Consider the following 263,289-nt stretch of genomic DNA (forward strand, 5'->3'; position numbering starts at 1 on the left):
TGAATGGAAAGAATTGCCATTGTAATTGCTCTCTTAGCAGTGAATACTTCAACCTGGCTATGATTCTCACTGACTGAAATCTTGTTTTCTATCAGACCTTCAAACTGCACAGAAGGGGAAGATCAGCTAAAGGATCTGCTGTATTAGTCTCAGCATAACCTAACACACAAGCTGTTTGGGACAGTAGCAAGCAATTCTAAAGAAAGTTTTATGGCAACTGATTATTTGGCTGGGATACAGCTGCAAGAACTCCAGATTTTAGAATTAAATTTGTGCACTTAAAAAGAAGATAGTACTGTATTGGGTCCTTCTAAACTGCTGGTTTGAATTTTTTCTCCCTCTCTTGCTCATAGTTTTGAACCGGATGACTAGAAGAGGAGTTCTATAGTGAAAATCCTCTCTCAACATGAAAGGTAAGAGCCTAGACAAAATTTAGAACAACCGGGCTGACAATGCTCATACTGCCTGCCTGAGATACTGAGGCTTCTGCAGCGTCTCCAGTGTAGGAATGCTCCTATTTTGGGTGCCTGTGGAGTCCCAAAAGAAAACAAACCTGTAAATTAAGGCTCTTTTCTAAGACTATATGCATCCTTTTCTATGTCTTCATATAAAACGGATAAAATATACGCAATGCCTTCCTTTTCTAAGGTTTACAGTACCCTTTCAAGCTGTCACATAAAGAACCGTACCCATGCCAGCTCCGTAAATCTGAAGAGAAACTAGTGGCCCATGAGCCATCATAAGGAACCTGCAAAACAACTACAATTTTCACACCAATGTCTTTACGGTAACAACATACACTTCAGAATTGCCCTTCAGTTCTAAGATTAAAATTGATAATACACTTAGTAAGTACTATAGCTATATGTCAGGAGAATGACATTAAACTTGGATGGAAACAAGAGCAGTGAAGGCAGAGCATAAAGATATCTATCACAGTTAACACAACTCAAAAGACAGGAGATGCATTAAAAGCCTATGAAATCAAAATTAGTCTTAGGGAGAGAGAGAATGTCAGTTTATAAGGTCATATTGAACCTTGAGACAGGCATCACCGAAGATGTTGATTATGTCTTGTTTAGTCTTTCATTAGTTAGACTAGTCAACAAACAGAAATATTTCATCAATAACCATCCTTATCTGCAATTTTTAAAAGTTTAATCTGTCCCTCCCCTATGAGTTCACTGAGAAACACTGAAAGAAATCCAGCTGTTTTGTCGTGTGGTTTTCACTGAAACCACGCTCAAAGACTAAGTCTCAGTTAGCCAAAATGTAAGTGTTCTCCAAGGAAGTGCTTTACGCTTTCACCAAGTTTCTACAGCTAGTGTACCTGTGACATGCTGTAATAGTTCATTATCATGCCACAGAATGACTTAGTCCCATTTGTAAAATGAACCATAATAAAACTCCAATCTCAATGAAAATCAATGGAATAAAAACTCTTCTCTCATCTTCCTAAAGATTTTATGTGTCTCCAGGGATGTCTGGGGCTAGCATATCTTCATAGGGTCACTTTTAAATGGGTCTCCTCCACCATGCAAATGGCGCAGGACTGCAGTCATCTTCCACTGTCACTCTGATGCTTGCTTTGTTTAGCATAAGATGAGGTTTGCAAATGTACTTCAAAAAACATTCTTAATATTAGAATGGTACGACTCAATTATTTGAACTTCTTTCAGGGCTTAGTTGAGCCGTGTGAAAGAAGTATTTTTCACACAAAAAAAATTATGTAAAAATATTACATGATACTTCCTCCTCAACAAAAAGGGTGTGTTAAACAATGCAAAAAACATTAGTGTTATATGTGAACAGCCACATACCCTACATACATGGTTTTTCAAAGAAGTTGGCATGATAATTTGCAGTATTCAAAGTAAAACAAAAGTGTTTATTATTCAGAGTTAAACAAAAATGTTTACGTTCACAATGTTTCTGTGGCAGCATAGTAATTTAGTTGTCACTAGCTTCCATTTCTTTTTCCTTTGGAAGCAAGTAAATCAAACAGCAAAGAAATACCTCAAAATTCCATGAAAGTATTGCACTTTTTATTTCGGGGTCTATCACTAAAGCCAATTCCCCTTTTGAGCTTCCTCTGTTCTGGCAGAGGAGCTGATTCTTTAGGCCGATAGGAAGATCCTTTGCTGGGGAAATACCTGGAGAGCTGAAGCCCTTCATTTTTCTGGCTTTTGGGTTTTTTCTGCCTACCCTTTGCTTTTTCAAGTGGAAGCTGTTTACCTGGATGTGTGACAATGACAGCCCCTAGTGGAGCACAATTACATCCACAGCAGCCTTTCACAAAACGTCTTCCGCAAGCACTGCAGGATTTGCTTTACTTGGATGTGCATTTTTATACATATCTTGGTGATGAATATATATGGCCACAAGTTTCTTCATTTTTCATGAACTCTAACTAGATATTAACTGCATGCCCTCGTTCATCAAGTTGTTTTATTTTCATCCCTTTATCATTTCTAGACTAAGCAATATTTTCTGGTTACGTTTTTTTCCAAAATTAAAATGAGTATAAAGTTTCATTGCTTTTCTCATTATTCTGATTCACAAGTAAAAGAAAAATTATTTGGCATTTGTTCTCACTTGAGGTGGCACAGTGTTACTTACTACCAGATATCTTTAATATCTTTGCTTTTCTCTGCAAAAGAGAAAAGCTGTTGTGTTTGAAAGTGGAATTTTTGTCTTTCTGTCCTTCATGAAATTGTTTGCCAGTGTCACATGACTTACTGCCAATAAGCAGGAATTTTACCTTGATGTAAAAGTTATTATTATCACCATTATGATGAAATTTGGCAATTCTGGTTGAGATGTTCTGAAAAAAGGCAGTCTCTTATTGACTAAAATGATATAAAACATGGTAAGACCAACCCTGATATTATCTGATTCAAAGTAAACACTGAAATAATACTGTAGGTGTGAGCAGTGTTGCAAAACAAAGACCAATTTAACATAGCAAATTATAAAATAGATAATATGATTACTCGTGGGATAAACATAATCTCATCAAACCATATTTCTTCATACTGAGGCATCAATTTTAGAGGTGCATTATATAGCTGATGGAACTAGAGCATCTGAGACTGTAAAAACCCAAAGACTTCACAGTTCTTGTTTACCAGTTAAACTCTACCCCAGTTAAGCACAATTTTATAATAATGTCTCTCTAGCAGTAAGGCGATTACATTTTACAAATCACTGTTCTTTTTGTTTGGGCAGTAGGTTACAAAGGTGGTTTCCTAGAGCCAAATACTTCTTCATTAGTGAAATGAGATTATTGTTTTGTACAAACCAGGCCACCTACTTCAACGTGTTCTCCAGTCACATTGGATCATTCTTTAAGCCTTTACATTGAATAGAATGAGCCTTGCTAGCTCTAAAATACAAATGATCCAGTAATTACTTAGTAAGATCAACCCTCTTCATGCCTCTCCTCCTTGTTCTTGAAAGGGGAATACCATAAACATGCAAGCTAACATATAGACATATGACAATAGATCTTAGAATAAGAGAGAACAACCTGGTTCCCATGGATTGTACAGTATGCATTCTGTGAAAAGGGACAGATCATTCCTTGTTTTATCTTCTTCTTTTAACTTAATTGTAAATACACCTCAAGTAAAAAAGAAAAGTAAAGCATCTGCTTGAAACTTTGGCTACCATGACATGATGCATGGCATGTTCCTCTAACATTATTAAGTGCCTGTACTTCTGTAAATAACAAAGAAAGCCATGGAAATGAACTATGTATGATCAGGAGGGAAGTAATGTCAGCTGAATAACACGTTATTGAAAGATAGCATGCCTATGAAGTGGCATGGAAGAGCATTAGTCAATCTTCAGAGGTGTTGAAGGCTCTTGAAAAGCCATTCCTGATCAACTTCCAGAGGGTTGCATTGTTCTGGATAGACAGACTTTTTTTTGTGCTGCAATGACTGCATCAGTTGATTTTATCTGAATCCTAGCACTTTTAACAAGAGATGTTTGGATAGCAACATTTAGATTCATTCACCATCTGGTGCTTATAGATACATCTGTAAACTTTTAGTGCATCTGTAACATATATCATGGATAATTTTTATTTTCTTTTTCATTTTCTGTTAGATATATCAACAACAAACCTTCCTCAGAATCATGCATTAAATAGCAGGACTACTGTGACTGAAAGTTCAAAAGCTCAATATTGCAAAATAAGTCACTGGCACAGGAAGTGTGTCAGCTTTATTTGATGCTGCCCTAATCTCTGACTGACAGTTGACTCCAAGTCTGATATCTTAAACAGGCATTTTAGCATAATCTTTTGACTGTCAGAACTTAGTATATGCGGCAGCACTGGGCTTACCAACAGCGGACACTATCCAAGCAATGGCTGAAATAAGCTCAAAAAAGGCAAAAATTGCAGCAGATTTCAGAATACCAAAACACTATTTTTCTAAGAGAAATATCTTGCAGTAGAGACAGAAATATAGATTTACTAAATGATAGAGAAGAAGCCAAAATCCCTTTCATTGGGATTGCTAAGAAAAATCACATCGGCTTCAAGAATGCTGCTTCAGCATGGACATTGATAGGCTTTTGCTTGTAGTTGGGAAAAACTTTTATCGATCCAAGTAGTCTTGCTGAGATCAGGACTTCAAGGTTAGCTGCTGTTGCCAATATCTTCTTACCGAGAGACCAAAAGATTTATTATGGTTTTGCATTTAAGCAAAAATATCAGGACTGAGATATCTTTCCAGAGAAGTCAATTATAAAAGCAGATCACTGAAAAGTCTTCAAACCCTGAGCTGGGTAGGATTCCTTCTGCATGCTGAGCTAAAGAGCTGTGAGAGACAATTTTCCCTATTTCAGGCTATGTCAGTCTGAGAGAGTTAGCCATTATCAGCTAAACATACATATTTAATACCAGTAACAGATGACGTCAGCTACAGGATTTAGTTGCAGAAGGAAGACAATGCATCTTTGTTTCTTCTAAAAATCTTAATCAAAGGTCAGCCAGACAAGTGCTTAAAGAGTCATATTTATCCTCTGGACAGCTTTTTCCACGCAGTTACCTTTAACTGCAGCAGATCAGATGTAAATCAATGACTGTAAAAAGTATTCAAGGAAATGGTATTCATAAATCACAGTGATGCAGTGAAAGGGTCTTAAGTTTTATTTTCCTGTATTCTTCCCCCATATCCTGTATTTGTAGGTTTGTTTCTTAAAGAATTTAAATTTGAAAGAAATCATTCAGATTTTTAATGACAGTTGGGGTATATGCTAGACATCAATAAAATGTCCCCTTTTTCTTATAAAAATGATGGCCAAATAATATGGTGTAATGTAAAGCACATCACAGCTACAGCTGAATTAATACATCCACACAGTTAGATTCACATTTACAAAACAAAGACTGGTAAGCTAGCATGGCTTTACCACTTTGACCATTTAAGTAGCTAACAACATAGGTAGAATCAATTTGCTTTTTTTGATGTAGATTTTATCTAATGCATTTTCTTTCAAAAAAAACCCTATTTTATTAAGATGTAATGTATCATAATGGCTACATAAAGATCCAAATTTAATATTAATATAGTTTAATTTAAGTAAAATTAGGCACACGCTTCCTGTCAAGGTACAACAAGTGAATGAGTGTGAGTTACTTGGTAAAGACTTGCAATGAAATGCAGTGAAATGCAAAGATGGCTCTGGCCATCAGGAGCCTCTATATTGAAAGTTTTCTTCTTCCCAGTATCTTCAGTTACCACAGAGGAGTGAGCAATTCCTACAAAATTAAGGAGCTTAGAGAGCAGGAATTCCTTTTTCCTATTACAAGTTATGATTAGAAATTAGATGTGAATATTACCAGTTCAGGTATCAGGTACGTTGAAGGAATTAGTAATTAGAAACAATCACTTCAATTCACAAATAACTCCTTTATGTTAACAAGTTCACTTCAAATGGCAAATACAGTTCTGCATAAGAAAAAAGACAGAAAAATTTTTATAATTTATTGAATTTCAGTTTCTACTGAAACAGACCTTGAGACAACAAGAAAAATTTGAGTCACACATTTTAAAAAGCGTCACCTACCATTTGCAAACAAAATAAAACAGATCAAAATAAAGAATCCAAGCAAGACCATTTGAAGCTATTTAGTTTAATAAATACCCCTATAAATGTTTTTCACTGGAAAAAAATATCAAGTGTCATGGACTGACTGCATTTATTTGAAAATAAATTAGGAAAAAAAATACAAGCTAATAAAGATTTTCTTTAAAAAAAGATTACATAAAATTTGAAAAAAATACTAAATTGATAGGAGAGGAAGAGATGAAGTGACCACTGTTGTCTGGCCTTATCAATGTTTGGAAGAGAGCTCCAAATATTCCCTCATTTAATGCTTTGCATTTACCACCTGCTAGTCTTGCCCCACTGAACTCCATTTTTTGTTTTGTTTTGTTTTTTTTTATAAGTACAGTGTTTCTCATTTCTGTCATTTTTTTATGTTGACATCTTGTTGCTGTATTCACTGGTGAAGGCCAGCCAGCTACATAAATATTATTCACCTCTTCCTATCTGTAAGGATCTGTAGTTTCTCATGTTCTGGCTTGTTCATATACCACAGGTCAGGGCTGGCCACCTGCATAACTCAACATGATTTAGTTTATTTAAAACATGTTTACCTGATAGCTGATTTAACTCATGATCAAAACGGATTAGCTCAATCATTTCAATGCTTTACTCTACTCTGCATGTCTACTTTATAACTAGTAACTTCTGCTGTTTTATTCTATTTTTCAGAGAATCAACCCAAAAGATCCAGAAATAACTTCTTTTCTGATGCAGATTCACTACAGCATTTGAAAGAAGACTACCACAGGTTGCCATTAACATATCTGCTCCAAGTTGTTTCTGCTAATTCCATGAAATTACGAAGAATCAAAAGGCTTTCCACTCCTCCACATTTAAAATCCAGCAGAAACATTGATTTCACTGGACTTATTGGAAATAAAGCTGTAAAAGCAACTTTAATGTCATATTCATGTATTAAAAATGTGAATGACTTTGCATTAAGACACTCACTTGTGATGAAGTCAGGTTTCTTTAACTGGAACTGAGTACACATTAGCAGCATTTTCTCTCTTAATAGTCTAGTAATGGAGTCACACCCAGATTAAGTGCATTTATGACAGAAATAAAGCCTTACTCATACAATGTTTTGTACAATAAGAAGGTAGTGAGACTACGAACAGGGTCTGCTCACACAATCAGAGGTCAGATGGTACAACCCTCTTTTTCATCCTACTGATAAGAAAGAATTCTTTCCACTGACTTCAATGGGAGTATGCAACGTGAGTGTGAGAGAAGCAACAGGACATAAGGATTAGCCTCTAAGAGCAGTTTTCATTCTGAAATGCATGCTTACCTGTGATTCTCGACACTTTCAAGACACCGTAACACAGGCTACTTTGTAATGACTGTAAGATGGATTCTCCCTGCTGTCCTTCATTCCTCCTCCTCCGCAGAAGAGTATTTTACCTTGCAATTAATGTAATTACCTCATTCACAACGAAACAGACAGCTCATTAAGGATTTAGTTGTATACTTTACAGAGACAGTTCTAAGTAGGATATAAGGCAATTAGACCACCACAGAGATATTTTTAAAAGCTGCGTGTTCCTTCATATTAGTGATTTTTCTGCATTTTTTTTCTTCTGCTAGATAGGCATGTATGTATAAGCAAGATTTTTCTCAGATGCTGTTCATATAGCATATGTTATATGAACAGCATATGCTGTTCTGTAACTGGCACAACTGATTGTATTTATATAACCATATTTACAAAAGATATAATGGTTCTACCAACAAGACCTGCACCACCTAATTCACAGAATCCAGATGCAAGGGCTGGGAGAATTAAGTACTTACTGCCCACCATAGGAGGAGATCAGGTTCAAGACCTTCTAAAGAACCTGAATGTACACAAGTCTGTGTGATTGATGAGATGTATTCAAGGGTCCCAAGGGAAGTGGCAGATGAAGTTACTAAGCCACTATCCATCGTATCTGAAAAGTCGTGACAGTCTGGTGAAGTTCCCAGTGACTGGAAAAGAGGAAGCATAATCCCCATTTCTAAAAAGACCCAGGGAATTACAGACTGGTCAGTCTCACCTCTGTGCCCAGCAAAGATCATGGAGCAGATCTTCTTGGAAACTATGCTAAGGCATAGGGAAAAAAGAGAGGTGACTGGTGACAGCCAACATGGCTTCACAAAGGGAAAATCATGCCTGACAAATCTGGTGGCCTTCTACAATGGGGTTACAGTGTTGGTAGATAAGGGAAGAGCAACTGATGTCATCTACCTGGACTTGTGCAAAGCATTGATAGTATGCCAGCACAACATCCTGGTCTCTAAAATCGAGAGACACAGATTTGATGAGTGGACCACTTCATAGATAAAGAATTAGCTGGATGGTTGCACTTGAAGGGTTGCGGTCAACGGCCCAACGTCCAGGTGGACACCAGTGATGAGTGATGTCCCTCAAAGGTCCACGTTGGGAACAGTATTATTTAACATCTTTGTTGAGGACACGATGATGGGAATGATGTTTAGGAACAAGTTGTTTTAAAAGTTTCCTAAGTCAAGAGGAAATGTTAGTCAACTATTCAGCTTCACAACTCCACATGCTTATTTGATAGCCCTTTTTAGCTTTCAATGAAAAACAAATAATGATTTTGTTTGCCCCATTCTTATAAAACACCAAAAAGAATTTGGCATAAATAAATGCTGAAGCTTCTCTGTTGCAAAAAGAAAAAAAAAAAAAAAAACAAAAAAAACAACAGTCTGTATTTAGACTTTGAAAAGGAAATCTGTGGTTTGAATGGATGAAAAGATAGATATCTAAAAAATTGGTTGGATGGTCAGGCTCAGAGTGTGCTGGTTAATGGGCCGTATGCAAGCTGGAGGCACGTAAAAGTTGGGTACCCCAAGGATGTATCCTGGGACCTGTCCTGTTTGAAATCGCTATTGGTGACCTAGACAAGTCAAGGGAGTGCAATTTCACGAAGTATGCAGATGGCACCAAATTATGGGGACTAGTCAATACGCACAAGGGCTGGGCTGTTATCCAGGGGAGCCTGGACAGATAGGAAGAAGGAGCTAGCATCGACGCCGTGACACTCAGCCAGGAAAAAAGCACAGCCCTGGAAAAGCAGAAGCTCAGCAGTGATACCGACCGGGGCCAGCAGGACCGAGGAGCACCTCTGAGGTAAAAGCCCTGGATGCTGTCAGGCAGCAAGCTGAGCAGGGGCAAGCAGCTCACTGCGTAGCAACAGTGGGCATAGGCTCAAAGAAAAGAGGTTCAGACTGGAAACGAGGAAGAGGTTTTCCCCCACAAAGACAGCCACGCAGTGGAGGTGGGACACAGAGAGGTTATGCTGCCTCTACCTTGGAAATTTCCAAAACCTAACTGGACAAAGCGCTGAGCAATCTCATCTGATCTGATGTCTGACCCTGCTTCAAGCAGGAGGTTGATCTCGAGGCCTCCTGAGGTGCCTTCCAAATTAAAATATCCTATGATCCTCTATTGCTTTCCTCATCATTAACAAACTATGTATTAAATAAATATAAAGCAAAGCTGCCATTTCCACCTAACAGAGCTAAGGCATCTTATTCTAGCCTCTAAGCAGCCACCTGGAAGGCTAAGAAGGGTAGTTCACCAGTAGCCTCTACAACCAGCCAAATAAAAGAGCAATGTATTGTGTTCAGATTCTTAGAACTCTTCTCATTTCAGTATCTGAGCATCACAGGTGAAGTACAAACATATGACCACTTTGTAGGTGTGTTCCAGTCCCCCTTACTTTTCTCTCAGCAACTACTGCACCTTTCACTGAATTTGCCATCCTTTCACCAGTGGCTGAGGCAGAAATGTACATCTCTTTCAACATTCATTTCCCATGCAATTACATGTTACAGTGCAGTAGTGATTCAAAGCAGCGACTTCATTAAAAGACATCATGGAAAGGTATACTCCCAAATTAACGACTTTGGTACATTTAAGTATTTATATTGTGTAGCTAATCTTTTTCTCTCTGTCTTGTTTTTCTGGATGCCTTAGTTCATTTTGCCTTCTTCAGATTCTACTCTTGTGGAATGAACACTTGTTTTGTTCATTTAAGCTGGCTTATAAAAATTCCCGATGAGTAACACTCAAAATAATATTTATACTGTTTAAGTTTCTGTGGAAGTTTTGAATAAATTGCACTTGAGGAATACACATACCAAGAAAACAACAGTCATAACTCCGTTATGTGTTAGCAAGGAGATAAACCCTCTGCAACAAAATGAATAGATTCCTCTAGAAAAAAAAAAATTGACAACTTCACACATTTTCAATCTCTTCTGATGTCAAAGCAAAAGTGAAGCAAAATACTTCTTTTCTCCAAATAATAAATATTTCTCTACATCTTTATTGCCTTCTTGCCTTAATAGTATTTTACACTCAGTTCTGATTTCTGTGACTAACAGAAAATGAAATGAGGAAAAAAAAAGAGACACAAAAAAGACACAGGACCAAATTCTCAGTTAACATGAACTGGTGCCATTTATGCACAGTTAAGCTGAATCTGATCAGCTGTGATCCAGCTCATAATAGATTATTTTGTAGAGAACAATGAGGTGTAGTCAAGATTATGACTATATTCATAGTAATCTTGTGCTCAACCCTCCAATATATTCTCAAAAAGCCTTTCTGGAGTTCAGTGATAAATTTTATGAAAGTTGAGGAAAGAGCACAGCAGTAGATTCCATAGCACTGGTCCAGCCTAAAACCCTGGCAATTCTACAGAGCATCATCATTTTTGCAATTCTAAAGAGCAGCCCCACTGTAAAAGACAAGAACCGCATGCAGCTGCTGAATTTCATCTCACCTCTCCCTACACTCCTTACCCTGATAGACACTGCTAATGGGCATTCATGTTATTCTTATCTGTAACGTTCTCAGCTTCACTCACAAGAAATCCAACTAAGATGCAGCATGCAGTCTTACGAGGAAAGTATGTGCTTGTTCTGTGAGTACCAAAGCTACCACTAGGATTTCACATAGCCCCCACTGCCATCTTGCATAGAGGAAGGCTTTGCTTCTTCCATTCATGATCTTAATAAGAGCAGTACTATACCTGATATATACCACTTACCACTTTTTATCAGCCATACAAACAATCCCCATGCACCTGTTTTAAAGTTGTACATACAGACATCCAGATCTACAGGTATATCTGAGGAAAAGACTGATGGAGGTAACTATGAATTCCGCACATTTTCTTCTGCAGGATGTGTACCCTATTAAACTTCAATATGATGAAGAAAAACTAGAGATACCGTAATCTTCATAGGACAATCTTCATAGGTAATCTCTATCCCCTTAATCAGAGTATGTGTCACTGCATTGTTTCTTGGAGTAGCTGCATAAGGTGCTTGATATTCTCTAGTGGTTGTCATTCATTGCTTTTACCTTTTCCAGGTACTCCAAAGGCATTGCTATTGAGGTGCATTTCTCTGCTGTGACATCCTATTCAATTATCCATCATATACTGTTATTTTGTTTCTTATTTTGTTTCCTGGTTTCGGGTAAAAACTTGCATTTCTCTCTATTTCAACTGTGAGAGGAGTGCTTGTGAAATACTTTAATTGGAAGTTCCTGTGTTTTGTGTATAATGCCTACTTGGCCCAACAATTTGTCTTCTACTTCTTATAAAGCAGAATAGAAATACTTTTTAAAATACTGAGATAACGATGAAGTATTGGCATTTGCCCTTTTCATAGGAACAACTGTCTGGGAAACATCTGCAATATGCCTGTGCTTGGAAAAAACTCTATGCTAATGCTGGGCTAAACCCATTTTCTCAGTTTAAAAAAAAAAATAGTAGTACTTTGTAGTGGTAAACACAGCATCTGTCCATGTGTTTTTACTTAACTTTTTTCACTCGCTCGGGTACACAAAAGCTAATGGAGCTCTTAAAACCAGAGTGAAAAACGTAACTTTTGTTTTCCCCGCAGAAATCCATCCTCATCTGGGACTCAACCTCCAAGGAGTTCTTGGAGGAGAACATTTTCCAGACTCCCAAGACTATGGCAGCACCAGGCTGAATGCACCTGCTGCAGCATTACCAAAGATTTACGCACTTCTGATGCATATTCTGTAGGTATCCACTTCTAAGGTAAAAGGAAGAGGTAAGGACATCCAATATAATGGCATTGTGGTGCCGATCACAGTGAAGAAGGTGCCATTCCAGCAAGCAGAACTGCACTGGGAGCCTAGCTGTAGCTAAGATGTGCGTAAAGTCTGGCAGAGGAGAAGAGGGAGCATTCTCACAACTAGTCTTGCAATTTCTGTCAGTACAGGGATTCGTTCAAGCTTGACCACAGCAGAAATTTGATGCTGAACCACCTGCTGAGAAACACCGCAATTTGTTGAACAGACAGCAGCCTGAGGGCTGTGGGAGCAATTTATGCACCCAATTAAAAGCTGGGGAGGGGGGAAGCCTTTTTCCCGAAATTGACAGCTATTTGTAGAAACTGACATTTCATACACTTGCTAAGCATATGAAGCGGAAGCATTTCTGGATATTAAATTCTGGCCTCATTCAATTTCTGTTCCCAAGGTAACAGACAGCAGGTCAGCAGATACAATCACTTTAAAAACTAAACTTATCTCTTTCTTTAGCTTCTTCTCCCATACAAGCTGCTACCGGTGGACAGAAGATGAAATTTAGTTACTTAATTGCATTTACGGCTTTAAAAATACTTTCAGCTCTGCTTTGAGGGTCACGTAAGTTTTCCTATCTGCTCCTCCTGACAATTTTTCTTTTGTACAGAGACTGGCGGCTATTCTAAGCCCTCGGCGCGGTAAAGGAAAGAATGCAGTATTTCAGAATAACGCAGCACCTCCGGTCAGTTTCAAGAGACCTTCCGCGGGCCCCCCTGCGGCAGCTCCGAGTAAATATCCCTTTCCCTGAGGTAAAATATCTGCCAGGGGACCCTCAGAGCCCGGGGACGGGGCTCACACCCAGACGAAGGCGGTTCCCTCCTCGGCTGCGGGATCTGAGGGGGGCGAGGGGCGGCCATTGGGGTCAGAAAGGGCGGGAAGCCGCCGCCGGCCGCGGCCGCCGAGGACGAGAGGGGCGGCAGCCAATCAGAGGCGCGGGGTGCCCTTCCCGCGCGGGCGGAGGGCGGGGCGGTCGCCCTGAGGGGAAGGCGGCGGCGGCTGAGGACCAGTGGCGCTTGGCAACAGGTAACTTTGTTTTTACTGCTCTCTCTTTCCGTCATATGTCGCCAGTTGGCCACTGCCGGTCCACCACCGATTTTGAAAACCGCGAATTTAAAAACATTTCATGCCGGCAGAAATAACTGATAACTGCGTATTTCACTTAAAGTGGTGTTCTCTGTAGAGTCCTTGGAGAATGAAACAGGATCATGTCATTCTGCAGTGTTATTGTTTCTCCTTAAAAAAAGATATTTAGGTATGCTTCAATTTTCTTGAATCCTCACAGAGTAGTATTTTTAAGTCACACTGCCCATTTTATATTAGCAACTTCAAACACACCTGATTGAGATGGTTCTGATGTTTACTGATTAAGTAACACACCCTTAAGAAACTAGTAGTACCTTAAGTGGCTACTAACCAATTCACTGCTATTAGCTGTATTAATTCACAATTATATCACTGTGAGTAATAGTTGCAATTCTGTTGCTTGCTATTTGTATGAATGCATGGTTATATTGATAAAAAGAAATCTAAATGTGATACATACCAATACTATTAAGTTGCAGTTCTATTCCGTGTCCTCCTGCACTTAAAGTACAAATCTGTCCCTCCTTACAAACGCATCCCTTCTTCCTCCACCCTCACACACCAAGTCTGTTGGACATACACCTGATGGACAGTCCAGTAGGTTGTCCAAAGGGTTTTCCTCAGCATTCCCAGTGTTTTTGATCCAGAGGTTGGGTTCACCCCTGTCTCTAACCACACTCCTTCCATCAGAAGGTTCCCCTAAACTTCATTCTTCATCTGATTTTATACCTTATTCCGTTTCGTTTCTTTTCCTGAAACTACCTCTTTACCTCTGCTGCTCTTCCTTTTTTATGCATAGACTCCTCTCAAGTAAGGAACCAGCCTCTAATTACTTTTTCCTCACTCGTCCCAATTCTGTTACATCCATACCTAAATTTGGTATTTCCAACACTGTTGCCGTGGCAATTTTAGCCTATTATCATGTTACTGATACCTACTGTTATGTATATGAAGATAGCCTTCTGTCACAAGTTTCCCTTAGGCCCTACAGTTCACGTTGGTTATATTTAATTTACATCATACACTTTTTGAATATAATTATTTTACTTTAGCCTTGACTCTCCTACCTAATTTTAATTAAGAACAAGTATTCTCTTACCTTATGCATACCTAAGCAATAGTATAGCCTGTTTCGCACTCATACCATATCTCTGTCCCAAGTATCATTTTCATCTCACTCCTGGTTCCCATCATAAGCATCAACTAATTTAGAGACCTGGTGTTCCAGCAGGACCTCTTCCTCACAGCTAGGCTATACAGTCACCTTTTCCCTTGTAAAACTGAAGGATATAAAAAAGGTCCCCTCATAAATACATGAGACAGTGAAAAGTTAATAGGTTAGAAAGCTGAACTGCTATCTTTAAATTCTATCTAAATAATTTAAAATCCATAAAAATTAATTGAATCATTTTATTTCTAAAAATTAGTGCTACAGGGAGGTAATTTGTATTGCTTAACATTCAGTTAATGGTTTGAAAGGTTCTCAGTGAAACAAACAGCAAGAGGCCAAGCTAAAAAAAAACCAAACCAAAAACCCAAAAGAAAACCAGAAGCCCAGTTCTTTTGGATAAAAATCAAGTGTCTGTGATCTGTAGTTAGCCTGCTACACCCTTCCAAAGGAAGACTACTGAATGCTTTGGGTATCCTTCCTCTATAGGAAATTCAGTCCAAGGTGCGTGTAGTAGCAGAAATTATGAAGTTATTCTTGTTGAACCTTCTTGAACCTTAATTTCAACCTTCTCTTTCAACATTTTTGCCTGATATAGGAAGTTTTTAACTAATCCATATTCTGTATATATTCTAGACAGATGAAGTGTTGAAAACATCAGAAAATAAGATGTTTGCAGCTTTAAAGTATCATTCAACAGACTATTTATATGAGGTATAGTTTTATTATTTCTCTTAATATTCCAAAAGAAATATGAAGTAGTAACTGAAGCAGTAACTGAAAAAATATTGAGTGCACATTAAAAAAAGATACAGAGAACTACTTTCTTAGGAATTCTGTTTCAGTGGGGTTGTACTGCATTTGCTGGGATAACATAGTGAAGCGATTACAGGTTTTTTAAATAAAAAATTAAAGTATGATTTTGCCAAAACTAAAGAGCATCAATTTTTTTTAGTGTCTGTTGCACTTGTAATTGTGTTTTATAGCCAGTTTCCTGCGTAGAGCTTTCATTGGAGAATGCACTGTGCCTTCTAATGCATAAAATTCAATTAATTGCCTTTTTGGAGAACGAATACAATTTTCTAGCTACTTTAATACGTATTAGGACAGTGATACACATACTTCAGTATTCCCTACTGATGATAGGGAAGAGTTTTTGTAATGTTTTAGATTAAATTCATGGAGAACAGATGTTTTTTTCACACCTATAACGAGTATTTTGGCTTGATAGATGTTGATCAGTTAAGACATAGAAACCTTACGAAGTCTTGTTTTCCTTCCTGTCTACATCTGTGTGATATTACCAACCACTTATCACTGAAGCACACTATCTTACTTAATTGAGTTTGCACTTATTTACGTTTTCAAAGAAAAGCCATGAGCCAAATTAAAAAACTTCTCTGGCAGAGTGGTGCTTTGTCAAGAGGGGATATTGCTAGTGTGTGGGCAGAAGAATGAGGTAGCAAGACATGGTGCCTTCAAGAGTTCAGGGAGAGTGCAAGCCCATACACCAGTGCTCCTGGCACATAGATGGAGAAATGCAGCCTGGGAAGTGGTCCAGCAGTAGTACTTGTGGGTAAAGTGAGATCCACGTTATGAAACATGTTGCCCACATCACTTTCCTTATTGTTCCATATAGTACCTGTGTATGTGCCTAGTGTTTGTTTAGATTGTGGCAACCAGAACTTCTTTTTCTATTTTAATTCCAACAGTATGCAAGGTGTCATTCAATATTTGTGTGGAAACCTTCTCACAGTAGTTCCAGTCAGTTTGATCTAATTGTTTCTGTGTTTTCTTTGAATAAAACTAGATGTCTTAGCAAAGTATATTGTGGGCTGTCGTGCAAAAGAGAAGAATTACAATTCATAGCTTTTCTTGCCTGAATTTTTAGCAGTAGGTGGGTGCTGAGGGCAGAACGAATGAAAAGTAGTAGAAGAGAAATGTTCAGTGACCTGCCGAATAGCTGGTCTGCGACAGGGTGTGAATGTTGCTCTGTAATACTACCAGAAGAGGTTAATGGATGTGATCACACATTTAAAGGTATTACAGATCTCACTGTGCAAGGGATAAACTGTGCTAAAACTGCAGCTTCTTGTTCCACTCTTGTGCATAACTTGTACCCTCCCACTAGAAAGTACATGGTAGTTAAAATGACTTTTCAGGCATCTGATACGTTAACTGCACTTGCTGAATGCCTTCAATTCTTAGGAAATGCTAGAATTTGATGAGTGTATCACTCCGATTCCTGCATACATCTGGCTGAACTGGATGTGGAATCCTTCTCTTAGTCATAGAATTATAGAATGGTTTGGTTTGGAAGGGGCCTTTAAAGATCATGTAGTCCAACCCCCTCTGCAAAGAGCAGGGGCTCAAAGCCCTGTCCTATGTGACCTTGAATGTTTCCAGGCGATGTTAAAAATTTCTTTCTGATCTCTGTCATATTATTTCTAGTATTTACTTGTTCAGTAGTTTCTACTGAAACTCCAGCAGGTCATTCTTCTGTAACCTAAGAGTACTTTGGGAGCTTTTATGTCACAATCCTTGCAGCTTGTTTTAGTGAAGAGAAAAGTTGTCATCAGCTCTTTCTGTTCCTGTGATCTTCACCAGGAACTTCACTATCTGGACTCTATTTTATGATAAATGCAGTTGTTTTAGCAATAACTTCAATACAGATTACTTAAAGTGATGTATGGCCAGTAACATATAGAAGACTTGTCCAGTTGCCTGTAGTTGTCTGTTTTTACCTTCTTTGTTCAGAATTTGCAAAAGAGATCACTGGGGAAATGTCACACTTTGACTTGGGCAAGAGGGAATGCATTGGATTAGTATGGTGTTTATCAATTTTTTACAAGAGCCTTCTAAAGAAAAGATGCTATGGTGGCAGGAGGTTTTGCCTTTTTTGTTAAAATTAACTGGCATTTACAGAATTGTAACTATCCCACAAAGGATTAAACTGAAATGGAAAAAGGATCTGTAATAGTGACCTCTCACAAACATGATAGTGTTTGTTCACATTGCTTCCCACTTTGGTTGGTTTTTTTTCCATTTTCTCTCTGCCTATACAGGAGGGTCTGACAAGTGCACCAACAGCACTGCTCTTCTGGTAGAAATCCAAGTCAGTGAATTATTCCTAGTTTGTCACCTGAGATGTCTCATGGTAAAAGCTATAACTGGTTTGGCCCACCCGTATGCTGAAATGGGTGGACATTTCTAGGACCTGAAGCAACAGAGCTGAAGTCAGGCAATGGACCTAGAACTAGAGAGAAATTTCTACTGTCATTCATGATGTTCTCCACATTTGTATAGGTAGCTGCCCTTTCCAATATGCCTTTTACACCCTAGAATATTTGAGGACTTCTTTCTAAGGTATAAACATGTTAAATCCAAACCCCGGTATAAGACTAATTTTTCTCTGCTTCCTAAACTCACTGTTTATTCTGTGGTTCTGTGCTATTTATACAGTACTGCATGTGGGCTTGTGTGACAGAAGAACTGCTGGATAGTTTATTGAAGTTGTCTTCAGTGAAGAGTTACTGAAGTTGCCATGTTGACTATTTAATTCTAGAATTAAATTGATTACTACCATGCTTTTATTGAAGATAAAAGATTTTATGTAGGGCTTCTGTTAGCTCATAATGGCACTTGCAAGCTGAGAAGCTTTAGAATCTTATGAGAACTTAAAACAGCAATAGTAGGAATGATTTTAAATTGCTTCTTGTCAGCTTATACATGTCAGTTCAGGAAACAAATGCAAGTGTTAAGCACTTAAAATTGCACACATAAAGTTTAGGTAAGTGTAGCTAAGCATATGTGCAGTTTTGCATATGCAGAAGTGTAGATTAAAAGTTAAATATCAAGTCAGTTGAATGTTAGGATCTTTTAATTTGGACTGGGTCAGTTTTACAAAAAAATGAAGTTTAAATATAAAATATGTTGTAGTAATGGGACAGTGGGACTGTTCAGAGGAACTGAAAAGGTAGAGCACAAAAAGAAAAAGAATTGAACAGTCTCATAATTTTTTCGTGTGCCTTTTTTTGTGCAGAGCATAGCAAGGCAGAAGTTTTCCATCTGGAGATTATCACTTTGCTTGCCTCCCTGTTTACATCAAGATGAAAAGGATCATCTCACTGGACTGTTTGCTGATGATAAGTATAGGAAGCCATGGACTAGAAGTAAGTTATATAGTCCTTAAGTTTTAGTTCAGGTTTAATGCGGATTAAAGGAAAAGCTTGTGTTTGTGCATAATATGGTAATATATGGTAAGTCTGGTAAAAAAAAAAAGAAATTACAGAAATAATAGTATGTCAGTTCATGCAGCTCTTGAAGGTATAACGTGTTCATTGCCTAAGCAGCAACAAATGAGTAATGGATATTTATTTGTGTATGGCACTATAAATGAAGGTGATATTTGATTAGTTCATAGAGATCTTTGGAAAACTTTCTGTCTGGACATGTGGTTGTGGAAGAAAAGCAATTATCAGAGATAAGTAAAATACTAAATCTGATTAGGTGGGAGGGGTTTGAAAGATGATGTTGAGGTTTTGAGATGCGGAAAAAAACGGGGATTTCCAAGCATAGAGGTAAAAATATATATAAAAGTATTTGCATCTTTCTGGTGTATTTGCATTTACTTTTGCTAATGGAAACTAAAAGCATTGTTTCTTCTGTACATCCTGTGTGAAGTTTGGTTAGCCTCTGCAATGGTTTGATCAATACATAAAAGTAAAAATTAATTTTAATATTTTCTGGGTGATTCTTTATGTCTCTTCTTGTCTCAGTTACTTCAACACAGAACATGATTGCTATTTCAGTATTGGATCAATGGAAGCAAAGTTTATCTGTGGAGGATTTCCTGGAAAAGTCAGTAACCTTAAGTTAAAAACATATATGATTCCTTTGATATCATTCAGGTACTTTGTGAATCATAAGATAATGATGATACCAGAATATGGAAATGTTTTCTGACAGTAGCAAGTGTAGAGTGCCCTGGAGGCGTGCACTGTAGCAGACAGCTTAAAAATGGTGTTTTCACTAAAAGTATTGTGGTTTTATGGAGTTCTCTGCTTCTTTATCTCATTTTTGTAATAGCTGTGTAGTCTATTTATGACATTGGAGGAAGTCTCTGAAATCAATGCATGAACATGAAAGTAAACCATGAGGACATTTTTCCCCTCTCCTTCTCTAAGACAGTTATCTCTCATAACTGTAGATGAAACTATTCAAAGAATGGTATTTATAAATCTTTGAAAAGGTGTAAAAGGCAGCTATAAAAAGTCAAACTTGCATTATAGTGATTGAAGATAGATGTATTTATTTTAAAATTATCTATATAAAGTCAAAATATTTCAGACGAACTCTGAAATAGAGTTAATTTTAAGAACAGGTTTGCAAAACAGTCTTTACAGCATACATAAGACAGGAAAGAAAATCATGGTTCTGCAAACCAGTAAAATGGGTGTATTTCTGCTCCCAAACAATTGTCAATGTGAAAGAAATAGAGAAATTACATTTTTGGTTTTACAGGCCAGTCTAAAATCTATGCTATCTTCAAATCTTCGTAAAAAAATGGTTGTGAAGAAAACTTTTGGTTGCAGAATTAAGTAATCATGTACAGAAAATGCCGGCACCAGGCTTGCCAGTACCTTACAGTGGCACTCTTCTGTGATTTCACAATGATACAGTCTTTAATTGCATAGCTACATACTGTTTTTTCAGCGTAATCCTCTGTTTATTCATGGTACAGAAATGATCATGCTTATGGAGTGGATCAGGGCTGTGCAGTGAATTGTACGGGTGTCTGTGAAATTCTGCCTCTGTTGTAGCAATGGAGAGGTGCTTTTCCTGTAAAAGTGGTACTACATGAAAAGGAAGCGCATAGCTTTTCAATAACATCGTTACTGCAGGAGAAGAAAACAAGAATGAAAAGCACATAATAGGAAGGGTTTTGAAAAAAAAATCTTTACCCTTCAGTTAAGAGGATAGTTAACTCTTTTGGTGTTCTTCTGTGCAATTATTTGATCATTAGTTAATAATAGAATCATAGAATGGTTTAGGTTGGAAGGGACCTTAAAGTTCTTCTAGATCCAACCCCCCTGCCATGGGCAGGGACACCTCCCACTAGATCAGGTTGCTCAAAGCCCCATCCAGCCTGGCCTGGAACACTTCTAGGGATGGTGCTTCCACCATCTCTCTGGGCAACCTGTTCCAGTGCCTCACCACCCTCACAGTAAAGAATTTTTTCCTAATATCTTATCTAAATCTCCCCTCTTTCAGTTTAAAACCGTTACCCCTTGTCCTATTGATACACTCTGTGATCACGAGTCCCTCCCCGTCTTTCCTGTAGGCCCCCTTTAGGTACTGGAATATATATATTCCAGAGTATAAGGTCTCCCCGGACCCTTCTCTTCTCCCGGCTGAACAACCCCAACTCTCTCAGCCTGTCTCCATAGCAGAGGTGCTCCAGCCCTCTGATCATCTTTGTGGCCCTCCTCTGGACCCGTTCCAACAGGTCCACGTCCTTCCTGTGCTGAGGACTCCAGAGCTGGATGCAGTACTCCAGGTGGGGTCTCACGAGAGCGGAGTAGAGGGGCAGAATCACCTCCCTCGACCTGCTGGCCATGCTTCTTTTGATGTAGCCCAGGATGTGGTTGGCTTTCTGGGCTGCGAGTGCACATTGCTGGCTGATGTTGAGCTTCTCATGACCCAACACCCCAAGTCCTTCTCCTCAGGGCTGCTCTCAATTCATTCTCCACCTATCCTGTATTTGTGCTTGGGATTATCCTGACTCATGTTCAGGACCTTGTGCTTGGCCTTGTTGAACTTCATGAGGTTTGCATAGGCCTGAAGCCTGTCCAGGTCCCTCTGGATGGCATCCCTTCCCTCCAGCGTGTCAACCACCCCACTCAGCTTGGTGTCATCGGCAAACTTGCTGATGGCTTGTCTATCATAATAGACTCTCCAGAGGCTGTGTTTTCCTAATATTATGTTGTTCCTGGAGCTTGTTTTAAGGAAGTCGCATGCTACTTGAGGAACTGATTCTGGTTTTGGCTTTGTCAAAGCTCCTGCGTGATTTTGGGCAAGTCATTTGCAGTTCTCTCTGCAGTTATCCACTGCAGTTATGCACTGAATTTGCTCCTCTTATTGTCTGGAAGACCTAAAGAATATGAGTGCTCACAGCTGAAGCTGGTTGGAGAGTACTAGTGCTCTAACGCTAAAAATGCCAAATACTTTGAAAGACTAGGGGTTTGATGTCTTAGATTGGCACCCAGCATGAGTATCTTGGCTTTGTTCTAGAGAATGTAGATTATAATATTACCATTTTTATGGGAATCTTGTGAATATTAATGAGTTCTTTTTCTGTTTTTGTCACAATGCTGTTAGAAATAAAGAAGGTAGTGTATTTGTATTTAACTTGGGGTTTGTTAAATGGCCTTCAGCCATATGCTCAGTAGTGGAGATAATAGCATTGAACATGTTCATTACTCAGTCAACCAGCGGATTTGAAAAAAAAATTATGATCACAGCTTTACCAAACACAGTACCCAGTAGGGCATAACATAGTGTTATTTTTTAAACAGCATCAAAATCCAGTTAGAAGTCCAGTTAAAACATTTCAGTGACTTCCTTTGTAACTTTCAACATTATTTTGATAGGGATTTTTAATACAACTTCTGCTTTTCTTTTTTGAAAAAGAAAAGCAACAAATAACTGGAAAATATTTGGTCCTTTGGATCCATAGTACTAGTCTTCACCCTTGGAATACAATATTTCACTTAATGTATTTTAAAATGAAGTGGGCTTAGTCTGTGTACCAGTTAAAAATTAATTGGACTGAGACTATGAGCAAGGAGTTAAACTTAGGAGGATGTGTTTGTGGGAGAGGACACCTGGCAGAAAAGGACATAAGGAAGTAAGTCTATAATTCCTAGAAACTTCCAAATGGCTTAATTCGATAAATCTCCTTACTAGCTTTAGTACATGCACTTAATTGCCATGCTTATTTTGATGATGAGACTCAACTGTCCATATTTCAAAGACACTGCTGAAAGTTTTACTTCATTTTGTAAAGATCTAATTGAAGATACATATGATAATTCTAATGTAGTGCTTTCTGTGTTCAGAACACTGTACAAACATAGGTGTATGACTTGAATATATGGATAACGTAGCATTAACATGATCATATTTTAATTGACAATTACAAATATTTTGTTCAGATGCATGATTAGCTCAGGACTATGATTTTTTTTTTGTAGTCAAATGATTTTGCTATTTATTTGGCAAGCAGGTTTTTTTCCTGACGAATAATAGTAGTATTGAGATTAGTATGAAAAGTGACAGGAAAACGAAGTGGTTTTGTTTCTTCATTTATTCTGTTTCTTCATTTATTCTGTCTTTTCCCTATTGCAGTTACTGCTGTAATTGCAATTTCTGCCTGATTTTTGAAACAAGACTATACATTTAACCCAGCAGCAATTTTTTGTCGTAAATGCTATGACATGAATAGATCTGATGCTTTTTTCCATCCATTATCCTTTTGTTCAGTTTAATGCTGGGGTTAAAGTTAAAGGACTTTGTCTTGGGGAAGAATTAAACATGTAATTTAACCATGGATCTAGTGAATAGTGATAACAACTCTGTAATTTCCAATCTTTTTTGGTGAATACAGTGATTATCAAAGTTCCTAGAGTATCTTTTTGAGTTCTGTTGATTCACTGAGGAGTCAGGGACGTTATGAGAGTGCTTTTACAACAGCTTAAGTATCAGATTATTTTTTTTCTTCTGCTTTTTAGGAAACCTGTCTCTTCTGTAGAGTTCTATATTGGTAATGAATTAATAGAAGTTATTCCAAGTTCGAATCCCTGCTCTCAGAATGACATAGAAGGACTTTTTTTACGTAGGAATGTTTTTACAGAAGAATCCACCCAAGACAAATATTTGAAGACTAACTATGCCACTGAATTTAAAGAACAATGGCAAGGTAAAGTGTTTTATTCACTGTTTTCTTAACTTTTTATGAAGTCAGTTTGTTAACTTCTATAATTTTTTGTGCATGACCCATAGACATTGAAGAGATCATTTGGGTGATCACAGCCTTTGCAGTTGTAGAAGTTATAACCATTTAAGAGAAATTTATTCCCTGGAGAAGCAGGGCTTGTCTTAACAGTTCAAGAGAAGTGCAAGCCAGAAATTTCAGGCTGATCAAATGTATGGCAGAAGGTGACAAAATGTATCACAATAAGTAGTTTTTATTAGACATTGATCAAAATGCTCATGGTCCTTTGTACCTCAGTAAAATTAGATCCTTGTGACATTTTCCTTTACCGTGTCAAGGAGAGAAAGAAGTAAGCTTTTTTGGCTTTGTTGCTGGGATGAAGATAGTTCAAGCTGGGTAGTGTTCCTATGTGTTTTATGAAATTTTATGATTAGTAGTGCCCTAATATGTATAATGAATTCTGATGACAGAAAACAAAATGTTGAGAAAGTGTTTGATTCAACACTATTAAGATTTATTATTTTGAACTATCAGTTTTATATTTTCAATACAGTTTTTTTTGTTTATCTGTCAATTACATTACTTTAGAAAAGGAAAGTAACGTAATCATGTACTAAGAGCTTTTCTTCCACAGTCATACAGAGGAGGCAGGTGGTTCTTGATACAATATTGTGCAAGATAACATTTACTAGGAACATAGTATCAACTATGCAAGTGCATTACGGTTAATAATTGAAAGACAGTAATCTTAATTAATCTGATTAAGTAATTACCTGGTTGTTTTTTTCAAAGTTAAGTCACGTATGGCAGAAGGTTTCAATAATTAATAAGCTCCCTCTTTGGTGTGTGCTTATAAAGAGAATAAAAATAATGCAGATGCTTTCCCATGTGTTAAGAGCAATCAAGAGAGCTAAATTTCCATGGAAAGGACTCTCTGAAAGAAAAAAAAATATATAAGTTAAATTAAGAAATTTATAATTTTGGAAGTTACAGGTTATTATTGTGCTTAAACATAAATAAGCAAGCTAAAGAGTCTGGATTATTTTCTTTTTTAAATTATTCACTATTGTGATACTGGTTTATTGAATTAGCAGATCAATAATTATTTTTCAATGTAACTGATGTGTTACTGCCAACTGTTTTTCTAACTTTCTGTTAAAGAAGGAAATGTTAGCAAAAGTCTTGACTTTGAGCAAAAATTGACTTTTGAGGGAAGTTTTAAAAGCTGCCATTGTGAAAGATTTACAAGCTATCTTGTGTCATTGAGAACCTGCTAATTAATGCTAGCTAGTCTGCTAACAGCTCAAAACTGACTAGGTTTCACTAAAGGCATGAAGATACATACAGAGAGCGCAAAATGATGAAATTTGCTGATAGATAAAAATTATTAGAAGAATATTATGGGTGATATGACATAATTATCTAACCTGTACTGAAAAAAAATGAACATGGTATAGGATTTGAAATGATCATTTGAAATGTTTTTTTTCCAATAGAGGAAGGTTATATTTGAATTCTAAACAGCTTATTTTATTACTGCAGGAGGTTTTTTTCTACCAGCTTGTGCATATTAAAAAGTTTTATGGTTATTTCTTTTAATCTAACCCTGTTCTTCCTTTCAAAAAACAAAATCGATTTCTTCAGTCGTTTCACTTTTTGAGGTGTAATACAAGAAATAATACATATAATACTTACGAAGAGCTGTTGTGTTTAAAGGTTCTTGTTTAAAGTAAATAAGTTTCTGAAAAGATTGTGAAGTTTAGTGTAATAGGTTATGCACACATTTAAAATGTAGCTGTTAAATTATTGCTGGACTATAACAGTGGAAAACTGTAAGTCAAAACCTGTGAAAAGTGAAGCCCATTGATTGGAAATGCTAGAAACTTAATTTTGTTCAGTCAGTAACTGTAGAGTTCTAGTCCTCTTCACAATTACATTATATTTACATTAGATTACAAACAAGTTTCCAATATTCAGCATGCTGTTAATTGCCTTTCCGTTTTGCATAGGCTGTCTGTTACGAGAAAGAGGTCACAGTGGAATGACAGCCATCTTTGTACCATTAAGCTGTTACGCTAGTACATGATAGCACTAGCAGCGAACCCCCCATTCAAACATAAACCGAGTATTTGCTCCTTGATTGGTAAAGTACTTGAGGACATGCTTAAGCCTGTTAAAGTTCTTTTCTTAAGTGCTTTGATGATCAGAAATTACTGAATCAAAGAAAGTGATGATACTGCATTCAAGTTACAATTCTCAAAAATAAGCCTATTAAAAAATGTGGAACTGCGCTTCCTGAAATCACAAAGTGGCAACTCAGTTCGGTTTTGTACGGATTTCAAACACTGTTGAATTTCAAACTCTACCTGTTGCTCAAGTTGCAAAATTCTGTCTTAGGAAATCAGTTAGGTTTGTGATTGCACCTGTTCCACGTCAGGAGGGCACTTCAGTAAATGCGTATGTACATTCTTGCATAGGCATGCTTTCCTGATGTGGAGAGTAAGAGTTTAAAATGTGTTAAAATTAACAAGGAAATGCACTAATTACAATATTTGAATCATAGTAGCATAATGATATTAACTGAAAAAAACCTAATTGTTTTCATACACTTTAAGTACTAGAGCCACTTATAATAAAAAGATACACTAAAAATTGATATAATAAAAAATAATTAAAAGTATAGCTAAACTGAGATAATAAATGCAGATCAAGTTGTGCCTCATTTGACTGGATTTAGTGTTAGGATATTAGGAGTTATCCTGCTTTATTTGAATTAACAAAACCTAAATGAGGTATTATTTCAGGACAGCATGATCAAGTTTACGTCATTGAAGCAGTCTATATTTTCTGACTGATTTTAGTACCTAATTTTGCAGCCACTATTTGCCGGAATATTGCGGTGCTTCCTACTTTGTTTTCCTGGTTGCTTGATGTAAATCATATCAGAAAAGATGTCAATTTCTTTATTGGAGGTGCTTTAAGCTTTGTAGTCTCGTAGAAGCTTTAGCAGCCTCTCCTGAACAATTAATCTCATTAAACAGAGGGATTTTATAATGAGGCATTTATTTTTTAATTTATGAATTTCTTTATGGGGATCTGTTTGTGTTAGCAGCATAAAACAGTTTGGGGGGAACATAATCAGTATCTACCATTTCCAGCCACTAGGAAGGAAAGGAGGGTTACTACAGATAGGGAGTCATCCCGGGAGTGAAAGGGCAATGTGAGAATGAGGAGACTTCCATATTGGTAAAAAATAAGGAAGAAGAACAAACTCCCTTTTCCCTTTATATATATTGTATATGTACAGTATGTGTGTATATATGTATTTGTATATTATATTGCAAATATAAAGGATTGCATCAAATAGAGTTGTGATTACTGCATCAGTTCTGTCTGATGGAGACTAGTAGTCTAAATTCAAAAGAAATTAAGGTCCATAATGTCATCTTTCTTGAAATCATAATAATTTGTAACCTATATTTTTTGTCTGCTCGTTTTGTGAATAATTTTTTTCTTGCTTCAGAATTAGACAATTGCATTTAGGTTTAGATGGTATGGAGATACTGCCTCATTCCTACATTAAAAATTCCACTGAACCAAGTTTCTCAGCCAAAACCTACCTCAAAAGTTCCTTTATCATACTTTGCAATGCAAACAAGGGAATGAAAAGAAAGTACCTTTTCTTTTTAAAAGGTGTTATATAAAACAAAGGAAAAAACAAAAGAAAACCAAAGCTTATCACATAAACCATTAGAAGTCTACACTTTGTTGCATTTAAAGCTTAAAAATCTTAAAATATTTAAAGTAAAAAGCAGTTACTGTTTTGCTGACATTTACAGCATTGCAACACTTGCTCAAAAATTCTCTTTATTCTGATAATTCTTGTGTTTATATCGTTTGTTAATGTATTTTTTCTTATTTTCCTTCAGATTTATATATGGAAGAGGAACTTGTTTTTATTGATAATCTTGAAAATTTTCGTAAAAAACTGCCTACTTCATCTATACTTCTGAGCAGACTACAGTTTTTTCTAGTGAAAGATCCCCTTCTAGATTCTGAAGGACAGAATTTAACAGAAGAGAATATTTTCAGGTATCTACAAATTGTATAATATTAAACATAAGTAATGGTCTGTGTATAACGCCATTAACATTTTAAATCTTCTGTTGCATGTCAACTTTTTAACTAATTTATATTTGCAAGAGGTAAAGACTTAGCTTTTCTTCTTACTTATGAAAAAGTTAGTAGGATTAAATTTATGTGCATTATTTAAGAAAACTGGATAAATGAAATTATGTAATTTTTACATTCTGTAAGTGTGAAGTGTGCTCAGGATATTAGTTTTGGAATACTGAATAAATGTCCATTGTTAAGGGACATGATCCTCCCTTAGACTGACTGATTTCAAATAAATAAAATATCACTGAATTCAGTTGGGCCAGGGTTTTACACATCGTCCTGTGTTCCTTCTTTCTCTCAGTCATGCTGTCAGCAAATCCATGTTCTTACTCTGATGAACTGTATTTCTTCAAGTTCCAATTTTAATTACTCTTATGGGTTTTTTCAGTTTCATATTGCTCACTTGATTGAATTTAATTGAATGATGTCTTATGTCAGGAATTTGAGCAAACTGGTATATTAAAACAGGTATATAAGTTATATCCAGAATGTCTACTATTTTGTAAATATATTCATCTGTATACATACATTCATAAAGTCTGGCTAAATTTTGCACTGTTTTACTCCATGCGTGGATGATTTGTTTAGCTTCCTTTGCACTTGGTAGGGTTGCATGATTCAAAAGCAAGTCAAAGCAGATTTAAACTGATTTAACTCTACCGATATAGTAACAGAACAGGGTAGAGTGGGGTCTTTTACCTGTTTTTTCAAAGATGAGCCCTGATCTCTCGGTGAGTCTTGGATATAAGATTATGTGCACATGTGAGTACTGTAAATATCCAGCGAAGAAAACATGATACAAATCCTGCAATGACTTTCAGAAATACCAGTCACAGGAGAAAAGATATGCTAGCGTGAGCCTTTACAGAAATATCTCTGACCTGCCAATCCGCGGTTTACTAGCAAAGCTACCAGCCTTCTCAAGGTGGAGTACAAATCGCCTAGTGGAGCACACAGAGCATTTAGACAAAGAGAGACAATTAGGCAGATAAAAGATAAAATTCAATGAGCATGCCAAGGCTAGGTGTGGAACAATTTATAGTCTTTAGTCTAAAGTATTTCTCCAGGAAAATAGTGGTGTCAGGGGCCTATGAGGAAGCTATCCCCCTAAAAAGTCATTACGGATTTAGTGCCTGTAATGGCCACGAGGGGCAAGCCAGATAAAAAGTTTTCGTTCTACTTGAAAAATCTTCATCCCTGTTCTGCTTGTATCCATGCTTTACAAAGGAAGTAGTAGCCTCGCTCCTGAATTTTACTTCTTGGCATTTTAAAAGTTTGTCAGTTAAATCAGGGAGCATACTTATTGTTTTCATTTTAATAGTGAGCACACTCTGCCTTCTTTGGTGCTGACTCACTCCTGAAAATAGAAACAAAAGGTAACAAGATAAAGAATGCCAACATTATAGATTACAGAAATTTTGTACATAGCAGAAAAGCTTGTCATTAGAAGAAAATTAGGTCTGCAGCTTTTGCAGAAAGCATTTTTACCCAACAGGCCTTATGCATTGAGATGATGAACAATTTAAATACAGGGGTTTTTCTGTAACTTTTTTAAGGCAGATTCCAATATTAAGTGGTTCTACTCTGCATATAATGTGCTATTTATTGAAAAATAATTTCAGTTAATTACACAGATTGGTACTACATCCCTTGAAATTGCTTTCTTACAAAAGCATGTATTTAGAAAAAAAAAAAACTTTTGCTACATATATGGCTATGAAAGCTACTGCTAAGACTTTTAGTCTTAGATATGAAGTAATACAAAGAAGTCACTTCCTTTATTTTATTATCTTTTGAAGGGAATGTTTGACTTTCCAAAATGAAATGAAGATGGAAGAGATTTTAAAGGAATTGCAGGGGATTAAAGAGAACTTCTGTACTATATCTGTAAAAGATGAAGAGGTATCATCATGTTGTTTCTTACTAAGTACTATATTAGCAATTGCTTTATGTTATGCATAAGTGTTTGTTCACCTCTAAGTCATTTTACTGAATTCTTTTCCTACTCACCAAGTATTTGCAACCTTCATTTTTCCAAGATTAGAAAACACTGGTATTATTTGTCGGTTTTTAATTCTTGGATGCTGTTGGGAATCTCCACTCTGATCAGCTGTTTCTCCTGGGACCTGGTGTGTTGGCAGTGTTATGTAGGTTCTGTTACACTAAGAATAAAAATGAACCAGAACAGGAAACCATGACATGTGCATGGGACAGGGAACATCCAAGAACATTCTGGGAACTGGGTGGCCAGCTTGGCTACTTTTTTAAAAGAAGTAAAACCTACTTTTTGCTCCATTTTTCAAAATTCTAAAAAACAAACTTTCAATTAAATAAACGAGGATTTTACATGATTGGGAACTGTAAATTCAGATCCACTCTTTAAACTCCACTGACTCAATTTGAAATATTGTAACACTATTTTTTTTCTCTGTATTGAGCAAAGCTTTGCGTATGCTTTGTAAATGTCATATAACTTCTTTTCTTAAAAGCTCTTAGATTGGTTTACAATTAAGCTATTTCAAGATTTTGAAAAATACAGTACAGTAATATCAAAGGAAATTTACTTACTGTCCTATTGTGATTAATATTTTTCAGTATTTCTTGCTGCCTGTTGAGTTAGGATTCTGCAAACCCAGCAATGGCAGATCAGATTCTGTTAAGATTCCATCATACTTGGAACTGAAAGAGTTGTTGAATTTAGCTCCAGAAACTATGGCTGATGAAGACATGTGCAAAGAGGTGATCAAAGAAGGTGAGGGTTGGTTTTCTTAAATGCTTCACCTAATTTTCCTCTCATTTGCACCCATTTAACACAATCTAGCTCTTTTATATGCAGTTCACTTATGAATTACATCACAGCCTATCAAATGAGAATTTCTCTTTATGAGACTACAAACTGTGCTATACCCAAATTTCTGAGTATTAGAAATGTCTCCTCAAGTTATCAAGGGGATTAAACTATTTGCTATTTAGTTCAACCCATGGTTATGTTATAAACTTGGAAACAAATGTAACCTGAGCCATGATTCATGATATCCAGTCTACCATGAATATAATAATTTAGTGTTATGTTTTCTTATCCATAATTAAATTTACTTTCAGAGACATCTTAAGATGATTATATGCAGTGCAGTCATACCATAAAAATTGCTTGTGTTACTTTGTAACTGCAAACACAAAAGCAGATTTCTGGAAAAAAAGGGTTAAATATTTCCATGGATAACAGGAATATTCTAAATGGCAGTAATAATTTCTTTAAAGGAATTTAAGAAATGTTACTAAATGCTTCGATACTACACATAAGTACAATTTTAATGACAGTTATTGGCTATTGGATTGATATCTATGACAATATTTTGTGTAGTTAAAAGAAAAAGTGCCTGAATATTTTTTATATTGATTAAAAACAATTTGCATTGGTTTTGGCAAACAAGTGAGGAAAACCACGTCTCTGGTGGACAGGAAGCAGCTCAAAGAAGCAAGATTCATGCTTCTTAGTGTCAAGGGTGTGTGCTGAATTCTTCTTCTGATATGGCTGCAGTTTGGAGTCTCTTACGGAAGATAGTAACAAAACTTTTAAAAGTGTATATTTGGCTAAGGCAGTTTCATGTGCCCCTGATACATTTAGTGCATCGCAACCTACATGCCATGTTCCAAGCTGAATGACCCAACCCCCGCTTCAGAGGTTTAAGGATTTTTATGTACACATCAAACTATTATTATTTTTTGTTCTTTTTTAGTCCTTTTTAGTAGCAAGAGAATCTACATACACAAACTCCTGGTAGGCTACCTACTTGCTCCAGAAAGCACAGCACTGTAGTTATAAGAACTTTGAATAGTTCAGATAATGACTATACTGTATTGGATTTTTTTTCTGGCACCTTAAAGGGACAAGACTGAGCACTGCTCTGATGAGATACAGCATTTGTGTTACTAAGCATAACTGTAATTTTTCAGAACAATATATTATGGAGATTCAGTAAAAAGACTGAAAGAAAAAAATTGCTCTGACTGGAAAAAGGAATAAATGGTTCATTTATGGCACCTTTTAAAATCTGTTTGCAGATCTCAAAGCAGAAATTACATACGAAATAGAAATTTCGAAGTACTGTCCCCTACCAGAAGAGGTTTGCTCCAGTAGTAGCAGAAGTATGTTGGAATTCTGTGAGTCAGGTAGGAAGATCTACATAAATCAAAGGAGGATAAAATAAATTACACAGAATCATAGAATCACAGAATGGTTTGGGTTGGAAGGGACCTTAAAGATCATCTAGTTCCAACCCCCTGCCATGGGCAGGGACACCTCCCACTAGACCAGCCTGCTCAAAGCCTCATCCTTCAAGTGACTGCCCGCATATTCTCATATTCTCATTATCCCTCGTATTACCCCTCATATGGGAGTATATGCGCCATATAGACATAAGATAAGAATGTTTGCTCTGTGTAATCTTCTGTTTTGTAGCGGCGCCATAAGCGGGTGGAAGTGTCATCAACCTTTCAGGGGTTTTAAAACAGTTTCTGTTTTAAAAGCTAAACAGAACCAACTTTACAGCTTCTTCATATTGCTTTTTGCTGCAAGTGGTGTCTGTATCTTTTGCACTTGATGATTACCTTTTTAGATTTTTTTATCTAACAATTTACCTACCCAGAGAGGGCAGAGGAAAGTTAAAGGCAGATTGATTAAAATAGTGGAGTCAAAGAGCACAGTTCAAAGTTTGTTAAAGTCTTATGTAAATGCTTTCAAAAAAGGGTGATGGAGGACAATCCAGGGAGAAGTACTGAGTTTATATCTTCTAGAGGTTCAAAACTCCTGTGCAGACATTTTAGTGTGCAAGTGGTTCAGTAATGCTATGTGATTGAGAAATTAAGTCACGTAGCCACCAGGGCTGTTTTCCACAGAAATAAACTGAAGGTGTTGAATATTTGCTAATGTTTATGTTGAATCCTGACTTCTCCTGCACTGGCATCAGGAAATCCTTTACATGTACCCACCTTTAATAACTTGAAAACTCAGTCAGGTATGCTTGTTACAATGCAAATCAGTGCCGGACAGGTTTGGTGTCTGATTGTTCAGTTAAAATTTCTTCAGGTTCCAGGAGTGATCACCTTTAATTTCATGCAGAAAAGCCTGTGCTGAGAGTGACATTTACAAATGGATGTGATCTGTGCAGAGTAGCAATACTTGAATGAACGTGTTCCTTTCATCCTAATGTGTAATCTATCTTGGAAAAAGTCTATCCATTATTGCATTGGACAGCAACAGTATTATCCTCCAGAGCACGTTCACTTGGTAGTTTTCCATCCAGCGGATAATAAAATCCTTGAGAAATTTTGATTTTTCTCTAGAGCAAGATCGCTCTTCTGGTCTAAGTTTCAATATGATTTAAACTGGACTGATAGTTGTCCCCTTCAGGCTAGTGAAATCACACTCCTAATATTGTATTGTAGTGGGCTTTTGGTAGGAGCAATCGTATCAGCTTGAAATGTCAGATGGGAAAGCTGAAGGCAAACTTACCATATGTTTTCCCACCAAGACAAAGTTAAACTTAGTTTCCATCTGGAGATAATTGCCTAGCATGATTAACTGTAACCTGAATCTAATGAGCTGTCTAACTGTTCTTTACTTCTAAAGCTTTTGATTAACAGGAGGAACTTAAGCACAGTAGATCTGAGCCGTTTGGGACCCTTCTCCTCTATACAGTAATAACAAGTTGGCTATGATCTTATGTAAGATACTGTCCATTCTTCTGGAGTAGATGAGTGGTCAAACCACCTTGAATTGTTTTTAAAAGAAAATTATGGCATTAATCTTTATTGCCAGTTTGCTGGCTTAGCTCTGCCATTGAATGAGGCAAGAGTCAATCACTGGGGCACAGACAGCTTCCATGTCTTTTTTTTTTTAGGATATGCTCAGATCTGTAGGATAGAGACCTGCAAACCTGTACGTGCTCTGCTAAGACACTGTTTGCTAATGGAAGTTTTGATATCAGGTGTCAAATTTCAGCAGAGATACCCTACAGTCTTCTCCTTCTAATGAATTTTGCTATTTATGAGTTACCAGAAGGGAAATATGTTTGCTTGAACTCAGAGAAGAAACAGTCACAAAATAATGGCATTTTCTGTAAACATTTCGTTGTTTGCCTTCCTCTCCTGCAGGCTATGGGGATTGTTTATTGGAGTGGGGTTGAGGGACAAGAGAATTCACTCAGTCATTAATGCTCTGAGAAGGGGAATGGCACCCTGAGTGTAGGCAGAGTTTAAATAATGTAGCTGGTCAAAATGTTCCAGTCTCAAAAGGCAAAAATAACTAGACAAGAACTAATATGAACAGTATTGGTCGAAGAGAAATAATTGCTTTTTTTAGATATGTCAGGAACTTTTGCTGTCCTGAGATCAACTGCCGTCCTCTTGAAAAAAAAGTGCTAAATTTGTTTTTCACCAGAGAAAACCATTTGTGAGCTGAAGTTCACAGCAGAAGTTCACTGAGCTTTTTTTGCTCTAAGTAAATGGGAAAGAAATTATACTGATTGGAAGTCTGTGTCTTTCTTTTGTAACCACTTTTATCTCTTATCTTTTTTGCCCCCCAATATGTACTGTACATTCTCTGGCTTTCTAACACTGCTTTATCCTTCCTGACGCACAATCTGCTTGTTAGGTAGGACAAGGAGCAGCTGTAAGCAGCTGGGCAGGTGGCTGATTCATAGCCTGCTGTGTGCCAGTTGGCCAAACAATGTGTGTATGGTGATTGCGGCTGCTTACTGCCTGTTGAAATGAATAGGGAATTTGTTACAAGTGTTTTTCCTTAGGGAGGCACTTACCTACTTACAATATTTCTGGCTGTTAGTTTTCACAGAACATGTAGGAACTGTGGTTTTTGTGACATTTACTTTCTGGAGCTTAACAAGAAATATTATTAGAAGAATTCCAGAAAGATAAATATCAGGGCAATCAAGTAAACCACCAGTTTTTATGGAATGACACCAAAATCAATGAAGTTGCAAATTCCTTCTTAGAATAAAAAGCAATAATCCATTAAAATGTCTGCACTTAATATGATTGGCAAAAAGAAAGGTTGTGAAAAACAAGTTGCAGGGGACTTTTAACATGCCAGGTTTGTTTGTGTACTGCTTTAAAAAAATTGGTGTTGTAATTCATGTCAGTGGTCATCCCTAGAAATTACAATGAGTACTAATTCTGCTTGAAAGAGTAATTTTGGTTTTTAAATCCTGACTGACTGTTTCTGAAGTTCCTGAGTCCATTCATCTGAACGTTACAGCCACCACAATACTGTCTGAAGTCTCTCTCCCATCTAATTGACTTCATTTATGTGGGAACTGTCTAAGAAGGTCAACAGTGATGAACACTTAATATCAAAACCTCAGCCATAGTACCTGGTGATTTAATAATAAAAATCATTTTACATGGGAAGAGTATGTAGCCAGAACTACATTACAGAATGAGTAAAGGAATGTGATCTACAGATTGTTATTCCCAAACTGTCTGGAAAGTAAATGTGAATTGTTTGGGGTTTATTGTTTAAATACTGAATTGTCAAATGAAAAAATATTGTATTTTTATCCAAAACTTCACTAGTGTAAAATTTCGAAGTATGGATGTTTCATTCACAAGTAGCTTTGTGATTTAGATTTCTTTTTTTTGGGTGGGGCTTTATGCAATTTCTAGCTAAATCCATTCCATATCTGAAAGATGAAATGGAAGTACCTTTAACTCCTCCATGCAGACAACAAAGATCGTGGGTTAATTTTGTGTGCACGGGACTTCAAGAAGAACCTATTCCTCTTTCAGGTAACAGGTAATTAAAAGTTTGTTCTCATAAATCCTGTCATAAATCCACTACATCATAAATCCTCAAAATTAGTACAAAAATAACTATAGTCTATTTGTGAATTGGTAGTTATGTTCTTTGAGACAGCTGTATGTATTTTGTGTTTTCCGTGAAAGAAGGAATAGAGTGCATGATCCATATCTGTGGTTTTTCAGGGGAGCTTGAAAAAGGAAATGACAATTGCTACTGTAGATCCCTTTCTCCTGGGGGACTTAGTAGGCTGACAGTCTAGTCTCCTTTTTGGAGGAGGCAACAGTAAATATTTATGTATATAGCAAGTATGTGTGTGTATATGTATGCATATATTTTTACATACAGCAAACATGTATGTTGAGCAAGTATCAGCTGCAAAATCTCCAAAAGAGATACAGGAAGAAAGTATTGTCTGTGTTTTGGGGATATCCTCCAACAATGGAATTTAAGCCTTTTCATGCTGACATGGGATCAGGATTGCTTCATACTTTCCTTCTCATCTTGTTTGCGAGACTAGCTTTTTTTGCCTTGCTGTCTTTCTCACATATGCACGAAGAATTTTAATATCCTTTTTGGGAGTGAATCACATTCTAGATAGAATTCTTGTTCGGTGCTGCTTTATATGGACAGGAAAAAATTCTAATGAATGAGTGAATGAATGAATGAACTGAAAATTTGGAGAGAAGGTACGTCTTAAAAAAGGCAGTTTTGTATAAATCAAAATTCAAGACATAATGCTGTTAAACTTCATAACTCCAAGTCTTGTTTTATGTTCTTCTTAGTATTTTGATTACAGAGCCCTCTAAGGAATACTTAGAATGTTTGATATGGCAATCAGAGAAGTATCGGGATAATATGAACTCTCTTTTGCTTGTTGGTAAGGATTTCTAATTGATGATCAATTTTCAGTTGATGTTGAAGACTTCCATGTACATGGAGAAAATATAGCTAAAAAATTAATGTTGTATTACAAAGCACATCTTTTGAGCCATTGAAGTTTATCTGACTAATGTAACACTATGAAGTTTGGATTATCTGATTCTTTTAGAACATATAAAAAGTTACAGTATGGCAACATAGAAGTTGCTATGTCATGTATCTTTCTATGGAGGTAATTTGAATTAAGTTAGAGTTTTATTTCATTATGAAAATATTCACCTCACTACTACTAGTTATATTCAATAACTGCGTTAATTGAAATTTGGTAAGCTGTCGAACTCTTTGTGTGCTATTTTTCCTTAAATAATGTTTCAAAATATGTATCAGTCAATAGAAAAGTACAGTTAATGGAAAATAATAACTTGACAAGAGCAGAGTTCATGTTAGGAAGCAAAATATTCAAAACTGCTGCAGCTGTTATGCTGACAGCACCAGAATACTCATTACCACTGTTCTTTAATTTCAAGTTATTTGCCTTCATTTTGCAAGTCTCAGAATGAAGTTAAGTATATTGACTTGTTATGTTGTCCAATTCATTTGTACATTAATTACAGTTGAAAATAAGGTATGGTAGGCTCATGACTATTTAAGTTCATTTGTTTTTTCAGGTAAGGATTATGTTATGCCATTTGTAAGCATGGCAAATAAACGTACAAATAATGAACAAGATAATTTGTAACTCGAGTGATGCAGCTACACATTATTAGATCTGAAAAAAATTTAATCCCTCCCTTACTCATACACTCAATAAGTAAAAAGCATACTTGCTCTGATAACACTAACTGCTTTGCTCTTAAGTCTATTAATCGACACTGAGTTACAAATGAAAGTATAAACAATGGATATGTATAGTAGGTCATCAGTACTTGGGAGGTTTCATGTCCAGAATGACATTCTGTTTTCATGTTTTTAGATTATTAATATTATATGTTGATTTCCATTTTTTGTAGAGCATCAGCCTGTTAAACTTGCATATCAGTGTCATTCGCTTGCAGAACTGAAGGAAATGCTACTAGTTGAGGTAGAAGCACCAACACTTAGCTCACTAGAGGAGGGCTGGTGGCTTGTTTCGGGTTTAAATCCAGTCTCCGTAGAAACTTTGGAGCAATTAAAAATGGATGCCAGTAATGCAAACAATTTGCTTCCTACAGAAGTAGAAACATTCACGCAATTTCCATCGTATCAGTTAGAAAGTAAGTATCTTCTTTTTTTAAAAAAAAAGTGATAAAAAGGCAAAGATAACAGAGAATCACACAGTGACAGCTACATACATCCAAGAAGGAAGGAAATGGAAGATTTCTCATTCTCAGGAACAAAATGTTTTATGGCAATATGAAGTAGCAACACTACAACAATTAAGGTGTAATTTCACAAGCTTAGCACAAATTGTAGGAAGAAAAGTGTTTAACTACACAAAGTTATCTTTTCTATTAATGTGCAGATGAAAAATAGCCTTCACCAGCTATACTATTTTTTAATAAAATAGTTTCATAAAGGAGAATTTCTTAACAAATAATTTTGCATTGGAATATTGTAACAACGCAGATGTTTGTATAGTCCTATCTGCAGAAGGTCGTGGGGAGAGAATGTTACAGTGAAAATTCTTTATTCTGTAATGCTCTTCAGAGGTTTTTTTTTATTCGGGCTGTGGTTTCAAATGTGAACCACTCATAAACTTTAGAGTTTCTCATGGACTATTATGCATACTTATAACCAAACTTTAACAGAAAATGTAAAAAAATATTTAGATTTTATTATATAACTATTACTTGACTGCAAGGCAGCAATTGTGGTTGTAGAACTCCAAGGACTGACAGTAACATGTTATACTGTGAAAAAAACAGGCACTACTCATGAAAAAGTTTCCACTTAACTGCTTTTTACATAGCATGAAGTGTTTAGCTACTGTGTTTAGCATGGATGTGCAGCAGCAATACAAAAAATTGCAGTTCTAGCGAAGCACATCTTTAGAGGGAGCTAATTGCCTGGTTTACTTCTTTTTTCCTCTAAAAATCCTGTTAATCTTTTAATCTTTCTTCTTAATTAAATGAGTTGCATTCCACTTCCTAGAAATATAACACCAGTAAGCACCACGCAGATGGTGAAAACTTCTCCAAACAGTAGCATGGCCTTCTGTTTCTCAACATCATACGTTTTTACTTAGGACTAATCAGTACAGTTTTCTAAAAGCAGATTCTAGTGATCTGGGAAGGCAGAAAGAAGAAATTTTAAAATGTTTTCGCTATAATTATCCAAAATAGTTAACTCCACCAAGGAGAAAGAAAAGAAAAAAATCTCTGTAGCAGTGAAGAAATTAAATTTTATTCTTTAGGATGGCTTGAAGAGAAGAATTCTGTGACAAACCAGGAGCTGCTTTCTGCTGAAGGACATCAGTTGGACAAACTAATGAATCATTACATGTCACCACAGACTCAAAGGCAGTACTTTGCCCTGCACATGAGTGCTGCGTCATCTGCCAAAATTGACAGTACAAATATATCTGTGGAAGAGCTTACTGGAGGAAGCATAAAAAAGAATAAGGTAGAAGAGGCAAATTATTTCTTAAACCAAGAAAAGAAAACCCCCAAATCATCTGAGTCAGTCAGCTGTAAATATGTGTCTTCTAAACAAGACAACTCATCCAGTAGTCAAAAGCCTACATCATTTGCACTTGCTACAAAATGGGACAGCGATGATTCTGATCTGAGCAACTTTATCATGCTGAGATCTAAACATACACTCATCCAAAAAGAGGAAGAAAATGATGTAGATAGTCCTGGAAAAGGTACGTGAACCAGTTTATTCTGCTATTTTCCAGGTTTAATTCTGCTGTCTTATACCAGTTACAATGGATGCTAGTTCATGTTAGTAGGTTTATGGGGAAAAAAATCCTTTGAGGTAACATTTTATGATCTTTAATGTAGCTGAATTTTCAGCTAAGGATCTTACCTCTGTAATCTTAGAGGGTTTTGTTTGTTTGTTTTGGTTGTGGTGGTGCTTTGGTTTTGGATTTGGGATGTTTTTTTGGTTGTGGAAGTGGTTTTTAATAAAATAAACATATGAGTTTATTCCTATTCTGACAAAGTGACTCGAAATGGTACTTAGTCCAGAAGATCTCTTCTGTCCATATGTTCTGGATCAGATCTCCTGGCCTCTTTGGAGAAATAGTAGTTATCAATAGTAGTTATCAAATTAATTGTAGCTATCAATTAGTCATTATCAATACTTTTACTTTTGTAGAACCAAGACAGCCTAGACAATCAACAAGAATTAAAGGTCTTCCCTGGAAAGAACCATTTGAGCCAGTTAGCTTTGTGCAAAGCCCATCAAACAATGAGGCAGAACAGGTCTTAGGGAAAACAGAAAGTTGTTGGTGGCCCTGTTCTTGTTGATGACAATGCTTATGAAAGAATCTCAGGCTATGCGTTGAGCATTGCAGAAATGCAAAATAGCACAGAGGGAAAAGAAGCAGAAGGAAGTCCTTATTTGTTTTAAAAAATAAATATTTGTGGCACAAAATATTGGGATACAGTGACATATTTCCAGATTCACTTTTCAGGATAAAATTGTATTTAAAAAAGAATATTTTTCTTTTTTTGACATGTGCGGCAGAATTTTGACAGTCACTTTTATCTGTGTTTCTGTTATATGTCCCAACATTAAAAAAATAAAAATATTACAATTGTTACATAAAAACTTTCTGCAATAATTCCTATACAATAGAATTAGGATATTTATTTAATTGCAAGCTTATGTAATCTTGTGGAGGAAATTATTTCTTGGTAAAATTCATCTGTTACTGAAACTGGTAGACATGCATAAAACATTTCCGTGGTCTCAGAAAGCAACAATCCCAATTATAAGAGTAGGAGATCACTGTACCTGAACTGAAGTTTTATGCTACCATCTAGTGAACCATGACTAGAACTGCAGCTCCTAACAGGAAATACAAATGTATTGGAACACAAGCTGTGTTACGTTTACGAATAGGCTTGTGGAGGTTTAAGTAAGTTAAATGCAGTTTAGAATATGTTTAAAGGTAGACGCCAGTGTTGCAGATCAGTTACGTCTGATATATAGAGAACCCATTAAAATGTATAGGTCTTACCACATTGATGTAGAAATGATGTAAATTATTGTATACTTTTCTAATAATGAAAAGATTTTATTAAAGGTCATTCTAAATTTAACTGAAAATAAATAATGCCAGGAATGCTTGTAGGGCTCTTTCTCTACTGTCTTTGTTGTTTCACTTACTTTTTAAAGATGTCATTTTGTATAATATTTAGTTCAGAAAATATGTAAGAGGGAAAGAGTAGAAACAATTCTTTGATGCAATTTTGAACCCTATATAGCTTTTCAAAATCAGGAAGGCTTTTTTAACTTAACTAGAAAAAATAAACTTTCTTTCCTTTCTGTGTGGTCATTTTGTTTTCTGAGGAAACTGACATTCTTAACTAGAAAAAATCAGCAATATTTAGGAGACATATATTCAGACAGAACCCCTCTCTGAAATAAAGTGGTAGACATGCCAAAGAAAGCTTTGTGGGCAGAAACTGTAGCTCATGGCATCAGTGTTTATAAGGAAGAAGGGAAGGAGACTTAGAAATACTAACATGTTGCGGAAGATAGCTATAAGACAGGAGGAAAAGGCTTTTTCAATAACCAATTTTTCGTTTGGTTTTTTTTCCCCCCTGCGATTTGCAGCTTCCATGTTCTGTCTGGGTCACTTAGAGTATCTAATCTTTTCTACTCACACACACTGAGATTTTTTTCATAATTTGAGCTCCATATAGTCAGCAGTGTCTTTCCTCTCATACATGTTTTTTTTCCTTATAAAGGCATATGAGCTTTCCTCGGGAGCTATATTATAGAGCTATAGTACCAGCTCCTTAATTCTCCCAGCTCTGTATTTCTGCCCTATGGAAGAGGAACCTGATAATGCCAGACTTCTTGGGCTGTGAATGCTGACAGGACCTCATCTCTGTCAATGATTTTTTCCATGTTATATAAGCCCATGAAAACAATAAAGAGGTTCATAAAAAGAAAATGTATGTGTCATAGAAACTACTTAATTTGATAATTTTTTTTATAGAACAGTTTTCATTGAGCTGGTTTTGTGATATTTGTATCTAAATGTTCGCTTATGGTTTACAATTTAGTGCCACAACCTGAAGAACACCATATGGATGTTCAGAAAGAGGACAGTTCTGTTTGTGAGACTGTAAGATTAGAAGAAAAAGAACTAGAGAATGAGGACAGCGTCACAGTCGATATTCAAGCATCAGGTATACTTTTTGTGGGATATTCTTTATTTTATATAGCTTTGCAATATAATTTTATATTAAATAGTACTACTCAGACAAATATGGAAATTATTAGGCCTAGTCTCTGTTCCTTGTGATTGAAAACATTCTGAATAGACGGATATTTATTTTCACATAGGTGTGAGAACAGGCTATGGAATTCTGTTTGAAGACTAAAGCCAATTGCGTGCAAACTAAAAAGTACAGACTTTGAGTTATGTCTGACCTAAATCAGCAGATGTGAAATCTCTTCATGCCAATCAGTACTGCCAAATTATCATTCTGCATTTTTTTTCTCTGACAAAGTAAATGAGAGAATGGGAGGTGGAAGGGATTGGCAGTCATTTTGGTAGGAAATGTCTTTAACACAGTAGTAATCCACTACAGATTTTCTTATACGTGACTGAGTGTTTCCCTGTGAACTCTTGCTGTTACACTTTTCAAGGCATTGTATCGAAGAACTTACACTGACAGCAATTTTGTCATGCAGTAGAAACGGCTGAGAAGAGCCTAGAAGATATTTATCCAAGATTTTTACAGTGTCAAACTAAGCACATGGAGTGCTAGAAGGTTGTAGTCCTAGCACAGATTAGTTTGGTTTTCCATGGAAATGAATTCAGTCAAATGTGCTTAATGGGAGTCTCTTTCACAGAACTGGTGAAAGAGTAGAGCATTATTTTGATGTGTTCCCATCTGAGATGAGAATCACATAACAGCTATAAGCTTATTTTTTAATTATCTTTTTTTTAATAAATTTTGAAGCAAGACTCTTTTAATGGAACTGGAAAAAGATTTGATGCTTTCCTGCAGTCAAATCCAAAAGTAGCATTTTGCAAAGGTAGTATTTGTTGGAACTGAATTGTCTTATTACAGTCCTTGAAATAAAGTTTCACCATGTTTCACCACGGTGGCCTTCCACATGAAAGAAACAAATCTCTCTCAAAAACAAGCTATAGCCAAAACAGAGATTAGGATGATTCACACAAGCATTTTAATTAACAGTGGAACACTGAAGGGGCATGATTAGAAATATATTTTTAAAATAATATTATACATTAACACAGGAATGCCCAAATGAAATTATGCAATGGGCATCCAAAATACTGTAGTATCTGACCTATTTCCATAAAGGCTGAAAAACTGGACATAATAATATACCTTTTTTTTAGAATGCTTAAAAATATGAAGTTATTAATTGCCTACGAAATAATGCATTGACCAAGTGAAGTTGTCAGCTGCTATTCAAATTAAATCATTTGTATAGATCAGTTGAAAATATTTTTGAAAAGTAATCATAAATGTTTAAAAAGGAAGAACCACAGAGTTCTTATCTTGTTGATGTGATGAACTCAATTATAATTTTAAAAAACAGGTATGGAGAGTCTCACCTTCTTACCTGAGGAAAAGGACATCCTTTCAACTCATTTAGCAATTGACAGCACTATCATAGATGCTAATAGCAAGAAACTCAGTTGTAATTTGGAAAAAAATTGTAAAACAGCCACCTAGAAACTATTAAGAAGTTAGTGTGAAAACACAAAGAGACTAAGATTGGCTCATTTAGCGTTGCTAGACAAAGACATTGGAAGTTAAATACCAGGGAAGAAGGGCTGTTTAAGTTGAAGTTATAGTAACAACTGGATATAAAGGGACTAAGTCTATGTATAGACTATAAAGTAGAAGAAGGTTGTAGAACAACGGAATAATTGTACAGTCTTAGCGGGAGTTGTAGGAGTAGAGAATTCTAACTTTTCATAAAGTTTGATCACTTTATGAAATGCATGGAATAACATGGTTGCCTGCTGTGAGGACCAGCTTAATTCTACCACCCAGGAGGCTCCCTGGCAAGCAACTGTTTTTCTATTAATGTTACAGCTTTCATGAAGAAGCCAGTGTTGTTTGCATTTTACTCAGTCTTTTGAATATTCTTGTCCAATGGTAGTATATAAAAAAACCCTTTATCCTTATGTTTTGTTTATTGTGCTGCCCAGAAAGCCAATGCCAGGCATTCCGCCTCTTGGAAGAAGCAGCCACTCCTGTTCTAAAAGATTTGACACATCTGGGTGTACTTTCTTCTGTAAATTGGAGCTTTGACAGCGTTAAATTTGATCATACAAGGTTTTTCTTAAAACAGCAGGAGAAAGTGATATGCGATTGTTTTAAAGAAGGTATGTCTTTTTTAAAAAGTCATTGTTTTTTTTCTTCTTTAATACTAATACAGGTTTAATTGGGGACACAAGGTTCAAGATGTTTGATAAATTAACGATAAAACTTTCAGCAGTTTATCTTGTAGAGTTACAGTAATTGATGTCCTCTTTTATTTCCAAAATAATGTCTCCTAGTTCTTCAGCATTACATTTGTTAACATGAATATTGTAATAAAAAATTATTCTAATTGAATTTAATTTTAAAATATTTCAGATATGCTTCAGAGATGTTGTTTCTATATCAAACAATGTTTAATTTTTTTATGCTAGATTTTAAAATTAAAAACTGTCTATGTGTTTTTGTTGTTTCTTTCCTTTTAGCAGCTATTATTTGTCACACCTGCATGATGCAAAATGCTAAGCCTGTGTTAGAAATCAGGAGAAAAAAAATTATATTAATTTGTTTCTTTCTCGCTTCATTTCTCTCCTATGCAGCATGTGAAAACCCTATAAAGCCAGAAAAATGGGAAAAAAAGCCAGCAAAATTAGTCACCTCTTACAAAGATATTTGGCTATAGTTAAAGATTTTTGGCTATAGATAAAGAAAGGGTCAGGAAAGTACAGCAAAGTACAGACTGTATTTCAGGAAGATTTAGAAAGCTGTTTGGTGTTTTGGATTATTTTTTGAGTTGCACTCGTCATAGTTGAGAACTAGTCGTAAGGGTAACATAGCAGGGCATCTACTACCTGCCAAGTTTTTACATTTTGCCACAAGTTATGCGATAGACTTTAGCTATCTCAACTTTATTGCTTTGTGTGCTGAATGTAATTTTCTTAGAATAAAACTAAAGATAATGAAATTACAAATGGGAGGCAAACAAAAAAAAAGTTTTAGTGGTCTCTGCAGAATGACAGCCTGTGATCTCTAGAATTATCATCTCAGAATTGTTGGCAGCAGGGTTGTCTTAATTTGAGGGAGTTTATAAAAAAGCAAACACCATCTTCACAAACACGAGGGAGAAACTCAGTGTCTATATCTGTATCAGTGAATAACAAAAAGGAAAACATTGCTGAGAAAAGTGTACAGGGAAGTAGTACTGCTTCTCAAGATCAAGTAAGAAAATACGAAGAGTCTGTATTTTAATTCAAGATTAATTTAAGAAAACTAATATTCTTTGAAATGCAGTTTTATGTGCTATAAATGTAACCTAAAGTAGGACCTGGGCTGAGTGGCTTATTCAAACTTCAGGGTCCTCTTTGCTTCCAGATTAGCTGTGCAGTACATTACCAATTACTAAAATTACAGCAACAAAATCAATGAAAATGTTTAGTGGCCAAAATACCGATGAGGTAAATAGTCATCTATTGGACTTACTTTTAAGGACAAGTGTTTTCTGAGGAATGGATAATATTTTCACTGTGAGAGTGGTGAGACCCTGGAAAAGGTTGCCCAGGGAAATTGTTGAGGCCCCATCCTGGAGGTGTTCAAGACCAGGTTGGATGGGGCTTTGAGCAACCTGGTCTAGGGGGAGGTGTCCCTGGCCATGACAGGGGGATTGGAACTAAATGATCTTTAAGGTCTCTTCCAACCTAAACCATTCTATGATTCTCATCAGGAGAGGTTAATTAGGTGTAGGGAAAGTGATACCAGAAGTTAAGACTCTACATGGATCAATATTGGAAAAAACCATGAATTTTTCTTATGATATATGTGAAGACTAACTGCGTCCATATCATTTGCCATAAAGAATGTGGCTTTTATAGTCTAAAATTTATTTTAAAGTTTCACATTGATTAGTGGATAATCCACCGTTTTGATTTCTTGGAAAGAGTTCTGAAATGTTTAGAAAATGCATTAGAAGGAGTCACAGTGCTGTTGAAAAATTTAGTGATTTGACTAGTCGGATGAGTAAAGTGAACTCTTGTGTGACGGACCAAAAGATGGGAAGTTTATCAGTTCCTATGTATATTTAAAGATGGCCTCACTAAAATCAGTAAGGCAGTGTGGATTTAATGGCACACCTCGGGGAACTGCTATTCCCTCCTCCAGCAAGCACCGTCTATACCTACGCGCCTTTCAGAAACACTTCTCTGTGTGACTCTTGCTCTGGGTCAAATGCCATGAGAAAAGTTATGCTGTATTATAAGCTATTTGCCAAGATCACCAGATCTGACCTTTCAAGATTATGTCTGTTTAAGTGTGTTTAATGAAAATTCTGAGATACCAGGATCTTTTAAGTTGGTTACGTATGTATAGCGTGATTTCTGAAATTTTATACAGACCACACCTGTGTCTTCTATTTGTAAAGGTAAAATAGATGACAAGGAGATCATGCTGTTCAGACACGCTGCTCTGGTGCACCTGTTGGTGACAGTTCGAGATCTTCTGTTAACGTGTGGCTTGGACACAGCACTAGGTTTGTTTTTAGCAGTGAATACTGATACCCAGAAACCCCAATGCTTTGTGTGTATTCTGCAGTCAGTCCTTCATGTATGTAGACTGTGATTCTTTGACATCGGTATACCTCCAGCATAGCTTCAATATGATATTCAACCCCCTTTGTTTCCTTATTTCTGTTCTGTCATTAGAAATGAATTCACTGTAGACTGTACTTTGGTGGTGTATATGCTCAGTTCATGACTAATATACCACTGTTCATATTATTACATGGATTTGCCTAAGAAACATTCATATGAATTTCCACATATATAATGTGTTGTCTTGTATCTCAGAATGACAAATTTTCACTGGAATCTCTATGTGGAAACTGAGAAATATGCAAAAATGGCAGGTCCTTAGTTGTTTACAGACCACCTCTGTGAGTGGGGAACAGTTTCCACCTGAAAATATTCTTAGGCTCCTTGGAAATGAGGTACTTAAAACGGAGGACATTTTAAGCAAAATCTGAAATATTACCTAATGTATCATGAGGCAGGGAGTTTGAAGTTACAGTCCAGTGAGCACTAGACTCACACAGAAGCTTTTTTTGAGGTTTTATGGTCTTGTGCTATTCAAATTTGGAATACGAAAATTTGCTGTAACCCAGTTTTATGCCTGAAATTATAATGTTATGCTTGTCAAGTTCCCATAGTTGTGTATTGTGAATTTTCAGATACATCTATTGGAATATATTCATAAGGAGCTGAACTTTTATGGGTGCCCAAGGAAAGTCAGGCTTCTTCTGCCTTTATAGGAGATAAGACAGTTCAGAGCATCCAACTTCCGACACTCTGAATTATCCCTTGATGGGTGTTTCCTTAAAATTGATGTAAAATGGAAAACATTCATATGCCATTAACTGAAGTGTGGGGACAAGGAATTAATTTGTATTTGCTTAAATATTTCTAGCAATAAAAGAGTAGGAAGAAAAATACAGAATGGATATGTAAGTAGAATCCTAAGTAGAATTCTTTTCTACAATTACTATAAACAACGTAGGAGGATGGGAGGGAGACAAATGACCAGTTCTTCCTCCACCCAGATCCCAGCAACACCTTATACAGAAAACTGCACAAGTAAATAAGATCTGAAAAAAACTTAGAAAATTGAGCCAGATACTAAGTAGGCTCTGTAGTCCTCACTATTGTTGTGCTGTGCTATGTGAGTCATCACGTAGTTATCTTAGATGTGTTTTTTCTTTATGCATTTTCAAATAACTCAAGCATTGTTCACCATTTATATACAAAAGGTATCATTCAGAGTTGAGAAATAGTTGTGATAACATGAAGAGTGGTGCAAACACAGGACATGTAAAGCTTTGGACAGTGGGAATATAGAGCTGTTACTTAGTATAAACTATAGGGACTAGTTAAATAATGCTGCTGCTGGTATCTGCAGCTATAGAATGCAATGTTCTACAATTCTAGCTGGAGTCGTATAGCAGATACAGAGCAGATACAGGAGCTATAGCAATTTTGTAAAGGCCACTTACATACCTGATTAGTAGTAATAGTATCCTTCTATATTGGTGAGCCATTAAATTTTCATCTTTTTTGTACAAGATACCTTCACATAATTTTTAATGTGTAGGTTCAACACAAACCTTGGCAATTATCTGTTGTCACTGCGATTACTTCTTTTGTTGCTTTATTAACAGGTTATTTGTTCAAAGCAAAGGATATCTATAAAAACATCTTAGAATCCTGTTTGAATAACATCTGGAGGCAGTTGAAGATTGTGCAGTACAGCAGCCAGAAAAAGCAGGAGACAAATCCCAAAATAACAGAGCTTCAGTGTCAAATTTTAAATTGGATGCAAAGATATGGAGGGGAACACGTTGTTAAGGTTAACAATGTAAACAATTTCTCTAAGCAAACAAAACTTCTCCAAAGTATGTGAATAATTATAAAACCATCTTTTAACAATGGTTGGTTTATGGAAGAAAGTCTTACCTATTACCTTTCCAACTCACAGTATCTGTTAAATAAGGGTAACATAAAGTTTAAGACCTCTATCAGGATCAGTGCAGGTTTCTGCTTGATCAGATCTCCCCAGTTCTGAGGGGAGAATGGCTGAAATAACATGTATATGAATTAGAAGTGCTTCATCTTATGGCAGGTGGTTTTGTTACTCTGGTAAGTATATTGTGCAACATCACTTACGGAAAATTATATTATAACGTTTTATTTGAAGCCCTGAATCTTCTGGTGTAAAGAGAATCACAGCACAAGTCAGGACCATATAGTTGCAGAGTGTGACTCAGCACACACATGCCATGGAGTATATGGGTATTGTTATCCATAGACAACCCCTGCTTAACCCATGTATCAGGCCAATCTCCTGGCATTATAGTTGTATAAGAAGCAAATATCCATAAGTGATAGTTAAGGCATGGAGGATGGAGCTGTGGAGGAGATTCAAGTTATCCAAAGATTATTTTTTTTTCCAGATATGTGAATATTTTGGGTATTATCATGCAGTACAAAACACCATTGTCCTTTGCAGAATATTTATTTTTTATTTACAGAATTCTTATCACATAATGAAACAGGAGGGATAAAATATATAATTTTTTAAGTGTCCTGACTGTTTGGAATAGAATTTATGCTGCTGAACACAAAGCCAAAAAAGACAAATCTTCCAGTTTACTTACATTTCTTTTAACTTCTTCCCATACTTCACTTCTTGGGGCTTTCTTCATCTTTTGTTTCTGTTAAGTTTCACTAAGAGCTATGAACATCTTTTGATTAAATTTTGCTGAGAAGAAAAATATAATAACTTACTGTACACCCTTTTAGAATTTAAAATGAAAATGTAGCAACCAAAACAAAATGGTGTCGATTGTCTGGGTGTCTGTCCTTCAGTGGACCCTCTAAGCTGATTTTCAGCATCATTTTCTTCTTAAGAGTAACACATTTTGCTTTATGATACTAGGATTACACTGTACTAGGAGACATATGACAACTTTGTCATCTTAATGTTATCTCAGTGACAATTTTGCTTTTCTTCTGAGCTCCACTAGATAGGATTTTTTATATTTATAACTATAACTTTCCTGAGTCTTCACTTGCTTGCTTGACTTAAACTTAAGGTCATGCACACACACCCATGCAATGTAAGAATATGTATGATTTTATTCACAATTATAAGATTGTTTACTGTTCCCTCGCATTCAGAACCAGAATAGGCAGAAGGAGATTCCAGTTTTAATGAGAAGTAAAAGTTGTATTGAATAAGCCATTTCCTGTTCTATGATATTATATCACATCAGCATCAGTTAATATGATATGAAATTTGATAATCTGGTTATTCTTTATTAGCCAAAATTGTTATTGATGCAGGGTTATAATGGGATGTTTCCTTTGTGAGCGAAAGTTGCTAATTGAATAGAATAAGCAGAACTTTACTCTTCTGTACTCATGATTAGACAGAACATGACTAAAAATGTCATCTAGCTCACAACAACACGTAATGAGTAGCACACACAGTTTGCACCAGCTGAAATGGTGGACAAGGTAAACACCTTCTATGGTAGTGATTCTTTTTAAAACTATGTCAGTTTGGTAGATTCTAATACTTTTCAACATTTGCATCTTAAACAGTATTTAATGAGTCTCAGAGATAAGTGATCTCTAGCAGGAACACTTCAGTGTACTCCATGTATGGTCTGGAAAATCTTTCCAGTTCATCAGTATATCTAGTACCTCCCTCCAGTACATCGCCATCTTGCAGGCTGAGTTCTAGATATCTTCAGTTTGAAGTTTTGCCTCTAATGTGACAGTAATAATCTGTCTAGTGCGACAGTAATAATGTGGTAGAATGTCTTAGATAATACCTTTAAATAGCATTTTTACTTTGAATCAAATATTCCAGTTTAAAATTTCTTCTACAACAGCTTTGTTGATAAAACTGAATTCTGATACTGATGTCTTTTATAATATTGTTTCTCCAACTCTCATAATAATGCACACATACACCATTGGTGACAGGAGAAAAACCATCAGCAAAACTTCAACCCTGGATATGGGGAGAGCAGACTTTGGGCTGCTGAAGGACCTAATTAGTAAGGTCCCCTGGGAATCTGCTTGTGAAGGTATTGGGGTCCTGCTTGTGAAGGTATTGGGTTCCAGGAATGATGGTCACTTTTTGAGAGCCATCTCTTAAAAGCACAGGAGCAGGCAGTTCCAAAGTGTTGGAAGTCAAGCAAGTGGGGCAGAAGGCCAGCTTGGCTGAGCAGGATCTTCTTCTAGAACTTAGACGGGAAAGTGTATGGACATATGTACATTGGGAGCAAGGACAGGGAACATAGGATTACCAGAGAGATGCTGTTCGCCACTGTAGGGAGAAAATTCATGCATCTGTAGAGTTCAAGCTGGCCAGCACTGTGAAGGACAACTAAAAGGACTTTTTAAAATATGTTAATAACAAAAGAGAATCAGAGGGAACAGCGGTCGTTGCTTGACGATGTCAGTCACCTCACAAACAGGGACGTAGAAAAAGCGGAGATGTTCAGTGCCTTCTTCACCTCTGTCTTACACACCCATAACGGGCCCTGGGACCCCCAGAGCCCTTCACTGGAAGACTGTGACTCAGGGGATGATAAACTCCCAGCCAACCCTGAACTTGAGATTTGCTGCTCCAGCTGCATACACGTGAATCTATGGGGTCCAATGGAATTCATCCCAGGGTACTGAAAGAGCTGGCCAATGTTATTGTGGGACCTCTCTCCATTATTTTTTAACTGTCTTGGGAGTCTGGAGACGTTCCAGTCAACTGTAATCTGGCAAACGTTGTCCGAATTTTCAAGAAGGGAAAGAAGGAAGACCCTGGTAATTACAGGCTGTGAGTCTCACTTCAGTGCCTGGTAAAATTATGGAGAAGATTCTTCTGGGAAACACTTGAGAGACAATGCAGGCATTGGGCATAGCCAGCACAGGTTCAGGGGGGCAATGTCCTGCTTAAGCAACTTAATTTTCTTTCAAGACAAGGTCACCCATGTAGTTGACCAGGGGAAGCCAGTAGATGTGGTGGGTTTGGATTTTAGCAAAGTTTTTGGTACTGTCTCTCACAGTACCCTTCTGGATAAACTGTCCAGCACACAGCTGGACAAGTCCCTAATATGTCAGGTGAGCAATTGGCTGATGGGTTGGGCTCAAGGGGTTATAGTAAATTGGGTTACATCAGGCTGGTGGCCAGTCACCAGTGGGTATCCCCAGGGCTGAATTTTAGGGCCAGTGTTCTTTAATGTTTTTATAGGTGATCTGGACACAGGAGTCGAATGTACATAAAGTAAGTTTGTTGACAATAATAACCTAGGAGGAGCTGTGGACTCCCTTGAGGGCAGAGAGGCCTTACAGGGAGATCTGGATAGGCCAGAGAGCTGGGCCATCAGCAACTGTATGAAATTTAACAATAGCAAGTGCCGGATTCTCCACCTGGGGTGGGATAATCCTGCTTATATGTACAAATTGAGGGAAAAGAAGCTATAGAGTATCCCCGTGGAATGAGATCTGGGGGTTTGGGTTAATGGCAAGTTGAGTATGAGTCAACAGTGTGCCTTGGCAGCCAAAAGGCCCAACCGTGTCATGGATTTATCACGCACAGCAGAGCCAGCCGGGCAAGGGAGTGGATGTTTCACTCTATACTGCACTGGTGCAGCCCCGTCTCGAGTCCTGTGTGCAGTTGTTTGTGCCTCAATATAACAAGGACATCAAACTATGAGATTGTGTCCAGAGGAGGGTAACAAGGATGGTGAAAGGCCTCAAGGGCAAGACTTAGGAGGAGTGGCTGAGGTTTGTTCATCTTGGAGAAGAGAAGGCTGAGGGGTGAGTCCATCACAGTCTAGAACTTCCTCAAGGGGGACAGTGGAGGGGAAGGTGCTGATGTCCTCTCTCTGGTGACCAGCAACAGGACACAAGGGAATGGAATGAAGCTGCATCAGGGGAAGTTCAGGCTGGACATTAGGAGAAGGTTCTTTTCTGAGAGCATGGTCGGTCATGGTACCAAGCCCGTAAGAGTTCAAGGAGTGTCTTAGTTTTAGGTAGTCCTGCGAGGAGCAGGGAGTTGGATTCGATGATCCTTGTGAGTCCGTTCCAACTTGAGATATTCTATGATTCTTTGATTGTCATTCTGAAAAATTCTGAGGTTTCCATTTTTGCCACCTGCTTAGTCAGTCTCTTGCTTTGTGTGCAAAGGAGAAAGAAAGATGTATGCAGGCTGAAAGAACAATTTTTTTTACAGTACTGAGTTTCTTTTACTTGTTTCCTTCCAGATACTAATCATAACAAGAATGGACTCTGAGAGAGAAAAAGCTGACCTCGTTCACACTTTATCTAGAGTAGAAGGTAAATAATTATTTTTAATATGTATTTTTTAAAGAAAATGTGGCTGTTATTCTGTGCTTTGCTGCATTCCTGTTGGTATGTTTTTTGCAGGTCTCTCTCCTTTTTCTCCTTATCATGAATCTTTCTATATACTTTTCTCACTGTTTTCCATTTCCTGACTCTTCTGTCATTCTTTTTCCTTTCTTGTAATTTTATTTTCCCCTGATTAAGAGTTCTGGTATGATGTTTTCTGTTGCAAGCGAATGATATTTTATCACTCAAGTCAAAGATTTATTTAACAGAACACAAAGGAGATGTGGGCAGCTCATTGCCTAATTATAATTGCATCTGTTGTCTTGGTTAGATTGTCTCTTTATTTTTAGCTGATCAGTGCTCACAAGTTTTCTTCCTTGCACTTTTTTTAAGAGCAGTTAGAATTTAGAAGTCTTAGCTAAGCTCCCTAGCATAAAATCTTAAGTGAGTACTTGGTACAGATCATGATTTCCCTTAGACATCCATTGCTAATTTGCTAAGCATGTAAGCATAAGCTGTAGCCATTTATTAAACTCAAAGAAAGAAATTATACTATTTCTGATATCCCGGCCCCCCAGTGCTACAAGCAGCACTTTCATCAATTCATCATTTTGCCTGTGTGTAATTTTCATACAAGCTTGTTCAACATCACAGATTCATCTGGTAAAAGAAACATGTTTCAGGAAGACTGTTATTTGAGCCTGTACATATGCTTAGAGCAAGCCACTGATTCCTTTCATATTGCTTTTTAAAACCCATTTTTGTAACTTCTTCTTGCTTTAACCTCATCAAGTGTCACGTATTGTATTGCTCTTTTGCCTTTAAAATCAGTTACGTTTCCTGTGCTGTTAAAAGAAGAAAGTCTGTCTTTTAGAATGTTTTGAAAAGGAGGCGTGCTCACAATGCTTTTACTAATAATATTTAATGAAAAGTATTTTATTTGTTTTAAGATCTTAAGATTTGATTGCAAACACAGGTCAATCCAACTTACTAAACTTCTGAAGAGAGGCATTTGTGTTATACAAATATCCCTTTTTAGCTACATCTTCCAGTCATAATTGTAAAACTTGAAGTGTACAGAAAATGTAAAGGAGTTTAAACTATAAAGGGACAAAGATGCTTCCTTTCGCACTAGGCTTTAGTTTTTCATTTGCAGGTAATCGGTTTGTGAGTTTGTGAGACATGAAACTTATTCGCACTGCTTCTTCCTTGGGTTCAAAAACGGAAGATTCTAAATCATTTTACCCAGTAGTGCAATACAAATTGAAATTGCATAGAACTTCATCAAGACAGACAATGTAATACATAAATTTTCATATCATGTGTTGTTCCACATTTGCTGCTTACTGCTGTGCATTGATTCATACTCGCAGAGATTGATTTGTTTGATTAAGGCTTTAATTCTTTTTATGCAGGTATAAAAGCTATGGATTTGAATTCTGAGAAAAAAGGAACCTTTTTAGGTTGTAAAGATCTCATAAGCAAGTAAGTTAAATTCTTGATTTTTGAGAACGAAGTCTTTGCTTGGGACTAACGTCAGTGAAACTTTTGTTACTTTTGTTCATTTCCATGGGACTTTCCAGTCTGGAGTAAAAATTTCAGAATATGGATCTACAGCTTCATTCTAGGAGGGGAGAAGTTTGTCCACACTCTACTAAGATGCTTAGTTGTGAGGCTCAGAGGAACTTTTAGAAAATGTTTATTGCATGTTTTTAAATTTTTTGTTTTGTTTTGCAAGTTTTATAAAAACTTGTTTAGAAAAATGTGTAGAAAAACATGTTTTGCATGTTTTAAAAAAGGTGGGGGGAAAATGGCATAAGACAGAAGTAATGAAAAATTATGATGTTGCAGGAAAATATGAACACTTCGAATAGATAAGAGGAGGAGGGGAAGTACAGATTTAAATTTTTAAATTAATTTTTAAAGAAATTACAGTTTTAAATTCAGGAAGGGTAAATTCTTTTTTGTAAATAGACTTTAAACAATAGTAATTCTTCAAAGTAAAAATGTGTTTATTTTGTTCTGAGGGTAATTCTACCTGCACTTAATTTTATTAATATTTTGTTGCTTTTTAAGCCTTAGTAGATATTCCTGTGTTATCGTACATAATCAGCAAATCGGAGCTGACTTCCCTTGGACACACTTCTCATTAGTAGTGGAATTTGATTATTCTGAAAATTCATGCTGGAAAAATCTGTGCAAAAATCTGAATGTTGCTTACATGACTTTTAAAACTACACTCCCTGAAACAGTACAAATGGGTAAGTGCTCTCCAGAATTGTAATAAACAATTTGTCTGGCATATGAGAGGAAAGCATTTTCTGTTCCCTAAAATGCTACATTCATGTGCTTGTGGAAGAGAGTGAGTAACAAATTATGAAGGATAAAACCAAGCAAACAGAGCTGATTTATCTATACAGCAAGAAAGGAAGGTGTTTTTCTGAGGGCGTGAGCTTAGTTTTGGCCAGGATGTAGTCGTAAATGTTTGTTGATAGACGACTTGTGCCAAGTTTACAGGTTGTTTACAGTTGCTACAAGCTGTATCCACCCTTCCTCGTCCTAAGGGAATGTTGCTGTAGATCCAAAGGAATATAAATTAAAGTCTAATTTCAAAGAGATTCAGAAGGGCTTGATTTTGAAAAAATGAAAAAAAAAACATATAATGGAAACATTTTAATGGGGATAAATAAAAACTGCATTTTTAAAAGATATGTCTATTTAAATACCTAAATATATCTTTAGTTTTTTGCTTATGAAACTACTGTCTTACATATACAAAATGTTTCAGGGAATCCTTGTGGTTCCTTTCTTCTGGAGGTACAGATTCCGTATGTATTTCTGGCAACTGAAGGTCTTCTTAACATGCCAGACATTCTTCAGCTTTTGGAATCCAAGTGAGTGAAAATAACCTGTTTAATCTTATTGACTATTTATTTTCAGTTTTCCAGGACATGTATCTTGTCCTACTATATCATGTAGTAGCCATCTACCTGGCTTTGAGGAACATTATTGCAATTACAGTATTAGCATTTTAGGAGACAAGCAGATAATTTTTCTGCTGAAGTTGATAGCTTAATTCTATAGATTCACATATAAGTCAACCAGAGTGCAACTGGCCGATTTGTTTACTTTAACGATGAGTTGGCACTTCTGGTCAAAACAACTTTTTTAATTGTCTACTTTTCCCTGAAAATCATAATGTTACCCCAAAACATTTTTTGCTTTGATGCTTCTTGGTGCCTGGAAGATACCGTATTTAATTCTTCATAAAAAATTTTTTTTTGATTTTTTGGGTTTTATCTACCAGAGCTATGCTAAAAACCAAAACAAACGAAAACCAGTAAAACAGTTTCATTTTCTGATGCATCACAGCTTTTGGGAGAGGTTAAGAACAAAAACTACTTTATTCATAAAATTCAGATCTAATTTTCATTTAATTTTGAATACTTTTTAACCTGTACAAAAATTTTAATGTTTGTAAATCATTGCACATGTATATGATTTTCTTTGAAATAATGTTCTTTCATTTTGCTTTGACAATAATAAATACCTGATAAAAGTGCCTTTTATCATGGGGAGAAAAAAAAACAACAAACAAACAAGGGACAGAGCAGCAGCATCTTTTGAACATAGTGCCAGAGATAGAGATGGTTGATTTCACCATATTGCTGAAGAGATGTGCAAGTTTCAGTCCTTGCTGTATTCTAGAGTCAACTGTGAAGCCATTTTTGAGCTGTGTCTAATTGTAGTTCAACAGGAAGAAAAAGATTATATGTTTGACATTTAACATCTGAACACTTAATTGACAAGCAGTTTTAAACTCTGACCTGTTCAGATTTTCCATTCAGCCTGACCGTGAGCTAAATAGCCAGGAATGCTTTTTGGTACTTTCTCACAAGCTCCTTTTAGCACTGATGAAGTAATTAAATAGGTGAGCGAAGAGCTATATCGTTTCTGAAGAGCTTATGGTTCACTCTTTTTGTTAATGTCTGCATAGATTGTCCATACGAGTTCCTAGAGGACTCACTGCGGGCAGATTCAGGTTTAGGTCTCTTGTGTTTCATAGAGATGAAGCCAAGTAGTGTGACAATTGTCTCTTCTCAACTTCCCCCCTTAGTCAGGCAAGGTTCCCCTAAAGCCCTGAGGGTGTGTTGTTCAGTGAGTCCTTGCTCACACAGCTGGTAACAGGACACTGCGCTGCTGGCAGTTCTCCTTCACTGAGAAAAATTTAGCATCGTACCAATGGCAGTCAGGGAGTTTTCACTCAGTTTGCTTTCCCTGTGCTGCACAATCATGAAAGAAAATAAATGCAGTATACATTTAATTACTCAAAAAGAGTATCTGTTTTCTTGATTTATGTCTCTTTGTTTCTGTATTATGTCTTTTTTTGTAAACTCAAAGGCTGTATATCAAGGTTATATTTGGTCTGGTTAGCAACATAATTGAATTAATACAGTAATATTTCATTAAGTCACTACTACATCAATGTGTATTGTTCAAATGTGTCTTAAAGCAAACTTCAGCATATGAGAAAGATCAAAGTGTGAAAAGACTGTGTGGTTAAAAAGAGTGTATTGAGATGTATGTTCTCATTTCCTTTAAGAAAAGCGTATTATTTTACTTAGCTGAGATTATTATTTTACTTAACTGAGATTTAATAAAATAATTTGACTTCTTCAGGTACGGCATTACCTTTGTTGAAAGAAGCAGTAGTTACCCCTTAACGCTCTTTGGAAGTACAGATCGATATGTTGTGTTGACAATAGATGAATGTACTGCTGTATTTTTGCAGGTACAAAATGAAACTAGTTTGTCCAAATTCTGTTATGCATTGGGTCACTTCTAGGCCATATCTGCAGCCTTCTAACATATATTTTCTTCTTCGTAGCTATCCTTAATTCATGCATTGTCTCACAAATTATTTCCGTATTCATTAACTCCAAAATTCTCTCTGTGCCAGTTTGACTAGTTTAAAATGTTCTTCTGTCTGTACCTACATTTCTTCACAGAAGCATAACATTTGACTTCATATTGGATTGTATTAAATATAGTAAAAGGTTGCATACTTGAAAATAGGGTTGTATAGAGGAATATTGTAATAACCAATTAAATGCATCTGTGACTATATTCTCTTACCAGTGTGCATGTTACTTCCTCCCATTTCAGGTAGTTATCTGAATTAGTCTAGAGAATAATTTGTCCTACTGTTAATAAAAGGTAATCATTTAGATGATAGTATAATACTTAAATTCCGGTACACAGCAAGGCAGGTGACTTCACAGGTAGAACTGCTACTGAAAGATACATAAAGAACAAAATAATCAATTAGTATTGCAAGCACAGCACAGATGGACATTCCTACATGCTACTGCAAATGCTACTGCAATTATCAATCTTGTACTTTATATACCCACTGTAGGTATAATATGATTTATATGGGTTAAGTGGGTACATTAGAGGGTATAACAGTATTTTGCATTATTAACTTTCTCAAAAATATTAATAATATCCTAAAAAGTTAGTAGCAGTGTTTCCTTTTTACAAGAGGGAAAAAGGGGCATGAAGCAGTGAACCAGCTTTTTAAAGGTCAAACAAAATAAAAGTTGGGAATACAATCTAGTTTTTCTAACTCCCAGATATGTCTTTAATACCAGCATTATTTAGTTGTATTTATGTTTGATCTAAGTTCTGCATAATATAGCAATGCACATTAAAAGCTTGTGACAGCCATGGTAATATATTTATTTAGTTTTTACTTTTTATATTACATTTATGGTAGAGCATGGAAGAACTAAATTATGAGAAATCCTGTGATAATGTAATATCAAAGCTGATGGCATTATCGATCCAATATACATGCTGTTGGATTCTTTTCTATTCCAGAGAAAGCCTGAGTTTAGAGTAAGTTACAAAATTCTTTTGTTATCGTGGTATTTTTAAAATAAACTTGTCACTAAAGGAAGCTGCTTTTAGAACAAGCTAACACTCTTTGTTCTTTGGATTTCTCTGTAGGAACACATTTCTTTTAGAACAATATAAATATTGTAAGCTCCTGTTTCTAGTGTGCTTTGGACATTTCACTTAGTCACAATGTTGTCATGCTCCTACTGAAAAATTCAGTGGAATGATAGAAGTAACAGCGATCACTGCAGACCCCAAAAAAATTAGCAAAGATGTTTTGCATGTTTTAGGATCTTTTTAGCCTCACACAAGAGATAAAGAAATGGTTGTCATAAAATAACAAGATTTGAAGCAGGTAATGCTAATATGAGATGTATTTCAAATCAACAGGTCCAGAAATTTCAAAAGACTAAAGATACTACCCACTGGAATTATTCTTTATAACTGTTTGAAGTAAATTAACTGCTACAAAAACATGGTTATGAATTACTGTGTTAGCACCATTGTATGTAATTTGCAACAGGGAGACATTCTTCAGGTGTTCTTCCAATGCATCAGTAGTTCTCCTTTTGCTATGGAAGCACAGCTTTTGTTGATATAGTTCATAAACGTTCCTTTACCACCTATTGTGAGATTTTTTTTTCTATGAGCAAGTGGTAAATTTTCCATGCATCACCTTTGCTCTCTGTGTGATTTTTCTCCAGTGACTTACCCTGATCCAGTCCTTTTGCTTCAGGACGGGCTTGCTTTGCTGTGGGCTGACTCCATTTTCTTCTTCGTAGTGCATCCTTCAGCATTCAGTTGCTTAATGTGTCCTAGTTCTCTTTTCACAGATATTAATGCTCAAACTGTACTAGTATTCTGAATTCAGGAAGTGAAACAGACATTTATTAACACATGGAACAAACATTTTGTGATTATTACATGTGCATGTTAAATATTAACAGTCCAATTAAACTGTTTTGTAGGTACAGCCTCAGGGGAGATACTCTGCTTAACCTTGTCTTAATTTATGCCACTCTAATTGAACTTACACAGAAGTGGGAAGACTTTGAAGTGAAGGTAATTTTTTTGATAACAACCTTTCTGTTTTAATCTTCACTGTATGATGTTTCCAAAGTGCTTAATCAAGTATGCATTCTACATCAAAAACAGAAAATAGCTTAAAATTACTAAAATAAGAGAGAGAAGCTTAATTCAGTGCTGCTGAAGTCAGTGAAAAGACTGTGTTGACTCCAGTAGAAGTTGAATCAGATTCAAATAGCAGCTGAAGTGTTTTTATGACTGAGTCAAGAAATGAGGTTGTAGCTTTACTTTTATAAATTATTAGAACATGTATTAATCCTGCTTATGTCTTAATTTGAGGTTTCAGATTAGTATTATGTTACTAAAGTACTAGAAGAAAAGAAAGTGTAATTGTCTTTGCTGTTAGCTGGTTTGCTTTTTTTAAATGTGACAACATAAATGTACTTTTTCATTATAAATCAGAAAAAGCAGTATCTAGAATAATCAACATTTAAAAATGGGGCAAAAGTTTCGTTCAGTTTACCAAGTTGATGTCTGTAACACTTCTTCTGCATAAAGTAACATCTTTTTAGGCAATTTTTTACTTATTTGCATATTAAATTTTTGTTTCAAATTTATCTAGTTAAATGAGAGTTAAAAAGAGGATAAAGCTTTTTTCATTTCATGTACTCAGCAGTGTAGTTCATGTGGAAATTACTTGTACCTTCAAAGTGTCACATGTCTTCTTAAACTGTATTAGGCATCTCAGAATTACCTGTTTTATTAGGAACTCATAATACAGCCATAAACTTGATCACATATAAAAGACCTATAGGATAAACTAATTTCACCTGCATAGGATTTGCATAAATAAGGAGTGTAATTTGTGGCCAGGCTAGTGGTCAGAGATTGGAGTTCCTCCGCATGATAAGTGTGGATCAGGTTTAATTACACAACATTACAAGCTGCTGTGTTCTGGGTCACTGTTAAGCTTTCCCATTTAACTCCTGTGGCAAATGAAGACGTTCCTTAGTATAAGTTTTAACAAAAATTATTATGTATCACTTTTAGGTAGTTCTTATGCCAGGGATTGAAGAGACGGCACTGGTAATTCGTCAGATTGCTGACAACATTTTGATAGCATCTAATGTCAGTCCTCATGAGTGGTTGGACAAATCCTGGCTTTCTGTCTTGCCATCTGAGGTTTGCTTGTCTTTCCATTAGATTACACTCATAAAGTTCTATGGTTTTTTTATTGCTCTCATAATATATTATTAGAAGAAGCACTTTTATTTATATATATACACGTATATATATCTTTTTTATGTGTGTATATACACACACACACACACTTACATATATAACATTTCCATCATCCTTGCCAGCACAATTAAATGCAGCTCGGACTTTCCCTGTGCTTTCACAGTTAACCAGTAGAGAAATTTATCTTCCACATCTGCCCGCCAATGTGTACAGTTCTATAGTTCTAGGCACTAAGTTTAAAAAACTATCCAAATTGTAAAAGATAAATATACAATGGCTTAGTTGGGCAGGAAGCCAAATTCATCAGTACTGATCCATTACTGAATCAATGGTATTGCTTAAATCTGCTAATACATTTTCAAATCAAGTTTACATGATTCCCTGGTTTCATCCTTTAGAATAGAAACATCTTTAGACTGTGCTTGCTTTTTGTCAAACTACTATGCAGAACTTACTCTTTTGCAAAAATGATATACTGTTACATCTGTAGGAAAAAAAAAAGTTTTCATGGGGCTATAAAAGCGCATTGTTTAAAAGCTCTGTTTCTATGATATAACCTATTCATAGGGATGTCTTTCTATAGAAACAGAAAGGAAAAAAAGGAGAAAAGGTTTGTCACATATCAAGCTAACAAAATAGTTTCCATTTCCAGACAGAGCAATGCCTGCTTACTTTTCCATGTATCAACCCGCTGGTTGCTCAGTTTATGTTAAAGAAGGTATCTTCGCTGAACAGATTGTTTCTTGCAAGCTTTGATCAACTTCAAGAACTTCTGCCGGAGGTTCCAAAAAAAGTTTTAAAGGTTGGCCAAAATTAGTTTATGTATTAAGTTAATCTTCTTGCACTGTTGTAATACAGTTTTGTGTTTCTTTATCTGAAGCTACATGCACATTTGCTGTTATCATCTAAAAATCTTGAGCCTGCTAACTCTCAGCAGATTTTGTCAAGTCACCGTTATGTTAATGTGAAAATTATTAGAACATTTCCTTATCTGGAAAAATACCCATTTGATCAGCTTCCTATTCAAGCTTTATTGTATCAAGTATTGTATCAGCATACAAGCTTAAATGTTTCCCTAATATAAGAAATATTTTCCAGTTAAGTATTTCCAAGACTTTTATCCATCCCCCTTTCCCTGCCTCCCTTCCTTCCTTCTTTCCTTCCTTTCTTCTTCCCTCCCTCCCTCCTTCTTTCCCTCTTTCCCTCCTTTCCTCCCTTCCTCCCTCCCTTCCTCTCTTCCTTTCCTCCCTTCCTTCCTTCCTTCCATCCATCCATCCATCCATCTGTCCATCATCTTACACAATGGTAAACCCACCACTTATAAATTCATAGTACTAAGCATTTGAAAGAGCCCTAGAGATTAAGATGAAGAATTAGATTTGTGTGGTCCTACTGTTTTCAATTGGGCCAAGTCAGGGAAAATTATAGACTGATTATAGTCAGCTAATTAGATAAAAAATGCACAGCTTTTATCAGTCAAGAAAATGGGACGACAAATTTCTACATCAGAAGCATTCAGTTAAGATGAAGGAGCAAGTGAATTTGGGCACTGAATGTCAGCTTGTACGTATTATTTTAAGAACTGCATATGTGTAAAGCCATGTTTATGGACTGAAAAGCAGAAAAAGATCTCATCGATTTAATTCCTCTATGATGTATGATATGCGCCAGTCCGTTGCAGACACTACTTCCTACAGCCATGGACTAATGAAAGAGAACAGAGTATATTAAGGTATTGATTTTCCTGTGTTTCAAGAGACAGGCTATTACTTACTCTGTTTATAGATTTAAGACACGTGGCACATTGTCTGCTGTACGTTCATCTCCTGTATTGGTAAGTTGTTTTGTTTCTTTCCAGTAAACAAAAAAATTATACATCTTAGAATCCTAATAACTGCATTAACTTTTTAATTTTGACAGTGTGGACATGTACTATAAACACTCCTTGAGTATCTTTTTTTTTGGTTTCAGCATTTTAGTGACATGACATCTTTGTACAGCCTAAATACCGATGCTCCACTAGAAAAGGCAGTGAAAGGTGCATCACCCCTAGAAAACTGGAATAACTTCAACACATTGTATCCAGATTATAAACAAAATCATCAGTCTTCAGAGCTGCTTGGTAAGGCACAAAATAAGCATAGGCAATATCTTGAATTACTAGGAAAATGTGTCATCTTTGAAACAAAGTGAAAATCTGAGTGTATTAGAATCTTTATCTTCTAGTCTTAGAAAGGTCAGTTATTCTGAGGAGACAGACTGCAACTGAAATGCTTGATGGCATCGTGGTTTTCTGTAATATATACAGAAATAATTTTTCATTCTCTAAACAGAATGGTTCAAATTTTTCTCTACTAGGGACGTCTCATACGAATTCCGAAGCCATAATTCCTCCACTGAATCATCATCAAGGATTTTTTGACCCTGATCTTCCAAACTATGTGCAAAAGAAATCATGTTCATCAGAAATAATTATGGGGATAAAGCAGAATTTCTCTCCTGTGCTAAACGACTGTGAAGATTTTGCTCATCTAGATGTTTCGAATTCTCTTCAAGTTCAAAGACAGCCTTTCAGTATGCACTGTAGCTCTGGTCATTCTTCCAAAAACTCTGAAAAAGAGGATTTCTTTCCAACTTTCACTGACTGTGCACCCCAGGAGAGCTCTAAGGGTTTTCTAGAAGAATTTAGAGACACAACGTTTAAGAGCCCAGAAATTCTGATTGACTTTTCATCCACAGGCCTGTGTGATTCATTTGCATGTGATGGTTTTCTCTCTGATGTGTTTGTTGACCCAGATGAGCCTCAGAGTCTGAATTTTCACCAAATAGGTAGAGAATCTAAAGGAAAGAGAAAACAAAGTCCACCATTCTTATGGACAAAAGAGAAAAATAGAACAGGTATGCCCAAAGCAAGCAGAATTTGTTGAAATTCTGTTTGTAAATCTAGTGGACTATCTGTAAGACTAGATTTTGTATTTTCTTCAAATAGTTGCTAAATCCAATCCAACCCAACAGTTGGATGTTTCATTTACTAAAAAACTTACTTGCATATATATATTTCTTCTGTGATAAAAGGTTCTTAAGCATTTATTTTCTCTTGTGAGCATACAGAATAATAATAAAAAAATATTTACTGCCATTATTTTTCCTTGGTAAAATATTGAAAAATTTAGTTCTCCAATATTATAAGCTTGAGCCTCTTCTCTCTTTGATAGTGCCTGAAATGTTCATAATAAACATACCACAATTATTTTTAAAGTTATGGGAAAGATTATTCTGTAATACAGGTTTGAACAAGAGGGGGAAGAAAAGACTAGAAAGTATTTTCTTTAAAAGACAAAAAGTAGATTCAGCAAATTCAGAGTGAAATTTAGATACTACTACATGGCTGTGTTTTGCAGTTGGTGTTAATGGAGTAAGAATTTCACTCTGACAACTTCCTAAGTTTGTTTCATACAGTTCCCTTATTCTTGGGTTATTTTTTTTAGCTAATGTTTCCAGGACTAAACTCTCCATCTTGCCGTCTTGGTATCATTCCAAAGCGTATTTCTTCAAACAGATGGTATAGTGTGTATTTCAAAACTTTGTTCACCTTGAAGGTGTATACAGTCCTTACACAAAAGCTTCAGGCTTCTCTTTTTTTGTAATTTTCTTATCCCTGGTTTACTTTCTCAAATATAGTTCGCTTGAGACCTTTTTTGATAAGCCTAACATGTATCCATGGAGTCTTAAAAGTAAGAAAGCATCACTAGTCCCCATCAGACTAAGTTTTGCTGTATCATATATTCTAGGTTTTTTTAAATTCTGATGTTTCCCTATAGGTGAGATGCCACATTCTTTAAAAATCCAAGGTTAAACTTCTTAAATAAAGTGCCCAACTCCTAGTACAGGTCATTTAATTTATGTTTTCTCCGTTGCTGCCTGTCATTAAATTTCTTGGTGGTATGGCAAGGTCAGCACAGCATTAAACACTTTCACTAATTACATCAGAGTCATTCATGAAAACACAATTAACTAATTGATATTATGTTTCATGGACTGCTTAAGGCAATTATGGAAGTAAAGAGAGAAAAAGTTAATTGGATATGGTGAACTGCTTTTAATTTTCAGCCTATATAAATTAAAATGCTCATACAAAAACTATGAACAGACCTGTTGCCTCTCCATTGAGACTAAAATTGAGACCTGGAGTATTGCTGGGTAGTTGACAGTATTTCAGTAACCTGTAACTGGCACTGATGGTACGAAATTCTAAATAAAATTGTTTCAGTAGAGATCAGAGCAGATTCTTCTGGTACTACATTTTACAGGATTCTGAAAACACTGTGATCTCCAACTTGATAAGCTTTCAGTGATTCTCTTGCCCAGTGGGGAAAAGGTATACTTAAATCTGAATCTAATCAAAAAAGGAAAAGGGATTTTTGGTTTAGGTTTTAAAAGAATTGGCTTATTTTACTTTATCGTTCACTAGCCAGGGGAAATCTAAGTACACTAAATAGGTGTGCATGCTAATGCAAAAAAACCTCCTTGATACAGTGAAAGCCTTCTGAAGTCCCAAATTTAAGAAACGTGGAATCACAATTTTAAGAAAGTGTACAGAGTCAAATTAAAAAGACACATTGGGAATGCCCAGGGATTTCTTCAGGCTTCAGATCAAACATTTATTAAACCACAAACCATTAATCCAATATGCCAAGCCAGTATTTCCACGGGAACAGATAAAATCCTTAGGTCAGTGTTAAAGTTTTCTGACAATACTTTTTGTAAAGACTGGTTAAAAAGAATTAACTTTCACAGTTACTGAATAGTACTGAGTATAAGATTAATGAAATAGAAATAAGCATTAAAATCTTTACTGAAATATTGTGGTTAAGCATAGTGCAGGTTGATGTATTTATTTTGTATAAGGTCCTGTATTATTGTTACAGGATGATGTGCATAAAACTGATCAGTAGTAGTAAGTAGTAGTTAATATTAATTTGTACACATTTAGATTTATGGCAGTTGATACTTTTCATAGAGAGCATACTGGTTAAAGCTAAAGTCTGTTACTGCTTCTGAGAAATACATAGTCAAGTCTGTGTAAGTGTTGTATTTGTAGTTTATCATACATATATTTTCTTTCCACTTCTTTTCCAGATTCAGGATTTGCGGAAGTAACAGAGTTCAAAAAAAGGAGGCTGACGTATGAAAGAGTCCCTGGAAGAAGTGATGGACAAACACGTCTTAAATTCTTTTGAATGCAATGGAGATTTGCATACTACACATACTTTTTAAAATTCTTAAACTCCTTGAAGGGAAATAAATGAAATTCTTTTTTTTTTCATTTTTAGAGAGAAATTAGGGTTTGGGAATCCTTACTAATTCAGGATTCTTTTCTATGTTTTTAAAATTTTACTAAACAAACTAGTTCCTTGAATCTGGACAGTTACTGCTTCTCTCTTTGTTCTCATGGGTGTTATAAAGGTACTTTATCACTTTTTATACAAAAAATAAAATATGAATGAAAAAAACCGAAACACTAAAGCTCATAGTTAAAGGCACCTATGTTTGCTCCCTGAGCATTGAGCTTTGCAAACTTGAAGATGGGCTAGATCTGCTGAATCTCAAGGCTGCTCATAAAGTCTTAGAGCTTTCTTGCATTTACAGCTGTAACCCTTCGTATTTGTTCCTTGAGCTTAGCTCCACTCCTTTCTTTCTGAAAGCTCCTTTAGAAACCATGGGATGAGTTCCTGAACTGCCTTTAATCATAATCAAGCTACAGAAACAACCTGTTTGTTTTGTGGACAAGATGTGCAAGATATGTTGAAATATAGGATTCTATTAGATTTGATTCAGAGAACTAAGCTGTGACTGTAGCTCTCTGCATGATCTGGTGGGGTCCATTTGTTGGCATCCGCATTTTTCAACCTGCTGCAGTGCATTGGCAGGTAGGGAGGTGAGAGTCATCTGAGAGGCAGTGACAGATATTGTAGGCTACAGCTGGAAGAGGTAAGAGAGGGTTGGTTTTTTTTTTAAAAAAAAAGGCATCTCAGTTGCAAGCCACAGAAGAGAGAAGATAGAAGAATATCCAACCCCTCACTTTCCATCCAAAGATCTGGCAACGAAAGTGGAAATATCTGCGGGAGCAATGGTAGACAGTAACTCCATTCTGCTGCAGGAATGCATGCATGGTTTGCAGAGGCATGCCTGCCAGCTCTAGAATGTTGGTGTCTGTTCAGTGGCCTTCAGCTGAGATGATTCAGTTTTCAAACTCACAAATCTTTTAAAGTTTGATGCAATGAAAGAAAAAAAAAAAAACAACAACGAAACAACAAACCACCAAGTTCAGGGTTATGCTTACAATAAAACACTTTCCTGACATTGAGCCTTCATTAAGCGCATATTCACTATTTGGATAAATAAAACCGTCACTTAGGAGAGAAAGCTTTGGTCTTTCAGAGAAAATGGAGTGCTGATTTTCGGCTGAGAATTCCTAAAAGCTATTATGACAGCAATTATAGCAATTTTATTTCACACTAATATCCCCAAATTATTTGTATCCAAATTGTTCGCAAGACTTTAGAAACTTTCTAGTTTGAAAGCTATGCTTTCAAGTGTAACATTAAAAGACTTTTAGTAGAATTGCAAACAAGCCAGAGTTTCCCTATTTTGCCCAGAATAAGAGAAAAACTTAAATAAAAAATGTGGTTTGCTTACTATTTCTGGCCCATTTTTGTGGTCACTTGCCCTAACCATTCTCCATCTCTGCGTCATGGGTTTGGCTCTGTTTTTCAGAACTGTGTCCCAAATTGCCAGGCCCAGGAATCTGTTCTTTTTGGGAGTGCAGCTCTACAAAGTCTCAGTCACAGATGACCACACTTGAGAAAATTATAGCTGCCGCTGCCAAGCTATGTATTTATGTTCTCCTTCCCCACAGGCAAAGGGTGACAGCAGAACTTTCACATGCACAATCATGGAAGACTGGCTCAGATAATCTGTGGATCGCTTTGAAAATAAAGGCATGTTGCCTACATTAAATAAGTAAAGAAAAATTAAGGGCTGTCTTGCAATGACCCATTATTTTTTACTGTATTAGTTTATGACTCTGTCTCTCCCAGGTATGTACAGATTGACAAATTTATCACATGACATTCTCCCCCCCATCAGTTTAGTGTGTATGAAAATTACTATTGCACTGTAAAGATGCACCTTTCTCCCCCCTCCCCATAATAATCTGTAACTAAGAAGAATTAGGATGTAACTACTTCTCAGACAAAAAGGTTCAATACAAAACCTAATCACCGGTCCTCCATCAGCAGGTTCTTGGATCAAATTTGCAAACTGCTTAGTGATCAGGCAGGTGGCACCTGCAGATGGAGAAGACCCTTGTTGGTGGACTGCGAGAGATGGCAGTGAGACAAGGGGGCCTTGTGGCTCGTGTGCGGCACTTAGTGTACAGATGCATGCGCTCATTTAATTTGCTTTATTGCGGGCATCCCGTGGGACCTGCTGCCATGAGTCGGGTATGAAGGCCTCCATGTGCCGTGTGAAGAGTTGTGAGCTCAGCAGACAGCCCTCTTGCATGGTCTTTGGTACAGGAAGCAAAGATGTTACTCACAGTCGTCCACCCTACTGCAGATGACACCTGTTAGAGTAGGGGAAGGAAAATGCAATGCTTGTGCCTGTCTAAGCCATCTTGGTGTTCAGGTCATCAAAGGAGTCCATACCCACGTACACCTGCAGTTGGAGACGAGATGTTGTCCTGTTGACTGGGTAGGTAAGAGCTACCCTGTTCTGCTACCTACAGAAGCTGACAGCTGCCCAGGCTCGTCAGGTTCGTTGGGTACCTCTAGAAAGGCGACCAGCAAAAGCTGAGCTGCCAAGATGCACGCTGCTTCTTCCTTTAGCCAACACAAAACACCCAGCAGTGGCACTCTTCGTAAAACTGACTCCTCACAGCAACCCAAGAGCCTCAATGCCAACCCACCCTGTTCTGGAGCTTGTTCTGCCCCCCAACTTTTGTCACCAACCATGCCTGGGAGGGCAGAGGTGGCATTGCTGGCATCTCTCTCCCTGCTTGTACCCAGCAACTGAGCTGCAGGCTGCCCTGAGAGCAAAGGGATATGGCAAGGATGACTGGAATCCATGTCTTCCTCCCGTGGGACTGCAGAACAACCACCAGGGTGGAGTGCTCCCAATCCCCCCATCTCACCACTGCTGCACAGGTCTTCCTACGGGCTGCTAGTGTGAGATGCGGATGCAACCAGGACCTGCAGTGTGCTCACATGGTGCTGCTCCTCCAACACCTGTGGACGGTGGTGCTCCAGCTGAAAGGTACCACACGGGGCTGGGCGGGAGAGCCAAGAGACAGCAGCGGTTGAGACTGGCTGGCCAGCAGCGGCTGCAGTCTCCTGCACTCTGTAATTTGGCGGCTCCTTATGCCAGCTCAGCAGCTGCTCCAGAATACAAGCTCCACCTAGGGACACTAAGGAGGAAGGGGACCTGGGAGAGAAACAGATGTGGGGATGGCGTGGGGAGGTTTTACTGCGGGAGGTAAAAGAAATACAAAGGGCTTGCCTAGGAGGGAGTGACCATCCGCCAGATGCTGGCCATTGAAAGGCATTTGATGTCTACTCTCTTCCCTCTCCCACCCTCCCTGACCTGAGCATTTTGACCTCCATCTGAGCCTCTGATCACCTCTGCGCAAGTAGGAATAACCATGCTTCCCCTGGGCTTCCGCAGCGTGGGCACGTGTTGAGTACTAGAAGAAAAACTACCATATTCAAATAGCCTACAACGAAACGAAGCCAGAGCAAAGGAAATCTCATAAGGAAGGATGTTCTCTTCTGTACTCAGAGGCATAATGTATACTGTCAGTACTAGGACTCTCGTTTCAGTGTCCTCCTGCAGGACAGCAAGCATGAAAATCCTTTGACAACGACTGAACTGCCTGGAGGACACTCATTGCCCCATTTCAGTTAATATTAATGACAATTAAGTACTCAGATTGCCAACTTGTTCCTTACAGTTTCAAAATATGTAAGTGAGCCTGATAACGTTACTATTTGCCACAAAAATGGTAAAAAGCTATAAATAAGATTTTTCTATTAGTAATACACATTTTCTAAAAATCCAACAGAGACTTTGTCTTCCCCAAAAGCCAAACAGCTTGAGGCCTCCACTCCCACTGCAAAATCGAAGTATCCTCTTCCTTACAATATCTGCTCTTTGTTACAATTAAACAATGAGTTCAAAGCCAGTAGGGAAAGGAATTTTATTTCCAAACTTCTAAAAGATTAATACAAACAATAGAAAGTAGACAAAATTAAAAACCTATTAAAAAAGTTAGTTGTCCTTGTAAAAGTGGTCCATAAAAACCGAAGGCAAATGACCAAGCACATTTTAGTTAAGTTTTGTGTATTGCAAACCTTGACAATTACGCATGCAACTATCTTTGGGTGTTCGCGTGTGTTTTTAGTGTCTGTTTGGTCACATTTTAAACATGTCGAGGAAATCCCACCACAGCAGTACCTTTACGAATACAAACTAGGAGAAGCATTACAGATTAGAAGTCTTGTAAGAAACATGCCTGAGGAATCAAGTCTGTGCTACACATTGTGTCCAGCAGTTTCCAATACATGTCATTTATGGTCTTAGATGCACGTGAAAAAAAACGTAGTTGGTTCCAGGTCTTGGTAATGGAAGCAAAATTCCCTCTGAGAACATTACTTCAGTACTAACAGTGTTTAGTTCTATACTTCAACGATTCACTTTTTGAATGTTGTATTTTGAAAAAAACAGATTAAGTTTTTACTACCATTCCGGTGAAACAGTTTACCAAGATGGGAGTAAGCAATTTGGTAAAAATTCATGTATTTTTCTTTTCTAAAATGTAAGCTTCTCAAGTAATATTTGTGTAGTTAGCATAGTGCAGTAACAATGGTGACAATTATGAAAAGAATAAGAGTTACATTAAAAAATTTAAGAACATTAGCAAAAGATAGTGAAGTACAGATACACAAGAACAAACAGATAAATATCTAGGATATCATTTTTAGCCACACAAAAGTTAGGACACAGAGAGAGACTTCTCTTGTGAGGGAAAGGCAGTTGTTACTCATATCATGCTTGAAGGCAGCTCTCCAATGGCCTTCCCTGTAAGAGGAAAAAAAGGGTTTGTTAAATGCTGTCTTCCTAAGGAGACACATTTCTCTTACAAATTGTAACACAAAAGCTCCTTTGCACTGAGAAAAAAAGAATAAACACTTTCCTTTGTTGGATGTTGGCACCCTTGAGTATTATAAAAATTTTTAATTGGCTTTTCAACTTTGCTCTTATTTTTTATGATCCTAACATAACTAAATCATAATAAACTAAATAATTGATCTATCAGCAAAAGATGACTAAATGACGTCTTGGGCTGAGCTATGCATTTCTAAAAGTATCATAAATTAACCATCAAACTCGTTTGACAAAATATTTTGTATCCTCTCAGGATGGTGCAATCAAACTTGAATCCTAGAAATACACACAGAAACACACACACACCAAAAACAAATATTAGAAAGGCTGCTTCAATAACAGAAGAACACGTGGAGCAGTCACTATCAATTTTATCTAATTTGCACGCAGAATTAAGGGTAGCACCTAAATTAATAAAATCTTCTACTTGTGCTTCCCCCCCACACAAGTTTTTTTCCAGAAGAGCATCTCATGCTCTGTTGTTCTCTTTCTTCAGGTCCATTCCTGTTTTGTCCAACCTATGTAGAAACAACCAAAACCGCACTATTGGTGAGGCACCAGCACAACTGCAACCTCAGGACCCCTGGCAGCGGGAAGGGGAAGATTTTGCAAGTATTTATGTTCTAGTTTAAACTCTGCCCTTAAAGAAAACATTAATTTTCACTTTGAAAGCGCTGTCAAAGAAAGAACAGAATTCAGTGGTTCTTCCTCTCTCTGTAGTTTTTTCAGCTCTTTAGCAGGAACTATTTTTATTTTTTCTTTTAAAAAAGAGTAACCCCTTCTGAATATCCGACTTCCACGTTTGTTTGTCATGCAGAAGAAATATGATTTTCCAACAAAAGTCATGGTGTGATCCTGCCCAAGACTACTATCATGCGCGGTCTTCCTTCCTCCTGCTGCAATCACTGATACCCGTGTGACAGGCGGCAGAAACAAGAGTGGGAATCTCGGAATTGGATCCCGAAGGTTTGCGGACACCGGACGGTCACCCACCCACCTGCTCTGCAAGTGTTCTGCAGGTACAAGCAATGCAGAGGGCTAAGGCTGAGAGAGTTCAGGGAGCATCTCGTCCTTCAGACCTGCGCTGAACAAGGGGGTGATGAGGGGCTGCCTCAGCTCCTCTCTGCTTCCACCGCTTTTGGTGCTGCACCATCAGTAAACGACAGAAAGAGCCCAAGGACAGACATGGCCAAATGAACTGCAGTCTGATGCTGGAGACAAAATGTATTTTCACAAGGTTCTTGATTAAGCTGTGAGCCCGTCATCAGAGCACACGCAGCTGACACAGCTTTGTCTTACTTCTTCATAAAACACGTGACTGTGTTTTATGTCCGGCTGTGTCAAACGCAGCTGCGTGCCACAGACAGTGGCACAGTTTTTATTATTTTGGATGCTGATGATGACCTTAAAGCTGCTCAAACAGAAAAACTGGCCAACCAAACAAAAAAAACAACTCGTAAACAAAACCCCTCTAGAAAGAGCTGTAGGAAAGACACATGCTTCATTTGCCACACCTAAAAGAAACAGAAGACAATTTGTAGAGCCAGCAGGGAAGCAATGAACACTTTGCTACCAAGACCTTGACATTCAAAACAACTGTCGCCATGTGCCCTTGTACCTCCTAGGGCTTGAGTTTCAAATCAGGGTTGTTGTCGTGGTTATCTGTGACTTCATTACCTGATTTCAGAGCAGAGCACAAGAGCGGGGCTCTCGAAAGGGATTGCTCCCCGCAGGAACCCCAACAAGCAAGGCATCTTTGCAGGCATTCTGCATACAATACTGCTGGAGTTCTGCAGCTGCCTGAGACACCTGTGCGGAAAGGAAAAAGAAAAACAAATCCAGAGCGGAAACTAATTCATTCACAAGCATCTATTAGGCATTTCCTCTTGAAGAACCATTATCAAACAGAGCTGGAGAGCAGCCAAGTCAGCTCTTGGATTCTAAAACACCAAGTGAATTCAGCACAGACACACATGTTCAAAGCGCCAATGAAACACACGTGAAATACCATTCTAGTAATGAGCCAGAGGAGTGCAGAGGACTGAGGTGCAAGCACAATGGAGTTTGTCCTCATTAAAACACACGGGGCCATGACCACAATGTTTTCCAATCCACTCTACTGTTTTCAGTTTTATATTTGAACTCTTATATCCTCGGATAATTCACAAAAAGGATTTTTGTTCCCAAACAGTTAAGCAACATGGAGTGTAACAAGGAACGAAAGCAAAAAGATGAGGATTTTAAGTCCAAATTGCCACCTTCCCAGGGCAGTGAAGCAAGAGCTTCAAATCCACACCCTGGCCTCCAAAGAGGACAGTCCAGAGCTGCAGAACAAGCCCAGGAACTCAAAGGCAAGATGCCTCCAGCACTGAACTCCCCTGCTCTCCCTGTGGACAGCAAGTCAGTAGTGTGCCTGTATTTTCAAAGGAAAATGTAGGGGAATTCCCAATTTTTCAGACACGGATGAGTAACAGCTGCAGAGAACTGTCAAAATACACACTGCCTGCTACATTTTTTGGAAAAGGAAATACTGAACATGTGGGTGAGAATACAAGGTCACTTCTGCCTTCTTACAGGACTCCTGAAATCAGGACTCCTGATTTTCCTTCCTGCACAACTTTGCAGTGTGGCCAGCGGAGGGACGACGCAGTAGCCACCAGCACCATCCACGCTCCCCGGCCTCCTGATCGAAGGGCCCAGCCAGGAGCCCTGGTGGGATTTTGGTTTTGGGCCATCCCATCTCAGAGCATCTGGAAGTGTGTGGGAAATCTGGCCTAGCATACACTTCCGTTTGCTGTTTGTCCTGTTCACCGCCTCCCAGCTCTCCTCCAGGACGCTCATCCCGGTAACTGCCTGAATTTACCCAGCAGCTGTCAGCATTTCAGGGAGTTGTTAGGAGTGGCATTTTCCCACAGCCTCCCAAGTTCTCTTCGGCGGATTAAAGGGAGAGGCGGCCACAGCAAGGATCCCTGCTACTTTGCCACTGCTTCCTTCCCTGCGGAGAACCCCCTTCTGGAGGCTGCAAAGGTGTCTCCCACCCTGCCCAAGCCCCTTGGACCTCCTGCAGCCTCAGCACCGTTGCCTCAAGCACAGTGCAGACTCTTTGCTAGTACCCAACCCCAGCCTCAAGGGAAGCAGCTGAGGCACTACCCCTGGAGGTATTTAAAAGACAGGTAGACATAGTGCTTAGAAGTATGGTTTACTTTTTGTCAGAGTTAGGCTGATGGTTGGACTCAATGATCTGAAAGGCTGATTGACAGGCTGAGAGAGTTGGGGTTGTTCAGCCAGGAGAAGAGACGGCTCCAGGGAGACCTTATAACAGCCTTCCAGTGCCTAAAGGGGGCCTACAGGAAAGATGGGGAGGGACATGTCATGAGGGAGCATAGCAATAGGATGAGGGCTAACAGTTTCAAACTGAAAGAGGGGAGATTTAGATTAAATATTAGGAAGAAATTCTTTCCTGTCAGAGTGGTGAGGCACTGGAACAGGTTGCCCAGAGAAGCTGTGGGTGCCCCATCCCTGGAGGTGTTCCAGGCCAGGCTGGATGGGGTTTGAGCAGCCTGGTCTAGTGGGAGGTGTCCCTGCCCATGGCAGGGGGGTTGGAACTAGAGGATCTTTAAGGTCCCTTCCAACCTAGGCGATTCCACGATTCTATCCTGGTGCTCCTGGAGAGACACAAACCTGATTTTTGACATCTGTGTGAGAATCATCCATATAGCAGCAGAATGTTCCAGGACAGATCTGCCTACTCTTTGCCTTACCTATGCCACTGTAACATTCTTCTTCGCTCCTCCAGGTCACACAGAAAGTACACAGGTTTTTGCTGAATTTCACCACCGGACAAACACGCTCCCTGCATGCAAGATACGTGTGGGTACTTCTTTCCTACTTGGGTTTCCTCTTTCCGAAAATACTGTTCCTGTCTGCTTTTTTAGCTGGCAGGGTAAACAAAACCACCATTGGAACTTCACAGTATGGGATGTATTTTTAAAAATCCTTTCATGTCCAGCTTCCGCCTGAAAACACATTGTCTATTCAAAGTCGCCCAAACAACGTTTTCTGCTACCCAAGTTGTCCGCTAGAACTGATCCAAGTGGTTTTTCACCAGATGAATATATGCCTCACTGTTTTTACACTGCATGTCAAGAAACCCCTAGGTAACGCTTTTTATAAGACACAATTTTAATCATGCACCATTTCAGTTGTGATTATAAAAAGACCCAAACAGGTTTCTAGAACAGCAGACCTGGAAAGCGACTGCTGCGCACAGCGCTGTAAGAAAGACGAGACCAAGGTCCTACAAGGCCAAGCCTCCCTGGGGTACACGCAAACCCATAATAAAAACGTAGCCTTAAGAAGTCCAGCTACAGAATGTTACCACCACAAAGCAACACCCAATAAACTACAAATGCTATCTTTTATGCCCCCTCCCCACCACAAAAAAAAGCGAGGAGGAGGGGGTACATGCCTCAAAACGAGCAGGAACAGAGATCCAGGCTACTGTTGGTGGTGTAAAGTAGGAGAAATGCCTAACACAGAAATGATTGACCAAACAATATCCCTCTTGCCACAAGAGCCTACATTTTCACTCTGCATCGCACCGTTTCTCACAGATTCCCACACATCATTGCAGTGATAAACAGCAGTCACTTTCAGTGACTCAAACATCTGTCGACTCAGTATTCCCTAAGAAAATTTAGTAACGTTAATTAATTGATCAGGATGACATCCAAAAGCCATAGTGGTTTCACCTTGTAATGGGCACTTCAAGTTTTTCACTAGCCCAGGACAGGAATACTGATAAAAAATATTCTAAAATATTTTTAAGTCAGTTAGCTAAGTTTCTGCAGCTCAGCATACCAGCACTGCGGTCAGACTAAGGAAGCTGGTGCTTTGTGACTGGCCAGAGAAAAATGGCGAATGCACGGAGGTGATGAGAGAAGAGGAAAATGCAGGACACAAATTAATTTGACCTTCATCACTTCACAGCCTACGCTGGATTTTCTGTGTGGCTGGAAAGAGCAGTTTTCGCGAGGCAGCTGTGAACCCCCTCCATCCTGCTGGGAACCAAGAGCAGCTCTGCATGGGTGAATTTGGGCTGCCAGAGGCGAAAAAAACAAACGGAACCTCGAGAGCTGGCAGAGGACAGGACCGCCGCGACAGCCTGCCTTTGTCTGGAGAAGAAGAAGGTTCATGCATGCGTAGAAAATCGCCCGATTTCCCCCAAAGAGCCGCAAACCCGCCGGCGCTGGGGGGCGGCTCCCCGCGACCCTGCTCCCTGGCGCACAATTAACCAGGAGCCGCTGTAATTATTTACGCCCCTGTAATGATTTTTACAGCTCCTTCCAGCAGGGAACGGCACTGGCGCGGCCGCCAGCCGCGGCTCGGAGCCCCCCCGCCCCGCCCCGGGGTACCCGCACCCCTCGCCCCCTTCCCGGGAACGAGCAGCTGGTCCCCCTCGGCGCACCTTGATCCTCTCCACGGCCGCCTCCATCTTCAGCTGCTCCACCAGCCGCTGCATGGTGCTCAGGCTGCCGCCCGACGACATGGCCGGGACCGGGGGACAGAGGCCGGCGCGGCTCCGCGGGGACCGGGCTGCGGCCGCTCCTGCTGCCGGCACCGCCGCCGAGACGCCCCGGGGAGGGGCCCGGCGCCCCCCGCCCCGCCCCCCGGCCCTCCCCGCGTTGGGGCGGGAGCGGCTGCGGCGGTAGGAAACCTTGGTCGTTAAATAGGACGGGAAGAAAATATAAAAGGGGGAAAGAAGAGGAAAAAGGGAAAAAAAGGGAAGGGGGGGGAAGGAAAAGGGAAAGAAAGTAGAGGAAACGGGGGAGAAAGGGAGGGAAAGGAGAAAAAGAAAAAAGGGGGGAAAGGGGGAAAGGAGAAAAAAGGGGGGGAAGAGAAAAAAGGCAAAAAAAGAAAAATATTAAAAAAGGGGAAGGGGGGAAAGGGAAGAAAGGGGCGAAATGGGTGGAAGAGAAAAAGGAAAAAAAGGGAGTAAAAAAGACAAAAAAAGGAAAAAGGGGGGAAGGTGGGAAGAGGAAAAGGGGAAAAGGAAAAAGGAGGGGAAGTAAAAAAGGGAGGGGGAGAAAAGAGGGTGGGAGAAAAAAAGGAGGAAGGAAGGGGAAAAGAAAAAAGGGGTGGAAGGGGGGACTTGGGAGGGAAAAGGGAAAAAATAAAAAAGGGGTAAGGGGAAAAGGGAAAGGGATAAAAGGGGGAAAAGCAGAAAAATAAAAAGAAAAAATGGGGGAAAGGGAAAAAAGGGAGGGAAGGGAAAAAAGAAGAAGAAAAAAGGAAAAAAAGAGGAGGAAAGAAAAGAGGGGAGGAGGAGAAAAAAGAAGGGGAGAAAAAGGGAAAGATGAAAAAGAGCTCCTAGACGTCCTGCAAAGATTTAATGAAACCTCAGCTCTGCCCACAGGCAGGCGGTGGGTCAAACTGCCCAGCAGCTGCTGCCCGCGTTGCTGTATCCCCCCTGCGCTGCTCATCAGCATTTCACTGGGGGACACAAATAACTCACCTCACTTTTTGGCAGGGGTTTGCCAGCCATCGGAGTTTGCCAGACTGTTAAGAAGCTGTCGGGATGAAGCTCGCAGCCTTAAATGATTGCTCTGAACACAGGGAGGACCAGCCATGGACGTGGAAAGGACTCGTGCTGAACGTGAAAGGCCCTGGCTCTGAATACCTTTTCGACATTGAGTGAAATGTACATTTCACCTTATATACACTATATACTTGAAAGCACATACATGCTATGAAACAGATACAGTTCTTTGAAAAAAGTTGATAAGAGGTAAGGTGGTTGTTCTTCAAATCCTATTACCTTGTCACGTTCTTCCACACAAAGATCTCACTGCTACCCAGTACCAGCAATACTTGTTCACACAAACACTTCTCTCTGAAGTCATCTCAACTTTCACTGGCTTTACTGGATACTATTGTAACTCTCAGCTGCCTCATTCCTGCTTTTTTTTTTTTTTATAATTGCTTTGTCAGATTCATTTCAAGATAAAACAGGTCCTGAAAATTTATGCCCAGCAGACAGACATCAATTAGAACTACAATGAGGTGTTAGGCTAGAAACACTCAGTAGCCTCAGCTAACAAGGTGTCACTGCAGCGTTGACAGCTTGGTAAAGACACACGAGATTTTTCTGTCCTTTAGCACAGAAATGTGGCTGCACTGCCACTGCCCAGCAAATTTTTGCTGCATCCCACAAATTTATGCCTGCATCTGTTTGTGTTCAAAGAGCTCGTATGTTGAGAAGACCAGGAACTCCCAAGTCGAGCCTGCAGAACGGCCCATTTCCAGCGGCTCGTACCACACCTGCTGACTTTCCTTTCTCCACTCACTCGGTGTTTACAGAGACGAGACACTGTTGCCGCCGAGAGACACGCTTGTGTCCTCCCCAGGGACTGCCCCTCCATTGCATCAGTTTCCTCCTGTAGCATCAGGTCAGGAAATCAATCTTGATTAGAACTCACTGAGGCAAAAAGGGAAAACAGGTCTGTGTTTTGACTGCTTATTTGTATAACCCAGATAGCTGGCTTGGGAGGGAAAGGAGGGAGCAAAGCGAGGCACAAGGGCAAGGGCAGAGCTCTTAGCCTGCAAAACGGTGGCCACTCGTTTATATCCTGATGCACGCACGTGCCCAGTTCTTTTGCAGGTGTAACTGTCGTACCTGACAATCAAAACCACTTTATTTGTGCTGACCTTTATTCCCTTTGTTTCTATCACAGCAACTTCATCATACCCCCTCCCCTCCTACAGGAGGCCGACCGCGTTTTGGTGGATGAAGCACCAATACACCCAAGCTGTGAAGGTCTCTCACGTCATGAGCATCTCCGCAGTGTCCCTGCCACACCACTAGTGTCTCAAAGACGACTTCATGAAAGCAAGCACAACTTATTCTAGACACCTTCTTTAACAAATTTTAGATTTGAATTGACCATTAAATACAAAGTGAATTAAGTTTATAGCTACATTACCTGCAGCAGAGATGAAGGACAAATCTCTCTTCAGTTTTACTAATGCACACAGAAGTTAGCTATTTAGCATAATACTTCTAATATGCTTTTGAATATGTATTAAACACAAAACTGAGACGACATTCCAAGAACTAGTGAAAGATAATCTAGCAAAAGACACATAGAGAACAGAAACTCTTTCTCAAAAAATGAGGGCAGGTCACCTTTGCAGAATCAGAAAAGTCTTGCTTCAAAAATGGATCAATTAGCATTTTTAAAACTTTTAGCTATTACGGGCTTTGGCAGGAGTAGCAAGTTCAAGAGCTCCTCTCCCAGAACCAGTCTCCACGGAAGCCAGCTAACCTAGCACCGTCCTCAGCAGAAACACTTCTGAGGAATTTGTTTTTACAGATGTGATAAACAACAGCAGAAGCCCAGTCTGACTACACTCCTCACCCACCCCTTCCCCAGTAAAATTCCGTAATAGAAATACAGTAACAGAATCCCTTTTACCAGCGAATCATGGAAACTCTGACCTGGTCTGAGTTACAGAGGAAACCACAGCATGCTGTTGTGCATTATTTATTCTAAGTACTCTGAGGTCTGATCAGAAGAGATACACATAAAGAATACTTTAGATTTAGAATTTAAAACAAGTTCAGTATGTATATTATATAAACTTTTATTTACATAAGGCATCAAAATTGCCCTTTTTAACAAAAGGGTCATTTTCCCTTTTAGCAATACTTTGGTGAAATAAACGTCACATTTAGTAGACTAATATTCACTGGTATACTTGTTCTGAACAAGCAGGTACAATCCAACACACAAGATGAAAAACCAAACGCAAAAGATCTAAGCACACTATTTCATGAATCACTCTGTAGAACAAAGACTTAAGGCTTGTTTGCATCACGATGATGATCAATCATGCATCATTTATTCCCACAAAGAACAAAATTCATTTCCAACTGGAGCAGGAATAGCAAAAGAAGTAGTCCGGTATAATCCCCATATTGTCTACATCAAAAAACAATTTGGCATCTTAGAAATTAGATTGAAAAGTAGAGGGGAAGAGAGAGGAAAAAAGGAAATGGCCCTTGCTTCAGAATCCTTTATAAGCATTTCCAGTGTCCGTTCGCAGGAACCCTTCAGTTTAAAAAGGAAAAACAGGACTTTCAAGGACTGATCTAGAAACAGTTTCAGAAAGACTAAAGTTATAGTTCCACTGATCATGAATATGAAATATGTAGAGAAAATACATTGTCTGGAATAATGAATTCCACACAGATCCCCAAGTAAATGTCATATACACATTGAGCTGAGCCTGTTTAATAGGTCTGATTTATAAAAACAGTAAACCTGTATTATTTTTCGGCCTGATTTAATAATTCCTGAGTTTTAGATCACTGCTGAGCCACAGCAGACAAAACTCTGAATGATGTAGTGAAAAGTTTTGCAAATCGCTTTCAACATTAGCACACATTTTGTTCAGCAACTTTCAGTCATCAATAAAAGTCAGTCTTCCGGGTCCTTCATTTTTCATCCACCGCCGATACCTCTTCCATCGAGGATCCATGGCCATCTTCTTCTTTAACTCTTCCTCTTGTTCTCGTTTATAGACCTGATAGACAGACAAAAGTTTTTAGTTAGGCTGAAGAAACAGCCTAAGTGAACCCCAAGGGGGGCGTAAGCATTCGCAGTTCCACCACTGACCAGCTTACTGTTTTTATAGGAGACTGAACTGCCACATAGAAGCAGCCCTTGACCAACATCAAGCTTAGGAGTACCCTTCAGCCAAGAAACCTACTGGCTGTAGTTGAGAAGCTCTGTATTTTTGCCGAGAGCAGAACTACCTCCTTGTAAGACAGTGCTGCAAGCTTCAAAACCCTTTTTTGCTAAAGAACTAGATGCTCATGCATTCGACCAAATAAAATTTACAGTAAAGAACTGCTAATGCTCAGAAAGCTACATTTTGAGTCCCGTTTCAGCACACATAGTGTTCAATGCAGTTGTTCAGCTCCTCACTGTAGTTGTTTTCCCATTTCACAGTCCTTGTCTAGACAGAATACTACTATGGAACTTTTTATGACCAATTACATTTCTCAACTAAGTTAGTATCTCTGCATTAAGTATTGGCAGTACCAAATGAGAAGTAATTACATTCTGCCAAGAAATGGTGTCATTGTAATGAAATCTACGATTATCAGCAAAGTCAAGTATCTAAAAAAAAAAAGCAACAGCATCTGCATTTTCATTCTGGAAGGCAGTTTATGTAGACACAGCCAGTGTAAATCTCAACACCACACAGGTTTATATCATCTCAGTGTCATCTTACTTCTTCCCATAAGGGAATTAAATGTAAGGTTCTGCTACACATGAGCAAGATTTTAAAAATATTATAAATGGCTTTATAAATACATCAGCTCAATGTTCAGTGATCATACAGGTTTTAAGAATTATTAGACAAGTAACAGAGGGGGGAAAAAAATATTGCAGAGCTCCACACTGTACCTGTGTATTGAATTCTTAGTCTTTCCTATCCTAAAAGGATGCTAGAAAACTGAACAACATGCAGATAGCCATCTCCAATGATCAAAGAACAGAAAAGCTTTTGGGGAGAAACACCTAAGCAGATTTTTCAGCCTAAAAAGATAGGACTAAATTTCAAGTAAGATATGGTATTGGTACACAGGAGCATAGGTAGCATGAGAAAAAGAGAATAAAGCATGATTATTCTCCATTTCCAATAATACAAGAACCGGCAGGTGTCTGTATGGCTTAAAAAACCCAACTTCTACACGTATTGCTGAACTCATGACCAGATGGCACAGCAGACTCTGGAAGTTTTAATGCATTCACGGGAGTGACTAGATAAGTTTATTGAAGAAAAACTCATTAAAGCAATTACCTACAAATACGCCATTTCCTTTTCAGGAATTCCCAAAGCTGCAAATTATAGCGGATTGCTATATGGGTGCAACTTTCACGTATTTTTCAGTAAAAATCAACAGCTGACCACCACAGGAGATGAGTCTGGGATAAACAGACATCACTTCTGGCAAATAGAGCTCTTTTATATTCAGTGACTAGATAGAAACAGCACGGATCCCAAACCATGTCATTTTTTTCTCTACAACAGCATATCCATCCTGTCTTGCTTTTTACATATAACATCTGCTTTGACTAGTAACATTACTTGATCTCTCGACTTCCAGATTGTTTTCTAGCAAACCCATTGTAATTCAACATGTTTATGTACCTGTTGGCTAATCCTTTCCTTACATTAGCATCAATTTTGCTATTTTCCTCTTCCAAGTTTCTAGAGTAATCCACACCTGCCTACTTTTAAAGAAGCATTCTCTAATCTTTGGTGCCCTGCCAGCAACAAAGGCAGTTCCGCCACCATCCCATTTCTTTCCCCAGCATATGCAGAGCTGCAGCAACATCTCCTCTTCCCCTTAAGCAGGCCAAGTTTGTGTTCCCAGATTCTCTTCCCACCCAGATGGCCCACATATGAGCTTCTGTGGAACAATGAAAACGTTTTGTCAGTCTGCCACCCCCCAGCATCCCAAGTCATCCTGGACTGTAAATTCCATGCTGCGGCTAATGTTCTTTCACTGGTCTCACAGAAAGATTAAAAAAAATAATTACGTACTGACTATTTAGTAGCTGGCTATCCATGGCAAGAGTAGCAGTTATGCCCAATGGTATTTCATATGTCATCTTTACTTGAACAGGTATACAGCACAGCAAGAACAGTCCCTGGCTAACTGAAGGCCAAAGAACAAGGCCTATCAAGGGACAGCTTAAAAAGAACGAGTTAGGAAGTAACAGCTTAGAAGACTGATGAAACAGGAGTTTCAGATGATCCAGGTAATCCTCATTACAAATTATTACTGTTTGGAGATCATTCTTCAACCTACTGTAATAATTTTGTCATACCACATAGTTATAATAAAGCCTTTCATCAGATTAAACTAAATCTTGTATGCATAGATTGCCTAATAATCACGGGTGGATTGAGCAAATCCCTTCCTGTATGCATGGTCACAGTCAGGAGCTGATGTCTACCAGTCCATGAGCATAAAAAGTCGAAGAAAACACATAAAGTGGTTGTCTAACAGTTTTCAATTCAGAAAGCAACAGCTAAAATTGAAGCAATGCTTAACACAACCCCGTCCCAAGCACCTTCACAAAATAGCCGTTCTGACTCTGGGAGTGCTGGATAACTAACATTAGCTTTTTCACCAGAGCCACCCACCTCATAGTTTTCTCGTATCCACAGCTGCCGTTCAAGAAAGGTCTCTTTTTGATGATCTTCTAGGCTGTCAAACTGAGACTGAGACATTTTCATGTACCTCCGTATGATATATAGTTTCTCTTCCACACCGTACTCTTGCCCTTTAATAGTGAAACAGTAAATCCACCAACAGTACCAAGCTACGTATTTGCACAAGTAAAAAGGAGCAAGAAGGATCTGAAATAGAAGGATATCATATATCTTGGGCTTCTGATAACCGCCTTTTATATCTATTTTATTTTTAATAATGTCTTTGATGATTTCTTCCTCTTCTTCACGAATTTCTTCTTTAGACCGCCTGTTCCTGCCTTTTTCTTTAGTTTTGTTGAGTAAACCTTGTTGCCTGGCAATCTCAGTAGCTTGTATACGGTATTTTGGCACTGTAGCTAGGTAGTTGATAGCTTCATTGTAACTACTCCACCAGCTGAAGAACTGTAATTGAAGAACAGTGCAAGTAAAAAAAACATGTTTTTATACAGACACATTCCTATTTGGAGGTTTGCCAGGAAAAGAAAAATAACGCTGTCATACACCTTTAACCACAATTACATTACAACAAGGGTAAAAACTGAAGGTAACGGCACTTCTTCTGCAATATTACAGAAACTATAATTATTCCTGCAAACTTAGTAAGGCACCTGGAAAATAGATGTATAGATGTGTATCCCATAGCAATATACAGTGATGAGGACGGACAAGCAGACACTGTTCAGATTGGTTTTGTTCACAAGACGACGGTGGCCTCCTGAAGGTTAATGCTAGGCTGTGCTGACCATTCTCAAAAGCCCCCTTGGATTTATCAATAAAGTAGCTGGTATAAGAAATTTCATTATAAAATTGTTACCCATGTAAAACATTTAATTAAACATGGATTAAGTATGTGACAATCTCATTAGTCTGACAGGATTCACGTTACAAGATTCAACATCCTGCTCTAATCTCCAGCTACCCTCTGAATTTCAATGGCAAAAAAACCCCAAACCTGAACAACAAACCAGAAACACAGTGCATGGGGTGAACACGTCTTATTGAGGCAACTTTTTAAAACAGCAGCATTTCACACTGTTCACCAAGATAAAGGGCAGACATATACACATTATACAACCTTAACAAAGGCCAAGAAGCAGAAACAACAGAAAGCAAGGGAGAGGCAAATCAGTTTACACAGACTTTTACACTGAATTTGCTATCATCTGGCAGCTGGACTGCAGGAACGCGAGCGTCTCCATTTACAGCCAAATTTAAGAAATAAGAGGTGAAATGAAACTCTGCCATTGGAAGTAGGTCTGAAGAGAAATTAAGTATTTGGCTGCACATACAACTGGAATATCTTATTCCAAGCTCTCAAATTCTGATCAATGTATTTTTGTTTTAACTTCCAATATCTCACTAAAAGGTGAGCTATCTGCACCACAGAATAAGCTGTACCTTCATCTCTTAAACTTCTTGGGTATTTTTAATGACATTTTGAACCAGTAACCTAATAGATGCTAAATAAGAGTTATGCACCTTCTTCCACTTAAATATTTGTCAGCAATAGCACAAGTTTTCTCACCTAAAACAAACACAAGGTGTTTCCATAACTTTGGAACTATCACCTTCAGGGCAAACTTCCCTGAACCTGCTTATTTGCAGCGCTCGTCCTGCCTGTGCTCAGGAACAGGCTGCTCGCAGCTTGCCACGAAGAACTAAGTAACTCCTTTCAAAAAACTGCACTTGTCTCTACGAAATATCCTACCATGGAAAAAAACTAATCTCTACCTTTGTCCAAGGTACCAAGGGCAGTCAAAAAACTGCTCAGCACATCCCGACTTCAGACTTGTTATGGATGCCACACACAGAAGTCTACCACAGCAGACAGGAACGAGCGTCCTCACTGACACTGTTCAATACCTGGCACATTACGAGAGCTGCAGATACTTCTCTTCCCGTTCAGAAACTCACTGAGCAGTGTCATGTAAACATGGAATCTTACCTGAAACACGGAGATAGCACACACTGTAACTAGGATCACTATTCTGACATCCACTTTAGGTGCCAATCTTCTGCTGTAGTAGTGATAATAATGCCTGTAATACTCTTCAGGATGATCCAACATGTAGTCATAATCTTTACGTGTTTCTTCATCCTGCAGGATGAGACGAAAAACATGCATAGGTTCAGATCACTGTTTTCACTTACTCTGTTATAGCTGCATTTTACGTCTCACTAATGACCGTGCTGCTATAAAACTGGCAATAGCCCAACCGAATATGAAATGCAGACAAAATCTTTGGTCCTTTTCTCATATTGTCAATTAATTTGTTCTTACACTCATCCGCCCACGCACATCTGACATATGTGGTCTTAAATGAATAAGCACGCGCTGCATGAAGACATTTAATACTGAAATAAAGAGAGGCAACTGAAATCCACATAATATGTATTTTTAACTTCAGAATGGGAAATCCAGATGGACTAGAGTTAATAAGTATCGCTCAGGAAAAGATTTTCAGATGCAGAACCTATTAAAGCGATTGTTTTACAAATCTTTTAGCATTAGCTTACAGGGCTGTGGAATCTGTCCAATGGAAGGCCATTTCAAAACCTCATTGTTCTCATTTTCTTGGAGTTTCTCCTCATTTTCAGCCATGTAATTAAGAGATGAGAAATTTAATTTTGCCATCCTCAGTTGCATCGCTTTCCTACCCCCAAAAAAATTCCCCTTTTTTCTCCCTTGCAGCCTTAAAAGTCCTACAGATTTCTTCCTTCCATTCCCGAGTCCCGTCCTGAGTCCCATTCCTGAGTCCCAAGCCAAGCACATTTTGCCCTGATAAGCCTCCCTTGCAGATTCTATATGCTACTTGCGTCACCGTTACTTTTTCCTTTAAGGGTATACCCCTAAGTTAAAGCCCAGTCGGTTCATTCTAAATAGAAAAGGATCTTCAAGACAACAAATACTAAATAGAAAGAGATTTTCAAGAGAACTGTATCCTCCCCCCTCTACTCTTGGACTGGCTATTGCAGAATGTTTCTGGGGGTTTTCCCCCCCCCCCCTCCCTGACTGCTAGTGGGAAACAAGACGGCTAAGCCCACACAAAGGAAAGAAAACCTAGAGCTGCAGATGCACACAGCGTGACCCTGTGAGGCTCCAGTCCTGCTACAAGAAGACGACACCTGCAAGGTGTGCAGGTCCAAATTGGGGCAGGATCCTGACGTTTGAGCCAGATCTCTTCCCATGGGTCAGGTGCATCAGGCGAGCCACATCTCTCCAGGGACAGACACAGCAGGTGAGCTGCAGCCGTCCAGCAAAATTTGGGAGGGAGTGATGTACCTTGGAGCATAAGTCTTATGAGGAGCAGCTGAGGGAGACGGGGTTGTTTAGTCCGGAGAAAGGGAGGCTGAGGGGAGACCTCATTGCTCCCTACAACTACCTGAAAGGAGCCTGTAGCCAGGGGGGAGATCGGTCTCTTCTCCCAAGTAACAGGTGATAGGACGAGACCAAACAGCCTCAAGTTGCGCCAGGGGAGGTTTAGACTGGATATTAGGAAAAACGTTTACACTGAAAGGGTTATCAAACATTGGAACAGGCTGCCCAGGGAAGTGGTGGAATTGCCATCCCTGGAGGTGTTTAAAACTGGTGTAGATGTGGTGCTGAGTGGCACGGTTTAGTGGTGGTTTTTGTCAGCATTAGGTTGATGGTTGGACTAGATGATCTGAAAGGTCCCTTCCAACGGAGACAATGCTATGACTCTACCTTCCCGCGTTTTTTTTTTAAAGTCACGGCTTTTCTCCTGGCAACACGCGGCTGCTTAATCTCCCTGCCTGCGGCCAAGCTCTTGCCCTACGCCACGACGGGTAGTCGGAGCCCCGGTAAACGGAACAGAGAGGAGAGCAGCCTGCCCCGGCCGGCGTTAGCCCCAGCCCCGCACCTGAGGGAAGCGGCGGCGGCGGCGGGCGGCCCCTCCCAACCCCCGGCACGGCCCACCCGGGGCGGCCCCCTCCGCTGTCTCTTACCGGAGCGGCTCCGGCCGCGGCGGTGGTCCCGCTCTCTCACCTTGAGGGTCTCGTAGGCGGTGGCGATGAGGAGGAACTTCTCGTGCGCCGCCTGCGGGCCGCCGCCGGCCTCCCCCCGGTAACGGTCGGGGTGATACTTGCGGGCCAGCTGCCGGTAAGCGCGGGCGATCTCCGCCTTGCTGGCCTGCCGGCTGACGCCCAGCACCTCGTAGCAGACTCGCCGCCCGCAGTACAGGCCCTCCGTCAGGCCCCGAGCCCCCCGCGGCAGCAGGACCGCGCACAGGCACAGCAGCCACAGCCGGGACAGACCCGGGCCGCCGACCGCCGCCATCTCGCCGCCGCCGCCGCCGCCGGGGCCCGCCCCGTGCGCAGGCGCGCACGGGGCGGGCCCCGGCGGCGGCGGCGGCGGCGAGATGGCGGCGGGGTCACCTCAGTGGGGATCGGGCCTGTCCCGCTAAAACCACATTAAAATCATGGAGTTGTCTCGGTTGGAAAAGACCTTTCAGATCACTTCGTCCAGCCGTTGATCCAAACACTGGCAGAACTAAAACAAGTCCCTCAGCAGCACGTCTAGCCGCCTTTTAAGTGCTTCCAGGGATGGTGACCTGACCGCTTCGCTGGGCAGCGTATTGCAATGGTTGATAACCCTTTCTGTGAAGAAATTTTTCCTAATATGCATCCTAAACGTCCCCTGGCATAGGTTGAGGACGTTTCCCCTTGTTATGTGGGAGAAGAGACCGACCCCCACCTGTCTACAACCTCTTCTCAGGTAGTTGTAGAGAGCGAGGTCTCCCCTCAGCCTCCGTTTCTCCAGGCTAAAAAAACCTGCCTCCCTCAGCTGCTCCTCCTTGTTCTTCAGACCCCAGTCCAGCTTCATTGGCCTTCTCTGGACCCGCTCCAGCACCTCAATGTCTTTTGTGAGGTGTTTGACCCAAAACTGAACACGGTATTCCAGGTGAGGCCTCACCAGCGCCAAGTACAGAGGCACGATCACTTCCCTACTCCTGCTGGCCACGCTATTCCTGATACAAGCCAGAATGCTGTTGGCCGCCTTGGCCACGCGGGCACACTGCTGGCTCATACTCAGCTGTCTGTTCACCAACACCCCCACGTCCTTTTCCACTGGGCAGCTTTCCAGCCACTAAGCAGATCGATGCTTGACGCTGGAAAAGTCCGCCACAAAAGTACCGGGCTCGCTGGAGAACACGTGCTGTTCTACTGCTCGAGATGAGCATGCATTGTACACTGCTGGGCTCCTCTGCCCGCCCCCTTTTTGCATTAATAACTATCCATCATTTCCTTGAGAGATGGAGTCCGAGTCCCAAATCTGCTTCCTCCAAAAAATTCCACCTCCTTGCAGTGCATTAGAGTCCAGCCCCTCGGTGTCAAGGGCTGACACTCAGCTCCTTGGGTCTTGAGCTTGGCAAATAGAGCAAAAATTGTCCACAGCCGGTTTTGTCAACCCCCCTTTTTTTTTCTTTCAACCATTTTCTGCATCCATTGGGACAGATTACCAGCCAGTCCCATCCGGGTGGCATTAAAGAAGCTGGCCGGGGGGCATCATGCCATGCCGCCAGCTGCCAGGAGTACCCCGGGGGTCTCTTCATTTGAGCATCTGGCTGACACGCTCCCAGCAGAGACTGCCGGTGGCACTGGAGGACTCAGGAGAAAGATGCTGTGTGGGGTCACACCTTCCTCCTGCAGCCTGAGCAGCCCCAGGCTCAAGCATGAGGTGTTTTACAAAGCAGATTTCTCCCTTTAGTTAATGACTTTGGAATACAGTAGCTCAGCAGTGACAGTATTGAACTTTTTTTTTTAAGTGGGATTCCTCAGGGAATACTGGGGCTAGTGCTGTCCAACATCTTTGTTGGTGACATGGGCAGTGGGATGGAGTGCACCCTCAGCAAGTTCGCCAATGACACCAAGCTGAGTGGGGTGGTTGACACGCTGGAGGGAAGGGATGCCATCCAGAGGGACCTGGACAGGCTTCAGAGGTGGGCCTGTGTGAACACCATGAAGTTCAACAAGGCCGAGTGCAAGCTCCTGCACATGGGTCAGGGTAATCCGAAACACAAGTACAGGCTGGATCAAGAATGGGTTGAGAGCAGCCCTGAGGAGAAGAACTTGGGGGTGTTGGTTGATGAGAAGCTCAACATCAGCCAGCAATGTGCACTCACAGCCCAGAAAGCCAACCACATCCTGGGCTGCATCAAAAGAAGCATGGCCAGCAGATCAAGATAGGTGATTCTGCCCCTCTGCTCTGGTGAGACCCCACCTGGAGTACTGTGTCCAGCTTTGGAGTCCTCAGCACAGAAAGGACATGGACCTGTTGGAGTGGGTCCAGAGGAGGACCACGAAGATGATCGTAGGGCTGGAGCATCTCTCCTATGAAGACAGGCTGAGAGAGTTGGGGTTGTTCAGCCTGGAGAGGAGAAGGCTCCGTGGAGACCTTCTAGCAGCCCTCCAGTACCTAAAGGGGGCCTACAGAAAAGATGGGGAGGGATGCTTCATCAGGGAGTGGCGCGACAGGATGAGACATAATGGTTTCAAACTGAAAAAGGGGAGATTTAGATTAGATATTAGGAAGAAATGCTTTCCTGTCAGGGTGGTAAGGCACTGGAACAGGTTGCCCAGAGAAGCTGTGGATGCCCCATCTCTGGAGGTGTTCAAGGCTAGGCTGGATGGGGCTTTGAGCAACCTGGTCTACTGGGAGGTGTCCCTGCCCTGTCCAGATGATCTTTAAGGTCCCTTCCAAGCCAAACCATCCTATGAATTTATGGTTTTATATTCTGAGGCCTCGGGCTGAGGCAGCCACAGCCCCGGAGCCGGGTGAGGAGGGCAGCCGGGCAGCACGCTGTGGGCAGACCCGGGGCTGCGCCAGGATGCGGGCTGGGATGCGGCGAGCTGCGGGCCAAGATGCGGGGTGGGCGGGGCCGTGCCGGGCGGTGGGCGGGGCCGAGCCAGGCGGTGGGCGGAGCTCGCGGCTCGCTGGCGCCACCGTCGGCCGATAGGGGGCGCAGCTGTGCCGCCCGCCGCTCGCCGGGCCCGTTCCCTCCTCCGCCCCTGCCGGGAGCGGGGACCGCCGGTGGCCGCCATGGAGGTCAGCGCCGACTCGGGTCAGTCTGCCGCCCCCACGCCGCTCTTCTCCTCGGGACCCAGCGGGAGCCGCGGGCGGAAAGGGGGGAGGGAAAGGCGGGAGTGGGGGAGGGCGGTAGAGCTCCCCGCGGCGCCGGCGGGCCGGTGCGTGTGCGCGGCGGGGGCGGGCGGCGGGGACGATGGCTCAGCTCTTTCTAAATATAAAACGGCGGTGACGGGAGGGCGGGCGCTGCCGTGCCCCGCCATCCCCCGCGGTGGTTGGCGTCGAGGAGAGCGGCAGAGAGAAGAAGAAGGAGGAGGCGGCGGCGGCGGGAGGAGGAGGAGGAAGCAGCCGGCCCCGTGCCTGTGCCGAGCCGGCGGAGAGGGGCGGGGAGCGGCCGGGGCCGGGGCTGCGGCGCCTTTCTCACCGCCTCCCCTCCCTCCCCAGCTGGCAACATGGCTGCGGCCGCCGCGGCTGCCCAGGACGAGCTCAGTAAGTGGCCGCGGCGCCGGGTCGCGGGGGGAGGATCTCGATTCGGGGGCCGGGCCGGGAGCCGGGCCCCGTAGCTGAGCTGGGGGGGGCGAGACCCCGATCGAGACCCCGATCAGGATCACTCCTCGGCGTCGCCCCCCCACCTCAGCCACGGGGCCCGGCTCCCGGCCCTGGGCAGCCATGTCGGGAAGCGGAAACTTGAAGGCTGCGGCGGGCGGCCTCCCTCAGCCCCGGGCCCACCGCGGCCTGACCTTGCGGGGCCTCACCGGGAAGGAGCCCGCGGGGGTCCCGAAGCCGCAGGGGTGACACCGGCAGCCCCTGTACGCTTTGTTCCATCTTGTCACCTCCGCATCCCTCCCGCCGCGGTAGAGGATCGGCTCCTCCATGGCTTTAACGCCTATGGAGCGTTAAAGAACGGTTTTTCTTTCCCTGCTTTTCCTGCCTGGGCACAGACCCAGTTCTTAGACAACCGTGAAGAGTTAACAGCAAGGTAATGCATGACTCAGCCCAGCGAGAGGGCCTTTGGTTGCCCTGAAATAGTACTTGGCAGCCACCCCGAGAGGAAGGGCAGAAGAAATGGTTGGAGCGTGTTTGCGCTATTGGCTTTCAGTTCTAAGGCGTTTCTGTACAATGTGTCAGTTGGGGTGGATTTTGGGTTTTTTTTGGTCATTCTCGGTGTGCTGCTGTGTAGAGAGCATCCTTGTGCTGCTCTTTGTTAGGGGTTACTGGAACTAGGCTGGGTGGAATAAGGTAATGATAATGGTGGCGATGTCCTCTGCGTAGCCGAAGAGCCAGGATCTTGCAGTGGAGTGAAAAGGATCTTCCAGTTACACTGATCCTTGAATTGGAGGACAGAAATGCCAAGCTATTTATTCCATTGACAACTGGGATAAATAGTAATCATGTCTGTGACAAACCTCACTGCTGCTGTCATCCAAGAGACTATTCTGTCTGTTTTACGGTGCTAACACAATTCCCCTTGGTGAAGCCAGTCAGTGCGAGATCTCTTGCTTGTAACTCCTGCTTTTATCTGTGTGTAATCTAACTCCCCAGTTTCCAATCTGATCCTGCAAAAAATTAGTCCTCAGCCATGTGCCAGTTGCTGCACAGCCTTTTGTGTTAAGCTGCACTGGAAGGACAAATGTCCCTAGATTGAGATTCGTGTTAATAATTACATGATGTCATTCAGGTTATTTGACCCCTGTATCCTTCAGCATTGAGGGATTTTTATTGGTTTGGTTAGAAATATTTTTTGGAGGGGGGAGGAAAGGGAGTGGATTTTTTTAGTTTCGTTTGTTTTTTTACCTAGTAGCTCATTTGTCACTGAATAGAAAATGCTGTAGTCTTAGATAAAGATTAAAGCTAACAGGGAAAAAAAATAATGTAGAGAAAGAGAGGGAAACTGAACAGCCTCCAGGTGGGCCTACTGCCTTTTGATACACTTAAATTATTAAATTTTGGCATATTTGGAAATAAATCTGTTGCTTTTTAGGATGATGAGTAGTCCCAAAATAACAAGAATAATTACTGGTACTTTTAGATTGGAGAACCCGTTTTCCTTGCTTTATGTACATATGGCTATAGGCAGCTTTGATCTACAGCGCCAGTCAAACACAGAAACTCTTACTGCTTGCTTCAACTCTGTATAAGGGTGCTTACCATTTTAGAGGGCAAATTGTTTGAAGGCAGCATAAGAATGGAGATACGGTAGTTAAAAAAATTAATGCAAAATCAATAAATTGACCCTGAAGCCGTTAAGAGTTCAGATGCAAGAGAAAGGAAAGTTAATCTTGAGTAAGAATAGTTAGCCACTTGAATGGAGAGCCTGAGCCTGGCATGTTGCAAATATTTGGATTTCAGTATGCTATTCAAGCTTTATGTAAAATATTTTCTATAAAATGGAAGAACAGAATGAAAAAAGACAATATATCCCTCCTCCCCAAGACATTCCCAGCCCTTTCCAGTCAAATCTTTTAAAATAACCTGGTGACTGGCCTACTTTTACAAATGCCCCCTTAAGTGATTTGGCTGTAGGCACACGATGGGTTACTGGTAGAGCCAGGAATAGCACCAGCAAATCCTGACTCGCTGTTAGCTACTGTAATCATACTGGATATATTTTCTCCCAGAGTCTAATACCATTTGAACAAGAATTTGACTCCTATTTTAGTAGTGGCACAACAGGCGAGAGCTTTATTCTTCCTTCTGCATGCAGAATAGTGTAGAAACAATTGCTTAGCTCAGGGGGACTGAAGGGTGTGTTTGAGCTTTGGCTTTAGCAAGGGCTAAAACTATCCCTGTCCCTAAAACTACCCCTGCCATCCAGGCAGTGAAGCTGAAACGCTCCTGTGTCCAGCGCTCTTTATTTATCATAGGGCCTTGTGGAGAAAATGTGGGGGATGCTAACGCAATGTAATGGTTTTACAGAGCTCAGGTAATGGAAAAGATATTTTTTTTTATTTGATTTACTGAAACAGAGTTCTAGAAATGCTTTAATGTGGCAGTCCCACTAATCTGTCAAACGGACACTTTTCAGGAAAGTGAAGATAAATTCTGGCTTTATGCACAGAATTTTGCTGACCCACTCTGCTCTGTTTTGTGGAGGACTCAGTCTCTGTTTTTGGTTCCTAGGATGCTTTTGTGGTGATTACTTAAATTATGAAGTACAGTTAGCTTGACATGTCCTATTCCCCGTAGTTTCCTCCGTCAGTTTTCATAAAAAGAATGGTATGTGTTTCACTTGATGCTCAACTACACAAATATACATTGCTGGGGGGTCTGTGCAGAATAGCTGACATGCTGTGCATAGCATCTATGAATGCCAGAGGGAGATAACTCTTTTATCTTGCATAAGGACAAGCAGGAGAACCTGGGCACATGAAATGGAATTGCGCTTAGCTGGACCAAGAGGGACGCTTCTTTGATAAGAAGATAGATAAATAGTGAACTATCAACCTACTAAGACCAGGCATTCAGAGAGTTCACCTCCGTGATTTTAATTAAAAAACAAATATATATAAGGAAGGGAAACACCCTTGTTAACGGATGGAAAACATTAAGCTATTTATTTACTTTGTCCTTTCTGTGTCTTTCCCTCAGTTGTTCCCTTTGGCAAGCTACCTACTGTACAGCAGAACAGGAAGAAAGGGCATGTTGTTTCATGGCAGGCTGGGGTTTTGCTGTTGACTTGGGAGGCTGCAAGATGAGTTCTGAAGTAGCAAGTCTTAGAAATAACTCTGACCCTTTTATGGCCAGTGTTGCAGGATTTGGAAGTTTATAAAGCATGGCCTAGAGCCTTGCTGTTAATGATGTGACTTTCTGGTAAAATTTGCAAACGTTATCTGTGTGTTGAAATCTGTTCCTTTCCTTTTTTGCATGAGGTGTGGTGGTAAGTGCTGAAACCTGTATTCCTCCTTGTAGTTTTAAATGGAGACTGGAAAGAACCAGAAGTGAAACATGCGTTTTCTCACAGATAGGTAACTGCATTGCCATGGTAACTTGGGGATTTCATATTCCACATACACCATGTCTGTTGACACAAATTGTACGCTGCTTCTGGAAACAGGGATACAAAGATATATCTAGTTTTCCTGCCACTTTGGTTCTTTTATGTACAGCGAAAGGGAACATCTCTTCATATGCAATGCCCACTGTTAAATTCTCCATATTTACATTCATCCTCTTGTAAACACCTTTTTTTTTTTTTTCCCGAGAGAACGCCACAAAAAATGAAATACTGTGTGAAATACAACACAGCAGCATGGAAAGCAGTTGTGATTCTGCCAAAATACATGAATATCTGTTACAAATTTTGCCTGGATGCAGTTCATTCTTGGTTGTGGGGTATTTTTAATCCATAGCAAAATTTGACTGTCATAGCTGTGGCACACATATGGTGGTTCTAAGGCTACTTATTAAACCAGACATGATTTCTCAGGTGCTTTCTAATGCAGTGTGCAAGTCTGACAGAGACTATGGTTGGCACATAGCTCATAAGCAGATTCTGGGTGACGCAGCAATCTTTCTTTCAAGAAATTACTTCCAGCTTTCATATTTGTAAAGGGAAACTTGCAAGACTATCCCAAAAATAAAGAATTCAGTGATGCGCTGAAGGTTAGTAGTGATTTAATCTTATTTGAATTATTCCTTCCAACACGCCCTGGCAGAGCAGGGGCCTCTCCACAGTGGAGAGAATCTAGGAGGCTCACAGCGACCTCGCTGTGCCCTATGTTTTTCCGTTGCTTCTGATGTGTGAGTTTGTTCTTGGAGCGGTTTACGTAGAGCCCTGCAGGATTGGGCATGGGATTTTCCAGTTGTGTTTCCAGTAAAGTCCCCTTCCTTTCCTCCTTTCTCTCTTTCACTTTGGCTTTCTCACCAGCATAAGTAAAAATAAATCTTTTGTGGTTTTGGTTTTTGGTGTTTTGTTTTGTGTTAAATTCTCTGGACTGCATTGAAAGTTGGTCCTTTGCCTCTGACAGCGTGTTCTTCCCCCAGCCCCACGTTCACCAGAGTTGAACTGCAGTAGCTTGACTGTGGAAGTAATTTCATAAACATACATGATTAGCTATTGCAGAGGGTACTATAGGTGGGAACCAATAACAGGGAAATATTAGAGTCCTAAATTTGAGATGGGGTTTAAAGTGATATTGAGGAAGGAGAAGCCTTTGTAAAATCTGAGATCTCTTAAGTATTGGCTTTTCAGATGGGGATAAAGCTCTACTTTAGTAAATGTCACCCCTCCATTACTTCTTTCTTCCAGTGCTTCCAGAAAACTTTAAAAATTATCTCTAACTGTATTAGTCAACTTTTGAAAGGAAAAATAGGAAGAGTGTTATTGCGTGGACTGCATTTTAAGTTTAGTGGTGGCTAGCAAAGGTAAAGACTAAGATTCATAAAGCTTTCTAATTAAAATTTAGTGCTCTTACTGTTAAGTTGTGGTAAGATTGCTGTAGTAGTTAATTTCAGTTCCTACAGCTTATTCAAAATGGTTTGTGTCATCTTTTTTTTTTTTTTTTTTTTCCTATGGTATGAAACAAAGTGAGTTAGACCTCTTGCTTTACTGATTTTTATTATCATATAATATAGTGGCCTCCCCCTGAAATCACAACTGTGGGGTTTTACAGCCAGCAGCAGGGGCAGTAAAACTAGATGGAGAAGGTTTTGTCTTCATTCTTAAAAACTTGTGAAGTGCGTGATACGTGAATGTGAGATGGGCTGGGAGCAGACCCTTTGTCTGGTCTGATGCTGGGTGCCTGGTGGTTTGCTCGCTGGGTGAAGGTTGTGAGAAGAGATGTCAGGGAGGGAAAGGAGCTTTCCCATGCCAGCTAGCAGCTCTGCAACACACGTGGAGGTAGGACACTGTATCTGAGTCCCAGATACCATGTCCCCAGCTCCTCTCCTGGACTATTGTGCGTGGTGCTTTAAATCTCCAGGGTTGATGTTTTCCTGTAATGAATGCTGTCAGCTTGAGAGATGGTCTTAATTGTTAGTAGAATAAAAACTGTGGAGAAAATGGTTGATGTGCAATACTTCGGAAGGTTTATAGCTCTTTGTTTTCCTGTCCCGCTGCTATGGATACAGCCTGCACCGGCAGCACAGGAGGGTGCTCTGACAAACTCCTGACCAGTTGCTTAACTGCACCCAGGCAACTAGTCTCCTTGAATTTACTGGAGTCCTGTCGTGCTTATGGTTGAGGGAAGGATATCTGGTGCTTAGGGCTTAACTGACTAGGCAGCAGAGATGTGGGAAAAGTAATAAACTTATCTCACAGCCAGTGTAAACAAGGGGGTAGCTTGTTTTTTCTCCTGATCTCTATTAGTATTACAATTCTGGTTGCCGTTTGTAACGACAGAACGATGGAGGAAGCTGGAAATGGAGTAGATGCTTGCAATTCAGTGCCTTGCTGCACTTCCCATGGGCATGTGCACACTGGGTTTTATGCCTTTGGGAAGGTGTGTGCAGTCCAGTGGTTACAACAGATGGCTTTACAAACGACTTCACTCGTGTTTCCTTACACCTGGGTCTGATCTGCTACCATATGAAGGAACATGTTGTTGGAGAGGTTCCTCAGCTGGCTTGCTTGAGAATGGTGAGTCTGCAGTGATATCCTGGAGTTCAGGTCCAAGGGGAAAGGTCCGATTTTATTCATTGTTTGAGTTATTTCAGCTGCATGGCCTAAGCAGACCCCTACTGCTGGTGGGGTCGTGAGACACCATGGAGGCCCTGAAGAGGGAGGTCATTTTGTGGGGGGAGTATGACGTGAAAAGGAAGGTGAAGAGAGAAAGAAATTTTTAGGATTTAAAAAGAAAAAAAAAGGGATATGAGATACTGTGAAGTCATTGACTAGCTGACAGCCTGATTGTTGCATGAAATCAGTCTGAAACAAGAGATTGACTCTCACGTCAGTTTGCATTGTAGGTGTTGCAGAGTTTCAGCTTGTAATTTCCCTGACACAAAAATTTTTTAATCCTCTGTCTTTTCAACTGCCTGTCATATTTGCTCAGGAGAAAATAAAATGTTGGAAGTGATACGTTTATGTTTAATCTGCAGCTGGCAGAGGAATGATGCTGTGAGGAGTCTTAGTGCAGGGATAGCACAGATTTAAAAAGTAGGACAGTAAAGGCTTCTGCAGCTACACCATGGTAGGTTTGCTGGCTGCAGCTGTATTTGCATTTGAACATCCTTTTTGTTCACTTGAGTTCAGCCATACCCATTCACGCAGTCTTTACCTCTGCCCTGTACCAGTGCTTTTTTCCTTTTTTTGCCTCTGTAGTCCTTCACAGCCAGCTGGTGATCCTCCTCCACTGAAGGAGGGTTCTCCTTGGCCTCCCTCTAATCTCAGCTTGCAACAGGGTCACTTTAGATTAGTCTTTGCGAGGAATGATTTCCTCCTCGTAGGAGGTTTTAAGACCTCTAGTCCCTTCAAAAGCCCTGGGTCTCCTTGCTGCCTGTGAATCTGTCCTGCAGTGCTGGCATGGAGAAGAAATGCTCCTGATCCCATGCATGAGGACTTTTCTCAGTCTGGCTGTCGGGAATGCTGCTGTGCCAGGGAGGTTTTGCTTTGCTTCTGGTTTAGCTGTTGGGGCAGCTGCCTGCTAGCACCTAAAATAGGAACTCTTCCATTCTTTTTATAAAGACGGATGGTCCTCAGCCTTTGTGCTTGAGCTGCTGACAGAAGATTTTGGTCTCGTCTGTTTCCTTGGAATGATCTTCTGCTAGCTTCCTGAGAAAACAGATGTTATTGCTTTCCCTCCTTCCCCCCATTCTCTTGATCTCGCAGGAGTTGCAACTTCTACCTCTTTGCAGATGTAAAAAAAATTTTTTTGTGTGTTCCTTCCTGGGTTGGGGAGGAGACCTGCTGGCTAGGGAAAGGTGAATTTGTTATAATGCTCCAGCAACTTCGTAGAGGGATATTAGGAGCTTTGTGTTTTAAGTTACAGCAATATGTCCTGAGTTTCATGCTTGCGATTTTATTCCTATTGATGATAATGCTCTCTTTTTGAAAAAAGATAAACAAATTGTAACAAATCAGTAACTGGTTCAGTCAACATTTGTACAGATTTTATGGAAGACCTAAGTGGCCTAACAGAAAGTCATGGGCAGAACAGGTTACCTCATGTCAAGATGTCTTATGAATACTCCTATGAGTATCGAATTCAGCCTGTAACAGAAGTCGCAAGCTTTCAAAGAACTTGTTTGTTTCTTGTGCTTTCAGGTGTGCAGCCTGTTTATTTGTACCCAGCTGCCATGGTGTGGCTTGCCCCAGGCTTATGACTTCTGCTTTTCCTGGACTCTTCCATTTCTGCCATACTAACTGTAATTGGTCTTGCGTTCTGTTGTATGTACTTGGTGTTTTTGTGTGTTGACACAGTGTCTACAACGGTGGGGTCCCTGTACATGACTGGGACTCTAGGTTTAACAAGAATAACAGCAAGAATTGGCCAGGTCTCTTTGATCTCTGATTAGCTAGTGGAGATACGGAACATCATGGTCTGAATGCAGATCACAGCAAGCATATTTTCAAAAGTTAAGAGCCCCACAGCCGCATACCTTTGCTGCCAAAGCAGAAAAGGCGGGGAATGACTTGGAGATCCTAACCTTCATGTCACCTTTGGAGGTGTTCTAGCCTCTATTTGAGACACAGCGTGAAGCAAAGGAAATCTTAATTGCCTCTGACTTTGACCGGAGTGGTCTCCCTGTAATTGTGGAGGCTAGTACTGGAAGCTATCAGGCTGGTTTCTGCCATCAACATTTTTCTCAGATAGCATTAAAAATACAAGATGGATCTGTGCTGAGTGCTGTTCATATGGAAGTGCTTTAAGAATTGTGTGCAGCATTTCTTAAAAGCCCATTAGAGGATGTTCAGAAAAAGTTGTTCTCTTGCTACAGCAATTTCGATTTTCAATCAGTTTCTCTCTTTCCCCTTTTTAATTTTTTTTTTTTAACTGCAGATCAACTTGAGCGTGTGTTCTTGCGTCTTGGCCATGCAGAAACAGATGAGCAGTTACAGAACATTATTTCCAAATTCCTACCCCCTGTTCTCCTCAAACTGTCCAGCACACAGGAAGGAGTTCGTAAAAAGGTAAGGGTGCAATTTACCATAATGGTATGCTGTCCTAATCAGGGGGAAAGAAATGCCCCTGATGTATCATAATTTACTATACTTGGATGTCTTCTGCGGAGAAATTTACTCTTTGAGGAAAACTTGTCATGAGCCTGATACAGAATGATTTATTACAACTGTTAGGGCTTAAAGAGAAGAGTCATTGCATGTATCAGCCAAGTCTTTTGCAGATATGTGAAGGCTGCATTTGTTTCCACTTGAGGCTGGCAAGCTATGAGTTAGCCTGAGGCCAAGGCTTACTGCCATAGAGGCAGTTGCCGTGGCTTCCAGATTAGGGCTGTTGTGCATTCACCTGACTTTCGGCACATGTGGACCAAGCTTGCTTCTATGTGCGAAAGACCATGAAGACATACTCATTGATGTCATTCACCCATCTGATAACAGGAACAGGAGCAAGGACCAAACAATTTTGAAGATGTGTACTTGAAGCTGTGAAGAAAGGCATCCAACTATCTAGTGGAATTTTTTAGGGTGTTTTTATATGATATTTTTCCTATAAATTGGAATGTATTGTCTGTATTGAGCGTTGTGAGATTTAGGAAAGGGGAAGGGCTACTCCTTTGAAAATTAAATTTCAAGAGGCCTCTCAAAATCAGATAATACTCTTACAGTGTATTGTAGTTTTTGTGTTAGAATAAATGAATAATGAAATAAAACTCATTTCTTCTTCTGTCTATGTATTTAAACTATAGATTTTTATCTATACAAGATGATGATGATGATAATATAAGCAATTATAGCACTTCCGTGTAGTTCTTGGTATTTGTCAAATTCATTGCGGTCAAGGAAATTACTCTGATTTCTGCTTTCGCCATATCAGTGAAGGGAAGTTGACTCTCTCAGTACTCTGTTTTCAAAATAAATTCAAAATGTAACAAGAAGGCTCTGTATGTGGTGATTTATTTTTTTTTTGTCTGTTATTTTTTACATATCAAAATAATTTATCAGTGAGAGAGAGTGGTGAGGGAAAGACTAATTTCTTGTTTTATTCTGATGAACATCAGTGAAGTTTTACTGTGGAGTGTATAACCTGCAGGTAAATCTGTTCAACATGCACATTGCCTTTTTCTGTTACTTACATCAGAACTCAGCTTTTCAGTGTTCTACTTGCTCTTACTTTGCTGTTAATCTGGTGGGAAAATGTCTTTAAGAAGTCTGATGCATTTTCAAATGCTAATAACTTTTAAACACAAATACCTAGCTTTACAGTGCTAATTTTACTTGGTGGATGACAAAGAATGTGCCTATTGTTCAACTTCAGCTTCAAAATCATGTTAAGGCTATGTAAGTAAAATAAAAGCACGTTTTTTTACATGATCACTCAAATAATTGGGAAACTAATCTATTAATGTAGTTGAAATAGAATGGAAAGGGAGGGACAAACTTTTTATTCACCCAGTGACTGAATATGGCCTATGACAAAACTCTGCTCTCCCATGTCATGTCTGTCTCCTACGATTAGTGCAGTGGTTAAAAAAAAAAAAGACAACAACAAAAAAAGGTGTGCCAACATAGTTAATGCCAACATTAGTTTGAAAACTTACACCATTTCAATTGAATCAACAGTGTAGCTTTTGATAGTACAGGTATAAGAGTGAAAAAAAGAACATCTGTGTGTTGCTGATGAATTGTAGATCAATACAGTTGTTCAAAGACTTCCTTTCACCCAGCTTCAGAAGCACAGTGTAGTTCATTCAGTGCACCAGGTGGATTGACTACACTGTGATTTTACTCTGACTCTCCAGATTAACTTTCTTCACAAGCTTGTACTGCTAGAAAATAAAATTCCATTTTTCTTCCCGTTGCCTTAACATATTGCTTTGTTGGTCTTATCCCAGCCCTTAATTTTGTGGCTGTCAAGTCAATATTACTGTCTCATTCAGTAGTTTGAACTGATTGCCCTCATATGTTTTCAGCTCTAGGATGTAGTCTAGGTCATAGAATTACAGAGTCATAGTATGGTTTGGGTTGGAAGGGACCTTAAAGATCATCTCGTACCATCCCCCCTGCCATGGGCAGGGACACCTCCCAGTAGACTAGGCTGCGCAAAGCCCCATCTAGCCTGGCCTTGAACACCTCCGGGGATGGGGCATCCACAGCTTCTCTGGGCAACCTGTTCCAGTGCCTCACCACCCTGACAGGAAAGAATTTCTTCCTAATATGTAATCTAAATCTCCCCTTTTTCAGTTTGAAACCATTATGTCTCATCCTGTCGCGCCACTCCCTCGTAAAGAGTCCCTCCCCATCCTTCCTGTAGGCCCCCTTTAGGTACTGGAAGGCTGCTAGAAGGTCTCCCCGGAGCCTTCTCCAGGCTGAACAACCCCAACTCTCTCAGCCTGTCCTCATAGGAGAGGTCCTCCAGCCCTCTGATTATCTTCGTGGTCCTCCTCTGGACCCACTCCAACAGGTCTGTGTCCTTTTTATGTTAGGGGCACCACAGCTGGACACAACACTCCAGGTGGGGTCTCAGGAGAGCGGAGTAGAGGGGCAGAATCACCTCCCTCAACCTGCTGGCCATGCTTTTTTTGATGCAGCCCAGGATGCTGCTGGCTTTCTGGGCTGTGAGCGCACGTTGCTGACTCGTGCTGAGCATCTGCCAACATCCCCAAGTCCTTCTTCTCAGGGCTGCTCTCAATTCATTCTCCACCCAGCCTGTATTTGTGCCTGGGGTTGCCATGACACAGGTGCAGGACTTGGCCTTATTGAACTTCATGATTGTTGGCATGGGCCCACTTCTGAAGCCTGTCCGGGTCCCTCTGGATGGCATCCCTTTCCTCCAGCATGTCAACTGCTCCATTCAGCTTGGTGTCATCGACAAGGTTGCTGAGGGTGCACTCAATGCCACTGTCCATGTTGCCAACAAAGATGTTAAACAGCTGTGGTCCCAGTACCGATCCCTGAGGAATGCCACTTGTCAGTGCTTGCCACTCAGACATTGAGCCATAGAGCACAACTCTATGTGTGTGAGCATCCAGCCAGTTCCTTATCCGCTGAGTGGTCCAGCTGTCAAATCCGTGTCTCTCCAATTTACAGATCAGGATGTCGTGCGGGGCAGTGTTAAATCCTTTGCACAAGTCCAGATGGCTAATGTCAGTTCCTCTTCCCTTATCCACCAATGCTGTAGCACCATTGTAGAAGGCCACCAAATTTTTCAAGCACAGTTTGCCTTTAGTGAAGCCATGTTGGCTGTCACCAGTCACCTCATTTTCTGTATGCCTTAGCAGAGTTTCCAGGAGGATATTTCCACATATGTTGATAAGATTGCAATGTCTATACCTTCTTAATCCATTTACTCTGAAGAGGTAATCCCTGTTCAGGCCACGGTTTGACAGGTGACTTACATTCAACGCAGGATGTCTTCTACCAAATCAGTTACCCTAGCAGTGTTGCACAGAGAACTAATCTGGGGTAAATTCGCTCTGCTGGTTCTGATGTGCTCCAAGAAGTGTTGGTGCACTGGCAGCATTTGTGCCAGACTGGATACTGTGTCGCTTCACGAAGCCCATGTGAAGCCAGCAAAACCGTAAGAAGCAATCATACTCACAAGTGCAGACATTTGCCTGATTCAGGTCAGAGTACTGCTGGATGAGATCTTTAGTGCACTGATTTGGTATTATTGATTAGAGAAGCTAATCCCTCACACATACCCAAATCCAGCCATGTCTCTTTTCACCAGCCACCATGGGTACTTTGAACAGGTTCCTCAAACTCTGTCATAGTTGCATGTTTCTTTTCCTTCACAAAAAAGTGTGTGCAGACAGGTTTTTTTCCTCTCTAAAATAATGGGAATTTGTGACTGCTGTTGTAATAATTTTGCAGCAGCAAAATTTGGTGTCTGTCAGCATTACTTAGCTTGTCAGCTTATCTCTGGTCTCAATCGCATGCTTGTGGTCAGCTATGCAGTCTCTCTAGATTATATCTGGATGTTATTTTGTTTGATACCTAGTCATGGAGTGGATGCAAAGATGATGTCTTAGCTCATATGCAGCTCAGCAAGCATATGGTTCTGCAGTTTCCATGACAAACTTGATCACAGCAATTTAGCTGCTTTTTCACCATACTACGACCAAGGTAATGAGCCATCAAAAGCACAGGATGGTGTGCCCACTCTGTTTTTTTGACTTGAATTGCTTGAAGTCAACATACATCTAGGACTGTCTCTGTCAGGTTTTACTGGAGCTGAGCTGTCTCCGTTTAATGTCACTTATATTTTTGCACCACCTTACTTGAGAATCTGGTAGGGTTTGTGAGTGAGATGCAAATTTTCAGTGTGATTTCTCAGAACCCGTTGTTCCAGAGTAGAGATGGTAGTTTTTCAAATTCCTCCATTCAGGTATGGTATCTTGTTTAGTGGATTTGCAAGTGGCACTTCGCTGGTGCTATGCTAAGAAACTACTTTATGGAATTGTAGAATCATGGGATAATTCAGCTTGGACAGGACCTCAGAAGGTCTCCCGATCAACCTCCTGCTTAAAATGATCCATTACAAGTTCAGACCAAGATGATGAAGGTTTTATTGAGGTGGGTCTTGAAAAACCTCCAAGGATAGAGACTGCACAAACTGTCTGCTCCGCTACTTGGGAGCGCTCATCAAGAGAAGGTGCTACCACTCTGCACCTCTCTTGTTTCAAGGCACTCTGGCCCCAGCTCAGCTTGCTGTCCACCAGAGCCCAGGGCCATTCCCCTGGAGCTGCTGCCGGGTCCGTTGGCATTGCTGCAGGGCAGGCCTGCCCATTGCTCCTGCCTGACATTCATGGGGCTCCTGTTGGCTTCTCTTCTTGCCAGAAGGATTTCAGTTCTGTCTTGTTCCACTCCAAACATAGTTTTCATACACTTATGGGTGGATTGGGATTTTCTTTTTTTTTGTTACGTGTTGAATTGAAGTTACTCTACAGCCACAAGGTAGAGCTGCAATGCAGATTTCCAAGCCAGGCTCAGTTTAGAGGGATAATAACTAACTGTGTAGAAAGAACTGGTCATCCTCAGTGATTGTTTCTTCCTGACATTTCTATTGATGGAGGATATTGGTTGTGGCATGGTTTGGGACTTTTAATGTATTTGTCTTAACAGTGTCTTGAGACATGTCAGAGTGGTTTCAAGATAATACAATAAATGAGGGCTGCCATTTTCTTAGGAAATCAGGCAATCAGGAAGCCCAAGCTTGATTTGTCTATAATAGGCCTGCTTAGTGGACTGAGAGTGAGTGGAGCGCAAAGTAGTAAAATTTTTGTTTTCTTCCTGTCAGGTCATGGAGCTGCTGGTTCATCTGAACAAGCGCATCAAAAGTCGTCCAAAAATTCAGCTTCCAGTAGAGACGTTGCTAGTTCAATATCAAGATCCTTCTGCAGTGTCTTTTGTCACTGTAAGTGTCTGTTCTTCCAAGAATAGTTCCTGATTTACTTGTAACAAGCAGAATGCTCTTTAAAGCCCTTGTATTTAGCTTTGTAGGTTTTCCTAGCAAGTATGTTATTGATATGAGGTTGATGTTTTAAGAGATTTTTTTAAATTAAACTTTATAGTCTTGTGTAGGTGAAACTTAGTTTCAGAAAGCAGCTACACTATTGATTCTGTTCAAATTACGGATATTTACTCTTGAAGTTTTGTGAATGCATGAATTGTCATTGCTTGTATTGTAGAGGGTCTGTTATATTGTTAGAAGCTTCATTTTCCAAGCAGCTATCAATCCTTATCCTCATATGTGCAGGATCAGGGTGTTACTTAAAACTTCTATATTTCTCTGACCACATGAGAAACTGAATTTTCAGGTGTTTTTAGGGTCAGGACCTTAGCTGAGCAAGAAAACATGAAAAAACCTGATTTTATAGATGGGGAAACTTTACTAGATGTTTTCATTCAATGTAGTTTAAAAAGTGAATATAGTTTAAAAATGTTTTTGTGAAACTATGAAGACAATTTTCAACTGTGGTAGTTCTGTTGCAAATCACCATAATGAAAAAAGTGATAAAATCAGAGGGAAACTTTCTGTCCTCCTCATTTGACTATTCAGTCATATGTGGCATAAATGGAAAACATAGCATCTTAGAAACTGATGGAAAAATACTTAGACTTGAAACAGCAGTACCACAGAAGTAATCTTAGATTGTCTTTAAGCAAGTGTGGTTATCTGGAGTTCACCTTTTCGAAATGGCCGAAGGTTTCTAGAATGCATGTGTTCTGTACAGCAGTAAAAGAACCATCTTCTTTGAAGACAAACTTGACATAAACTGTGCTTTTTGCTGAACATGTCAAAAATCAGTTTTCATTCATGTGTCTGAGTGATGCATGTTGTTGTTCTGTGCCTTCAGGCTTCATAAAATTTTAACAAGTGCCATCTACAAAGAAGGGTGCTGCTTCCCACTTCAACACTTCTTTCACCCAGGTCATTGAACACATAACTCTTATCTCTGCAGTTCCTGACTGGATTTGAATCAACGTGATAGCAGTTAGAGCAGTTAGGTAGTCCAGTGTTCAGTATTGCTCTGCTGTGCTGTCCTGTCTCTGGGCTCTGCTTGGATTACATTTTCAGCTTTTAATTACAATGATTTCAAAACACATTTTCAAGAGAACCCTTGGCTATGCTGCTGACTTTGTATTTATTCAATATTGCTTTCATTTCAGAAATAGGTAAGAGACAACATTACATTTGCTTTCCTTGAAGCTGTTGCTCAGGTAAAGCTGCTCTTGGTGAAACTGGCGGCGAATAAGAGTAGCTAGAGAGGGTTTTCCTCCTTTTAAAGTGAAGGCTCAGCAAGACCTACTCAGAAAACCCTTTCCAAGGGTTTAACCCCTTAATTAACCCTTTATTAATCCTTTAATAGCTGTCAGTCCAATGAGCCTTAGAGTTAAAAAATTGGTCCTCCAAACCATACGTGGTTTCCAACACCCAATTATGTAATATAACATACAAGAAGAGTTTAAAGAACAGATATTTCTTTTGCACTGTTGCAATACTGTGTGTTTTTTCTACTCCTTTAGAATTTTACCATAATTTATGTTAAGATGGGATATCCCCGTCTGCCTGTGGAAAAACAATGTGAATTGGCTCCAACTCTTCTCACTGCAATGGAAGGGAAACCTCAGCCACAGCAAGACAGGTATAACTAGCTTATTCTTGGAGTGAATTGTGCTGATATTGTTTTAGTAAAATAATTGTATCATTTGATAAAAGGTTATTTTTTTTCCTTGGTGATATCTTCATTGCTTAGGATGTTCTTGGCTTGTACCATTTGTATCAGCAATTCAGTAGTTCGGGTGGTACAAGAATTCATATAGTTTAATATCGTAATAATATACAGGATCTGCAGCAGCAGACTCTGTATAAGAGGCCTGTGTTATGATGGTTATGCCTGTCCATATCCCCCATCCATCTTCATCAAATTCTGGTTTACAGCTTAAGGCCAGACCTTCAGTAAATATCCTCTGTCCAGCAACAGGAACAGCAGTAAATGTCTCAGATTTAAAACTTTAAATTTCTTATGGATGAGACGGTCCTAGAGTGTATTTTGTGGCATAATAAGGAAACATTAAAAGTCTGGACAAAGGCAGTGATTTTATCTTTCTAGATGTGTGTGTGTGCATGTATACAGATGTATATGTTCTATGTTAAGCGCAAATCCTAATTTATCTTCTGCCTTCCATTTTTAAGTACATCAGGTGGCAAATAGAGGCCATAGAATTGTGAATCAGTTTAACTTCTGTTAAGATTTTTTTTTTTTTTTGCTGTTAGGGACCAGGTTTGCTTTTAAAGGTTTCTCTCTTGAATGTTAAGAATAAACAGGTGTGTTTTTTTTAAATGGTTGCAGTAAATATAATTGTTTTTCAGCCTAATGCATCTTCTAATACCAACCCTTTTTCACATGAAATACCCTGCTGAACCACTGAAAGCAGCAGCTTCTCCATTTAATCTTGCTGAAAAACCAAAGACTGTACAACTGCTTTTGGACTTTATGTTGGATGTTCTTCTTATGCCTTATGGGTAAGTAAGAGTTAATACCAGTCTTCTCTAGTATTGATGTGTTCTTTATGTGTGAACCATTACAAACTGCATGCCTGGAAACTCATTTAAAATATGCTGTTATTTCCTGGCTCGAATGAAGCAAGTTACATGGTTCAGTAAGATACAAAACAGGATCCTAATTTTAAGAATGGGATCACCATCTTCCTTATTTAACAAAATGTCTTTTTTCTACTTAATTAGGTGTTAACACTGTTCTGTCCTTGACCTCTTTTGGGATCACAGTGAAGCTATGAGACGTGTGAGCTATCTGTTAAATAACCAAACCTTTAAAATAGAAGCCAGATCAAAATGCTTGCTCATCTTTCTGCAGTTGAGTTTTAAGGCTTAGTCCTCCAAGGTCATAAGCACGCGTAATCTCTGAAAACTTGTGCTTTCTAGAATTGAACTTCTAGTAACAAGATTTGTCTTTCATCTGTTTTGTGGTGAAAAATGTTTTAAGTGTAATGGCGTGTCTTGGTGTGAGCGCTGTTTCTGAGAGTGAGGATGATTTACAGAGCAACTTAAATTTACTGATCACTGCTTGTTAGGAATCTTCTAGTGTCTAAAATCAATACTTTCTCAAAATCTATTTTCCACTACCTTTTTTAGTGTCTTTGTATTGCTAGCGGAGCTTTTGAAAGAAAATAGAAATAATTTTAACAGTAGAACACACTTCTTTTTTCTGACAGTTCATTGATTCCCGTAGGATTTTTCTGAGCACCTAACTCTTGATCACCCAAGTGGATTAACCTGAAGGAATGACTTTTAAAATAGTGAGCATGTGATGTTTCTCCTTGTAGCTTTGCTAGAGGTCATGCTCCCATCAGATGTTGTGGGGGCCACTTTCTTACCATTTGAGTGCGTAGAGTTTTGCAGCTTATAGTTTAAAATGCTTAGCCTGCTCCTCTATTCACAGCTCACACGCTTCAGTTTGCCCAGGTTGTTGCTCTCAGCTTCACCCCACACCGCTGCAGCTGTAGCTGCAGCAGATGAAGTCCTTGGGCTTTGAAATGAGACTTCACTTCCTTCCATGCTTTTGTACTCTGGCCAAGCATGACAGTTTTTAAATACTCAAAGACACCGCAAGAGTAGGGGTGAAGGTTTCATTTTCTTCCCAGATGGTGCTCAGAGAGTGTCTTCAGCTGGCCTGTCTCTCTGGATGCATCTCTTAAGGTCTTGTTCCCCAGGGCGAGACCATTTGCAGCCCTTTACAGCTAATTTATGCTTGGTAGAACTTGTTCTGTCATTGCCCGGTTGTGAATTAGCCTTGCCAGTCTGCATGCAGTAAAACAACCACAAAGCCTAACTGTAGGGCTTAAACCTCATAATCAAGTTCAAGTGTTTTAAGTAGTGAGACTTGGGATGAATGTTTATCCTTCTTGTTGAGACTTTTTACTTCCTTTTGTTGCCTGTGCGATGAATGCAGAACAGATTATGGCTGGCTGGAGCAAAATAATTCTTACTGGTCTGTGCACTACAATTTTGATGCCTTCATGTGTTGACTAGCTTCCAAGGATACAGGGAGAGTCGGCGTGGCTTTTGTGAGAGTATGGAGATGTGCACGGGGCAGCTAGACTAGTCAGTCTCCAAAATGACTGATATCTAAACTTCACCTTTATGGTTTTTGCTTTCCTTCCCTGCCCAGCACTAAAATTGCCGTTTTCCAAGACATTATTTTATTTATTTAATTTTTATATCAAGGATTGTTCCCTGCCACGTCATCTTGTTGCGTATGCTTCATTATTTCCCTTGTTAGGTTTACATTTTTCATAGGAATCATACAAATGTTGTTAAAGCTTTTAGTACAAGTTTCTTGAATATAGTACTGTCTGCCGACTACGCCAAATTCTGTTGCGTGAAACGGGGCCAAGCGGTTTTGGCAGAAGATAAACCCCCTTGCGTTCTAACACTCCTCACCGAGGTGGGAGGCTAGGTGCGGCTAGGTTTAAATTCTGAGTGATGCCCAATTCAGCACTATCAGTCCAATCGCGTTTAATATGTATTAAACTACTACGATTTGGATACACTAATAGTGGACTGCACCTTCAGTCTAGTCGTGCTCCTGAACTAGCACGGCCTCTCTGTAGTTTTGGTCGCGTTCAGTGAGAAAGCGAAACGACTAGCTACTTAAACAGTGCAGTTTATTTAAACAACGGATATACAGGTTCCTTAGGATTGCCGGTGATAAATACACTGTCTGCAAAGCACGTGCAAATAAAGATATTGCTAAGTATACAAACGCGCGACAAAATTATAAACGATACAGCCTGGCTATAAATGTAGGGTAGAGATTCTCTAGAGAAATTTCTAAGTCCCCGAGAAAGCGCTCGGTGTAATCGAAGTCTTACCCAAAGGCGTCCCTATGGGGGGGAAGAGAGGCTCAGCCCGTCGACTGATCCCGGAAATCAGCGGTGGAATTCTTCGCGATGGTGTCTTCCCTGACATCCCCTCTCTCTTGGGCTATTTTTATATTTTTTTTTTATCTTCAAAGTGGAGTTTGAGTGACTTTAGTCATACGTACTTTTATTATGATTAATGTATTCAAGGAGGAGTGTTCACCCCTCGGGGGCGGATAGCCTCCGGGATGGAGGTGTGTTTTGGTACATTGTGGTGAGCAAAGTTCGCACAAAGGACAGCATTTCATCAACATTTGACGAAATGTTGGCTCGGGTAGCGTGTAGGCCGCTTATCAGTTCCGTAGTACGATCTCGTCCCCATATCTGCTATTTGTCACAAGGGAAGGCCACGGAACAAGCGTGTTCCGTTCCATCCCTCGTGTAGTTTCGCAAACAACCTTGTACAGGGAATCACAGATGTTGCATTCTTCGTGTGCTAGCTGCGGCTGTATTCTACCTCAGAAGCCTCTTGATTTTATGACTTTCCTTAATGTGTGAACAATGCTGTATTTTTGTATTCTTGGCCAATTTAGTAATTATTCCACAACTTCTAATACAAAAGTTGAACATTCTGGTTCATAACCTGAGATAACTTTTCAGAAATGCCAATGGACCCTACTCTCTCCTAACTGAGGTTGGTTTTTAAACAGTTATAGTAAGATCATTGTGGCTCTTGCAGAATGTGCTGGGATAACTGGTAGCTGAGTCTCAACAGAGTAAAATTCTGTCCTATGTCAGAGTCATGGGATTAATTAAAGAAGAACATGTGAAGTTGGGACAGGTTATGTTTATTCCTTCATTCCAGCCTCTAATTCAGCTGGCAATGTGGATTGGTAAAGCCTCTAATGAAACTCTTTTCCTACCTGCTTAGGTTCGTATTGAATGAATCTCAGAGTCGACAAAACATGCCCTCGGCCCAGGGTTCTTCATCGAGTAGTGTGGGAGGTCCTGGAATCCCTCAGCCGCCTCCAGGGATGAGCTTTTATGCAGCCAAAAGGGTAATTGGAGATAGCCCATGGACACCAGAGCTGCTGGAACAGGTACTTGCTGTGGGGCTGGTCCTTAGTGAACTGGTGGTGGTAACAATAACGGCTACAGAGGAATGGAAGGCTGGAGGGAAAATATGTAACTAATCCTGACCAGGTCTTTAGTTGCCGTGAGGGAATTTATTGAGGGACTTCACCCAATGCCTTAAGGAGCTTTACCACAGTGAGATGGGGTGGGAGGTGCCAGCAGTTCTCAGAGTTGGTTAGGAAGCAACCATGACTGCACTGTACTCCTGTGTTTTCCTCCTAAAGTAGGTTACAAAACTCTTATGTTTATGGAAGTGTCCCTTTTTAGCAGAGAAGTAGCAGAGTATCCCTAATTGTAATGCTGGTAGTACTACTGGGTGCTGCTGAAGAGGTGGAGAACATGTGAACTTCTCCTTAGCAAGCAGAAGCCATCAGTTCAGACAGCTGAACTGCTACGGTTATTGTAACGTGTGTTTTCTTGTCAGTAACCCTGCCTTCACTTTCCCCACTGTTGAACAGTGTAAGCTGGGGATAGTGAAGTTCATTGAAGCTGGGCAAGTGCCAGAACTGGAAGCTGTTATACACCTGGTTGTAGCCTCCAGTGATACAAGACACAGCGTTGCCACTGCAGCAGACCTGGAACTAAAGAGCAAGCAAAGGTATGAGTTTGGGTGTTTGGAAAAGATGGTGCTAGTGTTCCTAACAAAGCTAGCTGCAGTTAATGTAGTGCTCCAGAGAGACTGTGCTCCTAAAGGAGGAAGGCTGCAGTCCCTTGCATACCTGCAAAGCTGCACTGTATTCGCAGCAGGCTGGGAATGGTGTGGCTCACAGTCTTGCAGCTGGGAACATCACTTGGCTCCGGAGCTGACAGCTTTAGCTGTCTGTGTTCAATCATCTTTGGTATTGCTTTTGAGCCATTTGTTTATTCCTTGGTTTCCAGATTGCCCTCTGTTGATTATCAATGGTCAATAAGACCTCAGTAGGTGATTCATAGCTGGTCAACTTACCTATATTGTCTTTCCCAGAAAAGTATACTTTCATTTAAATTATTAAGGCAGTAAAGAGACTGTAATTGTGAAGTGGACCATAGTCTAGGCGGTTTGGCAGCCACTGTTGTCTGCATTATTAAAGCATTTGCACATCTGCAGTCCACCTTTCATCATCTAAAGGCAATGTTTCTGTCTTTAACTTATCAAGAGGCCAGTGTAATTGCTGTTGGTACTATTTGTTGAGTCATTGATCGTGCAAGGTTTGCTGGCTCATGTAGGAGATGCGGAGCAAGAGAGGCCTGCCTTTGAAATGTGTATGTGGCTTCCCTATTACTAGAAGTATAGGACTGTTTAACTTGGAGTCAAATACGTAATGTGAAACCTTCTTTATTGGAGTCTATTCATGTGCCTCAATCATGACAGGGGAGATGACCCTAGTAAGTTGACAACAGCCTGGTTAAGAAAGGCAGTCTGTCCTTTGCTGTTTGTCTCATCTTTCCCTTCCTGTTGGTATTCTTTGCCTGGAGAGCAAAATACATGTGTGGACAAAATGTATGTTAACATGCAACGTTAAATGTCTTTTATGGGAAATATATGCTACTTCACAGCTCAGTTGCTTGGAAATCAGTTCCCTTACTGAAAGAAAGGGATGGTTCTGTCTCCTCCACTTTTTTCAAGCATGCATGCTTAACTTTTTGTTTTCTGTGGGGTATTTTTTGGGTATGTGTGTGTGTTCCAAACAGTCTCTTCAATAGCTAGCATTAGATGGTTATCGTGGGCAGACAGGCTTTTCTGAGAGACCGAAATGAAATAGTCCTAGAATTAAAAATACCCTCTTCTCTATTGAAATGTCAAAGCACCGAGGTTGAAGAATGTGGAGAAATTTGTTGACAGATGACCATTCTGTATTCAATCAGTAGACTACCATGGTTTATACGTCTTGTTTCAGTGAGAGAGAAGGGAGCACATAGGTTTCTCGTAAATTATTTTAAATTATATTGTCAGAATTTGTAGGTGAAATTTGTAATCACTTCACATTCTTCGTGATTATATGTTATGTGGATGTGGGAGGAGTGATTAGAAGTCAAATTAGATCTATTAAAACTCTGGTAAGAACATGAATATGATGCAAAATGCTATAAAACATAGATTTCAAAAAGTAATCAAAGGTTGGAATCTTAACATGTTGGTGTTCAATGTGTTTTTTTCTTTAGTTTAATTGACTGGAACAATCCTGCTATCATCAACAAAATGTATAAAGTGTATCTTGGGGATATACCACTGAAAACCAAGGAGGTAAGATTTGCCTTCAGAGTTGCATACCTGCTTAATTTCTGAAGCTGTAATTTTAGTTGCCTTATTGTATTTGGAGAAAACACGTATGTGTGTCTTAAATCTATCACTTCCTTGATCTCTGCTTTCACTGAACCTTTTTGGTATTGAATAAATTTTTTTCTCTGTCCCAGTGTGTTCTGATTTGCAGTAGGAAGTGATTTAACTAATTTAAAAGTCCTGCTGTCCAAAGATGCACTGTATTATTTCAACTCTCTTTCTGACAGGGATCTGTTCTGAAACCAGAAATGAAACGAGAGTCAGTCAGCACCCGTGTTAAATTAAAGATAGTTCCTCATCTTCTGCGATCCAGGCAAGCTGCAGAAACTTTCCCAGCTAATATTCAGGTAACACTTGCGTTCCTAAGCTGCTCTTCCTAATGAGATTAATAATACAGTTCCTCCAGTACTTAGGGGACAGAAGCACTGTTACTGATGACAGCGTTTAAAGAAGAAGGGGAATTGGAAAACCTTTGAGAGTGAGGCCAGATGTTCTCTATAATCTGCTTTTTATTCCTTTTGACCAGGTGGTTTATGATGGACTCTTTGGTGCAAACACAAATGCAAAGCTGAGAAGTCTGTCCTTGCAGTTTGTGCATCATATTTGTATCATGTAAGTAATTTGGAGTGAACACAGTGTTTTTTAGTTATTTGCCTAGAAGCCACTCTGTTTACTAAATATATAACTGAACTAAGGGCAAAGAAAGAGTACTAAAACTCATAGAAAGTAGAGTTTGTTCCTTAGTCACACATTGAGTTGTAATTTCTCAGTTTAACAAAGTTGAGAAAAAATGATGCTGAGAAAAGATACTTTTGAGGGATGCAAAAGGTAATACTTTGTTTGTTGGTGTCTCTAATTGCAGTTGTCCAGAAAGTAAAATAAAGCCATTGGGCCCAATGCTTCTAAATGGACTTACAAAGCTGATCAATGAATACAAAGAGGTAAGCTGAAAGGTTCTTTGACATAGAGCTATAGTTCTTCCTATGAATACAAGTGAAAGACAAATACCTTTATGATGGAAACTGGTAAATCTCTTTTTTGTAGTTGCCTGAGAGGCTATTAAAGGACACTTTTTAAGAAATTTTGTTGGAATAGAAGCAAATACCTTAATAGGCTGCATAAGGGAACTGTTTTACTTGTTTAACAGCTATGGATAGGTGCCTGAACACTATTTGTGAAGTCTCAGGAAATAATAGTATTGGTAATTTAAAGAGTGAGGCCAGAGTAGCATCTAGCTGCTGTTACTCATTACTCCAGAGCATGCAGGGGCCTCAGCTCCAGGCGTGTACCCCGGTGTGATAAGCAGCTGTATAGGCCCTGCTTGTAATACCTTCCATCCTGTGTGTCCAGGGATGGTATTGCTGTGGCAAGGGTGTTAGAAACAGAACCGCAAACGCCACTGTGGCCTGAAGAGATCTTCCCAGTGCCACTTCAGAAGGGAAATTGCCCACAATATGCCTACATGTATCTTATGAAGGGCTGATGCTGCAGACTTCCTCTTCTGCAGCTTTGATCCTCTTGCTGGTTCATTTGAACTGTTGGATGTGACCTCTGGCCTGAGTTGGTGTTGAGCACATGAGCCTCCCCTGCCATTGGGAAGGGCATGAAAAAGGAGTGTTCAGGGGGAAGTAAGCCCATATATAAATGTGCTGTGTTGGTCATCTGCAGGATCCATTGTGCAAAACAGCTTCCTTTGTGTAAAGCTGCTGTTTTGGGCCAGTGGAAGGTTTCTGTCCCTTTGCTACTGTTTCATGTACTTACTGAATCTCCTTAGCTGTCCCGCTTGAAATAAAATGTGAGTAGCTAAGACAGAAGGGAGATTTACATTTTGTCACCATTCATAATTCTCTTTTTCTTGTGGAAATGCATGCTTTCTCTGTTCCTACATAATGCTTTTATTCCCGGATACGATTATTTTATGTTCCAGGATTCTTTGTCCATGAAAGCCTGTTTGAGCACTTTGGACACAGGATTTAAAGTAAATGTTTAATTATAAGAGACATGCCTTTGCATATTTTTGGTTTTGCTGAATTTTGTTTATTGTTTTATCATTCCAGGATTCAAAACTGCTGTCAATGGCATACTCAGCGGTTGGAAAGCTCTCCAGGTAACTGAATCGCCATTTAAGCAATGGGACGTTGAATAATTTTTCCAGAGTAATCTGTTAATTTATCAGCAGCAAGCTTTATGCCACCTGCCAATTTTGCGATTGAGCATATAGTGCAGAGAAAAGCATTCTTCTTTTGACATCTCCAGAGATGTAGAAAGAAATATGTTTTTAGCTGATAGCTTCTCTAGCAGTGATTAATGGCAGCTCATGAATTATGCACAGAATTGAAGAAACGGTTCCACTTTCTGGATTGCCAGAAACATAAATTTAAGGAATGTACAGCAAAGACCAGAGGGCATGAAGCTAGACAAGTGGCTAGTTCAGTGGTATACTGGTGATCTACGTGATTGTCCATAGAATATCTCACTTTACAAACTGTGTTAAAAAGGGGTGTGCTGCTCCATGATGGAAATGGATAAGATAGCACAAACTTTCTGTGCTGGTTCTGTCTTGTTTGACAGTTAAAATGTGGGATGAGGGGAAGACCAGTGAAATGTGAAGCATTTCAGTTTAAAAATACAAAAACCTTATGAATTCAAATATCTTGTTTCAGCCGAATGCCTCAGCTCTTTACAAAGGATATAGCACTGGTACAGCAGTTCTTTGAAGCTTTATGCAAGGTGGGTGCTGGGGGGGCTTTGGGAAATCATTAGTATTTTGTCCTGGTTTTGCTTAATTCTTGTCACCACACACTGTAAAGTGAAAACTCTCGGTTTTGTACTGCAGGAAGATGCTGATACTAGGCTTGCCATTCAGGAGGCCTTGTCTATGATGGTTGGAGCATACAGTAACTTGGAAGGAGCCCAGCGCACCCTGATGGAAGCTCTTGTAGCTTCTTATTTAATAAAGGTATTTTCAGTGGAGTCAAAATTAAGTACCTTTAAAAAAGAGGTGTTCATTGTTTTCCTGTTTCCTGACACTTCATGATATATACTTTTGGGAACAGGTCTCCCTTACTGATTGTATTGGCCTGTCTGGGAGAAGAGGGGGGGTGTATGCTCAGATGAAGTATTTTAATGTGGTACAGTGGCTGCAAGGAGGGTGACAATGCAGTTCTCTATTTGTGTTCTGTTTCGCAAAGAAATGAAGCCGTTGCAATTGCCCTGTATGTTTCTTATGGTCTTCTCCTAAGAAAACTTGGAGAAGTAGATGTTTCAAGGACAGTATCTTGTGAAACGCTTTGTGAAAGCAAAAGTTTGGTAGAAAGGATCGTTCACTGCCGAGTGGGGATTTCAGTGTGCTGTGTGATTTCTAGTGTTATAAATCACCTGGGAAACTCCCCAGGAACTCAGCCTTGAGACTGTAATCCAGAGGAAACCACATTTCACTGGCTCTCTAACTTTACTGAGCATCCTGTTTGTTTTCAGAATTCCTCAGAGGTCTAGTTTTTCAGAAAGAATGCTTTTTGTATGCTCTGTGTTTGCATGGGTACTCAGGGTGTCTGTGGAGGTATATGTATTTCTAGTGGTTGCACTAACAACTCTGTAAGAGACTGTTTTCATGATGGTGACTCTTTTGCCTGAGTCCTCAAGTGACCTAGGTCTCCAAGCAATACAATTCTGAGACTATCTGAACCCACCCTAAGCTAATGTTTCTTTTCCACGTCTGGCTATGCTGCTTTAAGTGCAGCTCTGTTTTGTGTGGGTACGTGATGTATGTCATTATTCATTTCAAAACTGCCTGGGTGGGGCAGTTCAGATGTCTAAGAATTAGTGATAAACCTGATTTATGATTCCCAAAAATTAGACAGTTCATTCTCCACTTGAGTATGTATGACAAGCTAGCTTTTCTTTTCCGTCTCCTGCCAAATGAAGAGTTGGCAAGAACAGTCTCTCAAAATGTCTAAACTCTTTGAGTCATGTTGGTACCAGAGGACGAAAGAGATGACTTGTGGTTTACAAGTGATGAGTGCAGGTCATTATTGTGTTAATTTAAAACCCAACCATATGTTTTTGTGTCTTATCTTTAAGCCTGAAGTTCAAGTACGTCAAGTGGCTGTGAAATTTGCCAGCACAGTATTCCCTCCAGATCATATCCCTTCCAGATACTTACTCCTGTTAGCTGCAGGAGACCCGTAAGTCGTTTTCCTTTTTAAGTTATCTTCATAAACACACACACACATTTGCAACCAATATATATTTGGATTAAATATGAATTCATATATATGTGTGTATGTATGTATGTGCATAAAAACTCATCACTGAAAATCAAGTATGTTAGTTTTGAAATTAACCTTTACATAGAGCATTCTTGACAGTTCTGTGGAGGACTGCTGCTGTGCCTTGTGGTGATCTTTGGCTTGGATTCTTTTTCTTGTTTCAGATGAACTGCTTTCACTAAAGCACTTCATGTTAACAATCAATTGCAATTGCAAAGTAAAAATGCATTAATTGAAATCAGCTTTACAGAGGCTAGGAATTATTTTTTCCTGGTAAATTCTATCAGTCTATTTTCAGGTTGTATTTGCAAAGAATCAGGAGCATGCATTTGTGAGAGTTGCCACTCTCTGATGAAGAGCAGTTGGCTGATTAAATTACAGTAATAATTTCATTTGCAGTTTTCTATTACTGCAATTTGTGGTGGGGGTTTTTGTGCAACTTATTTTAATTGCTCGATTTTTGGTGTGAGTAGCTATTGTTAACTAAGGAAAGCTAAACAGATCAATTGCAACAAACCATGCTGTCATTGCAGTATCAGCAGTGTTTCAGGAGTTGATCTTCTGTTAAGCAGGTAGCAATAAACCTACTTTGTAGGTGTCAGTTGAAGCTTGACTATAGGAAGTGATGGGGAGGACGAGCGTGTGGGAAAACAAGAACCAGGAACTGATTGGTGGTGAACACTTGCAGGATGTAAGAGGAGCAGAAGTGGGGTGATCCAGACTGTTTTGCAGAGGCCACTCATAACTATCTTTTTTGCTTCCCCCTCTCTAAAATAAGCAAATCGTTAAATGTTCTAATGCAAGCTTTTTTCCCCCTTCCTTTCAAAAAAAACCACTTCTCATTTAAAAACTTTTCGTTCTCCCCCAGCTTCCCAAGATATCTTAGTGCTCATTAAAGGCCATTTATTCTGGGCAAATAATGTCTGTTTCTCATCTTTTCTTCTGAAAGGCGGGAGGAGGTACACGGAGAAGCGCAGCGGGTGCTGAGAACATTTCCTGGTAAAAATGAAAAGGAGAGTTCTGGGAAGCAGATGCCTTCCTTCCCTGAAATGGTCCATTACATTCAAGACAAGGTACAGTGCTTCTGTCCCAGTAAATGACAAATACATGCCTGATGGTCAGGCATATAATAAGTGTGGTCTTCCCTTCCCTGTATTCGTCTCCCTCACCTCCCCTGAGGAATAAAGTTAGTTAAAATCATGGTGAAGACCCCACATAGTATTGCATTACCAAGATTAGCACTCATTGTTACCTTCTGCTGGCAATAATTGCAGGAGATCCAAGTGTTAAGGAGGCAGATCCTTTAACAAAGGAATTATTCTGCTTTGATGCTGTTTGTGCAGAAAATGTGCGGAGTGAGGAATCCAGTGTTCAAAGGTGATAATCCACCATGTTTCACAAACATAGTTTGCTCACCAGCACATTATTGAAGGGTCAGGAAGGTCACTCTGTGGTTGGGCTAGTGAAAAATAATACTTTACATAAAACAGAAAAAAGATTTCAGGCTAGGAAAGGAGATACTGGACCAAGCGAAGAAGTCTGGTTTGTTGACATAGAGTCTTAATTATTCACCTTCATTGAAATCTGGAAATAATGGCCATGTAAATAACCTATCATGACTTTAGTGGAACATGCCAAAAACTGTACCACTGAGTTTACCCTTACTGTTTGCACTGAGAGATCATCTGAAGAAGTGTTAAAATCTTGTTCGTATTACATACTTACGTGTGTAGCAGCTGTACTAGGCTTATAAGGTATAAAGATGATGTGGAAGGTCACTGACAATACTTTTTTACCCTCTGATGGTCTACATTTTTTAAAAATGTCACAAATATATAATGTTGGAGCACATCTGGTTTTGCAAGAGACCTGTGACAGCAGAACTCTTATACCTGAGATATTTCTTGTGAAGTCACAGAATCACAGAATGACAGGGGTTGGAAGGGACCTCTGGAGGTCATCTTCCAACCCCCTGCCAGAGCAGGGTCACCCAGAGCAGGTTGCACAGGAACGTGTCCAGGCAGGTTTCGAATGTCTTCAGAGACGGAGACTCCACACCTCTCTGGGCAGCCTGTGCCAGTGCTCTGCCACCCTCAAAGGAAAGAAGTTTTTGCTCATGTTGAGATGGAATTTCCTGTGTTCCAGTTTGTGCCCGTTGCCCCTTGCATCACTGAAAAGAATGTGGTGCCATTCTCTTGACACTTGCCCTTCAGATGTTGATAAGCATTGATGAGATCCCCTCTCAGTCTTCTCTTCTCCAGGCTAAACAGACCCTGTTGCATTAGAACAACAGTATACAACAGAAATGTTCTGTACTGTGCTGGTGTTGTACTCTCCTGGTGTACTCTGCTAGTATATGAAGTATTTGAAGCTTTATGAAAAAACTTGCTTTTGTCCAAAGTAGTGGTTATTCAAATAGATACAAAAAAAATAACAAACCAAGATCAAGTTTCAGATAACACTGTTAAATACCCGTCCCCTTGTAGTTAATTTTAAAATTTTCCTTGACTTCTGTAGTGTCATTAAATAACTATGGATTGGCCTAGTTTATTCACTACTGAGAAAAGCAAGATTCCCTCACTCCTGGGTGAATTTAAAAAACATTTTTTGAGGACTCTTCAGATCTTAATAAGGCGTATTAAAAAAACCTTGAGGTACTTTTCTTTGATTAGTTATCTTGAAGTGTGAATTTTCACATATCTTGGATAATCTGCGAGTGTTGGAGATGTTGAAGAAGTTTTTATGCATTGCTTGGCACAGCAGGCCAAGATGCAAAATGGGTTTCCTGCATGAGTTAGCATGATCCTTCCCTCCCCCTGAAAGAAAGTGTATGTGAAAGAGTAGGACATGATCTGCTGGATATGGTTGGGAACCCATTCTTCAAGGGAGTTGTCTTATGGTTCACTAATTCAGGTTTTCACTGATGGTTCTGGATGTCATTGAAGTTCCAGTGCAGCAAAAGATCTAAGCACACTAAGAGATCATAGAATTACAGAATCATAGAATGGTTTGGGTTGGAAGGGACCTTAAAGATCATCTTGTATCATCCCCGCTGCCATGGGCAGGGACACCTCCCACTAGACGAGGCTGCTCAAACCCCATCCAGCCTGGCCTGGAACACCTCCAGGGATGGGGCATCCACAGCTTCTCTGGACAACCTGTTCCAGTGCCTCACCCCCCCGACAGGAAAGAATTTCTTCCTAATATTTAATCTAAATCTCCCCTCTTTCAGTTTGAAACTGTTAGCCCTCATCCTATTGCTATGCTCCCTCATGACATGTCCCTCCCCATCTTTCCTGTAGGCCCCCTTTAGGTACTGGAAGGGCTGTTATAAACTCCCCTCGGATCCTTCTCTTCTCCTGGCTGAACAACCCCAACTCTCTCAGCCTTTCTTCACAGGAGAAGATCTCAGGATCTGTTGACTTCTGTGCAGCTGCCTTGTATGTTTATTCAGAAGCAAGGCTGCCGTGCTGAATCCAGCCCTAGCACTGATGTGCGTATCACCTAAAGAATATGGACGTGCTTTGCTGCGTTTGCAGTGGCTGTTACTGGAAACCTCCTGTTCAGGTGTTTTTCTGCTGGAATATTCCTGCTTGTCAAAGCTAACATTTTCACGGAAAGGACTTGCCCACTTGCTGCAGCAGCCTTCTGCCTCACAGGCAGCAGGGCCTGGGAGCCTCCCTGGGTGTCCAGGTCCCAGCGCTGGGGACGCCTGGCTGCTCTACAGCCTGTCCAGACAGAGTTGAGGTCTCCAAGCGTCCTGGCTCCCCGTCAGCTGGGCTGCCTCAGAGTTTGCAAGTTTATGAGGTGTTTTGTTTTTAAATTCTAAAGCACTTCTTTTTTTCCTGAGGGGAAGAAAGAATGTTGTCCTCCTCCAGCCTCCCCTGACGTTTCCTCTCATGAATTCAGAGTTTCCACTTTCTGAGTTGATAGGGATGTAAAGTTGATGGACCTAAACTGTACTATTACCAAGTGCACCGTGCCTTTTTTATTATAGAACTGTTGTACGTTTTCAGTTGCAAAGTGGAGGATAAACATAGTTGCATCAGCAAAATTTCATCGACCTTTCCAACATCTCTGCTGCTCATGGGTCTCAATGTTCAGCTCTTAATATACTCTGTTGTTTAGGCCTGTCACCGAATGAAAACTCCGGCTAAATATATGACTGGAACTGCAGCGTTGCCTTTCAATCCTGCCACATTTGGAGAGGTAATTGCCTGAGCTTACTTCCTCAGATATGTATACCAATATTTATTTAGAGCACAGTGTAAGAAGCTAGCAGTTACCATAAATCACCCTACGTTCTAACATTCCTCTTTTAAACAGATGTTAGGATTAACTCTCTTTCCTTTATCTGTCTGTCCTTAAATGGCAGTCTGAACAGGATTTTCAAGGGGGGTGGGAGGACTGTTCCCAAGAGGGCTGCTCCGCTGCTTTCTGCAGCATACCTAGTGTAACAGCTTCTCGGAGGGAGAAACTGGCAATCCTGTGCAGAAGTCCTGTTATTCTCCTCGAGGCTGTTCTGTTCACAGCAGATTCCCTGGCTTCAGCGATCTGTAGACACAAAGCTCAGATGGGATGCAAGGTCTGTATTAGCCATGCGTTGGGTTGCATTTGTACACATGCCAAATTGCTGTAGGGTACAGGCTGAACTGCCTGCAAGGACGTTGCATCAGCTGGTGATAAACCAAAAGTCTCTGTATGATTTAATCTTTTGAGAGTGATGCAGGCACTGCAGGGTTGTCTGCTTACACAGGTGTATTGTAGGAACTGGTCCCAAGATTTGTCCCACTTTATATTTGTTCCTGTCTCCATGCTGACTCTTCTGTCTATATTTGATTAAAGAAGGAAACATTTGTTTTGGTTACATTAAGTACAGCATATTCCTTGCTCTTTTATTTTGTCTCCTCCATGGTTTTCCAAGTGCTCGTGCACTCAGTATCCTGTGTTCTTCTCTTCTCTACTTAGATAGTGCTGTACCTGCGGATGTGTCTTGCTCACAGTGCAGGTGTGGTGCCAACCTCACAGAGCTTGGCAGATATGCAAGATCATGCTCCAGCCATTGGACGTTATGTAAGAAACCTCCTGTCTGGCAACCACATAACTTTCTCTTCCTCCTCCTCTTCAAAAAGTGCAGAAACCAACCCTGTACATATATATATTGGCCTTCTTCAGCAGCTGCTAGCTGGTGTTGGAGGTAAGCAGCTGTGTGCAGCATCATCTTGAAAAAAAAAAAATCTTCTCTTATTAGAAATGAGTTGCCAGCTCAGTGCTTTGAACTTGGCTGCAGCAATCACAGATTTGCAACACGAACTGCAAACTCTTCAGCTGAAGCTTGTTCTCTTCTGTGCTGCTGTGTAGGTAGGAGAAAGCGGGAGAGTAAAATTGCAGCATCAGTTGACATAATGCTTTAAAATTCTGAGGCTTTCTCACCAGTGAATGTTGTGTCTTCCTCACTCTTGATAATAACGTGTCTGTGATAAGTGTAGTCTTAAAGCACTTGAAAGCCTTCAGAACAAATTACTACTAGAATGTTTTTTGCTATTAGTTTCCCTAGTATTTCTGAGAAATACTATACCCTATTATTCTGTATTGTTTGTTATCCCTAGTGAATTGCAAATGAATGCTTTGAAATGCCTGGTACTTCTTAAGCTCTTTTTGTCACTGATTGTTAGATTGTTGTAAATACTGCAATTGTTTAATAACCCAATTCTTTAATTACTCTTTAGGTTTGCCAGTCATGTATTGTCTTCTAGAAGTTGTTTCAGTGTATCCAGAAAAACTAGCCACCAGATTTGTAGACAAAATGGATTGGATAAAGGTATGTGGTGGAGGGGGCTTGGCATTAAAATCTGGCATTTTCCCATGGTGGAATGGAGTATTATTTCCAAGCGTGAACTTAATTTGAAATCTGGTGTTTCTACTTACAGTCAGCACTTCACGAGATGTTATATGTAGCAGGGTAGGGAAAATTATTTTTTGGTTCTTTGCTGTTTCTGATTTTGTGCATTGACCTACGTGTTCTGGGTAATGTATGTCATTGATCCTGTTGGTATAGTCAGTTTTTCCCCTTGATCAGAAGGTCCATTAAGCAGCAAAAGAAAACTGAAAACGAAAATCTGCATATTTTTGAAGGAATTGTTTAACAATGAGAATGTTCCAGTGGGAAGATATGAGTTGCTTCTCAGAAAATGAGGGGAATTAGGTCCCTAATTGTGTTAGAGGGACTCTAACTCCTGTGGAGTTTTTTTATGTTTTTTATTAGCCTCAAACAAACAAAAAAACAGATAAATTGGAGACTGCTTGGGAATACGCCAAAGAGAATTCTGCTTTCCCTATATTCTTTTCTCAGGCAACTTTCTGCTTTTTCATGATTTGCTAAGCTCTTACAGGTTGCTTTCGCTTTCATTGGGGGCATCTGGCAGAAAAAAATACTTGGTCAAGTTAAGAAAAAATTAGAATGTGTTGTAATAATTTCTCGTGCTGGTATCTATGCTGCATTGTACTGTATACAGTTTACCACATCTCATTTAAGTGCAGGCATGAACCTCAAAGGAGACAACTTAAAAACACTCCTTTTCAGTATTGCTCGTTTGCAGGAAAGCCTTCTTTTTCTTTGGCCCGGTGTCCATTTGCAAAATTTAGCTTCTAGGGGTAGTAACCAATACTAAATAGTTTTAGAAATACTGTTGTAAATCATCCTTTGTGTGATTTCACTTTGCCAAATGGAAGGAACAGGTCCAGGGGTTTGTTAGAAGTCAGCTACGTGATCTGATCTAAGCCTGACAGATCTCGTTTCTTTTTTGTTTGCTTGGCTCATTTTTGCTTTCTTGGTGGTGACACAAGCCATTCAAAGCTTTGGGTATGAATTTTTCACATGAGTATGTTTCATTATATGTTAATGGCAGAGGTAACATAACGTCTTAACAAATGTCTTGAGGCTTCCCAAATTCAACTTTTTAATCGTTTAGATAATACAAGATCTGTAATACAAAGTGGATTAATTTGCATTGAGAGCTGCGATTTCTTGGGCACTTGGGTTTTTTTGTCACCATTGCATTTAACAGGTTTAACCCCTTGAGGTTTTTTTCCCTCTGCTTAATGGAAAATGGAAGCCTCCAGTAGCTCAGGAGGAATGTTATCTTTAGGGGTTTTTTTAGCTCAGTATGGATACAAAATGTGGAAGTTCTTCTCTGAAGACAAAATTCAGCCAAGCATTCAGTCTGTGGGTTTAATGCAGAAATGGCGGATAGCCCTCTTGTGGCTAGTTGTAATACAAACGATGGGCGTGTAATGAACGTTTTGCTGAATTGACTGCTTTGTTTCTTACTAAGTGATAACACTGTCAGTTTAAAGAGTGGTTTCTGAGTTAAGTACTATTTATGTAGCTGCTTGACAGTTCTGCTTGTATATTGAAGCTCTGTATGAACAGACTGTATAAGAAGCTGCTTCCATATTTTATGTTTCTTTTTAAAACTCCTGCAGAGCCTGATGAACACGAACAAAGAAGAAATGCGTGAGCTTGCAGCCCTGTTTTATTCTGTAGTGCTGTCTACCATGTCTGGAGATGAGCTTAAGGCCTCCTTGGAGCAGCTGATCAAGATTACAAAAGACAACCATGTAACTACCTTCCTTTGTCTGATGCTTCTTGTTTTTTCTCGTGTCGTGTAACTGATAGGAAATCTGAATCACAGTGTGTCCAGGATGTATTAGCCTTAATCTGAGTGTAAAATTAACTAGATGATTTGCAGTTGGATGGTGAGAAGGGATTTTTGTTGTAGGTAAGTGCAACAGATCTTTAAATAAGTTAATCCCCGGTGCTGTTGTTAAGGTCAGTAGGAGGCTTTCCCAGAGGCACTTCCCAAGCAAAGCCAGCAGTTAACCAGTTTTAGCCACATAAATATTCCTCATCCCATTGAGTGGTAATGGATCACACTACCTACCTTGAACAGTTTACCAGTTCCTTATTTGTGAGTGACTACAGCTACCTGCAGAACTAAGAGAATGTTTAACTCGTTAAATGTTTAACTTCCCCTCCTCTCCTGAGCCATAGCAGCCTCCTGCCTCCCCATCACCTCAGGGTAATGTCCCGCCAGCAGCCTTTGCCGTGTGAGGAGCAGCTTCTTCCCTCCTGCCCCACACGAAGCCATATCGCTACAGTGGGTTTGCCTGCCTTCCCTCCTCTGACAGCTCCTTCCCATTATCCTTATCTCTGCATTTTGCCACCACGAGCATGCAGAAGGAGTCCTGAAAACAAATTGGGCAGGTATCCACGCTGGTTGGTGTGTCTTGACTCCCCAAAGGGAGGCAAAGTGGTAGCATTTTTAGGTTATATTTCCCTGAGACGTTTTTACATATGTCTCTGAAGGACTTGATGGGCCACCATTTTACATTGCACATAGCAGGCTCAGAGGCTGACAAGAAGTGCTGATTACTATGTGCAATAATTAGCAAACACAATTTCTTTTGAATCTGTGAGCCAAAGCCGTGTCATTGCTCAGTTTTATGTAGGATGCAACTTCTGTGGTCACGAAGGCAGCACTGATAGGTCCCAGCCCCCTGCCACTGCTTTCTGCCCCGGTCACCCATGAAGTCAAGGCGTTTTGCAGAACCTGGCTGAAAATGGGAGAGATGTGAACCACAAAACACAAAAAAGCAGGGCTTTCCCATGCATTTTTGAGTTTGAGTCAGTTAGAGCTCTGTTTTTCTGCGAATGTACAAAGCCAGTTGAATCAGTGCAGCGAGGGGTGGTGGACATCTCTAGTGGCTCAGCGAGGACCACAGTGTGAAGTGGGGAGCAGGGAACGACCCATCTTCAGCTGGCTTTGCCGCTGTGAGACCACAACAAGAAGCAGCCCCAGCTGTCGAGGCTAAGTTGAGGATCCCATCCTGGCAGCAGAGTTGCACTGATGCAAGTTTTTGCAGAGCTGTGGTGAAAAACAGATATGTGAACTAATCTGAGTTTAAGCCCCTGCCCCCTTCTTTTTTTTTCTTTTAATTAAGGTAGCATTTAAGTCACACAGACTTTTTTCTACGCAAAATCTTTTTGTTAGAATTCACCTGTGGGAATGAGCACTGTCATTAGATAGTCTTGGCCCCAGATCAGCATTCAAGAAATTAGTGTTCTTGACATTTAATTGTAATAATTAGTTTTCACAGTCTGTAGCCTACTGAACTGTGTAGAGGCACTGCCCTCAGTGTTTGTAGGCCAAGTGTGTTCTCATTCTTAGCAATGCAAATATAGAGTAATTCCTTTTTACTGCGTTTTACCAAAGAGAACATTTTGTCCCCTTAATCTGAGTATGTCCAGTTTTTAAGTCGAGACGGCATAGTATTATCTGATTTCACTTATTTCTTAAGTCTGTACTTACAAATCAGATTAGTTAGACTTTTGTTAATTTTATTTTTTTCCCTAGCTACCAAGGGGTAGACTTTAGGAATGTGAGTGCTGGTGACAAATTCTTAATCTGTCCTCCTAAGCCTCTTTGAACTTTAGTTAATTTGTTTTAAAGGACTCCATCCATCAGAGAGTGCTAGCAATATCAAACTCTATGTTCTTGCATTATGTGTTAGAACTCTGCATTCTTCAGGGTGCCTTCTCATCTGGCTTGTCCATATGTGCTTTTGTATCAGTGCTTTGTGCAAAGTATTACTTACTTGGAAAATGAGAATTTCTGCACTGTTGGTATTGTCTGTAGAGCCCGGAGGTCCAACATGGATCCTTGTTGGCTTTGGGATTTACAGTAGGAAGGTACTTGGCCAAAGGGAAAATCAGAACAATGGAGCTACATGACATAGAACAGCCAAACACTGCAGTGATGCCGGAACAAGAACAGCTCATAAAGTCGACGACAGAGACAATAGGTAAACTTCCTGCCTAAGACTGTGCTGCATGTAACAGTTGTTTTTTCAGCCACCCCAGGCTGAGGACTTTTCTAAGATAATTCACCCTGTAGATACTGTAATCCTGAGTTCACTTTCTGTGATAGAATTTCCAGCCTGTAAAAATGTCATCTGACTAGATGCATGGACTTAACCCTTTTCAACAAGAATTAGGTGGGCTCTTGGCTCATAGACCAATATCGCACAATTAAGAGCGGTGCCACTGCCTGGCCTCCCCTCAGTGTCTCCTTTCACTTTGATTTTGTTCTAGCGTAACACGCCCTACCAGCTGTAGAGGAGATAAATGCTTTGCTTCTTACGTGGTTAAAATATGGGCCTGCCTGCCCACTGCTAAATAACAGTACAAAATCCAAGTCATCCTGTTTTGCTTTTTTCTCTAGGTTCTTTCCTGGACAGCACTTCTCCCTTCCTTGTGGTGGCTGCTTGTACGGCTCTTGGGGAGATTGGCAGGAATGGCCCCTTGCCAATCCCCAGTGAAGGAACAGGATTTACAAAGCTGCAACTTGTTGAAAATTTATTGGCCCGAATCCCTTCCAGCAAGGAAACAAATAAGGCAAGATTTTGTAGTGTTGTTATGATTCCTGCTTTGGAATGCTCTGTCCTCTGGAATGCCAGGTTTATGTAGTATCTGCCAAACTCAGCCTCGTTTTTTAGAGGAATTAGGCTTATCATTTGCTTTAGTGAGTTAGAATTAGGCTAAGGATTTTTCCAGTGTTGTCTAGCAGTTGCCTGCTTGTGCTTTCTATGGTCATAAGTAGGAGCTTAAGGGATGAAAACTAAGAATGGTCATAACTTTAATTCAAGAAAAATGGGAGTATCTTCTTTTACCTGGAAATAATCCTCAAAGGTAACAGGACATTTGTTTTGATCTGTGTTTTGGAAGAGAGGTGCACTGATTGATCTACTAAGTCATTTGCATGTCTAACTTCTGGTACCTTAAGTGAAACTTCAGCAAGGGTGAGAAAGAATGGGTTTACAGTGTATCTTCTGGACTTACAGGAAGGTTATGTGATGGTGTTGGTTTTTTTGTTTGTATTTTAGATGAAGGAACGAGCAATACAAACATTAGGTTACTTCCCAGTGGGAGATGAAGATTTTCCCCACCAAAAGCTACTGTTGCAGGGTTTAATGGATTCTGTGGAGGTGAGGCACTATCAGTGTATTATTATTCTTTATACTGCAATGAGTATTTCTATTTGAATGGTTTTTTGTATACTCTAGAGCCAGGTTGACAAGGGGAGCTGTCTTTTTGTAATAGTGCCTCTGGGTTTTATAAAACTGTGTTGATATAGAGAGCAGAGGTAAGTTTTGGGCTTGTAAAGTGTTATGTGCCGCAGTTTAAAAACTTGCCAGTCGAGGTCTCTGAGACAAATATGTGTTCCCCTTCAGGAGGAATATCTGTATGTGTAAAATCTCAAGAGCTTGTAGTAACGAAGCCATAGGTTTGTATTTGGCCTTCAAAAGTACCCTAAAAGTAGATAACATAAATATACTTTCTTTTTCATCTGAGCTACATCATAGCTCACTTGAAGTAGAAGCTTTGCTTCTAGGAATATATGTATCTATTGTCAGTCTAAGCGCATCAGTGTAGTACACTGCATATTTTCACAGTACTTCAGGGCTGCTATACATACTGCAATATGCCAGACAGCAAAATTAAATAGTCAAGGAGCTTTTTTAGTGTTCTTCATTTACAGCTTGTTTTCTTCCTTGTTCATACTGACATGGGATTCAGCATTGTAGAAGCAGCTATTGAGTATCACACAGGCTGGCTTTGCTGAGTCGTCCGATCTGATGTGATCAAACAAGCAACAGTGAGAACACTGTGTACGCAAACATAAAATTATGTTTCTAAGTGCTCTGTTTATCTCCTGTAGCTGCTTAGGGACATTACAGATTCCTTTATAAAATGTGTACTTGAAAAAAAAACCAATTTACCTTAGATTGCAGGAAGCTAAGGGCTTACTTCTCCAAATGCCCGAGCATTTTGTGCTTCCAGAGAGTAAGGAAAGCAATCTGGAAGGTACTCAGCAGGTATGGAAATCAGTTCTTATAACTCAAGATTCATCACAAATATGCACATTCTGTTCCTGAGGGCTTAACGAATAGTGGAAAGAGGACAGAGAAGCAAAGCAAAGTGTTGTCTGAATTATTGTAATGTGAAAAACAAATCTGTGCATCTCTTAGAGATGATCAACTTCTGGATGGAATTGCAGCAGAATCTTTTACTACTGCATATTATAACAAAGCCACAGTAATTTTTGTTAATGACTGGCAGTCTTGTTCTAACTTTGTTTTATTTCATCGTCTCTCTCCAGTTCTTTCTGTTCACTAGGTTGAACTTTTGCAGAGACTAGCAAATGCTTTGTAGGAGGCACGCTTATAAAAATAAGTATGGAAATTTTAACTCGTAGCATTCCTTTTGGAGAGTTTGACATTGGCTCGGTTTCCATCAATATCAGTGCGTCTGAGGTGCCACCTCAGAGCCAGAAGCTCACCAAAAGAATGATCTTATTGCAAATTGGTGCTGAGAACTGGCATTGGGAGAGAGGCTGTGGTTTTGCGGAGTAAGTGCCAGCAGTTTTGGTATGTGTTTAATTAGTACTGTCAGTGAAGCTCTGTGTGTTTTTCAGGCCAAACAAATAGAGCTGCAGTTCACCGTTGGTGAAGCTATTACCAGCGCGGCTGTAGGAACCAGCTCCGTGGCTGCACGTGATGCATGGACAGTCACAGAGGAGGAATATATCCCTCCTTCAGGTATGCCTTCTTAATACAGGGGCTGGGTTGAGGAAAGTAAAACCTCACAGTTCTGGGCTAACACTGGGCCCCAAAACTTTATTTGGGTGGTGTTTGGTTTATAACAGCAGAAGTAAGAGATACTTTGTATTTGTTAATGCACTGCTGGGTGTTCTGCAGTGCTGATTATATACAGGTCATTTCACCTCTTCAAGTCCTACTGCTTAGAGGATATGGAAGAACTTATTTTATGTGCTGTTTAAATAGCTTCCTGATGAAATCTAATTCATTGCCACTTGACACTGCATTTGTTTTATTTTTTCATTTCGGTTTGCCATCTTGGGTTAGTTTCAGGTTTAACATGCACAAACCTTTTAAAATAGCATTTTGAAGCCTGCAGTGGAAAACAGGGTTATAAAATTAAATTGCAAGGCTTTTTCCAACAACTTGCCCTGATATGATTAAGTGACATTTGCATGCAGTAAATGCAGAAATTTTATTTAAGGACTGTACCCATTGAAATACAAGCATGACAAAACGCTGGCTTCAAAACAGGCAGCTGTAAATATGACCCTCAGACCTCCAAACAGGAATTATAATGTTGTGAGAGTAGTCTTAGATCTCAAGTGTACCCAAAGCTGAGCATGTGTAGAATCGGGTAGACTCTGAACCCTGCTGTTGCTCTAGAAATTCTGAGTCCTAATAAAAACAAAGTAGTGCACTGAATCTTACGCAGTATGATTGATACCTCTTCTTGGTCACGGGCTCTGAAACAGTCTCATAAAGGGTTAGGAGGAATCTGTTCAGTGTTTCTATTAGGAGAAATACTTTCCCAGCAACTCCAGTGAAGGCTTTTCCTAAATAAGCAGAGATTAAGGTGTCTCCTGAGTACTCATGGGCTGATTAGGTTTGTCATTGCTGCGGCACATTATATTGAAATTAAAAATGGGTGTGGCCGATTCTCAAAGCTCCCCCGCTCCCCTCCACCTTTCTTTCTTTCATACAGATTTGAAAGTGAATGATGTGGTTCCCTGGGTCCTAGACCTGATTTTGAACAAGCACATTATCAGCCCCAACCCACATGTTAGGCAGGCAGCTTGCATCTGGCTTCTATCGATGGTGAAGAAGCTGAGCACACACAAAGCAATTAAGGTAAGAAATATCCCTTTCCTAACACTGGCTCATTGTCCCCATTTTTGCTTCTCACCTCCTTTCTGTCCCTTCCTTCCCCTTCACTTCCATTGCCTCTTTTGCCCCAGTGCTGCTGCAGTCCTTTCTGAGGTCTTTTTCAGACATGGCTTATCTTTTCTTCCTGGGGGAGCATACTAACTGGCACTCAGGTCAGAGTGAGCTTAGTGTAAATAGCTGTTGTAAGGTGAAGTAGCAGTACATCTTCCCTTGGGAAGAAGAGGTTGGTGTCTGCATAGTTTCTAGGATTTATTTTTGGAAAATATTAAAAGGAGCTCTAGGAGGGGAAGAAAGGAGAAACTAGATGTAATTCCAGGACTCACTTGTTTCACAGAATTTATCACAACTTTTGTACCTCGGAGCAGTTATGATGTGCTTTGTGGATTGTATTTTTGGTGCACTTCGATGAAAATCTTGTATTTAGGGTGCTTGTCTGTAATGAGAGAATGTGAAAGGTCCTGTACAAGGACTTAATAAAGCATTCTCAAGCAAAACGTCCTCTCTCTATAGACTGTAATGGGACCATATGAACATTTTGTGCTCTGCAGGTAATGATAAAGAGCTTTGGGACAATAGGTGCTTTGCAAATGTGAGTGAGGTATTACGTGTAAAACGTTGCCACATGTTACACTTGTCTAAACAATGGATCCTGTGGGAGATGGCAAAATCCGCTAGTTTGGGGATGAAGAAAATGTCCTCGCACAGAGGATAGCCCCATCTGGCTGCAAGCTAGATTTATGTTGCATTTCTGCCATGAATTAGACAACAAAAAAAAAATATATGGTTTACTAATGGTATGACAGCTGTAAAAAAGTGCTGGACAAATAACTGTTACCTTCTGTGAATGTCAATCAGGCAGCTGCTTACCTACCTGGAAAGGAGGGCAGTTCTTGTTGTAGGGGTAGTGCAAACAGGCAGTTGCATTGATACAGTAGCCTCTGTTTATCTCTTAGGAACTTGCCTTGTGGCCAGACAAAGGATCCAAAACCTGAGATAAAAATAATGTCCTTTTTTCTCATCTTGCAGTCTCATCTCAAGGATATTCAAAGTGCATTTGTTTCCATTCTGTCAGATAGTGATGGTAAGTACTACGACATCCTAAGAGTTGCGTCTTTTAGTGGGCTTTTAATAGAATGGAGGGAATCTTTGAACAGGCAGAAAGTCACCTACACCATCTCTGTCAGTCAGCATTAAAAGGTGACAGTAGAAAGCATCCCATTTCTGATGTAATAGGAATGATTTCTTTTCTAGGTGTTGCATGTAAAAATAAAAAGCACAGTTTTTTTCTGTGCTTTGCTAAGCAAGCACAAATATTTTTCCTCATTTGCCCCTTCAGACTGTAATAACAGAAATTGTTCAGTGTTGCTACATTGGCTCTGCTTTGGGCACCAGGATGTGTATCACAGAGTTCTGCATGGACAGGACCTCTAAGCCCTCTTTAAGCTAGCAAATCTTGGCCTATAAGTCTGTCCATGACAGCTAATGGAAAGGGTGGCATCGGGCAGCCTATCCAAAGCTCACTGAAGTTGAAGAGAATATTACCATTAATTTTGTTGGACTTCAGGGGACAGCAGTGTGTCAGAATACTTACAGCTCTTGCAACTCTCTCTGCTATTTCAAAACCTGCAGTGACAATGTTAACATGAAGATGTCATCTAATTTGGTGGAGGGTGTGCCTTCAGAACAAATTGCTGCTTCAGAAAGCTTGTGTCTTGCCAGACTACATCTGCTCTAAAATGGAGAGCTGTGAACTGCAGCAGAGAGCTCCATTTGCTAGATCATGATTTTGGTTGAGTCTTTGTTTTGAAATTTGTGTGTTACTCAATCACATGCTTATTTTTAATTTTGCTTTGCAAAATCTCTTGCAGAGCTTAGTCAAGATGTTGCTTCCAAAGGTCTTGGGCTGATATATGAACTAGGAAGTGAACAGGATCAGCAAGAGCTAGTCACCACACTTGTTGATACCCTTATGACTGGGAAAAGGTACAGTGAGCTCCGAACACTGTGAGGGAGTACTCTGAGCTGTGTGTCTGATGGGAACAAAGATGAGCCTCTCTTGTGTGTGGAAAGAGATGTTTTGTGGCCAAGGGCAAGCCAATATCCATATATTGTCAGTGGGTCAAACTGGGACATTTCTTAATTCAGCTTCGAGTTTGTTGTGACTGAAGTTGTTCCATTTTTTTCCATTCAACAAAGCTTCAAAATAATGATTTAGTCCTGACTGAAGCAGTTCAAGTCAGCTGGGGTTTGGTTAGATTTCCTTCTTGCTGCATTGTGTAATTGCAAAGGACAATGACTTTTTGCAACAACTCTACACAATGTGAATGTTGCGAAAGTGGGGTCTTGCTTGTGCCTGAAATGTACCTTTTGCTGAAGAAGTGTTGTTAATGGTCACTTGTCAGCTTTAGTGTAAAAAATGCTGGTCTTACAGGACTCCTGGCTAGTAATTGTGTTGTGTTAAATGCTCTTTAACAGCCTACTTCTTGTCTAACCTGCTGTGAGTGCGGCTATTGTAAATGACAAAAACCTGCCTGGGAGTGTGGGGATCCAGTGGTGGTAAACAGGAAGAGATTAGATGAATGGAAATGAGATTTTTTCATTTTGAGGTGGAGATTTGCTGTCCGTTACATGGCTTGTGTCTGGACAGAAAAAAAAAAGCCATCATTCGGTGTTTCAACTTTTTACCTTTTGACTGTACACCAAACCCCTCACTTTCTGCAGCATCTCGTTACCATTACACATGATACAGGTTAATGAGATCCTTGCAGTGTAGGTGCCTTTGCACACCTGTATGTTTTTTGTGGGTTTGGAACTGAAAGAATGGGAAGTTACTGAGTTAATAAAGCAAAACAAATTAACTTGTTCTGTAGCATGCAGTCCATTCAAGGATAGAGTTTGGTATAGCTAATACTGGATTTCTTTTCCACCAGAGCCAAACATGAGATGACTGGAGAAACTGTGGTGTTTCAGGGTGGCCTGAGCAAAACCCCAGATGGGTAAGTTTGGTGACAGTCTCAATGACAGACGCACAATCAGTGCTGAAACAGTACTCCCTTGCTTAAGAATCTGCTTCCTGCATTTTTAGTTCCTTCTTGTTCTCGAAGTTACCATAAGTATTTCCTTATCGTACAGATAGGGTGTTCAATTCTCTCTGTCTGCGTTAGGCTGTGATTTGACTATAGCATTAGCTATTATGGCATTTGTGTAGCTAAAAACAGTGACACATATTTTCCTTCTGCTTTCCAAAGTCAAGGTCTTTCTACCTACAAGGAGCTTTGTTCACTGGCTAGTGATCTCAATCAGCCAGACCTGGTGTACAAATTCATGAATCTGGCCAACCATCATGCCATGTGGAATTCTCGGAAGGTAATTTGCTGCTTTCATACGACCTCCATTCCCGCTGTGCACTCTGGAAACAGTAATTGCATTTCTCTAGCTCTGGTTGTATGATCTATGGATGACTGCATGTTGAGGCCATTTGTTGATGCTTTGGTGTCAGGTCAAATGCAAATTTACTAGGCTCAGAAACAAATTTAGGATTACTTGAAATTCTTACAACAAAACATTGGTATCACAGCATTCGTATCATCCTGCATTCCCCTCTGAATCAGCTGTGATCCTTCCCTTTTACTTTTAAATGTGCTTAGAGACCAGGTCTTGATGTGTTCAAACAGTGAGATAATATTTTCAAAACTGGATAAATTTTCAGATGCCAGAGAAAGTGACCTTTGTTATCTAAAAATATAGAACAAAAAGTATTCAGCAACAAGTTGCTAAAAAGCCGGTTGACAATATACCAGTTTAATCACTATTGTCAAAAGTACCCTGGTTTTTAATTCAAGTATTGATATTTTAAAGCTTCTGGGAACTTTAGCAAAGCCAAAATTGCATCCACTTCCTGCCAAAATACTGGCATCATAAATTTGAAAATCTAATTATACTATTCAGAGCTTTAACTTGGAGACTTTTTCACTGGCTTTATGTAAGCATGGAAGAACTTGTTTTGTCCGTAGGAGTGGGCAGAGCACCTTTCATGTGCTTTCATGCAGAAGACCCAGGTAGCTGCATCTACTGTATTGCACCTTTTGTGCTCTTTCATGCTTGTTATCTGAGGTTTTGATTCTCTGGCAACACCGCTTAGTACAAAAAACAAGCCTCGACATTAACTTTCATCCAGAGTTTGACAAGTCAGTACATCTCTCAAGACTTCCCTCTCTTTGCACCGGGAATTCAGAAGCACAGGAGCATAGTTAGGTTCCTGACCCTTGTGGAATTTCACCAGCCAGGATGAGTCAAGGAAATCCACTCAGCAACTGTAGGTTGAGCTTTGGCATTTGGGGAATTTGCAGAATTGTTTTAAGTTGAAGGGGGCATCTGGAAGTCTGTGCTCCCAACCTCCACACAAGAGCTAGGCAGAGGAAGCTGTTCAGCTTGCAGATGATGCCTCCCTTTTCTTTATCCTTTCTGCAGACTCTTGCTCCTCACAGCAGCAGTCCTAACTGAGAGTGTTACTACTCTTCATTTTCTTGAGTAACCCAGACAGCATGTCCTGTCCTGTGGAATCCCTAGCGTGGGGTTTTGAGCAGCAGCTTTTGACACTGCAAGTCAGGAAACATGAAATCATTAGAGGCAGTCACTGCACTGCCTGTGTTGAGCAAGTCCCCATGGGACTTTACAGGTGAGCATCAGTTTCACTGTGTTAGAATTCACAGTAGAATTGACAGTGTTGGAGAAAGAAAAGAGTTTGGAAGAATACTTCAGTGTAAAGTAAATGTGAACTGATGCAAAATTATAATCGTCTCCAGAAATTTCAGGTTGTAGAGCTAAGGTAGAGTTGTTTTATTTTTATTTTTTGAGTTCCTACGTTATTGTAGTTTTTCTAAGTGCAGCAGAGCTGTAGGGAAGCAGTCCCCTACCCTCATCAGTTTTTCTGAGAAAGAATCTCTTTGGAATAATATATTCAAATCTTCATAGCTTTAATTCTCCACCACTACTTCTGCAAATGAGGTCTATATGAGGTCTAATGGTATATTGAAATGAAGGTTAGAGAGAAGGAAGTTTTAAAGTGTGTTTGAAGCATCTTGTCTGCTGAGTCTGATAGTATGTTTGAGATCACTGTGGTACTGTAGCACTGATGGGGAACTAATTCTGGAACGATTCTAGTCCTTTTGATTTCGTCTAAATCTAAACTATGTCAGTCAACTTTGCCACAGACACTGGTGTGCCCATAACGGAGTCACTGAGCAGATGGTTTCAACGAGTACTCTTTTTTTCGTCATTTCAGGGAGCAGCTTTTGGTTTCAATGTGATAGCTGCCAAAGCTGGAGAGCAGCTGGCTCCATTTTTGCCCCAGCTACTTCCACGGCTGTACCGTTACCAGTTTGACCCCAACCTGGGCATTCGACAGGCAATGACTAGCATTTGGAATGCCTTGGTCACTGACAAGTCGATGGTGAGTAAGCAGCAAAGTGCAGAGCGGTGGGTTTGCTGCTAGCCAGCAGCATCTCAGAGATCCTCATGGGACAGTTGCATCTTGTGAAAGGAGGAGCTGTGCAGAGAAGGAGGTGCTTGAGTCTGTAGATGAGACAGAGGATGCGCAGTGGTTTCACGCTGACGCTTGCATGTGAAAGAATATCGCAGACCTTGTTTGTGTGGCCAGTGTTAAAGTATATGATTTCCTTTACTTGAAGTGGGGTCTTCCCACACTTCGATACTGCTTTGGTACTGCTTATGAGAAGCTCTTCAGGAATCCTTATGGCCTAAGGTGCCCTTCCTAGAGGAAGTGCATCTAAATAGTTCCTCAGTTTTCAAGTGGGAGGAAGCCCATGGGAAGAGGCTGTTACATCAGTTTGAGGGTAACTCCTCCCAGATAAATTTCGGGAATAAATGATTTGCATGAGATGCCCTTGCGCTGTCTCTGAAAAGGCTGGAATCAGGTTTGCAAATCTTTTCTTCTAGCAAAATTGATTTTAGGGTGAAGTCATTCGCCCTGGTTCCTCATCAAAGTGCAACTGCTTTTCCTGTAAATCCATTTTTGGTGCTGCATCTAAACAGTTCAGTCTGAGGGACTTTTCTCCTTCTCTCTGTCACAGTGTTAAGCCCTGAAGCAGTGCAGAGTAAGGCACCTCTAAAGCAAAGTCAGAGGAAGTTTGCACGGGGTCTGCTCAGGCCAGCCTTTGTTCATCTGCTGTGGCTGAAAGCAGGTTTTGTTGTCCAAAAGGACCTTTTTTTTTCTGCCCCAGAGTACAGGACAAGGTTGCATGGTCCATGCTTTTTTCATGATTTTTCCTTTTTTTTTAATAATAGGTTGATAAGTACATGAAGGAAATTCTGGAGGATTTGATCAGTAACCTAACCAGCAGTCTGTGGAGGATCAGGGAATCCAGGTATTGCTGGGAAAAGTAACAGATTTTTCTTTGAGCTCCCTTCTTTTCTCTTCTCCACCTTAAACTTGTTAATGTGAAAAAGTTGAGGGGGAGAAAAGGACACGTTCTTTCATTGGGATAGAGCCCAGTTTGTAGTCTGTGCTTGAAGTGTGATACAGTCTTGAAGCAATTTCTTCATTGAGCCTTAGATTTTGTATTGCATGTAGCTTGAGCATGATACTAAACTACATTAAGTATTAGAAAATCTTGACAGTCTGGCTATATACGTACCTGGCAGCAGGATGCCAGTTGGTATAGCATTTTTAATGAGCTGCTTTTTGTTTACATTAGTTTGTAGTTATGCTGTATTGAAAACTTCCATTTCAATTTAAATTCCAAACTTTAGGCCATTTTGTTTTGTTCTTATCCTATACTTACAGAAAAAAAAAATATCTGAAACAATTTTGTAACTGGAATGTTTGCAATAGCAATTTTCACCATATCAGCCTTTCTCACTTTCTGTCACCTGTTTCAGATTTCACCTGACTGGCTGAACGTTTCTTTCTCTGCTAAAGGAGACAAAGTAGATTTAGGGTTTGGGGAAAATAAGGAATGTGAAACAGTTCTCAGTTTTTTTTAACCGTTTACTTAGATTTATAAACGTATCTGTATATATACCTCTATCAAATAAGTACACCATGTGAAGGAAATAAAATTCCTTGTTTGCAGCTGTCTGGCACTGAATGACTTGCTGAGAGGAAGGCCTTTGGATGACATTATAGACAAGCTTCCTGAGATCTGGGAAATCCTCTTTAGAGTGCAAGATGACATAAAGGTAACGGAACTGATAATTGAACAGGAATCTTCAACAGAAGGTACAATGATCAGGCTCTGAGATGTTTAAAGAGAGATTCATGAGAAATCAAGTTGAAGCCAGTAGGAGTTTTGGATATTAAGCAGACTACAAATTCAGGCACTTGCAGTTAAAATTTCCCTGCTGCCCTAGAAATTCTTTCTGTATGTTTTTCATGGTTTTAAGTGTTGGTTTTCATTCCTGCTGTGCTTTTTCTTGGTGGTTCAGCATTTTTCCTGGATATAAAAGAATTCCTAAGCATTTGCTTAACTCTTGAGTATAGAAACATTTATTTTGGACTACTTCTATGCTTATATGACTTGCATAGATGAAGTCGGTACTTGGGTCCTTCCAGTTTTGAGTTGTGTTGTCACTTGATCCAGACATCTCTCCTCAAGCTTAAGCAAGGCTGAGCTGTTTTCCAAAGTTCACTGTGTACCAGGAAGTTGCTTCCACACTAGAGTAGATTTACTGTGTTCATAAATGTTCCTGGGCACTAAAACATACTGAACAGTTTTGCCTCAGTGCTAATGAGCTATATTAGCCCCCAAAATAGAGCAACTGCCTGCAAACTGCCTTTTGGGAAAGGTCTCATTTTACCTGGAACTGGTTTGGGAAAGTCTAATTGGGTCAGACCGGATTTTTTTCCTAGAACGTCCTAAGACATTACCAGTCAAGGTGATTGTGTTTCAGTACCCAGGAATATTGTTAGGTACTGCTTAATTCATCAATACAAGTTAAAGAGTCTAGTTGTTGTTGGTGTCACGTGCCACCAGACCTGCACTAATTTTACTGTTTGCTTTTAATCCATCTTTCTTTAGTCCTAGACATTCAGTAGAGTAAAGTATCGCTAAGCAACAGGCATTTTGTTGAGGAGGGAATAAGGAATACCCAAAGCACTATATACATTTTTTGCAGTAGAAAGTTCCATTGGTTTATTTGTGTTCGGTTTTGGGTTTCATTGGTTTTTTTGGTGGGTTTTTGTTTTGCAGTTTGTGTGGTTTTTGGTGTTATTTTTGTTTTGAAAAGGACAACCGACAAAATAATATCACAGAGACAAATGTGAACAGAAGCACAGAGAACCTGGCAGTGTCAGGCAGGATTGTTACTGTATTTGTCGTTGAATAGACCAGATACTCAGATGGACTAAAGCCAAAATTTCTTTGAAAGATATATTATTAGCCGTGAATATAACCTTGTCAGTACTAGTGTTATACTTAACAATGAATATGAATCATTCTATGGAAGATTTAAAAATAGTAACAATAGATTGTTGACTTCTTTTTTAGGAGACTGTGCGAAAAGCAGCAGAACTAGCCCTAAAAACTTTAAGCAAGGTAAAACTCTTAATTTCATCATTTGCACATGGAGACGTGTATGGTTTTGGTGTCAGGTAATCATTCACTATCATATCTGCAGGACTGACCTGTTTACCATAGACTGTTGTCTTGAAACGATCTCTACTATACGGTGCAGTTGTGATAAACAGAATATCCCCCTAGAAAGCAATCATAATAAACTTGACCATATACTGTGGTGTTGTTCATGCTGGTGATCCTTCACCAGCATACTTCTGTTGATGCTGGTTAAGTTCTGCTGCTTGAGGATGATGCTATGTTAAGTTCTATACATCCAAAGGAGGGATATAACGAACTGTTTTTTTCCTCCGATGTCCTTTTTTTCCACGCTTTGGCTGGGATTAAAGGAAACTTCCTCTGACTTCAGCAGTTCACCAGGCCCAACTGATCTAGCTGACCAAACCCAGTGGAACCTCACTGGTGTGAAACAGAGTAATCCAATCTGGACTTCGCTCCCTGGTGCTGTTAATGCATAAGATTTTTTGACAGTAGCACACATATCACTTAATATTTTGTTTGATGTTTCTCTAAAAAAGTCACATCGGTAGAAATGGAAATGGATCTTAAGAGCTGTGTTCAAAGTCACAACCTTCACAATGAATGCAGCCTGACTTTTCAATGGCACAAGTGGTAATCTCGTCCCAAAACATTATTGTAATTGCAGAATCTGTTCTGATGTGGGTCTTGCTGCCCTGCCTTGTGGAATGGTTGAATCCATGTGGCTGAGATAGGCTGTCCCTCAACTGAGAGGTCATTTGGTCCATCTCTTCATCCAGAGTGAGACCTGCTAGGCTCTGAATTTGCCTTTTCTGGAAGCTGACTACAGATGAAACTCCTTTTAGGGATGTGGCTTAGGGCTTAAGTACCTCCTGGAGAGGAGAATAAAGGTGTAACAGATTCTGTGTTTGGCTGTGAGCAGTTGCTCTAGTCGCTCTTGGCTTCTGTTTGATGGAGAGGGTGCTTTAATGTAATCTGAGCAGGAGGTTTGTACATGCTTGCAACACTGATTCTCACCTGTCCCCAGGTCTGTGTGAAAATGTGTGATCCCTCTAAAGGAGCAGTGGGTCAGAAGACGATAGCTGTATTGCTCCCTTGCCTCCTAGACAAAGGAATAGTAAGCACAGTTGCTGAAGTCCGATCTCTCAGGTTAGTTTTGCATCATGTAAGTTCCTCGGGAATCGGGTCATGATTTGTCCCAAAGAGACCCAGCTTATGCACCTCGGTTGCAGAATGTTCTTTGCATTTGAAGTGACAAGTTTCTCCCCAAAACAGCTTTCCTGCTGAGTACTTTTCTCACTGCCTTCAAACAGCAGCACCAGGAACTCTGTCTTTTGAGAGTGCCTGGCCTCTCTGCAAATGTCCAGATTCAGTTCCCAGCAGGAAGGTCCTTTCTCCCCGTACAACTGGCAAACTGATCTGCAGGCAGTTTGCTGCGCTTGAGGCTGTCCTTCAGGACTGGCATTTTTGTAAACAAAAAATCCCACGGTAGTTCTTGAAAAGCCAGGTCTTATTTCACGACTGGTTGTTAGTAGTGACAGATCACATCCCACAGGTGACTGCATTTGGTCACACTGTTCAAATACATTTTATGTCATGTAACGGTTCGATGTCCCTTGATGTGTAGGGACTTCATATGCTTGTCAGTTTGTAGCCTTGTTTATTCCTTCATTTGCTTGAAGGACAGAAAAGCTTGAAAATTCAGACCTGGGTCTTTGCAAAAATAATTTTCTTTTATTGAACATGATTATCCAGGAAGGTTAGAAAACTCCTAATAAATTATACTGAATGTTTATTGGATTTTTTCATCCCTTTTGAATATATGAAAACCCTTTGTCAAAACGTAGCCTGAGAGATGTGGTCAGTCTGAAACTGACAAGTGAGCTTTGAACAAATCATTATAATTTGGGTTCTTTTGGGCAGGGACAATGGATGTCTCTGGGGTGACTTTGCCCAGAGCTTCTTTAAAACATGAAGATGTATTATTTCTTCCTACATCTGTCTGTAGTACTGGCTTTTTGCCCATTCCCTTTGTGATACCCTGGCCAAAGTAAGCAATGTCCATGCAAAGCATGGCATCAGTTAGAAGCTCAGGGTGAGGGTATGATTTTGCTTAAGCAGTAGAACACACAGGTGCTTGTTGCAGGTAGATTTATATTGGTGTATCTGAGATTTGGATTAGCCTTTTTGTTGGTACTGGATTAGAGTAGACCAGAGAGGCTTTTCAGCCAAGTCTGTGTGTTTTTCTGTTGACCTTCCCTTTGATCTTTTTCCAGTATTAACACTCTTGTGAAGATCAGCAAAAGTGCCGGCTCTATGCTGAAACCTCACGCGCCAAAACTTATCCCAGCCCTGCTGGAATCCTTGAGTGTGCTGGAGCCTCAAGTCCTCAATTATTTGAGTCTTTGTGCAACAGATCAGGAGAAAGTAAGTGTGGTTATAATGGGGAAAGTATCAACACAACAGAGAGAACAAAGATTTGAGCTTCATTCAGTGAACAGAAAAATAGCAGATATCCTTGAGAGGTGTTCAAAGATGCAAAGAGAAGTAGCTAATAAGTTACTTTAAAAAGTTTGGTCATTGGAATATGGCTGGACAAATGCGGGGGTTTTTTTGAAGGGTTGTGATTTTTTTTATTCACTAGACCACCGTAAATTTCAGAAAGTGAAGAACAATCTTAGTAAGAACTGTTGTTAAATGTCACATCAGCAACACGTACCACTGTGAAACAGGAGAAGAGAGAGTCTGTAATAATTATCTGGAATGCACCTGTACTGTCAAACTTTGCTGCTGTTTTTCCCAGGGGATTAACTGCAGGACTTCTTGTAACATAAACTAGAAGGTGTGCCACAGCACTCTGGGCAGGAGGTGGATGTTGTCAGCACTGTGTCCTTTAATCTCTCTCAAAGAACTGAATTGATCAGTAGCAGTCTTCTGGGAAAGTGACTGAAACCCACTGTTCAGGAGCAAATTTAACTAATTTCATTGTGGGGAGAGAAAGGGGTCAAACTCTGCCCTTTGCAAATCAGAAAGGAATGAACAATAGGTCAACGTGGGGTTTTTTTCTCTTTTTTTCCCTTTTTCCTTTCTTTCTTTTTTCCCCTTTTTTTTCTTTTTCTTTTTTTTTTGTTTCCATAATGGCAGGAGTGCATGGTTTACCTCCTGCTAGAATATCCATCTGCCTTTGAAGGAGAGACATTTATAGTTTGTAGACATAATTACTCTCTGTCTGTATACAATTGAAATGGATTTTGGTTTGAGTTTGTGAGGTAGTGAGTTATAGCTGATGTTGTGCTTTCCACTGTTTTCATGTTGAATTTACACTTGGTTTTGTTTTTTTCTTTTTTTTTAGACTGCAATGGATAGCGCCAGACTTAGTGCTGTCAAGTCATCTCCCATGATGGAAACCATTAACATGGTAAGTACTTGGTTCACACAGGTTCAGTGTAAGGTATGTTGCAGGAGAAGAATAGGAATCAAAATGGGAGCTTTACAGAATACCTTTTCAGGGTTCATTTTATTATCACATCTCCATGTGGATGTCTGTCCGCCTTATGTTTTATGTACTGACATCTCTAGTCCTGTTACCACAGCTTGTTCCTCAGATCAGTTGTAAGGAAACTTGTCTCCATTTGGAGTTAGACGGATTGTTTCTTCACCTGGAGACCTGCCTGCTTTGATGAAGAGGCGTCTTTCAAGTGCTTTTCTTTGGCTGGGGACTCAGCTGGTTCTGCATTATCCCAGCTGCCATTATGCCTCACCTCCAACTGATTATAGTTGTTGTTCTTAAGGCACAAATGCTGTCCAACCCTTGCCTCATGGTGCCTTATCTATCACTACCTGGTCCTTGACGGTGCTTTGATGGTGGAAATACTTAGAGAAAATGCTGGTATCACTGAAAGCACTGTCAGCAGCTGGTGTTTGGCACCATAGTTTCCTGCTGCTGGAGGAGGAGTTGCTGATGCCCAGAAACTGTGCTGCAGGGTCTGTCTTGTCAGAGCTGCCTGCCCTCTCTAAAAGCCTGTGCCTTCCCAAAGAAAAGATCCCTCTTTTCTGCTCATGCAGTGTACACAGCCAGGGCATGCAAGCAGGCAGGGGGTGTGGGCGCTGAGCAAGTTTTAGGAGAAACATAGCCACCAGAACTATTCTTATAGCTATTCTATAGTTTCCTGTGCTTATGGAAAAGTAGCAACAGCAAGTCTTCCTGCACATAATAGCATGTGGAGCTGCATTTTGGTATCAGATGGAGCTGTCTCTATAAATAGTGTGTGAAGTGGCTGGGGATGAAAGGCTCCGTGTACAAGTGTACTCACTGCCACCCTGCAGTCTGCAGCAGCTGCTGCTGTCCCTCCTCCAGGCTGTGCCTGTCCACTGCCAGCCCTGCGGGGACAGTTGTGCTGCCCCAATCAATGCTTGTGATTTCCTTGGGGAGTGGAGAGATGGTATGGCTTCCCTGGATAGGATGAAGATGTCCTGCCTAATGAGCAATGTTCTCTCTATTCCTCTGTATTCTGAGGCTGGCTGGGAGGTTACATGGTAGAACGGATTATTCCCTTCGCCGTACCATAGCAGGAGAGGGAAGTGACAGCAGATCTGACTTCTGAAGCTCAGAGAGGGCTACCTTCAGTTGGTGTGTGATCCTGGAACTTGCTAGAGGATGGATCTCCCCTCTGCAGACAGTGTGCTGCACAGAGTGCTGGAAACATGAGGCTTCCTGCTTCGCCCAGTGGCATTTTAGGCGTATGAGATTAGAAATGTTACCAGTAACATCCCTCTTGTACCTTTATGTCATTCATTGCACTTGTTTGTCCTGACCTGTTTAAAAACTGTCTTGACTAGTTTCATTTCATTGTCTAGTTTGGATACGTTATTACTTCAGGGTTCAGACAGCTGGGGGAATGTTGGGTTTTATCCTAACATATGCACACGTTTGCATCCCTGTCCCTCCCCAAAAGGAGTTCTTGCTAGCGTGTTACTTTCAGCTTTCTAAACAGTTGGAGTGCAGAAGTACATCAGGTCCAGCAAGTGATAACTTGAGCAGGGTCAGCTCAGCATTGAAGTGGGATGAGAATCTGTATGTGGTGGAAGCCACTTTATGGCGCCTTTTTCCCACCATGCAGCAAACTCATGATTCAGTTGAAGACCAGCTTGCAGAACTGAGGCAGGCCTCAGCTGGAAGTAGAGCAGCTTAAGTCTGCCACCATTACCTTTCTTTTTTCTTTTATTTTTCCCCCATCTCTTGCCCTTCTCTAGAGCTTGCAGTATTTGGATGTCTCTGTCCTGGGTGAGCTGGTTCCTCGGCTGTGTGAACTCATCAAAAGTGGAGTAGGCCTTGGCACAAAGGTATGTCTGATTTTAATAGTTCATTTGGAAATGGAGAAGGGAACGCAGAGCCATGTCAACGTAAATACTGTTCTTTTGACTGTCTCTTTTAAAGTCACAGCTCAGGCTCATTCGTACAGGAGTCGTTTTATATCTGAGCCTCAATCCACCTACATTACTTGTGGCTTTCTAAATGTATGCTGCCTTGTCCTTCCCTGGGCTACACGGCTTTTGTGCTCTGTGACACTTCAGTGCAGAAGGTTGTCCTTGATAGCTGTAAAGCTCACAGGACGCACCTATCCTGAGTGTGGGTTCTGGAGACTTTTTCTCTTCCTAATTCAAGTCTTGTCATTTATTTGTTACAGACTCTTTTTCTCCTTCTACCCGTGTCTCCCAGCTTATCAGGGCAGAGGCTCAGTGAGCCTAGATGATGTTGTATGAGTCCATATGGCACTGCAGCAAGTATTAACAGTAATAACCAGGACCTAATACTGTTTTATCTTACCTTTGTTTTCCCTTGCAATCTTCCAGGGAGGCTGCGCCAGTGTAATTGTGTCGTTAACCACACAGTGTCCTCAGGACTTAACACCTTATTCAGGTAAGGTTTGTTCCCAGTGTCAAGTTTTAAAGATGCTTTTTGTTGCTGTTCTGTAGGTACTATTTCCTCCCTATTGGCCCTTGATTTTATCACAGGAATGATTTTTATGTGTATATTTTCCTCAGACAGCTGTTTGAAGTTGCCGTGTTGGTATGGGACTGGCTAGCTGGGGGTAGGTCCTGGGGATGTTAAATACCTCACGAAGTTGGAAGAGGCAGAGGAAGGAGTTGAGGGAATTTGCTAGTGCCCAGCAGGAACAGACAAAAATATGTCTAGACTTTCTTGGAGCAGACAAACAATGCCTGTGTTAGTGCTGTGCTGTTGATATGCACTTGTTCCTTCAACTTGAGCTATGGGAGGACCATAAACAATGACTTCGCTTCCTTGGATCTTAGTCTTCTCTTTACAGTTTCTTATGATTTGATAGTAGAAAGAATGTCACCTTTCTGTTGCAAAATAGAAATAAAGCTGAAAGCATGATCAGCTGGGGTGCTCATGTACAGAAACATGATGGATGGGGCTTTGAGCAGCCTGGTCTAGTGGGAGGTGTCCCTGCCCATGGCAGGGGGGTTGGAACTAGGTGATCTTTAAGGTGCCTTCCAACCCAAACCATTCTATGATTCTATGATTATCAGTCAAGGTCTGCAGGCTGAGGCTGGCAAAACACTAGCTGCTGCTGACCCTTGCTGTGTTATGCTGTGTTATGGTGTGCACTTGTTTAAACATAAGGACCAGACAGACCTATAACTCTGCAAACAAGTGATGAGGAAACATGCGTAAATACAGACGATCTAATGAAATGCAGGCTATTGTAATTCTTGCCCCAGCAATAAAAACATGATACTTCTCTTCCAACAGGCAAACTTATGAGTGCTTTACTTAGTGGCCTGACTGATCGCAACAGTGTGATACAGAAGTCTTTTGCCTTTGCTATGGGGCATCTAGTCCGGGTGAGTTCAGGCTTGAGATGGTTTTAGGTTTTATTTTGCTTTTTTGTTGTGTTTTTTGTTTTGAAGTGTTTGAGTGATTTGAGCCTCTTCCCTGTTACAGACTTCCCGGGACAGTAGCACTGAGAAGCTGTTGCACAAACTCAGCAGTTGGTACATGGAGAAGGAAGGTATGTTGCTTTTGAGTTGTTCAGTTACAGAATACAGTGCAGAAAAAGTTCCTGGTGATAGCAAAAGCTGGTAAAGAAGCATTTCTATATTGTGATGTTTCATTTCACTGGCTTAATAATTCCCATGCATCATTATACAATACTGTGCATTCCTCTGCTTCCCAAGAGGCAGACCAAGCTGTTAAAGGAAAATCCTGCTTCCCAGTCCTAACGTGTGATTGTTTTGCTCTTTCAGAGCCAGTTTACAGAACAGGCTGTGCTTTAACTTTGCATGCTATGGGACGCTACAGTCCAGATGTAGTGAAGAACCATGCCAAACATGTGCTGCCATTGGCTTTTCTTGGCATGCATGAGGTTCCCGATGAAGAGAAAGGAGAAAAAGAGAATTCTACTCTGTGGACTGAAGTTTGGCAGGAAAATGTACCTGGTAAGTTACAGTAAGAATGGTAAAACCTTTCTGGGAAACATGGGACAAGAAATATCATGCTTTCTGGAAATCCATTTTGGAAATACAGAGTTCTCACGGTAAGAGATTTGGGAAGCTTGTTTCCATTTTCTTCCTAACTAAAGATATCTTGTATGAGTTTCAGCAGGTTAGCTTCCCTGTGGCTGTTTAAAATAATTACAGAGGTGTTGATTGCTGAGGATACACAGACACAGTCAGGAGAAGTATTTTAAAGATTGTGAGGCACTGAATGCCACTCCAGTATGGCCCTGATTGTGGTGCAAATAGATGGACATTTTTGGAAATTTTGATGCCAGCCTTTAAGGGCTGCTGCACACTCTGAATCATAGAATCATAGAATTGTCAGGTTTGGAAAGGACCTTAAAGATCATCTAGTTCCAACCCCCCTGACATGGGCAGGGACATCTCCCACTAGATCAGGATGCTCAGTGGTATCCAGCCTGGCCTTAAAAACTTCCAGGGATGGGGCTTCCACCACCTCTCTGGGCAACCTGTTCCAGTGTATCACCACCTTCGTGATGAAGAACTTCTTAATGTCCAGTCTGAATCAACCCATCTCTAGTTTTAATCCATTCCCTCTAGTCCTACCATTACCCAGCATCCTAAAAAGTCCCTCATCAGCTTTCTTGTAGGCCCCCTTAAGATACTGGTAGGCCACTATAAGGTCTCCTCGGAGCCTTCTTTTCTCCAGACTGAACAACCCCAATTCTCTCAGTCTGTCCTCACAGGAGAAGTGCTCCAGCCCTCTGATCATCCTCGTGGCCTTTCTCTGGACACGTTCTAGCACGTCCATATCTTTCTTGTAGTAGGGGCTCCGTAACTGGACGCAGTACTCCAGGTGGGGTCTCACAAGAGTGGAGTAGAGGGGAAGAATCACCTCCCTCAACCTGCTGGCCACGCTTCTCTTGATGCAGCCCAGGATATGATTAGCTTTCTGGGCTGCAAGTGCACACTGACGGCTCACTCTTGTCCACCAGTACCCCCAAGTCCTTTTCTTCAGGGCTGCTCTCAAGCCTGTCACTGCCCAGCCTGTATCAGTGCTTGGGCTTGCCCCAACCCAGATGGAGGACGTTGCACTCGGTCTTGTTGAACTTCATGAGATTGGCATGGGCTCACCTCTCCAGGCTGTCAAGGTCCCTCTGGATGGCACCCCTTCCCTCCAGCGTGTCAGCCGCCCCACACAGAGCTTGGTGTTGTCGGCAGACTGGCTGAGGGTGCACTCAGTGCCACTGTCCATGTTGCTGACAAAGATGATCGCCTCTTCGTTATTCTTCTGCCTCAGCAGTGCCTCCAGGAGGATCTGCTCCATAATCCTACCAGGCACGGAGGTGAGCCTGACTGGCCTATAGTTCCCTGGTTCATCCTTCTTTCCCTTTTTGAAAATGGGGATTATGTTCCCTCTTTTCCACTCAGTAGGGACCTCACCAGACTGCCATGACTTTTGGAATACAATAGAAAGCGGTTTAGCAGCCTCATCCGCCAGTTCCCTCAGTACCCGTGGGTGTATCCCATTGGGTCCCATGGACTTGTTTACTTTCAGGTTCGTCGGATGGTCACGAACCTGATCTTCACTTACAATGGGTAGTTCTTTCCAACCCCTGCCATTATCTTCTGCGACTCCAGGAGTGTGGCTGGAGCCCTTGCCAGTGAAGACTGAGGAAAAGAAGTTGTCAAGAACCTCGGCCTTCTCCATAGCACTTGTCACCAGCTCCCCTGTTTCTTTTCTGAGGGGGCCCTCACCCTCCCTAGTCTTCTTACCACTAATATACCTATAGAAATTTTTGCTGTTTCCCTTGATCTCCTTGGCTAGATTTAATTCTAACTGAGCTTTAGCTTTTCTCACCAGGTCTCTTGCTGCTCAGACAGCTTCCTTATATGCCCCCCATTCTAGCTGTCCTTTCTTCCACTCCTTATGAAGTTTCTTTTTATGTGACAGTGTGTCCAGGAGCTCCTTGCTCATCCAGGCCGGTCTCCTAGCATTCTTTCCTGCCTTCCTCTTTGTCGGTATACTTTGCTCCTGGACACGGAGAAGGTGATCCTTGAATACTGACCAGCTGTCCTGGGCCCCCCTTCCCTCTAGGGCTTTGTCCCACGGCACTTTGGCCAGCAGATCCCTGAAGCGATCAAAGTCTGCATACCTAAAGTCCAGGATCATAAGCTTGGAATACATCCTCCTAGTTGCCGTGAGGATCTTAAATTCTATCGCTTCGTGGTCACTGCAGCCAAGGTTATCCCTGAGCCTCACGTTGTTCACCAGCCCTTCCCTGTTGGTGAGAAGGAGGTCCAGCATAGCACCTTTTCTTGTGGGTTCCTCTACCATTTGAAGGAGGAAGTTGTCATCAATGCATGCCAGGAACATCCTGGATTGATGGTGCCTTGCTGTGTTGTCCCTCCAGCAGATGGAAGGGTGCTTGAAATCCCCCATGAGGACCAGGGCCTGTGAACGCGAAGCCACTTCTGTCTGCCTATGCAGGGCCTCATCTGCTTGCCTCTGCTGGTCAGGTGGCCTGTAGCAGACCCCTACTGTAACATCGCCTTCCCCTATCTTCCCTTTAATCTTAACCCATACGCTCTCAACCATCTCATTGTCCGTCCCCATATAGAGCTCCATCGATTCTAGCTGGTCACTGATGTAGAGGGCAACACCTCCTTCCCTCCTGCCCTGCCTGTCCTTCCTAAAGAGCTTGTATCTGACTATCCCTGCATTCCAGTCATGGGAATCATCCCACGAAGTTTCAGTAATGGCCGCTATGTCGTGGCTTTCCAGCAGCACAGTGGCCCTTAACTCATCCTGTTTGTTGCCCGAGCTGCGTGCGTTCGCGTAGAGGCACTTCAGCTGGGCTGGCCGTCTTGTGCGAATCCCCCTTGATTCCCTTGGGGTGTCCCGGTGCATCGTCCCTGGCTTGCCTCAGGGCAACAAGTTAAGAGCCCTTACTAGGACTCCATCCCTCTGCCCCTGATGTGCTGCCCCACTGTTTGTCACAGGCAAGCATGAAATTATTGCCCCTTCCCCCTTCAAATGTAGTTTAAAGCCCTATCAATGAGCCCTGCCAACTCCTGCCCCAGAATCCTTTTCCCCTCTAGACAAGTGCATCGCATTAGCTGCTCGCAGCTCTGGTGCCTCGTATACCAAGCCGCGATTGTAAAATCCAAAGCCCTGTTGACGACACCAGTCCCGGAGCCATGAATTGACCTGTTGACTCCTCCTACATATTCCCTCGTCCATTGCTGACGTCAGAGGGATGAAGGAGACACAACTTGAGCTCCTGATCCCTTTACCAGTTACAGGGGACTTTGGCCTGTCTCTTGGGTTGGAGATCTCTCTGGTGATGCCTGTGGTCTTAAAGCTATAAAAGGGATTTTTTGCCCTGCTTTCTGTCTGTAGAGGGATATCTGGATGCATGGTGCAATGACTTTACTGGCTTCTTCTCTGACCCAATTTCAGATCTGGTCCTTCAGTCACCAGATTACTTTTCTGGAGTTTGTGAAAGGAGCTGCAAAAACGTTTTGCAGTGACCTGTTCTTGGGGAAAAAAAAAAAGTTATATCCTTAGAAACAGGCTAACCCAACGTCTAGTGTCTGCCATGTGGAAGGACTGAAATGAGCTCTTTGTCTAGATATGTGGTAAAGTTTTCCTTTGGAAGACCTAGAAAATAAAACCCATCTTCAGTCAGCCTGGAGGAAGTCTTTACCCCTTTGCCTGAAGTAGGCCTTGCTGATATGTTTCATGGCCAAAAAAAGATAAATCTATAACTGCTTTGGTTTTTTTGCTTTTTTAAAAATAAGATCATATTTTTGTTTGTTTTTTGGCAAAATTACTGATTTTCTCTGTTTGACATGCAGGTACTCAGGGCGGCATCAGACTGTATATGCAGGAGTTGATAACCATTACGCAGAAGGCTCTGCAGTCCCAGTCCTGGAAGATGAAAGCCCAGGGAGCTGCTGCTATGGCATCAATTGCCAAACAGACAAGCTCCCTTGTACCGCCGCATCTGGGAATAGTGCTCTCCGCACTTCTGCAAGGTCTGCCAGGGAGAACCTGGACTGGGAAGGTAAAAAAGGCACTGACATCTCATGGATTGCTGTGAGCACCAGCATGCGGCCCTCAAGCCAAGAAATGCAATGTTCTGTGCTGCAGAGCAGCATGTGTAGGAAGTCTGGCTTAGGGATTCTGCCTTTTGCCCTGCATTTAGCTGATAAAAAAATGACAGGGAAGATAAGTAGGTGGAATTCAGGTTGCTTTAGGAGTTGGGTTCCCACTTAGACAACTTCCACTGCACCATATTCTAGCCTTGAGGGGTACTAGCTTGTGCTCAGAGGCGCTGCGAGGCCCCTTTCCACTGCCAGTTCAGTGCAGACGGAAAGCCAAGTCATCTGCAGCCTCTACAGCAGGAGTGGCAGGAGGCAGACATCGCTTCTCTGGGCTGGTGTCACACGCATATTTCCCCACTACCTGTCACAGCAGAGTACAAAGGTTTCCCCTGTGCGGCCGGACTGTGCCATTCGGCTGTGTAGCATTTCTCAGTGGTATCTGTTTTACTCATTGCAGGAGGAGCTGTTAAAGGCCATTGCCAGTGTCGTCTCTGCATGCAAGTAAGTGTCTTGAAAGAGGTGTTACTCTCAGGAACTGATATCTCAAAAAGGAGGTTGTTGCACAGTGTTGCATGCCTGTCTGGTGCTAAGGAGAGACTAGAAAGTTGTGAACACCTTCCTGATCTCCCATCAGCATGTGAGGAATCTCTCTCCGCTCTGCTTGTCACTGGTGAGAGCTGTGAGGGGCAAGCGAGCGACCTGCAGAGGTAAATGGTTAATTTAGGGCAAGGAAGAGGATGTTGGGAGGCCAGAATTGCTAAGAAGAAAGAAGAGACTAAGGGGAAGGATGGACATCGGAGAGGGGAAAAGAGAGGAAGAGGCGGAAGAGCGAGGGGGGAAAGTGCATAGGAAACATATGAGGAAAGACAGGAAAGAAGCAGGGAGAACAGACAGGGTAAGAGCGAAGAAGAGCACCAGAGTCTACCTTTAGTTACAATTGTTGATAGGCAACCCTGTACCTGGACAGAGGAATTAATTCCTACCTGTGGGAAAAGTGATATTTGGAAAGGGATTAATGTGGGTCTGACAGTTTTTGTGTGACTTGTGTTTCAGTGCAGAGCTGCTGAAGTCAGTGCCTGGCCAGCCCACCATCAGTGATATTGTCCAGGCTGTCCTGAAAGAATGTCGGAAGGAGAATCTAAAGTATAAGATGGTGGCACTGCGCTGTGCGGCTGGTGTGCTGCAGGCAACAAAGGAAGACCGGTTCCAGGAGCTGGCAGATATCATCTTTCCCATGATAAAGAAGGTGACAGTTCAACTTCTTGAGTTTTCCCTCTTTCAAAGCAAAACACCCAAGTGGTGACAGTCCATCTGATGCTGTTAAGTACACACCAGGCTTCTGCCCAGAAGGCTGCTGATGTGAGGATACCCCACACTCAGCAGGTCCTTGGTGGGGCTGAATACCAGACCGTTGCTGAGCCCTGGGGGGGTTGTACCTGTGCTGCCCAAATTCTAAATTAGCCCAACTGATGTCCTCCCTGTGGTGTCCAACACTGCCCCAATACCGCATTGAAAGTTAATTCCTGGCTGTGCTACAGGCAGCAAGGGACTCCTAGGAAGCTGTGTAGAGTGCTTCTGTTTAGTATCTGCAGCGCTCCGCAGCTCTGCGAGTGGGACTCGTATAGCACAGGGAGATGTTTGGATGCGAGGCCACGGAGCCCGCTGTGTGCTTCTGCAGGCTGCCGATAGCGCCAGAGCTACTGGTGGCCAAGGGGGCCTGTGCTCTGTCTGTATGGAGGCACTGACTGGGTACAAGGACTGGTGTGCACAGGCTGCCAGGAAGACTGAATTGCGCTGAAGTGTGTGGCGAGCCTGCCCTCATCCTGCTGTCCATCATACCTTCCCCCCATGGCCTCCGCAGAACTCTCTTGAGAGCATGGGCACGGGTTTACCAAAGCACGATGAAGAGGACGAGGACATGAGGGAGAAAGAGGTGCAGATGGAGTCCCTGATCTGCGCCTTCGAGACCCTGGGCAAAGCCTGGCCGAGGAGCCCGGAGACACAGCGTAAGTCAGCTAATGGTGTTCAGAGTGAACTTTCTCAGCTCAAACTGTTTCCACTTAAAATGAAAAGGGGGAGGAGGGACAGACTTGGAGATCATGTGTGGAGTGGGGAGGCTCCTGAGGAGATGCAGGATCTCACTGTCTGCAGCTTGCAATATCTTCAGTGAGAAAGCTGCCCCAGCAGCTTTACCAGAGGGTAGCCCATCCTTGGCGAAATTCCTTTACTGTTGTCTTAAATTCACTTCACCAAACTGTTGTGAGTTTGTGGAGATATGTAGGATGCCTGAGGCGGCTTTCCTAGTCAGTAGCAGCCTAGTTCTGCTGCTCACGTTTATGTTTGCATCAAAGCTGGTACAAGGTGGAGGAACTGGGTATATCAGGATGTTGACTTGGTCATATGCAGCGACTAGCTTGATGTCACTTGGAGAGGAGCACAAGAAACAGCAGGAAGTGTTTCCTTCAGCCTTTCCCTGTGGTAACACAGTGACATCCTTATTTTTCTATAGGTTGCTATTCCCAAGAGTTTTGCAAGTTAATGTGTGACCGTCTGAAGCTCAGCACATGGAAAGTGCAGCTTGGAGTGCTGCAAGCCATGAATGCCTACTTTCAAGGGTAATTCTCCTTTTTGCAATCCACTTCAATGGTGTTTCTTTCCTTTGTTGCTTCAAACTGTTCAATGAAATTGAGGATGACACTGGAATCTCAGAGGAAGACGAGCAGACTCCTGTCCCAGTGACACAGGGTGTCTGATGATGATTTTGCATTTCACAGGCTAATGCTGTTTGATGAGGAGCACTCAGACCCTGTGGCTTTGACAGAAATACTGTTGGAAACCTCTTCATCTATCACGCATTCTTTAGGTAAATGGACTTTGCCTGATTTGTGGTTGATGATGAATTGCATGTTAATACATTCTTCCTCTGGGGGTTGGCTGGTGGATAAAGTGCAGAAGAAGCCTAAGCTGTCAGAGATAACATTTTGCCCTTCTTTGCACTGTGCTGTGATAATTCTGATTTTGCAGTAACTGTTGAAGATGGTACTGTGCTGGGTGCTGTGCACAGAGAAGTAAATTTCTCTGGTGCAAGAGAGCTTTGAAAGGGGAGGGAGAGGCAGACAGCAGACTCCTGTGCATGCAGTCTCTCAGGAGTGCAAATTGCAAATGTAGTAATTTTCTCCATGCAGAAGGTGGACCCCACATAATCAAGCTATTACGGAATTAATGAAACACAAGTTTTTCTCCTCCACAGTTCAGACTTCTTGGATACGTATGGATTGGAGAGACCCCAAATTTTCTCAGACAGCCAATGCATGATGCTCCAAGGCTTTGAGGCAGTTTGTGCTCTGCTTGAGCAGAGTACCCATGGGGCTGTTAGTGCTACCTAAGTAATGTTGACAGACGTGGGGCTGCTTATTACCTTGGTAGTGTTCCCACTTGTCCTGTGACCGTAACAGTGCCCCAAGTCCCCTCACACCTCCATGTGACTCTTGTTTCTGGTATGCCTAAAGGCAGCACCTACTTCAGAGCTAGCTATGAATCCAGAGTTGCCTTTGGGGAAAGTTTCTTCTAACTATCAGTCCTCCTGGAATGAGACTTCAATAAGATTTTGGCTCAGGAGACCACATAACTTTTTGTGACGAGCTTGTGCTTGATGGCATAGGGTTTATGTGCCCTCACTTAATGCCAGTTGTTAGAATTTGGGTGGCTTATAGCCTTTACAACTTACCAAAAGAACAGCCTGTTATGCACAGACATGATCACATTGCAGCTATGCCAGCGTTGTTCTCTTTCAACATGTGTGAGGAGCAGTAACACTGTCGTGACCGCAGAGGCGATGCACAAGGCTTGGTTGCCTTCTCTACCTCTAGTTGGTCACTTTCTGCTGTTCAAACGTGTCTAACTGAGGAGCACTGCAGACTGACAGCACAAATGAGCTCAGTGAGCACCACAAAACTGGTCCGGAGACCACTGTGGTGACTGCTGTTTGTACAGTTACTGTGTCTTTGGTTCTCAGTGTGGTTGTTTTTTGTTTGTTTTTTAAATCTCTTAGAAAACAAAAGCTACACGTCCATAAGAACAGAAGCTTTGTCTGTGATAGAACTGCTGCTCACCAAACTGCAAGGTGAGACTTTTTGCTTGCCACCTGGGAGAGCCACTGTTTGGTCAGGAAGGCACCTGTCTGTGTGTCCTGGAACCCTGGAGAGATGGTGTCACCTCCTGCTTGCGGCACTGTGTGATTTCGGGGTGGTGGGGACTCGGAGTTCTGTGCTTGGTGACTTGGGAAACTTGGAGAGGGCTTGAAGTAACTTTGGATAAAGTCAGGGTCTAAAGTACTGTTGGATACTCCTTGGGTGAGGAAAATGCCCAGCAAGGAGGGTCCCAGGGAGAGCACACGGGACTGAGCGTGTGGTCACATTCTCTGTTATGTGCAAGCTCCATAGAGAGGTGAGCTCCTGTTTGTGCAGAAGAGTAGCTTTCACCCTTTCAGTGCCAAGCTTAGTCCCTTATCGTTAATTTAGGACTTAAGCCTTGCAGAATGTACTTCGGAGAAGGAGCCTACTTAGCTCTTGAGGTCATACCTGCCTGCAGTTCTTCTGTAGCATGTTTTCTTTGAATTTCTGTTGCGCACTTTGTGTTTCCTTTATTCTAGCAAAAATCTTACATTACGTGGAGCAGCTGTGAAGTGGGAAACATTGGTGTTTTCCAGGCCCTTGTTTTGACGTGTTTCAGGCTCAGGCCATCAAGCCTGTCCCAAAGGGCCATGGCTCCCTGTGCAGGAGGCGGCGGAGGCACCCGAGTATCCTCTGCAGTAGCCTTCCCCTGGAAGAGCAGTAGGGACTGCGAGTGAAGTGCTGAAGCGGCCGCTCTTTCCGCCTGTCTGGGGATGGAGATGGCCTGTTGCTTTTTTTGGCATTCTGGTATTGATGCCTGGTGTCTGTCTGTCTTTACACAGAATCTCAACAGTGGGAAAGCCTGACACCAGAGAGCAGAGAGAACCTCATTCGTTCGTTGGCTACGATGGCGACAGACAGCAGACCTGAGCTACAAGAGAAGGCATTTATATTGAAGAAAACACTTGAAAGTCTTGACTAAGTTGTAAAACACAAAGTGCCATGTAAAACAAAAACAAATAAGTGCAGTGATCTGAAAACCTAGTGGGAAAATTAAGATGACTCTGTAGCATGCATCATTCCTGGCCAAAATAAAAAATGCCTTAAATTCTTTTCCCCGTTAATGTTATTTTTACTCTTTAAAGCTGATGGTTAGTTGTTTTATCAGTAAATACCTCTAACAATCTGCCCTAGAATGTTAATAAGCACGCAACATAAAAAATGTTGAGGGCAAGTTGCTTTTTTTTTTTTAAATCAGCAAAAGAATGTTACTCGGATCCCCCTGTGTCCTGCAAAGGAATTGTTGAAAAACCACCAGCACAGGAAGTGAAAAGCTGTTTGATTTTCACTTGTGTCATGTGTGGCGATCTCGTTACCTGCTGTCTCAACAGTAAATCCTGGGGACTCTGCAGCAGAGTGAGCATTTGTCACCTGTGAGGAATGAAATGCTTCCCCTGATGAAGCCTGTGTTAACCTCCTGTGGCTTCCCAGGGGCAGGGTTTCATCTGACACCCACCTCTGCTTCTCCTGCATGCTCCTCCCTTGCAGCCTCCTGTCTGTGAGTTTTGAAAGGCAGAGTACTGTTAACTTCACTCCTTCCTCCTTCTCTGACCTCAGCATGGATTGACCGAGACCATGCCTTCCCCAGCTAGCAACCTCGCCCCCCGCTCCCGCCCCAAACTTTAAATGAGAACTTCTTTCCTCAAAGGATGCACAAGAGAGCACTTTACTGAGCTGTGTGGGACAAAGGTAGTGCCCAGGTGGAACACTGCTCTTCTCAAAATTGTTTTGCATGGACACTCCTCAGATGCAGGAAAAAGAAAAAAAAAAAGAAAAACAAAAAAAAGAAAAACAATCTTTTCTAGATATGTTTTTGAAGAGTGTTCGAAGTTTGCAATGACACGTTTTTTTAATAGTGGTAATGTTTTATTCCCCTCCTGTTCGTAACCCTGTTCTTGCTTTGGAAACCTGTAACGATTTAGAATTGTCAATATTTGTAAGAGACTGAATCATCTGTCATTTCTCAGCAGCCCAAGTCATGCTGGTTTCTAGCAAATACTTTTGAATTTGCACTTAAGAAGAAAGATTATATCTGCATTAACGTGGAGTAAAATTGCTATATGATGATGTGGCCATGCTGCCTGTCTCCTGTTTTGCCCTCCTCAGATAAAAGACAAACCTGACCACTATAGCAACAGACTTTTAATAGTGTAAAGTTAACACCGCACCATAATCTGACCAGTATGTGTACAGCTTTTTGGGGATAAATGCTTTGCTGATGGTGAAATGAAATCATTAGTGTGGGCAATATCATGTCCATGGCTTTCAGCGTAGGAAGGCTTGTTTCTTTTCTTACAGTCTGCAGCTCCTTTCAGATTTGGCCCGTTAGGGAGAGGATTGCTCAGATAATGCTGCGTTTCCTCCACGCCCATTTATTCGCAATCAGGTATGCAGTACCTACTTTTTCCCTCAGGTGCCGTTTCCCATTCAGTGTTTTCTGGTACTGTAACAGTCCCGTTGTCTGACTCGCTTTCCGTGGGGAGCCAGGAATGTAATTCGTGCACACCTGGTAAGAAAAAAAAGTCAGAAAGAAACAGGCAACAGCTGTCCCACTGTGGCTGTCGTGTAGCAGAAACCTCAGCGAGCACTACTGCATTGTACACTCGAACTGGTCAGTGGGCAACAACTTGGTGCTGGGAGCTGGTGCTATAATTGATTTACACCTCGTTGCAGGGAGCTGCTCTTTGTTTACCTGTAGTTTGAACTATCGAGCACAGTGTACATTTTAAAATTTTACTGGGCAAATCACTTTGCAGTATCTTTAAAAACCTGCTTACCATGACATGTAGTGTCACGAGTGCTCTTTTTTTTTTTTTTTTTTTTTTTTTTGGTATTAGGTGACTATTACCAGTGACGCTTTGCTGTAGCAGCTCATTGTCCGACTTGGGTTTTTTCGTATTGGTGAGTGACAGTAACAGAAAAGCAAGAGCCTCCACGTTTCTGGCAATTTGTTTTCACTGTGGACTGGAGTATTCAGAGGCAATGCCTAATATGGTCAAGTGACCATAAGTAGAATAACTGTAATTGTTGTCAATAGCAACCTGAATTTCTCTATTGGGGATTTACACTAGAGGGAAGAGCGTATTCTAGGAACTCTACAAACAGCTGGGTTAACAACTCTGGCCAAGAGTGTTAGGAAGGTTAGAGATGGTACAACACTTTCTGAATCACAAAGCAATATGTCTTTCTCGTGATTACAGAACAGATTCAGAGCTCCTCTCTAAAGCACGTGCCTATACACAAAACCTACCTGTACAAAAGCTAATTCAGTCAGAGGTTTGATTTCTACCCCCCTCACATTTGTAAACTTGACAGGATTAAAAATAACGATAATAAAATAAAATAAATAGATGTGGCCTTCCTAGAGTTTTTCCTCTAAAAGTGATTGCACTATGTAAAACACACTGTACTTTGCCCGGCGCGGGCATTTCTTGTGCTGCTGCAATGCTTTGTATACCTGGAGTGCAGTGCGCAGACCTGACGCGAGCACTCACATCCTGACCTACAAGCTGTTGCTTAAATGGATGTATGGCGAGAAAAGTTTTCTAATGTTGCAAGATCTCCATCAAATTCACTGCAATCTGTACTGTCCCAAGTATGTGAATGGTCTGACTGAAAGAAAACCCTCCTCCTTACCAAAAAGGTAAAAAATTAAATAAAAGCTGCATGACCTGTTCTTTGAAGTGACTGGTGGTGTTTTTTCCTCATACTGTGAGTATTTTACAGGAGCCTCATGTTCTGAAGTCAAAACACACCTTGGTGTCCCTTGGTGCTGGCCCAGCTGCATGCCAGCCACTGCTCCCCAGTGTCACAAATGGCAGTGCCCCATTAGGAGGAACTGCGTGAATGTGGTTTTTAAGCCAACAGCTCAGTCTCTTGCAGCCAGGCAGGGTTACGGGGTGTTATAAATGTGTATTTATATATGTGTATTATGAACACAAAAAATGTACAGACACACATAATTCTATTCCATGCATGTTATATACACATACATATACATGGAAGATGAGGCCATGAGAGGGAAAATTTATGAATTGAAAAAATATTCAAGAACTTAACATTTTCAAACTATTCCAGACACCGACAACCCACCCCCCCCGCCCAGCCTCAATTAAATTTACTTTTCTAAACGGTATTGTGAAAGGAAAAAAAAAAAATTAAAAATCAGCTAAGCAGAGGAGAGCGAGCAGACACAAACTTTATGGATGCCAAAGCACCACCTGGGAAGACAAGCATTGTCAGACCATATGCCCCCAAAACATGGAGCCTCACCACCGGCCATGGGGGGGTGCCCTTCCCCTTCCCTGCATCAAGCGGAGACCTGCTGTGAGCAACGCTGGGGTTCTGCCATCCAAGCGGCAGTGGCACAGACACCTGATTATTTCTGACCACGGAAGGCAGGAGGATGATGTTATTTGGGTTCATTGGTAAGGGAAGACAAGGGAAATGGCAGGGCGGGGGGGAAAAGACACATCAGGATTGCTCAGAGAAGTAACAGGCTGCCCAGGGAAGTTGTGGGTGCCCCATCCCTGGAGGTGTTCCAGGCCAGGCTGGATGGGGCTTTGAGCAGCCTGGTCTAGTGGGAGGTGTCCCTGCCCATGGCAGGGGGGTTAACTAATGATCTTTAAGGTCCCTTCCACCCCAAACCCTTCTAGGATTCTATGTTTGAGTTTGTCTGAATTTGATTATGACCATGCCTAAAAATATTTATATTTTCTCTTACCTCTACTGTTTAGAGTACAGAATTAAATAGTAAAACTTTGAGAAATACAGCAGGAAGCTCAAAATTGAGAAAGTGTTTAATTCTAAGTAGGCACTATTCAATGAAAAACGGCGAGGCAGGCAAGCAGGTAGACATTCAGGTTGTAGTTTAGTATATTTATTGGTAAAAACAGTGCAGCAAATTACAAAACTTGGGACCTAAAATTGTTGATTACTAGCTTGGTCCTCAAAAAGCAATTAATAGTAGCTTAAAAATTGGTATGCCACTTTTCTGTGGTATTCAACAAGAAACAAAGATGGTGTTTACACTTTTGCAACTGGTTTTCTGAACACTGTAAATGTGCAAGTCAAATCAGATTTTCCTCATTCAAAGTCTTCATTTCCTCCTCTTGAGCTTACAGAGCCACTGTTCATGCACATCTTTGTGTAAATGATGGAAATTACTTATGGGACACCAACAGGAACAAATGCAGCCAGTTCTGCTAATAGTTTCTTGTGAATTTCAGTTCTTAATGAGGTGTGGATACGAACTAAAAACTAAAACATAAAAGACCCTTTCAGGGTTGAAAATACTTTTAAAAAAAAGAAAGTTAAAATTAGACAGTTTCTTGCTGGTCCACCTCTAGCCTGGGGACAGATAACATTTAAGAAGCTGCTACTGCATTTGCAACATTGAAACCATTGGTGAGGTTTCCCAGTTCTACACATCCTTTTTTGTCACGCTTACGTCCTTTCTGGGATTTCTCAAGGGAAGATGCATTATCTCTGCCTTGAAGCTGATTGTATCTTGCAACAGTGGATACCCCATCCAAAAACTTGGTCTTGTAGAGGACGTTTGCGTTGTTAAACATTCCATCCTTCAAGGACACCACAATAAACTAAAACAAATCAGAAAGCTTAAAGTAAATGCTGCCATCCAAATAAAGACTTTAAACATTGGAAAAGGCTTCTAAAAAGAGGATTCCTTTTACTTTATTTGGCTAATATCTTGGTGGTAATTCTTCAAAAAAAATACTCTAAACGTAACTGAAGCCCAACAGAATGTTAATGTACACGATGTGCGTCTCTGTCCGTATCCCAGCGCCTGGTCTGGGATATAGGCCACAACAGAACGTCCGTTAGTGCTGCATCGACCACTGGAAAAAATGTTGCCATGAGTTTTGTAAGAATGCAGGATCTTTCAAAGTCTACAGATACTGCTCGAGTTGTTTTACAATACTGGTAACAAATGTTCCCCTCATCTGTCTAATAACTTGGAAAGGTCATGTCCTACCACCAAATAGAGGTAGGTGCTGCCTTCCGCTCGGAGTAATGATTTTCTTCAATTCTACAGATTTTTTTCATGCACAAGCCACAGTGGTACAGATGCTTTCCACTACTGCCTGGCTTATTTCAACAGAGTCAAAAATAAAATATTTTTAAATCTTGGGTTAAAGAACTCTAGCAAAAAAAAAAAAAATTATTCAGGATGTGGTCATGCCTGAAATCGATCATATCACAGATATTCTTCCCTATTAGTCCCTGGTTTTTAGACACTACAGCAACAGCTTACGTTAAAATGTAATGCACTTAAGTTTCACAGTTGCCATATCATCTGCATAACCTCCAGTTGAAACAACTTAGAAACAACACATCTCTGGAATAAAATGCTTGAAGAGCTGAGACTCCTCAGGGGCAGGCTGCCGCTGAAAATAACAAAGCGCAAACAGATGATCACAATAGTTTCAAGATCATACCTGGGAGTGTCTGAAATGAGTATGAAGCATCTGCCCAATATTCTGGGTATGAGAGAGATCAAGGGCTGCATCCACTTCATCCAAGATGTAAATTGGGGCAGGTTTGAAGAGAAGCATGGATAAGATCAAGGACAAGGCCACCAATGATCTAATATAGAGAACAAGAAAGTTATGTTTTACCTTCTTGTTTGAGAGGCTTTGGCTTATGAAAACAATTGTTTGGTAGTAACAAAATGCTCTCTCAAAAGCAGATTCATGCTATAAGTTCTGAAGAGACAGAATGACAGCTTCTGCCACAACTTCCGATTTCAAAATGTGAAGCCTTCTGGCAGAAATGGCAAATGTTACATTTTCTTTTTTTGGAAGATCAAGTTAGTTGGGTGATGATATTTAAAATTATACTGTTGCTTTACCTATTTTCAATTACGAGTTTTGCAGTGATGTTCTTCAACGTACAGTTCTCAAAGCATTCTGTCCTTCAGAAAGTTCTATGTCTCTGCCTCATGTCTTCCTAAATTCTGTTTCTACTTTTCAGTGTTAGATTTTTTCCTTAGAAGTTGCAAATAAGCACATACCCTACACAGTAGCTGTAATCACTGCAGAAGAAAACTGTCACTACTTTGACACCAGGGCAGAACTTGTCTATGTAGAATTTTTGAGATTGCAACTCAAAGGCTGGAGCATTTAATTCAATGGTACCTTTGCATTACTTAGAATTAAATGAGGTTTTCTCACCACTCAATTAATTTTTTGTCACTTCTCCATGGAGTAAAATTTTGTTTGTTATCATATACCAAGTAATGCATTGTTCTAAGTCAGACTCCTCTTTAAGCTGCACTGAATTATTAATGCTTTCAATATTAAGTCAGGTTGGAAGGAGACAGAGTCCCTGACTTGACCAGGGAAAAGATTCATTTTTTGCTTTTCTGAACTAAAATTAGCTGGACATGTGAACTATATACACAACTGCAATGGAAAAGAAACAAAAAACCCACAAAGTTTACCAACCTTTGTCCTCCACTGAGTTCTGTTAAGTTTTCCTTCCAGGTGTTTCCTAAGGCAACTTTGAACTCCAGACCCTCCAAGACATTCTGTTTTTTACAGGCTACGAGCGTAGCGTTGGCTCCTGGCAGAAGCGTTGAGAAAATGGAACCAAAGTCTTCATTCACCTAGAAGTCAGACCACAAAAGATGTATGTACATGCCTTGAATCAAGAGCACTAACAGCTAAAAACTTAGTGGTAAGCTGCGCTATGGTCTAGCCATCTTTCCCAATTTAACCCAATGACTTCTTATGTCTTGAAGATTAGCACATAGAGGATAGTGACAAAATACTAGCATATGGAATCTTTTATTTTCTCTGTACTGAAAAGAGAAGCAACACCAAGGGATATACATAGAGGACACCTTATACTAAGCATTTTAGAAGGATCAAATGAAAGAACTATTAGAAGGCTTCTTTATGCTATCAGCCAGGTTATGCCTTACCTCAGATTTATAACTGGTAATTTGTGATTTCTTCCAACTGAAGAACTATTAAATGTATAAAAACCTTGTAAGAGGCACACACCGGAAAGCTCCCCACTCCTTTTCTTCCCAGGATTACTTAGGCAATGTCCAGGTACTGGATGGGACACAACTTTGTAAATGTAGATTAAGATTTCCTAAATCAAGGAATGCATCCGAGAATGCACTTATTCCACCACCCATGATGCTTTTACATATAATTCACTAATTTTTGCCAGACAAGATTTTGCAGTGAAAAGCTACCATTTTGTCAGCAATATCTTGAATATGGACAGTAATAATTAAAACCGTTTGTAAGCTATTTAGTCTTTGATATAATGAATCTTCTCAATGGCCAAGAAGTACAACTTCTCCTGGTACAGCAGAAAAGAATGTGTCAAGAGTTTTCCATGTAGAAAGAGGAAGGGAAAATTTTGTACTTTTGTTACAGTTCACGATATGAGAGAACTAGTAAGAAGGCAGAGTGCTTAGATAACAGAAACATAAATCAGCTGTTGCTCTGTTCCAATATCACCTATCCTATCAGTGACAGGAACAGTAGCCCAGGTCCACAGCCCTACACCATACGGGGCTACACAGAACCAGAGGATTTTAGCTCTGGTCAAATATTGGCTTAAGGAAACAAAAAGAAAAATAGACTGTATCACTTTTGTCCAGCTTCCACGTGACAGACAATGATTTCAGCATGCCAGTAGCTTAAATTTCCTTAAGTTTTTGTGGACTCTAGAAAGGAATGGTCAAGTAGTTTTGCAGGTTTAACTGTATCTTTACAATTCTCAGAGAAGTCATGTCTTGTTCTCAAAAGTGAGATGAAACAGGAGAAACAAAGTGGTTGTTTTATAATTTAAATACTAGGCAAGGGAGATTAGTTCTGGAAAGAAACATCTTTTTCCCATGGAGAAAAGCCAAACAGCAATCTACAATAAATCTGATCCTCTGCTAAAATGTGAAGATTACATTTCAAGTGTCATACCTTTTTCCAAGCAATATGTAAAGCTTGAGTTTTCTTCTGGTCAAGCTCTTCAATAGTTGCAAGAATTTTTGACTTGTCATTCTCTACAATTCTTTTTTTCTTCATTAAGTCATTGTACTAGTGCAATGAGAAGAAAAGATTCATTTCAATGAACTCTGTGCTCAAATACATTTTGTGCTAATCTTTCAGTTTCACTGCGTATTGGTTTTGTAACCATGAAATAGCCATTAATCACAAGATTCAGATCCAATGCATTCATTTAGCTGTATGCAGGATTTGAGTTTTAGGATATTATTTACAAATTAATGCATTAGAATTTTCAACAATCATCAAAGAGGAAGACCAGTATTACTCTGAAAGTTGCACTTGAAGTTAATCATATTTCATTTGCCTTTCCATAGAAGAAAGGATGTTTCTGGAGGCTGATAGGAAGAACAAGCCACTTCTAATCATGAAACAGTACTAGAAAAGTTGAAGTGTCATTCAGTGGACAGTTTTGAGACAATCCTGGAATCCTGAAATAGCCTCAAGATACAGATGAATTCAAGACAACCCTGGAACACCTTCAAGTTACCACGCTTGAAGATGAACAGTTTTTTGATCTCCAACCTTTGATAAAGGATGTAATTCTCAGATAGTGTAATACCACAAAGCTTGCCTAATGCTGTTGCTGCCAACTTAGGATGGACTGGGGCAGGGAGGAATGAAATTACTGGTTTTACCATCCAAAGTCAAGTTTAGGCATAACCTACAAAACTAGTGCACAAGTGACTAGTTCAAAAAGGTAAGATTAATATAAAAGATCTAAGAAAAGCTTTCCTGCTACCTCATGAAGATTTAGTTTTATTTTTAGTGTATTCAGAAATAGAGCATATGAAAATAAAAAGCTACATTATGCACAACACCATAAAAGTTAAAGCACAGAATGTTTACCCTTTCCTCTGTCTCAGAAAGCATATTCATAGCTGCCATGTTCACATTCCTTCCCAGCTTCTCTTTTTTCTCCTGCAACTTCTGCAGCTTCTGACTTGCTTCTTTAGGATTATTAGCTTTGAAGTCATAGGCCGTGTTTGGCTGCCCAAAAAGTGCTTTCTCTGAAGCTATCCACTCATACTCTTTCAGCATGTTGGTCAACTGTAAACAAGAAGATATGTTAAGGCTTTTTTTTTCCCCCCTTCTCAAATGCAAATGAAAAATAATTAAAAAAAATAATCCTGAAATGACTCTGCAACACTAATCCTTCCATCCCAACGCAGCACAGGTGCATACCTTTACAATGCTTCATGTGATTTCCAAGACTCTAGATGAACCATGACTTTAAGGGAGCTTTCACATATCCCCATCACATTTACGCGGAATACATTTTTCTATATTTGGGCTAAGCCATTGTCACTAAATCTTGGCATTAGCTTCTTTAATTAGTTACCTAATTTGTCCCTACACTCAGAATGTTCTTCTCATTGATCACCTTCTCACTGTGATCTACTCTCTATTAGTCCGTACTGACAAGCTCTGTTAAAATTTGCAGTTTCCACCCCCTCCTCCTGGGATAAAACTTTTCACATCAAGAGCTACAAGTATGACAGTGCTTATTAAGAAAAAAGGCTATTTACTTTGCATGTGGCAAGGGAAATAACTGTTCTTGGTCACAAGATGCAAGGAAAAACACAGTTCTGAAATACCTTGGTAGCAGCATCAGCACTCTCTTGTTGATGTTTGCCGATGCTGTGTTCTAATGCTTGAAGCTTAAGCTGTAATTCATTATTTTGTTCTCTGTATTTTTTTATCTCTGCAGATTTGTCTGTAATTGCTTTATCCTGTAACAAAATTACTTCCTTTTGCTTCGCCAGCTCCTTCTGTGATTTCTCTACAGATTTCTGAAAAGCAAATCAAACAGCCATTTATTTGCTTTGAAAAGCTGGTGTTAGTTGTTAGAAGAGAAGGACACAACAAGGAAGGAGAAAAAATTCACATGCAGTAACAGAGTCAAAGAATAACTAGCTAGGCTAAAACAGAATTGAGTGCTGGCAAGAAAATCCAAACAATAAAATAGACATTATGATTTGAGCTTTAGGGAATCGTATCTTCAGTAACATCAACACAGATAACGAAACACATTATTCACTTTTACCTTTGTCTGAGACACCTCAGCTGCCATAGCATTAACTTGCTCCTGGTAGGATTTGATGGCTTTACCTGCAGCCTCTACCTGTTGTTTATAGGAGGACTGTTCTTGTTTTAGCTCTTCAACTTCCAGAACTAAAGTTTCTACTTCCTAGAAAAATGTTGTCAAATTTGTTACAATTAAACAGAAAGAATTAAGATTCAGTTTGATGTAGTAAATGCTGCAGAAGATTAATAGTACCTGTTCTTCAGAAAGGTGGCAAATCTCACACGCACAAAAAAAAAAGGCATCAGCAATTTCTACGTCAATGACTACAGAGTAGTATATTAAGTTCCAAATCTGACAGTATTAAGGCTCCAGGAAAATCAAACTTTGTGATTGCTGCAACCACTTTTGACACTGAGAAATAATCAACAAAGGTGAACTTTTACCTGCTGCTTTTCTTTCTTCTTTTTGCTTGAAGCCTCTGCATTTTTCTTGGCATCATCTAATTTCTGCTGGGCATTTTTTAGCTCTTTTTCACGTTCTGCTTCTGCGTTTTTCATTTTACTCTCTAATAACTTGTATTTATCTTCTGCTTTCTTTTGGCTCTCTTCAGTTTTCTTTAATGTCTCTTCACACTCCGCTGAATCAAGAAGTACAGTACTGAGATTGGGCATTGTTCTTTTCTTTACATTTACATCCTGAACTCCAATTGAAATAAATTAGTCTTTGCTTCTAACAGAAAAAAGTGGTTATATGTTTGCTAATTACTGAAGTCAGCTATTTCAATGATTACTTTAGGACAATGTGCTCTTGTTACACGTTACTGGTAGGGCACCAAATAGACAAACAGTCATTAAAATTAGTGAAAACACACTTCCCCCCCCCCCCTTTTTTTTTTTTGACAGGACCAAGTATATGCAAATCATATGATCAAGAAGTAATCAGAGGACTATCTAATAAGATACTACATCAATCCTAGAATACTATGTTTACACCTGTATCACTTGCGTCCATCATTTTCTTTACTTATTGCTGCATTTCCTTCCTTTTACATTTCTCCTTAGCTATACGAACAGTACTTCTTTCCAACGCCTTCTTGTTAGGCAAACTATTTATATTGCTAACCTTAAATATCTACACAAACAGGTGGCTTGGAAAAAACAAAGATTACTCAAATATGGGATTAAATCCATTTAAAAACTTCCCTGCAAATTTCCCTTTTCTCCTTTAATCATAAAGTATACAAAACACTTAATAAGAATATAACCTTTACTATAAGAGAACGACCAACCTTATGTAAGTCACCTCTATGCAAGTCTATTGTGATTCTGTATTTGTTACATATTCCAAAATATAAAGCTAGTATTTTCAAAGCTAAAAATATTTTTTTCTTCAGCAAAAATTCTGCTGCTCAAACAGACAAATATCCACCTCATTCTCAGCAATTAATTTTCACTTAAAAGATTAAAAACCCATTTGTCACCAATGGTTTTCTTCAGGGCAAGCAGCTCTTCCTCTTGTTTATGATAAGCACTTTGATGAAGCTTTGTTTGCAACAGCTCTGCTTCCTCAGATTTCATCTCCCACTGCTGCTTCAGTTGCCGATACCTTTGAAGACAGTAATGATATGCACTGCTATAATGAAGTGTGTCCAGCACTTCCATTTCACAGTTGAAGTAAGTAGACACAGAAATAAGTAGATAAAGAAATACATAGATTCCCGTTCTCATGCAAGATACAATGATGACTGTTGGATAAATGCGCTTAAATGAATTAAAGTCTGATATAATTTCTTTAACAACAATTGCGAAGTTTGTGGGTATGCAAGTTATTACATATGCAAGTCCTGGTTATGTAGCCCCAATAAAGTATATTAAAAACTAAAAAATGCAAGACATGGAATTTGGCAACAATTCGGAGTTTTTCCAACTGGCAGCATGACAAATGCTAAGCTGAAGTATTAAAGAAAAAATACGTAAAAGCAAAACTCATTTCTTCCATTCAGTCATATTTCTGGAAGTCTATTACAACTCAAAACAATTTGAAAAATAAATCCAGCTGGTAGATAGTATATTACACAACACTACCTCCTCAGGGGATTTTTACAGAACTGACTAACAATAGTTTAATATTCTTAAAAAGATTTTCATTAATTCAGTAGCTGAAAATCAAATACACTTAAAATTATTTAATTTAAATCCTTACAGCAATATCACTCAGATATCCCCTTTAGTTTATATTTTCTTGGGAGAAAAATAAGAGCTATCACAAACTGAAATTCTGTAGGGGTGTTACAAAATATGACTGGAACAGCTCCATTCTTCAGTGGACTTCATGAAACTCTGGAAAATTTCAAGTGGTTTCAGGTAGACATTGTATGCTTTTTTTAATCTCTGTATTACCCAAAACAAAATTTTCTTGCATGTGTTATCTAAAAACTAAATTTGATTGTTGATTGCTGTACTTACAAATTAAATTGGGGGTGAGGAGGGGGGAGGAAGGGAATAATTTTCTGCATATTACGTTCTCAACAGGGCTTATGCCCTCCAAAAATACTTCTTTATATTACATTTACTCAGTCACATAAGAGAAACGATAGACATTTCATAGGGCAAACCCTACTTTTCAGCAACATTCTTCAAACTTGCCAGCTCCTTCTCCACACTCTCAAGTTCAGACTCCTTTGTCTTGAGTTCTACTTCAACAACTTTCATTTCTTGAAGTTTAGACAATATTGGTGCAGCCTGTGAGGACGCACCTGTTTGGTTTAAAAAAAAAAAAAAACAAAGTCAAACTAATTGGAATTAGACATGGGGATTCATTCACCACTGGCAAACAGCACATTCTAAATGTTAATAAAGAAGCAGGCTGATGACTTGTTTTAGTTACAAAACAGAAAGGCAGCGAGGTTAAAGTTACAGTAGTTCTCAGTAGAGAAAGACAGTCTCATCTGCTACAGAATTTAGTTCTGCAGACTTTGAATACTACAGATGCATTTCTTCTGAAATCAACTAACTTTTCATAATTTATGAAATTACCTCAAATTAACTATGAATTAGTTCAAAAAGTGGTTGAATTCAAAGCGTTTCTCCTCCCAAGAGGATTATGAGGATTATGTAGCCAAATAAGAATTTAGGTATTTAAAATCTAAACTACGTTATGAAAAAAGTTTGCCACTAGTTTTTTCTTAGTCTAATCAATTTTATTTCAGCTCAAGACTGACAAATCTTTGTTAAAACACATCTTATTATCTCCACTATGAGTCTAAACAAAAAGGTTGTTGTTCATTTGTACAAAGAACATGCAGAGCAGTAAACAAATCAACAGACACACGGTATTATTATATGAATAAAACCAGCAATTGCCTCCATGCAGAGTGCCCTGGGGGTCAAACGTATCTCCATCAAGTGTAACGCTTCTTGTCATTATCCTTTTGTCAAAGGTCACTTTCTTAGCATTATCCATGTTATTACAGACCAATGTTGTTCCAAAGACGTAATCCATTGCTTTCTGCAGTTCAGGTTCATATTCAACTAGAGACAGGGCTAAATGCAAGTTACCATGACCAGCCTAGAAATCAAATGAAATGCAATTAGTATGCCTTAAATTGTAAGAATTTTCAAATTAAATTTCTGTCTTCTCTTGAAAAAAAAACACTTTCTAAAGACATGATTACATTTTAAAACAATTTCAGTTAAAAGTAGAATAATTAATATCCATTTAAACATTGTATAGCTGAAAGGATACAAAGGAAAAAAATAAAATCAGGACACCCTCAAGCCCTATAGAAATTATTATTACTATAACAATTAAGAAGCTCATGTTTTTAGCAAAGAAAAAATAAAAAGGTACATAAGGAAAATAGTTTAAATGCTGTATTTATTTACATACCAAGGTTTGGGCCAACTTGACCGTGTCTTGTCCAAGACACCTGGCTGAAATTTTGTTCAGTGGAATGATGGTGTATCGACGCTTTAGTTCACCCTTTTCTAAAAGCTTTTTGCCAGTAACCTCAAAGAAGAAAAGTTACAAAGCATACCTGAATATATAACTGATTTTGTAAAGTAAGACAACAGGGCACTGCAAGAGGAATATATTTTGCCGAGGAGATCAGCTCCAGTGCAGGTAAGTCTGTGCTGGGGAAGGAAATCGCAGCAAAGAAACGGCCAGGGGCTCGTTTTTGAGGCTTTGAAAGCCAGGAAAAGGGGCCAGCCCGAGCCGGTACCCGGCCCTTCTGGGGGGCGGGGACAGCTGAGGAACCGAGGGCGGAGCCACCACCCCCGGCAGCAGGTGTTAACGAGCAGAGGGTGGGACCACTCTCCCCCCTCATAAAAGAAACCTTTTGGGAGCGTTTTTTGGAGCACTGAGCAAACGAGCTGCAAGTGGGCGTTCCCTGGGTGTGACCCGAGGTATCACCCAGGTGCACCACAACGAGAGTGTACTTCCTGGGCTGGTGAAGGGGGCGGCCAAGCAGGGTGTGACACACCAGTCCAATCACAGCGGTCTGCACAGCAGTTTCGTGCAGGATAGAGCGGAAAGACTGCTAACCCGGCTAGGTAGTGATGGTAACTACTCGCAAGATGACTGTGGCGTCCATGAGCTCCACAACCACCAGGTCTGATGCCGCCTCTCAGACGGAGCTCTTGTGGGAACATGCTACTACACAGACATCGGGCTGTAGGGTATGCCCTGCTCTTATGCCAGTGTCGGATGGCAATGATGGGCATACCTGTAGGAGATGTGCTCAGGTAGAGGATCTTCTCCAATTAGTCGTGGAGCTCAGGGAGGAGGTAAGTAGGTTGAGGAGCATCAGGGAATGTGAGAGGGAGATAGATTCCTGGAGTAGAATCCTGCATCCCATGACAGAAACCCAGCAGGCAGATAGAACCCCTGCAACAGAGAGCTCCATATCCTCTCTCACCTCAACTGAAGGCGGTAACCTGGAGGACAGGGGGCAATGGCAGGAAGTTCCTGCGCGGCGCAACAGGCGCTGCACTCGAGACTGCCCGATGACTACCCCATCTTCCCAGGTGCCATTACTTAACAGGTACAGTGCTCTTACAGAGGAACCTGGATGATGACGAGCACAATATTTCTCCTATTTCTCCTACCCTGGAGCCGTCAGCAAGGTCTAGTCAGACCTCCCCCTGCATCAAAACCTCTGCGGTAAAGAAGAAAAGACGGGTCCTTGTCATAGGTGACTCATTACTGAAGGGAGCAGAAGGCCCAATATGCAGGCCGGACCCGGTACATAGGGAGGTCTGCTGCCTCCCTGGGGCCCGGGTCAAGGACGTGAAGAGGATGCTTCCTTCCCTGGTACGGCCCTCAGACTACTATCCACTTTTGCTCTTTCAGGTAGGCAGCGACGAGGTAACAAGACGAAGTCCAAGGGCAATGAAGAAAGATTTCAAGACCCTGGGACGCCTGGTCAAGGGATCAGGAGCACAAGTTGTGTTCTCGTCTATTCCCCCAGTTGCGGGGAATGATGAGGGGCTAAATAGAAGGAGCCAGCAGATCAATGCCTGGCTTCGAGCTTGGTGCTGCCGGCAGGACTTTGGCTTCTTTGATCATGGCCTGATCTACAAAACGCCTGGCCTGCTGGTAACAGGCAGGAATACCTTGACCTCTAGGGGAAAAAGGGTTCTAGGACAAGAGTTATCGGAGCTCATTGAGAGGGCTTTAAACTAGATTTGAAGGGGGGTGGGGATGGTACTGGGCTTGCTGGTGAGGTGCCAGGGTGTAGTTGCTCAGCGCTCGTGGGCCAGTGTGCCAGTATTTCTGAAAGCCAGAAGGCACACCACATCTCAAGGGTCAAAACTACACACGCAACTCCCTCTCTGAAATGCTTATACACCAATGCACGCAGCATGGGGAATAAGCAGGAAGAGCTGGAGGTCTGTGTGCGGTTGCGGGGCCATGATCTCATTGCAATTACTGAGACGTGGTGGGACAACTCGCATGACTGGAATGCTGTCATGGATGGCTATGTCCTTTTCAGGAAAGACAGACCAGCAAGGCGTGGTGGTGGAATTGCACTCTGTGTGAGAGAGCATTTGGAATGCATTGAGCTCTCACTAGGGGCGGATGAAGAGCGGGTCGAGAGCTTATGGGTGAGGATTAAGGGACAGGCAAATATGAGGGACACTGTTGTGGGTGTTTATTACAGGCCACCTGATCAGGATGGGGAAACTGATGAAGCTTTCTACAGACAACTGAAGGTAGCCTCGCAATCGCAGGCCCTGGTTCTCATGGGGGACTTCAATCACCCCGATATCTGCTGGGAAGACCACACAGCCAGGCATGCACAGTCCAGGAGGCTCCTCCAGTGCATTGATGACAACTTTTTGACACAGGTGGTACAGGAGCCAACAAGGAGAGGAGCACTTCTAGACCTGGTACTGACAAACACAGAGGGATTGGTGGAGGACATTAAGGTTGGCGGCACCCTAGGTTGTAGTGATCATGAAATGATTGAGTTCAGGATCATGGGTACTATCCACAAAACATCAACAAGAAGTAAAATTACAACCTTGGATTTCAGGAGGGCTAACTTTGACCTCTTCAAGAAACTGCTTGGAGAGATCCCGTGGGCTAGGGCTCTGGAAGGCAAAGGGGCTCAAGAAAGCTGGTTGATATTCAAAGACCACTTCCTCCAAGCTCAGGATCGGTGCATCCCTAAGAGAAAGAAATCGGCCAAGGGACGCAGGAAACCTGCATGGTTGAGCAGGGAGCTTCAGAAAAAGCTCAAGTGGAAGAAGGAAGTTTACAGTAAGTGGAAGAAGGGACTGACCCCTTGGGAGGATTACAAGAATGCCACCAGAGCGTGCAGGGATGAAACAAGGAAAGCCAAGGCCGCCTTGGAATTAAACCTGGCTAGGGACATCAAGCACAACAAAAAGAGCTTCTACAAGTATATTGGAAGCAAAAGGAAGACCAGAGAAGTTGTAGGCCCACTGCTGAATGAGGCAGGAGTCATGATGACGGAGGATGTGGAGAAGGCAGAGTTACTGAATGCCTTCTTTGCTTCGGTCTTTTCTGCTCGGCCCAGCCCTCAGGAGTCCCAGGCATTGAATAAAGTAACAGGGAAAGAAGAAGACTTCCCTTGGGTTGAGGAGGAGCGAGTGAGGGACCAATTAGATCATCTAGATATTCACAAGTCCATGGGCCCTGATGGGATGCACCCGAGAGTGCTGAGGGAGCTGGCAGAAGTCATTGCTGGGCCACTCTCCATCATCTTTGAAAAGTCCTGGAGAACAGGCGAGGTGCCTGGGGACTGGAGGAAAGCCAATGTCACTCCAGTCTTCAAGAAAGGCAAAAAGGAAGAGCCGGGGAACTACAGGCCGGTCAGCCTCACCTCCATCCCTGGAAAGATGATGGAACAGCTCGTTCTGGGTGTCATCTCAAGGCACGTGGAGGAAAGGAAAGCTATCAGAAGTACTCAGCATGGATTCACAAAGGGGAAATCATGTCTGACTAATCTGATAGCCTTCTACGATGGCATGACTAGATGGATAGATGAGGGGAGGGCGGTAGATGTGGTCTACCTTGACTTAAGCAAGGCGTTTGACACGGTCTCCCACAGCATCCTCATAGGGAAGCTTAGGAAGTGTGGGTTAGATGAATGGACAGTGGGGTGGATAGAAAACTGGTTGAAAGATAGAGCTCAGAGGGTTGTGATTAGGGCCACAGAGTCTAGTTGGAGACCAGTGACGAGTGGTGTTCCCCAGGGGTCAGTACTGGGTCCAGTCCTGTTCAATATATTCATCAATGACCTGGATGAGGGGACAGAGTGCACCCTCAGCAAGTTTGCTGATGACACCAAGCTGGGTGGGGTGGCTGACACACCGGAAGGCTGTGCCACCATACAGAGAGACCTGGACAGGTTGGAGATCTGGGCAGAGAGAAACCTTATGAAGTTCAACAAGGGCAAGTGTAGGGTGCTGCAGCTGGGGAGGAATAACCCCATGCACCAGGACAGGTTGGGGGCTGACCTGCTGGAGAGCAGCTCAGTGGAAAGAGACCTGGGAGTCCTGGTGGACAACGGGATGACCATGAGCCAGCAATGTGCCCTCGTGGCCAAGAAGGCCAATGGCATCCTGGGGTGCATCAAGAAGAGTGTGGCCAGCAGGTCAAGGGAGGTCATCCTCCCCCTCTACTCTGCCTTGGTGAGGCCGCACCTGGAGTACTGTGTCCCGTTCTGGGCTCCCCAGCTCAAGAGGGACAGGGAACTGCTGGAAAGGGTGCAGCAGAGAGCTACAAAGACGATTAGGGGACTGGAACACCTCTCTTATGAGGAAAGGCTGAGGGATTTGGGTCTCTTCAGTCTGGAAAAAAGACGGCTGAGGGGTGACCTTATCAACACTTATAAATACCTAAAGGGTGGATGTCAGGAGGATGGGGCCAGGCTCTTTTCAGTGGTGCCCGGGGACAGGACAAGAGGCAATGGGCACAAACTTGAACATAGGAAGTTCCACCTAAACATGAGGAGGAACTTCTTTACCCTGAGGGTGGCAGAGCACTGGAACAGGCTGCCCAGAGAGGTGGTGGAGTCTCCAACTCTGGAGACATTCAAAACCCACCTGGACGTGTTCCTGTGTAACCTGCTCTAGGTGACCCTGCTCTGGCAGGGGGGTTGGACTAGATGATCTCCAGAGGTCCCTTCCAACCCTATGATTCTATGATTCTATATTGTTGCCAGTAACCATGCATGACTCTCTTGACCTGATTTAAACATGTACATGGGTCCGAACCACCTCTTAAGCATTCACTAACAATGCACATAGTTGCTAACCCTGAATTTCATGAGCTCACCTCAACATTCAGAGTTCTGTATTAAAATAATAAACATACCTCTGTGTCCACAATAATGTTATAGAGTTTCCCTCCAGCTGCCGCTTCTAAGGCTTTTGCTTTGGACAGATCTTTCACAGTGATAAGAGACACAACAGGGCCTTTCACATGGTTTGGATTCCAATTTTTTTCTGGATGCCTTAAAATAAATTTAAATTGTGATAATCACATGTTTGTTTCTCTCCCACACATCTTAAAAAATATATTTTAAAAACTAATACTACTTATTATATTGGTATAAGAAGTTCTAAATTCTATTAAGAAAAAAAAACACAGAAAATGGTTAAATTAAATACTTCAGGGCAAGAGACTTCCCAATAAAGAGTCAGTTACAAAGTCATTAGAAGAATGTCCTTCCTGATTTTGGTAAAATTTGTTCACGCAATTTTCAATTGATTTTTACTATGGGTCCTATTATTAGCACAGCTATAGGAATATATGTTCAGACTGATTATTACATAAGCAAATAAACCTGGGGATACACATATTTGACTGGTGGAGACGGATACAATGACCTCCACAGAGCAAGCCTACTCACAGTTCTCAGGCGGCAATCTGAAAAGTAATGATTACATATTTTTGCAGTTTAGATCTTCGGATTCTACAGTTTTACCTACTGAAGCTGAGTTACGGCTTGCAAACACCAACATACAAAATTTTTAATTCCAGTGGTTTTGATAAGGATGCCATTTAAGAATGACTCTATCACTTTCCCTGCTGCCCGTTAATTCAGTTAAAATTCCCTGACTTGCCTCTCCTCCCCTGCCTTCACTTGCATCACAGGTAAGATAGTCATTATTCACTGGCACTAAAAGGAAAGCAACTCTTGTAAGCCATGCATAAAACACCCCAAAAAGCACTTTCAAGTGTCTTTTAGGATCACACTGAGATCTTACTTGTATTCAAACCGTAGATGAGGAAACTTTGCCATTAAGCCTTCGTACAATTCTTTCAGTCGGCTGATGTCACTAGTCAGCTCCTTCTTTTTTGCTGAAAGGGCTGCTTCTTTCTTTTCTTTAGAGTTGAACACAAACAGCAGATAAACATCCAGAGCACAGAAATCTACTAACTTAAAAACTGGTATGCTACACTGTCTATGTACCTATATGTAGAGAATACTTAATGAAAAGACGTTCTAAAATTCTTTGTAAATTTCCAGTTTGGACAACTTAACACCATCACAATACCAAACATGCAAAGAAAGAGTTAAAAAGTCTAATGTCCTTCTCTGAGTGTCATTCTGGAATATCAGTTTACCATTTTCAGTAGCTTCTGCGACAAACATTATCAGGAATGAGAAATGAACTTTGAAAAGTGTTTTAAGCAGGAAAAACCAGGAAGAAATAGGGAGGTTGGTCTCTTTTTCCATCTAAATTTTAGATGGAATTTAAGTTTTCCATGCGACTTTAAAAGATTTGCCCTAAGTTTATAAAAACAAATTATTTTAAACTACTTTCTGTGGAAGACCAAGAACTTGCAGAGCTTTGACTATAGAAATTTCTTTGTGCATGAAAGCAGCACACTTGGTTTTTCAGTTCCTTCTGGTATTGTGTCCGACTGGGATGGAGTCAACTTTCCCTATAACTGCCCTCATGGTGCTGTGCTGTGTATTTCTGGTAGAATGGTGTTGATAACACACCAGTGTTTTGGCTACTGCTGAGCAGTGCTCACACAGCATCAGGGCTCTCTTCGACTTTCCCCTCTCACCAGTAGGCTAAGGGTGGGCAAGAGGCTGAGAGAACACAGCCAGGACAGCTGACCCAAGTGACATTCCATAACATACAAAGACATGCTCAGCAGTAACAGTTAAAAGAAAGGAGGATGGGATGGGGCATTCATTATTAAGATGTTTGTCTTCCAGACCAGCTGCTACATATACCAAGGCCCCACTTCCTAGGAAGTGACTGGACATTGCCTGCTGATGGGAAGTGGAGAGTAAATCTTTTTGTTTTCCTTTGCTTCTATGTCCATCAGAGCCAATGCCAGCCAGCTGCAAGACAGACCTGCTGCTGGCCAAGGCTGAGCCCATCAGCAACAGTGGTAGCGCCTCTGGGATAACGTATTTAAGAATGGATAAAAACTGCTGTACAACAGCAGCTGGTAGAGAGAAGTGAGAATATGTGAGAGAAACAGCTCTGCAGACACCAAAGTCAGTGCAGAAGGAGGGGGAGAAGGTGCTCCAGGTGCCAAAGCAGAGATTCCCCTGCAGCCCAAGGTGAAGACCATGGTGAGGCAGGCTGTCCCTCTGCAGCCCACAGAGGTCCATGGTGGAGCCGATATCCACCTGAAGAACGTAGAGGATCCCACGCCAGAGCAGGTGCCCTGTAGGAAGCTGTGACCCCATGAAAAGCCCACACTGGAGCAGGCTCCTGGCAGGTCCCGTGACCCCGCAGGGGACCTATGCTGGAGCAGGGAAGAGTGTGAGGGAGTGGCAGAGGCAATGCATAATGAACTAACCACAGCCCCCATTCCTTGTCCCTCTGCACTACTCGACGGGAGAAGGCAGAGAAAACCAGGAGTGAAGTTGAGCACCGGAAAATGGGGGGTTGGGGGGAAGCTGTTTTACGGTTTGTTTTTATTTGTCATTATTCTACTCTGATTTGATTGGTAATAAATGAAATTAGTTTACCCAAGCTGAGGCTGTTTTGCCCATGACAGTAATTCCTGAGTGATCTCCCTGTCCTTCTCTTGACCCATGAACCTTTCATACCTTCTCTCCCCTGTTCATTTGAAGGGGAGTGATAGAGTGGTTTGGTGGGCACCTGGCAGCCAGACAACATCAACCCACCACATTTATATATTCCTTTTCAGATTTCCCCAGGATGCACTACAACTCTGTACAGACCTTCATAATTCAGCTCCTTCATTTGGCTCTCTAGTTTTTCTTTCATTTTTCTGACAGCTTCAAGTGCTCCTTGGTCTTTCTTGTAGCCTCCGTCCATCTTTTTAACTTCAGCTTGTTTTGTCTTTAATTCTTGTTGTGCATAGTTCAACTTCATTTGAGTCTGTAAACAGTAAGGAAATATGGAACCAGAAGATCTTCAAAGAGAATCCTGCAGGTGCATTTAGAACACTGGCACTAGCAAGGTGCTCATATAATTTGTACAAGTTTCCACTGGTTCCAGAAATGCCAAAAAGCAGCCTTGGCTTTTAAAAGTAAGGGCACAGATGATTTGGAAATAAAACCATAAATCATGTATTTGGATACAGTAACTCATATTAGCACATGAATAGAGTCTGAGAAGAAACATGGTAAAATAATGTGGGACACAGCTGTCTTGTTATTCTCCCCAAAATTTTTTCGTTAAATGAGACACGCAAAGTGCACTTTCAACTGTGAGAACTTAAATTCCACCGTGAGAACTGCCCCAGCAAAGGTTTCCTATCTTAAGGCGAAAGAAGTGGTGCCTGTTTCAGTCATAGGACTAGCACACAATTTAACTAAGGAGAAAACAGTTTCTTCTGAACTCTCCACTCAGTCTCAGGCATCTTTATTTTGATTCCATTACATTTTACTGTAGAAAGCTCTATAGAATGAACGCATATCAATCAAGCATGCAGTTTTCATTTCTTCCTATCTGTGACCATCAGTCACTTGAGTACTGCGAGTACTACTTTATGTCTCAAATGCCAGTTACTATACTTCCTCACAGCAGTGTTATAGCTTTCCCTATTCGTCTATATCTATGCAAGGATATATATATTATCAAAAATTCACCTTCATGCATATGCCAGCTTGTAAAACATATAGATCTGTAGATACTCTGCAAATCTTTTCACTGACCTTTCAAGAGTGTGCCATTTGGTTTTCAGACAATTTTCAAAAGAAGCAGGAAGGCTGGTATGAGAAAGGCAGAGTCTTTATTCTTACCTGTTTAGCCTCTGTGACTGCTTTGCTGATTTCATTTTTGCAGGCCATCATCTGCCCAGCAAGAGTAGCTGCTTCCCCATCATCATTGCTGGACAAGCCAGCTGACACAGCATTAAAACGCTGTTGTGCTGCAGCTAAAGCATCTGCATCTTTTTCACTTGCTTCCTGTAAAGCATTTAGCTCTGACTCTATCTTCTTTACTTCTTTCTCCTTTGACACTAATGCTTTAGAATCCTTCAGCAAAACAAAGAATAAAAACAGAAAAAGGAAGAGAGAACTTGAGTCCCACTAAGTTTACATTCATGTTGTTTAGATGAGGAGCTAGAGCAGTTTCATCAACTACATTTCTATGGCCCTTTGTCAGATTTTGTGATCTTACAATTTGTCTTTGAATGTTTTCAAGTGTGTACTTGTGCCATAAGCGCACTAAAGATCTATAGAAAGGTGAAATACGGGAAGAGATGACAACTGCCCAAGAACTAGGAACTTTCTTCCCAATATCTAAAATCACAGAATCACAGAATGGTTCGGGTTGGAAGGGACCTTAAAGATCATTTAGTTCCAACCCCCCTGCCATGGGCAGGGACACCTCCCACTAGACCAGGTTGCTCAAAGCCCCATCCAGCCTGGTCTTGAACACCTCCAGGGATGGGGCACCCACAACTTTCCTGGGCAACCTGTCCCAGTGCCTCACCACCCTTCACAGTAAAGAATTTCTTCCTGAAATCTAACCTAAATCTACCCCTCTTCCAGGGTAGAGTATTCTTCAGTGCGCCTTTTGCATTAAAAAAAAACAAAAATCAACTGTCAAAAATATGCAATGCAGAAGTTTCTCCTTTAATTTTATGAATACCACATGTCAAGACAGAATAATACTTTTGAAGCTATAAGGATCTCTCCTGAGCTTAACAGAGGGCTGGCAAACATGAAGAGTAGCACTTTCTTTGTATATGCATCACATTTGTTTCTAATGGGAATCAACTACCTATGCTGCACAAATCAAACAATGCCCTTACCATTTGTTTCTGCTTTCCTGATGTAATTCCTGCCAATCATAGGATTTTTCTTATAATAGGTAAGAAAAAACAGCTGTCCCTCTCAAACTGACTTAATTTAGTGTTTAAAGAAAATTATATATGAAGATCTTACCTCCTGCATACTTTTTACCAGGTCTTCATACTTTTTCTCTTCACTTTTTAAGTTTTGCGTCTTGAGATCAAGGGCACTTTGTGCTCTAGTATGAACTCTTTGAATTTCTGAAAGTGCATCTTCCAGTGAACGGAGCGTACCACCAACTTCCTGTAATCAGAAATAAAAGAAATTTAATTCAGCCTAAGAAACTAATATAAATATTTGTAGTATTTCATCTTCCATTCACAGCTATATGTAGAAGAGGAGACAAATATCTGATCAAGCAGGCAGTTAAACTCCAATCAAAGAGGTTAGAACATCTCTTCCCTCCGAAATCCAAACTACCTTCAAGCCACCACTGAAGCTTGAACCACCACATCATGGGACACTGCCCCTGTACAACAGTGGCATTAAGGCATGACCCTATGGGCCATCCTGTATGTAACCAAATTTCCTGCCTCCAAAACTGAGGTCAGTACTGATTTTTGTTGAACAAGAGTATCCTACTTGAAGTGTATTTCTTTTAAGACAACAACAAAAAGGGACAAAAAAAAATCTCTGGCAAAACTTACCACTGAATGCACAGAGTGGAAACATGAAGGCAAACAGTTTCTATTCTTCAGTTATTATTCATTTGCAGTGATTGGAAGTAAAGCATTTCAGACAAATAAAAACTTTAATTGGGTGTCTTTTAGACAATGGATAAGAATGACAATAAGCAGTGCATAATCTAAACAACCCACCAGAAGAAGATAAAAATTCACAGGTGTATTATCTGTAAAAATAACTTCCTTCTCATATAACTCCTTGTATTCTGATACTTAGACAAGCACAATTCTATTCTCACTTACCTCATCCCTTTTCTTTTCCATCTCTGCTATTTCTTCATTAAGTTGTTTGAACTTCTTTTCACTTTCAGCCATTGATTCCTGAAGCTTCACTACATTAGCCTGCATTTCTCCTAATACTTCAGAGGAGGATGCCTGTGTCTTTTCGGCCAGAACAAACTGATAAGCTATACAGAGACGGCTTAAATGTTCTATTGCTCGTACGACTTTTTGGTATTCTAGATAGGATGATCGTTCCTGGAAACACACAAATAAAAAAAAATCTCTAAAATTTGGTGGAAAAATAATGTTAAGTAGGACTGTTATAGAAATCTTCTAAGCACTTCTACTAATATTATTATTTGCAGATAAGATGAAGAATTCACCATGTTAAATAATATATTCAGTATTGTATATTGCAGGCCTGCTTAGGAAACTCTTACATTAAAAAAACACTTGTACAATTGATTGTATGGCAGAAATATCACTTCACTCAAGTTTTTTAAGAATTAAGATATGTTTTTATCTTCTATTTTTATCTAGTTCTCTTGTTTTCTTCCTTCTCCCTACATTCCTCTCTAGGATTTCCTGGAAGTCCCAAATGACACATTTTATGTATTTGGACAGAATATAAAATTTATCCACGTGGAAAATATTCCACGAATGTTGAATATATTCTACATGTTGAAAATACTCTACAAATGCTGCTGTTTTAGCCACGACACACTAGTTTCAGGGTAGCTCAAAGTATTTTTTCAGTACTTTAAGGGCCCTACCACTCTTCTTATTTTTTGATACCTCTTTCAGTTTCTGTAAAGTTGGAGTGATCTCCTCGCTTAAGACCTGAAACACAAAACAGAACATTTCTATTAATATTTTTACAACTCTTATGTTTAAGCATGAATATCTAGTTCTGGGTGTAGAAATGAAATATTCTAAGAGTTAAGAAACAGACTACACTAGTTACTCAGTTATCTTTAACAAATACAAAAGAAAGTATACTTTCCAACATGTAGTACCGTTTGAATCGCTTTCAGTTTGCTTTCCTTCTTCTCTATGGTTTTTTGGACAGCTATTTTCTTGCATTCATACATCCTAGTACCAGCTGCTTCTTCAATCATAGCTAAAAGCTAAAAGAAAGCAATGTGACAAGAAGTTGATGTTTCTTCTTATGTTAGATAGGTTCAACTCAGAACCGAGTTGAATAAACATCTCATCGCCCTCTGATATAATTTCCCTCCTCCCCCATTGATTCTTGTCATTCAAACCAAATCAGTAAAACTTCAGACAAAAAACTACTGCAACTTTCTTACCTCTGCTGGCTTCATATTTAGAACTTTGGTAATTCGTCCCTGGTGACAGAAGATAAAAAAAGAATGGTGGTTGTGTACCATGTAATATCAAAAAACCAAACCAAAACCCGCAAACCACCCCCCCCCCCATTTTCATACATTATATTATAAACTCAAACATGGGTTTTGGGGTGTTTTGTGTTTGGGGTTTTTTTGCTACAAGGATAATCTTGGTTACTCAACTGTTTAATTCTTGAAATTTCAAACAAGTCACTTCTTCAGGCAGCAAGCTTGAAAGAGCCTATAGTATTTTTTAATCTAGCATACTGTATATAGGCTTGTCCTTCACATTCCCAATTACATCTTAAATAAGCAATGCACGTATTTTGTTCTAGAGTCTTACTGAGTTGATGATGTGGAAAAAGCTCTTAATGATAAATTGGCTTTTTTGAGATTTAGCTCATATGTAACTAGGGGGAAGCAGAAGAGGTGCAAAACTTCCCCCCGCAATTTGGGACAGTTCCATTTGAAACAGTAGATCCTGCTCTGTTTTATTATTCTTGCAAATATTTCAGGGATATGTCTAGTCCCTGTGTTGATATTTATAAGGGTCTTTTTAATTGGTCAGCTCTCAATTGTGACTAAAGAAAACAGGTATACTAACTTCATTCAAAATACTGTCTAACACGGAACACACATAATAAGAAAGAAAATCTCTGTCTTTTTAGCATTATAACAAAAGCAACACTTACCTGTTAAAGAGACAAAAAAACAAAATAAAATTAGAATATGTTTTAGAAAAAGCTTGCTACATGAGGTCTTGTGCTACAAGACACATGTTTTAGGGTCAAGCTATGCTGTACTGCAAATCTTAAGTACTTAACAGACATTTGATTTTTACTCGATAGGAAGTTGCTTTTCTGTGATTAGGAAATTAAGTGTTCTTCCACTATCTATCCTGCCTTAAACTTAGTGCAATTTCTATTCTTTTTGAATTTTATAAAGACAAACATAATACCTGCATAATGAGGAAGTGAGGGTTATTGACATTGAGTCCAACGGAACAGAAGAGATCCTGCACACGACTGTTGGAAGCATTCACACCATTGATAATATACTTATTCCTACCTCCAATGACAACCTGGATAAGGAAAAGAAATGGAAGAAACTTTAAGTGATTTAAAAATGACTTGACATTATGAGAATATAAATTATAATGAAGGATAAAAACTCTGAGCAAATCCCATGTATTGTATCTTTGCATACTACACACACATATGCATACTACACACACATATGCATACTACACAGAACATCAAACCAGGTTTTGTTGGACTGAAGATACATTTAAAATATCTAAGTAAAACATAAGAAGGATCAGTCACTGAGGGCACTATTGATAAGAAAATTTCCAAACTCCATAAGTTTTCACTTTTATTTTTTTTTAAACTTGGAAGAAATCTTCATCAGAAAGATAAAGGTTACTTTGCTCTTGGAGTCCAAATTTAACACATAGTTCAGATATTAAGAGGAAAATATCAAAGCAGAAGAAAAATCCACAAAATAGTAAATTATAATCTGCTTTAGGAACATTATCTTATAATTATAATGTTGCTGTGCAAGTCCATAGAAAACATTATCGATACAATACATTTAACAATATTAAACTAATTTGCCAAGTAATTCAAATTTTTTTTTATCTAGTATACTGGATCTGCTTCCACAGTTTGTGTTACTAGAAGCATTGCCTCAGTTGCACTTTAGAAGCATTGCCTCAGTTGCAAAAACTCAGAGACTTTAAATATTACTGGTTTTTTTTTCTCTTCAAAAGTCACCCTGTTAAGCACGGTAAAAATGTACATAGGTTACTGAGCAATACAGATAGTAAAAACTCACCTGCCTAGTGATGATGATCTCATCATTAGCTTCAAATCCCAGTGGACTTAGTTTCTTGTCAGAATTATCAAAGGTAATAGACACAGTTGCTTTACTAATTCCAGCTTGCCCATTTTTATAAACTAAGTCTTGCAAGTTGGCAGCTCGCACCTAAATCCATGAAACAAATAAATCCATTTCTGAAAGAAATTCACTACACAGCTTTAGTGCACTATTGTAGGTTTTGGAGAAATCAATACAAAAAAATGCAGATCTAGCTGTAGATTTGAGTTTGTGTGAGACTGACATTTGGGAGCTGCAAGGTGCTGGTGTTGTAAAACCACAGGCAGAGTGTGCCAGCTAATTGTTTCTACACGAGATTCCTGACAAAAACTGAATAGATGTTTAAAAAAAAAAAAGCCAGATGACTAGTTCAGTCACCAGTACATTTACTTAAAGAGTATTTATTATTCATAATGCAGTTCAGAAGGAAATAATCATAAAGTGTTCCTTGGATTTGTCTACAATTATGGGAGACAAGGGGGAGGGAATAAAAAAAATCACCTAAAGGCAGAGATTCAAAGTGATCTCAGAGCACACAATTTTTTTTGCAAGAGTAAAGCAGGTATATTTTAAATATACTTTAAATAGCAGGCATTGCATGAAACCCAGCTTTTTTTTTTTTTCTGATAAACCAGTTGGCCAAATTTTAAGACCCAACCCCGAAATGAAAAAGTTTATTACAAATAATCAAGTGGTGCCTTTAGCTGTGAAAGTTCTTCGGCTTGAGGCTGCTGCCTTTTAAGTGGATATTTTTAGTCTAATACTCTAAGCTGCATACTTTGAGTTACTGTAGTATATTGATGAAATTATAATTTAATTTTAAGGTAAGAAAGAACAAGAATGAATAAGACTAAGTTATATGTAACAAACTTTTTTTTTTATATAGAAGCACCATTTTAGGTCTTCCATCAGAGATTACTCATGAGAGTAATATGAAATGTTGCTGACAGAACAAAGACCTTTCTTAAAGGCACCCTCTCTCTTTACCTGTGTCAGGTTACTGATTCCCAGCAGGAAACAGATTGAGTCCAAGATATTGGATTTGCCACTACCATTCAAGCCTGTAATGGCATTGAATAATGGGTCAAAGTCACGAATTTCCGTCCTCTGAGCATAGGACTTAAATCCTTCAAGAACAATTGATTTGATGTACATCTTCTCTGTGTTCCTCTGGGACTAGGAGAAGTCTTCCCCACAGAGCATGAAGAAAGGTATCTGGATTATAACCCTACAGATTTCAAAAAAAAAAAAAAAAGGCAAACTAATCACACTGCATGCCGAACAAACAGTTAAATATGTGAGAAAATGGAAACACATGCCTTTTACAACAAAAAAATTATGCATTTATAAACGGAAAATTCCAAGTAGACCCTAGATCCAGGAAGCATCCCAACAATAACCTGTAAATCGATATTTTTAAGCAACGTGACTTTACACAACCTCTCATCGCGACATTTGTATGCAGACTTGCACGAAGACCGTGGCATAATCCTGGTTTCTTACAAAGCCAGGCCTTAGTCCATCAGCCGGCGAAGAGAAGGGAAAGGTCCGTACCTTTCACAACCCGGCAGAAGAACCCTTTCCAACCTGCAGGACTGCCACCTGCTCGGCCCCACCGCACCGGAGGGACAACCTCGGCTCTGAGGCGCCGTGAACACACGCAGCCCCATCCTTGCCCCTGCCGCCACTATGGCGCCCGCTCCCACCTTCTCACCGACGGCGCCCCGACTCCCCACAGCCCCACCGGTGCCCCTGCCAAGCCAGCCCTCGCTGCCCGCTCGGAATCAGCCGGGTCCCACTCACCAGCCGCTGGCTGCCCCGTCCCGGAGCCCCAGTGCTTCACGGCCGGCGCCGCTCTCAGCCGCCCCTAACGATTTAATTTTGGCGCCGAGACTCGGCGGCCGTTAGAGGAGGTGCCTGATGGCGGCTGCCCCGGCGCTGCCTGCTTCCGGCGGCCCTCCTCTTAGACCGGAGGAGACTGAGGTCTGCCGCGCTTTCCGTTTCAGAGGAGGAGCAAGCACGTCTACAACGAAGCCCCTCGGCCTGAGGGGAGGGCAGGTACCCTCGGGTCAGGCGAGAGCGGCGGGCAGGGGCCGATGAGAAAGGCCCCCTCCGCCCCTGACAGGCAGAGAGGGGCGGGCCCCGGGGCGAGAACGGCTGAGATATGGCGGGTTTTGCTATTGTGAGGGGATGCAGCTGTGGGATCGCTGGGCCCGAGAGAGACCGAAATGGTGTGTCGTGCTCCCCGTGAGGGAAGGGAGTCGCAGCTATGGGATCGCGGTGCCTGAGAGAGGAGGAAACGGCGGGTCTTGCTCCCATGAGGAGCTGCAGCCATGGGTCTGCAGTGCCTGCGAGAGGAGGAAACGGCGGGTCTTGCTCCCATGAGGAGCTGCAGCCATGGGTCTGCAGTGCCTGCGAGAGGAGGAAATGGCGGGTCTTGCTTCCGCGAGAAGCTGCAGCTATGGGTCCGCGGTGCCTGCGAGAGGAGCAAATGGCGGGTAGTGCTCCCCGTGAGGGAAGAGAGCTGCAGCTATGGGACCGCAGTGCCTGAGAGGGGAGAGATGAGGGTGGGTGAGAAGGCGCTTGGGTATTAGTGTGGCGTTACGTGGCGGGGCTGACGATCTTGGGGTTAACTCCAGGCTGCGGCGGGAAGTGTCTTAGTACCGCCCTTAGATTACATTAAAATTAATAAGTGCCGTTCTGTACTCCCACCACCCCTACTGCTCCCCCCAAAAAACCCAAAACCGAAACTACCTATGCTGGGTCAGCTATCTTGCTGTGATTTAGAGGTTTTTCCATTTAAGCAGAATAAAGAGAACCTATTCGAAGTGTGCGAGCGCTTGTCATCGGAAGAACAGGAGTTGTCCAGTGCTGCATTCATCAGAGTGGAAAAGCAAAGTCAGCTGAATGCGTTTACAGTTTCCTGAAGGTGCCGTAGTTAACGCTGTAAAAATAGACCAGTATTTTGCAGGAGGACTGTTGTGATGCACTTTAAAAAGTAAAATATATTTCAGAAGGTAGAATCTCTCACTAAGTAAGAAAAGAGAGCTGTAAAAAGGTCACAAGGCCCTGTGAAACCAGACACTTGGTATAAACAAACAAAATAAAATGCCTTACTAATGAATGTGAGGAACATCCCACCACAGGAGGCGCCAAAACCGTCTGAAAACCAGACTGCTGATGGATAAGGCATGAAGTCAACAAAAACTTGCAGTAACTGGGGGAAAGGTAAAGGTGGCAGTGGGAGATGTCGACCACCAACTCAGTTGGAGACTGGATACTGAATAGGGCTACACCCCACCACCACCTCGGTGCTGGAGCATGTGCACATCAATTAAAGGAAATTGTAACCTTAAATGAAAGCGAGAGACTATACTAATCAATAGAAATTGTTAAGATAAAGTACCAAGTAGTAATTATAACTAAGGGTGTGTATTTCTGTGTTTTGGACTGTATAAATATTCCTAAGAGTTTTTAGGCGGGTGTGCTAGCTTTGTGGATTACCACCTAGCACCCATCTCTGCAGAAATTAAATACATAGATAATACATCTACTCTGTGTGTATATTGGCGTCTGCACAGTGGGTAAATGACCCCGCTTTGGAGCGACAGCTGGACATCAGTGTTACCACTGAGAGCTGGGGGGCTGCTGTAAAACTGAACTACCTAGCCTATAGTCTGAGCTTATTTTCATCATTTGAAATAATTAAGACCGCAGGTCTACATTATAGGGAAAATTTTTTGTGTGTCTGCTCGCTTCAGGAATTACATTGGATGTAGTGTGACCTGTTAAAGGCATTACAGTTACTGCGGGAGGGAAGTATGGTAGCTACGAAGCACTTGATGATGTCCTGTCAGCTGTTCATTTTGCTAACATCTGGACACCACACTAAGAAAAATAATTTTGAAGTATGGGGAAGAATCAGACTTGACACCATGTAACTATACAGCCGTCATTAAATGCCACTTTTGACTTTGCACATTGAAAATCTTTCAAAATGATTTTTGAATTGGTTTTGATTGGCAAAAAAGTCTGCGATCTGTGGCAAATGTGCTTGCACATTTCTTGCCTGAAGGCCACTTCCTGATTAGTTTCTGTGTGAGTTTTCTGTTGTGAGAGGCTTTCTACTATAAAGATAAATATGTATGTTCTATATTTGCATATAACATGAGGGAAAGGGATAATTTGGCCCCTTCTTAAGTGGTTATGTAATAGCTTTCACCTCATAAGCCCTAGAAGTTGGGTGCTTCACTTGGTGTAATGGTAAAATGTGCTATTTTAATGATAGTGTTCAATTTTAAGGAATTAAAAAAATGTTGCAGCTAACTGTCACAGAGTTAGCATGTTGGAATGAATATAGGATGTGGTTTGAGGAAGGAAAAGGTATTTTTATCAGCTGCTTATCTAGGAGAATTTTTAGTAGCGTGATACCATAATGTGCATTATGCCAAATGTATAGCAGATGCCTTTCCTAGCTCTGAAGTCACAGGTAAATACTCTACAAAGGTAAACATAGAGTATAGCTTCACTGGTTTATGAAATGAGCATTTTAAGAATTGGGAAAGGGTTTGATTTTGGTAAGTACATGATGATACAGCACAAAATTAATGAAATCAATTCAGAAAGAGGTGGTTTTTTTGGAACTCACTAGCGTACTCCCTAGAATCTCTGAGGGCTGAAAGCACAGTCACAGCAGACACATAAAAGATGGCGTTCTATTTTGGTAAAGGAACACCTGTTTCTTTTCATTTCATGGGATGAATTTAACAGTAAGCTTTTTGGGTAGACAGATATTGTAAAGGTTGTGTTTTGGGGTTTGGTGTTTGTTTTTTTTTTTTTTTCGCAAATCATGCTATAGTTAATTCTTGGTTCAGAGGAGATAATTGTTCTTTTTTTCTTCTCCGGACTGAATGGGAGCACCTTCCTAAACAGGTTTCAGAACACAAAAGGTGAGATGCAGGGAGTGGTCATTCAACTCTGCTCTGTCTCGCCTCGGCGGACGCTTATCGATCCCTATCTATGCAGAGATAACTTGGGGGGAGCTGTGGAAATGGCTCAGCCCGGGGTGGTCTCAACACTGCGTTACAATAAGAACTGAAACCCGAACTGAAACCCGAATGGTGCCTTTAACAAACAAAATGCCCTGAGTCACGCCCCACCGCTATTCAGTGAGTGTGAGGCCAGACATCACAAAATAAACATTGCTGTCTGAGGGGCCATCAAACCACCGGGGATAACCATCCCAGATAGTGTCATCCATTCAAGCACAGTCCCATAAAAAGGATATTTAAGTCCAAAGTTTTGGGGAGAAAAAAGGGGGAATCCTCCAAAGATACAGCTGGTCTGTAGGAGATTTCTGCCCCGCCTTGTCCAGGACGCTGTGCAAGGTAACTTCCCGGGACTGAGTGGCCTTACCTGAGAGAGAGAGGGTAAGTGATTTAATAACGTGCTCTAAGATTGTGATTTGTGCACTTATTTAAGGTATTCATATCTGGCGTACAGGTGGTTTGTGGGGTTATTTTTTTGGGATCACTTGTTAGGTGGTAATAGTGTATTCTGTGAATTGTTTTGTTCTTTTACCCCTAAATTCCACTAGGGCATTCTTCCATTGTATCCATAAGAACTTGCAATAGTGGCGTAGCGGACCTGTGAGTGAAGTCCAAATAAACTGTCAATTTGAACCTCTCAGTGAAGTCTTTTTCTCTCCATCACAAGGACTCAGTTCTGGTGAAAGAAATTAAGAGTGCATACATCCTGAATAAATCTTCCATGAGAGTTTTCTGGTGCTTCAGGTATTTTGAAGAATGTGTTGTAGAAACCTGCGCTAAATAATAATCAAAACCAACAATAATAAATAAATATGAAATTATAACTTTGCTTGCTCCTAATATTGATTTAATTCCTAAGGTGTTCATGTCACAGTTCATATGAAATAAGCACTAGTTCTTGTGCCAACAGCTAATTATGAATTAAGTGTGCTAGTTGCCATTATGTAGTCACTGAAAAATGCAGGTTGGTAGGGATTTTAGGAGGTCATGTAGTCTGTGCACATGGGCAAAGCCAGACCAGACTCACCAGATTGCTCACAGGCATGTGAAGTTGTAAAAATTTTGAAAGATGGAGATTCCACAATGTGAAAACCCATGTTTCCCTCAGTCTAAAGTAGGTACAGATTTCCTTGCACCAGTCAATAGCATCTGAGATCCACTAGTGTAGGTTCTGGCTCGGTTTGCTGGGGAATTTGGCACAACAGGTGAACTGGCAAATCCAGTCAGTTGTTCAGATTTGATTAGCACATTGAAATTCACTAATCTTACAGTTTGGGAAGGGAAGCAACAACAAAGGTTAAATACCAGACCAAGTATTAAGCAGGTGATTTAGAAAATCTGGTCTTCCTTCTGTCAGGTAACTGAGACTACATTTCTAATCTAGACAAGTTGAATACCCACTAGATGTTTTTTGTTCTGTGGTGGTACTGCAGTCTCCTTGTGGGGTAGGTTTATATCTGCTCAAGCCTATACCTCTCATGAGCTGATATTCCTGCTAAGGTCTACAACCCTTGAAAAGAAGGTTCCTGGAGGAGAAAGACCCCGGAAGGCTGGCAATCCCTCTCAGCTCACAAGGGCAACAGATCAGTGCACGTTCAGGATTCTCAGATGGGAAAATCTTTAGCCACAGAAACCAGAAGTCTGGAGAAGGACCGTCTTCTGAATCTCTTGTTTGTGTAAAAAAACTTGTGAAGCTTTAGTTGGGGATTCACCATGACCACTTTTGGTCTTGCATATTTAGGGAGGTCAAAGCACCAGAGGAAAGGCAGGCAGGCAGGCTAAGAACAGGGGGTGTGGGGTGAGTTAAAGGATTTTTCTTTCAAGCCTGCAGATTTAGTGTTTTAAACTGCAATGGTGGATGTAATCCTTGGTCTAACTCTCACAAGTTTTCTTGTGCTGGACCACACATCACAGCCTGATGGCTTCTCTGTCGTGGCACTGGGAGCCCTAGGATGGCATTTTGCACAGATGGACCCGTTTTCACTTGCTACAGTAAAATACTGTGCTGAGCTGATGTGCGCTGCAGGAGCAGGGAGGTCCTCAGGCCCCTTTGCCAGATGCTGTCTACTGTCTGTAGCAATACAAGTGCTAACCACTGCTGTGTGCTTCCACCCTTCCACTCCATCTCCTTAGACTCTCATTGATTTCCCTCTTTTCTTTTTTTTTCTTGTCCCTTTATCTTTTCATTTATCCGTTTCAGTATCCTTAATACTACAGATGTATTGGAGTGGTAACAGATAACAGGTATGTATTGGATTTGCTAGGTGGGCTGGAGCAGCAAGTTTCCTTCTTGAGGGAGAAGCTGGTTGCAGGTTATGAGCAGGAACTCGTTCCAAGGATCAATCTGCCCTTGTAATACTGCAAAATTTCAGGAGAGGGCCTCAGAAGGATTGCTGGTGCTTGAACGTATGTTTGTAACTTCCGATCTGAACACACGGGGCTGTCTTATTGCACTCCGCTGCAAGAGACAGGGGTGTTTAACCTTTGTAGAGATCAGGAAAGAGAACTGTGGGAAGGAGCAGCCAACAGGCAGGTTTATTAAGTCCTGAAGGTCTTGCAGTAACTTTATAACATCAGATACCAGCCTGAGATTTCTTATCTTTTTCCCCTAAAACAGCATTACTTGCTTGGTGTAGTCAAAAGTTTGGGGGTTAATTTAAATGGAGTTTTCTAGAAATCTAAGCTTAACGGGACTTCTGCTTTTCTTTGGCAGCTGTAAAATCAAGCAAATAAAACACTTCTCTATGTGGTGCAGTAACAGGCATGTCCTGCAAATATAAGAAGTGAAACGGTGCTGCAGTATGTCTCCACAACTTTGATGAAATTTTGCATTTACTGATGTTGCAGCATGTGTTTGGACTGTATCAACATTTAAGCAAGGGGGAAGTAGAAAGTGCTTGAAAGACATTTAAGAGTGCCCCGCAGTGACCAGGGAATCACAGCTGGCCCTTCAAGAAGCTTTGACTTAGTTTGTCAGCCCAGGTTATCTGCAGTGTCCTGTCTTCCTTCCCACCTGTGGGCTTCTTGCTTACTCTTTCTTATCAGACATAGTTCTTAAGATTCTCATTTTATGTGCAATTTCTGAGAGATGAAGGGCAGCTGATGTGTTTCAGTACAGGTCTTGGCTTCCCTTTTCCCCTCCCCGTGTCAGCTCTGTCTGCAGGACTGTTGAACTTCTGTTGGAATTACAGCCTTGTAACAAAGTGTGGGACAGCACAGTCTTTTTACCTAGTGATGACTACTTACCTCGCAATCTTTGACCTCCTTCCAGGGCCTTATAGCATTGCATAATGAAGTTGCAGCTTTATTGTTTCATAATGCAGTGTCATGCTTGCTCAGATATTTGCAATATAGCATCTGCCAAAAGTAGCATGGGGGTGGTTTGCCTTTACCTTACTTTTCACTACGGGAAAAACATTATTTCTGAGAAAGCTAAGCCAGAGGGGAGGAACAGGTAATTTTTGCTATGATTTGCAGGCACTTGGGATTTGAGGCCCTGGTAACTCCCAGGTAACTGGTAATCCTGTAATGTATGGGGATTCCCGAGGTAGCCTCTGGATTATGACTCCCTTGGCAGACTCTACTGCCAAGAAGTCCTTTTAAGTTTGTTTGTTTGTTTGTTTTTTAAAGTATTTAGAAAGTCCTTTATGCTGGTGCCTGGCAGATTGCTTTGAAATGCAGCAGGAGACTGCATAAATTGGATCTGGAGGAAGGGACTAGACGAGATAATGATTTCCTGAATAACTTCTCAGTTGTGGTCTCAGTTGTGGTGATCGGGTGGATTTTCCTCAGCACTGATCTACAAACTAGTTATGTCTGAGAGATATATTTCACTCAGCTTTTTATTGTACCCATTTCTTACAATGTAGCTGGAAGCATAGCTGTTCCTGCATCAAAATGGAGATAAAACAAAACTAGTACCACAGCCATTTCTGCAAATTAATTGTGACTGGCAGCAAGATGAACTGTTAAGCTAACCCCGAATTCGAATTGAACTTACTTGTAACTGACAGGCTTCTAAGATGATTTTGTCCTGAAGATTAGATATGGGCAAGCCCAGGCTAGGAAACCATACCACACAAGACATGAATGTTGGTTGAGGTTACTTAAGGAAAGTAAACTTTGCTGGTTTGACTCATGGTCCCTTTAGAGCTGTACTATTCTTCTACTTAATATGAAGATTCCCACATTTCAGATATCACCACCAGCTCCTCAGCATCCAGTCAAAGTCTCTCAATTTTCTCAGACTTGTCTGTCTTCTCTTATTCCTGACCTTATTTTCCAGTTGCTAGTGTCTCCTATGGGATCCCAGTTTTCACCTCTTCCTTCTTCTCTTCTCTCCCATTTTCCCCTGAATTGTGAATCTCTGTCCCTGTGCATTTTGGGGGATTGAGCTGTGATAACCTGCGTTATGGTGCTTTACTTGCAACTCAGCTACATTTGCACCACCTGCAGTGTCTGAACACAGACTGGATCTTTGCTTTCTTACATACAGTGTTAGTGCACAAAGCCGATTCCCCAGTCCATTACTTCTTTCCTAGGTGTCTGATTTTATGGAAAAAGTTGATAGAGATTAATATAAAACTTTATTCTTTGATAACTTGATGGGCTAAACTAGAGGGCAAGAAGGGTTTGAAGGACCTCAGAGTAAATGCTGTCTTGGACTTCAATTTCAGTTAAAGCTTTAATGGTTCTTTTGTAAGAATATCAGGTAGAAATTCATCACCTTTTTTCCTTGGACTTGCTAGAAATGAATTATCATCTTCATGGACTGTCCTTTCTGAAGTTTTTCTTATGGCTGCAAAGGCATGATTGTAGTGGTCTATGAAATACTTTATACAGAAAACACACAAAAGAAATGTATTATTCAAACCTACTGACAACAAAGTAGTTCTACGGTGCAATGGTTACTGCTCTTGAAGCTGAGATGGTGGCTACCACATGCTTAGTCTAGTGATCCTTTTGCTGGATCCCACAGATGTTGCATCACTGCTGTTTATGCTTTAGAGTTCTTTAGTATGCTTAAGCAATGTAGTCCTTACCAGTTCTTATGATTTTATATCTAAACATACAAAATAATCTTGGTTTGTTAACCTAGAAATTGGTGTGCAAATCCATTCATCAAGCATGTGTCTTTGTTCTGTTTTCTGTTAGTTTGGTTTGGGGCTTTTTGTTTTACAACCAACAGAGAACATCCCTAGCCTTGAAGTGACTATAATAATGTGATTTCAGTAAAAGGTGAGAAGCAGTCAGCAGAAAATTTGTCCTGTTCCCAAAGTCCCTAAAGGTAATAAAAGTGGTTCAGTGAAATTCATCTTTCCGTATTGTTTGTAGGAGGTCATTGCTCTGCTGAAAAATCTGTGTGTTGCAAAAAGTAGAGATCTTTTGAGAGGAACATGAAGATTGGTGTGGATGGAAGGTCTGAGTGTGGAAGCACCAGAAGGAACAGCAGAAGAGAGATAGAAATGGCCAATACTGATGGCACCTAGATTTGCAGATCATCAGGATTTGTGCGGCTTCTTAGAGGATCAGATAGGGAAAACAGAGGACATCCTGGACCAAGAAACAACAAGTTCTTGTACTCAGACTAAAGTGAGGAATCAAGGTATTAAGAGATGGTGGTGGGAACTAAAGAAGAGGGCTGGAGCCTTGAGGCACACAGAGGAAAGAGACAAAAAGCAGGGGGTCAGTATTGATGACTCACAGAGGTGAGATAGGATGGGAGACAAAGCAGTTCTGAATCACTGTTGGCTCCCCGGGGGTACAAATGGAGCTACCCAGCGTCCCTTGTCCCCGTCATTCTTGGCTTGAGCACTTGGGTAGCTGTGTCTGAACGCAGGACACGCTGCTGGGACAAAACAGCTCTTCGTGAGTATAAGCAAGTGAGTGGGGTCAGTTTTCTGTTACTCCAAATTCACTTTTTGCTCCTGTAAGCCCCTTTGCTGAGTTTGCTTTGCTGTTGCTGCAGTGTTGCAATATAATATAGTAATATATAGTAATATAATTGATAGCAAAGCAACAGCAGCAGTGGATGGAAATGCTAGGGTAGTTGCCAGGGGAGTGCCACCTGCTGCTTTTTTTTTTCCCTTTTTTTTTTTTTTTTTTTTAAGAAGCAACGTTGGCAGATCAGCTGGCAATTGCTGCAGATAAGTTTTCTGTGACCTTTGTTCTTGTTGCGATTGTATATGGTAAGTGAGGAATGCTGGTTTTGGCTGCTCACTTTATGAATGCAGGATGCTTTGACAGAAATCTTGGTGATACTTCCTTCATTTTGTGAAAGAGCTACCTGTCCTGATAAAGGTGATTTCCCCAGCACACACTCCTCATGCAGGAACCCTTCATCTGTGTTGTGTTTGTTTCTCATCTAGGAACCCTGTTTCATCACACAAGGTTGCTGAGTGCTGATGGGTTTCTGGATCTGGTGGCTTTTGTTTTTATCTGAATAATCATAGAATCATAGAATTGCCTAGGTTGGAAGGGACCTTTCAGATCATCTAGTCCAACCATCATAATGGAGAGGTTGCCCTGTGCATCTTTTAAAAGTAATGTTTGTTTTCTCAGGTCTCTGTTCCTAATTAGTACTTTTGTCTTAAGGTGTTTTGTGGTTGAACATGCTGCTATGTATCGGTCTCTTTACACTTTTCACCCTTTGTATTCTACTTGAATATTTTCGCAAGAAAAATAAAAGCTGAAGACAGATAGTGCCTGGACAAAGTTCTCTGCCATGCCACATGCCTCATTGCAACACAGTTGAGGCAAAATGCCAAAGCTCGCTACTGTTTCTTAAGATGGCTCTCTAATGCACAGATTCAGGCATGCAGAGGCATGGCCATGCAAGCTCTGATCCTTTGGTGCGTGCAGTGGGAGCAGTGAAGGTGTCCTTTGAGAGCCTGCGGGCATCTCACCATGTAAATGTCATGATAGTGTGACAGTGTCCCCTTGTGATAGTGGTGTATTATGGATCATGTGCTATGTTAAATGATGGATTGAACATTGAATTTTGTATTAATTTTTAATTAGATATTTTTTCCTCTGTGGCAGAACTCTTAAGAGGTTTAGGGCAGGACTGATAAAATGTGATTTGAAGAAACTCCTGCTGCAGGGAATACTCTCAGTCTCCAGGCTACAATGTTTTGTAGTTTCTAAGACTGTGGGTTTTGAGTATTTAGCTTTGCATATTGCAGAACATTCTTGTGCAACTGGCTGGGCGGTGAATTGGAGCAGTCTGTAAGGATGATCTCAAATCTTAATAGGAGAAAGGTGACTCATGTTGGGTGTGCCCTGTGCCAGGTTTACTGAGTGTTTACTCTTTCTCCTGAGGAAGTGGACTGAGGGTGGTACTTATTCTGTTCATAAAAGCAGATGGCTTTGCCTTCTAGGAGGTGTGTGACTGAGGGAATCCAGCCACCGAGTGAGTCGGGTGCAGAGCGTTATTGGCTGGCCTTGTCAGCAGAGGACGTGGTTTTCTACCTGCCTGCTCTAAGTATAAACCTCTCTTTCTTTGTCCTTGTTGATGCACTTGCTTTTAGGAATAAGAAGGGGGCTGTAAGGGTAAAGCAAATGTAAATAATTTGTTTGTTTCCATCTTGTATAGCAGATGCTGGTGACAATGTGCTCCCAAGTTCCAAGCCGTGAGCTTGGCAACTGGAGAAAAGCATTTTCTTTCATCATAGGGGGTATCATGGAGAGAGGTCTTTCTTACCTTTGCATTTCTCCCTTGCACTTTAAGCTTGTAAAAGTTTAGGTTCAGTACTCACCCCGTGTAATCAGGGCAGAAGAATTTAAGTGGTTTATATTTTTCCTTCCAGGATTTTTTTTCTCTCCTTAAACTAGTAGATTTTCCCACTTTGATTTCTTTCGAGTGGGAGCTGTACATCTTGCTGGGGCTGACTTCCCAGACCAAGGCTTGCTGTCAGCAGTCCAGGAGGTCCAGCAGGTCGCAGGAAGCTCTGGGTTGCTTAGGCAATGAGGGGGCTTTTCAGACATTTTCTTGATACGGCGATACTACCATAGGATGCAGGCAAAGGCTGTGACAGCACTTTATCAAGTTACTGCTCTGCTTTGTAAAGCTTAAAACTAGCCCTCATGAGCAGACCAGCACCATTGGGCATCTCTTTGACAGGCGATCTTTGGCTGTGCTGTTTGCTGTGCAGGATGGTAACTGCCAAGGTGTGGGTTCTGAAGAAGCATTTTGAGGGTTTCCCCAAAACCAGTGACTTCGACCTGAAAAAGATAGAGCTGCCAAACCTAAAGGATGGAGGTAAGTGGAGTGCCACCTGTTACTGTTATTTCCAGAGGCTGGCTGGTTGCTGATGAATGACTGTGTCTCTAACTGTTTGTTTTTCTGGCTTGAATTTTCGAAAATGGGTTGGCACGGCATGTGGCAAGCCATGCACCTTAGCAGAGAAAGGCAGTTGCTCAAGAACATGTATGTTGATGGGTTTGGTGGGTTTTAAGACACACTGCATTCTGGTAATATCCTTAGAAACAGTGTCTGAGCTCTTCTAACTCCAGCGCGCAGCAGCCATGGCATGCCTTTCACAGTCTCACAGTGGTACTTCTGTAGTATTCAGGCACGCTTAAAAATTTCATGCCTGTGGGTATTTAAGAAAATGGAGTAATTTCTTCCTTCCCATTTTAATCCCTACAGCAAGGAAAGACATAACTTCATACTAGAGTACCATTTTTAAAGGAGATCGCCTTTCTTATTCTGAGTAATGGGAAAATAGTTAAATCTGAATAAATTTCTAGTTTGTACTAGCTAGACCACTGCAGCCCAGGCAATGAAAGGTATTATTAGGTGGAGTTGAACAGCTGAAACTGCTGTGTGAATGAGAATTTAATTAAAAGTTGTTCTACAGTGTATTTCACAAAAACTAGTGTCATTAGAGACAATAACATGGATTAGGCTACCTAGAAAAGACAGCCTAATGCTTTCTGTTTAAGGAAGTTGTATTTGACCTGTGCCGAGGTTTCTTACCACCCTCTACTGGTTGAATCACGAGAAGGCATTTCATATCTGGGTCAAAAGTAAGTTAGTGCTTTGCTTTGGGGTTTGGCCTCTTGAGCCTTCTATAGAGAGAGAAGGCAGATAGAGAAAAGAAGCTAGCCTGCTAAAGAGACAGTACAGAAGGTGTTTTTTGTAACAGTGAAGGGATAATCCAGACAAAGTTAATGAATGTAACAGTTGTTTCTGTTAGTTTTTCCCTAAAGGATTACGGGATGTGGGGTTTTTGAGCTGTCATGAATTCCTATAGCTTTTGTTGAAAGACTGACTTTGTATGGAAACTATGCTTTACTGCACTGCTGACGCCCAGGAATTTGCTTTGTCTTTTTTTGCAGAGTTGCTGCTTGAATCAGTGTTTCTCAGTGTTGATCCTTACATGAGGTATACCTTTTTCTTCTTTTAAATTGCTGGCTAAGATACCTCATTTGATCTCCCACTTAAACCTCGAAAGAATATCTACCAGGAGCATCCCCTGTTGCCACAGTCCCAGATGCCTTTGTCAACTTTTTATAAAATGTGTGTAAATTATAAGACTTCCGGTATGGACCTATGTCAGATTTAGCCAGACATTAGCATAATGATGCTGCAGCCTGACTTTTCTCAGACTGTGGTGTTGTTTCTTGTCATGTCTCTTCCACTGGAATGTAACAGGCTTGAATGAGATTGCAGCCCTGTTGCAGTAGCTGCTTCACTTGCTGATATGCCCATGTTAATAGGTGGTGGTTCAAGTACAGGGAGACTGGGTAGTTTGAAGAAGTCCAGTGAACCCTAGTGTCAGAGATAGTTCTTTGGAGTCTAAGCCTTGTAGTGGTGGACCATGCTGCGAAAATTAGTACTATTGTGTCCCCAACGCTCTAGCCCTGGTCAAGGTGGGATGCTCAGGTAGCTGGCTATGGAAAACATCCAGTTATGTCATTACAATGACAAGCTCGTTGGAATCTGTTCAGCATCACTGCTTATGCTTTCTTTCTGGGTCAGACAGTAGCTACTACTTAACAGTTTATCTGGAACATCATTAAATTTGCTTACAGTAAGCCAACTCTCTGCCTGTGTTACAGACCTTACAGTCGACGGGACATGAAGGAAGGGGACATAATGATAGGCACACAGGTTGCCAGGTGAGATCTTCAGTTCTTGTTATCCATACACATGGCAGATCTCAAAGGAATGTATTAACATTTGAGACATTTGCAGCCTGCATTACATATTCTTGACGTGAGTCTACGTACTTCTGCAACTGTGTTCTTGTTTGTAATTGATTGGACCATGGTTTTCTTGTGAGAACCTCTTTGCCTTCTTGGAGAGCCTTCAGGCCTCTGATGTGATCTATATGTTATTTCTGGCGATAATGTTTTAAAAGGAAATTTTTACAAGCAGAGGCATGAAGATGACCATTGTACTTGTCCTAAGTGTCAACTTCATGTTTTAAAATCTGATGTGCTAGTAATTGCATGCCAGAAACCATGCATGCTATCTACTCCAGCTGAGAATACCTCAGTGTCACCTAAGATACAGCTCTAGTTGTAGCCAAAGGGTTTTAAATCCATCCTTTCCCAAGCTTGTGGTAATTTAGCTACACAGATGTTTCCCTTTGTCAGCTTGCTCCTGCTGTGCTGCCTCTAAGTTACTGCCCAGGAACATCTGTGGCCTTTGACTCTTGTGTTTCTCTGCAAGAGCACTGAGGGCTTGGATAAATTAACAACCAAGTCTGTTGAACAGAAGGCCAACTGTTTTCAATATTTCAAAGCTGCTTACCTACCATTTCCCAGCGTAGTTTTCCTGTTGGGCTAAGAAAGTTGAATTTTCATTTGGTGTAGAGACACTGCAAGTATGAACTTCTCCCTGTTAGATACTGCTTTCTCTCTGGTTTTAGTACCCCAGGAGGTTCAGCCTTCAAGATCTCCAACTTTTAAATGAGGTGCAGGTTGTCTAAGGAGGGAACTGCTTGATACAGCCTCTCTGTGACTTCTTGCTTTTCCAGCCTTTAATCCCAGCATCCTCTTTCCGGCGTTCTAACTCAGATGCCTAGTTTGAATTCATACCAGGCTGGTGCTAGTCAAACAAAAGTCAGCAGCCATGTGGGATCATTGAATTTGTGGTGGGCAGGGCTGAGTCTAGAATCATATTGCCCAGTATCCCCCTGGTAATCAGAGATTGTAAACATTTTGGGAAGCCTACAGCATCAGCAGGTGTGGGCTAAATGTCCTGGCATGAAATATTTCTTTTCTCCTTGCATCGCATGGCAACGGGAATAAAGGAGGGAAGAGCCAGGAATGATTTGTGTCTGACAGGATATTCTTTTTTTTTTTTTTCCCTTCTTTTAAACAGGATTGTGGAAAGCAAGAATCCTGCCTTTACAGTGGGGGACTTTGTCGTGGCTAGAAGTGGCTGGAGAACTCATTTCATCTCTGATGGGAAAGACCTACAACTCCTTCCTTCTAGTTGGCCAGAATCACTCCCCAGATCTCTGGCTCTTGGGACAGTTGGCATGCCAGGGTGAGTTTCGAGATCCAGAGGCAGCTACCCCCTGGATTTTGCTGTGCAGGATGTTTCCACCTATTTGTATGGCCTTTTTCCCCTGTCTTGTTTTATCAGTATGTTGTCTGCTCACTGTGGTAAAAAGTGTGCTGCTGGGTGCCCTTAATCCTGTAGGGGGCCTGAAGTTTGGCCCATCCTCTATAGATTAGAGGAGACTTGCCTTGGACATCTTGGTGCCGCTCCTTGAGGAGTTGTAATAAGGTAGGAAGAAGATCCAGGAGGGGCTGGAAAGAATCCAGTTCAATCTAAATTAACCTCAGTGGAAAGACTCAAACTTCACTGGCACCTGGACCAGTCTGCTTTTGCGGATTGGGCTCTTCTGCTATCACCATTTCCAGAATTGCCCCAGAATGGCAAAAGACAGCTGTCATATTGTGCAGTAAAACAAAGGTCCTTTAAATTGCACTGCAGAAGACAGAGCTGCTGTGCTTTGGAATCTGTATTCACTACTGCAGTCTCTCAGTCATCTCATATTTCTTCTCTCTTTCTCTGTAGTTTGTATTGGAGATCAGGACTTGGCCAGTCCTGTAAACACAGAAGGCTGTCAAAATGATCATAACATTGTGTGTGATGCAGAATCGTAGAATCATAGGGTTGGAAGGGACCTCTGGAGATCATCTAGTCCAACCTCCCTGCCAGAGTAGAACTCGTATTTCACTTTGACATCAGGCAAGATGCATGTTTTTCCAGACAGCTGCAAGATGGATTCAGTTTGCCCTTTCGGTTCAGACCAAGTGGGAAGCTCTCAGCTTGAATTTAGGAGTTAGAAGAAAAGTTTGCTGGGATTCTGGGCCAGTGGATCAGTTGCTTCAGGAAGCTTGCAAAGCCTGACGTTATTCAGTATTAATGTGATCAGTGGAACATGCTTGAGCGAAACCTACACTGAAGGAATTACTATTCATGCAGTGGCCATAGCTCTGCACAGTAGTCCTCAGGAGCAGTGTGCCCATCAGTTCAGCAAGGTTTTGCCACCATTTTTTCTTTTTCTGACAGCGTTGATTTGTCATGAGTATCATTTAATCTTTGCCTCAATCTGGTAGATACCAGCTGGCTACTGACCTCTATCTAGCTTGGATTCACTGTCTTTTCCAGTGTGTAACCAAGTTGTTGCCTTACGGAGTTATCTCTGTGTTTTTCCTTTTTGGTAGAGAGCACAAGGAAAGCTGCTTTCACCTAAGGCAGACTTCTGCCACGGCATCCTGTTTCGCAGTAGTGTATCTGTATTTTTTCTGGAATGGCTGTAAAAAAGCCAAGTTAAGAAGTTTGGGTTAATTTTTGTATTCATAAAGAATGAGGAAAACTGAATCTTGTTCAAGTTGTGACAATATTTTGGTTCAGTGTGGTTAAGTCAAATCTCTGTATCTGGCATCTTTTATTCCTCACTGAGCACTCTTTCTTCACAGCCTCACTGCGTATTTTGGTCTGCTGGAGGTCTGCAAGATGAAGCCAGGCGAGACAGTGCTGGTTAATGCTGCAGCTGGTGCTGTGGGCTCTGTGGTGGGGCAGCTTGCTAAAATTGGGGTGAGTGGCTTAAACTGCTCATACTTGCTCCTCAGAAGGCTCACCTGAGAGACAGGGGAACAAGGCCATGAATGATCAGGAGGGCAAGCGTCCCTGAAGGCATGCCTACAGTAAGGTCTTGAGATGGGACAAGCTCCTGAAGATGCAGCAAAGCTAGTTGAATGTTTCCTAGAGCTCAAGAACTCATATGGTGATGGCAGCCTGACTTTAAGGGTGAGCCCTTCACCCAGCACTTTGAGTGTCAGCTTGTGTTGTGAGGGGATGTTTAGAAATGTTTTTCTCCTTTCCTTGCAGGGTTGCAAAGTGGTTGGCTGTGCTGGCTCAGAAGACAAGGTTGCCTATCTGAAAGAAATAGGCTTTGATGAAGCCTTTAATTACAAGACTGTTACATCTTTGGATGAAGCACTGCGTAAAGCCTCTCCTGATGGCTATGACTGTTTCTTTGACAATGTGAGTTCTGAGAGAGGGCCTTGCCCTAAGCAGGCTGTCATTTTCCTTAAACTGTAGCAGGAACTCAATATTGTATACATCTAATTGAAGAATACACCAGGAAATCGATATTGAGTTCCATCTAATTGAGAAATTATCTCCGTAAGAGCTTACTGTTTTCCTGTTCCCTTCCCACTTTTATTTCTGCAGCCGATTTTGGGCAGTAATAGAAAGAACAAAGACTGAAGAGCAAAGCTGCATTGTTGGTGGTGTTTGTGAATGGAGAGAGAGAAGCTTCTCTTCACTCTCTGGAAAGTATGGCATATTTTGGGGAGGTGAGGGTCACAGTGAACATTTAACTGACGCTGAACAGAGAGAGCTCCAGTCCATTCCTGGCCCTACCTTGAACCACAGGCAGTTCTCTGCTGTTACTGGAAGGGGAACAAGCATGGATGGTGCCATGTTACGTGGCCCAGGGGGCCACACTGGTACCTGTAAACAAAATAGTTGCAAGGCCCTCTTGTGAAATTGCCGTAGTGGCATGTGGGGGGTTTCTGACCTCTTCCAAGTATGGTTGGAGTTAATGGGGGCTGTGGACTGTTCTCAAGAGGGTGTTTGAATGTGACTGTCTTGTTCTGGAGGCTAAGAGAGTTTAACAGTCAAACCATATCGGTTAGCCTTCAATGGAGAACAAGCCCTGGCTTTTTTAATTTCTTAGTATTGATAACATATGTATTATACCTTATAATATAATATGCATGGTGCTAGGGCAAAGCACCTGCCCCTGCTGCAGGAGCTCGTGTTTGCTTTGCCTCACCCTTGCAATTTCATGTCCTGTGCTGCTAAGGTCTTAAATAGGTTTTATGGTCACGTCTGTTCCCTTCACTCTCACTTCCAACTTTGTACAGAGCTCTCCCCAGCAGTAAATTTTCTCATGACTTTTCTCCGTTAAGAGCTTCTGAGCACAGCATATCCTTATTTGTGAGAAGATAATCATTAAGTAAAAACTTGACATCACCATGTTGTGAAGAGGTAAAAGTGCAGACTGGTGTGGGGGAAAAGCAGAGGTGGTGCTTCTTAGTGCCCCTAGACATGCCCCTTAAGAGGAGGGATGTAAGGGCAAGTCCTGCCCAATGCTTCCAAACCAAGCTTTGTGAAGCAGATTTGGAATTAAAACCAATTTCCTGTATTCATAACTAATTTTTAGAAGAGTGAGATCAAGTTCTTATAGGTGTTGACTAGAGTGTAATGGTGTAAGGGTTTCCTGCAGCCACCAAGTCTTTGGAGTAGTGGAACCTTTCCACCCTTTGATTGAACCTGTTGGTGCAACAGTGCAAGGTTGCAGGTTTTGGCAGTCAATGCTAAACACTGGATTCTAATGCTGCACATGCTCTGGTTCTCATAGGTGGGTGGAGAATTTGCCAGTATTGCTATCAATCATATGAAGAAATACGGAAGGATTGCAGTCTGCGGAGCCATCTCTCAGTACAATGACTCCGTGCCTCAGAAAGGTGCGGGCTTGCTTTCTTGTGTCTAAGTTTATTTCCTGCTTGATAACAGCAGAGAGAAAGATGTAATGGGAGTTTCTGGAGATTTTATTGGTTGTTTCCGTATTGACTGTATGTATGTGTGTACATTTGGGTAACTCTCTGCTGCCCTGAGACAGTGGGAGTGTGACCACGCTCCTTGTGTGTACATGCACTCATTCCCCTTTGTGCACGCTTGTATTGGGTGGAGAACATCAGCTGATTAGAAATGAAGGAGAGACTAAACTACTTAAAACAGGATTCCCCAGGGCTCTAAGCAGATACAGATCAGTAGAAGGCAGGTGTGGTGGCATGATGCCATTTACACAGTACGTACTTTTAGATGAATGAATGGATTTCCCTTGGGTTTTTAGATGAGGCAGCTTAGGGTTTATTTTTCCATAAGACTTCAGCTACTGGTGAAATGTGGCTGAGATGAATATTCACTTTCAATAGCATTAAGTTTTCCAAATTTGCCTTCTAGAAGAAATGGGAGGTCTGAATTCTGAAACGGAATTCTGAGTCTGAAACTGACTGCCTTTGGACTCCCAGATCACTTTAAAAATGAGACAGGCTGTCACAGATTTTTATGATTGAGGGAACTGTTTTTTAATGTGTATAACTTTTTTGAGATTAGCAAGAGCATGAGAGCTTGACAGACTATCAAACAAGCTGCCAAAACAGTATTTCCAGGATTCATCTGAAGCCCCTTGGATGAAACTAAAGTCATTTTACTTCTGAATGAAACTTTTTTCAGAGTGTTGGGTGTTCAGCCCCACAGCTTGACAGATCAGGCTTTTGTTTCCCTGAGTGGCTGTCTGCCCATGAATCTTTGTTCTTTTGTCCTGGAAATTCTATTTGGAAAAAAATAGTAGTTTTGGCTAGAACAAAGTGATTCAGTGGTCTTCACTGGCTAAAAGATCTCTTTATGCATTGGGTTTTATTTTAAATGAAACTGATATTGCAGGTGGTTTGCTGGTTCCTTTCTCTTGCAGGGGCTTACATTCAGATTCCAATGATCTTCAAAGAGCTTCGAATGGAAGGATTTATTGTGTCCCGCTGGAATAACCGCCGGGACGAAGGTCTGAAGGCCCTGCTAAAATGGGTGGTGGAGGTAAGGAAGAAAGGGATAGTTTTCTGTAAGGTGTACTCACACCATAGCTTCCCTCTTTGCAAGGGGTCTCTTGTCATAGTTGTTGAGCTGAGGTCCCAGTGTGATACTTTTCTTCCACCTGACTTGATCTTTGAGCCTTTGGGGGACACTCAAACCATAGTCAACGTGCCTGATCCCTTGTGCTTTGTTGAAACCTGCAATATTAGCTTGTATGCTTAGATATATTGCAGAATACATGTAGGCATTGAAAAGGGGTGCTTCAAGAGTAATTCAAAACACTTCTCTGGCAATGAAGAGTTTCATGTTTAGAGTAATTCCTCTGTTTCTCATTCATCACTCTCCTTTCATTTGTAAGTATGAGCAAGGGTTGCCATTGTAGCATTGTGCTGAAATTACTGGCAAGAATGGATGATTTTATGGAATTGGGAGCTGGGCTTTAAAGGGACTTTAAAGGGAATTTCTTAAATTTTATTTTTCTAAATGGAGGCTAAGTTTAACACTTGGTTCATGGCTGTGAAAAGCTTGTGAGTGTGAACACTAAAGGCTAAGAGGATCTAGCTTTTACAAACATGAAGATTTGGGATTGATAACTTGGATTTGCAATTTCATACTTCCCTATGGGTAGAGACAGGCCTGGCTTTGGGGAAACAATCCCCTACCTGTCCATTGTTTGGGGACCACTTAGCACTAAATCCGTGCTGGCGTGTTTTTATAGCAGTGACTTTTGCTCCCTGTTATGACTCCCAAGTAGAATCACAGAATCATAGAATCATAGGGTTGGAAGGGACCTCTGGAGATCATCTAGCCCAACCCCCTGCCAGAGCAGGGTCACCCAGAGCAGGTTACACAGGAACGCGTCCAGGCAGGTTTTGAATGTCTCCGGAGTTGGAGACTCCACCACCTCTCTGGGCAGCCTGTGCCAGGGCTCTGCCACCCTTAAAGGAAAGAAGTTCCTCCTCATGTTTAGTTGGAACTTCCTATGCTCAAGTTTGTGCCCATTACCTCTTGTCCTGTCCCCGGGCACCACTGAAAAGAGCCTGGCCCATCCTCCTGACACCCACCCTTAAAGAACTTATAAGTGTTGATAAGGTCCCCCCTCAGCCATCTTTTTTCCAGACTGAAGAGACCGAAGTCCCTCAGCCTTTCTTCCTAAGAGAGATGTTCCAGTCCCTGAATCATCTCGGCAGCCCTTTGCTGCACTCTCTCCAGCAGTTCCCTGTCCCTCTTGAACCAGGGAGCCCAGAACTGGACATAGTACTCCAGGTGCGGCCTCACCAGGGCAGAGTAGAGGGGGAGGATGACCTCCCTCCACCTGCTGGCCACACTCTTCTTGATGCACCCCAGGATGCCATTGGCCTTCTTGGCCACGAGGGCACATTGCTGGCTCATGGTCATCCCGTTGTCCACCAGGACTCCCAGGTCTCTTTCCACAGGAGCTGCTCTCCAGCAGGTCAGCCCCCAACCTGTCCTGGTGCATGGGGTTATTCCTCCCCAGGTGCAGCACCCTACACTTGCCCTTATTGAATTCCATAAGGTTACACTTTGCCCAGATCTCCAACCTGTCCAGGTCTCTCTGTATGGTGGCACAGCCTTCCGGTGTGTCAGCCACCCCACCCAGCTTGGTGTCATCAGCAAACTTGCTGAGGGTGCACTCTGTCCCCTCATCCAGGTCATTGATGAATATATTGAACAGGACTGGACCCAGTACTGACCGCTGGGGAACACCACTCGTCACTGGTCTCCAACTAGACTCTGTGCCCCTAATCATGACCCTCTGAGCTCTATCTTTCAACCAGTTTTCTATCCACCCCACTGTCCATTCATCCAACCCACACTTCCTAAGCTTCCCTGTGAGGATGCTGTGGGAGACCATGTCAAACACCTTGCTGAAGTCAAGGTAGACAACATCCACCAGCATCCCCTCATCTATCCATCCAGTCATGCCATCATAGAAGGCTATCAGATTAGTCAGACATGATTTCCCCTTGGTGAATCCATGTTGAGTACTTCTGATAGCTTTCTTTTCCTCCATGTAGAAGTTTCTTTTCCTCCAAGTAGAAGGTCTTGCAGCAAAAGCAGATCCTTAAAACAGCCTACCTAGTTTTGCAAAGTTACTCTGGTGCATACCAGCTTGTATATTTCAGATGAAACATACAGGCTAGAGAAAAATTGTTTGCATTTTAGTCCCCTGAAGATGGTGAAAACTAGGCTGCTGGTGAGTGAAAACTCAGCAATTTCCTTTCTTACTTTTGACAGGGAAAAGTGAAATGCCGTGAAGAAGTCACTGAAGGATTTGAAAACATGCCAATGGCTTTCATAGGAATGTTAAAGGGAGAAAACCTTGGGAAAGCCATTGTAAAAGTCTGAAGGTCTTGGGAGACTGGCACAGGAGAATGTGATTCTATTAAGTGCTTTTCACTGATTGAAAGGCACGTTTCAGCCTTTTTGCTGGATGTTTGGTGATGATAGCTTCTGTTAATAGTTGGGCTAATAAGTGTAAGCATATGCCAATTGCTTTGCTTCTGAAGAATTCAAGAGTTGCTTCCCAAAGCTACATTTAAAGAAAAAGCGCCTTAACACTGCTGAACATCATCAGAACTGTAACAGATTTAATAGAACCCTGAACCTTTCTACAAGTTGGCTTGGAGAAGGGAAAAGCAATTCCAAAAGCTTTGCCAGCTAATGACTAATGTTTACCTGTTGATTTGGCCCAGAACTTGGCAAGAGGGGTTTTTTTTAACCAATATCAACGAGCAAAGAAGAGGCTAACAGCACCTGGGAGTTCCCAGCTTCCTCACTGGCTGTCTTTTTGGGTTTTTTTTTGTTTTTTTTCTTTTACATTTGTCAGGAAATGTAGATATCTCATTCATTGTGAGATTATGGAAAGAAAAAATAAATCTGTTAATGGCTACTTTCCTTGTCTTATAGTTCTGTTTGTGGAGTGCCCTCCTCTTCACTTTTTTGTGTTTTAACAGAGTGGCTAAAATATTACAAGAACGTATTTATCCCAGCAGATCTCACAGTACAGGTGATACAGATAGGTCACTTACTTGGGTAATTTGGCCATTGGTGTCCAATCTTAGGGCTGACCTTGCCATGGTGTTCACCCTGGCTCTCCTGGAAGATAACATCAATATGCTTGCCTTAGCTGTGTTAAATTGATGTCCAGGACACACATGGTGCTAAGTGAAGGAGACACAGATTAGCAACAATAAGTATTTTAGATGTATTGAAAAAGTCAGAACAAGAACCTGTTGCTACAGGATACAGACAGGTATTGAAGGTGACGGTGATCCACCTTAAACCACTGTGGAGGACTTCTTGGTTAATTTTTGGGTCTCATTATTGATCTGTGAAAAGGGATCCTAAGTGGCCTTAGTGTCTTTGCAGTGCCAGGATTAGATGCGCTGTCTGACAACAAGAAGAGATCACTTACTTAAGATGTAGATCAACCAACACTTGCTGAGTGGACTGAACAAAAGACGTCCTGAAATACAGGTTGACTGGCCATTGGGGAAATAATGCATCTTTGCACAAGCAGGGGAGAGGATCTGGTTGCTTTATAGGGTTTTCTGAGGAGAAAGAATTGCTGGTTTGGGTTAGCTCCAGTGCTGTGGTTTTCAGCCAGCCCCTGAGAAAAATCTGTGGATTAATACTGCTGCACAGCATGGAAAATTATAAACCAGAAAAGGGAGTTTGTTTTTAGTAGGCTTCAGGTCCACTGTGTAGAGGTCTGCTGTTACTTGATGTCATTCTCACAATCCCTGCCTTTGCCTTCTGTGACCTGGGTGGTGTGGTTAGAGTCCTTGCCAGTGAAGACAGAAGCAAAAAAGTTGTTGAGTACTTCAGCCTTCTCTGTATCCTGGGTGATGAGGTTTTCCATTTCCTTTTGGAGAGAGCCCACATTTACCCTAGTCTTCCTTTTGTCACCGACATACATATAGAAGCTTTTCTTGTTGCCCTTGACATCCCTGGCCAGACTTATTTGATCCGGGCTTTAGCTTTCCTAACCTGATCCCTGGCTGCTCAGTTTCTCTGTATTCCTCACAGGCTGCCTGTCCTTGCTTCCACCCTCTGTAGGCTTCCTTTTTCTAATTGAGATTGTCCAGGAGCTCCTTGTCCATCCGTACAGGCCTCCTGGTATTTTTGCCCAAGTTCCACTTTGTTGGGATACATCGCTCCTGAGCTTGGAGGAGGTGATCCTTGATTATTAACGAGCTTTCTTGGGCCCCTCTCCCCTCCAGGGCTTTATCCTACGGTACTCTACCAAACAGATCCCTGAAGACGCCAAAGTCTACTCTCCTGAAGTCCAGGGTGGTGAGCTTGCTGTGCACCCTCCTTGCTGCCCGAAGGATCTTGAACTCCACCATTTCATGGTCACTGCAGCCAAAGCTGCCCTTAAGCTTCACATTCCCCACCAGCCCCTCCTTGTTGGTGAGAACAAGGTCCCATGTGGTACCTCTCCTTGTTGGCTCCTCTATCGCTTGGAGAAGGAAGCTATCATTGATGCATTCCAGGAACCTGCTGGATTGCTTGTGCCCTGATGCATCGTCCCTCCAAGAGATATCGGAGCGGTTGAAGTCCCCCATGAGGACCAGGGTGTGCGAATGTGAAGCTGCTTCGATCTGTCTATAGAGGGCCTCATCTGCTTGGTCTTCCTGGTCAAGTCCTGTAGCAGACCCCCACTATAATGTCACCTATCCCTGCCCTCCCTTTAATCCTGACCCATAAGCTCTCCATCAGTCCTTATCCATCCCCAGGTGGAGCTCCATGCACTCCAGCTGTCACTGACATAGAGAGCAACACCCCTCCCCGTTTCCCCTGCCTGTCCTTTACAAAGAGCCTGTATCCTTCCATTCCAACACTCCAGTCATAGGAGCCATCCCACCACATCTCCGTGATGCCAATGGGACCACAGCCCTGCAGGAGCGTGCATGTCTCCAGCTCCTCCTGTTTGTTCCCGATGCTATGTGCATTTGCATAGAGGCATTAAAGTTGGGCCCCTGATGAAGCTGAGTGGAGTGGCTGGACGTTGTGCTGCACTTGAGGTGCTGTCCTGTTGACCTGCAGCCCTTTTCCAGGTCCTGGGCATCTCTTACTAGTGTTGGCATCATACTGATAGGGATGGGATAGATTGAGGTTCTCCTCCCCTGGCAACTCTAGTTTAAAGTCCTCTCCACGAGTTTAGCAAGCCTCGGACCAAAGACGCTTTTCCCCTTCTCTGACATGGCAAAGTTCTAAAGCTTATGGAGAGATACCTGAATTTTTCCACAATACGTTGATGAAAATTAAAAGGGAGTATTAAAAAAACACAGATTTTTTTTTCCTTGACAGCCATGGGAGTGAGAGTGTCAGTGGCACAGGGTAGGCTGAAGGTCAACAAAATCTCTCTGTATTTCTCTCCTCTAATGAAGCAAACCCATCCTTTGAGTACAATCAGTGTAACGGAGGTGAACAAGGTGCCAATGCCCAGCAGAGAGCAAAGGCGCAGTGACGCGCTGCTGGGAGAGCCCCTTTCTGCCAATACACAACCATGTGTGCTTTGAGGCAGAGCATTGGTAGTACCGTGGCTGTCCAGCCTGTCCTCTGGCCAGCTGCGCAAGTCCTGTGCTCTGCTGCCACCCTTTCTCTAACATTGCCAGCTAAGCTTAAAGGCTTTCTGGGAAAGGGCGAGCCCTGGGTGGTCCCACTGGCTGTTGGAAGGTGTGCAAGGAATTGCCTGGGGCTAGGTCCTCCTTGGCAGTGCAGCAGTCCTCCATTGAAAAGGGTGTCCACCCTGCCCAGGGTGCAGTGCCCACTCATGAATGGCCCTGCATCTGGGGCTGTGCTGGTAGTCATCTCTGGTCTTTTTGTGTTCCTTGTCTCCAGTCCGCATGGCCATGTCTGTGCTGCTATGTAAGTTACACTTGGCAAGTAAGTTTGACAGTGGGATTTCTGAGGCCATTTAGGACCCCAATTCATTGAGGATATAATATATGAGAGCAAGACAAAGAGTTTATTTAATAATCTTAAATATAAACAGCTGCAGGCTTCATCATCTGTTGGCTAAATAGCTCTTCATTTATACATATCATTATTTTCAGAGTAGTGGTTTAAGCACTTAACGCCTTATGCTTGCCTGTGCAAAATAAAAGTCTCTCAATTCAAGGTGTTCCAATCTCATAAATATTGCAACTTTTGTGCCCTACTCTTAAGCAAATTCCAGATGGGGGTGGTGGCAATAACCTGCCTGAGCTCAGGACGCAATGGAGACCAGCCTTGAGGAGCTCACCATGGCCACATGGGGGTGGCCTCAGGAAGCGCTGGGAATTGCTGCAGAGAGCTGTGGGTTGGTGAAAACAGGAAGCTATTCCTGGAGTGCATTGCTGCCTCCTGAGCTTCTGTCATGTTCCTCCAGGGTGGGTGCCCACAGGAGGGGCCAGAACAACATAGCCCAGCCACAGCGTCCATTCTCACATGACTCCTGTTCCCCAGCTGAATCAAATCCAACCTTAAACCCCCAGCATCTCTGATGCAGCCTGTATTGAGGTGAGCAAGACGTACCTCAGATCCTCTGCTCTTACCCCGCTCCCACTACCTGTAGCTGTTCATCTCTCCCACCCCCACTCTGCTAGACAGCGTAAGGTCCAAACAGGTCCCTCACAGCTTAGCTTGCCCCATTACTTACAGCATGGGGAGATGCCTCCTGTCCCTGTCCTCAGCCCCTCACCACTAGCTGAACACGGGCTCTTTGTCCTAGCAAGCAGAAAGCCTTTGGGGCCATCCTGCTAAGCGATGCTAGAACTGACCACTGCATTTCCCTTATCAGCAGGCTTCACAGTGCCGAAGACAGTTCATGGCACCAGCCCTTGCTCTTCTCCCAGGCTCCTCTCTCAGAGGAACTAGAAACAGATGCAAAGAAAAGTGAAAAAACAGACTCGATTGCTTCCCTGGGGAAATGTCATGGACTGACTCAAGTGGAAGGGAGGTGACCTGAGCTTGGTCTAAAACACTTCCTCCGTGGATGCAGTTGGACCCAATGCTTTTCCCCCTCCCTAGAGTCTGTTCACACCTCTGCTACATCCCCCACCCCCGCAGTTGCTCCAGTTCCCAGGCAGAGGGTGCCACCTGGACAGTGGGAAATCACCGCCCTTGGATTCTCCTCTAGCCCATTACCTAGAGATACTACCATTACCCAAGCACTATCAGAGAGGGAAAACCACAAGGCATTCCCAGAGCCAGCGAGACTATAAATATATGTATAAACATGGACAGTCACTGACTGCCACCTTGTGGAGATTTGCATTTATCACAAATCTGTCTTCAGCTGCAGGTAGAGATAAAGCTTCATACAGATCCCATGCATTCTTCACCTTCTCTGCCTAGCAGCCTAAACCATCTCAGCTTTCCCTCTCCAGATGAGGAAAAAAAAAATAAAAATAATTTCATGTGGATATTCTTCCCTGACATCTCCACAAGACTTTTTCAAGTTCCTCAAAGTCATCTAGTTGATCCTTATAAAATCTGGAGGCATCTGACTGGGTATGCATCTCACCTGCACAAAACCTCCACTGAAAATAAGGATGCCACAGTATAGTTCAAACACCACTCAACTAAACTGAGTACAGTGCCCACTGCCTCCCCAGAGCTCCTTATCTGACTCTTCTTCCTGACATACCTTTGTGCTTGGTCTTCTGACCAAGGAAGACCTACAGAGAAAGGTTTCAGAGCTGGGATGGAGTTGGTATACAGTTGTTACTTCAGATGAAGCACAGAGACTCCATGCCATGGCCTTGTGCCCTCTCAGTCCTGCACTGCCTGTTGTTGGCATGTCAATGCATTAGGTTGACATGGGAATGTTTGGGTAGTGGGCTTTTTTGGTAGTGAGTAAAAAGAAGGGCTGCAGGGGTAGCATCTGTGAGAAGATACCAGAAGCTGCCACCACATCAGACAGACAGACAGACAGCTCCAAGAGGCTGGCCAAAGCTGAGCCCTCGTGATAACATATTTGAGAAAGGGTAAAAAAAATACTAAAGCTACACAACAGCAGCAGCGAGAGGAACAAGAGCGTGAGAAAAATCACCCTATAGACACAAAGGTCAAGGAAGAAGGATGGAGCAGCACAGAAGGTGCTGCAGGCACAAGAGGAGATACTCCCCTGCAGCTCATGGTGAAGACCATGGTGAGGCAGGCTGTCCCCCTGCAGCCCATGGAGGTTAACAGTGGAGCAGCTGTCCACCTGCAGCCTGTGCAAGGCCCCACACCAGAGCAGGTGGATGTTTCCAAAGGAAGCTCCAGCCCATGTACAGCCCACAGAGGAACTGGGTCCTGGCAGGACTTCTGGTCTGTGGAGAGGAGCCCACACTGGAGCAGGTTTTCTGTCAGGACCTGTGGCCTATGGGGACTCACAATGGAACGGTCCATTCCTGAAGGACTGTATCCCATGGACCCCACACTCAAGCAGGGGAAGAATGTGAGGAGGAAGGAGCAGCAGAGACATGTTATGAAGTGACTGCAACCCCATCACCCTGCACCACTCAGGGGTGGGGAGGTGGAATAATCAGGAGTGGAACTAAGCCTGGTAAGAAGGGAGAAGGTAGATTTGTTCTGATTATCCTACTCTGTTTAATTGCAATAAATTTCCGCAAGGTGAGTCCCTTTTGCCTGTAACTGTTGATTGCTGAGTGCTTTCTCCTATCCTTAAGTCCAGCCACGAGCTTTTCTGTCATTTCCCTGCTCTGTCCAGCTGAGGAAGGGAGCAATCAGAGGGGCTTGGTGGGCACCTGGCAGCCAGCCAAGGCCAACCCACCAGTCAGTCCTTCCCACCCCTCACCCAGGGCCAGGGACCAGCACTACAAGTTGGTCTAGCAAAGATTTCACCAGCACGTTCCTCCAACCAACTCCTTGGGTGGCTGCAAGTTGCACATCTCAGAGCATAGCACTGCGGAGCTGCTATGCCAGTTGGTTGGCATCGCTAAAACCACTGAAGTTGTTTTTTAGTCCTTGCTAGATCCAGCTAGTTTTGATGTATGAACAGTATGAATTGAAATGTTAGAATAATTAAAATACTCTTACTGGAATCATTCAGGGGGCAATACAAGTCTGACTTCATTCAGGTCAAGGAAAGAATGAAGAGCAAATGGTTAACGGGAGCTGAAGTTCAGCCGACTGCTGCAAGAGATGTGGAAGAGGTCTGCAGGTGGTTAAGCGAATCCTTCCACATGCATGACGGCAGTTCCAGAACACATGGATGGACTTAAGAAGTGTCACTATGTCACTTCAAGCTAATCAAGCACAGTTCCCTTGTCCACTCACAGTCACCTCTTGGCCCTCCCTTTCATGATAAGTTGGTCCTCTCATTAAGCTTAGTCATTCCAGCCACGTGTTCCAATTGCTGTGTGCAAGGAAGTACTGCTCTTCCCATTGGCCAGCCCACTGTAAGAAAGCAAGCTGTGTCACAGGCTGCGGACAAAAACATCTTGCTCTACTGGTTTGACAGCAGTCAAGGCACAGATCCCAGCCATTTCATAGCCAAATGAAACAGACTGCAGTCATTACCTGAGGGGAGGAGAACTTCTTCCCAAAGCACTTACTCCGAGAAGAAACATTTATATGTTGTTTCTTCTCTGCCACATACATCAAGGTTCTTCCAAACATTCAAGTCAGGTGGCTATCTACCACTTCCCTTTAAAGGCATCTGTTCAGATCACTGCATCAAAGCAATCAGCTCTGTTCATGCAAACAGCAGATCACAGAGTTCAATCAAAGACTGACTCTGCTGCACTGCTGTCTGGCATATGGTAATTCTGGTCTCACTCCCCCTCATGAAAAACAAGCAAAAAAAAAAATACCAAGTTCTCCAGGGTATTACTTACTGCCCATGTGACAGGGCACTCGGCCTGGGTTTTAGCATGGCTACTTGTACCCATTCCATTTAGGGCAAAACCTTTGCTACATCTAGGCTTTGTTAAAGACTGACACCCCATGTTCAGGCCTGTTAGAAGACTCAGCCCAGTTCCCATCCTGAACTGGGGTTCTCGCCTCCCAGCAGGGGCACTGTCTCTGTAGGAACCAAGACTCCTTACATCAGCTAGGTATAACCATTAGGCTTTGCTTTCCATCGCCCATAATGACAAGGACCAACTTCAAACACTCAAATTCTGGCATAACTATGCACATTAAGAGAGTACGCTTGCTGGTTCCTTTAAAGGGAACATTTCCCTAACACACAGATCCTCACTGCATAATCCTCAAAAGAGCCAGGCCTTAGAGAACACCTCCTTCCAAATAAGGCCCACATGCCAGTTCTCAAAACAGGAAGACGCTGCAGCACAGGCAGCTGAAGACTCACTGCACTTGCGAGAACTGTTCTACAACCTCAGTTTCAGCACAAGAGTTATTCCAGCCTTCTGATCCTTCCCAATCCTATCTTGAATTTACAGTCACTTCTTTGTCACCTGGGACTTTCCAGGCTATTATAGAGTGGCATCTTATCATGGCAGTAAACAAGGCATTAAGTCAAATTCAATACAGGAGCAGCATTTCCCATTAACTGCACCTTTCCCCTGCTGCAACAACCTGGTCTGGTGTCACCCTTCAGCAGAAATACTGTATGTTACTCATATGTTGCAGCACATCTTAGTAGCTTCCTTATTTCTTAAGGACAAAGCTGGATTTTAGGGGCTCCTCCCGCACTTCATCTGGACTTTTCACCAGGATTTTGAAAGCCTTTCTTGCTCCCAGCTACTGCCCAGAGGCAATAAGCAGGCCACCCAGGAACTGCTTTTACAAGCAATGCTTGTTTGCAGATGGTGTGATATTAATGGTGCAGTACTTGTTCCAGCTTCTTTTTATTTTCTCCCCAAAAGTCTGTCCATGGCACCACTGGGGGTAGTGGTTACCCACTTACCTGTGTGAACAGATTTTTAAACACACAGCTGCACTCCTCAAATACTCAGAGCTGCACAGAAAGCATTTTGCATGTCCTCCTCCTTGCATAATCACAATCCAGATCCTACCTCCAAGAGGATCCTTGATGCCTTACTCTCAACTAAAGGGTGTGGTCACTTTGTGGACTAGAAAAATCTTGTTTCAAATAGGGAACATACACAGCAAGCTGTTGAGGGCCTCCAGTCCTCAAAAGCCAGGAAATTCATGCATGCTTGTGAAATGAGTGTAAGGCTGAGTCACACATGAGCTCCCCACCACAAAGACAAGAGGCTCACTCATTCCACATTGTCTGCATACGTAGCAGGAAGTCTCGCTTTTTCACCAGTGATACTTGATGAACAGCACAGCTCACCTAGCCCTAACCACCGCATTGGGCATTGCTGCTAGCTACAGCCCTGCTTCATTATTTACTGAATTCTTACTCAGGACAACACCCAAGCCAGCAAGAATGCCATTTTGATATGGTGGCAAAACACAGCAGTTCCCCTTGGTAACTCTGGGAAGAGTCATTGAACAATATACAGACACCAGCAGGTCAGCATTAATCTAGGCAACCCAATGCAGGCTGCAGGAATGCAGAGTCCAGGTTAAGTGTCCACTATGTTCTAAGAATGCAATAGTGCAATCAAATGAAGAGGAGAAGAATGCATAAGTCTAAGTTATCCTGGGCCTAAGGCACTAAAAGTTGTACCTCTTCAGTCATTTGTTCCAGATCACTGCCCAGGAAAAAAGCAGCCCTACTTACAGACTGAAAATACTTTGCTACTAATAGAACCAGAAGGTACACCAATGGCAAGGCAAAACTGGAGGCAAAAAGGCAGCAGCTCCATGTCCAACCTTACACTTCCATGTAGGATTGATATTATGTTCTGATACGCCAAGCCTTAGTTTTGAAATCTAAACTGAGGCTTAACAGTTTTTAAAAGAATCTTTAGCTAAAGAGGAATGAAAAAAAGAACGTACCCCACCGAGTCACCATCCTCTTCTCTACCACTCCTAAACTTCCCCTTCTGTATCTGCAAGTCAGACTGCCACTATTCAGATTATAGCCTGGTGACTACCACCTGAGTAAGGTGGCAGCAGACTTCTAAAGCAACTGCGCTACCAATGCAACACAATTTTCCACCCCTAGTAATAGATCAGGGAGCAGTTGACAAAGTCTTTTATATCCAGACAGTACTTCTTTAATACAAAAAAACCCAACACCTTGATGACATCACAAAATTCCTCACATTTTCATTCAAACACAGGGCAATATCCAAAAGTGAAGAACTTGCACTTTATTGTACTCTTTTACATAGATTAAATGATGGAAATATCCCCTTGGTCTAGCTAGCTTGCTTAGATTTTTTTTTGAAGTAGAAAAGTTGCAGGCTATAATTTAGCCGAAGCAGTCATGCTTCAATGTCTCCATGGCTGGAGACTAGACTAGACTTTTAATGGTCTCTTCCAGCTTCTCTTTATTGGCCCCCGAGAACTCCTGCACCTGTAAAGAGAGATTGATTTTTAGAACCATTGCATTCAGTGCTTCATAACATAAAGACACATATACATCTATTCAACTCTGCTACACCTAAAATTTTTTCATACCCAAAACAGGGAGTATTTCTACAGATGTTCATCTACTCATCTCCCACTCAACTCAAAAACAAGAGTCTATCAAGAATCACTTCCAGACTACCACTGCTGGAACCTTCTACAAGGGAAAAGATAACTGACCCTGAACAAACATCAAGTCAGACTCCAATGCAGTCTTGAAGAGACTCTGGAGATCACTGCACAGCAGAGGTAGCTCAAAGCTACCCTTGGGTGGCTCAGGACCCTCACCAATCAAATTCTGGAAGGACTGCTCCAAATGACCTGTCCCTTAGCTTGGCTTCTGTGAGAACTGTCCTCATTGCAACTTACACAGCAGAAAGACAAAGCCAACATTCATGTCTCAAAACCAGTGGCTCTCTCTTCCAGTACCTACAGGGGTGCAAGGTACAGAGAAGACTGCACTACAGGCCATGAAATTGCTCACTCAGTACTCAGGTGTCCAGAGAACTGCCAGGGTGACCCAAAACAAAAATCCACACAACAGGGTTAAGCATAACACATTCACACACTGTCATGTCATAATCACAATTCTTCCAATTACATTATGAAGCTGTGAAGGTTTACCCTGAGAAAACTGTTAAAGGTTATTACTCATGACTTGGCCACATATTAAACAGGACTGAAGGTCACCTGACACTCACTTTTCAAGTCACAATTCCAATGCCTTCAGACATGAAGCTTCCACACCAGTATTGTTTTACTTTAGAAAAGCCTACCTTCAGCCAGCTTGACAAACTAAAAAGCCCACAATAACATATTTAGCTCAGCAATTCTTTGCTTCAGCAGATAACCATTCACAACTACCCTGCACAGGCAGGTCACTATGCCGTCAGAGAGCATGGTCTGCATCTCATATCATCCACCTCTTGGCAGAGCAGGCACAAGATCTCTGTTCAGTCCTCTGATGGGGACAGGACCTCCAGTGCACAGGTTACACAGCCTCTACGTAAAAGCACCCAAGCAGTTGTTTCAGCTGTGTGTACATTCAACCACGTTAGAGACTTCTGTTTGGGTGGGATTCTATGTGCATATGTAGTCATGTTTCTGCTTGAACATGAGCTGCTTCCAGAGAACAACTACTAACCAAGATCAGTAGTAAGCAGGGTGCTAGGCAAATGGAAGTCTTAACACAGACATCTAACCCCACTAACCTCTCATGAAGCTCTGCCTGTAAGACTGACCTGTAACACTAACTCACTTCACCACCCGTGAACAATAAGGTTTGCTTCACCAGTTAACTGATGGTCCATGTTACATTTGCTGCAGCACTAAGATGAACTTGCTTGCTCTCAGGAGTGTCTTAATGCCAGTGGTGCCCCAGACATATTTCCAAGAGAAAAAAGGCTATGTAGTCTGACATTCCCCATCTTCTTTCAAGTGTTTAGCTTGCCCGCTCCAGTTCCAAAAGAGGAGAGCCTACCTTCTTTCCATTCTTGTAGAACTGGAACGTTGGCATGCACTTCACATCGCAGTGTGTAGCCACATCCTGGAAGGGACAGAAAACAGTCTTCAGCTGTGCATGTCTGAAGGATGTTACATTTAGAATCCACTAGCTGCCTTTTGTTTAGGTGACAGGGCAAAGTCATTACTGCTCAAAATGAAGAAAAAGCACTTCTGGTAGCTCATCACTAGCAAAAACAGTGCAGTCTTAACATCTCCCTGAAGCTTGAAAGATCCTCCCTTCAGCATTTAATTCATGCAATAGCAAAACCATTTATTATACCTGTACTGTGTTTGGAAAAAAACACTAGACCTCTGCATCAAACAGATGACTATTTGTAAGGCTCAAAAGCCCTACATCAACTCTTGTGTTTCACCCGGACATTGTCCAAGTACCTATCTGACGTTGCTAGAACTGCTACACAGCAGACATTTTAGTGCACTTAAGACATGAAAGAGGACATAATGCGAAAAGCAGCAGAGACTAGACGGACCACCAGACAGTTGTGAGCCATTAGTTTTAGGTAAGATTGCATCAAAGCAGCTAAGGCCTTAGACTAACACTCCCTCACACAGTAAGGGCTCAGTGCTCCAAGTTATCTAACATATGCCATAGGGCTTCAAGTCTGCAGATAACCAAGGCAGTTTGTTCTGTTCAGGTACAAATCCTCTAAAAATTCATCCTTCCCAGTGTAAGTGCTAAACCCCTATCTATGCTTCTCAAAATTGAAGTAATCTCTCATTTTGTTTCAGTATTTACAAGGACATACAAATAAAATAATAAAAAAAAAGTTCTTCATTGTCACTTGTGTAGAACTCATTAGCTGCCTTCTGTCAGCACTAGCCTGGACCATACCTGGGCATCATCCACATCAATCTCGATGAACACCACATCGCCATACTTCTCACACAAGCTCTAGAATGAAATAAGAAACTACAAAGTTAGTGTTGCAGGAAAGCGTTCTTTTAAGACACAATCATGTAAATCATAAGGCAGGTGCAGCTCATTCCCCAGTGAAACTAGCCTTGTTACCTCAAAGCAACAATGTTACTGACCAGAACAAAAATTTTATTTTCTGCTCCAATATCTGGAAGAGTGTGTTGGAACTTGTTCAAACATAGCACCCATAAAGAAGACTCAAATATCCCAAGACATAGGTGAAAGGCTTTCTCTTACAGCTTATCTTGTACTTTACCATGAGATAACACTGCCACCTAAACACAGCTGGAATGATTACAACTGTATGCAGAAGGACAAGCATTGTTTCCACTCCATATCCCACCACTTTAGGGACCTAAAGTTGCATTGCCTCTAGACCTAAGACACATGTAAGCATTAGAACATCAAAAGCTAAAGAGCATTTGAGCTCCCAGCTATATCAAAGGTCAGTATATTGAACTTGATAGTCTCTTAAGTAGATACTTCTGTGATTTCTCCCTTTTCCAGAAAATGGTGGCAGTTACATGTGGCAAAAGGAAGTTTCCTCCATGTTATCATCAAGCAACAGAAGACATTTGTATATACTTTAATACAGTTGCCAATAAAAACAGAAAGGCTACTTACGTGGAAAAAGGGCTTGATCATTTTGCATGGTCCACACCATGTGGCAGAGAAATCAACTACTATAAGCTTCTCACCAGCAGATTTCAGTTCTGCCTCAAATTCAGACTATAAAAAAAAAAGAATTCAACACATTAGTGATTTTTCTCATCATTTCCAAAACAATCCAGACTAATCCCAAAGCTAGTTTGCTCTCAGCCTTAACACAGTAACAATTTTGGTAGCTCTTTAAACATTTCACTTAACTGGGGTATTTGTACCATCATGCAAGTGCTTCAGTATGAATTGCTTTCATCAGTGCTAGCATCAGCCAGTGTCTTACAACTCTTCAATTAGAAAAGCTCACAATGCTCAGTCACCCCAACTCACTGAAAATTGTGCAAACAAAGGCTAGAAATTCATCTGGTAGCTCTGTTTAGTGCTACCCCCTGAATGTGATCCTTATGGGTTTTAATAACCCATTTTCTCATTTCTGCCTTGGCAGAAGACTTCAATTTTCTTCTGGGACAGACTTTCCTCTGTAGAATTTGAAAAGGACACAAGCCTTTGTACACTCCTGCAGTCTGATGCCTTTTCCAATCAATGGCAAACATAAAAGTGATGTTGTGTGATTTACTCTACAGCATGTTTTCTAAAGCAAGCTCATAGGACAGTTATTTTACTTATTTTGCCAAGTGAACTGACATGTAACATCACTAGCCAAAGCAATGCCACACATACAGACTACAGAAGTAACACACAATACTTATTCAGAGCTTCAAGTCCATTTGATGCACTTTGTCACACCTATCATTTTTTTGAATTTACACCCCATTAACCATGCTTTCTGGTCAAAAAGTGAGTATTTTAGCAGAACTGAAAGACATAAAAAGCAAATACTTGCATGCCAGCAAGAGGCAAACAGGTATCTCCTAGCACAGAGCTACTTCCTGACAGTTTCTTTTCCAAAGCAAGTACAAGCCACTTCAACATTCCTTAACTTTACTCATGGCAATGCAAGCTTTAGGAGAGCTGTTAATATAACTTAATTTCAGATTATGCACATGAAAGATAGCTGCTTTACTCTCCCCAACTCAACAGACCAGAGCATTAGAGTTCTGTCAGCAGCAGCTAACTGAAAGCAATATGGTTACTGCCACATGTACACAGTGGTTGGTTCCGCAGTGCAGGCGTTAACTAATGCCACGTTCTGCAACCAGTCACAGTAAGTTGATACTTGATTCTAGTAAGCTATTCCCCCCATTAAAGAAAGCCACAGAGGTGAGAAGCCAAGAGTACGCACAATTAAACTGGTCATGAGTATATTTAACAAGCAAGCAGAGGGCCCTACACCAACATTCTTATGTATAAACCTACATGAAAGTCTTCGTAAGTTCCTGTAACTTCAAATATACCCAGCATTACATCTCCCTGTTGATAAGACATTTTCCCTCCCAAAGTAGCTATTTTCAGAAATGCAGCCTCCATGTGTTGAGTTCTTCCATCCTTGCATCTTGGATATTCTGAGTGATCTTACCCTGCTGTAAGATCAGTAGCTAACACTCCGCACCACCTACTCTCAGTCTGAAAGAGACAGGAACAGGAAGTTTTCCTGTCTCTCCACATTCCCCTACTCCCGTACTGACATAGTTTGTATTCCTGCACCCCAGCCCCAAAAGTACCCCATTCTCACCAACAACGCTCAATTTCCCTGTACACAGCAATCCATGCTACCTGCTCCCTGCAACTACTTATACCACAGGTTAGTCAGTCAAGCTTCACTCCTCCCCACCTTCAAATCCTACAGCTTACTTTTTGGTATAGCTTCTCACACCTCTGCATTGTAACATCACCAGCTCTTTACCAATTCCACTTCCTGCACCTGCCAGTTCGGCCTTTGTCTTCTTACCCTTAAGTCTTCAGTCCAGCTGCATAACTACTGTATTCTGCAAAAGAAAGTCCAGCCCTGGGATGTGCTCATCATTATGACCACACACCTTAGGTTTGCTATTCCAGAAACAAAGGGAAAGTGGGAGGGCAAAGGGCATGATACCTACAGTTGGTCACACACCATGCACCACTGGAGACCCAGTCCTGACTACAATCAGATGTTGCCTTGCAAGTCATCTCTAGTATCAGCTAGAATTGCTGTGGGAGAGTGAAAAGAGATGCAGGGTCAAAAGGTCCTTGCTCTTGCAAGTTAAGAAATACTGAACTAGGGAGAAGTCCTGAAAGTTTTCCCAGTGAGCTTAATTTCCCTGGAGGAAGGAAGACAGTAGCAAGGGCAAAACAAGTTACTCAACCTGTTTGATGGACTTCCACAGTTGACTTTCATGTTAACTCTGAAATTACAAGCTTTCATATAAAAACCAGATCATCTTTGCTAACAGAAGAGGAACCTCCCACCACAAGACCATTTGGTCACTCTATTAGAGGATCTTACAACTTTGTTAACCAATATTTTCTTCAGGCAGAACATCACTGGGGGAAACCTCATCAGATGGTTGCTGGTTTGGGGAAATTTTTTGAACATTTAACCACAACCTCCCTGAGCACATGCAAGACCTCATTTTGCTTATATTACCCTCCAGCAGAAAAGCGCATGCTGCATTCAACAAATACACTGGTCCAGGCCTCTGCTTCCAAGGGCCAAGTAAGTGAAAAGGCTATAGCAACGAAAGCCTCTAGTGCAGCAGGGATTCCTAGCATCAAGCAATACCTCAAAATGGAGGCTACTGACCACAAACAGTGCTGAAAGGAGTCTACTGCTCTCAGCAACAGATAGCTTTAATCAAATCTGCCAGATGGTGTGGACCTTTAGTTGTAAACACGATTTCCAACACATATCAACTCACCCTTGAACCTGGAATAAGCCAGTCATCATCTGACTGCCAATGGTTACTACATAATTTAGCGGTTTGTTTGGTTTTGGGTTGGTTTTTTTTTTTTCAGTACAGAAACTAGCATAAACAGACAAATGGTTCAACTGCTTGAACTCCCTAGAAGACTCCACTTCTGAAACTATCATTTGCATCTGAAGCTGCAAACTTTCAATATTTGCTTTGACTCGAACAACAGAGGGGCGGCTAGTGTGAAGACAGAAGCTTTGGCAGGTTTTTAACAGTTTATATACCCCATTAACTTCTGCTATAAAAGGCATTATGTCGCATAGTCAAGCCCTGTTAAAGTTACATGACTCACCCATCTCAAGACCACATATTGAAACCAACTGAAGTACTACTCGTTCTGTCCACTAGTGGGGACTTGAGAGGGACCAGTAAAGCACCCTGAAAATAGCCATTCTTCAGAAGCTGGTCAGTTTCTGAAGAGGTGTGTTAGGAAAGGGGCCAAATCTAGCTAGCTGTCATGCTCACATTAGAGATGTCACTCACAGAAGCTTTTGCAGGTAGTGAAAGAAGAGGTTTTCCTCTTTGTATCAGAAAAGAATAGAAATCTGCTTCACTGAAAAACAGAACTAATCCAGAAATCCCCGTTGCACTGTACTTGAATACGCTGGTGTTAAAATCCTGTTGTCAGCAGGACTGTTGAATCCACCATGGATGAACAACAAAACCGTGCTTTAACTACAGCAGACTATTAATCTATGGTCATAGTTGTGAGGATAATCCACTTAAAGTTAGAGCAGGCTTTTCCTCCAAAACCATGTTTATTGACTATTTTTAAGCTGTTCCAGCCTATACCAAAAAGCTCAATTCTTACTCAAAAAGTTCGCCCCCTTTGTCCCTCCATAAACAGAGAAAGGGGAAGGGGGAGAGACGCAAATCAGAATAGGAATTCCAGGTTGAACTCACACACTGTTCCACCTTCAGGACCTGAATGACACGGCATTTCATTCATCTTAACTTTGAGGAGCTTTCTGCATTCACAGATGTTTAAGCTGTGGTCACAAGAATTAGTATGCTCATGTGTCAGATGTTAACATCTTAAGAGGTCCAACAGGGAAAGCCTGCCATGCTTTTCACTTACGCAGTGAGCTGACTATAGCAGAGCACAGAGCTGACCTGAAGACAAAGAAGACAAAGTTGGATGCCATACAGCATCACTCACAGGCCATTCACAATCAGATCAAACTGACACTTCAACCAAATTTCACATTCAGAATTCAAGACTAGCCCAAGAGTATTTTCCCTGAAATGAAGAGCTCACTAAGTTTGCACAGAATACATTTTTTGAGATTTGGGTTCATAAGTTACAGCTAACAAGTACTGTATTGTTGTCCATCAATCAGGTCAGCTGCTGTGCACAAGACCACATACTATTTCATCACCAGCAGAGTATTCTCCATCTGTTGGTCTAGGCTTTATTACTATTCTGTATCACAAAGCCACAGACACGTTTGTATTCACAGAACCATACAAACAATGAGGTGCTGCCTTAGTGTACTGAACAAGTCAGACAGTACCGTAACAAGGGAAATACTAATTACACCAGCAACTCCTGTTATTTAAGTATAGGAAAAGGCTCCAGTAATTCATAGAACTGCCTAGGTTGGAAGGTACCTTTCAGGTCATCTAGTCCAACCATCAACCTAACTCCGACAAAAACCACCACTAAACCACTTCTCTAAGCACTATGTCTACCCATCTTTTAAATTCCTCCAGGGATGGTGCCTCAACCACTTCCCTGGGCAGCCTGTTCCAATGCTTCATAACCCCTTCAGTGTAAAAATTTTTCCTGATATCTTCTCTAAATCTCCCCTGGCACAACTTGAGGCCTTTTCCTCTTGTCCTGTTGCCTGTTACTCAGGAGAAGAGACCGACCCCCCCACCTTACTATAACCTCCTTTCAGGCAGTTGTAGTGAGCGATAAGGTCTCCCTTCAGCCCCCTTTTCTCTAGGTTAAACAACCCCAGCTCCTTCTGCCACTCCTTGTACGAGTTAATTCTCCAGACCCCTCACCAGCTTCGTTGGCCTTCTCTGGACCTGCTCCAGCACCTGAACTACTTTCGAGTCAGAAAAGCTGGATTCATGTTTTCCATGAACTCCTATCCATAATCACACCAGAACTTAGGCCAGTCTCTACTAAGAGAGCTGCCTGGTCCTCTGCATGCCAGCAGCAGGTAAGGCAAACCGGGACTTCTAGATTAGGGTACCACAGTACCCCGTTATCAGCTTAATAAATGAAACATAACATTTCCTTAATATTTTAAAGGGAGATGAGCAACAATGTGTCATAATATGAAACTACATCACCTCCGTTCTCATCCTGACTATCTGAAACCTTCGGTCGTACAGTTATTCGTTCCCTCCCTGGAGTCTAAGCGCCTCCTCCCTTCAGTTTCCCCCTTTCCCCGCTGCAGCAGTGAAGCAGGCTCCTCCTGCCCGGGCAGCCCGGACCGTCTCCCCGGCGCACAGGGGCTCTCAGCCGCCGGCCTCCGCGGACCAAGGTCTCACCAGGCTCCAGGGCGGCCAAAGGGGGGGGCACCTGCTCGCCTGAGCTGCGGCCGGCCCAGCAGGCCCGCTCCCTCCCCTCGGGGAGGCGATGCTCAGCTCGCCGTCTCCCCCCCACTCTCACGGGGAAAGGGGACGGCGGAGGAGAGAACACGGAGGAGGCCGGAGCCGCCTAGGCGGCCAGGCTGGGGTAAGGCCGCCTAACGGACTCACCAGGCTGCCCACGCTCTTCACCATGGCGGCGGCTCGGCGTTGGGGAGGGAGGTCGGCGGGGAGACGGCTGGCGGTCAGCGGCTAAACGGCAAGAAGGCGGCCGAGGGCCTTGTCCCTGCGTTCTGCTCGGCTCCGGTCCGCTGCGTTCAACCCTACTCCACTCCACCGCCTCCAGCCGCCTCAGCGCTCTCCCGCCGCCGCCCCGGCGCCCTCCTTATATAGCCGTCGCCGCGCCGCGCGCACTCCGCATGCGCAACAGCCGTTACTCCACTTCCCCCCCACCGCTCCGTCCCGCCCCATAGCGCGGGCTCGGCCTCCCCTCAGCGCGGCGGCGGGAGCTCGGTGGCGGCCTGCGCGGGGCGGGTGGATGGCTGAGCCTGGCCTCCTCGCCGGTTGCCTGGGAGGAGCGACAACAGTTACAAAAAGAACCCCAGCAAACAACATAAAGCCGCTGGGCGGTGGAAAAAGTGCTGTGTAACGCTGAGCAGGAAGTGTGTCGGCGCCGTCCCCCACCCCAGCTCGCACGGTGTCCCGCCTCCGCCTCCTCCTCCATCCCCGCCGGCGGGCCGGACCCGCATTACGGGAAGGAGGAGGGCTGGTGCTGCCCGTAACGCTGAGAGAGCATGGCTGTAGCGAGGCAGAGAGGCAGGAAAGGGCCGGATCGGAGGAATAAATCGCTTTTAACTTTTTTTTTTTTTTTTTTTAATTTTCTCCCCCGCCCACCCTCAAAAGCACTGGCCAGGCCAGCAGGGCGGCTCTGTTTCGCTGTGGGTCGCGGGCTTTCTGCAGCACAGAAGCAGTGGCTGATGCGGTTTACCCAGTGGTAAACACCAAAATTAATTTAGATGCTTAGAGACCCTGTGAGCATCTTCAGTATTTCCCTCTTGGAGGGAGTCATCCAGGACCAGAAACAGTCCTCAGAGAAAGCAACTCCTTTCAGCTTTCCCATCCAGGGGGACGCTGTCATGGAAACGGAAATTTCCATTCCTCTCATTTATTTATCTCGTTATTTCCTGTATCTCCATTTATTTGGAGAGGTCCTTCGTTCTGCTGCACACTGCCACCCTGCTGCCCTTCCTAGAGTGTGAAATGGGGCTGTCGCAGCCCCCCTCTCCTTCTGTTGGGCTGGTAGGACTTCATTTTGGAGTATGGGGTTACCGCTCCAGCTCCCACTGCGCCGGACACGGGAAAGGTGATGTTAGCTTTTGTGATACTTGGTGTTGGCTGTGTCACAACTAGGGTATTTCTGCAGGTTTTAGCAGCCGGGTTGCCAGCCCTGTGGAAGGTTTACCCTGGGATGCAACTGAGCAGAGGACAGGTGGAGGAAGGAAGGAGCAGAGGAAGACTTAATGGATGCCTTGGATAAAAAGATGCTTCTTCATTAAGAAAAAAAAAACAAACAAAACAACAAAGGGCAGTTTGTTTTGGATACAGGTACCAACTCATCCCAACAGGATGCACCCTGATACCTTGCTTTGCTTTGTGGTGGACACTGAAAAGCTGATAACACCCCTCACAGACTCAAGGTTGCCCCATGAGATTTGTGTTGGAGATCTCTTAGGTTGCAAATTTGTACTGAGAATAAGACAGTTTTTATTTTGGAAGTTTATTAAGTGTGTGGCTTACTACAGCAGCAGCTCTTTTGAGCACTAGGCTCTTTTTTCTGACCCCGTGGTGCCATCCTGTTTGCTCTTCTCCCTGCTTTTGGGTGTGCAACTTCTGTGTGCACCACGGTGGGCCACCTCCCGCCTAGCCATTCCCAAACCTGGTTTTTCCTACACAAAGCATCGTCTGATGCTTTCCATGCTTCTTCCTCTACCTGTCCCATGCCCTTTTTTCTTTGGTGGCAACACCAGAGGAGCTAGGATGTCTGTGGGTGAGAAGCAGTGCCACGAGGGCTTGGTAGCTCCTGCTGGCTTTGGCTTTTTCTTCCAGCTGGTCCCCGCTGCCCTTGTGTCCATGTGCCCCTGTGGCAGACAGTGCATGCGCCCTGTGCTGCTTTGAGGAGGTGCAGCCTCTGCAGCTGGCTCAGGAGAGGGAAGGCAGGAAAGCCTTATCAGCCAAGGCACGTTGCTTTGAAACCTGCTGCTGGGCAGGATAAAACGATAGAGGAACCCAGACTACCTTCAAAACCCAGCTCCCAAATGCCACTGCTCAGCGCCACGCAACTCTTGCAGAATCTAGTGCAAGCAAAGGAAGGAAACAACCCACCCAGATAATAAATTCCTTAGTGCCGCTTTCTATAGATGCGTGTGGATGGATAACCCGCTGTGAACTTCGAGAAGAGGTGCCTACATGCCGCCTGTCCTCAGATCCCATCTGCGGCCATTTGCCTCCCGGTATGCTTATAGTTAAGTACAAGCTTAGGCATGCAGCAGGTTGAAGTCCAAAAATGTTGCTGTGGGATTGTTGCATGAATGCCTAAAATAACTGGACAAGAATATAATTTGTGAGCTGCACTTGATTCTTAGAGTATATTAGTTACTATCATGACAGCACACAACAAAGTCAAACAGAGGAATGTGGGTCCTCTGTCTGGGGAGAAAAAAATCAGCACACACCCAGAAAACACACCCTGTTTTCTTATTATTTCTGTCTTTTTTTTTTTTTTAACTATGGAGTGTCTCCTTGTTTAGCTCAACAGTGCTGTAGTGTGCTCTCGACTGTGGGGGCTTTTGTTTCTCATGCGCCTACCCACCTTCCTCACAGCCATAAACGCAACATACTTCTCTCTCCTGATTGGTCAGAGAGGGAATGTGGCTGTTAAAAATAAGCAAGTTGACTGTGGGTAAGTTGGAAATTGAACCAATTTTGTGCTTCAGCAAATTGCTATATGCCATGTCATACCCAGAAGTCACTTGATAGGACAGTGAGCCAATAGATGGCTCTCGCCAAATACAGAGGGGAACCAGGAAGCACTTTTAAAGACATGTCTTTGCCCTTCAGGAACATGGTTTTTCTTGCTCCTTAAAGTCAGAGAACGTGGCTTGAGGAACAACAAGAGTAGAAATGCAGTGATGTCTTCAAAAATCAGTCCTTAGATAGTTTCTCTTGTAAAAGCTCTGGAGGCATTGATGAATGCTTATGCCACCCATGCATGATAGGAATGAATTGCTACACTCCTTTGATGTGTGGAAAGGCTGTGGGAGAGAAAGTTGGCAGGTCTGAATTTAGGTGCCCTCAAGTGAATTAATCAGCATCACTTAGATGTAGGCCAGTAAAAAGGGCTGTATTTTTGTAGACGCCATGCACCCCATGACTCTCACAAACATCCAGGAGGGAATTCAATGAAAATTTGACCTCTTTAAAGCTCCTGTGGCAGAAGGCACCTGTTTGTGTTTTTTTTAAAACTCTGCTTGTGCTGATCTCTGTCACCTGTTAGGTGAGAGCAACATGCACCGGCAATGGGGGTGGACTTTGCCTGGAGCTGGCGGTGAATCTTGGTGCACTCAGGGTCAGGCCTGCAGGAGGTTTGGAAGGTTGAACAAATTACATTTTCAGTTCTTTCTGAGCTGCCGGGAAAGGTGGGAAGCAGCGATTCATGGTAGGATGAGCAGTTAAGTAGAGCTTAAATCATGGTGTCCATCTGGATGAATGAGCCAGAGCCGTGGCCTGTGGTCCCAGTGTAATGCTCCTGCAGCCTCTGCCAGCGGCTTTCTAGATGCGTTTCCCTGTCATCAGCCAAGGGCAAGCAAATCTGCTGGGCTTTGGAGACATAGATCTTCTTTCCAGGGCTTGCTTTTGTCTTTTCTGCTTTGCAAGTCAGCATGTGTTGGTGGCTGGAGGAAACACTGTTGAGTGGTGAGACCCACGGTGGGCTGGGGGTCTGCAGCCGGACATCCTGAGGGCGGCATTGCAAAGCATTCACCAACAGAAAGCCACCTCTTGCAGGCTTTGGGCTCGGACACACAGTAGTCACTTACGTTCCATTTTCCCATAGGCATGGGCTGGTGAGCGAGAAAACCTGAAAATAAGGGGAAAAAAAGAGGAAGAACAAACAAAAAGAGAGCAGGGACCCAGATCCAGCACCTTGTGCTAACTTCTAACAAGTTAACCCCTCCAAGCTCCTGTGAGCATATCTAAGACAAACTTCTGTCTCCCAAAACTGCTACTAAGTCAACCAACCACTCAAATGTGTGATGCAGTAAAAGGGGCAGCTATAGGGAATACATTAAGACAGCCGTGGCACAGATGGTCAGTCATGTCCAGCATTAAGCAATGGTGTGGAGAGTTGCAGAAATGAGGAAGCTGCTAGAGGCAACAAGTCCAGTCACAGCTGCATCAGATTTTATCATAGGAAGGCCAGGTTATTTGCTGCTTCCTTACAATGGAAATTAGGAGTGTTGCACCTGGCCCTGACACTGCAACAAAGCACCAGCCTTTAATTGTACTTTCCCTTTCTTTCCAGCCTGCTCTTCTGGAAGATTTTGCTTTTGTAACTGACCTGTTAAAGGTGCAATAAATATTTAATAACTAGATAGGTGTGCTTGGTGTTGTGCCAGCATAAGTCATGGAGCAAACATGCTTCTCTCTCCCAAGTGGATGGACTACCAATGTAATTACCCTGAGTCTTTTCAATGCTTGGTGTAGCACGTCTGGTTAAAAGATGAGATGGGAAGCTGAGGGAAAAATTAGGAGAACAACGATCTTGGCCACAGTTCATTTCTCCTTACCAAGGGGCAATATTGGTCAAACAAGCACTTCCTCCTGAGAGCCAAGAAAAAGTGCATGTTACCCCCATCCCATTCATTATTGCTCCATTTTTAGTAAGTTCTTTGGAGAAAGGAATATCAAAACACTCAAGAGCTGAAGAAAATGGTACTTTTGGGCCTTGTATTAGAAGGAACCTGTTCCTTTCTTTTGAAAGAAACCTTTTGTGAGCTCATCTGGGTTTATGGCATGCTCTGGGTCTCCAGAGAAGAAGGTACCACTAGCACAATGTCTGCAAACACGGGAATGCTCATCTGTGCTCTCTGGCATAAAGGCACTTCAGGTCTTGAGCTGAGAGACTTACACTTATTTTGTAATTGCCTTAAGTATCTCAAACTCAGACTGAGATTTTCAGTCACCTTCTCCATGCTCACAGCCTCCATCCTTCCTCAGGGAGCAGGGCAGGCTGGGGCAAGCACACCTGTGTTTTTCCTAGGGGACCCTGCATTTTTCCTAGGGGGTGCTGCTGGATCTGTCTGCACCCCATTTCCCCCACTCAACATGGGAACAAGACCCTTTGCAGGGCAGGAGGCTAAACACCCAACAGTATTGCAAGATGCTCATGCTGGAGGGCAGCAGTGCCAAAGAGGAAAAGAGAAGTTCAAGGCCTGGCCAAAGCATGAAACTGAAATTTTGCACTTTGCAGTTGCTATACTTGCACTGGGTGCCTGCAAAGTGGGAGGTCAGGGCTGCGCCAAGAGACTCCTGGACAAGAGACAATGAGAGAGTTTTGTCTTTTGGGGGAGATTTGCATTGTCACAGCTTTTTGTCTGGGGGAGAATATGTGCTGGTTTTGCCTGATCATAGGCAAATGCTGTCATGTCAGGACAAGCTGTTGGCGCATATGCGGAAATGTCTTTGAGGAAGCAAGCTGCAAGGAATAAGTGTGTCTGTGGTGTCTGTATGGAGGACAAAAGCAGGCTGGCATGCATTTTGCTTCCAGGTGTAGTGGGTTGACCTTGTCTGGCTGCTGGGTGCCCACCAAGCCGCTCTATCACTCCCCTCCTCAGCTGGACAGGGGAGAGAAAACAGGATGAAAGGCTCATGGGTCAAGAGAAGGACAGGGAGATCACTCAGAAATTACTGTCACGGGCAAACCAGCCTCAGCTTGTGGAACTTAATTTAATTTATTGCCAGTCAAAAGTCAGTGTAGGATAATGACAAATAGGAACAAACCTTAAAACACCTTCCTCCCACTCCTCCCCTCTTCCTGGGCTCGACTGCACTCCCCATTTCTCTACCTCGTCCCCCTGAATGGCACAGGGGTACGGGGAATGGAGACTGTGGTCAGTTCATCACACGTTGTCTCTGCCACCCTTTCCTCCTCAGGGGGAGGACTCCTCACACCCTTCCCCTGGTCCAGCATGGGGTCTCTCCCACAGGAGACAGTCCTCCAGGAACTTCTCCAACATGAGTCCTTCCCATGGTACTTCATGAACTGCTCCAGAGTGGGTCCTTTCCAGAGGGTGCAGTCCTCCAGGAATAGAGTGCTCTAGCATGGATCCCCCCATGGGGTCACAAGTCCTGACAGCAAACCTTCTCCAGTGTGGGCTTCCGTTTCCAGGGGCCCCTAGGTCCTGCCAGGAGCCTGCTCCAGCGTGGGCTCTCCACAGGATCACAGTCTCCTTTGGGCATCCACCTGCTCTGGTGTGGGGTCCTCCACGTTCTGCAGGTGGATATCTGCTCCACCATGGACCCCCATGGGCTGCAGGGGGACAGCCTACCTCACCACGGTCTTCACCACGGGCTGCAGGGGAATCTCTGCTCTGGTGCCTTGAGCACCTTCTCCCTCTCCTTCTCCACTGACCTTGGTGTCTGCAGAGTTGTTTCTCTCACATATTCTCACTCCTCTCTCTGGCTGCAGTTGCTGTTGTGCAGCTGTTTTTCCCCCCTTCTTAACTACATTATCCCAGAGGTGCTACCAGTATTGCTGGTGGGCTCAGCCTTGGCCAGCAGCGGGTCCATCTTGGAGCCGGCTGGCATTGGCTCTGTCAGGCATGGGGGAAGCTTCTATCAGCTTCTCACAGAAACCACCCCTGTAGCCCCCCTGCTACCAAAACCTGTCCATGCAAACCCAATACACCAGGGAATCAGTCCAGTGCTGTCATTCAGAGTTTGTCTGAAATAAGATGAGCACCCAGAGATGACTCATGCATGTAGGCTGCTCTCTGTGTTCTTGGTAGGACCCTGTTCATCAGAGGCTCCTAGGAAATCAACAGGGCCCACCCAAGGACTAGCACATCCCGCTCAGCATTCAGCAGCACAGTCTGCTGAGTCCTCCTGATTTTCTTCATCTTAAATGTAAGTTCTGTGAATGAAATACACTGGCTTGGTGTGTCATCAATGAAGTAACACTCTCATCTGTGTTAAAAGCAGTGCGCAGGATCAATGTCACGCCCGGCTGCTTTGTAAAGCAATATAGAGAAGTTGCAGGCTGTAATTATGCTTAGCTGCCTTCTAAAAGCTTGGTAACAGACAAAAAAAAATTCCATATGCTCCAGAGGCGCGCTGCGGTGGTTTCACTAAGTGTTTGCTCTGACTGCGACCGTTCAGATGTCCTCACATCAAGCCCAGGTCGGATCTCCTGGGTGAACGCTTACTGGTGTAATGCCTTTTGGCAGCCTGCTGCAGCAGAGCATGCTGTGCTGTGTGCGGGAAGCCGCGTGTGAGAAATGGCAGGGGGAAAACGGAGGTTCAGTTCTTCATTTCGCTTTGCATCACATTCAAATTACAAACCAGTGACAATGACAAACTTCGCTTTTGAGTACCTCGTAATGCTGTTCTGCTTTGTTTCTCTTTCTCTCTCTTCAAGCTTCTCCCCCTCACCGGCCTTGCTTTTTTCTTCATTCCTGACCTCTCCTGGGATTTTTTCCCTTCTCCTCACCATGTGCTGTTTCTCTTTGTCTGGAAGTAAAATTGCACTTCTGTGTAGTTCTGAATCTGGTTCACACACTTCCACCTACCTGCACAACCTGCGAGCTGAGGGACCCAGATGTTGGACCGCCAGGCATTTCTTCTGCATAAGCCACAGAGACAACTGGAGACTTTGACCTTCAGCAGTGATACATTTGTCAGAGCTGATTTAAAAATTTGTGGTGTGGTTTGTACGCTGAGGCGAGAGAGTTGTCCAGGGCCTTATCAGGAGGGTGTCTGCCCCTCCGGCACTGCGCAGGCGCTGGGCCACTGCAGAGACGAATACAGCCCCAGGGTCCCTAAGCTGAGAGGACCGCTATGGTGCTCTCTGCGGGAAAGAGCAGTCCCCCAAAACAGAACGTATGCTGGGCGTTGGGTCATCCTCAGTAGCTTCAGAAGGTCAAGTGTGGTATCTTTCTTAGGATCTCCATGATCCAGCTCATTCACGCTCCAGTTGGGACCCTGCAATGGGCTGACCTGGTGTCTGGGGAGATTGTAGCAGTGAGGGACCGGCAGTAGAGTGGAGGAAAAATGATGTAAAGAGAGGGACAAGCTGGCTTTGGGCCTCCATCCCAGGATGTCTGAGGGCCTCCATATTGCCTTATTCCTGGGGTGGCATCACATCCCTCCTGCAAGGTGGACCTTAGAGCACAACAGCATTGCCTCAGCACTGCTTTCTGCCCTTGCACCCATGTCTGTCCCTAGGCTGGGAGGTTGGTGAGACTCTCAAAATGCAGGCGTATTGTTGCTTCTGCGGTCCAGAAAATGTCAGTGTCTCATTTTCTTACCCAAAAATGAGAGCACTCCTTCTCTTGATGCTGGCTTGGGTCAGGGGATGGTTGTGTGTGGATACGGAGCTAAGTTTAAAAAACATATAGCCTGTGATTTCCTAAGGGGTCATTAACAGGAATGTAATCCTCACTGAAGGGAGATGTGCACAAGCTCCAATTTCCGAAAGTACACAGGCAATTGTGTTTCTGTACCTGAACAGGTGATGCTGAAGAGCCTGTGTTTACACTGCAGGAGTGCTCCAGCTGACAGTTTTCAAAGCAGTTGTATTTTTGGATGTGCAAATTATGCAGTATCCAACTGCGACCAGTTTTAGAGTGCAGGGATAGGTGGGAAGATGGTCACCACATCCTGGAAAAACTTAGGCCCGTTGAAGGTACCTGTAATAATGCATTTGAAAAACAGAGCAACCAAAATCGCTAGCCAGATCAAAACAAGTTGAGGCCTTGTCTTGTGCTGAGATGCCCTGAAGCAGGCAGGAACAAACAACACTAGCTGGCTGCCTCATGAGACATGCATTTGCTCACTTGCCTCTTCCACGTGCGTGGAGGTGGCTGTGATTCATGCAATGACAGGAAGGCTTGAGGAACCACACAGCCAGAACCCTAAGATGGAGGAGCCTCCCCCCTAGTCTGACTTATCCATCTCAAGCCACTGCTAAATCTGGGCAGAAGAGACGCTGTAAATGGTGTCACATCCACACTGCTGGCAGGTGTCATCTACTTTCTAAGGTTTTCACAGCTGCCTGGCCAATGCATATGTGGGGCTTGTGGGTCCATGCATATGACCAGGGTGACCACTGGGAGATGGTACCCAAGTGTACGCCTGGTCATATGTCATGCAAATGCCAGCAGTGGGTTTCAGGCATCTGTTGGCACTAGGCGTCCTGTCTATCAGTGCAGAGGAGGAGAGGGAGCCTCCTCCTCAGCAGCCTGGAGGGCATGAGAAGAAGACAAAGCCTTGGCTTTCCCCACCAGATGTGGAGCCCTGTAGGCCAGGCCATTGTTCTCTGCTGGGACCCTCAATAGTTAATGGCAGTGCCTAATCAAAACAGGAGCACTGGGTCATTCTCCACCCTCTCTATAATCAGGCTGAACCCCAGCCTCTGACTGATGGAGGCTTTCAAGTTACTTGGCCGTGCTGCTTGCAGACCATGGGCCTCTCAGTCAAGCTGTGGTCACGCACCCAGTGAGGGTGCAGGGGGACATGTGGACCTTCCCTTCATTTTCTGCGCTGTTGGAAAGGTGAACACTGCCGTGGCCAGTGCTGTCATACCAACTCCCTGACCTGCTGCAGGGCAAAGCATGTGACAGTGATTAACAATGCAGAGAGGTGTAGCTGCTGCTTTTCCTTCCCATTTAACCCCCTCCCATGCATGCCGTCATGTCCTAGACGATGTATCAGACAGCCCACCTCCAGAAACCTCCAAATGAAAAAAAAAAAAATTCAGCTGAGAATGGGACCTGAACATCTGTATGCATCACATGATTCTCATGGGTAGTTAATGTTTACAAGCTTTCTGGCTAATTAACAGGAACCAAACAATTCTGTTTTATTACCATGCAATTTCTTCTCCTGGCAACACCAGAATGACTTATGAGAAGCTTCTGAGAAGTGTGACACTCATTAACAGCCTTTGGACACCCCTGACCTGACAAGAAATGCTTCTGGATGAGGGCAATGCTACTGCCACCAGAGAAAAATGGGCTGGACACCTCTTCCTGGGCTTGTGTACCCTGCTGCAAGGATATGCATCGACTTCTTCCATGGCCACCCCACGTTTGGTGTCGGTGGATGGTGTTGGTGCAGTGGGGGTTTCTGCAGGGGGGGTGCCTGGGGAGTCCACATGGGCTGGTGGGTTTCAGCGTGGTCATCTGCTTTCTGATAAACCCTGGCTTTTCGTGGCAGTGTTGCAGCACTGCACCTGCCACCCACCAGTCCACAGGGATAGATGAGGCATCCTCTTCTCCAAAAAGAGTCCCCCCTGACTGTGGCCTGGGGGACACCCTGTCTCAGTCACAACTGCTTTAAGATTTGGAGATTTTCTTCAGATTTGACCGAAATTCTTGTTGTAAACTGGAACCTTGCCGTGGAGCTCAGCAGGGCCCTTCACTCGCGTTTGTGTTGCACAACGCCAGCATGGCAGCTGTGCTGGACGAGCTCCCTCTGTCCTAGGCTCACGCTTTTGCATCGTATTTATGCATTTTCCTTCTAATGCAATCACAGCCCTAGCTATTTCCCAGCAGCTTCCCCAAGGACAGAAACTTAGCAATACAGAAACTGATAGAAATGCTAAAGTTTTCTCTTTTTTGTCAAGAACTGAAAGAAAAAAAAGGCTGCAGGCAGGAAATAGGGTGATGCAACATAAAGAGAGGAAATTCAAAGTTCTTTTGTGTAGTTCCACACTCTAATTTCAACATTTGCAAGAGAGGCTGCAATGACAGCGTCCAGACATGGAGCTGGTCTAGACAGGCCAATTAATATTTCGGAGTCCTCCGAGCTCTTAACAAGATTAAGGGCTCTCTTGACTCACTTCTCCTTTCAGTGTTGGAATAAAGGCCCAGTTTTTGTCAACAGCCTCTTACAGAGAGCGTGCTGTCATTACAGCAGACTTTTATTTTGGGGGGAGGGTTGTGTGCTAAAAGAAGATGGTCCAGTGGGGGACTCCCTGCTCATGTCAGAGGGAAGCCTGGCCCCATTCCCAAGTGCTATTACTAGGCAGCTTTGCTCCCGATCTCCTGCTGAAAATCAAGTCACCAGGAGGGAGGAAGCGGGCTTCTTCAGCCTTGCATCTCTACGGCCGCCAGGCTCTCACCGTGAGGTTTAGGACGCTGGTTTTAGGCTGCAATTCAGCAAAATGCTGAAACTGGTGGGTCATTGCAAACACGCTTCATTTGGCAGCTGGGGGTGGCAGGCAGAGAGCAAGGCTGTGGTTTGCTGTTGGGTTTTGGGATCTCTGGACCCAGCCTGGGCTTGCTTCTCTGAAGAGCAAGGCCAGTGGGCAGCTGGATGAGGAGGGTCAAAGGAATTTTGCTAAAGCAGCTGAAATGAAGAGAACAAGATTGTGAGGGCTCCCAGGTCCGGGCTGTTACTTGTCCAGCACAAAAAACAACCCTGACAATTGCAGTTCCTGATTATTTCCAGCCTTCAGCCATCTCCGGAGCAGCCCTGCCCACTCAAGGGCAGTCGGTGTGAATTGCCTGGTGCATGTTGACTCAAAACAAAGCTGATGTTTCCAAGAGGAGCTCTGGCCTTGCTTTACAATGACTGGTCACTGGCCTTTTGTGTTTTTGAACAGGGTAGGAGGCAGATGCTACTGAACTGCACCGTGCTTTTTTTTTGTGCATACCTCTTCTTTTAGCGTGTCTGGGTCACGTTACTTTTGTCTGCTCTATAGGTTGGAAACCAGCTGATGTACATTACTTTGAGCTGAGAGGTGCCGGGCAGCCTCTAACAGCTCTCATTTCTGCAGCCCTCACACAATGTGAAGCCATTCATGACTGTAAAAACAACTCAGTCCTCATTCTTTGTTGTTTTTTTTTTTTTTACATGGATCAAACCCAAAACACTAGTAATGACTCAACATCATAGTTTAAGCTTTCCATAGCAAAACAGTATTTGTTGGAATGTGGCCTCATTGAAAGGTGTATAAGAAAATTCCTAATCTGATGCCTTTTTCTATTTGTTCTTGGAATTAAACACTAACCAGGCTTGGAGCAGGACACCCCAAGATTGTGCGTGACCCTGCGTGTAGACTTGGAGTTTCTGGCTCACATCCACCCAAAAGGTAGCTTCCCTTTACCCCCATGGTCTGTCTTTATTGGGGCCTCGGGACTGAAATACACACAAGAGGTGTCTGAGCTCATATACTTTTCTGTCAAGAGGGCCAGTTCCAGGCCTGGGGAGGTTGAGGCTCCAATTACTCATTAACACAGGTAGTAAAAATAAGTGCCAGCTAAATACAGAGACCATGAAAGGCTGCTGTGAAGTATATTTTGGAGAAAACACACCACCTTACGCCAGTACGAGGTGTGTCCACATCCAGCCTTAGAGTCTGCTTCCCCACTCCCAGTAAGAGACATACTTTTTCCTGATTTCTTTCCTGTTTTGCTTGTTTGCACAATTAAGAGATTTGCCCATTATGAGAAGCAACCACCTCTCCCAGGTGTATACCAAGGTGGAAATTCAAACAGTGATAAAAGGTCAGGGGCCAGCTAATCCTACATTAATTTCCTGACAGCTGCCAGAAATCCTCTCCTATTTTCAATAATAAAACCTGATGGTCTGTATTTGATTTGGACTTGCTTGGCCCTCTTTGTTAGCTGGCGTGGATCTGGTGACTTGAGTAGAACAGGGTTGTTTTCCAGAAACTAAGGATTCTTACCAGAAAACCGAAGGAAAGGTGTGGTTTATATTTGGCATGTTAATATGACCTGTTTAGTTGCTGTATACTCTGTCACCACTAAACAAAAGAGGGCAAAGACTGGCAAAAATATTACAAGTGCACATTGAAATCCCCCTTTGTTATGCATTTCTGTAGCAGGAATGACCTCTACTAAGCAGGACCTAACTTTGATGTAACTTCCAGGGATGTAAAACAAACACCACGTTAGATGCCCAGTATATATTACCAACAAATCTGAATCAGTGGATATTTTTGTGTGTTTAGTGCTGGACTTGCATCCCAATATACATGAGGTTTTGGTTGTGCAAGGATCAAAACCAGGAGCAGTTTGATTCCTGTTTTGTTTTGTTTCAAGGCTCAGTTGCTGGAGGACAGACGGTGCCTTTAGAAAGGGGAAGTAGCCCATGGAAACGCCTTTTTATTCACGTCCTTACATCTCCTTTACGCCCAAGTTGCTAAATGTTACGTGCAGAAATTAGTTTGCTTATTGGTCTGACTCTTGAAAAGGCAGCCTCTTGCAGTCAATGGGACTGCTTTACTTGGATAAGTTGCCGATATTTCAAATTCTTGCAGTCTGGGTAGGGGGACTTAGTAGTTTGCTTTTTATTCTTGAGATCTGATGTTGTTGGACTTTATAAATAAAGGTGACTCAGTCTCTGTTTTCTGTTGCTTAACCACCGCCAAATTGACTTCAAAATTACAGAACATCATGTCGCTCATTCCTTTTGGAGTAAGTGGAATAAATGGATTTCCCACAATGACAAGTAATAAGCCCAGCACTTGTCAGCACTCTGTCTGCAGCACAGAAGCTGTGCTCTTTCATCTGCGCACGCTGCCTTCAGCCCAGAGACTCGTAGGCACAGATGAGCTGTGGGGTCTTCTTGAATGTGGTGGTTTTGGGCAGGCTTCTCTGCTACTATTAAACCCACAGCACTTACAAACCAGCCACTCCTCTGCAGTGAATTTGCTTGATTTGCTCTGAGCTAAGAGCAGAACTTTGTTTGCTCCCCAGGAGAGAGATGACTGTGGTGGGGTATTCCTAAAGCTAGCTAGTGAGACAGAGTCAGGAAGCTTCTTTAGACACCACATGCGCTGGGCTTGGTAAAGACGGAGGGTCCTTGCAGGTCTGTGGTGCTGGCAGTGATGGTTTTCTCTGTGAGCAACACACCTGGGCCCATACAAGGGCTTGTCCTGCTTTTGGCTGCAGGTGGGGGGGGATTATTGGTGAGGAAGAGAGGAAAGTCTGAGCCAAACCTCTTGGAGCAAATCGCCCCCAGGTTTTGGGGAACTTCAGAGTTTGCTCCTGAATCCAGATGCTGCATTTCACCCTGCATTTCCCTTTATCTAACCCCGTAGCCCCAGAAATGGCCACGCTTCTCCTGAGCGCCCAGGGTTTGGGGTTTGGCCTGAGGAGCTCTGAGGGCTGACCTGGACCGGGGTGGCTTGCACAGCCAGTGCAATGAGTAATAACCCTGTCTGCCTCTGCCTGGATCTGGGGCACCATGTGAGGGTTCCTGCTGCTGCTGGGGTGCGGGTCACAGCACAGGGCCTACCCCCTTTCACCCCCAGAGCAGTCTGGGCAGCCAGGGATGCTCTCTGGGGCCAAAGCTGATTACAACAGCTGGACTCCCCTCTCCTACCCTCTTCCTGGTGAGGGGGAACCACTCATGGCCTTCCCAGCTCAATGCAGGTTGATGGACAGCAAGGAAAAAAAAAGTGTTTGCCCCATCAGCTTCCTCTTCTGCTGCTTTAAATACTGCAGAGGAGCCCGCAGCTCTTGTCTTGACCTGCCTGGCAGCAAAGAGCAGCCGCAGGAGGAAAGTCCCCATAGCTCCCAAGAAATTAGAGATTTCCCCAGAAAATGGAACTCCCTTCACCTAATCCCACCTTTTGTCTGTTCCTTACTGTGCATCAGCAGATCTCTGCCTGATCCTGCAGCAGCAGATGAACACGGTGCAGCACAGCACCTAGCATCACAAGGTGCTCCCAGGGGCCTGGGTTGTCTACCCGGTGCCCTCCACCTCCTGCGAGGTGAGCAGACCCCAAACCTCCCCCCCAGCTACCGGCTGCTTGGAGAAGACCCTCCTTCTTTGCGGAGGTGTAACACAGCGCAGCGACATCCAGGGACAGAGAGAGGAGGATGAAGCAGTTTTATCTTTTCCTTCTGGAGGACCCATTTTAGGTAACTTCACCTCTCCAGCATGCCATAGCACCATGTGCCCTGGGTCATCCTCTTAAGGATGGAGGGTATTTTTGAAAGTGTGCGTGCTTTCCCCTCATCCCCCTCCCCCAAATTTTTAAACCCTTTGAACATTACAGTAGATTGCTGCAAATGGCCAAACCACCCAGAGGGACTTGGTTCACGGGAGATATTTCCAGTCTGGGCATTGCTTTAATTGCTCTGCTGAAAGCCCATCATTGCGCTTTGAAGCAGGGCTGGAAAAATATCCATTAGTGGCATTCTCAGCCTAACTGATGGTTGTTTTACTATTTTGTAGCATTAGTTGTCTTTATTGCAGCTGGTTATTAACCCTGGAGAGCTGGGACTCTGCTTGGCTTTCATCCTAAGCAGCAAGAGCAGTGTCTGGCTAATGCCCTGAGACTGATGGGTTGGGGATCTCAGTCCCTGTGGGCTGGTGCCCGTAGAGGGTCTCTGCTGGGTGCCTCCCCGCTGCAGTTCAGCTCTCTGCTCCTGGGGCAGAAGCCAACAGGTCATTCTGAGTCAGCAACATTTATGTTCACTGGGAAACGAGTACCACCTGTGGTGGGGAAAACAGATGCTAAAAGCCGATGTAGCTCCTCGGCTAAGGATGGCTGGCAAACACACACTAGGTAAACAAAATACTGGCCTGGGAAGAACTGAATAGTCTGTAGTTAGGGACGCAGACATCCTCCCACATCCATCTCCCTTTCTACACTTGAGCACACAAATCCGCAAGCCCTGCCAGTGTAGATACAGTCCTGGCCATCATCACAGCCATCACTTTACTTCCGACAAGCCTTGGTGAAACTTTATCCCCTGCGATGTGATACCACCTCAAAACAGTCCCGTAGCCTGGATCACAAGACTCCAGCCCCGACAGCGATGTGCCCGTTGCTGTGGGGACGAGCGCATGCTTTCACCCCACGCCTTGTAGCTGTGCACAGGTGAACGGCAAAGCAGGGAAAACGCAAACGAAGCGCATTATGAGGAAGGATCGTATGACAGTATGTGATGGGAGAAGGTTCATAAAAGTTTGCTTAGGAAAATCCATGCTGCTCAGTCTTAGATGTTCAGGACATGCACGAGTGCTGCCGATGTGTCGGTGTTGCCCACGTGCCCTCGATGGGCAATGGAGCCTGCGGGGCGCTGGTCCAGGGTGTGCAGGATGGGTCCCCAGCCTCTGCCTGCTTTCCACACTGCTAACCCCAGGGTTTGGTAAGTCTGCTTTGGGAACTTGCTGTATTGGCAGGCTTAGTTTTCTTTTACCAAGCAGTAGCATAATCCTAGGGTAATGGCCCAGATCTAAAAAAAGGCGCCCTGGCACAAAATCTTCTGTGCTAGCTGGGCTTTGCAAAATCCCAGGCAACTGGCTGTGATCGTACCCCACTTTTATACCGGCTCAGCTTTATTGCCAGTGCAATGGCTCTCCTCCTTTGTCGCCGAGCGAGATCAGAAAGAGGGCTTGTGTAAATGCACAGGAATGGTGTGCAGCACACACCCATCCACCAGGCAGTCAGTGTGCTCCCAACAGCCTTCCTGAACCCAGCAATCCGCACAGCTACCAAGTTTTTTCCGCTTAAGTCATTCAGTATCAGCAGAGTTAAGAGATAGTCAAGGTATGTGATTTTATCGGATGACTCAGAAGTGGGAGCGTTTATTCCTTTCAAGCATGTTTACATCATCCTGACTCAGCAAAACAAGTCCAGTTCAACATATTTTTTTTTCTCCTTGTTTAGCAAGTTTCCTGGGGATGTTTGTTTTAATGAGGACCCCATGCTCCAACTCCTGACGCTTATGCTCAGCAAAGCTCCTGCTGCAGGCGAGGCACTTTGTCCAGGCGTCGACGCCAAAAAACAAGTCCTAGTTTGAGAATGGGACTTGGCACAGGGTTTTTGGGTGCAGATCCTCCTTGCACCAGTGGTACATGCCCTGTGTGGCACTTAGGTGTGCCTCCACACGTGTCTGTCCATGTATGCAGCGTGTGGTGGTGTGTGCCACAAATACCACCGTACCAACACCACAGGAAAACCCTGGAGCTGGGATGTTGGACCGAACAAAGCTTTTTTCAGTGGTCACAGCCGGTCATCAGTTACCAGCAGAAAGAATTTCTCACCCGTGGTGAGACATTTCTTTTTCCTTTACTTAAAAGGCTCCTTGATAACAATCTGTTCATTATTTGCTTCTTCCCCTGCCAGGTCAATCATAAATTATTCATACCATTTTTACATTGTGACCCACCTGACATGTAGGTCAGGATCAGTGAAATAAGAGGTGATGAGATACCAGAGGAGCTTGTGTCAACCATGGGAAAGTACAGACCTGCAGGGAAATAAGGCCGATCTTTCTTCCCCTCGTTCTGGGTTTGGTTGTTTTTAACAGCACTGAAATCTCTTGTGACCAGCAGCCCAAGAAGTCAGCTCAGGTATTAAAGAAGCCCTTTTCTGAGGGCTTTAGGGTAAAAGGTTGGCAGTGCTGACACACGCATTTGTAGTGCGTCCTGCAGCCCCTCTGATTTTGGGGACGGGGCGCACCCTGCCAGGGCTCTCACACCAGGGGACAACCTGCCCCGTCTGCTGGGAGCTGGCTGCACCTGAGGCTGGGCAGGGAAAACTCCATGTTTCTTGGATGGACTTTTTTTCTAGAGTTCCTGCAACCGCAAGAGAGATGTCCTGAAGCCTCTGGGGTTTTGGCACTGGCCTTTCTGGGTCGCAGGGTCTCGTTCACACCACAGTAAGGTGTACTCCCGAAAACCCCCCTCAGGCCTGGGACACGGGGCTGCGAGGTCTCCAGGTGTGGGGCGCTGTTTTCTGACGAATTACAGGCTCAGGAGGTATGAGGCTCTTCAGCTGGGGATCTTTCCACGTCCTCATCTGACCACACACATGCATCTGTGTGCATGTGCGCATACGTATATGTATGTATGGGTGCGCATATGTAATCACGGGACAAATTTAAAAGAGAAAATGTAAAACTAAGCACGGTGCTGGCTGGAGAGAGGCCAGGAAGGGCTTTTTAGACTCCAGCATCTCCTCTAGCACTGCATCGGTGTAAATGGGCTTCCTCATCTAGAAATCCGATTTGATCGCAACAGGGAAAGAAAACGGCATTTACAAACTGAATCCAGTAGAAGACAAATGGAAAGCTGCGGTCATTAGCAACGAGTGCAGAGCCAGAGTTAGGAAAGCCTGCTCTTTGATTAAGGCTGCTGAACACATGGACAAAATCTCTGGCAAGCAGCATTTGAACAATCAGAAAGACTCCTTAAATGAGGAGTCACACAGTGATGGGGCAGTTCTGAGTGGAAAAGAGCTAAAGGATGGAAAATTGCTAACTCTTACTCAGAAGGCTGAGGTGCTCAGTCAGTATTTTTGTTTATACTTGGCTCTTTGATGTGTTCTTCAGCAAGAAACAAATATATTCCATGCCGTCACTCACTAGTGGTATTAAATAGGGGAATACTAAAGGCAAACAGAGACTGGGCATGAGATTATCTTTGCTAGAAAACAGTTTCTGGCTTCTCCGTCTCCAGGGTTCCTAGAAAGATGCTGAAAAACAGGGAGGTTTCAAAGGGAGCCGTAAGAGTGACTTGATGTCTGCAGCAATCCTTTATCCAAGGTAGGAGCACAGAAATGGCCATACTGAGCCAGACCAGAGGTCCAGCTGCCCTATTGCCAGTGGTGGCCAGGGATGGTTGCAGACAGGGACATGCAATGGTGCCTCAGCAGGTCAGGATGGGACCGTGCTGGTGCTGGGACTGGGGATGGGGTTGCAGTTACGGGTATTTCTGGGGGTTTCTGTAGATCTGTAGGGCTGTTGTTGCAGTTGCATGGCAGCTGTGGAAATAATCCTTTCATTGCTTAGCTGGATTAGCTATTGCTGTACAGCCATCATCCAGGAAAAGGCTGGATTCCCGGTACAGCCTAGCCAGCTGTGGGGTGGATCACACACAGGGACCTCTCCCTGTCAGTGTTGGGCCAGCTCTTCCCTCACCACAAGGCTGCAGCACCAAAGGTTTTAGGTGAATGCTAATTTATTACCCCAAGCCTTCAAGATCCCACAGATGTGGGGTCTATACAGGATGGTCCACATGAGTCTGCAGACAGCAAACCCACTGGTGACCACCTGTCTGAAATTCACTTCATGGTAGAGACTTGAAAGCCCTGTAGCAAAGAGATTAAAAAAATAAGAAAAACAAACAAACAAACAAACAAACAAAAAAAGCAAGAAAACAAGGGAAATTAGCAAACACCAAGAAGGAGTCTATCTGAGTGGCAGAGAAGCTGAGCCCCTGGGACTTGGCTGCAGCAGTGGAGGTCCTAAGCCTGTGCTGCTGGGGTGGCCACACACTGCTCTGCTCGCATCGGAGCTCCCACTGCACAGCACTGGGCAGGTTGAGTTAGCCCAAATGTGCAGCTCCAGCCGTGGCCTCATGTTAGGAAAGAAATAGCTGTCCTGCCCCATGGAGTGGAGTCCTCTCTTCTGCAGGAGTTTTTCTGCATGGGGTTTTGGTGGGTGAGTACGCCCTGGCTTGGGAGCTGCATCGCAGCAGCTGACGACACCCGAGGTCCGCTGCTTTCTTCTTTCTAAACTCTGCTTGCCATTTTTGCATCTGTCGAAGGCAACTGATCCCTGCAAAGGGCATCACTTTTCATTGCCTTCAGGCCAGCTCTGGGTACCAGTGGCCATATGCATTAGGGGGAGTCTGCAGGAGAGCAGTGCCCAGTTTCATCCTTGCAGATGATCCTGTCTACTTTTGGCAGGGGAGCAGCAGTCCAGCAGGGGTGGGTGGTGATGCTGGAGCTCCCCATAACGCTAGGCCTGTTGTGGAGTGGAGATGCCCAGCACCTTTGCTGTTGGTAGAAATATTTAATTTATACCTTCTTGGCATTTTATGTTTAAGGTGTGGTGGCCCTTGCTGAGATGCTGGCGGGGAGGCAAGGTCATCCCACCCATGCAATGAGGAGGGAAGGTGCCACACATGAAAATCAGCAAGCAAAATAATCTCTTTTCATGATATAATCACAAAACACAGCATTGTACAGGTGATCAAACTGGGCATTGGGCAAACAGGGCATGTGACCAAAAGAAAAGGTGAAACTCACCATTTGGGATGATTTTCAAGAGCATCCCCTTTTTCTCAGGCAACACTCTGCAAATTAAAACTCTCCAAGCTAAAGCCAAGATGGTGAACATTTCTCATCACCTTCCTGTCATCCCTATTCACCTGCAGTTCTTGCTGTTTGCTACCAAAAATATTTAAAAAGGCAAGCCCTTTCCTCTTCTCTTGTACAAACCTCACTTTGTACTATCTTTGAAAATACTTGATGGTGCAAGAAAGAGTCACCATCACCCACAGTTACACCATCACTATATTTTCATGTAGTTACCTGAATAGGTCTCCCTAATGTAGCAATGCACCTTTATCCTTCAATGACAAATTCTTTGTAAACCTGGGTCACCTTACCCTACTTGTATAGGCACAACAAGGCACTGCCTTTGTATAAGTAGAACCAAGTTCTGTGAATCTCTGTTATTTTACAGCTGACTGGGTTTCGGAGATGTGCTTCTGCTGTGCGTGCCCCTGAGCAAACCCTTTTTCTGGCAGACTGGTTCACCAAATTGGAAGTCCCAGGGCTGAGTTTTCAGGAAAGGGCCAGCTGAGAGCACATCCCACCCGTGCCATGCAGCCACTTGGATTAAGTCCTTGTTGCTGGATTTAAACAAGACCGTGCAGTTGATTTGGCTGGCAGGGAGTGACTGCTGGTCGGCATCTCACAGAATGATAGAATGGTTTGGGTTGGAAGGGACATTAAAGACCACCTAGTTCCAACCCCCCTGCCATGGGCAGGGACACCTCCCACCAGACCAGGTTGCTCAAAGCCCCATCCAGCCTGGCCTGGAACACCTCCAGGGATGGGGCATCCACAGCTTCTCTGGGCAACCTGTTCCAGTGTCTCACCACCCTCACAGTGAAAAATTTCTTCCTGATATGTAATCTAAATCTCCCCTCTTTCAGTTTGAAACCCTTACCCCTCATCCTATCACTACACTCACACAGAATCACAGAATGGTAGGGTTAGAAGGGACCTCTGGAGATCATCTAGTCCAACCCCCTGCCAGAGCAGGGTCACCCAGAGCAGGTTGCATGGGAACGTGTCCAGGGGGGTTTGGAATGTCTCCAGAGTTGGAGACTCCACCACCTCTCTGGGCAGCCTGTGCCAGGGCTCTGCCACCCTCAAAGGAAAGAAGTTCCTCCTCATGTTTAGGTGGAACTTCCTATGCTCAAGTTTGTGCCCATTACCTCTTGTCCTGTCCCCGGGCACCACTGAGAAGAGCCTGGCCCCATCCTCCTGACACCCACCCTGTAAGTATTTATAAGTGTTGATAAGATCCCCCCTCAGCCGTCTTTTTTCCAGACTGAAGAGACCCAAATCCCTCAGCCTTTCTTCATAAGAGAGGTGTTCCAGTCCCCGAATCATCTTGGTAGCCCTTTGCTGTACCCTCTCCAGCAGTTCCCTGTCCTTCTTGAACCAGGGAGCCCAGAACTGGACATAGTACTCCAGGTGTGGCCTCACCAAGGCAGAGTAGAGGGGGAGGATGACCTCCCTCCACCTGCTGGCCACTCCCTGATCAAGAGTCCCTCCCCAGCTTTCCTGTAGGCCCCCTCTAGGTACTGGAAGGCCGCTATAAGGTCTCCCCGGAGCCTTCTCTTCTCCAGTCTAATCTCTCAGAAAACACTGTCCAGCTTTTGACCATCACTGGTTTCAAATGTGTCTCTCAAATTTTGAAGTCCTCTGCTGATACGTGCTGGCCACTGAGAGGGTTAGAACTTGTGGCTCTCAATTAAATTTGTCAACTCTGTGCATGCTGCAGGGCTTGAGCTGGTTTTGGGAACCAAAAAGCAAAACCATCTGGGGGCCCGCTGTCTCCTACGTCTGCCGAAGGCTGCCCCTGCCATGGGGGGCTGCCTTTTGGTGCACAGAGCTAGTCCTGGCGCTCGGCTGGTCTGGTCGGGGACCTTTGGAGCAGGAGCGGAGCGATGGTGCCGGCAGGTGGAATCTCGCCGCATGGGATGTGTGCTGTGTGGAGGAAAAACATGGGGTGCAGCCTGGGGGGCCTTGGGGTGAGTGCTGCCTTCCCAGGAGCTGCCCGCGGCCGGGCAGGCTGGGGATGATGCTCTGCATGTTTTAAAAGAAACAAAGCTGCTGCTTCCCAGGTGGGTGGCCTTGATGGCGCAGCATCTCTCCGCATGCAGGGGGTGTTTCGGGTAGACTTCAGCCGTGACCAGCCATCACGATCAGCCCAAACAGCTGGCTCAGACCAGAGCCCCAGGCAGCACAGGAGATGAATTTGCCTTGCATTTTAAAACCGTTTCCTTTGAAGGATGAGTGGCTCGAAAAATGCGTCTTGATGGGGACAGACTTTTAAAATGAGGCACAGAGTTATTTTTTTAATACTGCTTTTTTACTAACAACAGGTCCAGAAGCTCAGATAACAGCTTCAGGAAGAGCTTTATCAGGTAAAAAAGCTGAGCTATTTTACAGCCCACAGCTTTTCCGTTGCTTTGACATGTCACTTGTGTTTGTAAGGAGCACTGCCAGACTTTTCACTCGCAGGAGGAACTGTGCCAAAGCCCCTTGAAATGGGCAGGTGCTGGGTTTGTCAAGATGCATCCCAGCCCTCACCTGCAGCCTGAGCTTTGAGGATGGACCTCCCTTCCTCTGGTGGTGGGGAGTCTGAGGGAAAAGCATCCTCTGAAGGTCTTGGGTGGATGATGGGCATTTAGGGTCCCACAACCTTTCCATGCCAGTGCTGCCCTTTGTCAGGAAAAGAAAACAGAGTCTGATGGGTACCTGCTGCCACTATCAGTTTTTATCTGGTAATTGCTGCTTTAGGGTGAAGGATCTTAAAAATATGTGTATACCGGGTTCAGCCTGATGCTTGGCCAGCCCCGTCTGATGGAGACAGTACTGGAGGAGGGTTGGGCCCGTCCTGGCTTGAGGGGTCTTAAACCACCTTTTTGTCTGGAGTGCTCATGGCCAGGGTTCTGGTGATATCCAGGGCGAGAGGAGGCTGAGGACACAGCATTTGGGGTGAAAAACAGATTCAGATAAGGATATTCAAGATGGCAAGTAAAAATCACTGTCAGCTGGGGCCAGCACACTTGGCTGGGGCTAGCACTTGTTCTTCAATGAATTAGAGGATGTTAAGGGAAAAATAGGAAAACAGTGCTACACTGGTGGGATGGGTTGACCTTGGCTGGCTGCTGGGTGCCCACCAAGCCGCTCTATCACTCCCCTCCTCAGCTGGACAGGGGAGAGAAAACAGGATGAAAGGCTCATGGGTCAAGAGAAGGACAGGGAGATCACTCAGAAATTACTGTCACGGGCAAACCAGCCTCAGCTTGTGGAACTTAATTTAATTTATTGCCAGTCAAAAGTCAGTGTAGGATAATGACAAATAGGAACAAACCTTAAAACGCCTTCCTCCCACTCCTCCCCTCTTCCTGGGCTCGACTGCACTCCCCATTTCTCTACCTCCTCCCCCTGAATGGCACAGGGGTACGGGGAATGGAGACTGTGGTCAGTTCATCACACGTTGTCTCTGCCACCCTTTCCTCCTCAGGGGGAGGACTCCTCACACCCTTCCCCTGGTCCAGCGTGGGGTCTCTCCCACAGGAGACAGTCCTCCAGGAACTTCTCCAACATGAGTCCTTCCCATGGTACTTCATGAACTGCTCCAGAGTGGGTCCTTTCCAGAGGGTGCAGTCCTCCAGGAATAGAGTGCTCTAGCATGGATCCCCCCATGGGGTCACAAGTCCTGACAGCAAACCTTCTCCAGTGTGGGCTTCTGTTTCCAGGGGCCCCTAGGTCCTGCCAGGAGCCTGCTCCAGCGTGGGCTCTCCACAGGATCACAGTCTCCTTTGGGCATCCACCTGCTCTGGTGTGGGGTCCTCCACGTTCTGCAGGTGGATATCTGCTCCACCATGGACCCCCATGGGCTGCAGGGGGACAGCCTACCTCACCACGGTCTTCACCGCGGGCTGCAGGGGAATCTCTGCTCTGGTGCCTTGAGCACCTTCTCCCTCTCCTTCTCCACTGACCTTGGTGTCTGCAGAGTTGTTTCTCTCACATATTCTCACTCCTCTCTCTGGCTGCAGTTGCTGTTGTGCAGCTGTTTTTCCCCCCTCTTAACTACGTTATCCCAGAGGTGCTACCAGTATCGCTGGTGGGAGCGTTGGTAAATTAGTGCCTCTTCCGAAACACACCTATTTGGTGAAGACTAAGGTCTGTGTCTCACAGCACCCTGTCCTTGCAGCATTGTCGGTGAAAGACATAAGGTTGGCACAAGTGAAGCCAAGCCGCTGAACCTCCCTCTGGATTACCTCATTGGCAGTGGGCTGTTTTATTCAAGCAGGGGGCAAATGAGCAGAAATGGGGGGGAAGAAGCAGCTGAAACATCTCTGGAGTTTGCAACCTGCACCTTCATGCAAGCAGAGTTTGCCTTCTATAGCAAAATGTATGTTCGAGGTATAGGAACAGGCATTCCTCTTCTGAGGCTGTTGCATTGCGGAATGCCTCGGGCAGACACAAAACTTAAATTTGTGCTTTCTGTGCTATTTAGGGGTTCATGTGCATGCCAAGAAAAGACCAGTTTGTTGCTACTCATTACCATAGAGAAAAGCAATTTCTAGGAAATGCGTGGAAGCTCTTTCTGTTTCTTTTCTGTATTTTTTAATCTTTAATACGTGCATGGTTCCAGTACCACAGCCCAAGCAGATGCACTGCCAGTCCCAGTCAATACAGTGGTAGCCTCCTGTGAGAGACAAAGTGAAAAAAAAGGCATCAACTGTTGGCACTGGAAGGGCCAAACTGGTTAATGCTGTATTTGCATCAGTCTTCATTTTGAGGTGCAGGCTCAAAAATAACACCTATTTTTGAGGTAGGTGTTACAATAAACAGCAACAGCGAGCAGCGAGATCTCAGCCGAGAGGAGGAGAGGAGGAACCGACAGCTGTCAGACATTTACAGGCTGTCATGGCCTGACAAAATTAATCTTCAAACAGCGCAAGACATGGCTCAGTCAATCCCAGAACTATTTGTAATTACTACCGAAAATTTGTGGAGGGCAGGTAACGTACCAGAGGACTCCAGAAGTGCATCATGGCACCCGCACAGCAATCATGACAGATCGTACTACATCAGCCTGGTTTTCTCCTGTAACGAGGTAAGAGGGGATGCTGACACGCAGGAGGACATTTGGCACATCGCTTGTCTCTGACAAGGCTTTTGACACCTTCTCCTGTGCAGTTCTCCACAGCATGGTTTGAATGACATTACTAGAAGGTGCAGACTTTGTTGGATGATTGCATCTGGTGCCAATGGCCTGTGGCCACATTGCAGAGATACTTCAGGCAAGGTTTAGGGTTGTTTGGGGTTTGTTGTTGTTGTGGGTTTTTTTTGTCAATCTGGTCCCACTTGGTATTTTTGTAATTGAACTGAATGGTGGAATGTTGGACTGTGGCATGTGATTCTGAGCTCTGCAGCTGACGTTAAACTGGGAGGCACTGCCCTGGAGCACATGTGTAGGACTTAAAATTACTTTGGCAAACTGGAAAAGTGGTTTGGAAAATAAAAGGGATTACTCTGAAAACTGGAAAAGGAGAGGCGCAAACACTTGTTTGTGCAAACAATACCTTTGCATCCTTGCAGCATGTCTGGGAAACTTCTTTCCCGTCTGATGGCTGACAAGCTGCTCCTGGGCACAAGGAGTTGAAAAGGACAAAGACAAAACCCACCCTTATCAGCACAGGATGTGAAAAAATGGTATCTCGTACTGCTCACACCTGCTAGCTGGAAGTGGCGCGGAGGTGGTCTGGAGGTGGTCGGGGGCCGGGGGCATGAGGGTGTCTGTTGGGGGTGTGCAGCTGTGACAAGAGAAAACACAAGAACACCTTTGGATGTCAAGTCCTCAGGCGCCGAGTGGACCTGAGACCATCCAATGCTGGCGAGCTGGCCTTGGAGATGCTTGGACTTGGAGGTAAGCACTGGGGAGGGGAAGAGCAGAGATGGTTCCCTTCTCCCCGCCTCCTTCTCTCTCCTCCTTCCTTTCCCCTCCCCTTGCTTCTGTGCAATTAAAATTAAGACAAACAGGAACAAAAACACGCTCGGGGACCATGAGCAGATGTGATAAAGAGGAGGAACATAGCAAACATAGATTATTTTGGAAGGCATGGGACCCCTGCCATCCTCCTTCCCACAGAGATCAGCGCACTGGGGGGGGACCATGGGACTGGGGGCTGCACCGTGCAGGAGCACCGAGGCTTTTCAGTGTAAAAGGCTCCTGGGTACGGCAGAAAAAAATAGAAGAAAGTCAAAAAGTGTGTTTACAGCTGCTTTTGAGGACCGGATGGCACATCCAACGCCGGGCTCGTGTGCTCTGGGCATGGCAGCTGTGGAGGGACGCCAGCACCGCAGGCATTGCTGGGGCAGCAGGAGGGGTGGAGCTGCGGACCGGGAGCATGGGTCAGGCTTTAGTCCTCAGCTGGGGCTCTGCTGCCGTCGGAGAAAAGTCTTTTCCCTAGTGCAAGACCCCAGGAGACCCACGCTTTGGTGTGGGTCTGTCCATGCCTGCTCAGCAAAGCTGGCTTGTGTCCAATGTCTGCATGGAAACTGCTGGGGGACGAAGGGTTTGCCCAGGCACACACCATGAGCCCGTAGCGGGGCTGGCAGGAGGCTCCTGAGCCCTGGTCCGGCTCGCTGGGCCGCGTTAACTGCCTCGAACGGCAGCTGCTGAAGCATTTTGTGGGGACCCAGAGCTGCTGATACCACACATAAAAAACCTCTTTCTGTACGCGGTTGCCAGATCTCATGGGGAAGGAAAAGCAGAAGCAGAATAAAGGAAGGGAGAAAAAAGACAGAAAAGCTGTGTGAGATGTTACCAAGACAAGGAGAATTGTACACCTCAGGGACATGCAGCACTGAGGAAGCCAAACCGTGCCTTGGCCATCCTGCGAGGGCGGTTCAGCCGTGGCATGGACAGATGGAGGCAGGGGACAGGACAGGAGACAGACGGGAAGGGGATGCTGCTGGAAATGGCAGGGCACAGGCAGCAGATTTGGGCTCCCAGGAGAGTCACTGCCCTCCTGCGAGACTGAAGGCAGAGCCCAGGAATACGAGCAGCTCGTGGGAGCATTTTGTTTGGACATACAATCAACCAGATCGCATCAAATCCTGGCTGAAATATCACAGGGTTGGCAGGGCAACGGAGCCATCTTCATCTGACTCCCGGCCAAGCTGCAGCAGCGAGCACTTGCTTTGCTCGTGTGGTGAAAGCACTCCTTCCTCCCAGAGGAGACTTTGATGGAAGAACCTTGAGAGTAGCCTGTTCTAGGAAAAAAACAGCAGCTGGATGTCAGACCATTTTCACCAAGGCCAGAGCAAAAATCCTTCAGAAAAGGACCCTCAAAGGACTGTTTTAGCCCAGTAGCAAAGCTCCTTTTGGCCCAGGAGGACTCAGCCCAGCCCTGATGTCTCTCTTTTGGCCTCTCTGGTGCCAGCTGCTGGGGCTGCAGGCATGGGACGTTTTGCCAGATGCCCTCGAGATGCTGCTTTGCTGGTACCCACCCCAAAACTGCAAGCAATGGGCTTTCATGGGGGGAGATGATGCAACCTGCTGTGACTGCAGCCCGGTAGCTCTCCGGGGGGCCTGATCGAAAACGTGCGAGCCCCGCTTTCAGGGGGAAGGCAGAGGAGCCTGCTGTTGGGCCCCTCTCTTCTCTGCACTGGTGTGGGAGCAGAGCATTGCTCGGTGGGGATTCAGGGTCCGAACCCCCACCAAAAACCTCCACGAGCAAGGTGGGGGCTCCTCTGTTGCGGGGCTGCCAGGCTGGGCTGGGTCAGGAGCTGTGCCAGCAGGCAGAACACAGGCTACTGGGACCCCCATGAGACGGGTATGGGTTTGTGTGGCTATGGGGAATGGCAGCAGAAAAGCCTTTTTTCGCGCTGGCCACTGTTTCTGTCTCGGGGTGGGCAGGGCAGGGTGAGGGCAGCTGGTACCCAGATGCCTCCTCCCAGCCAGCAGGAATATGCCAGGTCTGACCTGGAGCTTTCCAGACAAACCTGAACATCGTGAAACAAACTTCTGATGCAGCTGGCTTCCTTTGAGGTTGTTTTTTTCCTCCCTTTTTTCCCCCCTCTATTCTAATAGGTGCCGTCTTCAGCAGCGGATATGCAGTTGCAGTACTTCCCATCTGGCTGCATCAGTCTCGCAAGCTGACCTAGTGGGCTAACGAGCTACTGAACCTGAAGTCCTGACACTTTATAGAAACTTTGCAAAGTCCAAGCAGCTAAGAGCCTGTCCTGGCTGTCAGTCTGCAGGGCTGTCCGAGGGGAAGGTCTCTGCGTGCACTTGCAAAAAGGGAATGGTAAGCCTGAAAACCCAAACCCACTGCATCCCAAGACTCATTTTTTTTACACATTGCAGATCTCTTCTATTTCTCCCTTTTCTCTCAGATATTTGCTGCTTTTATGGTCCTGGTGATCCCCTATGTGATCAAACATGAGGGTTTCTTGCATACTCCCGTCTGCCTTTGAGGCAGAGGGCACCCAGGTAGTGGTGACATGTGGGACTTCTCTCTGGCATCCTCAGACACCCCACCCCACCTCTGAGAGGCCCAGCAGCTGTCAGGTGCAAGCTCTGCTTGGCAGGCATGGCCAGGCAGCAATAACAGCTTGGGAGAAGAGCTGGAAAGTCCCAGCTCCAGCCCAGACTGTATCTGTCCATCTCCAGCGCATGGCTGGGCAGATTACTTAGTGCCTGTGCTTTAGTTTCCCCATCTTTGCAGATGACATCAGCACCTGCAAGCCTTGCTGTGGAAGTTAATTACACATGGCCGTGGTCTACAAACAGGCCAAGCTCAATCCCGACTGCAGGGGATCTGACCGGTGATGCCTGGGGCAGCAGCCTGGCATTGCAGCGAGCGATGTCCATGCGTCATGTTGGCAGCAGCAGAGTGTCCAACCAACCCAGCTGCAGCAACACGCCGGTGTGGGCAGTGACAGAGAGAGGTGGCAGTATCCGTCCCACCAACCCACCACATCTCGGCAGTGGTGGCAGAGGAGCCGGAGTTCCTGGCACCCCTGTGTAAAAGCCCAGGCTGCTGCCCCGGCAGCCAGCGCTGCCTTTGAGTGTGGGGGGACCGTGGAGTTCTGTAGTCCCAGCATGGGACACCAGCATGCCACACAGGATGTAGCATTGCTCTTGGAGGCCAGCCCTGGGTTTTGACGTGACAGCCGTGTGTTAGTTTGAGAGATGGGGGGCGCTGCAGCAGAGGGACAGCAGCTTTGTTGGCCAGGGCTCTTGACTTTCCCCACTCCATCACGTGGTCTGCTCGGACTCCCGCTTGCCCCGCTCCCCCCAGCTGTGTGTCTGCGTGGCACTCACTTTTGGCCCTCTCCACGTCTCCACGAGGCTGGTTGCACATGAGCACTATGGGGATATGCACCCCGAATGCAGGCCCTCTGAGGCAGCCGAGACAACACGGTGGGCATTGCCTCTCCCCATGGCTGCCCCTGGAAGGGATCTTAGCGTGGGGCAGAGCCAGGCAAGGCTGCCATGGGTCTGAGTCAGTGCTTTGCAGCCCTGAAGATGCCTGCCTGCCTCACCGTGCCTGCACGGGCAGGGCCAACTACACCTCCCACCAACAGGCTTTCACTGTTTTTACATTAGAAGAGGTCGCTTTAGCCATGGGCAGCTGATCTGCATCGTCCCCTGCAGCCCACGGCCCATCCATCCCTCGCGACAGAGCTGGGGGACGTGGAGCCAGCATTAATCTCTGGGCTTCCCCAGGGATGGAGACACCGCATCTCTGTGTGGATGGGGGAGGTATAAAAACAGCTCATGTGATGGGGAGTACCAGCCATGAAGGCTTTCTCTTAGCAGAGATTTTCTGGATTAAGTGATGCCCAAGTCCGATGGAAATTTTTGGGGTGTTGGACAATGTGGAAAATCCAGTTGTGCTCTTTGTTGTCCTTCGACAGGTATTCACCCTGGCTGTTATTTCCTGCTCTATCCCACTGATGCCTCAGATAGATCCTGATCCTCGGTTTGATTTGCATTTCATTAAACTCCACAGAAGGGCCTTCGCCCAACTCCGAACATCGATTGCCAGGATATCTGCAGCTGCTTTTGGGTCCAAAGGCACCCACCAGTGATGAGAAGAGGGCCGAAGGAGATGGTGCACCCAACCACGTCTCAAACGTGACAGAGTTCTGAGCTTTTTTGTGTAAGATTGGGAGCCTGAGTCTGGCGGTGGTGACGGAGAGCTCTTGTGCAAGCCTGCAGCTTCACTTTTGCTGCTCAGCTTTTATCTCTATTGCCCTAAGGCCCAATTATGGATTTTCTTGGAAATGTAGGTGGAGGGACATGGCTCCTTCTTCTAATCCTCGGTGCTTAAGTGTTTGATGGTTTCCAAAGCACCAGTGTCAGTGTAGCCTGAGTCACGCATCCCCAGGCAGACTGTCTGCATTCTTTGCTACTTTTGCATCTTCTCATGAATACCCTGAAAGACTTAAAAAACCTCAGTAGCTTCCTGAAAGCAGAAATACAACAAACCTGTTGGAGTGAGCTTTCTGGACTGCACAGCGTGTTTATCATGCTGTATCACGTCTAGTTTTACATTAACTGAAAGGATGAAGTCCAGGATTTTCTCAGAGGGAGCCCAGCCCACTGGTATCCCGAAAAGTCCATATGCTTTTTGGTGCAATGGGATATCTGCTCTACTCATCTTCAGTCCTGTTTTTTTATATATCCCTAGAGCCACACTCAGCCACTCCTCTCTGAAGCGTCCTCAGACATGGTATTTGTACACGGCAGCCACTTGTGTCTGGCTTACGTAGTCCTGCCAGGGATGAAATCAGGAGCACCCCATACTTTCAGAACATTTAGGTTGCAAAATCACACTCCAAGCAGGAGGGAAATGCTACAGCCAAGGCTCCCAGCAGGAGCCGGCTCTCCCGGTTGTGCTGTGCAGTGCGATCCTCGGTGGCACCACCAGGATCTGCTCCCCCCGCCTGGCTGTATTTATCTTCCTTTATTTATCTGCTCTTTCAGAGCCTCGTGCCTCCAGCCCTTGGGACGTTCCTCCTCCCATGGGGACACCAGCTGCCAGAAGCCACTTGCCTCATGTGCCAGCACACGCAGGAACGGCAGCAACATCATCTCACTGGTGCAGGCCGGAGAGAAATCATAACGTTGCTGGCACCAAAACAGAGATAAACCAACCACCACACGGGCTCTGTTGCTGCACCGCCGCTGCGCTGTGGGCTCGCCTGTGTTTTACTCTCCTCTCTCCTGCCAGCGTTGCTTCTTCCCAAGCAGGAAACCCCCACCCGGTGTGGGTGGGAATAGCCAGGACACTGGATGCCTTCACACCTCCCTCCCTCCCCAGGGGCACATTCATTTTGTCTTTTTTGCTCAGGAAGCACTGACTTGTCATTTCTAACTTTAATTTCACCTCGTTTCCCCTTAATATGATTATCCTTCCTTTATATCATTTATTCCCACAGGTGCTTACAGCACCTCCCTGCTTATTACCAGCAGGATTAATTAATAAGCTGTTTATCCCTTACCCCAGATTGTTAACCAAGCTATTTAGTAAAATCAAACCAGACATCTGGCCTAGCAATACCTGACTGGGCAGCCACCTCTTTTATCAGCTTGCTTTATTCAGCTGACGGCAAATATCCAATGCCAGGCACTTAGCAGCCATCTCAACTGTGTCTGCAGGGCAGGCACAGCTTTCGTATTTATCATAATCCCGTAATGACTAAGGCTGCAGTCCAGAAAAATGCTTAAGCTTGTTTTTAACTGCATAGGTGCAGGTAAGTACCCTTAATGGATGTATGACATGGCCATATATCTAAGTGCTTTCTGAACTGCAGCTTTATTGAGGTTTCCGGTCTTGTCACACCACACGGACTCCCATTTTGACATCCCTTTTTCCCAGCATGGAAAAAGGGCATTGGCAGGATGCTCCCCTTACCAGAATTCCTGAAATGCCCTGTGATGGGTCTGGAGATGCGCCCAGGCTCTCCCTGCGAGGCTGACCCTGTTCGACTGCAGGCGTTTTTGCCCCTTCCCCACGCTTGAGGGTGGGAAATGGCCCCTCGTGGGCTCCCATGGCTGGTGCTTCGCTGGACACTTCTCCTGGGGCAGACAGGCAGCAGCAGAGCCAGGACAAGGTCATGGTTTTGGGTTTTGCAGAGGGTGCTGTGAACCTGCCTGGCAAATGCAAGGGCCAGTCCCCACCTCAAGCAACCGCAAGCACAGGCTGTGCCTGTCAAAGGAGAGGCATGGGCATGGAGCCCAAGAGGAAGGGATGGCAAGGCAAGGCAGCAGCAGCCGGAGGAGAGCTCGGCTGCCTGCCGCGCAAGCCCTGCCAGCCCTGCCTGCACTCGCACTCACACAGCTCGGCCGCCTCCCCCCCAGCCAGCAAGGCTGCTGGTTTCACATCCAATGGTTTCACATCACTTCTGAGTTAGCCACCACAATCATGACGCTCCTCTTCCCACAGCGATGGAAGTACAACAGCCAGGATATTGAAAAGCAAAGCAAAATAAACGGACCGTGCAGAGGAAGTGGGTGGGAGGGGAAAGGAGGGGAAAGAATGAGTAAGAGCCAGCAGCAAAAGCCCTGCTTTTTTTTGCAGGGCAGGGATGGAGCAGGGAGTGGTGACTGCAGCACTTATTCTCTGCCACCTGGCTGCAGAAGGACAGGCTCGTTTCCTGAGACTGCTGGGATAAGGCACAGCAAAATCGTCATCCAGGAGAGAAGAGTGCTGGGCGGAGGCGCAGGATTGGTCCTCACCGTGCTCCTGGCCTGCTAGATGGTGCAGCCCAGGAGCATCAGTGCCCCAACGTGCCCCTCCCCAGCAGCCTCCTTTTCTGGCCTTTGCAGCCATGCAGAAATGGTGCTGGCCTGGGCTGGGCAACATTTTCATAGCCTCAAAGTGTCGGGAGATAAAAAGGAGGCTCGAGTTTCCAGGATGATCTGCTTGGCAGCTCTTGCCTATAAACAAGCTGAAGGAGGAAGATTTACATTCAGCAAAGAGACTAGACTGGGAAGATTAAGGTTAGTGCTGGTCCACATACACTACCAACGAGGTGTATGGATGATAACTGCAGAAGGCCTACTATTAATAATGATGATGATCATGCTCAAATCTCATCTGTCTGCTTTCACCAGCAGCACCTTGGTGGAGAATGGTGGGCTTATCTTGCCCATAAAATGGGAAGACTTGAAGTGGCTTTCTTATAGAAGTATAGAATCATAGAATGATTTGGGTTGGAAGGGACCTTAAAGATCATCTAGTTCCAACCTCCCTGCCATGGGCTGGGACACCTCCCACTAGACCAGATTGCTCAAAGCCCCATCCAACCCAGTCTTGAACACTGCCAAGCATGGGGCCTGCCACTGGCTGGGAGAAACTCAGTGTCCTATCCACCAGGCCATGCATGGTGCTTCTTGTAGCACAAGGTGGTCACGCTGGTCCATCCACCTGAGTGACATGTGGCGGGATGGACCAAAGAACCATGTCAATCAGCTTGTGAAGAGCATCAGCTTTTACAGTGCTTCGAGGTCAGCTTTGAGAGGTGGCAAGCACGCAGATCTTGATATTGGCAGGCACTAGCAACATGTCAGTCTAGAAAGCAAGGGTAATGGAAATGCAGCCCTGGTCCTGGGAGAGGAGCTCACTGTGAATGGGCCGGATATGTGAAGATGTGCTCTGCTTCATGTGCATGAGTGGAAATAACCTTAGAGAAAAAGATCAATAATGATGCTGCATATTCCACCTGGCCTGCTTCTGGGTACTGCAATGCCTGTCTCTCACTGCTGGAAATGTGTGGTCAGGGCGTGTTCTCCCAGAAAAGCATCTGCAGTGCAGTAAAAGCAGCACGGATCCTTCCCGCAGTGAGGATCCACACTGCTCTATGACAAGTCTGAGATGTGCAAACTGTTCCTGCGCTGAGATGCAAAAGAGATCGCTGCACAAACTGTCCTCTAGGTAAAAAGGTGACTCCTCACGGTAACATCTGCTGGCACACACGAACCCCTGAGACCAGAGCTGACACTCGTGCTTTTCCCACTGTACTTCCACAAGCACAGAGACATGGGTGTCTACAGCACGCACAACGTCCAAGTCCATGCGCAAAGGCAGCCCAGCTGTTCCTGCTCCGGATTATTACCAGTATTAGAGGATTGCAAATTTGAGATGTAAAATTGCATCTTTTCTATCAGATGCACATGAAATGTCAAGGCTTCATTAACAGCACAGTCTGCAACCTCACATCACCTTTTGGGGTGGTGATTTAGGGGGAGGCTTTGAAGCACTGACGACTTTTTGCACTTCAGTCTCTCCACTTACACCTATGTATGAAAACATTGAAAGGCTTACCAACATTACCTTCAAAAATGCCACACTCTAAATCTTTTGACTGCTATGTCATATATGCTACTTGTTTGGAGGAGTGGTGCGTGAGTTGCAAAGCTTGCTTTCTGCTATAGTACATTTTTTACATTTTGTCTCCATGGCTTTAAAAATTCCAGTACTAGTGCAGAATGAAACAAGCTGTATCACCATCTGGTAGTGGAGTAGTGAGTGAAGCAGTTTTAATGCATCTGTTTATGCCAGTGGTAAATTTGGCCCTTATAAATTTTAAAATATGCTCCAACAGAAAGGATTTTAAAAATTAGGTGCTAACTGCATTTTTATCTGAGGATCAAACCTGGACTAATCCAGCAGATCCTTTTAAGATTACTGGCAATTATTATGTCTTTTCCTTTGAGTGGAGTTCCATCTCCCTAACACTCGGGCTTTGCCAGCAAGTCCTAAAGGGTAGGTTGATATTTCTATTGTGAGGCATTAAGAAAAGTGCAGTGTTGCCTCTGTATGGGTACTAAAGAGGGTGCAACTTTATTTACAGTGTAAAGTGCATCACACAGAAGTTGTTCAAAACACACAACAAGCAGTGACATAAATGACAATACAGTACTGGGTAGGGAGGGGAAAGTGTTCCAGCAAGTATCAAAACATCATCAACAGCACTAATGTAACAGCCTCTAGTTTCAGCTACTCTGTCCTACCACCACATCTCCTTATGAAATGTGTTGACTGGCTTGATCCCAGGACTCCATGTACTAGTCACCAGTGTGACACTGGACTGCTGAAAGCCATCCTGCAGCCCCGAAGTCTCCAACAATGTCCTGCCAGTTCTAAGCACTGTCCTCACCGCCGCTGCTCTGCTCTGGAGAACACCAGGGCAGAGTCAGCGCACACACCAGAGAAGCACACTGGAAAAGGGACCAAAACATGAGAGTGACATATAAATAAAGATCTGCTTTTCTCACCCATGCACTCTTTTGCTTGAGAAGTCCTGTGTTGCTCACTGCACCTTCCATTCAGATGTCGTTACGGCAGCAAGGAGGTCAAGGAACAAAGTGCCTACAAATGGTGGTGACTCTGGGTTGAAATCCAGACATTATTTACTGAACACTAACTTCAGTCAAAGCTGTAAACATCGATGGCTGTGGAGCTAGCTGGGAGACAGAAGATTGTTGCTACGTGCTAGCAGAGTCCATTACAAAAAGAAGATTGTGGGAGCTGAAACAACAACTCTTCAGCTGGTTGCAGCTCCCACTGGGAAGGAATCTACATTCACATTAATCTGATCCCCTAATGACTCCTATTCTTTACCTATCAGTTTTTCTTTTAATTGGATGAAAGCTCTTACTGGCTCACAACTGTGCTTGTTTCCTTCTTCCCCGTTTCTGGTCTTGGGTAACGGCCATCAGTTATGTGTCAGTATTTACTAGTGCCCTATTACTGTAACTGTTAGCTCATTTTGGTGTCATATCACTTTCCTGTGTCCGAGTTCATGCATTCATAAAAGGAAGGTTAATCTATAAAGGAGGGAGATGTGGGGCAGGATGTGCACACTCTAAATCCGGAGGGTAACTAAGCAGGAATGCTACAGAAGGTAAAATTTATTTCTGCTTCTTCTTTCCCAGTGCTGACTGCAAGTCATGCTCTTCTATTATTACTGGGAAAAATGGAGCTTCTGATCAATGACTCTTAGGTTCTCACTCTAACATCTTCTTTCATAGATCAGACTTTTTGGTAACCAACAATAATTACCAAACATCTGACCTCAAAAAATGCATGTGATTTCCACCTTGTAATTCCACCACCCTGCTTAACCATAGGGAAATTTTAGCATCTCA

At 42.5% G+C, this 263,289-nt stretch overlaps 7 protein-coding genes across 32 annotated transcripts; 3 read left to right on the forward strand and 4 right to left on the reverse strand.

The window, feature by feature from the left end:
* Window positions 1–11,026: 11,026 nt before the first annotated feature.
* On the forward strand, window positions 11,027–67,913 carry SHOC1 (shortage in chiasmata 1). Its single transcript, XM_054185689.1, has 30 exons — window positions 11,027–11,045; window positions 12,049–12,190; window positions 13,126–13,282; window positions 18,553–18,682; window positions 19,289–19,370; window positions 23,303–23,490; window positions 27,435–27,597; window positions 29,484–29,586; window positions 30,280–30,436; window positions 31,750–31,857; window positions 35,368–35,497; window positions 36,286–36,380; window positions 37,393–37,635; window positions 38,775–39,227; window positions 41,605–41,730; window positions 43,740–43,916; window positions 46,205–46,312; window positions 47,993–48,180; window positions 52,607–52,679; window positions 54,107–54,176; window positions 54,768–54,952; window positions 55,480–55,585; window positions 57,372–57,483; window positions 58,471–58,592; window positions 59,561–59,654; window positions 60,669–60,800; window positions 61,513–61,662; window positions 62,832–62,982; window positions 63,219–63,758; window positions 66,000–67,913. Exons 1-30 carry the CDS (start codon window positions 11,027–11,029, stop codon window positions 66,098–66,100), a joined length of 4,605 nt encoding a protein of 1,534 aa, XP_054041664.1. The 3' UTR covers window positions 66,101–67,913.
* Window positions 67,914–70,091: 2,178 nt separating this feature from the next.
* Window positions 70,092–76,726, reverse strand: GNG10 (G protein subunit gamma 10). The gene is made up of 3 exons (XM_054186195.1): window positions 76,552–76,726; window positions 72,762–72,893; window positions 70,092–70,997 (listed from the first exon to the last, which is right to left on the reverse strand). Exons 1-2 carry the CDS (start codon window positions 76,630–76,632, stop codon window positions 72,768–72,770), a joined length of 207 nt encoding a protein of 68 aa, XP_054042170.1. The 5' UTR covers window positions 76,633–76,726; the 3' UTR covers window positions 70,092–70,997; window positions 72,762–72,767.
* Window positions 76,727–79,611: 2,885 nt separating this feature from the next.
* On the reverse strand, window positions 79,612–87,692 carry DNAJC25 (DnaJ heat shock protein family (Hsp40) member C25). Its single transcript, XM_054186194.1, has 4 exons — window positions 87,385–87,692; window positions 85,324–85,476; window positions 83,310–83,780; window positions 79,612–80,669 (listed from the first exon to the last, which is right to left on the reverse strand). Exons 1-4 carry the CDS (start codon window positions 87,673–87,675, stop codon window positions 80,547–80,549), a joined length of 1,038 nt encoding a protein of 345 aa, XP_054042169.1. The 5' UTR covers window positions 87,676–87,692; the 3' UTR covers window positions 79,612–80,546.
* A 2,663-nt stretch (window positions 87,693–90,355) lies between these two features.
* On the forward strand, window positions 90,356–159,379 carry ECPAS (Ecm29 proteasome adaptor and scaffold). Of its 3 annotated transcripts, XM_054184836.1 has the most exons (50): window positions 90,373–90,460; window positions 90,868–90,912; window positions 99,363–99,493; window positions 104,781–104,897; window positions 106,511–106,629; window positions 107,358–107,510; window positions 110,799–110,967; window positions 111,460–111,599; window positions 113,144–113,225; window positions 113,489–113,608; window positions 113,788–113,873; window positions 114,124–114,202; window positions 115,319–115,368; window positions 115,925–115,991; window positions 116,098–116,220; window positions 117,342–117,445; window positions 118,479–118,602; window positions 121,658–121,738; window positions 122,498–122,726; window positions 123,259–123,350; window positions 125,015–125,149; window positions 127,228–127,393; window positions 127,813–127,985; window positions 128,474–128,575; window positions 130,066–130,189; window positions 131,175–131,320; window positions 132,383–132,437; window positions 133,225–133,339; window positions 134,287–134,352; window positions 134,605–134,722; window positions 136,641–136,808; window positions 137,663–137,742; window positions 138,451–138,556; window positions 139,864–139,911; window positions 140,957–141,078; window positions 142,206–142,356; window positions 143,282–143,347; window positions 145,183–145,272; window positions 145,783–145,849; window positions 146,708–146,799; window positions 146,900–146,966; window positions 147,202–147,393; window positions 151,276–151,484; window positions 151,982–152,025; window positions 152,578–152,770; window positions 153,386–153,530; window positions 154,034–154,139; window positions 154,299–154,387; window positions 155,576–155,647; window positions 156,479–159,379. In XM_054184836.1, the coding sequence occupies exons 1-50, from the start codon at window positions 90,439–90,441 to the stop codon at window positions 156,616–156,618; spliced, it is 5,580 nt and encodes a 1,859-aa protein (XP_054040811.1). In that variant the 5' UTR covers window positions 90,373–90,438; the 3' UTR covers window positions 156,619–159,379. The 3 variants fall into 3 exon arrangements, with proteins under 3 accessions (XP_054040812.1, XP_054040811.1, XP_054040813.1); XM_054184837.1 differs by lacking the exon at window positions 90,868–90,912 and having other exon boundaries at window positions 90,356–90,460; XM_054184838.1 differs by lacking the exons at window positions 90,373–90,460; window positions 90,868–90,912; window positions 99,363–99,493; window positions 104,781–104,897 and having other exon boundaries at window positions 107,423–107,510.
* A 1,191-nt stretch (window positions 159,380–160,570) lies between these two features.
* On the reverse strand, window positions 160,571–186,596 carry SMC2 (structural maintenance of chromosomes 2). Of its 3 annotated transcripts, none has more exons than XM_054184593.1 (26): window positions 186,476–186,596; window positions 185,660–185,900; window positions 184,631–184,780; window positions 183,753–183,875; window positions 182,756–182,794; window positions 182,462–182,572; window positions 182,241–182,285; window positions 181,467–181,700; window positions 180,634–180,783; window positions 179,485–179,718; window positions 178,459–178,618; window positions 176,510–176,627; window positions 175,614–175,752; window positions 170,655–170,774; window positions 170,129–170,333; window positions 169,386–169,521; window positions 168,247–168,371; window positions 167,210–167,403; window positions 166,785–166,928; window positions 166,336–166,530; window positions 165,587–165,787; window positions 164,654–164,770; window positions 163,642–163,686; window positions 163,163–163,323; window positions 162,155–162,302; window positions 160,571–161,296 (listed from the first exon to the last, which is right to left on the reverse strand). In XM_054184593.1, the coding sequence occupies exons 2-26, from the start codon at window positions 185,825–185,827 to the stop codon at window positions 161,063–161,065; spliced, it is 3,696 nt and encodes a 1,231-aa protein (XP_054040568.1). In that variant the 5' UTR covers window positions 185,828–185,900; window positions 186,476–186,596; the 3' UTR covers window positions 160,571–161,062. The 3 variants fall into 3 exon arrangements, with proteins under 3 accessions (XP_054040568.1, XP_054040569.1, XP_054040570.1); XM_054184594.1 differs by lacking the exon at window positions 186,476–186,596 and adding an exon at window positions 186,227–186,246; XM_054184595.1 differs by lacking the exon at window positions 163,642–163,686 and having other exon boundaries at window positions 186,476–186,595.
* Window positions 186,597–186,646: 50 nt separating this feature from the next.
* Window positions 186,647–212,019, forward strand: PTGR1 (prostaglandin reductase 1). Of its 5 annotated transcripts, none has more exons than XM_054184597.1 (11): window positions 186,647–186,730; window positions 197,100–197,203; window positions 197,843–197,980; window positions 199,063–199,108; window positions 199,786–199,845; window positions 201,056–201,223; window positions 202,669–202,786; window positions 203,081–203,236; window positions 204,621–204,726; window positions 205,737–205,855; window positions 208,112–212,019. In XM_054184597.1, the coding sequence occupies exons 3-11, from the start codon at window positions 197,875–197,877 to the stop codon at window positions 208,220–208,222; spliced, it is 990 nt and encodes a 329-aa protein (XP_054040572.1). In that variant the 5' UTR covers window positions 186,647–186,730; window positions 197,100–197,203; window positions 197,843–197,874; the 3' UTR covers window positions 208,223–212,019. The 5 variants fall into 5 exon arrangements, with proteins under 5 accessions (XP_054040572.1, XP_054040575.1, XP_054040573.1 ...); XM_054184600.1 differs by having other exon boundaries at window positions 197,874–197,980; XM_054184598.1 differs by lacking the exons at window positions 186,647–186,730; window positions 197,100–197,203 and adding an exon at window positions 189,409–189,621.
* On the reverse strand, window positions 189,945–227,397 carry LOC128902166 (thioredoxin). 18 transcript variants are annotated; one of them, XM_054184604.1, is made up of 7 exons: window positions 226,988–227,211; window positions 221,388–221,492; window positions 220,680–220,739; window positions 219,804–219,869; window positions 208,906–208,972; window positions 194,447–194,518; window positions 190,241–190,396 (listed from the first exon to the last, which is right to left on the reverse strand). In XM_054184604.1, the coding sequence occupies exons 1-7, from the start codon at window positions 227,009–227,011 to the stop codon at window positions 190,344–190,346; spliced, it is 447 nt and encodes a 148-aa protein (XP_054040579.1). In that variant the 5' UTR covers window positions 227,012–227,211; the 3' UTR covers window positions 190,241–190,343. The 18 variants fall into 18 exon arrangements, with proteins under 18 accessions (XP_054040578.1, XP_054040586.1, XP_054040579.1 ...); XM_054184601.1 differs by having other exon boundaries at window positions 190,276–190,496; window positions 226,988–227,213; XM_054184602.1 differs by having other exon boundaries at window positions 190,277–190,491; window positions 226,988–227,212.
* Between the last annotated feature and the right edge of the window lie 35,892 nt (window positions 227,398–263,289).

The sequence above is a fragment of the Rissa tridactyla genome, chromosome Z (assembly GCF_028500815.1).
Source record: "Rissa tridactyla isolate bRisTri1 chromosome Z, bRisTri1.patW.cur.20221130, whole genome shotgun sequence".
In the NCBI taxonomy this organism is placed as follows: domain Eukaryota; kingdom Metazoa; phylum Chordata; class Aves; order Charadriiformes; family Laridae; genus Rissa; species Rissa tridactyla.

Excerpts from the sequence above, each read along its gene's own strand:
- SMC2 (XM_054184593.1), bottom strand. The coding sequence starts at position 185,827 with ATGTACATCAAATCAATTGTTCTTGAAGGATTTAAGTCCTATGCTCAG. Across the intron at positions 170,775-175,613 it reads ACATTATTGTGGACACAGAG|GTTACTGGCAAAAAGCTTTT; the intron begins GTATGTTTATTA and ends TTCTTCTTTGAG. Across the intron at positions 162,303-163,162 it reads GAACTCAGTGGAGGACAAAG|ATCATTGGTGGCCTTGTCCT; the intron begins GTTGGTAAACTT and ends TCTCTATATTAG.
- ECPAS (XM_054184836.1), top strand. The coding sequence starts at position 90,439 with ATGGAGGTCAGCGCCGACTCGG. Across the intron at positions 99,494-104,780 it reads AGGAAGGAGTTCGTAAAAAG|GTCATGGAGCTGCTGGTTCA; the intron begins GTAAGGGTGCAA and ends TCTTCCTGTCAG. Across the intron at positions 154,140-154,298 it reads ATGAATGCCTACTTTCAAGG|GCTAATGCTGTTTGATGAGG; the intron begins GTAATTCTCCTT and ends TGCATTTCACAG.
- SHOC1 (XM_054185689.1), top strand. Across the intron at positions 29,587-30,279 it reads TATCTGTAAAAGATGAAGAG|TATTTCTTGCTGCCTGTTGA; the intron begins GTATCATCATGT and ends AATATTTTTCAG. Across the intron at positions 54,177-54,767 it reads TGTAAAGATCTCATAAGCAA|CCTTAGTAGATATTCCTGTG; the intron begins GTAAGTTAAATT and ends TTGCTTTTTAAG.
- DNAJC25 (XM_054186194.1), bottom strand. The coding sequence starts at position 87,675 with ATGGCGGCGGTCGGCGGCCCGGGTCTGTCCCGGCTGTGGCTGCTGTGC. Across the intron at positions 85,477-87,384 it reads CCGCCTACGAGACCCTCAAG|GATGAAGAAACACGTAAAGA; the intron begins GTGAGAGAGCGG and ends CTCATCCTGCAG. Across the intron at positions 80,670-83,309 it reads GGATACGAGAAAACTATGAG|GTCTATAAACGAGAACAAGA; the intron begins GTGGGTGGCTCT and ends TCTGTCTATCAG.
- LOC128902166 (XM_054184601.1), bottom strand. The coding sequence starts at position 227,011 with ATGGTGAAGAGCGTGGGCAGCCTG. Across the intron at positions 220,740-221,387 it reads TGATCAAGCCCTTTTTCCAC|AGCTTGTGTGAGAAGTATGG; the intron begins GTAAGTAGCCTT and ends ATTTCATTCTAG. Across the intron at positions 219,870-220,679 it reads TTGATGTGGATGATGCCCAG|GATGTGGCTACACACTGCGA; the intron begins GTATGGTCCAGG and ends TGTCCCTTCCAG.
- GNG10 (XM_054186195.1), bottom strand. The coding sequence starts at position 76,632 with ATGTCGTCGGGCGGCAGCCTGAGCACCATGCAGCGGCTGGTGGAGCAG. Across the intron at positions 72,894-76,551 it reads CGGCCGTGGAGAGGATCAAG|GTGTCTCAGGCAGCTGCAGA; the intron begins GTGCGCCGAGGG and ends CTTTCCGCACAG.
- PTGR1 (XM_054184596.1), top strand. The coding sequence starts at position 197,083 with ATGGCTTTGCCTTCTAGGAGGTGTGTGACTGAGGGAATCCAGCCACCG. Across the intron at positions 204,727-205,736 it reads TGACTCCGTGCCTCAGAAAG|GGGCTTACATTCAGATTCCA; the intron begins GTGCGGGCTTGC and ends TTTCTCTTGCAG. Across the intron at positions 205,856-208,111 it reads TGCTAAAATGGGTGGTGGAG|GGAAAAGTGAAATGCCGTGA; the intron begins GTAAGGAAGAAA and ends TACTTTTGACAG.